The 207,999-nt window shown below is 37.3% G+C and overlaps 11 protein-coding genes and 1 long non-coding RNA gene across 20 annotated transcripts; 8 read left to right on the top strand and 4 right to left on the bottom strand.

Annotated features, from left to right (window-relative positions):
* The first annotated feature begins 22,581 nt into the window (after window positions 1–22,581).
* Window positions 22,582–24,289, top strand: LOC137033130 (transcription factor Adf-1-like). Its single transcript, XM_067405269.1, has 3 exons — window positions 22,582–23,029; window positions 23,340–23,521; window positions 23,706–24,289. Exons 1-3 carry the CDS (start codon window positions 22,879–22,881, stop codon window positions 24,180–24,182), a joined length of 810 nt encoding a protein of 269 aa, XP_067261370.1. The 5' UTR covers window positions 22,582–22,878; the 3' UTR covers window positions 24,183–24,289.
* Window positions 24,290–76,705: 52,416 nt separating this feature from the next.
* junba (JunB proto-oncogene, AP-1 transcription factor subunit a) lies at window positions 76,706–78,287 on the top strand. Of its 2 annotated transcripts, XM_067402997.1 has the most exons (2): window positions 76,706–76,813; window positions 77,035–78,287. In XM_067402997.1, exon 2 carries the CDS (start codon window positions 77,073–77,075, stop codon window positions 77,940–77,942), a length of 870 nt encoding a protein of 289 aa, XP_067259098.1. In that variant the 5' UTR covers window positions 76,706–76,813; window positions 77,035–77,072; the 3' UTR covers window positions 77,943–78,287. The 2 variants fall into 2 exon arrangements, with proteins under 2 accessions (XP_067259098.1, XP_067259097.1); XM_067402996.1 differs by having other exon boundaries at window positions 76,711–78,287.
* Window positions 78,288–80,916: 2,629 nt separating this feature from the next.
* Window positions 80,917–90,003, bottom strand: prdx2 (peroxiredoxin 2). Its single transcript, XM_067402670.1, has 6 exons — window positions 89,866–90,003; window positions 85,967–86,087; window positions 85,614–85,767; window positions 84,336–84,458; window positions 81,787–81,917; window positions 80,917–81,327 (listed from the first exon to the last, which is right to left on the bottom strand). The coding sequence occupies exons 2-6, from the start codon at window positions 86,067–86,069 to the stop codon at window positions 81,245–81,247; spliced, it is 594 nt and encodes a 197-aa protein (XP_067258771.1). The 5' UTR covers window positions 86,070–86,087; window positions 89,866–90,003; the 3' UTR covers window positions 80,917–81,244.
* Window positions 90,004–91,573: 1,570 nt separating this feature from the next.
* rnaseh2a (ribonuclease H2, subunit A) lies at window positions 91,574–96,288 on the top strand. Of its 2 annotated transcripts, XM_067404344.1 has the most exons (9): window positions 91,574–91,590; window positions 92,138–92,266; window positions 92,349–92,420; window positions 92,519–92,645; window positions 92,722–92,809; window positions 92,901–93,038; window positions 93,170–93,257; window positions 95,707–95,830; window positions 95,979–96,288. In XM_067404344.1, exons 2-9 carry the CDS (start codon window positions 92,140–92,142, stop codon window positions 96,136–96,138), a joined length of 924 nt encoding a protein of 307 aa, XP_067260445.1. In that variant the 5' UTR covers window positions 91,574–91,590; window positions 92,138–92,139; the 3' UTR covers window positions 96,139–96,288. The 2 variants fall into 2 exon arrangements, with proteins under 2 accessions (XP_067260445.1, XP_067260446.1); XM_067404345.1 differs by lacking the exons at window positions 95,707–95,830; window positions 95,979–96,288 and adding an exon at window positions 94,257–94,646.
* Window positions 96,289–96,578: 290 nt separating this feature from the next.
* On the top strand, window positions 96,579–101,276 carry snrpb2 (small nuclear ribonucleoprotein polypeptide B2). The gene is made up of 7 exons (XM_067404332.1): window positions 96,579–96,650; window positions 96,871–96,948; window positions 97,079–97,251; window positions 99,993–100,124; window positions 100,230–100,271; window positions 100,376–100,464; window positions 100,855–101,276. The coding sequence occupies exons 2-7, from the start codon at window positions 96,885–96,887 to the stop codon at window positions 101,012–101,014; spliced, it is 660 nt and encodes a 219-aa protein (XP_067260433.1). The 5' UTR covers window positions 96,579–96,650; window positions 96,871–96,884; the 3' UTR covers window positions 101,015–101,276.
* A 10,109-nt stretch (window positions 101,277–111,385) lies between these two features.
* On the top strand, window positions 111,386–122,617 carry prokr1a (prokineticin receptor 1a). 2 transcript variants are annotated; one of them, XM_067404670.1, is made up of 3 exons: window positions 111,386–111,482; window positions 114,434–114,970; window positions 120,507–122,617. In XM_067404670.1, the coding sequence occupies exons 2-3, from the start codon at window positions 114,507–114,509 to the stop codon at window positions 121,210–121,212; spliced, it is 1,170 nt and encodes a 389-aa protein (XP_067260771.1). In that variant the 5' UTR covers window positions 111,386–111,482; window positions 114,434–114,506; the 3' UTR covers window positions 121,213–122,617. The 2 variants fall into 2 exon arrangements, with proteins under 2 accessions (XP_067260771.1, XP_067260772.1); XM_067404671.1 differs by lacking the exon at window positions 111,386–111,482 and adding an exon at window positions 113,961–113,998.
* Window positions 115,343–155,481, bottom strand: aplf (aprataxin and PNKP like factor). 5 transcript variants are annotated; one of them, XR_010896739.1, is made up of 15 exons: window positions 155,303–155,481; window positions 155,048–155,164; window positions 151,570–151,641; window positions 149,862–150,022; window positions 146,859–147,033; window positions 145,847–145,952; window positions 143,112–143,296; window positions 142,055–142,329; window positions 141,265–141,387; window positions 139,112–139,158; window positions 134,720–134,917; window positions 124,363–124,434; window positions 117,066–117,137; window positions 115,917–115,998; window positions 115,343–115,368 (listed from the first exon to the last, which is right to left on the bottom strand). XR_010896739.1 is itself a non-coding variant. In XM_067404666.1 (11 exons), exons 2-11 carry the CDS (start codon window positions 155,138–155,140, stop codon window positions 134,730–134,732), a joined length of 1,425 nt encoding a protein of 474 aa, XP_067260767.1. In that variant the 5' UTR covers window positions 155,141–155,164; window positions 155,303–155,481; the 3' UTR covers window positions 134,521–134,729. The 5 variants fall into 5 exon arrangements, 4 of the variants coding, with proteins under 4 accessions (XP_067260767.1, XP_067260768.1, XP_067260769.1 ...); XM_067404666.1 differs by lacking the exons at window positions 115,343–115,368; window positions 115,917–115,998; window positions 117,066–117,137; window positions 124,363–124,434 and having other exon boundaries at window positions 134,521–134,917; XM_067404667.1 differs by lacking the exons at window positions 115,343–115,368; window positions 115,917–115,998; window positions 117,066–117,137; window positions 124,363–124,434 and having other exon boundaries at window positions 134,521–134,917; window positions 143,112–143,293.
* Window positions 155,482–155,672: 191 nt separating this feature from the next.
* LOC137032743 (F-box only protein 48) lies at window positions 155,673–157,093 on the top strand. Its single transcript, XM_067404672.1, is given in 3 exon segments — window positions 155,673–156,072; window positions 156,075–156,319; window positions 156,391–157,093. Coding segments are annotated over 3 exon segments (456 nt in total). The 5' UTR covers window positions 155,673–156,023; the 3' UTR covers window positions 156,553–157,093.
* A 3,004-nt stretch (window positions 157,094–160,097) lies between these two features.
* cnrip1a (cannabinoid receptor interacting protein 1a) lies at window positions 160,098–163,117 on the top strand. Its single transcript, XM_067405079.1, has 3 exons — window positions 160,098–160,276; window positions 160,643–160,787; window positions 162,953–163,117. The coding sequence occupies exons 1-3, from the start codon at window positions 160,098–160,100 to the stop codon at window positions 163,115–163,117; spliced, it is 489 nt and encodes a 162-aa protein (XP_067261180.1).
* A 2,170-nt stretch (window positions 163,118–165,287) lies between these two features.
* Window positions 165,288–190,076, top strand: ppp3r1b (protein phosphatase 3 (formerly 2B), regulatory s1ubunit B, alpha isoform, b). Its single transcript, XM_067403150.1, has 6 exons — window positions 165,288–165,494; window positions 175,636–175,675; window positions 184,334–184,510; window positions 185,803–185,862; window positions 186,906–187,090; window positions 188,445–190,076. The coding sequence occupies exons 1-6, from the start codon at window positions 165,492–165,494 to the stop codon at window positions 188,490–188,492; spliced, it is 513 nt and encodes a 170-aa protein (XP_067259251.1). The 5' UTR covers window positions 165,288–165,491; the 3' UTR covers window positions 188,493–190,076.
* On the bottom strand, window positions 187,087–194,753 carry LOC137031843 (uncharacterized). The gene is made up of 3 exons (XR_010896617.1): window positions 194,393–194,753; window positions 194,205–194,292; window positions 187,087–187,209 (listed from the first exon to the last, which is right to left on the bottom strand). It is a non-coding gene; the product is annotated as an uncharacterized lncRNA (long non-coding RNA).
* Window positions 194,754–199,204: 4,451 nt separating this feature from the next.
* On the bottom strand, window positions 199,205–207,470 carry etaa1a (ETAA1 activator of ATR kinase a). Of its 2 annotated transcripts, none has more exons than XM_067404614.1 (6): window positions 207,198–207,470; window positions 205,854–205,988; window positions 205,704–205,777; window positions 205,509–205,618; window positions 200,500–202,097; window positions 199,205–200,006 (listed from the first exon to the last, which is right to left on the bottom strand). In XM_067404614.1, exons 1-6 carry the CDS (start codon window positions 207,328–207,330, stop codon window positions 199,870–199,872), a joined length of 2,187 nt encoding a protein of 728 aa, XP_067260715.1. In that variant the 5' UTR covers window positions 207,331–207,470; the 3' UTR covers window positions 199,205–199,869. The 2 variants fall into 2 exon arrangements, with proteins under 2 accessions (XP_067260715.1, XP_067260716.1); XM_067404615.1 differs by having other exon boundaries at window positions 199,205–199,991.
* Between the last annotated feature and the right edge of the window lie 529 nt (window positions 207,471–207,999).

Genomic DNA, 207,999 nt, shown 5'->3' with positions numbered 1-207,999 from the left:
CCAGATTTGAACATGAACTTCCATTTATTTGCAGATTTGATTTTGATAAGCCACATAATGTTTATTACAAACAATGTCAAAGCATTTCATCAAAATTTAATGCGCGCTCATCCAAACATAATTCAGCAGGTGCTCGATCAAAAACCATTTGGACAAAAATAAAAAAGTGAAGAAAAAACACGGCACTCTCTTTCTGCTATAGCCTTAAAATTTGAATAGGCCTATATTGCAACATTTCGAGTCTTTCGACCAGACTTCGCAATATTGAACTTTTTGGTAGCAGAAATATAGAAGTGTGCCCTTTTTTTTTTTTTGGCTTATAATAAATAAAGACAAACATAGCTTATTTAAAAAAAACACACATTAAAAAAGTTATTGGTTGTCTTTGGACTTCAAATAGCCTAAAGCAAATAATTAAATAAATAGGCTTGATTGTTGTGAATATACGACCAGAAGATGAAACACGTGCGGGATGTTTGCAGAAGACTGAAAGGTGTTGATGAATTACGTTGATAAATTAATAGGCTATAAATAACACAATACACTATACACACTATATACACCAATACAGAACAATACTGGCAATACTTAGTTGGATCAGTGCCTTCTGAAATTCACTTATTTACTCGATGTATATAAAATAAGAGTTCAGAAGGCCATCAACGGTCTTGAGCACATTTCTGTTTATTTTTTGACATCAAGACTGGTGAGACAAAATACATCATAACAAATATACGTTGTCGGCTTTTTTATACAGCATCAGAATAACAGCGCACGCAAACGTATTCAGTATCCAGCAGGTGGAGCCAGTGACTATGTATCTCGCCGATTATGTTTGCCTTATGATTTGGAACAAAGTTCATTGCTCAGCTTGGTTTGTCCTTGTAGAGAGACGGATCCTACCGAGTGCCGCAGTCATTCTCTGTTGAGCCAGGAAGGATTGAGGATGGCTGGAATCTCCAGAAGCTTCATTCTCTGATATCTGATGGAACGCTGCGGCCTGAGAATGACAAGGTCAAATAATTGATGATAGCAGGACTACATACAGATTACACACACACACTAATGAGAGAGACACACTGACCATACTCTGCCATGCATTTGTTATATAATTTTCATCTTTGTGATGTCTGCTGAGATCTGACTTTGGTCTCTGAGAACTGTAAAAAGAGAGGTGAGCTCTTTTATTCTTGTCTGAATCTATTATAATAAACATGTTTTATCTATCCACGCAAACTCACTCGAATTCCCTTAAACTCAGAGTGGATGCCATACTCATTTTCTATCGCAGTTACAGAGGACGCCTCAAGGTGGAGCCAGTAACCTAAAACAGAAAAGAAAAAAAAAAATGCAGTCAGACCGAGAGCAAAACGAACTGAGGTCATGGTCTTTGATTCAAAACAAGTCCGTCAACGGTTCATCTGTAAGGGGGAAAGGCATTGTTTCCATTTTCCTCTGTTATTTTATTAGAGATCTACATTCTGTTTAGCCATATAACCTATTCTAACAAAACTTGCAACCAGCATTAATCTTTTTCCCTGTCTGCAACATATCAGCTCAGATATAGTTTCTTGTAAAGGGCTTGGGACTGTGCACATTCTTGTGTTGCCTCATGTACGTTAAATATAAAATAAATATCACACACAGACAGTTATAGTGTATGGGTTATAATGTGTAGCTTATATCAATATAGATTTTTCTCTTCACTCACCACACTGTTCTCTTCTCCTGTGTTCTCTGTTCTGAGCACATTATCCCGTATCCGCTGAGTAAAAACCTTTTATTTTACGTGTCTGTGAACCAGCAGGGCAACTGGTGCTGGTATTGTGCAAAACACAGAGGAGGATTTAGAGAACAGAAGAGAAGAGATGCTGACCAGAGCACATGCACACACCACAACACAAACACATGCATGTATTCATGAAAATGCATACACTCTTAAAGGTAGGGTAGGCAATTTCAGAGAGGCTAGCAATAGCATGCTAGCTTTGAAAGCATAGGATCCAACCCTCCCTTTAGAGCGCTCTCCAAAGCCACGCCTCCTCCAAAACACAGCAGAGTCTGCAAAGCGTCACGAGAGACGTTTTTCAACTGCTTACACACAAAATCCTTACCTTTCTGAAACCTGACACTCAAACAGCAGAACCACACACCAAATCTGCAAAACCATACACTAATTCTCGGCCTTCGACATTCATAACACAATTTTCTGTGTAACACGCAAAAATCTAACAGGAAGTATCTTGATTTCCTTTTTCAAACACAACCATTGTTTCTGTCCTACTACACATGGTTGATGTATTTCTTTCTTTCATACTGTGTAATACTGTATTCACAACCTGAAATGCTTATAGTAAAAAAATAAATAGTTTGGTTTCAATCTTGCTTTCTTGATTGCCGAGAATTTTTCAACAATCAATCTTGTACAGAAATGTACATTGGAGCTCATGAAAGAAGAGCTTTAGGTTTTGAATAACTGTGGGTATATGATATATCCAAAAATAGAATTTTATGGCAAATGTGTTTGCATCGTAAGACAAATGTTTGCTTTTGAGATGTGTTTGTGATATTTTGAATGCAGTGCTTCATTTTGCAAGAGATGTGAGGCGTTTTGCATTTTATGTGTGCAATTCATGGATTTGTGTGCAAAGTTTTGAAAATGTGTGTAAGCAGTTGCATTGTCGGCTTGTAAAATTACCTCGTGTCTCAAAGCACATAACATTACAATAATACTAAACGTAAACAACTTAGAGAGCTCTGGTTGTACCACCTGACTGCTAAAGATTCATTTTGGCATTGATAGTGTTGACATGGACCAAGGACGTGAACATCTCCGGGTAGAATGTCACGGGTTGCCATCATGTAATTACGGTTACGACATGGCATGAACACAGCGTATGCTTGTTGTTTTGGTTCAGTAGGAGCTGTAAAAGGCGTCTGCTGTTTGTTTGTGGCACTCGGTGACTGTCTGTCTACAACTCTGCATAGCCTTATGGAACGTGCCGATGACGTGTGATGTCTGCGTGAAGGCAGTGTGGTAACTTTGTCTTAAAAAGTGGATGGGACAGGAATGTGTGTGTGTGGGGGGGGGTGTATTGTAATTGTATCATTACAATAATAAATGCACAAAATTTACTGATATAGACCTCATGTTTAATATGATAGTTTTGTCCTTACATCTACTATAATACAATATGTTGTTAGTCTCGAGAGTATTTACATTATCCAATAAATACTTTGATCCGCATTTAATTTTAAATTGTCTTAATGGGCTAGTGGTAGAACTTTTGTCCAGCGTGCCAGAGGTTCTGGGTTCTAATCCGCCCTCGTGTCATTTATTTAATTTTTTTCTGATTAAAACCAAAGATGTTCATCAGTGATTGTATATCAAGAGCAAGGACACGTTTATGAGCATTTTGTTTTGTGATTTCACCGGAACGAGTAGTTAATTGCTAGATTGAAGCGCTAGAGAACATTGTTGCGCCACTGATAAAAGCGGCAACAAGCACTCAACATGATTTCAAAAACAACACATTCCAGCTCCAGATGGCCTATTATTTATCACAAATGAACGAATTGCTAATCAACTAGATATGTTTCTTTTGTATTAGTATACATCCGTGCCGCGAGATGTTTCAAAAAGTGGTAGGGACAATATCGACCCTGGCAAAAAGTGTCACCCGTCCCACTTGCAAATTACGCCTATGCGCGGAAGTATGGAAATACATATGTTGACAGGTAGTAGGAGATCTTATCCCACTGCATTTGGACTGAATGCAATGATTGGACAAACATTTTTTGGTCCCAAGGCTTCCACAGAAGACATATGTAGGCTTACATGTTGTATTATATTATTATTTAGACCACTTCTATTATTGATTGCTATCAGGATGTGAAGAGAGTTTCAAACAGTATAACAAAAAGTGATTATTAAAAAAATAGCGTACCCTACCTTTAAAGATACATGTTCTTTAACGAGTCCGTTTGCCCATATAATCTTAAAGGTATTAGGTTTAGCTAGTTTGGCTTGCTGTCCACTGATGAGGGGCTCATGATTACATAGGGCAAGGTACCTGAGATGAAGGTGGAGTTTGGGGAGGTGGAGGGATGCTGGAACAGCTGAGACTGAAGAGAGGTAAGCAGCTGCTTATGTACTCTGGCTGTTGATTGGAAGATTAGGTGGGCTCGCTCCTCCCTAAATTTTGTTTAGGAACTTCACTTATTGGAATATGGTTCCTTGAAGAACCTTTAGCATCCATGGAACCTTTCCATTGGACAAAAGGTTCTTCAAATGTTCTTCACTGAGAAACAATGGTTCTGTTTCTTTAGGGAACCAAAATGGTTCTTCTATATGGCAACATTGCACAAAATTCATAAACAAATGGTAGGCCTAGGTTAGTAAGAGCATGTTGGTCACAAAAAATATAAAAGAATTACTGCATATATATATTGCATAAAAGCCTAGTTATAGCTAAAAATACATTTCAGAGTGAATTTGCACAACAGGAAAAAAGGGTTCTGAGGTCAAATGTTCTTTATTAGAAGCGGTGAGCATGTGTACGTACAGCATGTTGTTGGCCTGTGTGTGTTTGCGGCTAGTTTGGCAATTCTAAAGAACCTCACCGGAGAGATGAGAACCAAAACTGGTTGTTCTCAGGAATGTGTTTTTCATGTCAATACAGTATGCATGTTAGGCGTGTGCAACTCTGCCCTGCTCATCTGAAGGCTGCAGTGCCTAATTTTTTCAACTGACCACAAACCACTGAGCGTACGCCATGTTCGAGTATTTGTGTATGCGTGTCTGATGAGGGGGAAATGAGGCGAGGTTGACAGACCCATTTCTTGGAACTCTTTGAATCTGGGACATTTGAGACTTCATTCAGTCCTTTCTGTGATGATGATCATTCAAATATTTGCATAAAAACATAATAATAATAATAGGCATACTCAAATCTCCAGCCCTGTTTGTCAACAAACACAAAACTCCATGTCTCTATCTGTGTTACGATCAAGATTTTACATTATAGTAGCCTGTTTGTGCATCTAGAACATACGCAATTGGCAGTTACCATACAAGAACACCTTATTATAACCAGAACTGAATAAACATACTACTGAATGAGTCAAAGTGAGTGTCTTCAAATGAGTAAAAACATTTGGAGATGAGTAGATTAAGTACTTGACTTCTCAACCAACATTTGTGGTCTGAAAATATTCTTATTGTGAATTAGATTAAATTTCACTGAAAGCTGTAACAAGAAATATCTGTTCACGATATATTAAGCCGTTAAAAAAAAAAAAAAAAAAACATTGAGGCGAATATAAGGACGGCCACTTACTAAGAGTCACCACAAGGGTGCGCTGGTAACCCGAGAAGATGCGTTTCACTCAAACGTTGATATCTTTTCATCCCTCTACACCTTTTAAAGTTTGAATTGAGAAAATAAATAAGTTTGTCTTAGAGACCAGGCAAAAATAATATTTTGAACGTCGTGAAAGGTCTTCTCATACAGCGAAGCCCTCCATTTCCCTCACACGGGTCGAATGTTTATAATTGAATCATTCTTAATTGAACTGAATCATTGAATCGTTGAAGTTCTCTGTTCTTTACTAGCATACCTTTAATTAATAACATCGGGATTGGGTATGTCTATGAAAACAGCACATGATGTTATCTTGTTTCCTTTACTTGTTAAAAACAAAAATAGAAATAAATGGCCTACTGAGCCGTAGACGAAAACGAATGGAAAAAAGATTAAATTACTACATTCGCTCACCACAGAGATGCATTGGTTCAGTCACACCAAACAGCGACATATCTGATGGGTTACACAGCGTATGTGAGCAATGTGAGAATTACACATAAGCCAGTGTGTGGTTTTGGTGTTTGAGAAAACATTAGTTTCATTAGTGAGGAAGGACCCTCAGTGAAGGTCTCTCAACCCCCCTTTGTTTCTACGGAAATGTGAGGTTTTTTCCACTGTTGTCTTTAGGCTTTAGATGTGCGGTGCTGCTAGCCATTATAAAGCAGCAACTCACATAATCCTACATAAACACTACATCATTGTTTCCACACAGTGATTTAAGAGTGGTTTTCGTGCAAGTAAACATCATACCCGTATCTCTTTTTCACACAGAAACACTGCCACTTCTTCATTTCTATTATTGTAGCCTACTGTTTACATGCACAATGTGCGTGCCTGGGTTTGAATTAATGGGTGTGATTAAGTGTGGATATATGGGTGTCTCTTCTTGTTTTTGGATGTGTTTCGGGTTGGATGTGCGTGTGTCTGTATGTGGATGTGGCCATGGGTGTGTCTTTGTATGTGGACTTGAGCATTACACTTTCTCTCCACTGTCTGTTTAACTGTTGCCCAGCCCCGCCAGAGCCAGACTAGACAGCTTGCAAGGTGTCTAGTCGAAACTACACCTGTTTGTCTGCAAATAACCTTGAACAACGCTGACTCTTTGTGTACCTGTCAGTCAGCAATTACTTAAAAAAACCCTGCAGCTTCAATTTCAGCCAAATGTTTGCTTTCACACACACACACACACACACACACACACACACACACACACACACACACACACTCATTTTTTATCCTGCCTCAGTCTCTCTCTCTTATCAATTCGCTCTTAAATACAGTCTCATTTTTGCTGTCTGTGTGCTGGACTGCTCTTATCAGTGCTCTGAGTAAACAGACTGTAACTGTCTATCGGATGGACTCAGACACAACAAGCCATTAGATGTCTGACTCTTTACACGCAGCAGTGGGAATTTCTGTGGTGGCATGTATCCTGGTTCTCTACGGTGTTGTGCTGCTCACTTTGATGTTGTGATTCAACAAAGAAAATCTATGTTGCATTGTGAGGTCTGGCATGACCACATCAATAAAAACCTATTTTGATTTGCATCATAACATCATACCAGTGGCTCAGTGGGTAGCACTGTCATCTCACAGCAAGGAGGTCCCTGGTTCAAGTGCTTTCTGTGTGGAGTTGGCATGTTCTTACTGTGTCTGTGTCTGCTGTGTCCCCCACAATCAGAAAACATGCAGTATATGTGAAATGGAGATGCCAAAAAATTGTCCATAGGTGTGAATGCATGTGTGTGTGTGTGTGAGTCCCAAGCCATGTAAAGGGGAAAGACCTGGCGACTTAACCTGGAAACATCATTGCCAAGAAAATGGCCTATGAAATCACCAATCGTTGGATATATGACTGAAATGGTTAATGAATGAATAATGGTGTGAGATTAATCATAGAGTGTAATAGTATAGGGTTTCTTAACCCATTTCTTAACTTATTATTATTATTAATGTTGAAAGTTCATGAAAGCTCAAAAGAATGGCACTTAGTTGAAATAGAAAAATAGAATCTTTTGTAACATTAATAATGTCTTTAGTGTCACTTTTGGTCACATTCTTAATGAATAAAAGTATTAATTTCTATATACAGTCAAACCAAAAATTAATCAGATGTTATTGATATTTTTGATACATTTTTACTAGTGGGTGCAGGACACTATAGTTCATTTATGTAAGTGAGGATAGCAAAATAAAGTAAACTGTGACATATTATACCCAAATATTCTTCTAAAATTGATAGAAATTTGTAACCAAAAAATTATTCAGACACTTTGACCTGACCATGTTTTGCTTAAGCGTTATCTGACATAATTAAGATTAATTTTGTCTGAGACAGTTTAACTCTGAGATCTTGTCATATTTTATTACCATTTTTTTAAACTATAGTGAATAAACTGTATTAATGAATGAAATGTTCAAGGTGTCAAATTTTGGTTTGACTGTATGTCATTCACATTCACAATGCTTAATGAGTAGTTCTTCTTTTTACAGATTGTTTTACAGATACATTTACAGTACAGATACTTTTTTTGTTGTTGTTGTTGTCGTTGTTGCTTAAAGGATTAGTTCACTTTAAAATGAAAATTACCCCAAGCTTTACTCACCCTCAAGCCATCCTAGGTGTATATGACTTTCTTCTTTCTGATAAACACAATCAGAGATATATTAATAAATATCCTGATGCATCCAAGCTTTATAATGGCAGTGAACGGGATCAACGAGTACGAAGCTGAAGAAAGTGCATTCATCCATCATAAACGTACTCCACACGGCTCCAGGGGGTTAATAAAGGCCTTCTGAAGCGAAGCAAAGCCTTTGTTTAAAAAAACATCCATATTTAACAAGTAATAAAGAAAAATATCTAGCTCAGGCCAGACTGCTTTCCGTGTTCAACTTACGAAGAAAGTGGAAAACTCTCGTAGTTCAAAAAGCTTACGCTACGTCCTACGCCTTCCCTATTCAACTTACGGAAAAGTGATCTGGCTGGTTGTGACAACTGAGGGCTGACTGGTTTAGTTCGTGGTGTAGAATTTTATATAGTAATGTTTTGAAATCCATGTGGATATGGAGTAAACTGAGTGAAAAACAACACAGTCATCTCTGTATGCATTCACACTGTTGCTGGCCTTGAAAGTGGACTCGGATCACTTTTAATTGTGATTGTATCTCAGTCCACTTTTCTTTTTTTTTTTTTTTTGCACAACCCACTTGAAAATTATTGTAACACTGATGATGATAATTATGCATTATGATTTAAAGAGAGCTCATTATATTTAATTGTCTGAGGTCTTGTACCCTCATGTAATCGTAGTATTTGTTGTAGTGCTTTATTTGTGTAATTTCTAGGTGTTTTGAAGAAGAGGCATTGACGTGGGCGTATGTGCGTGTTTTCGTAACGAAGGGCATCTATATTTAAGCGCTCCTACAAATTCCGCTTTTCTGTCTCTGTTACAGTTCCACAGATGTGTTTCCTTCCTGAAAATAAAAGTGGTACTTCTCCTCTCTGTCTCTTTTATAGACAATACAGGGAGGAGGCAGAATTGTGTAAAATTATCAGTAAGGGCCACTGTGGTTTTGAGGTGGAGTGTCATTCACTCCCTCAGCATGCCTGACCTTTGACCTTTCCATCATATTCCTGTTTCCCAGACAACAACTGTGGAAAACCGACTGAGAATTCCAGAATCTCAAGCTGTTTGGGTCGTGAATTTTGAAAAAGGTGATTGAGCAACACTATAACATTAATGGAAAAAACAGTTTGAACTGCTGTTTCAATCAATGCTGTTTTCTAAACTAGAATTTTTTAGACACCAACACAACAGCCAAAAAAGAAAACCTTATAATAAATCAAGGAATGAAGAATGAAAGTAAATAGTCTCAGTTTTGATTTATTGTACTTAATCATCTGACAAGTCTCAGTGCTAGCAGGTATTTAGGGAAAAAAGTCTAGCATTAGAATGGCTCTGTTGTGTGTTATATATTATTGTTTATTACTCTTACTCACACTTCATTTTACAGAGGTTGAGTCCGGTAGCTATGTAATTCCTAATGACGCTCAAAAGGTTTCATTGTCGAACAAATTACTTTCGGTTCATCACTGTTTACTGACAGCTTACTGTCAACACTCAAAACAGAAAACAAAGAGAGTGTAGGCGTGCGCTCGCATCGATGTGCACAGTCATATAAACATATGACATACAGTACCAGTCAAAATTTGGACACCCTTGACTGATTTGTTTTTTTCAGTCTTATAATTGTTATATATATATATATATATATATATATATATATATATATATATATATATATATATATATTGGATGTATTAAATTGATCAAAAAAGCTACAAAAGATTTCTATGTCAAATACATTCTGTTCTTTTGAACTTTATATTCATCAAAGCAGCACTCATATTAATCAGCACAATCAAGTTTTCAACATTGATAATAATAAGAAACATTTCTTGAGCATCAAATCATCATATTAGAATGATTTCTGAAGGATCATGTGACACTGAAGACTGGAGTAATGGTGCTGAAAATTCAGCTTTGACATGACAGGAATAAATAAATAAAAAAATGCTAAATTTATCTAATATCTATTTTGTTTGCGAAGAAGATTTTTCATTTGGCCTCTGAATAACTCTGAAATATACCATTTGTTGTCCACAGCTTTTACTAAAATGTGAAAAATAATAAAAAAATAAAAAAGGAGGTGTGTCCAAATGTTTGCCTGGTAGTGCATAAATATAAAACAAGCAGCCTGGAAGTGTGCCAGCATGCCCACGTATTACCGTATATGACACATGACCGTAAGATTAGATCTATGTGTGTGTGTGTGTGAGAGAGAGAGAGAGAAAAGCAGACAGCAGAAAACAACCCTTTCCTAGACATGAGGTCATAAATGCTCTGAAACTAGATTGGCGAGAGCAATAAATTGGAAAAGAACCCCTCCCCCCACATTGATTCATATGTGTATGTGCTGCAAGTTGTTCGTATCTCCACCCGCGGAACACTTTCACCCTCTGGGCAGCCGTAGCACACACTCCCGTAAAGCGCGTTAACCACTCATCGTCATGCCAGTGTCGACAGCGTTGAGTGTGTGTGTGTGTGTGTACAGCCAGCTTGCTAAAACATCATTCCTGTTTTACTAGTTCATATATTTGAGGATGTCAAAACAGATTCATTAGAGATCACATTAATTAGAGAATTGTTAAAGAAGAGTGTTAAAGAAACAATAAAATGGCTTTTTCCTTTATATATTGATGTACTTCCTATTGAAGCTGGCAGTTTGGGAGGGGACCTATCGAAGGACCCTTTTCTAAACAGCCAACTGAGTGCTGCGGTGATGACCCGGAAGTTCACATCACCCTGGTTCCTCAAAAACCCGATAGGATTTTTCCATTGGCTTTTGGATTATTGCAGAAAAATAAGCTCTGTGGCCAATAAAAGTTTATGACGTTTTGTTCATCATCATAATCTTCACAAATAAACACAACTTCCATGAATTTTCAACTGTGAAAGCGGACTAGTGAGTGGATGAGTTTACCCGAAGACTATAGAATAACACAAGACATGTCACTCGTATTGTTTTGAATGGACTGCACATGTGCATTAGTTTGATCCAGCCTGAAAAATACCGTTTTTTGTCATGATCCGATTGTTTAGAAACAAAATTTATGAGATAGTTGTCAGATTTCATTGGTGATTTCAAATATGAAATTTAATCGAAATCTTGGCAAACAGCTTTGGAGAATTTGATGTTTCCCCATTGAAAGAGATAGGAGCTGCACTTGCATGCCACCGAGTGAAATGACTTGTCTTAAAGAGACTTTGGTTTACATGTTCAGCATGATGACATTTAATGTCCCTGACAACGTCTATAGTCCCATTTAGCCACTTGTTATCAACCTCATTTTTAAAGACAAGTAAACGCTTTAAAAAAAAATAAAAAAACACAAGGGGTTTTACTGATATATTTTATGTCGTAGACAAAAATGTGAAAATATCCTGAGCAGGGGATACATCAAGGCTCAGTGTTGGGCCCGTTGCTTTTTAGTTTGTTTATAAATGATTTGCCCGTGTTGTTGCCCAGATGTTGAATGTCGAAACTTTATACTGATGATTGTCACGATTACACCGTGTAAAGAAGATGAGGGATGCAGGATACGAATAACATTAAAGTTTACTTGGAGAGTAACATGTAGCAACCAGCATGACCACATTCAATAACGGACACAGGATGAACAGAACGGGGAGTACAAATACACAGAGTGATGAGGGAGCTAAACAGGCACAGGTGGAGGAAGTAAACTAATCAGGGACTAACGAGAACAGGTACAAACGATACACAACATAATGGTGACATTACGCCCCCCTCGGATAGGCGCATCCTTAAGCCGTGATGACGACAGAGAAGAGGGTGTGGAGATGAGGCGGAGGCTTAGGTGGAGGTTGTGGAGCTGGTGACGCACAGGAGCCTGGAGGAGTTGATCACAGGCACCATGGTTGTGTCGATGGTGGGAGGAGCCAGGGTGGAGTCCTGACTGCAGGGGCGGACGGAACCCTGGGACCGATTAGCGGAGACGGAATCATGGTTAGTGGAGGCACCGGCGGAACATCGCGGCTGACGGACCTGGGCGACATCGCAGGCCTGGAAACCTGGCGCTGAGCTGCTGGTTCGCGGGAACTAGGCGACGATGGGGACTCGGATGACCGGAGCAACGATGGGGTGAGCGGGCACAACGGGGAGGTCGGAGGAAGGGAGGAGCCAGATGACGCTGTAGGGGTGCAGGGTTCAGGTGCAGCTGGAACCCCGGAAATCCATAGCGGAAGCTGGGCATCGACCACCGAAGGTTGATCTGGAGTGGCGAGTGGGCCCAGTGGAGCATCCGGACAGACGGGCCGCAGATGTGATGAGGGAGCGTTGAGCCGAGGCGATGGTGAAGGGCTGACGGGTCGAGATGGAGATGTGGGCCTGGAGACCCGAAGTGGAGGCGGGCACTCTTCCTCAAGCTGAGCTGGTGGAGGTGAAGCCCAAGGCGAGGAAGATAAGCCACACGGAGTGAGCAGCTGGAACAGAGCCGAGGAGCTTGTCGATAAAAGTGGTACCAACGGATCCAGGGGGCTGGCTGTGACCAGTGTTGGAGACGGGGTCCGGAAGTCAGGCAGGGATACAAGCTGAAGAAGGTTGGGACCGGAGCATCCAAATAGCCAAATAGAGGTGGATTTGAGGGTGGAGACTTGGGTGGGAATTGGATCCACGGACCACAGATAGCTGAGGTTCAGGTTCAGGCTTAGATGTTCTCTGGATCCGGTTTTGGAATGATCTTGGTGGACGCCTCGGGCTCGCTGGCTGTGAGGGAGAGGCCATTCCGGAGAATCCAGGCCAGGTACCCCAGATACGGCCTGCTTTCTGGGAGGAGGAGAAGCCACAGCGCTGGTGAGTCCATGATACTTATATCTCATATTAGAGAGGTTGGTTATTCTGTCAGAGTTACACCGTGTAAAGAAGATGAGGGATACAGGATACGAATAACATTAAAGTTTACTTGAAGAGCAACCAGGGTGACTACATTCAATAACCGACACAGGATGTACAGAAAGGGGAGTACAAATACACAGAGTGATGAGGGAGCTAAACAGACACAGGTGGAGGAAGTAAACTAATCAGGGACTAATGAGAACAGTTGCAAACAATACAGGACAAAATGGTGACAATGATACAGTAGTTTACACATTTCCTAAGTCCTCTGCCAAAGATGATTTTTTTCTAATAGAAAACAAAAATAAAAAAATTAGGGTTCATAACAAAGAATGAGTTCACATGGGTGTTGCTTTATTATCTTAACTGTTATAAACTTATTACATCTCAAATCAGGCAGCTCATCTTTTTATTCATGCAATGATTTTGGTTTTCTTTTTGTATTACAGTAAAAAAAAATGACTCTTTAAATAACTTTAGATAAATCAGGCTTGTATAATCAGACTCTAAAAATAATGGCTAAAAGGTCAAATCGATGGCATCATGGTCATATAAAAAACAAACAAACAAAAAAACGGAATATGCTTATATAAAATTAAGAGGAAGAGGGTGATAATAGCAGAACCGCCAGGAGTACAGCAGGTAAATAGGATTGACTATACCGCAGAACCACACAGTGGCAAAGAGCTTTTTCTGTAAAGGGCTCCCGACTCTGGAACAAGTTTCCAATTGAAATTAACGAGTTCGTTTGCCCATATAATCTTTAGGATATTAGGTTAGCTAATTTGGCTTGCTGTCCACTGAGGAGGGGCTCGATGAAGCATCTTCAACTCGAGCTCTGATACACCCCCCAGTGAATAAATATAGAATGTGATTACATAGGGCAAGGTACCTGAAATGAAGGTGGAGTTTGGGGAGGTGGAGGGATGCTGAAACAGCTGAGACTGAAGAGAGGTAAGCAGCTGCTTATATACTCTGGCTGTTGATTGGAAGATTAGATGGGCTCGCTTCTCCCTAAATTACGTTTAGGAACTTCACTTAAAGCAGTACCTTTTACAATGATGGTGAAGCACTAGTTTAAAACAAAACAGAGCATGCATATTTAAATTTAATAAACTATTGTTTTAATCATCTATTTATGCAACCAGGGTTGAAAGTATCCTTAAAATAGGTATTTAGTGTTGTTTAGATGTATATGTATGCATGGTATACTACATTAGCCAAAAGTTTTAAATTAAAGTAAGCAGGGTTGGTAGTTTTCTTAGCCTTTTAGCATATGATATAGCCTACTCTCTATATGTGCAATGCATATTTTTCAGGATTTGGTCAGAATCATGTTTTTTTGTACCGTCCCTATTCAATTAAAGTATAAAATAAAAAATCTTGTGTTCACCTGTCACACCCTCACCACATGGACTTTCAGTTTGTTTGTTTTCATAAGTCACATGTGCTCCTTTGTTCTGTTTTCCCGCCATAATTAGTCACCATGGACACTGCACTTATCAGCACAGCTGTTTGTCATTTAAGTTAATTGTCTGTGTATATAAGTTCAGTTCTGTTAGTATGTCTTTGTCTGGTTTTGTTTCTATATTGGTTGTGTTTGTATAAGCGTGCGTCTTTGTTGGACTATACTCGTGTGGATGATTAAATATTACCTGTTTATACCCATCTTCATCTTTGTGTGTTTGACACAACCAGCTCGTTACAGCACCACAGACCTTATTTCAGTCGTTTAACCAAAAATCCAATAAAAAAACCCAGTGACTTCAGGACAATGGAATTGGAAGTGCTAAAATGCTCGTTTCTGTGTTTTAGCCTACAAAAACACATCATCCCTGCAGCACTCTTTTATGTCACGGCCATTAACCATGATTTTCCAGTTTTTGTGCAGTGTTCACAGTCAAACTTATTGTAGCTCAAACAGTAAAGCACAGCGCTAGCAACACCAAGGTCATGGGTTTGCATGAGCTGGTAAAAAATGTATACCTTGAAAACAATGCAAGTGACTCTTGATGAAAGTGTAAACATTAAATGTAGAAAGCATTTTATTTGACATAATGAATATCCGTGCCTGAGTGCAGGTGTCACGTGTGTGGCTGTAATGATGCGCACATCGCAGGAGATTCCGAGAAATGAACGGCCTTTAATAATAAATCCAGGGAGAAACTCACACAACCACATTAAACCATAGACAATACAAAATAAGGAAACTAAGGGTTTAAATATGCAGGGAGAGTCAATTAACCAGAACAGAAACAGGTGTGGGAAACAAGGAACACAGACAAAACTGGAGCAGGGAAAACGAAAACAAAACATTTGTGGTTAAAATATGATTTTGCTAACTTTTTAATGGGTACACTAGTATATATAGATGACCTCAAAGATAACATGGACTAAAGGATACAAAACCCACATTTTGATTTCATGGGGTTGGTGTCGTGATTGACAGGATTCAATAAATATGACATGCGGAGCATGATTTGTTGCAAATGAGCCAGCATTTACCGCTCTTCTCTGACAGTGCCGTGAGGGATCCGGGCAGCTTGATGGATCACACGTAGCTAGATCTTATGGATAATGCTGGATCATTTCTACAGAAATATAATGTGTTAAGTTTTATAACTTCAGCCAGCTAAAACTGGATTGCGCGTGTTTGTAACCAGCAGTGCAGCTGAGACTGAGGTAATGGGATTCCGTTGTGACTTGTGTAAGCAAGTCTGTAAATCACAGAATCAGTTTTGAGTGTTTACTTTTATTATTATTTTTATCTATTTTTCATTCACATGCTGCTGTCTGGGCCAAGCTACAGAAAATCCTGTGACAGAGAAGGTCTAAACAGAGACAGATCTGCGGCCATAAAGTTTACAACAACATTATTTATTGTATTTTTAATTTTTATTTAAGTATTTAAAAGTAAATGTTATGATGCATTTTGGGTATTTTTGATTTTACTATATTTTCTTAAAGGGTTTTAACATTATAAAATTAACAACAATTGTTTGTTATATTTTTAAATCTTTAATCATTTTTAAATTATAATATAATATTAGTGTATGTTATGACGAATGTTGTTTTTTATTTTAATATACTTTCATATTTTCTAGACAATATCTGTTTATAATTTTTACAATTTAAAATATAATATTAGTATTGCATTAATGTTATGCTGAATTTTGTGCATTTTATATATATATTATATATATATATATATTATTTTCTAGCAAATATCTGTTCATAGTGCTATACAACAAAAGTTTTTACTATCATCTCAGCTACACTACAAAAAAAAAAATCACTAATTAATGAGTTTAATTAATGACTTTTTTTTTTTTTACTTGTGTCCCAGTAAAAACATCTGAAAATCTTTAAAACAATAGACATTTATTTAAGCAGCAACACTACCATGAGATGTTAAGACTTGTTTTCATAGATTGTATCTGGAATTCAACACTGAAAGGAAAAAAAAAAAAAAACAAAGCAAAAAAGGTAGTGGTGATTTTCAATAAGCCTAAGACATCAAATACACAAGTCTTAACATCTAATGCATTGTTGCTTGTCAAGTAGTCTTATTTTAAGGATTTTGAGATATTTTAACTGGAAAACAAGACAAAAATACTTTATAATTTTTTTCCCTCACCGAGTGAGCCAGAACATACGGCAATGATATGACAGTTTTCAAAGCACTGCAGTGTGAAAATCTTAGCACACGGCACTCTTTTCACCTCAGAACACCACCGAAGAAGAATCACGATACAAAGAAATACCGCAAGATATTTCCTAGTCATCCAGCTTAGAGGCTTCCAGAGGGGGGCATGGGCCATTCTGAGCCCCAGAGGCCCCTCACTGCAGCTGGGGACCCGCAGGTCAGCGTCCCCGTCCCATGTGTCCAGAGAGGTGTGGTGATGTGAACTGACAGCGGCCACCCAGCATCCTCCTCGCACACACATGCTCACGGGCGTCCCCGGAGCACTGTCACATGACCTCGCCTACAAAACACCCGAGGAGGACACGACACCCCACCTTGGCATCTGACAGAACAGTCCTTATTAACATAAAAAGCAATTGTAGAATTTGCTTTTTTAAAAATGATCAGTCTATGGAGGATTCATAAGAATTATATATATATAATATTCCATTGGCTAATCAATCAAATAATATGAATGCACAAATTTTTCTCAGACGAGTTGAGCTCTAAGCGGAGACTCTCAAAATATCTCCCCCTCCCTCTTGTATCTCTTGTCTTCTCTGATGATTTGTTTTTTGGCGCGAGAGCGGGGCAACCTGTCACTCATATGAGATCCACCAATAGCAAACCACAACCATCCAATCAATTTCCAATGGACAAAATCAAGTCCCGCCCTACATTTTTCTTGTTCGAGAAGCAGTTTCACTTGGATATACGTCACTATTGGGAAGAAAAGACTTCGGTTTCATTCTGACTTTAAATTACAGAGAACTGGTTAATGCTGCTGCGCAAGTGTTTCCAATGCAACGACTGAGGAAATGATGGCAAATTTGACATTGTTCTCTCTTCTGACCAACGTATTCAATCGCTTAATTTTTTTTTTTTCTCTGATGGAAAGTCATAGAAACACCATTTTAGATTTTTAATTTTGCTATTGGGGCAAATGGGAGCACAAAAATTATATTTCCTGTAGTTTCCGTTCAGCACTAGAATCTTATGACTTCGTCAGTGATGTTCTTTAGTGGGCAAATTCCAGGAAAGACGTCTATTTGGTAGTATCTCTGTTTTAAAAAGTAAATGTTTGGAATTCCATGAAAAGAAGTTATTTTCATAACATACTTCTGGTTTTTCTAACTGAACCAGTTAAACTGCGGTGGCAACAATTAAAAAGATCACACCTACACAGGTACGAAGGTTGAACCGGTCAGACATGCCCAAACACCCACTTTTTCCTGCTTAAAACATAACTTGTACGTACAAACGATTTTAAATGGCACAATATCCTGTGAAGATTCACTAATTACAAAAGCGGAAAGAGAGAGCATATTCGTGTTGTGTTTTTATGCTTTGGAGTATTGTGTTATCAACATACCCGTATTGTTTCGAATATAAGACTTTTTCAAGATGTACCTTTTGGAAAAGAGCTTTTTGAAAACAAGAAAAATTATTTATTCATATAATTTTCATAATGCATATTTTTACTTTTTGTATTGAAAGTATGGTAAATACTGGTTAAATGTACCAACAACCACATTTAAAAATAAACACACAATGGCATACCATTCAAATAACCTGTAGTTCTCATTTCCTGTAGATTTCACAATGACTGGTTTCTCACTTTTTTTTGTGTACAGTGACAGATGTTGGCATGTCAAAAAACACAGGTGTTTGATCCGCATTACCTGTCTGATCCAGGGATGACTGTTTTTTTCCTTGGGCCGATCACATATTACTGAAAGACAGCAGTTTCTCCCTGAAGTTGGAGGGCAAGTGCTTGGCAAGACTTGTTCTATGGCGTAATGCTAATCCATTAAGCCGCATCTTTCTTACGCCGCATCAAAGAGGCCTCTTCGAAAAACTGACAGGCAAATATGTCAGAACGTAGCCCGAATAAGAAACGAGGGGCTTTGCTGGTGGGCATGTTCAGCTCTATGGCGATATCCAGTGCCTTCAGCTGGATGACGGCTCTGGTTATGGGCAGCCCCTCATTTCTTTTTTCAGCTACGTACTGTGACTCACTTACCTGTCATTTTCTTCAAATCGGCCGTTTTTCAGACTGCTGTAAGCTTTTCTTTGAATATTAGCATTTTTGGGCTCACCATCTTCTAACATTACATTCTGACACCGTATTTTTGGGCTGTTTGAGAGTTGTTTGATGACTCGGATGTGTTTATCACCATGAGCTTAAAGTTCATAAAGCATCATAGCCTCTCTTCAGTTGCTGGTTCACTTGCCCAACTTTTGATCAGTTGTGGCTTGTTAGATCTAGCATTCTGTAAGATTACATTTATTTTATGAATGAATTCTAACAATTATCAAGAAAGAGAAAGAGAGAGAGAGAGAAAGAGGAAGATGTGTGTGCATCTTTCTTTACTAACAATGAAGCTGCGAGTTTAATTACTTCAAAAACACTACTAAGCGTAAACAACTGTGCTATTTTGAGACACCATGAAATATGAACTAAAATGTGCTTTTAATATACTATCTCTGTATTTAAAAATATATTTAGTTACCACTTGTAGTACACTATGGGTTCAAATGAACTATAAGTAGTATCTAAATACATTTTTTAAATATGTTCAAAAGCACATTTTAGTTCATATTTCATGGTGTCTCAAAATAGCACACTTAAGATTATCTTAAGAAGTACTAAAGAAGAATTTGTAGTATAGTAAGTACAAAATTAGTGCGTGAAAATAGAGCACTTTAAAGGGTCATGAAACCCCCCTGTTTTACCCTGGTCGTTCACACCTATGACTTGAAAAAAAAAAACTCTGTGGAAATGGGCGTGTAAAGCTCTGGAAAAGTGGGAGTGTAGAGGGGGGGAGAAGAAGGGAGAGAACAACCAACACTGTAAAAAATTACCGTGATTTTAACAGTAAAGGACTAAAAATGCTGCGGTGAAAAACTGTTAATTGGTTTACAGAAAATTTCCGTACTATACACGGTGAATAACTGCAATAGATCTAACGGTACATTTAATGTAATTTTATGGTAAAATACCGTTAAATTCACAGTTTTTGAAAGTGAAAAATAACAATTCATTGTAAAATTTACAGTGAAAAACCGTAAATTGACATTCCCACAATTCCCTGCGTGACACTTCACATTTGATATATTTTCATTGAAATAACTCTGTTTCTTCTTAGTTTTTCTCAATTTTTTTTCTAATCAGTTATGTACATTAGGGTTTTATGTTACATCTAATGTTGTTAAATTAATGTTTATTGCATTTTTAAAATGTCATGCATGTTACCATGATGGTGTTAAATGTGTGTGTGAATGACACTGTGTGCTCCTTCTATTTGTTAGGGTTGTCCTTCTCTGCTTGTGGAAAATCTGCTTGTGATGAACTTTGATTCATCATGTGACTCTTATCACCACTGTGTTTGGTGATTGTCAGTGTATTATAAAGTTACAAAACAGATATTAGTACTTCATTAGGTTGGTAAATTAACATTATATCAGTTAATGAAATATGTTATTTAACCGTAAATTTTACTGGGATTTTTTTTTTTTTTTTTACAGTGTACTGAAATCCAATGTTAAATATACATATTTAAAATGTAAAATTCACATGTAACTCCGTAAGTATGTTTACGGTTTGGTGTCATTTTTACAGTATTGTTCTGGTAACCACAGCTGCCGGTATTTTTCCGTAGAAACAACGGGATTTTTTTTTTTTTACAGTGAATGAAACAGAGACAACACACTCATTATACACAATAATGAATATTAATATTCAGAAAAATGCGAAAGAATATTTAATAGGGCTAATACTTTGATTACGTTTACGAGCACTGCAGTGCAGTCAAAATCAGTCTTTTGTCTATTAGAATAATCGTGTCGTCGCGTTCAGATAGACTACACCACTGTATCAGTGTCCAGTTTGCACATATAATTCATTTGAAGAAGACTTGATGAAATATATTGTGCATAACTACACCGTGCTGGTTAATGTTTGGTGCAGGAGAATGTGTGAAATAAAAACTTTAAACACGGATACAAACACGTGCTGTGCTGAAGGAAACAGTCTACGATTTGAACGCAGCTAGCACTTTTGGGACATTTGAATTATCCGCTTTAATGCGATCTCACGCGAACATATTTTCCATTTGTGCTGGTAGATTACAGCAAAACAATCCACATGCACACAAACCTCTGCTCTGGTCGCGTCGCAGGAAACGAAGACCAACGATATGTCTCTGAATGACAACAGACCGAGGCGAGAGAAGTGATACTTCCTCATGCATAATACCAAAATTATCATCTTATGCATACTACAGCGCAGTGATTGGATTAAAGGTGCTTTATGTCATCAATATATGTCGAGAAACAGTCTACGTCACCATGTTCGACCATGCCCATATATACCTACTTGGCCAAAACACACGATGACGTCAGATTTTGTGACGTTGCTCCGACGTCAGAAATCGCTCTGAAAAATGCAAAAATAACTATTTTTCACTTATGAATAACATTAATGAGTACCTTTAGTGTTTTCAATGATGTGAAAAAAAAGTTTTCAAAAAAGTGGTTTGGGGTTTCATGACACTTTAAGTACATTATAGAAACGTACTTTTTGAGTCATCTCTCACGGAAGCAGTGTCTCTACTAATAGTGAAACTGTAAGTTTATCTACCTCAAGAACAGCGCTGTTATTACCTCCCTGCTGATAAATGTCATGTAGCTTTTAAGTTGCTAAACTATTTTACTGATTGATTCATCAGAGCAACAGTGACAACACGTTTCTGTGCGAGTGTGTGTCTGTAGTGTATGTGTGTGCGTTTGAGTGAGAGAGAGCGCGGGAGAAAGAGAGTTTATCCTTTCTGGAAATAATAAAACGTATTTTGTGACAAAAACCATGACAATAATTTGTGTTTTTATCCTATTGTTTACTATATTTATTTGCTTGGTCGGTGTCATTGTGGGTTTTGTTCTTTTGCTTTTGTAGGCTGTAAGGACTTATTGACATAACTGAAATTATTTGGCGAAGTGATATGGAACTGTAATGCGGTCAAGACCTGCTAGAACTACTTTAGCCGTGCGTTTCCCTGAAAATAATTGGATGCCTCTGTTCGAGCATTGAACAACCCCGTAGTATAAGTAAGGAATAATTGATGACGGGCTGTTGAATTATTAATAAAATAATGCACACCTGAGGTGGTAATGTGTCCACGACACAAAGCAAATATACAGATATGTCTCTATGTGTAGAGTGTTTGTGTGCCTCCCTCGCTCGGGTTAAAGTGACACAAGTACTGATTCAGCAGTTGTTTGTGAGTTTGTGCGAGCCGTCCAACCTCATCACTGTAACTGTGTGTCATTAACAGTACACGTCTACTGTCTCTTTGCTCTCACACACTTCTCTGTTCACCTACACAAATTAAAAAACACATTTCCATTTCTCTATTGTACAATGACATTTGAACTTATTTTATTATGAAACCACAAAAACTGCAGTACAAGCAAGAAACTTTTTTGTTTTACTTTTTTCAAAAACTAAAAGCTCTTTCCATGACTTTTTGACACCACTGTATATACTTTCAGTTTTTAAATTATTAGTATTTATTATTACAACACAAGCAGACTTCTCATTTGAGAGGTTACTCCGAATCTGTGCAAAAATCGAATAACGTTTAATTTTGTAAATGAAACACAATATTAAAAAAAAAAAAAAAAAAAAAAAACTCTTTTGGACCGTGACTGTTTCTGAACTTGTTGTCGCCTGTCTTTACCAGAGAGTTCAACTCAAGTCACTCTGACTTAAACCATGTCACACATGAGTCACACTTTCAATGAGTTTAAAAAATAATTCAATTTATTTGTGATTTGTCTTTAAGTTCATTCTTTCTCTTCTTTTTTAAGACTCGTACATTAGAGATGAATAGAAACGGGGTAAACGAGGGCGAAAGGATCAATGCATACAGAAGTCAAGACTTGAACCTGCAGCGTTTGAATGAGCGCCAGGACTCAATGTGTCAGGAACACGTTCGCTGATAGTCTACTTGCACTTATTTGCAGTGTTTGTGAATAATAGTCTAAAGGCCGGAACACACCAAGCCGACGGTCGGCCGTCGGGCAGTTTTTCTTCGTCGGCCGACTAAGTTTCCTCGGTGTGTTCTGCACCGTCGGCTGAAGTTGGTCCTCGTCGGCTTTGTTTCGGCCGATTCGAAATGTTGAATCGGCGTTGGACCTCGTCGGGCCGTCGGGCCATATGATCATTCTGATTGGCTGTTCAGCTAGCGAACCAGTGCATGAGAAAAGAAAAACGGAAGTGACGAAGCAAGTAAACGACGAAGTCAAGAGGGAACACACATTGTTTACCTTAGGTACGTGAAAGACATGGCTATCTGGAACGAGGCAAGTGAAGACGAATTGATCAACATGATCCAGGAAAGGCCGGGTTTGTATGACATTACGGAAAAATGTTATGTCAACCGTGTGCTGAAAGCTGAACTGTGGCGTGAGATCGAAAATAAACTCGTCATATCAGGTAAGATTTCCTTTTTGGCAATTGAGAAAGCTTGTTTGTAATTGTTCAATAGTCCATAGTAAAACTAATATAACCATTTTAGTGTTTTGTGTGTACCAAACTAAGTTTGTTTATGGAAACAGACAGTAATTAATATGTGCTGTGCTAGCATCTCATATTTCATAATAATATTAAAGTTAATCAAATTGTTAATAATATAATTAACAATACAGCAAAAAGTAACATTTGTTGGCATAACAAATACTCATTAAAGTGACAAAATAAGCAGCCATAACACTTAATGCTTACAAAATTTTACTTTGTCCCTCAGAAAAAGAGCTCAAGAAGCGGTGGGATTCATTGCGAACCCAATACATGCGTTATAAGAAACAAGGACCCTCAGGAAGTTCTGGAGCTCAGAAGACTGGCAGGCAGCAATGGATCCTGAACCGCCTGCAGTTTCTAGAGCCTCACACAAAAAGGAAGGAGAGCACTTCAAATCTAATGATCATGGTAAATAAACAAATATATTTATATTTATTTATTTATTTATTGTTTAATTTCAGAATAAAATAAACATTTTGCTTTTTGTAAGATGGCAATTGATTCTTTAAAAAGAGTCTATTCACAAGTAACTCCGCATATTAAGTCAAGCCATTACATTAACTTGTCACATTTGTATCTTATGTTTTTTAAGGAACCTGCGGCTGATAGTGATTCCTGTTCACCCTCAGATGGTACCAACAGTGACACCTGGACTGGCACCCATGAAGACCCCAGCTTCAGTGATGCTGACCTACGGTCAAGTACACCCTTGGCTGAATCCACCATCTGTGGAACTGAGTCCACAGCCATGAGAAAGGACCATTTGCAAAGCTCCAACATAAAACCAAAGCCTCCAGGGAAGCGCAGGAAGATGCAAGACGAATCCTCCAGCGAGGAATCCACAAACTTGATGCGCACCATCGGCAAAACTCTGGAAAAGTTGGCATCACAGGAAAACACCAATGATGCCATCTCAGCTTACTGCAAAAATCTTGAACACAGAATGCGGAATTTGCCACCACATCTACTGCCACATTTCCAGCATGAGGTTGATAATTGCATTTTCAAATATTCAGTGGGCCACAACCATGCACTGGATGCATCTTCCAATCAGTATACACACTTGTAATTTTTTATGTAGCAAAATTGTAAACAGATATTGTAGCATTTAGTAAATATGTCACGCTTAGTTGTACGTTATATTAGAGTACTTATGCAAAGTTTATATTTCTGTACATTTTATTTATTTTAAATACCAACTGTTGATATTTTTCTGTAAATTACCTTAATGCTATTTTTGCACATTTGAAAATAAAACACTGACTTTGTGTAAAAGGTACTTCACTGTTCTTTATGTAAAAAAAAAATCACAAAACACAATGATGTAAAAATATAAACTTTATTTTGCAGAATTCACACCATTGTTATAAAACATAAACCAAGGTCAAGGGGGAAAGAAACAAGTTTGCTACATGCTTATATTTTGCCCCACTGAAAGGGCACTGCACCGGTGTCCGAATTAAAGTACTGGCACAGTTTATCCCTGAGCTGTTTGGCGTGTGTTGTACTGTTGGTTGTGCGTGGCAGAGAGGCCTGCTGTAGGCCAGGGTCTTCTCTCCATCTTCCAGGGACAGTGTCATGATCTTGTTCTTCCTGGTCGATTCCTGCCATGTACACTTCACAGCACTCTTTGCGCAGAAAGTTGTGCAGAGCACAGCAAGACAAAACAATGTCCTCCACTTTGGCAGTGCTTTGAATATTAATGGTGGTTAGTAGGACGAAAACGATTTGCCAGGATGCCAAATGCATTTTCAACCACCCTTCGAGCTCGCGAAAGTCTGTAATTGAATATGCGTTGCTCTACAGACAGCTTGCGGTTCGGGTATGGCTTCATGAGGTATTCCTTTAAAGGGGAATGCCTCATCAGCCCTAATGCAGTAAGGGGCCAGCTGGTCTGATTCAGGAAGTGGTGCAGGTGCAGGAATGTTGGATGTTCTTTTCTCCAAGGCATCCTGCAATGAGCATCCCCCAAACACTCCACCATCTGAAATGCGCCCGTTGCAGCCCACATCAACATACAGAAATCTGTAGTTGCTGTCTACCAGTGCCATAAGCACTATTGAGAATGTATGCTTGTAGTTGAAGAATTTAGATCCAGATCCTGGAGGGGGACGAATGTTAATGTGCTTTCCATCCAGAGCACCCAGGCAATTTGGGAAATGCCACTGATTCTGGAATCCAACGGCTACTTGCTGCCACTCTTCCACTGTGTCTGGGCACTAAAAAACAATATAATTAAAAGAAATTAGTTTAACTCGTCAGACCATTAATAACTCAGTGATTTTGACATTCTTGAATTAACCCTGCAAAGCCCACTTCTGCAGAATTACAACATCACTTTCAAAAATTTAAAAAAAAAATGCCTGCAAATGTTTTTTTCTCTCAAGATCACATTTACATAGTTAATGGGTTCTATTGTTCGTCCTCACAATGCTATTGGGTTGAAGAAGTGTTTATAGGTCAGCATTAGGCTCTTTATGTTTTGGATTTTGGGGGGAGATGCCTGTTGCATTGTTCAGGGACAGGTATGAATGGTCTTGAATATGAACCTGTAAGTGCTCTGGGGGGATGAATGTGTTCTTTTAGTATGATAAGTAGAGAGCATAATAGGCCAGCCAGACTGTATTGTTTGAATGTAGTAGTGGAATTTTATTTGCATTGAAATTATAATTTGATGGATAATACTTAGATCTCTGCCCTCGACACATGGTCTACCATCCTGTCTATTCTTTCAGTTTATCTACTACAATATAAGACCCTAAAATTACCCTTATTAAAATGTAAAAAAACTGAAAAATCTTTAATTTCTACATCAGAGGCCTCCTAAAACAATATCTGAGAGATCAAAAAAATTGCTCATTTTTGGGCTAAAACAAAAAACATTAAACAGATACATGTATACCTTTAGAGTATTTCTCTTTTAAGACTTGGTAGATTGCTGCACAGGTTTCAGGAACAAATTGCTGAATTGTGGACATTCCCACCCGGAATTGGTAAGAAAGGCTCTTGAAGCTTTCTCCTGCAAAGATTACAAACACATAACTCCACTATTAATTTTCCACACCTTTTACAGAGTCAAATCTAACACTTTTAATGCATTTGTACTACACTACATTAAAGCAAATATTTTTTTTATCAGTTATTAAAGACATTGTGCTACAAACAACCATAATAATGTTTTATACATTGTGTCTTTTTAAAGTAGGCTACAACTGGATACAAAATAATAAAATTCTTTTCACTTTTATAATGCTTCATAATACACCAAAATAAACACAACTGAAAAGGTGTTTTAATGAAATGTTCAAACAACGAATAACCTTACCTGTTGCCAAGAACCGTAGTGTAATCATCAGACGTTCCCCCACGGAGATACAATCCCGGTAGTTCGTGTTTGTTCTCTGTATGATTGGACTAATAAGTTCTTTTAACATGTGAAATTGAGTGGGAAAAAGCCGAGCGAAATTTTTAAAACCACAAGTTTCCTGTAACTCGAGCTCTCGACACAGGTTCCGGGAAAGCACCTTGGGCCTGTCTCTGGAGTATCCATGGTTTCACCCATTTAGTGCGCTTTCTCCGTATTTTTCTCATCCGCTTCTTCTTTTCCTCTTCCACAAGCAAAAGACCAAGGGCTGACAAAGCCAGTGCCATTTGCAACGTGTCGGACATTTTTGAAATAACACGAATCCGTATGTGATGAGCGAGAACTGGTTTTTCATGCACCTTTGTTTATGTTTTGTATCCCTGTAGCTCTTCCGGTCTCCCTAGCAACGAACCATAGCAACGAACACAAACTACTGCCACCTGCTGGCATGGAAAGGCATTTCATCTCACGCAGGCGCAGAACGGACGTGCTATTTGGCCGTCGGCTGTCGAACGTCGGCTTGGTGTGTCAGGGCAACTTTGGACCCAGACGCTGCCGACGCCAGCCGACGCCAGCCGACCCCGCAGTCTGCTTTCGTCGCCACTAGTTCGTCGCCGTCGGCTTGGTGTGTTCCGGCCTTAAAACCAACCCGATCTCACGGCAATTCGTACGTATTTTACGAGGTGGCTAAATCGTATGAATTCATACGAATGACCTACCCCAAACCCCGCCCCTAAACCTAACCGTCACTGGGGTTTAGACAAATCGTACGAATTCGCACGAGTGAGGTCGTATGAATTTATACGAAATAGCCACCTCGTAGAATAAGTACGAATTGGTCGTGAGATAGCGTTGTCTAAAACTTACAAATGCCATTTTATTTTGCCATATTTTGTTTGTAATTATTAAATATTTGTTTGCAATTACTCTCCATTACTTAGCAATCCACAGGTGTGGTTTGAACCAAAAATGAACAAAGTATGTCATTTATTTTGCTCCTGCCCATTAGAGATTAAGCATTAAGCATTTAATCGCTGAACCATTAAGTGCGACAAACATCGGCTTACTGTGATTGTTTCTGCAAACCCTCCTAATGAGCATCTATTGTAAACGGCACGTACAGTGCTCGCTCGTCTCAACCCAACCCCATAAAGCTTTTGACTTTGTCTTGACTTTGTGTCTTTGTGTACACCGACATCAGATCATTTGTGACTTGACTTGAGCTGAGTGTGACATGTGACTTGGCCAATCATGGCTCGGTAGCACCTCGTGTCAAACTGAGCTGTTCTTGGTGGAGATGCGACCAACGCACGTCTGAGGATGTGACAGCGGAATCACATGGATGCCATCGTGGCGACTTTGCTACACTAATGAAAACAATCCCAACCAAATAAAACTTGCAATGGCATTAAAATTACATTGACAAGAAGATTCTGAAGGAAGGAAATATCAGTGTTTGCAACATGACAAATGAATAATATAAATGTTTTAGTTGCTGGTTTGGGCTTGGGTCCAGTGTAAATAAAATGCTGAATTAGAAAGAAATGACCAATTAGAACATGCAAATATTACAATGATATACATATTCAGTCTGAAAAATAACAATTCAATTCGGTTTTGAATGACACATTCTAATAAGATCAATAGATTTTTCCAAAAAAACAAAACAAAACAGTGTCTTGGTCAATTAAATTCTAATACTCTAATCTCGCACATTCTAATAAAGTCAATATAAAATAATAAAATAAAATAAAATGAAAAATAAAATAAAATCTTGAACAATGTACCTGACCTTAAAGTAAAACAAAATAAATTAAAATAGCATCTTGGCCAATGTATCTTGGCCTGACCATAAAATAAAATAAAATAAAATAAAATCTTGACCAAGGTATCTTGACCTGACCCTAAAATAAAATAAAATAATAAAATTAAAATAAAATAAATAAATAATAAAATTATAGTATCTTGGCCAATGTATCTTGGCCTGACCCTAAAATAAAATAAAATAAAATCTTGACCAAGGTATCTTGACCTGACCCTAAAATAAAATAAAATAATATAATTAAAATAAATAAATAATAAAATAATAGTATCTTGGGCAGTGTATCTTGGCCTGACCCTGGTCTGAAGTAAATTGGATTTTGAATTGCACATTCTAATAATGTCAATGATTTTTTTTAAATAAAATAAAATAAAATAAAATAAAATAAAATAAAATAAAATAAAATAGGCCAGCATCTTTTGACCCTGGTCTGAATAGATTTTGAAAGGCAAACATTTTTAATTAAATATTTTGCAGACACTTAAGAACCTTCTTAAGCAATCCATAGCAACAAACATTGCATTCAATGTTATTGTATTCCCTGAGAACCAAACCAATGACCATGCTGTTGCTTCCACCATTTGAGCTGTTTCAATTTACATTCTATCACACTGAACATTCTAATAAAGCAAGTCAGTGGAAGATTTTCAAATGTTTATCTTAAAATTACATAAAAGTATAAAGTTTACAAAACCAAAAAATAATTAGCACACTTAATAGTGAAATCCACAACATAAAGTTTGAACTGACTTATTTAAGCAGTTCTGGCTAAATCTACTGCTGAAGAAAAAATATCTAAAGAATGCTTAAGCATATCAATACAGTGCTGCAGATGAACATCAGATATACAGAGTGACTGAAATAAAAATAAGACAGATGGACAATTAATCCCAAATCAGCATCATGATCTGAGGATGCAGCTTCAGGTCTGTAAGTTTGAAGACTGAATACCAATCAAACACTGTGCTGAGTCTCCATAGATGTCGGGAAGTGTGTGTGTGTGTGTGTGTGTGTCTGTGTGAGAGATTAAAGGCTGAAGGCTCATTGTCTTGTCAGTAATAGGGTGTGTCATTTTATAATTCCTGAGTCAGTAGAATGGTGACCTCGTTATAACTCCACCACACACACACACACACACACACACATGCAGACATACACATGCACAATGGCTGGCACTCTCTGGATTTAAAACTTCTTTCCTAGCCATATAAAAACACACTGCATGTGCATCAGAAAAAATCAGTGGTTCAATCAAATTTAATCAACTTATATGCAAAGGGTGCTGTAAATAATAAAATAAAATATATAAATGCTCTGCTATAAAATAAAATAAAAAAATAATATAAAATAAAATAAAATATTGGTTATATCTGACCCTGTATAAATTGTGTGCTTATGTGTTATTATGGATATGCAGGTGTTTTTCTTGGCTGTAAAGCTCAGACATACAGTACAGTGCTGTCCAGTAGTGCAAAACAGAAACCACCCACTATCACACACACACTCGAAGCGTCCGAGTGGAGCGACGGCGGACGGCCACGCCAGCATTCCACAGTCTGAGTGTCCTTCAGGAGCGTGCAGGACACACCGAGCCAGAGAAAGAGATTCATAAAATACATCGATAAATCATCACACATACATACTGATCATCACATTCAGGGATAAAACCATAATCCCACATGTAAACACCTCTAAAGAAGGTGCTGACGGTCACCTATCCAGTAAGTGTTTCTATTACACTGACTTTTGTTTAGCTAAATAAAATTTAGGTTCTTTGTTGAAAAAGTAATTGCCACTTAATTACCAGTGAATTGGAGTTGTTAAAAACACCACATAACTCAAATTAACAAATTTTGGTTTCATCAACTTTCTAAAAGGTGCCGTTTTATATCAGTCCAGTATTAGAAAACATCCTAAAATATCTGAGAAAACTTTCAAAAATGTAATTAAAAGGTAACTTAAAGCACTTAAAGTTGATTAGGTCATTATTCAAAATTAAAATACTCATATTCCAGAAGATTATCCTACACTTAACTTAAAGGGCATTTAAAGGATAAGTTTGCAGAGTCAAATACCGCATTGCTTTATTAGGAAATACTTCTTAGCAAACTTATCGTGATAATGGTGTCGACTTGTATTGTTCCCTTGTGCAAGAATTCAAAGAGTAAACATTTAGCAGGAGTGAGTTACTTATTTCCAGTGAAGGATCCAGTGCGTTGTAGGCGACGGCTAAAGGCTGAAAACACTCTGTGTTTGTAGCATAGACTGTAAAAAAATATGAATGACGATACACCTTCCACTGTAGAAAAGTGAAGTGTCCCAACATATGGCGCTGACATCTTGTGCTGATTCGGGACCCAAGTCTGCGCAGTAGTGAGCATGAAGTGGATCCGCGCGCTCCACTTCCGCATGCTCCGCATCAAGGCCCCGCCCACACTCCCGCAGAATCGTTCAGTACAGTTTACTGCAGAACAACTCATTATGTCGGTGTGAAATAAACAGTTATGGAAATGTAGAAATTAAAGTTTAAGAAATTAAAATGCATTGGTGCTTCAGTGACTACTTCACTCAGAGAAGCTGTCAATCACAGCTGTCAATCATGATGTCACACCCCCGTTTTTATAGCATCAAATACCTAACTAAAACCAAACTTATTTTAAAAACGAACACTTGACTTTCATCAGCGTGATAAAAACTGCATAAAATGAAACCATCTTTGGAAAAAAATATTTGAAGTGTAATTTGTCTCATGTCACATTAAATTACATGGAGAGTTCGGGGTTTATGGGACCAACCACCTGGGGGTGATCGAATTTCACTTTTCAGGACTTGTGTGGCACACTTGGTTTGTAGTCAACATTTCAAACTGAAGTTTGTCATTCTGTCAGTTGCAAATCGCCGTTGCGTACAGGTAAGAAAGCTGTTGCCATAGTTTTCCATTTTTACCATAATGCTGTTTAAGGAATAGTCAGAGTACGATTATATTTTCATTGATAAACCTCCCCGTACCTTACAATAATTGTTCTGATAATAACCCTCTGTCGATCCCACTGTCCATGGGTGGGGATACAAAAATGCGGAAGTATAATCTGTAGTTAAAGGTGCCCTAGAATTGAAAATTGAATTTACCTCGGCATAGTTAAATAATTAGAGTTCTGTACATGAAAATGACATACAGTGAGTCTTAAACACCATTATTTCCTCCTTATGTAAATTTGATTTGTGCAAAAGACCTCCGAAGAACAGGCGGATCTCAACATAACACCGACTGTTACGTAACAGTCGGGATCATTAATATGTACGCCCCCAATATTTGCATATGCCTGCCCATGTTCAAGGCATTAAATAAGCCAGTATTAACGTCTGGATCAGCACTGCCGAACCAACAGACATTATGCAGGTAAGCAAGCAAGGACAATAGCGAAAAATGGCAGATAATAACTGCAATAATAGCAATAATAACTGACATGATCCATGATATCATGATATTTTTAGTGATATTTGTAAATTGTCTTTCTAAATGTTTCATTAGCATGTTGCTAATGTACTGTTAAATGTGGTTAAAGTTACCATCGTTTCTTACTGTATTCACGGAGAACAGACCCATGTCATTATCAAACACTTGCAGTCTGTATAAACACATCTTCTTTCTTTATAAATCTCTCCAACAGTGTGTAATGTTAGCTTTAGCTCCGTTAGCCACGGAGCACTATCAAACTCATTCAGAATCAAATGTAAACATCCAAATAAACACCATACTTACATGATCTGATATGCTGCATGACGAACACTTTGTAAAGATCCATTTTGAGGGTTATATTAGTTGTGGGAACTTTGTTTATGCAATGTATTATAGAGTTTCCAGCTTGGGGGCGAGGAGCGCGAGCATTTAAAGGGGACACGCACAGAATCGCATTTATAATTATGCCCCAAAATAGGCAGTTAAAAAATTGAATAATAAAAAATCTATGGGGTATTTTGATCTGAAACTTCACAGACATATTCAGGGGACACCTTATTACCTATATTACATCTTGTGAAAAAGGGTTCTAGGGCACCTTTAAAGTCAAATAAATGTGAATTTCTCGGTTCAGGTAACACAGAGAATGAGTAAACTTTGTTCATTCACTACTACCGACATTTTAACAATACAAAGCGGGTTGAAAATCCGCGAAGTTACACTTCAGAATCAACATTTTAGCATTGAGTTGTATGAGAAAAAAGAGTTGGTATTAACCTGTCTGAGTTTCTATTATCCTCCCATTCTCTGCTCTATTGTTTCATCTGGTGGTGTCCTTGGAGAATTTATCCGGTAATTTCCGCCCTGAGGGCACCTTGAGGTGGAATGGAAACGTGTCTATTTTTGCACACTCCGTAATGTCTCACCCATGTTGGTTCATGTCCTGAAGTTGTTCCCTCATCTCCCCAGGCTGTGCGTGTGGGTGCTACTCTCAAGCGATCCCACCCACACCTCACTGTTTATCTGACCAAAATAGCCCTTCTAGACTGGAAAAACCCCATGCAAGACACAACATAAACAGTTCCTTAGGAGGAGGGAAGAAACCTCTGTACTGAAAATGCCTCTGTCTGGCCCAACAGGAGGTGAGATTTGAGAAATCCAAACATTAGGAAAGGCAATGAGGGGTCACAGACACATTCAAGAGATGATCCAGAGGTCAGAGGAGCCATTCAGATACTTTCTGACTGGAAATATAAATTTGTGGTGTTTTCTAAGGCGAGCTTCAGTACTGCTATTGCTCATACTTTGGATTAAAGATTTAAACAATCCCCAAAGCCTCAATATTAACATCTTGTGTGCAACTCGGGTCATGAATGATACCTGAAATCATGATATTACAAAACAAACAACGTACAGTTTTACAGACGATAAAAAAAGTGAAAAAGAAGGGTCATTTCTGCATCTGCTCGGAGTTTGGGTCGCTTATAACATGCATAAAAGCTTGATGATTTAATGTTTGAAAATTAAAAAATGAAGACAGCTATAAATATTAGTAATGTTATTTTACACTACTGTAAAATTATTATTATTTTCTTAAATATTAGATTTTTTTAATTATTTTACAGTGTTTTAATTGTAATATTTCTTATTTTGTTTAATGATTTTTTTAGTAGTAATAATAATAATAATAATAATAAAATGTATTATTATTTTCATCAGTACAATTATTAATGAGCATACAGTACCATCTATAAGCTGCAGGAATCATAAGAGAATGATGAAGCATAAGAGGAGATTATTTCTATAATTAATAATCCTCATCATAATCACCACACTGCCCCAGAAATGATCTCATTAATGGGGTAAAAAGTTGCCATATACCTAATCCCTTCTTTTCTCAAAAACACATCATGCATAAACAAACACCCATTTCATCCGATTCAATGTGACTAGAAAAGTGTGATCATTGTGTTCTTATCAGTGATTTCTGGTTTCACCGTGATGTGATTTCTGTCACTGTCTCTATGCTTTGCTATTCTTACTTCCAAACACTTTAGATATACAAAGATGGTGTACTCATATTAGTGTTACTATGAATGGGAGAAAGTGCAACAGACAATATAAGTCCTGCCTTCTAAATAAAAGAGCCAATCGCCAATTGGTAAAGTCATTACATCACTGCAACTGCCGCTTTGGTGTGCAGTGCTGCCAATTTAGCGATTTTGTCGCTAGATTTAGTGACTTCTCCACCGCTTTTGAGACTATTTTCAAAAGCCTATCAAATTCTTGGACGAACCTTATCTAGATTCCATGACTCGCCCACTGATCACAGAGCATAGCCTCAAACTCATTCAATTAAAGGAGCCGCAGCCTGAATCGGCGCATAGTTAATGATGCCCCAAATAGGCAGTTAAAAAAATTAATAAAAAAAAGATCTATGGGGTATTTTGAGCTGAAACTTCACAGACACATTCAGGGGACACCTTAGACTTATATTACGTGTGCACACCACTTATGTGTGCACACCAAAAACGAAACTAATATTCACATTGTGTTACTCGCTCAAGATTACTTGCCGGGATTACTTGTTTTTCGTGTCACTCGCATGAATAAAAACATCACGCGATGAGGAGTGTCTTCACTGGAAATGCCAGGTTGTGCTAACTTTGGCTAATGCCGATGCTAACCAGTAATGTAAAACTCAGGTAGAATCAAGAAACAGTGTCTGTATTAATGAGAAGTTGCGTCATAAATTTCGGGGTGCCCACAGATAGCTACAATAATGCTCTCCTCCATTTTCTGCTACAACCGGATGTGTCAATAAGCTCTTCGTTGATTGGCTTGCGTGACAACGCTCCATGCGGAACTTGCGCGGAAGACGCATTTGAGGTGAATATCATGCGTTTGCGGCAATTGCGTCACCCAATTTGCATCTACTTTGTATGTAATCTACTCGAGCAAATAATTAAATTAGCTTTTAGTGTGCTCACACCATTACAAGTTTCCGTCAGTGTTCTGAAACACGTGCTTAGGACTACACATATGCATTGGCTGGTCCGGTGTCATGAGAAATCGAGCCCCCCCAGGAATCGGGTCTCCTTTTGGACCCAGGCGGTAATGCCTGATCAAAAGTTGTTATCATGATGTCTTGACTAATTATAACCTATTTCATTATTGTATGATGTTTATTACATTAAGTGCACAAACAACATGCTATAAAATGAATGCCTATGTATTGCATAATAAAACAAGCTGGAAACAGATATTGGAAGCAAAAAACATACGTAATATAATATAAGCTGAGCTAGCTGGCTTATTGGGCTAATGCTTTGCTAGTACATTAACTAAAAACAGTAAGAATGAGAAATGCTTGACAACCTATAGCTTCAGTTATATACTAGAATATGAACCATGTAATTTAAAAGAAATTATAATGCATTTTAAACAACATAAATCATAACATGATTTTTGTAGGAAATATAACCAGGCGCTAAAAATACTACCCATTAAAAGTCCGTTGAACCAATGGAATCATTCTGGGTTCCTAAAGAAGACCTGATTCCTGGGGGGACTCAATTTCTCACCACACCGGCCTTAAAAATGCAGGTTTTTGTCATGAATAGGGTGTTTAGAATCCAAATTTATGACAAAGTTGTTGTCAGATTTCATTGATGATTTCAAATATGAAATTTAATCATAAGCTTAGTGAACAGCTTTAAAGAATTAGATTTTTCCCATTCAAAGGGTTAGGAGGTTCTTGCATGACTGAAGTAAATGCCCGAGAGGCATTTAAAAGATGGCCGCTGAATGAAATGACTTCATATCAGTTTTGCCTTTATAAGTTAGTCACAAACACAATATATGCTAGATTTGACTTTTACATATGAAGTTTCATACTGGTTCAAATCCCCAACCAAAAGTATGAGCAATAATAATTATGATGTTTGCCTCAGCAAACACCACTAATAACTTATTTATTGAATGTCACCTACTTAAAATGTGAGTCACAAGGTAAGGAAGCAGCTGCCATTAAAAGTAATGTACGGCAATGAATAATATAAACAAAATCAAATGGAAATTCAACTTGCAAACATTAATCTAGTCTAGAATGTGCTCTCATTTTTCCATCTTGACGAAATATTACTTTACACGTAAATCCCAAAAGACACCGAGGAACAAAGGGACACTGTGTGCGCACCCAGTCCAACTCTCTACAGGCCAGCAGTGATAATTAGACGTCTACACACATTCAGACAAACATCTAAACTGGCTAACCCAGCTCTGCTCTTCATATAGCCAAAAAAAAAAGGCAAATAAAAACACGCCCGTTTCCCGTCAAAACTATTGAGACACCGGTGAAGGGGGTTGCGAAAAAGATTGAGTCACACAACATCGCAGACTTCAAGTCAAATGAACCAAGCTTTCATGGATCCAATCAGGGAGAATGCCATTTCATTTAAGCAAATGGAAATGAAGTGTAGTCCATTCTTTGGGTTGTGCTGTCTTAAATTACTCATAACATGTTGCTTTAGCTAAATGATTAACACCCAGGTAGCTACAGTACAAAACAGTATATGACTCTCACAGCCTTGTTTTCATTTGTGACGCATTACAGAAATATCATAGGGTCTGCACAAATATGTATTTTCATTTTTTTCTTACAAAGATAAACCAGAAAAAAAGATGCTACTGAATTTCTGTTTTACATGCATCAAGTGGTCGTCTTTGGCATCTCGCTGTTATTCTAGTTGTGTCCATCTACAATAGGCTACATGCTGTTTCTCTACATGCAAACTAATGAACTAAACTAGAAGAGTTCATTTGCAAAAACCGATAAACGCCATTTAAAAAAAAAAAAAATGAACTAAGTGCTGTGCATTATTCTCCATATATATAGCGCGTTCTGTACCATGAATCCATTTTTGTCAGAAAAGCCGGTATTGTCCACTGTCAGGCATCGCAAGTTCACGTTTTACAGCAGAAGCCGACAAGCGCCCTTGTTGTTTGTGTACAGAAACCGATAAGTCCGTTTTAGCCAATCAGCGCACAGTATTCAGGTCAGGTGACAAGGCTTCTAGTCACTTCGGTCACTTCAAAAAGACGCGCTAACTGAGGGAAGTTTCGTCAAAGCTGACTAAAGTGATCGAGGATTTATAATTTCGACTCCTGTAAGTCCCTGAACACCATACACGACTTACATGCTGAAACCTTGGTTGTTATTTTGCGTGTGTGTGTGTGTGTGTGTGTGTGAGAGAGTGTATTTGTGTGCCTGTGTGTGTGTGTGTGTGTGTGTGTGTGTGTGTGTGTGTGTGTGTGTGTGTGTGTGTGCACGTGAGTTTGAGTGTGTTTTAAATGCAATAACAAAGCAATTACTTGGGTTTTGTTTAACTCTGAAACATGAAATGTGGAGTTATCTGCTTTTGCTAAAAAAACAAACTTTTAATATATATAAAAAACATACTTTCAATAAACTTTAATTTTTTTGAGTTATTATTACTTAATCAAAATAACCCAACTGCAATTTGATTGATATTACTAGGAATGCACAATTTAAAAAAAAAAAAAAAAAAAAAAAACATGATTTGTGAGAATTAATAATAATGGAGTTAACTGTTTTTGCAAATGAACTCTTCACTAGAAAAAAGTTGCATTCATTGTCTGTTACCCTTTTTACAATGTTTCAGTTATTAACTTAATAAAATATGAAAAATAATGATGGCATTAGGATCTTTTTTGCATTTAAATTTATTTAAAACAATAAAATATTGCCTAAAATAATTTAAATCATATAAAAAGAAATGCTGTTTTGATGCTTAAGAAGCATTTCTTATTATAATCATCAATGTTGAAAACAGTTGTGCTGCTTAATATTTTTGCGGAAACCGTGATACATTTTTTTCAGGAATCTTTGATGAATAGAAAGTTAAAAAAACAGCATTTATTTGAGAGAGAATTCTTTTGGCAACATTAAAGATGTCACTTTTCATCAATTTAATGTGTCCTTGCCAAATAAAAGTATTATTAAAAGTGTTTCTTTCAACATAAAAGGTGGTGTTTATGCAGTTTTCCCATACCAACCTCCCTTCATTTTTCTGTAACTCAGCGTAAAGCTAAAAGCAGTTCAATTTTGAAGAACGTGTCTCGAGACCCCTGCGCTCTGTTTCATTCTGCTGCGCTACATCTAGTCATATCTGAACGGTCCCTGAATGAAATAAACATCCTGTTTCATATGCTTCAGGCTGAGAGAGGTGACAGTTAAATTTAAAGTAAACAGAAAATGGTGGAAATATTGTTTTAGACTGCATCCTCAGTTTGGGGAAAATAAAATCTACTACAATTTTCCACCACAGGCTTCTCAGAGACTAAAATTGCAAGCCCCGACAAGACAATAGTATCCAACTGGTTAGAAATAATTACTAGGGTTAACAAAACGATGGAAGAAATTACCATTTTAAAGGTTGTAAACATCACCCAGCAGGCTGTCAGATTGCTACGTACCCTTCATTAAGGAGGTGGTGGTGACACGCAGACTGACGTAGTGAAGAGTCGGAGGTTTTTTGTGGCGTCTGTCATTCTCTATAAGGCGAGTTGCCAGCGCTTGTCAGATGCTGTAGGCATGTTGTTGGTCACAAACATAGCACGACTGTGCTCAAAACAATTGCTCACTGTCACTGTCGGTTTGTCTTCCAGTCTCAAAGATAAATTATGTAGGGATGAGTCTTACGTCGACTTCACCATGTCTATGGAAGAACGCAGAGGTCGGTCTCAAACCCCTGTTTGTTAACTCAAATTCAACCATAATTGTTTGACATCTCCATTTTCCCAATCAAAATATAGACACTCAAACACAGCAGTGATAAACTTCATGTTCTGTTGGAATTCTGAAAGAACCCAAAACACTTTTGATATCTCAAAAAAAACACACAAAATTCATGATCTCCTGAGAATCACTACTTATGCATCAGGGTCCTCCACTAAAAATTAAAGGGTTCCTATTATGCCCCTTACACAAGATGTAATGTAAGTCTTTGGTGTCCCCACAATGTGTCTGTGAAGTTACAGCTCAAAATACCCCACAGATCATTTATTATAGCTTGTCAAATTTGCCTCATTTGGGTTTGAGCAAAAACACACCGATTTTCTGTGTGTGTCCCTTTAAATGCAAATGAGCTGCTGCTCCAGAAGAGGGCGGAGCTTTAACAGCTCATGCTTCAGTTACTCAACAACAACAAAGCTGGAGAATCTCAGGCAGCCAAAATGAGGATTGTCAGTTACGGTGTTCAGCCTTACATTGTTCAAACCGGAGTTGACGCTGATGGAGAGACTCAGAAAGAAGTTACAACTTTTAGAATGAAACTGGACTTTTCTGAATGGTTAGTGGATACATTTATGTAGTTGCTGTGGAGTTGATTCAACTCATCGACTAGCATTTGCCATAATGTTAATCTTTTGTGCAAATCCAGCGTTGAATTGACCCTCATTTGTGAAGCAGTCCGGCGTAAAATGACGGTATGGTAACAACACTCTACAACAACTCTTCCTATTCTCTAAAGCAGCCCAACATGGCCTCACCACCTTTTGTCCTCGGGGGCGGGGTTTATGTAAATTTTAGGTTTAGTGATGTCACAACCCGGGAAGAAGCTCATTGTAGTCCCTACCAGACGTTTGTTGTAGTCCTTAAAAAGCGATTTCTGTAAAAGAAAATACATCCCTTTGCATTGAACTTTGAGTGTCGAAACTTTGCAGATGTTGTTTATGCTCAAACAGCAACATTACACACTAACTAAAAGTTAAAAAAGTGAAATTATAATCAACCACCCCTTTAAAACCTTACTTAATGGCCACTGTGTGCGCGTGTCCGTTAAGTCCACAAGACCGTAGGGTGTCCCATTCCTCATTTTAGCCTTTGCGGCCGCTATGAGCCCTCGCAATTCTGCTGAGCCCGCAAGTCTGCGTACTATGCACATGACTTCTTCCCAGCAGTCACAGCGGCATTACGCCATGAAGAAAAGAAGCCCTCAGAAAAGCACAATGTGCTCTGATTGGTCGGTTGGTCCAGTGTGTTGTGATTGGTCAATCACTTTGAGCATGTTTGGGAAATGTCCCCCCCCTTTACCATAACTGCGAGTTTCAACACACCACTAACGCAACTCACCCAGCCCTCTTTTCTTTTTTTTTTTTTTGGATATGCCTTGGGCGGGAATTTTTAAATGAGGGATATGATGTGTTTAAAACTCAAGACTACAATGGAGGCGTTTCAGGGAGGTCAGAAACAGTGAGAATAACTCCCGCTGGAGCGACTTTGTAACTTTGCAGAGCTTGTTCATGTCCAAACAGCAACATTATTCATTACAGAAAGATGAACATGTAAAAAAGCTTAATAGGTCCTCTTTAAAATAACGTAAAGGGAAATGAGAGTTTATTTTGATTATTGTTCGTATTTTTAAACAGACATCACAGGTGTCCTAAGAATCTCAAATATAAAGACAGTAAAGTCAGTCCCAAAACATGAGCTTTCGGATGCACTGAACACAAAAAAAGCTTTCAAAATATACACATACTTTAAATCCCCCTTGACCTTTTCAAGAAGACATCAGTTGTTCCGTTCTCTTTCCCAAAACCTCTCGATCATGCTAAACAGTGTCTTCTTGAGTAAACACACATGTTGTTTGCTGCTTTTACTCTCAGCACTGTTTTTTTGGCAGGCATCCCAAATGGTTTGATTGGAAACTATTTACACCTCGGGATGCAATCAGACTTATTTTTTTTCCACACATTTTCCAACGCCAACACATTCCTGAGTCACTCGCACATATGGCTGTATTTTCCAAAATCTGACACGATGTTCTCAGACTCTGCAAACTGATGAAAAGAGTCATAGCCAAAATCTTCTACAGCTGGTGACGAGTCACTAAACTGACTGCATATGATTGTATTTTGGATTGAACACATATTTGAGTGTCTCTTCATAAAGAGCAGAATGTATTAGTTAGACATGTTTACATAAAACACATCCATCACACCGCTCTTCTTCCAGATCAGTGAGACCAAAAAGTGGAGATACCAAGAAAGAGATACTGATTTAATTTATCTATATTAGTATATGTAAAATGTATATAATAAAAAAAAAAAGGATCATAATGGATAAGAGTGTTGAAAGTAGCACCAAATGTTGATTAAACATATTTTTACAAATGAAAGAAAATATATTTTTTTCTTTAAAATATTCTGAGTAATATATATTATTTTTTAAATATTATTTTTAGGACATTGACATTTTAATACAACAAAATATTATATGATATACTAATTTATATATGTATATATATATATATATATATATATATATATATATATATATAGGATATTTTCTTTAAAATATACTGAGTAATATATATAATGTTTTAAATATTATTTTTAGCATTACTTGTAATGATAAATGAATGTAATGATATGAAACAAAAACATTTAAGAAAATACATGTTTGTCATTTTACACTCTAAAAAATTCTGGAAAACAACCCAAGTTGGGTTGAAAATGGACAAACCCAGAAATTGGGTTGTTTTAACCCAGCTGTTGGGTTAAATGTTTGCACAACCTGCTGGGTAGTTTTATTTAACTCAAGTATTGTTTAAAAATTACTGTATTGCTCGCTTAAAATGAACCCAAACAAACATTTATTAATAAGTTTAATGAATAATAATTAAACAATAAACATATATTGCTTATTAATAAATGTTCGACTTTTGATTATTATTGTTTCCTCTATTAATTATGAGTCTCATTTTTAATTTCCAACCTATTTTGGGTTCATTTTCAGCCAGCCATAAAGTAATTTTTAAACAATAGTTGAGTTAAATAAAACTACCCAGAATGTTGGGCCATTCGCTGGGTTAAAACAACACAATTGCTGGGTTTATCCATTTTCAACCCAACTTGGGTTGTTTTTATCCCAGCATTTTTTTAGTGTATATTGTAATATTTTTATATACAAGTAATGATAAATTCTAAATGTTAAATGTAATATAAAAATATTATGATATTTTGTTATAAGTAATGCTTAATGATTTTGCTTTTTTTATTTGACATGACATACATATATACATATTGACATTTTAATACAACAAAATATTATATGATATACTAATATATATATATATATATATATATATATATATATATATATATATATATATATATATATATGTGTGTGTGTGTATATATATATATATATATATATATATATATATATATATATATATATATATATATATATATATATATACATAAATATATACATAAATATATATATATATATATATATATATATATATATATATATATATATATATATATATATATACATAAATATATACATAAATATATATATACATTTTCATGTTAAATAATAGCATATCAAACATAATATGTCTCCCAACAAAAAACATTTTGCTTTCGCTTTAAATAAAACTAATGAGATACCAAAGTGTACCGCATTCCTGGAACATACCACATACTCTGTCAGTTTCTCATAGAGTCACACACAAAAACAAACACACACATACACATACGTGTACACAGGCCTTTAGCCCTCACATATACCCAGGGCAGTGCGAGTACAAATGCAGAGACTAAGCAGTCCGGCCCTGGGGAAGGCCAGTGACTCAGTGCGACTCACATGCATTTGCAGACTGAAACATGAGAGTGTTTCTTTTATATGCTCAAATATTCAGACAGCCTTTGAACTGATGAAAGATGTACAGACAGAGTAAACAAAAACACATATTAAAAAAATAATACTTGTGACTCCGCTGGGAACCCCCAAGGCTGCCCAGCTTCACAGGCCGAATCCTGAGACACTATCGCCTATCGCCGTCCTGAGAACACCAGTCAAAGTTTTAAAGATGATTTCATTGCTACAAAGGGAAACTTTTAGGGGGGGAATCCAGCTCATCCCCCCGCCCACGTCCTCACCTGGGGGGGATGAAGGGAATTTGGGGAGGTTTGTGGTCTGGGACTTCCAGGCCTGAACATTTATACAGACCAAAGCACTGCAGCTCTCCCCCCCACACTTTACTGGTAGATAAGCTTGGGTAACCATGCAGAAAGTTGCTCTTTTTACACCGTTCTAAGATCAGATTAACCAGTTCATGTTACTTTTATCTTGCTATAACCGAAACAACACTTTACTCCAGTCACTTCTGTAATGAGCTCCATGATTCCCGATCGGGATGAAGTCATGAGTGCATGTGTCTGATTTCACTTTTACTGTTGTTAAAAGGCTCATAAAGGTCTGTTTCCAGTGGCAATAATGCAAAACAAACAATCCCAAGGGAAACATTTACAACATGCAGCCTCTCGCTCACATCTTGAGGTTGTAATTTGCCATTATTTTTTCTTCCTTGGGGTAACGTTGTAAGGTTATGAACAATGGAAAACTGAAGACTACATTGGAGCGGATGTACAGCAGGAAAACACAAAAAGCAGAATACGTATCAATTTTAAAGCCCATAAAAGTGAGGAGCTGATGATTAAGTTATATGTATTGACTTTTGACTAATGGCAAAAAAGTCTGGTCCACTGCAACCTGTTCCAGCGAAGAACCATTCATTTAGACTTTTACTGTGACAAACCACAGTTAGTTTTGTTTTTACATGTTAATTAGGGGCTAAAATAAAAGACTGAATACTGAATTGTCAGAAGACAATTAGATTTTGATTGTAACATTCTAATAAAGTCAAAATTAAATTAAATTAAAACATTAAAGACAATTCAAGTATTTGCCAAATGTGTAAAATAAATACAATACAATACAATACAATATATGCTTTGGATAAAAATGTCTGCCAAATGTATAAAATGAAATAAAATAAAATAAAATAAAATAAAATAAAATAAAACATTGAAGACAATTCACTGCCAAATGTATAAAAAAAAATTAAATTAAATTAAAATAATAAAAAAAGACAATTCATTGCTTCATCAGTTCAATTTATCAAAAGTGTCTGCCAAATGTATAAATTAAATTAAATTAAATTAAATTAAATTAAATTAAATTAAATTAAATACATGCTTTGGATAAAAGCATCTGCCAAATGTATAAAAAAATTAAATTAAATTAAATTAATAAAAAAACACTGAAGACAATTCATTGCTTCATCAATTCAATTCATCAAAAGTGTCTGCCAAATGTATAAAATAAAATAAAATAAACAGATGAAATGAAATGAAATGAAATTAATACATTGAATGCAATACATGCTTTGGATAAAAGCATCTAAAATAAAATAATTTTCTGATTAATTATTCTGAAAAGTACGTTTACTAGCTTCATAGCAATGGTGATATCTTTGTATTTTTTCGGCAACACTTCTTCTCCAGACAGAGTGGTGCATCCTCCGAATGAGAGGATGAGGCTGAGGAAAAAAAAAATAAATGCACTAAAAAAGAATGAATTGATTTACCCCATAAATCAAACGGAGCTCGTGAAGGAAGGGAGCTGGTGCACGGCATCACGTTGCCAAGGATCTACAGCTGGTGTTCTGGAGCCAGTGCGTCACAGAGCCTATTCCCAGACACACGAGTGCATGATTGCATACGCACTCCCTTCCACACACTTCTGATCTGGCAGGAGTTAGTAGAGGGATTGTCTGTACACCTCAAAGTGACAGCAGAAAATCTTGTGCCTATTCATAATATTTCAGATGTCCTCCTTAATTTAGTTTTTTCTTCCTTTTATTACGTCACAATCCCTAATATCATCTTCACATGCCTTCTGCCGGTAACCACAGCAACATGGAGACACAGGCTGTGTTCGGATTAGAAAACTAGCATATTATTCATTGAATACTGCACAGAATACTGCACTGATATTTTTAAAGCTGTTTTCTAAATGGATGTTACTCATCTTATTGTCAACAATCCATCAGTGCATATGTTTAGTTTTTAAAAATGTTTTGACCTAGTAATGTTTAATCCTCATTTGTCCAGTCAAGTCCCTCAAAGCATCTGCTAAATGAATAAATGTAATCAAAATGTCATAACTGAGTAGACTTCTCTCTGGTGATGTAAGCAGGACTTCTTCAATCATTCAGTGCTCAAAAATATGCGTTTGCACGTATGCAATGCATAAATATGCGTAGTGCTCATTTTGCACAAAAGATTAACATGACGGCTCATGCTAGTCGATGAGTTGAATCAACTCCACAGCAACTACATAAATTTATCCACTAACCTTTCAGAAATGTCAGTTTCATTCTAAAAGTTGTTTAAAAGTCCATCAGTGTCGACTCCGGTTTGAACAATGTAAGGCTGAACACCGTTACTGACAATCCTCATTTTGGCTGCGTGAGATACTCCTGTTTTGTTGTTGTTGAGCAAGAGCTGTTAAAGCTCCGCCCTCTTCTGGAAAGCAGCTGTGAGCAGCAGCTCATTTACATTTAAAGGGACACACACACAAAATCGGCGTGTTTTTGCTCACATCCAAATAGTGGCAAATTTGACAAGCTATAATAAATGATCTGTGGGGTATTCTGAGCTGAAACTTCACAGACAAATTCTGGGGACACCAGAGACTTGTATTACTTTAAAGGGGGCATAATATGTCCCCTTTAAGTCATGTAGTTAGAAGATCTTAGAAGTCAGGAGTTTATCACACTGAGCATCTACCATGGGGTAAGCACCTGGCAGGCGGAAATTTCTGTTCTCACCCTTGCGGTGATGTACAGGTCATAAACATGCGTGAGTTTGTTATACTGATGTGCAAACAAACCCTTTATGTGTGCTCTCGATGCACTGATCACACATTGTGTTTATGCACAGACACATTTCAGTACATTCACTTTATTTCCACACACTTTCAGGATAATGTTTGGATTTGCCATGTCTGTGTTGCTGCGTTTATTCATTCTGAATATATCCGTGTATAGGTGCAGTCAGGTCAAGGCAGTTGGTTTAGGGTTTTTCAGTTTTCATCTACATGTGGTCCTATTCGGTATCGCATCTTGACTTGTCAAAAATGTAAACAAGCTCTTTGCTTTTGCACTGCACACTGTGAATTATGAAACTTTTTTTTTTTCATGGGTGCTTTGATGTACATAAATGTATGAATTATATGGACTCCTTATATCATTTGGTTATTTGGTGTACTTCTGGAGTCTCCAAGTGTCACCTAAATTGACCTTGAAAAAAGCTTGCAGAAAATACAGTTTTGTGAGAATCACCCTTTAATCTTATGGTTTACTACGCTGGATATAGCAAATGATGATAAAATGTTCACACATAAGTTTAAAATATTCTGTCTGACCCCCCAGCGTGAGTTTTTTAAGGCGACCGTTATTTAGAACGTATCGCTTTATGGTTTCCATGGTGACGCGTCATTGCTTGTTACATCACACACCGCAGCACTGTATTAAAGACTGTAGAGTGCCCCAGGGATGACGCGTTTTTGTAGGCCAACCCGGAAGTTAGCGGCGCACGGGTTCCCTCGACTGAAAGCCTATGCATTTTTCCCATAGACTTTTGGAAAATCGCAGAAAATAAGCTCTGTGTTTAACAAAGAGTTATGACACTTACACGTTTTGACACAACTTTTATACATTTTGAAGCCTAAATAAAGTCGTCAGATATAAAAGGCTAACAGTAGGCTATCAAAGGACTACAGCACACCATGGTCGCGGATCAACGTCGTCACCACCAAGCGTCCTCAAACTGTATTTGAAAAACTACGTTATTTAAAAACATGCTCGCTGATTATGATCTGCGCTGTGTATGAATACTTATCCACTTTGATGATCATAAAGAAATGACTTGTCTTAAAGGGACTTTGACTGTATGAATGATAATCTGCTTTCATTTCATTTTTCCCTTTTTATTCAAAATATTCACAAATTTGTTAACTATAGCATGAAATATCTAATATTCCGATTGTCAAATATGTGCAAGTGGATGTGTTTTGCAGTTTAAACACCTTTATAACGATCGCGTTAGATGAGCTATATACACGATATATGGGCGTCGCCATGTTAGTTTGCGCTGCACAGAGAATCGGATCTGTTGGATTTACAACCCGTGAATTTATCCACTTCTCCCGAAATACATGAAAGTAAGTGAGTCGGTGAACTGGGGAAGAATAGAGTAAGCTTTAAAGTTACTTTCTTAATGTGTATATGATAAGAATTAAAAGTGTCGTCTAGTTATAATGGAAAGAGTTGTTATTTCCGCTTCTATAGACATCATTGTGTATTTTACAAACTCTAAATATATTGTTTTGTAAGTACTCATGTGTATTTAAATGTCTGAAACCTAAAATAAACATTATTTGGTTGAAAACACTGCATATATATATAATATATGAGAAGCGCTGCGCGCGTCCGTCTCTGGTTTAGCGCCAGCCAAATCGCAAACACACATTTGAATTTGGCAGTTGATCACGTGATGCACTGAACGTTCTAATCACACCGGTGTGATCGTACGCATCAAAGGGTTAAACAAGATAAATAGTTTATGCTCAATTTCATGATAAGTGTGCGATTAATCGTGATTTAAAATTTTTTTTATCTATTGACCAAATCCTGACCTATGTTTTTTTTTTTTTTTTTTTCAGTAATTAATTTAATTATTAATCCATTTAATAATTATAAATATTTTTTGCAATCTTAAAATCTCAACTCTTGGCAGTCCGATCAGATAATTCAAGAAAATATCAGTTGATATTATTTCCTGTTCATCATCACATTGGAAATGGAAGTTCAATCAATTCAAGTTCATTGCATTCTTTGATACAGTATATTTTGGCAAATGCAGAATATTCCATGCAGAAATACACACAGCAAATACTGTGCACAGTATACATAATATACACACTACAGAAATAATAGCTAGTGCATGCTATTCCGCACATATCCATGCTTTCAAAGCACAGTTTGGTCAGTTAGGTATTCCTTCCCTTTTCTCGGACACAAATTTCAAGAGCCTCTTTTGAGCGCTGATTCGGGAAGTGTTTCTGAGGAATGCAAAAGACATTCTCTCTCTCTCTTCTGGCCTTTGCCACAAAGAAAAAGGAAGTGAAACATGGTAGCCTGTACACAAAGGAAACAGTTAGAACCATTTCTGCACAGTCCACAGAGCATTTCTCTTCCACAAATGACACAAAAACCAATATCAGTCTTGAAATGCAATATGCTGAGACTGGAATCCAGGCAGAGATGAGTGAGTTTCATCAAAAGATCTAAGTTAATGGAGAATTGTTGTTGCATCTGTTGCAAAACTATAAGAAGAACAATGCACATAAAGAGCATTCTTCACATTAAATGAGCAGAGCACCTCAAAGTGGGACAACAAGTGGCAGAAAGCATATATCTAGGAAACCAAAAGCAGGAGCAAATTCCCAGAAGCCATTAATGGAAATATAATGGAGTGCACAGCAATCATCATGATAAAAGAAAACAATTGGATCCACTTCTTTACAGGATGTTTTATTGTTCCCAATTATATGAGGCTAAGAAGAATTCCAAGTAAAGCCTGTTGTTTTCATTACCAACTACTTTGTTTCTTCCTTTTCCTCCTCCTACAAATGCAAACCGTAAAAAGTAAATTTCTGTGTACAGTGCAAAACCACCTCTGGATTCCCTACAAGTGCAAACAATGTCAATCTGCGAAAAATGTGCCGGCAGAAGCTCTGGAGAAGGAAGCTCTGATTCATGGATTGCTTCACTCATCTTTCGTCTTCTATTGACGTCAATAACCATAATAAAAAAACTCTCACCTGTTGAAACATTGAGCCAAATGTGCAAAGTTGACACATCTGCTGTGCGACTATTGGGAACTTGGAATCTGTGGTTTTTTCAGAGAATATACTGAAGAAAACATATTGAGATCATTGTTTCCATGAATGCTAATGTGGCGGAAAGAAATCATATGCATTCATATACCTGTACACCTTTGAAGAGGTTTAAAAGTGAGACAGACATGCGTCAACATCCTTACAAATAATGCATAAGAAAAACACTGACAGATTTTTCTCAAATGTCAACGTCACTCTGCGCGTCACTTTCGTTATCTGATTAATGATGCATTTTCTTTTGATCTATTGTCAGTACAAGAATCTACACAGATAACCACATAACTAAATCAGTGCACTGTGAATTAAACATTAAATGAGTAAAAATATTATAATTATTTTGAATCACACATATGATTTAAGAAAACAAATCAAATTAAGTAAAAAGAATATTAAATAAAAATTATTTAGTATTTATTAATATAATAATATAGAAACTAGGCTGATCATCATTGCCAAGCAACACCAAAATAACATAACACAACACTACACATATAATATAACATATAACATAACACACAACATTATAACATACAATATAATGTAACATAAAACAAAACAACATATAGCTTAACACTGTCACAGACACGCCAGGCTCCACCTCACCACAGTACCCACGCACCCAATCACCAGCATACTAATCACCGCCACCTGCATCTCATTCACTCTGCAATCACCAGCACTTCAAAACCACCACACTCACACACACTCACTGTCCGGTCTCGTTTGCAATACCTTGTGTTTATGCTTACCTTAAGGACTCCCCTTCATCATACTTACCTGCTCCAGCGATCTCCTTCATCTCCTTCGTCTCCTGGTCCCTTCGTGTGCTTACCCTTCTGTGTGTGTGAGTGTCTCCAACGTCTCTCTCCATCTCATCTCAGCTCCTGGATTAACAACCATACAAGGACAGTATTACTCTCTATTCATCTCTCAAGAACCCGATTACAGCCATTTCCACTCTGTGTTCTCATATTGTTCTAATAAACTCACCTGGATTGCTTTTATCTCTGCCTCCGTGTCTATATCATAACAGAAGACCGGACCATAACAACTAACGGCATGAGTACTAACGATCCATTCCAGGAACTCGTGGACGTGCTGCGTCGAGCACTCACACCACAGCCCTCAACATCGTCATCCCACAACACGGCTGTCTCCGCACCCACCAGCACCACTCCTTCACCTGCACTCACCGCCAGTCCCATGGCCAAACCGGCGCCCTACTCTGGATCGGCGGAGGAATGCAGCGGATTCCTTCTCCAATGTGAGCTGGTCCTGGAGATGCAGCCGCACCTCTACACCACAGACACGGCTAAAATAGCGTTCATTATTTCACAACTGCAAGGGAAGGCTCTGCAATGGGCAGATTCGTTATGGACCCAGAAAGGCCCAGTCGTCCAATCCTATTCGGCGTTCGTCTCCCACTTCCGGGAAGTATTCGGGAAACCTCTGACTGATTCCTCGACTGGTGAGAAACTTTATAATCTAAAGCAAAGAAACCTATCTGTTAACGAATATGCCTTGCAGTTTCGAACGCTAGCCGCCACCAGCGGATGGAACGAGCAAGCCCTCATCACCACGTTCCGTCAGGGGCTGGAACCCTCCGTGCGGCTGCATCTCGCTGCATACGAGGACTCCATGGGATTAGAACGCTTCATCCAACTCGCCATCCGCGTGGGGTCCCGTATGCAGTCGTGCATTCAAGAACACCAGGGCCAGTCATCCACCACCAACCTCCTCCGTCGGTCCGAACCCGTCAGCTCCCCAGAACCAGCCAACGAGCCCATGCAAATAGATCACTCTCGTCTCACCCCAAACGAAAGACAAAGAAGGCTGGCCCTGAATCTCTGTCTCTATTGCGGAACAATGGGGCATAATCTCTCCACATGCCCAATCCGTCCTCCTCGACCCGTGGTGAGTGCAATATTTCCCTCCATTCAGAAAATGAAACCACTCACTACAACTGTAACCCTTACTGCTGCTAACATCTCTGTTCCAGTGGTGGCGCTCCTTGATTCAGGGTCAGCTGGAAACTTCATCTCAGGCACCCTCTGTAGACAACTCAACCTTAAGATCTCTCCTTCACCGACGAGCTATCAAATCCACTCCATCACGGGCAAACCCCTAAGCCGCAAACACATCCGTCACTGCGTGGGTCCACTGCAACTCAGCATCGGTATCCTGCACACTGAACACATCCATTTGCTGGTTCTGGAGGAATCCACCGCTGACGTGGTTCTAGGGCGCCCGTGGCTGGAACAACACAACCCCAACATCTCCTGGCGCACGGGCGAAGTCCTGAAGTGGGGCGATCACTGCTTCCCAGACTGCTTCCCAGCGCTTCCTGTTCCAAAACCTCCACTCTCCAAGTCTCTTCTCGTGAATGCCACGTCCATCGAGAGCCCTGTTGAGAAGCGCTCCGTGGATGTTCCCCCTGACTACGCCCCCTTCAGCGACGTTTTCTGCCCGCAACGCGCCTCCAAGCTTCCTCCACACCGGCCATGGGACTGCGCCATCGATCTGCTGCCGGGTGAACCAGTGTCCAGGGGACGCATATACCCCCTGTCCATACCGGAGGAGAAGGCCATGGAGGAATACATCAAGGAGGCACTCGAACAAGGTTACATCCGCCCGTCTACTTCCCCTGCTGCTTCAAGCTTCTTCTTCGTGGCAAAGAAAGACGGAGGCTTGAGGCCCTGCATCGATTACCGTGCACTCAACAAGATCACCATAAAGTTCCGCTATCCACTTCCCCTCGTCCCAGCGGCCCTGGAACATCTCCGCGGTGCCACTGTGTTCACCAAGTTGGACCTCCGCAGCGCGTATAACCTCATCCGGATACGTGAGGGGGACGAGTGGAAGACCGCCTTCGTCACGCCCACAGGACACTACGAATACCTCGTGATGCCGTATGGCCTGGTCAACGCCCCCTCCGTATTCCAGGATTTCATCCACGAGGTGCTCCGGGAGTTTCTCCATAAGTCCGTTCTGGTTTATATAGATGACATCCTCATCTACTCCCGGAGCTTGGCCGAACATCGCCACCACGTTGCGGAGGTCCTCCAGCGCTTACGGCAGTTCCATCTCTTCCTCAAGGCTGAAAAATGCTCATTCCACCAACCCTCCGTCCAGTTCCTGGGGTACGTGATTGATCACAGTGGCATCCGGATGGACGAGGGGAAGGTCTCCGCCATACAGTCCTGGCCCACTCCTACCACCATCAAAGAACTCCAAAGATTCCTAGGCTTCTCCAATTTCTATCGCCGGTTCATCAAAAACTACAGCACTATCGTCAGTCCACTCACCAACCTCCTCCGTCACCAGCCCAAGTCTCTGTCCTGGTCTCCACTAGCCACTAACGCCTTTGAGACCCTGAAGAAAGCCTTCACCACCGCTCCCCTCCTCGTCCACCCTAACCCGGACCTCCCGTTCATAGTAGAGGTGGACGCATCTACCACCGGAGTGGGAGCGGTCCTTTCACAGCAGCAGGGGACACCAAGTAGACTCCATCCATGCGCCTTCTTCTCCCACAAGCTCAACCCGGCGGAGGTCAACTACGACATCGGTGACCGCGAACTCCTGGCCGTCAAGCTTGCCCTTGAGGAGTGGAGGCATTGGTTGGAGGGAGCTACTCACCCATTTCAAGTTCTCACTGATCACAAGAACCTCGAATATCTGAAGGCCGCAAAGAGACTCAACCCTCGCCAAGCTCGCTGGGCTATGTTCTTCTCTAGATTCAACTTCTCCATCTCCTACCGTCCTGGTTCTAAGAATACGAAGGCTGATGCCTTATCTCGCCTCTATGCTCCTGAGGAAAAGCCCGAAAAACCTGATACTATTCTGCCGGAGTCCATCTTCGTGAGCCCTATCCAGTGGTCCGAAGAAACCATTCCCTCCGCCAATGCCTCCACACGCACTCCGCCGGGTTGCCCACCGGGCTTGCAGTACATCACATGGGCACGTCGCACTCCACTCCTGCACAACGTTCACTCTTCACTTGGCACTGGTCACCCGGGGGTCAAGGAGACCCTCTCGTTGCTCAAACAACGCTTCTGGTGGCCCAACATGGCCAACGACGTCAGGAGGTACGTGCAGGGCTGCAGGGAGTGCGCCATCTCCAAGAGCCCACGCCATCTTCCCACCGGCAAGCTCTTTCCTCTGCCCGTTCCTGAGAGACCCTGGTCCCACCTGGGAGTGGACTTCGTCACCGACCTCCCCGAGTCTGACGGTCACACGTGCATCCTGGTGGTAGTAGACCGCTTCTCAAAGTCCTGCCGATTAATACCCCTGGAGGGTCTACCTACTGCCATGGCCACCGCAGAACTAATGTTTAATCATGTCTTTCGCTATTATGGATTGCCTGAAGACATCGTCTCCGACAGAGGACCCCAGTTTATCTCCCACGTCTGGAAAGCCTTCTTCTCCCTCCTGGGTGTGACCGTCAGCCTATCGTCTGGATACCATCCTCAGTCGAACGGGCAGACGGAACGGAAGATCCAGGAGATCGGCCGCTTCCTGCGTACCTTCTGTCACGGCCACCAGAACTCCTGGAACCAGTACCTGGGTTGGGCCGAGTACGCACAGAACTCCCTCCGCCAAGCCTCAACTGGACTAACACCCTTCCAGTGCGTACTCGGCTACCAACCCCCGATGTTCCCCTGGGACGGGGAACCCTCCGACGTTCCGGCAGTCGACTACTGGTTCCGGGAGAGCGAGAGGGTGTGGGACTCAGCTCACCACCAGCTGCAGAGAGCCCTGCGCAGACGCAAGATGGCAGCCGACCTTCGTCGCTCCGAGGCCCCTGACTACCAGCCGGGGCAGAAGGTCTGGCTGTCCACCCGGGACATCAGGATGCGTCTGCCCTGCAAGAAGCTGAGTCCCCGCTTCATTGGCCCATTCACCATCCTTCGGCAGATCAACCCCGTCACCTATCGTCTCCAACTCCCGGCACAGTATAGCAGAATTCACCCTACATTTCACGTGTCACTACTCAAACCTTACCACCCTTCTGTTGTTCCCTCCACAGAGCCTGACGTGGCAGCCGCCGAGCCCCCCCTTCCACTTCTCCTAGAAGACGGCACAGCCTACGTGGTCCACGAGATCCTGGATTCCCGGCGCCGTGGTGGTAAACTCGAATACCTCGTGGACTGGGAGGACTATGGTCCCGAGGAACGCTCATGGATTCCCAGGAACGATATCCTTGATCCTCTTCTGTTACAGAACTTCCATACCAACCATCCAGACAGACCTGCCCCACGACCCAGGGGAAGACCACCACGACGTCGGGGTCCGCGGCCCTCAGGAGCGGGCCGTGGGAGGGGGGGTACTGTCACAGACACGCCAGGCTCCACCTCACCACAGTACCCACGCACCCAATCACCAGCATACTAATCACCGCCACCTGCATCTCATTCACTCTGCAATCACCAGCACTTCAAAACCACCACACTCACACACACTCACTGTCCGGTCTCGTTTGCAATACCTTGTGTTTATGCTTACCTTAAGGACTCCCCTTCATCATACTTACCTGCTCCAGCGATCTCCTTCATCTCCTTCGTCTCCTGGTCCCTTCGTGTGCTTACCCTTCTGTGTGTGTGAGTGTCTCCAACGTCTCTCTCCATCTCATCTCAGCTCCTGGATTAACAACCATACAAGGACAGTATTACTCTCTATTCATCTCTCAAGAACCCGATTACAGCCATTTCCACTCTGTGTTCTCATATTGTTCTAATAAACTCACCTGGATTGCTTTTATCTCTGCCTCCGTGTCTATATCATAACAAACACAACATATAACATTACATATAACAGCACATAACATATAACATAACATATAACATAACATACTATGATATAACATATAACAAAACATACATATATAACATAAAATATAACATAACACATGTAACATAACATTACAACATGAAATATAATGTAACATAATATAACAAAACATAACACATATAACATAACATTACAACATGAAATATAATGTAACAAAACATAACATAACATATAACAACATATAACAAAACATAACATATATAACATAACATATAACAAAACATAACCTATATAACATAACATATAACAAAACATAACCTATATAACATAACATATAACATAACATATAACAAAACATAACATATAACATAACACATATAACATAACATATATAACATAACATATAACAAAACATAACCTATATAATAACATATAACATAACAACATAACAAAACATAACATATAACATAACATATATAACATAACATAACATATATAACATAACATATAACAAAACATAACATATATAACATAACATATAACATAACATACCATAACATATATAACATAACATATAACAAAACATAACATATATAACAAAACATAACATATAATATAACATATAACATAACATATATAACATAACATATATAACATAACAGATAACAAAACATAACATATATAACATAACATATAACATAACATACCATAACATATATAACATAACATATAACAAAACATAACCTATATAACATATAACATAACAACATAACAAAACATAACATATAACATAACATACCATAACATATATAACATAACATATCACAAAACATAACCTATATAACAAAACAAAACATATAATATAACATATAACATAACATATATAACATAACATATATAACATAACAGATAACAAAACATAACATATATAACATAACATATAACATAACATACCATAACAAATATAACATAACATATAACAAAACATAACCTATATAACATATAACATAACAACATAACAAAACATAACATATAACATAACATATAACATAACATATATAACATAACTTATAACAAAACATAACATATATAACATAACATATAACATAACATATAACAAAACATAACATATATAGCATAACATATAACATAACATATAACATATATAACATAACATATAACATAACAACATAACAAAACATAACATATAATATAACATATAACATAACATATATAACATAACATATAACATAACATACCATAACATATTTAACATAACATATAACAAAACATAACCTATATAACATATAACATAACAACATAACAAAACATCATATATAACATAACATAACAAAACATAACATATAACATAACATATAACATAACATAACATAAATAACATAACATATAACATAACATAACATATAACATAACATATAACAAAACATAACATATAATATAACATATAACAAACCAAAAAATATATAACACATATAACATAACATATAACAAACCATAAAATATATAACATAACATATAACAAAACATAACATAACATATATAACATAACATATAACATAACATAACATATATAACATAACATATAACATAACATACCATAACATATATAACATAACATATAACAAAACATAACCTATATAACATATAACATAACAACATAACAAAACATAACATATAACATAACATATGTAACATAACTTATAACAAAACATAACATATAACATAACATATAACATAACATATGTAACATAACTTATAACAAAACATAACATATAATATAACATATATAACATAACTTATAACAAAACATAACATATATAACATAACATATAACATAACATATAACAAAACATAACATATATAGCATAACATATAACATAACATATAACATATATAACATAACATATAACATAACAACATAACAAAACATAACATATAATATAACATATAACATAACATATATAACATAACATATAACATAACAACTTAACAAAACATAACATATAATATAACATATAACATAACATATTTAACATAACATATAACAAAACATAACCTATATAACATATAACATAACAACATAACAAAACATCATATATAACATAACATAACAAAACATAACATATAACATAACATATAACAAAAACATAACATAACAAAAAAACATAACATATAACATAACATAACATATAACATAACATATAACAAAACATAACATATAATATAACATATAACAAACCATAAAATATATAACACATATAACATAACATATAACAAACCATAAAATATATAACATAACATATAACAAAAACATAACATAACAAAAAAACATAACATATAACATAAAACATCACATAACATATAATGAAACATAACATAACAAAAAACATAACATATAACATAACACATAACATAACATATAACACAACATATATAACATAACATGTAACATATAACATAACATATATAACATAACATAACATATATAACATAACATGTAACATAACATAACATATAACATAACATAACATATATAACAACATTTAACATAACATATAACAAAACATAACATATATAACATAACATATAACATAACATAACATATATAACATAACATGTAACATAACATAACATATATAACATAACATATAACATAACATAACATATATAACATAACATATAACATAACATATATAACATAACATATAACATAACACATACTGTATAGGGGCCGTTTACACAACACCATTTTCAACTAAAAACTGAAAACTATAATTTTGACAACATTGTCGTCTGTACGTGAAAAATGCAAAGGAAAAACGTTTTCAGTTTTTTAGTACATTGTTGTCGTGTAAACGTACCATAATACTAATAGAATTTCATTCATAGCGCTTCCAGTTCAGTGAAGTTTGGCACTTGCATGTTGGGCATCGCTACGCAGTTCACAGCATTAAGCAGAGGTTACAAACGCTGTGCACAAATGGACAATCGCTTCACTGGCGAGGGCCACAGACCTTGCTCATCTGTTGTTGCCACGGCAACGATGACCACCGTACAGAGGCGGGATGATTATAATTGGCCAATTACGCAGGTGCTCGTTACAGCTTGTTAAGGCTAGCCCCTCTGATGCAGATTAACGAGACAGATGTTTGGCCAGTTTAATTAGCACTGGAATGGAGGGCGAATTCCATTTGAAAGTGAGCATGGCTGTATCCACTCACCACGAATGACAGTGAGGACTCTGATGGGTTGCATTAATGTCTCATATGTGTGCATCTCATACGTGAAACTATATGCCACTGCCACCACACTTTGAATAGGTATGTTACTTTGACAATGTAGCAGCAAAATGTTTTTAGCTGTGTAGCAAATATTTACATGAAATCAAAATGGAACACACTTTCACATTTCTGGTCTTATGAACATTTCATCAGTGCATGTTTCTCTAAATCAAAACAATAACATTCCCTCCAAATGTGACAGTCTGCATACTTTTCTTTATGGCTTTTTTCACAAAACCCTCTTACTTTTAAACCCCCCGCCCTCCAGTCTGAGAACTTTTCACAATTCAGCCATTTGCCAATATGCCAATATTTTTTGTTTACAGTGTCTGTGTTACAGTGTAATTATACATTTAAGTACTGAGTAATAATAATTAAATACATGTACTTACTATAGGGTTAGGATTAGGGTTTGGTTTAGGTTAGTTACATGTAATTATGCATAATTTATAGTTATTACCACAGTAATGTAACGTGTAATAAGGACATAAAGTGTTACCAAATATTTTATATCAAATATTTTTCTCTTCTTGCATTTATTTATTTATTGTGGAAGTAAAATGGGTTGTTTTCATTAATTTAAATAAAGCTGGAATAAAAAAAATATATAAATACAAGATGAAAACAAACTTTAAAAATCAGAATTAGAACTGAAATAAATAAGTTGATGTACTACAATTACTAGAACTAAAATAAATATAAAAAAGCTAAATAGAAATAATTTAAAAACTAATAAAAATGACAAAAGTACATACCAAAATTATTAGAACTTAAAAAGAAAATTAAATTGAAAACTGTAAACATAAAAATTAAAATTTTAATAGTATATAAATCCTACTAAAATAAAACTGGCAAAAAAAAGTGTGCAGGAAACCTGTTTGAAAACAATAACTATACTTTTGCAATTACATTTGGTGATGGTAATGATGATTTCGCCTCCAAACTTGTTGTTTTGTGGACTTATTGACTAGAAAACTCACTCTGGATCTGAGAAACTAAAGAAATCACACTCTCAGAAACACACACACAAAACTGACATTTTCTCACCTTTAGCCTAAACCTGGCAACTACCAACACCACAACAACAACAATTCCAGTATATACAAGAACACATTGGTGTGTCTTTCTTATTCTTACTGTAAAAGCAGGCCTGTTTCCTTATAAGGTGAATGAACTGACTGTACAGAATGAAGAGGGAGAGCGATACAAAAAGAGCTGTTTAACCGTTTGAGCGCCGGACAGTTTTGAGTGTCCTGTGGTCTGATTGACTAAAACCTCACAGCGCTCTCTTTCTCAGTCTGAGAATTGCAACTTCTCTCACGAGACCACCACACACCACATGCTCTGATGAGCCACACCTGCTTTCTGCAGCTCCTCATACAAATATGCATGAGAGATTTAGTAATCGCTGTGGTGTGAATAGGGACATTCAAGCATAACCAGTACTTTTGGCTTATCTATAAATCTCACAGGGTTAGAATACACAATTAACCACAAAGGAAACGTTCTATAAAATAAAGCTATCTTTAATGTCTCGGATGTTTCTTTTGCGTGCCTTGAGATTCTTACTTTGATTCTCAAATATATCTCCTGAGTAAAATATTAATAATAATAATAATTTCTCATGTGTCTCCTCAGGAGTTTCAAACAAGATCTCAAACAAGTGTTTAGATTTGACGAGATACCAAAGTCTGCAACCAAAAGTCAGAGATCTATATTTCTCATGACTTTCTATGAAACTTTCTATGAAAATCTTACTTAAATTTTGAGTTTCTTACCTTAAATATTTCTCATTCAACTTTTTTGAGTTCTGAAAAAGGGTTTACAGTAGAGATGCTAAATTTCTCCACCGATACCGATAGCCGATTATTCAGAGTGATATCTGCCGATACCGATACACTGTAAAAAAAAATCCCTGTAAAATTTACAGTAAAAAAACGGCAGCTGTGGTTGCCAGAACTTTACTGTAAAAAATACAGTAGCAATGTAAAAAAAATCAGTTAAATTTACAGTAAAATAACGTATTTCATTAACTGATATAATGTTAATTTACCAACCTGATGAAGTACTAATATCTGTTTTGTACCTTTATAATACACTGACAGTCACCAAACACAGTGGTGATAAGAGTCACATGATGAATCAAAGTTCATCACAAGCAGATTTTCCACAAGCAGAGAAGAACAACACTAACATATAGAAGGTGCACACAGTGTCATTCACACACACATTTAACACCATCATGGTAACATGCATGAAATTATAAAAATGCAATAAACATTAATTTAACAACATTAGATGTAACATAAAACCCTAATGTACACAACTGATTAGAAAAAAAATAGAAAAACTAAGAAGAAACCATAAAATTTCATTAAATGTACCGTTAGATCTATTACAGTTATTCACCGTATATAGTACGAAAACTTTCTGTAAACCAATTGACGGTTTTTCACCGCAACATTTTTACAGTCTTTTACTGTTAAAATCATGGTCATTTTTTACAGTGTAGTTTGGGGGGTTTGCCTTTTATACCTTCTTTAAATATTAATGATAATAAAATTATTAATTGAAATCATTATATTTTGAAAGAAATGCAAATAAAAACTTTATTCTCTCTATTTCATCAGCTTGTTTCAGAGTAACTGGTATTAGTTATAAACAAACACATTACTCAAATTAATATGAACACACATTAACTAAATTCTGAAGATTAAACTGATATTTCTTAACTTTCTGAATGTTATTAATTCATATTATTATTAATAATATTGAACATCAAACTGGTTTCTTAGCATTTTCTTTACACAAAGCTAGTGGGACTAACAGCTAAAGTGACTAACAGCTGTTTTTAAACATTTGGCCGCTTTTATCGGCTGATATAGATTATTGGCCGATATATCGGTTCATCTCTTTACAGTGAAGTAAATAACTCATTTGATTTGATAATGTTTATGTTAATTGCTATGAAAATGTATGAGTTAGCTAACTCAGTACTTCAAGTTAGGAGCAATTAACATGCATGAGTACTACAACTCAAAAAAATATGATGTAACTGATTACCTCCATTTTTTGAGTTAGCCCAACTTATTCAGGTTTACAGTGTGAAAGTCAATAGGGTCCAAAACCTGATCTTGAATGGCGATTTTGCATGAATTTGTACAATCGTACAAAAACGTACGAAAAAATTAAGCATGAATATCCACCCCAACCCATCCCTAAACATACCTGTCACTGGGATGTAAGAAAACATACTAATGAGTTGTTACAAAACTCAGCCACCAATTCGCCAAAATGTAAAGTTGTTACTAACTGCCATGAGATTGCGTTGTTGTTTTGGACCACAATGACTTTCATTGTATAGGCAAAAAAAATTATATAAACTTATCCTTTTAAATGGAACATACATTGTAGGGTCAACAATCCCTTCAAATGACACATAGATCCTCCAAATTGTTCCTCTGGGAGAAAACAGCATACAACATATGTGTTCATTTGAGATTTGACAACGGTCAGCACCAATTCACCTGCAGTGCGTTTTCGTAAACTGTGCCACGTTTGATGTTCACTTGAGTCGCGGATGTTCTTAGCATGCATGTCATGAGTAAGATCTAGTACCGAGAGAGGTACTGAGAAATTAATTTTAATAAGTAGTAGAAAAGTGCACAGTCTTGATGCTCACAGCCTGATGTTTATCAAGGCTTCTGACAGCTTCAGAAGACAGCGCGGAAGTGCTGCAACCAGGCCAGTTCACACACAGAACAGCGCTTTCAGTTTCTCGACAAAACCCACACACGCACTCATAGACACGCATTAACATAACCACAGGTGACACTGCGTTTTTGTTGTTCACACTCACAAACAGACGGAGAGTACAAGTATGTGTGTGTGTGAATATCTGGAAATTCACAGTGTGAGTAAAACAGACCGATCTGATTACATGGTAGTCTGTCTGTACGTGCAAGAGTGAATCTCACAAAACCAGGCAAGAAAGTGTTAAGGTCATATTTAACCACAAATAAAAGCCCCAAATGAAAGAAATTAGACATTGTATACTTTGCATGAAGAAAATTAATCTTATTTTTAATCTTTTTTTTTTTGCAGTTTTCATTTGAATTGATCACATCCCCTGCCCCCAGTTCTCATTACCGTAATGCAAAAAATCGTATTCTCATTCATGTAAGATGAAAAAAAAAAAAAAAACAGGAATATGTCATTTAATTTGTAAAGTATTTATAGATCACTGTAGTATTTGTTGCTGATTGCATTACAATAATAAAAATCTAATGAAAATTACCCCCCCAAAAAAACTGTAAAATGTCACCCAGATACATTTTGGTCATGAGAATTTGAATGGAAAATGTTTACCTATAATGAAAACAAAAATAAATGTAATGGAACAAAAAAAAAATTGGCTTTATTTTCTTTAAGCATTTTTTAAACAGAACCTGGGCCTGTTCTTAAGCGGTTTTCGCAAGAATCACCCACATGTAGGACAGGTTATGGGAAGATGCTTTGCTGGAACACAAACTGGGCGATCAGACCACACCAAGATGACTAGAACATCTGCAAGCGTACCGCTGGGTCACACCATTATAACCACAGAACTCTCTCAGGGAAACGCATACGAATAAGCGACGGCTGCTTTATTAGCAGACGCACGGTGTGGTAATTCTGACACTCGCTGATGAGTAAAACATGACCTCAGTACTGACTACTGATCCCCTAAAGGCGATTTACATCACATTGGCTTCTCAGTGAAATCATTCTCTAGAAAAGGTGAATATTTACTGTATTTCATTTATGCATGTTTTGTTGTGTCATTGTAAAGTAACATGATGAGTTAAAATATATATAAATAAAGCTTATATGTAGGAGAGTATTTTTGCTTTAGAATCAACATAGACATAATACCATGAATTTTGTTGGAGGTTTATTGGCGAATGGGGTTGAAAATCAAAAATCTCTTTGGTCAATTTTGTGAGCCTTGGTCTGAAGATCATCTGTGCCAATTTATAAGAAAATAGAACATAGTTTCTAGTAGGAGTAGAGAAAATAAACTTTGGTTTGGTGAATCAAATTGGGTATGGTTTAACTGCAACGCAACCAAAGGAATATGGAGCCATAATTTAAGGCCAAGGCATTTTTGTGATAATTTTGACCCCTTAGGTGGTGGTGGTGTCATCTGTGCCAATTTTGATGAAGATTGGACAAAATTTAAAGGACGATTAGAGGTTTTGTTAAGACTCCAAATTGCAGGAATTGAAACACTGTTGGCATGACCCAAGAATCAAATGAAGAAGTAAAAATAATAATACCTGAGCCACTATTTCACCAAATTGTGGGTTGCAAAGTACACTATTTCACTATATGCATTATTTTTGAAACCGTAGGTCACTGTGTTATTAGGTCACGTAGATCATGTTTACTCTCCAACATCTAATTTATGAATGCTCGTTCTATTATTTCCGTTGCGCAGTGTATAAATATAGCCCATATATGTGTGTGCGTATATCCTTTTTCACATGCATCAAGTAAGTGCAATGCATGAAGGCTGGCCAACCACACTTCCTCCAGACTTCACTCTCTCTATACATCAAACTCTCGCACATACACACTCACGCTTCTTTGAAACCCATCTGCAGGGAAGTGAGTTAACTAGTTTCTGGAAATGGCTTTCACTGTTTTATAATATTGACTGATGAGTCTGCAGGACCAGAAATCCATACAACCCAATCAAGCAGGGCATCACACTCACAGTAACACTTACAGAACATGAAGAAGATAGTGATAACATGAGATGTGACCGAGGGCGGCTTGTTTTTGATGTGTTTTCTGATTTGAAAATCGCTGTCTTCTGTGGATGTATAAAATATTTTGTCATTACCGTGCTGAAACATCATGCTTAAACCAGCCTGGTTAGCTTGTTTAAGCTGGTCTCCCAAACTGAAAAGCAGAAAATGACCCCAAAATCCTCTAAGAGGCCGTTTACACTACACAAAAATTTGTTTTGGCCATTTATTGACACGACAATGGCGTTTTGGGGGCCTGAAAATGCTAATTTTTGAAAATGGGTTTCAAAGTGCAAGTTTTTGAAAACGATACCATACAAAAATGTGAATTTGTGAAAACGGTAATGTCACTATGCACGTGACATCACCGTCGGCTGTTGTGACTACGGTTACGCCCGATGAGTGGCAAAAAGACTGAGAGGCAGCATTGGTTTTCAGTGTGAATGCCACAAAAAACACACAAAACACATCCAAAATGGGAAAAAGCTTTGCGATTGACTGTACAAATAGATTTGAGGTATATTTAGATCTGTGATATATTTTTACAGACTGCCGAAATCTACAGAAAAGAGAAGCAAATGGATCGCTGCAATTCACAGAAGAAACTGGACTCCAGGAAGACAAACGTGGATTTACATTTATCATTTTGTGCCAAAATATTGGATTTTGGGGTAAAATCATACCCTATATATTGTATTGTTATATATTATGTTGACAACTCATCAATTAAATATTTACTATCTTATATTCTGCATAATAGAGTGCCCCAGGGATGACGCGTTTTTGTAGGCCAACCCGGAAGTTTGCTGCGCACGGGTTCCCTCGGTTGAAAGCCTATGCATTTTTCCCATAGTCTTTTGGAAAATCGCAGAAAATAAGCTCTGTGTTTAACAAAGGGTTATGACACTTACACGTTTTGTCTATCAAGATAATCTTTACAAGTTAACACACCATTTATACATTTTGAAGCCTAAATAAAGTCGTCAGATATAAAAGGCTAACAGTAGGCTATAAACGGACTACAGCACACCATGGTCGCGGATCAACGTTGTCACCACCAAGCGTCCTCAAACTGTATTTAAAAAACTACGTTATTTAAAAACATGCTCGCTGATTATGATCTGCGCTGTGTATGAATACTTATCCACTTTTTCATGAGAAATGCTGTCCAAATGTCCCATTTTTAATGATGACATCTAAAGTCCCAGCCAAAGGAAGTAGTCCCTTTTAGCAATTTGTTAGCAACCGCCGATTTGAAGACACAGTAAAAGTTAAAAAAATCACAAGTGGGTTATAACTGGTGTGTTTTATGTCATAGATCAAAACATGAAAGTATTTAGAGGCTTTGTTAACCACAGACCTTATTTCAGGCGACTTAGCAAAAACCCATTCAAAAAACCCATAGACTTTACGGCGTTGGAACCGGAAGTCCTAAAATGCTAACTCGCTTCCGGGTTTTGCCTACAAAAACGCGTCATCCCTGGGGCACTCTATTGGGTGTTTTTAAATAAACACTGACAAAAACTGTACAAGTTTTAAGGCTGGATGATATATAACATTGATATAAGACATCACTCCAATTTAGACCTCCTTAAATTGTATTTATATAAAGAGTGCACAGGCAAATTTGCTGTATGTATTTCCCTGGCGTCGAAATCAGGCACAAATAAATGTCGGTAAATATGATTCCTGGATGAATGTCAATATCCATGAATTAGGTTACGTTATAAGGAACACTTTCGAGCCCAACCTTTAGTGTAATCGTTTGTTTTACTCGTGTTTTTGCAGTTTCCCCTATTAAATCCAGTCATGAAGCATGCTCTTTTACCACTCAGTCCAGTTGAGGGAGTGCAGGAAAGTGACATCAATACATAACCTCTATAGGCACATAGTCTTTTAAAGTGACATCGCCAACTACTGGCCTGGCATCATAATACAGCGTTTTTAATCATTTCCGCGGATCCTTGTGAATGGGGATTGTTTTGACAACATTGTCACCGGTATGCGAAAAACGCAAAGGAAAAACTTTTCCATCACTGTTGTGTAAACGTACCATCATTCAATAGTTTAGCGTCTACATGCGAGGACTTGCTAAAACATTGCATGTTGTTGGCTTCCTTTACACATGTTGAAATGAAACAAAAATATTAAACCTTTGCGGTTTCTCATCCTTATACTGCACAGACAGAACATTAAACATTTATTAAAGGTGTGTTCTTGTGTTTGTAGTCAGGGCTGTGCTGAAACACACACACATGTACATACACACTTCTGCTAATTTCAAAAAGAGGAAGCACTCCAGAGCTAAGGGAAAAAAGCCAGACTAATGGCTAATTGGGGTGGTCGAAGAGCACATTTCTGTTTTTCTTTTCCTTTTTTCCCTCTTTTGTTCCCTTTCTCTTTGGGTGGGTGAATTATCGAAAAACTGGTTGCAACACTGTATGATGCAACAGGGCACATTGTGGCCTTCGAAGACAAATATGCTTCTGTCAGTGCTAACAACATGCATGTGGATGGACAGAAAATAAATACAAAAGTGTGCGTGCATTCATATGCATGTCCGTCCTACAATTTTCAGTTACAAACAGCATTTAGGTGAAACTTCACCGAGAGCTCTCCACCACAGAGGGAAATCACCAACACCTCAGAGAGCTAAATATATTTCTATGCAGCGTCAGTTGCAAACAATGGCTGCCGCTCAGAAAATCCTCTTTACTCAAACACTAAGGTGTTCAGATAACGGATAACATGGAAATGATTCAGAAGGAATGCTGCCTGAAAATAACAAAAGCCTTTTCAGTGTCTGACGTCATTTAATTGCACCTACAAAACCTTCATCTGCAACTGAAACACAAGTCATGCCATTACGAAGGGGAAGACCTTACAAGATTTTGCGAAAATTTGGTGTGAGCCAAGCCTGGGGGTGTCTTATAGAAGGAGAAATTTAAGGGAACCCAAACAGTGACTGTGCTTTCAATAGTATGAATAGGTCACATGTGCGTGATGTGATTTGTTTGGGTGTGTGTGGGACGTTACTCACAAAAAACACTCACTGATACACTCTGATCTCACATCATCAGAAAATTACATCACTTTTTATGACCTGTTGGTGACCCGTAGTCATCCCAGTTCCTAAATAAGAGCTCTAAAAAAATGGGACTAATCACGTTAGTAAATACAGGCAGAATTTATTTAAAGGAGTTTTTTATCAGATTGGGTGGAGCTGAGATTTGTTTTGGCTCGTCTCCATATAATTCTCAGAATCAAAGCGAATAAATAGTGCAGCAGTCTGGAATTCACTCCTAACAAATCAAGTTCTGGCATGGCACAGCAATTCCGATCATTTACCACAGACACATTTTTCCTTATGGTTCAAATTAGTTAAGATGCTTAACAATAAGAACAATAAAACTGAAAGAATAAGTGATTATCTTCAATAAATTACTTAAAAACCACAAGAAAGAACCAACATCTATGGCAGAAATGACTTTGGTTTGCAAATATTAAACCTGCATCCAGTGGGTTTGGGTGTGGCTACCATTGTAAGTGTTCGCCCTGAATGCTTCTTGGGCCTTGTTTACACCTGGTATTAAGATGTGTTTGGTCATTTGGATCACAATTGGACGACTCTAAATACAGGTGTAAATGGAGTCTTTGAGCAAATGTTTTGAGCCTGTCCACTTTCGACCACTTCCAGAGGTAGTCGAAATCGCATTCGACCGGATTGCTTTCGTAGTGGAAACGCTCATGTGGTTGAATGTGATCGAACAGCCACTAAAGACCGCCTACTCTTCGCTTACTGACTAAGTAAACATTACATTAGCGCACTAGCCAGACAGGACTTAAACTTTGCTGGCTGAAGACCCAAGTTTGATTTGAAAAATGTACCAAGCACAATGTTCTCTCACCATTCCTGATTTCTAACATGCACTCACAACGTTCAGCCTGCGTTGCAACTGTCAGAGCAGAAACGAAAGCTGCTGTTTTCCAGATGCTTTTCCATGCTTTTGTAAATTGTGTGAGCTTATTTCGTCCATTAGATCGAAAGATCTGAAAAAGCCCATGCATTTTCCCACTCACAGACCCTCAGGACAGAAGTGGTTGAAAGTGGACAAAAGAGACGGGAAATTTAAGTCGTATTCACTCAAAATCTGTCCCTCTTTTGAAGTAAGGTGCGTTTATTTACGCAAGAAACTGCATTCGAACCTTAACATGATTAACCTGAACTTTCTTTAAACGTAATATATGCACCGATCATAACATTATGACCACCTTCCTAATATTGTGTTGGTCCCCCATTTGCTGCCAAAACAGCCCTGACCCGTCGAGGCATGGAGTCCACTAGACCCCTGAAGGTGTGCTGTGGTATCTGCACCAAGATGTTAGCAGCAGATCCTTTAAGTCCTGTAAGTTGTGAGGACTTGTTTGTTCAGCACATCCCACAGATGCTCCATTGGACTGAGATCTGGGGAATTTGGAGGCCAAGTCAACACTTCAGTCTCGTTGTTGTGCTCCTCAAATCATTCCTGAACCATTTTTGCTTTGTGGCAGAACATATTATCCTGCTGAAAGAGGCCACAGCCACCGGGGAATAGCGTTTCCATGAAAGGGTGTACATGGTCTGCAACAATGCATAGGTGGTACGTGTCAAAATAACATCCACATGGAGGGCAGGATCCAAAAACCTCTTTTGATAGACACTGACCACTGCAGACCGGGAACACCCCACAAGAGCTGCAGTTTTGGAGATGCTCTGACCCAGCATTCTAGCCATCTCAATTTTGTCCTTGTCAAACTCACTCAAATCCTTATGCTTGCCCATTTTTCCTGCTTCTAACATCAACTTTGAGGACAAAATGTTCACTTGCTGCCTAATATATCCGAACCACTAACAGGCGCTGTGATGAAGAGATAATCAGTGTTATTCACTTTACCTGTCAGTGCTCATAATGTTATACTATTTTTGAAACAGTAATTTTTAAACATATTTAAAATGCCAAAAACTCATATTTTTTTGTCTAAAAGCCCCTTCCAGTAACACCACTGTTGTAAAAAGTGGGTAGAAGAACATCACACCCTATTTTACTAGCATCTGGCATGTCGTCAAGGGGCTTCACTTGTGCTCTCTAAATATTTCCCCTCCTCATTGTCGTCCATATGCCCCCTGTCTGCCTGCCCGTGCCCTCGAGTGCCAGGGCAGCCTTTTCCTGCCAATCTCGTTCATCCCGTTGACATCCGCGTGATTTGTGCTAAAGGTCTCCGACTGCTACGAGGCTCCTCTGCGCATCACCTGCAGCTATGCGACTGTTCCCGCGCAGTCACAGAGTGGTGATTAGCAGAGGATTCATTAGCGCGATTAGCCGAGAACACAACAGACCCCTGACCCACGGCACAGTGGGATAATGAGGGCCGAGTGGGGAAATTAGGGGGGATGCTTGAGTTTTAAATGCTAATAGCCATCTGTTAGCACTAACATAAGACTTCAGCTAACTCAAACTTTCTTTATGATGTTGTTCATCCATTTGCACAACCTTAATGTGCTTGTGAAGGACTTGTACATTGTTCCCCTTGCCCGTGGGGACAGAAAGAGTCACTCTTACCTGACTCATGACTCCTACAGCCAGGCCTCTCACGGATCAGTGCTGATGCTAACGCTAACCTTGCCCAAGAAGAGGGAGAGATGGTATCCGCTGGCCTAAGTGCTCGACAGAAGCACAGCCGTTTTCCAGGGACAGTCTTGGTTTTTGGTGTCCTTTCAAGGTAGTCAATGTTAAATTTAAGTAATCTGTTTGTATGTACTATATAACAGGGCTAAAGAGGGTGTGGGATTGTTTTGCACACAATATTAAACGTTCACAAAAGTTCCACTGTCAAAACACAGTAATTCCCACAGACATCTGAACTATACATGGGTGTAAGTACACTCCGATATGAGTAAATAAAAATATATACAAAACAATTACACTTTTGTGCTCAAAATGAGCCTAAAAGGCAACATAATAAGCTTAAATATGACGAATTTCCAAAAGTCTAAACATAAAATAACATTTGAGAATGTGTAATGATTGTATACAGTATATTCACAGTTTGTAAAAATGAAAATATTATATAATATATTATTATTATATATTACATATAATAATAATATTTAATTATAATATAGTTAGAAAATGTAAAAAAAATATAAATTTTATCAAATGTTTCTGATGTCAAGATTAACGTTTACTGACCCAAGAATCATTTTCTCTGATAATATTTCGGCAATCAATTAATGTGTGTTTAATAGCCAGATTCACAAATTATAATCTCAAAAAGGCCTGAAATTGTTTGTGATTCAACAGTCTGTAGCTATATATGAATATTAGACTATAGTGCATGAGTTATATGGACTACTTTTATTGATTTTAGGCCCTTTTTTGGAGCTTGACGACCATATGAACTGTTATGAAAAGCTCAGAAGGGACCTTTTGTGTTCCACGATACGACCCACAAAGTTCAAATATTAGAGATTTAGCAGAAATCAACATGCATTTCCTATTGCACTTCAAAGGAACTGTGCAAAGCAGTAGTTTTAGAAACAGAAAGTTGAAGCATCTGGTACAGACTTCTAGAATGAATGTTTGGAAATCTTGAAGTCAGAGGGAGACTGGGGATGGTTGTAACACGGGTCAAGTTATTTCAACTTGTTCAAGTTAGGAACAAGTTACAAATCACCTGATTTGCTTCACGCATACTCAGGCTCTGTTTACACTTGTGCGTTTTCGTTTACACTTGTGCGCTGGCGTTTACACTACGAACCTCGAAAATGGAGACTTTCGAAAACGCTGCAGAGTCCGTTTTAGTTTAAAAACATTGGGTTGCATTTCAGTAAACTAAACTAAACTGCGATCTTTGCTGGCTTTGTTATAATTTTTAGCAGCCATTATGCAGTGAAACTCTGCATTTTTTAATACTGCAGCTGTCCATATGCGCAAGAGGCAACTGTTTACACATGGACACGCATGCCCAGTGTGCATGAGCAGTCATGTGACATGCATTTTCGGTCGTGTAGTGTAGACGGAGATCATTTTCATTTTAAAACGCTGTTTTAAAATGAAAACTCACTTGTGTAAACGGAGCCTCAGTTATGTGAGGAAGAAGACACCTGCGGCAGACAGCAGATTTTTGAGGGGAAAAAATAATTTTGAGGTAAGAACGTTTTTTTTTTTTACTTCATTTATTTTTGTGATGGCCAATAAATTCATCAAAGTTTATTGTTTGTCTGTGTAGATTTTTTTCGGCTGTTATCTGTAAGGTAAGCTAGTTCATGGCTACAAGACTCTGGGTTAGTTGTAACATCAATGAAATGTTACAACCAACCCCAGGCTAATTTTTATTTATGTTTATATGTTTTTGAATTCCAGTATGCCATATGTCTTGGAAAAGAAAGACAAACCGAGGGGTGTCTCTCAGCATTTTGAAGAGAGCATCAGATAAAAACTGAGCAAGTCTATAAGATCTGTGGCAAAACTGTATGGCATTTGCCATCCCAGATAGCAACTTAGTGTGGCCCAGATCTGGCCCACATCTGATACATGTGGATTACATGCGGACCAGATGTGGGCCGGATCTGGGCCGACACTATGTTGCTGTCAGGGATTTAACATTGTAACACATGTAACACACACATGCATGTTATTCAGTTTTATTATGATGATGCAAATGTAACACACACATACCAATTATGTGGAAAAGTCAGTGTTACATAAAAATATCCCAGGGTATGTTACAACTAACCCGGACTATGTGGTGAATTGTAACATTTCACTCCTCGTGTTTCAAACGAAACCATGCATTTTCTGTTTGCGCTGCAAAGATAACAGCTATGCCATTTAATAGCAGACACGTGTAACTAGTTTGAATCGCATTTTGAACGCTCTGGCTTAAAAGAACTCCAAAATACAGACAGAAATGCCAAAAAAGTAACAACCAAACTCCCCCTGCAATTCTCCCTTTTACCAAGGGAACATTCCATCGGCTCTGGCAGTGAAATGAGCAGTGATGTGCTAATAGTTGGGGAACGTATTTAAGTGTTCCCTCTCTCGGCTAAGCCACAGGCTCCATGTTCACCAGCTTGACTGACATGACCACAGGCACACCACTGTTTACCCCATGCCGTACCTTCTTCACTGCCTTAAACTACAATCTGTCAACCCAGATTATCTTTTCATTCAGAAACAAATGACACTTAACATGGAAATCGCTTACATGAGCCGTGAATGTGTTTGTGCGTTTGATGAAAGACAAGGAGCTGCTGTGCTTTTGAACCTCCAGTAAGCCTGACTGAGAATTATCAGTGTTCCTTTAAATGTTTTTAAAGGGGAAGTACTGTACTACAGCCAGTTTATAACTTCTCATGTGTGTCTGCCTTCAAAGAAAACAGAACTATTCTGTGTAATTCACTTTGATCTGGACTTGGTGTGAAGAAACTGACAGACGTCTGATGTCATGTGAGTGGGATCAATTGATACCGAAAGCTGTTTGATGGGAAAAAGGGGAATGCAAATAAACATATGTGGACAGATGCTAAATAAATGGTGTGGCAAAAAGATCAAATAAAGGTTTTAACCTTTTTGTGACCTTTAGTAATGGTTGCTGAATTAAGTGATGCAGTGGCCCACATATAAACATGTATGAAAACGAAATCCAAAAAAGAAAAACAATAGCAATGCAAATATTTTAAAATCACTAAAAGACTACTATATGCAGCAAATTCTTAAAAAGAATGATATCTAGAAAGGAATTGAACTTTGTGGTGGTGGAATGAAGAGAGAGGAAGCCAACTTCCTGTGTAGCCATTTTGATTTCAAGATATCAAAGAAGTGAGACGGAAGCCACTGCTCTCTCTGCAGATACCACATGGTTACGGTTGGCTGTATTATCTTCTTCTTGTCTCTTTTTTTCTCAAGCCTCACACTTTCACTATGACTCGCTCATTCATGAACAAACATACTGGGTCTAATTTTGAAATGAAAAAAAAAAAAAGACTTACTCATTATTATGGTAGACAATGGAATCAAAATATGAGTAGTTGTATAGCTGTATCATTTATTGTGATGCAAACAATATGTCAGCTACTGAAACTGTACAGGAACTTGCGGCGTTTTTAAACTATATATGCATCCATAAATGTAAGAAATGCATTTTTATGAATATGTGCGTTCCTTAGAGGTGCCCTAGAACCCTTTTTTAAAAGATGTAATATAAGTCTAAGGTGTCCCCTGAATGTGTCTATGAAGTTTCAGCTCAAAATACCCCATAGATTTTTTAGTATTCATTTTTTTAACTGCCTATTTTGGGGCATCATTATAAATGCGCTGTTTCAGCGCGTGTCCCCTTTAAATGCTCGCGCTCCCCGCCCCCAAGCTCGCAACTCTATAATACATTGTATAAACAAAGTTCACACAGCTATATAACCCTCAAAATGGATCTTTACAAAGTGTTCGTCATGCAACATATCAGATCATGTAAGTATGAAAGCATTACACTGTTGGAGAGATTTATAAAGAATGAAGTTGTGATGAATTATACAGACTGCAAGTGTTTAAAATATATATTAATGATCCCGACTGTTGCGTCACAGTCTGTGTTATGTTGAGATTCGCCTGTACTTCAGAGGTCTTTTGCACAAATCAAATTTACATAAGAAGGAAGAAACAATGGCGTTTGAGACTCACTGTATGTCATTTACATTTCTAATTATTTAACTATGCTAAGGTAAATTCAATTTTTTTATTCTAGGGCACCTTTAAAAACTGAACCTGTGACCTCGGCGTTATAGCATCATGCTCTGAGACTTCTGAAGAATGTGTGCCGCCCTTACGTTTAAGAATGACCTCCACCCTGATCTCAGCTGATGACACAACTAAAAGTCCACACAGATCATTGTCAGTGAATCATTGTCACTCCGAAGAATTATTCGAGGGACAAGAAAATTAGTGCAGAAGTAGTGCATATATATATATATATATATATATATAGAATGATTGCTGAAGGATCATGTGACTGAAGACTAGTAATGATGTAATGATGTAAAATGCTGTAATGATGCTGAAAATTCAGCTTTTATCACAGGAATAAATTACATTTTAAAATATATTCAAATAGAAAACAGTTATTTTAATTTGTAATAATATTTTACAATATTACTGTTTTTACTTTGTTTTAAATGATACAGCCAAGCTCTCATATTTTGATTCCATTGACTACCATAATAATGTTTAAATAAATCATTTGATTGATTTATTAATTCATTGATTAATTCATCGATTGATAGATAGATAACTCCAAACCATAATTTTGTCCTAAACTTTTGTCCTAGCTATCTCCTTGAGTACTAAGCTTAATTTTGGAGAAATTTGCAACTCTGTTTTTATTTTTTAGAAAATGTAACAAATTTTAAGAATTTTCTCATTTTATTTAATATTTACTGCAAAAATCAGGGTTTTAAACTGTATTTAGGCATACCTCAAAGTTTGGTAACAGGATTGCAAAAATTGCAAACACAAATGTTAAAAATGAACCTAAATAAACCAAAATTCATATCCTTTTAATTTGACCTTGTGATACTCGCAACCAAAAAGGTTAAAGGGTTAGTTCACCCAAAAATTACAATTCTGTCATTAATTACTCACCCTCACGTCATTCCAAACTCGTAAGACCTTCAGTCATCTTCAGAACACAAATTAAGATATTTTTGATGAAATTGTTTTTTTCATCCCCCATAGAAAGCAAAGTAATTACTGTCATTCAAGGCAGGGTAGTAAAGACATTGTTAAAGTATTAGTTCACTTTCAAATGAAAATTACCCCAATCTTTACTCACCCTCAAGCAATCATAGGTGTATATGACTTTCTTCTTTCTGATGAACACAATCTGAGTTATATTAATAAATATCCTGATGCATCCGAGCTTTATAATGGCTGTAAACCTTACCAAATGAGTATGAGCTGAAAATATTTAGCTTCCGCCAGACCGCCTTCTGTATTCAACTTACGAAGAAAGTGTAAGTTCAAAACGCTTACGCTATATCCTACACCTTTCCTATTCAACTTATAAAAAAAGCTTAACTGACAAGACGCCAGTGTACACTTTCTTTGTAAGATGAATACGGAAAGCGCTCTGGTGGAAGCTAGATATTTTACTTCATAACTTGTTTAAATATGGATATTTTTCTTGCACAAACACATCGCTTCACTTCAGAAGGCCCCCCCAGAGCCGTGTGGAGTACGTTTATGATGCACGTTCTTGAGTTCACTGCCATTATAAAGCTCGGATGTGTCAGGATATTGATTAATATATCTCAGATTGTGCTCATCAGAAAGAAGAAAGTCATATACAACTAGGATGGCTTGAGGATGAATAAAGCTTGGAGTAATATTCATAAAGTGAACTAATGACTCCAGTGGTTCAACCTTAATGTTATAAAGTGATGAGAATATTTTTTGTGCGCAAAAACAAAACAAAAATAACGACTTCATTCAACAATTTCTTCTCACCCCTGTCTTTCTCCTACGCTGTTTACGTTCAGACTTTTGTAACAATGTCTACCTTTCTGGACCTTGAATGCGGTACTTACGTTGCTTTATGGGGGGGTTAAAAAAACCTCTCAGATTTCATCAAAAATATCTTAATTTGTGTTCTGAAGATGAACGAAGATCTTACGGGTGTGGAACGACATGAGGGTGAGTAATTAATGATAGAAATGTCATTTTTGGGTGAACTAACCCTTTAAGCACCCTTTTTCACTGACCATTTGTTGAAAGAAAAAAAAGCCTATTTACTAACATCGTTTAATATTTAACTCGCTGCAGCAGGAGAGGAAGTTCAGAGTGTGTCATCTTGGCAGGAGTGTGATATATACCTGAAGATATAGGTGAAATGTTCTGCGCTGCTGCCGAATGGCGAAACATGGGTTTGCACCTGGCATTAAGCCCAGTCAGTGATTCAGTCTTATTAACATATTGAGGAGACAGTAGTGGCTTTCTTTTTGGGCAAAACAGGTGTTCGCATGTGGTCGTGTGAACGTCTTCCCACACCGCAGGTGTGAAGTGGCATTGTCACCTAACCTAGTATATTCCCTAAATGCATAGAGACCATGAATTGTATTGAAATACAGTTTGCATTGTCACATTACAGTCTGTGTTTCAATCTCACACTCTTGCGACAGCATGTTGTGTATGCGCTGCCTCTTCTCATACTCCCCCTCCTCCACCTCTCCATGTGCGGAGGCGTTGCCTCTGGAATCAGGCCGACATGGGAGAGGTTTCCCGGCCGTTCACTAAGGAGGAACTGCTGTGTGGTCTTGCCCATATATGGGACTGATATCAGTTGCCAAATCGTGAGTCAGTTGATTCCTGATCAATAAAAGGCAGCTTATACTTTAATGTAAGAATCTTAAAACATGTTAGAGTCTATCTGTGGGGTCAGACTCTTAAAACCCGATGAGAAAGGCCTATTATTACTCATGTTTTGTGTGTTTTATGACTCAGCGAGTAAAATTACTCAAATACAAATGGTCAATAATACATCTGAATTATATATGATCTGAATTACTCAGGCAGCCTTATTATATATTACTCATATAGCTTTTCCAATAAGTTTAATGGGCCCCTCTTGACTTTCACACAAGGGCCGGGGATGATGTGGTCGCCCTGACACATTCATCTGGGGTAAAATCTTACAATTCTCTATTTAGTTTAGATGTACCACCTAAATTAAAGCAATATATTTAGAGCTTGACATTTAAAATCATTTCCACTTGTTGTATGTAAAAGAACCGACATTTTAAGAAAACAATATTGTGTTGAAAAACCAATAGAAACTGTTTATTTAATGCTTAGAGCTGTTTATTATTTTTTTTCTCAAGTCTACAACAGTGTTTCTGTTTTGTTGGCCATGGGAATTTTTTCTTAAAAGTGCCTATGCAACCATTGCGGCCAGTTTTTGCGTCTTGTTTGTGGAAACAAAAATAGGAGCGCAGTCTCCCTTCAGTTTTGCACTCTCGCCTCCAGCGTTGTTTTCAATCTCAGCGGTTCCTGGCAACTACGTCATCGCCCATCTGACAGCTCGAGGAGCGGAACGAACTCTCATCCAATCAGCGGCGGCCGTTATTTCACTAGCCACGCCCTCAAACGTCCAGTATAAAAAGCTTCGAGGCGCACTTCTCATGAGATCTAGTGCGCGCAGAGCCAGAAGACGCAGCGTGCGGCTGTTTGTAAATAACCGTCCGGGAACAGCGAAAAAGCACTTTTTGGACATCAGCTGTCAAGGGAAAACACCTGTCGACTTGGTACAGTAAAGTTGTTCAAACTATTTTGGAAGTTTCTTTTCTCTTTGACATCATTTTTTGCCTCATGTAGCTAATATTACGGACAGAAACAAGATTTTGCGGACATTAAAACTGTACAGTCAACTCAAAAACGTCCAACGTATTTTCTGTTCTCATGTCAACAAAAATGGAGCAACCGTTTTATCATGACGACTCGTTTCTTTCTGCTTATGGTCACCCAGACGCTGCCCTGCACGACTACAAGCTCCTAAAGCAGAACATGAGCGTGGGCTTCACCGAACCTTACCGGAACCTCAAGTCCCTCCGCTCCGAAAGCGACTTCTACGCGGCGGCGACCGCAGACGTGGGCTCGCTGAAACTCGCCTCTCCGGAGCTGGAGAGACTCATCATCCAGAACGGTAACGGTGTCATCACATCACCCACCCCGGGGCAGTATCTGTACACCCGGAGCATCACAGAGGAGCAGGAGGGCTTCGCAGACGGCTTCGTGAAGGCGCTGGACGAGCTCCACAAAATGAACCAAATGCCCCCGCCGAACGTGTCCATCGGCGCCGGCGGACTGTCGTCCTGCTCGGCGGCTTCGTCCGTCTTCGGCGCCTCCCTGCAGCCGGAGACCCCCGTGTACACCACTCTAAACAGCTGCAATCCCAACACTAACCTCACGCCTGCAAACAACTACCCGACAGCCACCATCAGCTACCTGCCTCACCACCACCACCAGCAGTACCATCACCACCACCAAGCCACGACGCACCCTCATCACTTTCAGCACTCGCTCCATCCGCAGCGGCTCGTCTCGCTCAAAGAGGAGCCACAGACCGTCCCCGACCTGCAGAGCAGCGACGGCTCTCCTCCCATGTCCCCGATCGACATGGAGGACCAGGAGCGCATCAAGGCGGAGCGCAAGAGGCTCAGGAACCGGCTGGCGGCCACCAAGTGCCGGCGACGGAAGCTGGAGCGCATCTCCAGGCTGGAGGACAAAGTGAAAATCCTAAAGTCGGATAACGCCGGACTGTCCAGCACCGCCTCCCTGCTGAGGGAGCAAGTGGCCCAGCTCAAGCAGAAGGTCATGACCCATGTGAGCAGCGGCTGCCAGCTGATGTTAACGCCGAAGATCAAGTCGTTTTAAAACGAACTGCGATCACACGGACAATGACAAATGGGGAAACACTGGAAGAGCAGACCATGTTTGTGTGTTTTGATGCAAATGCAGTTGCAGCACTGAGTACGAGCGTTGTATATTTCTTATGTGTTTTCTTGTAGAAAACTATAGTGTTATTATAATAATTGTTTTCGAAAGCATCTTGGTACTTCCAACTGGACAATGAAAGCACTTGAACCTGAGTAACTTTGGTTTTGTTGTTAAGTGCTGCCCTATGAAAACATTCCAGTAAGTTATTGATATTGTGAGTCGGGTTGATCCAGACCTTTACATGTGTTTCTGTTTTTTTATATATATTTAAGTAAAAGCGTTGAAAATATCTCTACTGTTTGGGTTGTTCATTTCAAGCACAGAAAGAAAACGAATGGTTCATTCTGAAGTCTGCGGCTTTGAAATTTACGTGCCCACGTTGGCTTCTTTTTCCTGCTGACGTAAAGCCCATATATGGGCTGTTTTGGTGCATGTACGTCACTAAGGGTAGACTTGCGGGAACCCCCGCCCACGCTACCGGTCAGGAAGTCCGCGCGCTTTCATGTCTGACGTTCGAATGAATGAAGCGCGTGTGAATGAGAGAAAATTTAGCAACTCGGGATTTTCCCCGCGCGCAGAAACCTTCCCAAAACAGTTTCAGCGAAAACTAAAGATAAAAATATGAGCACGGGCTTTTTCCAGGTACTTTGCAAAAAATGGAGCCGTCGCAAGCACAAAAATAGAAAAACAGATCGCAGTATAAATAAGAAGAGCTAAACGAGAAGTGACACTTTTCCAGTGAATACCGGAAAATATACCGGTAGATTTATCTAACTGTCCAGTACTAAAACCACATACCCACGCACCTCAAACAGACATATGCTCTGTTTTGTAACATCCTTTATTCTTTCATCAGCGGTAGATTTTCTTCATTTTAGTCAGGCCCAAAATACAACACTTATTACTAATTACACCAATCAAATTCAGCATTTCATAATGTAAACCGTAAATTCTACTTTTGCATACATTGTAAAAAAAATCAAAAGTTGAGAGAAATTGTTTAAGGCAACAAACTTGAGCAAATTTTTGAGTTTTCTCAACTTTTGTTGTATAAACTGAATACAAAAAGATGCCGATTTGTTGCCTTAAACTTTTAAGTTTTCTCAACTTTTGATTTAGATAGTCACAGTGACTATATTAAACAGAGATTAAATCGACAAAAACGGCATTTTAACCCAAATAACATATTGGTTCAAATCTATAAATAAAAGCCAGTATTTTGTTTTATTGAAAAGACTTGCATCAGAAGTCGCTATTATATAGTCTGAAAACATCACATTATTTTGAAAACAAGGTATTTATAGAAATATTAGCATTACATTCTCCTGCTAATAAATGACCTTTGTCATGACCTTGAGCAAAAGTCATAGTAATGGCTTTTTAAAGTCATACTGTAGCTTAGCAATGATATTTATTAGCACATTATTTGTGATTTACTTTCATAACCACCTCTTCAGTATAGCTGTGAAAAAGACCAATTTAATGAAATGATCCATGATCACATTAATATTAATCTTGTTTATACTCATTTGATTACATAAAATAACAACCCCACTTTATATTAAGTGGCCTTAACTACTATGTATTTACATTTAAATTAATCATTTGATACAATGCACTTACTGTGTATGTTTTTACATTGTACTTATATTATAAAAACACCTGCATGTAATTACAAGTGTAATTATTTTCTGTAATTACATTTATAATTACACTGTTGACCCATCCCTTAAACCTACCCATACCACCAAACCGGTCCCTAACCTTACCCGTATCCACCTCAATAGCTGCAATGTGTTTTGCAATTCAATATGAACCCAATAAGTACATTGTACTTATTTTTTGATGTAAGTACATAGTAGTTAAGGCCACTTAATATAAAGTGGGACCAAAATAACACCATGTGTTGAACACTGTTCTAATTTAAATAAAATAAAAGCAGAAAAAAATAACATTTCATGCTGATGACTCAGCAAGACCAATAAAATCACTTCTTATGGTTATAGTTCCAGATTATCAAATGTCAACAAGTGTTTAAATTCGGTGTGAAGTACGCCCTCCACACTTTTATTTCCTGTAGCCTTCGCTGGAATATTGTTGCTTTGGGTGTGTTTTATCATCAGAAGATTGCCACTATCAGATGACGTTTACATTACCAGCAGCACTTGACCACACAATCTACAAATCATGTCTGTTTGAGCAAACACAGTCTTTTAGATACCACTAACCACTAAATATGATCATCCTCATGCGAGGGATCCCAATTCTAACATTTAAAGCTATATATTTTCATGTATAAAGACCCAGTTTACACTATAAAAATGCATAGGCCATTATAAACGTATAAAACATTATTTAGAAAATACTCAGTTTCTATTATGCTACATTAAGTTATCATCTAAACTTTTCCAAGGACCCTTCTAACACTCCATGTCAGCCCCAGACGCCAGCTTGAAAACCCCCAATTTAGATTTCCACCTGAATACACATTAAAAGCCACCTTGAAATAAATCATGTAGCAAAATTATTCCCACTTTACTACAGCAGATAGATGGCAACAAGTTGCTCCTTAGTAGACTAGTTCTCCCAAATGCAATGAAATACTGCCATCTACTGGTCTGATTTGTCCCAACTTAAGACATGTTCCAATTCAAGTTTTACTCATCCAGTTGGTTCTTCTTTTATTTGATTACACTAGAACGCTTATAAAGCAAGTAAACTGGGCCAGTGTTTGGAAGATTTACAACCTGAGATTGTTCATACTTATCTGAGCCATTAGCAGTTTCCATCTTCCTTATGGAGTTGGGAATAATTTTCTGGGTGGGTGAACTATTATTATCATCATCTTGTAATGAACCTGGAACTTACCAACAGCTTATATTGGTAAAACAAGACAACTGCAATGTTACGCAATAACAGCCCATTTATTTGACAGAGATACTGATAAACACCAGAACGTTAAACAACTTGAGGAAATTCAAAATGAAATGTGTACCAAATATGTAATACAGATTAACTAGAGCTGCAAACAAACTACAGGCATTTCAGTGCATGTGAGATACTGACTGGAACAGCTTCTTCAGACAGTGGAAATGAAAAGAAATCTGTCTAAGCGCATTTAAACACTAAAGAGTTTGTTACTTCGGCTAAGACAACTTTTCAAGAAATCTCAGGCTAAATTTAAGTGCACTAACACCCCACTGAATGGGAGTAAGGTCGGGTGAAATACAACAGGACTGTTACTGCTTGGAGAAGAACTCCTTGCTCTTCTGCACATCTGGGACAATGGTGTCGCTTCCTGGTTTCCATCCAGCAGGACAAACTATGGAGAACAGACAGACGTGTTGTTATACACATGATAACAGTATCTGTTACATGCTGTCGATTTATATGTGTGGGTTATATCCTGAATTGAACCTTAACAACTGTAATGTGACTTAGTAACCGAACACCTCTGCATATAGACTCTCTTATTACATATCCTGTGATCAGATTTCACTGCTACATCCCTCACTTCAGTCAATGTGTTACTGCATGATGATAAAGCAAAAAAACTTGCCACACTCTTGCTCTCAAATACACTTGACGTTTCGAGTAAAATGTGTGTAGATATCAATCGCACCAAAGATGTGTTATTCGAGTAAACGGTTCTTTGTTGGCATCAGGACGCATGTGTGTTTACACTACAAGTCCAATATGGTCACATGACTACATGCTGCTCAGTCAAGAGACATTCAATGTGTAAACAGGACACTGAGAAAGAGCATCCGTCTTCACCCACCTTCTCCATATTTGTCAGTGTGCTGGAAGGCCTGCACCAGTCTCAGAGTCTCGTCCACCGAGCGTCCCACCGGCAGGTCATTGATGGTGATCTGCCTCAAGATGCCTTTATCGTCAATCACAAACAGACCTCTGTGGAGCAGGACGAGAGGAGAAAACAAACATGTTTACAATAAAATCTGTATGACGGCTGTTAAACTAGATTTCAACATTATAGGAATGTTTCAGTGCAATTCAAGTTAAGCACTAAGCATTTGTTACATAGCTTTGATGATTAGTACAGAATTTCAATAGATCCCTTGTTTCATAATTACAGAACCCCATACATGACATGCAGAGTGCACACAAAAAATGTAATTATATATATATATATATATACAGATATATATATATATATATATATATATATATATATATATATATATATATATATATATATATATATATATATATATATATATATATATATACAGATATATATACAGTACAGTCCAAAAGTTTGGAACCACTAAGATTTTTAATGTTTTTAAAAGAAGTTTCGTCTGCTCACCAAGGCTACATTTATTTAATTAAAAATACAGTAAAAAACAGTAATATTGTGAAATATTATTACAATTTAAAATAACTATGTACTATTTAAATATATCTGACAAAGTAATTTATTCCTGTGATGCAAAGCTGAATTTTCAGCATCGTTACTCCAGTCTTCAGTGTCACATGATCCTTCAGAAATCATTCTAATATGCTGATCTGCTGCTCAATAAACATTTATGATTATTTTCAATGTTGAAAACAGTTGTGTACTTTTTTTTTTTCAGGATTCCTTGATGAATAGAAAGTTCAAAAGAACAGCATTTATCTGAAATACAAAGCTTCTGTAGCATTATACACTACCGTTCAAAAGTTTGGGGTCAGTACGAATTTTTATTTTTATTTTTTTGAAAAGAAATTAAAGAAATGAATACTTTTATTCAGCAAGGATGCATTAAATCAATCAAAAGTGGCAGTAAAGACATTTATAATGTTACAAAAGATTAGATTTCAGATAAACACTGTTCTTTTGAACTTTCTATTCATCAAATAATCCTAAAAAAAATATTGTACACAAATATTTTGTACAATTGTACACATTAAATGTTTCTTGAGCAGCAGATCAGCCTATTAGAATGATTTCTGAAGGATCATGTGACACTGAAGACTGGAGTAATGATGCTGAAAATTCAGCTTTGCATCACAGGAATAAATTACTTTGTGAAATATATTCAAATAGAAAACAGTTATTTTAAATTGTAATAATATTTCACAATATTACTGTTTTTACTGTATTTTTAATTAAATAAATGTAGCCTTGGTGAGCAGACGAAACTTCTTTTAAAAACATCTTAGTGGTTCCAAACTTTTGGACTGTACTGTATATATAGCCATGGATTAAGAATTTGTTCCCTTGTTTTAGTAAACCGTGGCCATGAGGAACTAATTTGTTCCCTCATTTTGATTTAACTACACTCAAAAAGGAATGAATTAGTAAAACAAACTGACATATTAGTAAGTCATGGGAACAAATTGTTAATTTGACCACAATATACATATTTTATGTGTGAGGTATTCCCACCTTACTTCAAAAAGGGTATTTTTTGTTGCCATCTTTACAGAAAAAGTGTTTGGGCTCAGTATGATTTTCTTTTAAAAGGAATTAACACTTTTATTCATCAAGGATGAATTAACTTGATCAAAAGTAAAAACATTTATAATGTTATAAAGATTCCTTATTTCAAATAAATGCTGTTCTTTTGAATTTCTATTCATAAAAAAAAACAAAAAAAAAAAACTAATTTTTTTCCACAAAAATATTACGCTGCCGTTTTCAACATTGATAATCAGAAATGTTTGAGCATCAAATCATCATATTAAAATGATTTCTGAAGGATCATGTGACACTGAAGACTGGAGTAATGATGCTGAAAATTCAGCTTTGCATCACAGGAATAAATTACTTTTTACAATATATTCACATAGAAATAGAGTTGTTTTTTTTTTTAAATGTAATTATCACAGTATTACTGCTTTTACTACATTTTTGATCAAATAAATGCAGCCTTGGTGAGCAGAAGAGACTTCTTTCAAAAACATAAAAGAAAAAATCTTACTGATCTCAAAATTCTGAACAGTAGTGTATACTACTGTATACTGCAATATAATAATATATTTACAGAATCAAACGTTTGTTAGTTTTTTAATTGAGTGATGGGTAAAAATAATTGGTGGTAATCAACACTGTCATATGCTGCTAGTTGAACTTAACTTTGAACCCAGAATTTGTTTTTAAAATCAACAGCTGTACGCATTATATAAAATTCCAAGTTGCAATAAAAGCGGTTTAGCAGTCATGTTTTTTTGGGGGGGGAGGTGTGGTATCTGTACCATGCCCACACTGCAGTACACGTGCATGTTATCAAGCACACTTGATCGCTATCTCCTGCGGTAATCAGTGAGAGGAAAGGAGGTGTAGTTCAACTGAATGTGTGCAAACATCAGCACAACTTCACAGACCTGTAGGCGATGCCCTCATCCTCTTTCAGAACGCCGTAATCCTGGGAGATGGACTGAGTCAGGTCAGCCACCAGCGGGATGTTCATGGAGCCGAGTCCACCCTGCTTCCTGGGTGTGTTGATCCTATCAGGAACAAGTCAAGGGTCACGTCACAACAGGAATGAGATTTGATTTCTAACGCGTTTAATCCACTGGATTACAGATCAATAGACATTAAAACATGGTTCTTTTATAATTAAACTATTAGTTTACTTTTATATATATCAGTGGCGTAAAGTGTTTGAGTAAATGTAAGCATACCTAAGCATGTTTTTGGCTACTTTGTAGTTTTACTGGGTATCAAAAAAAAGTAACAACCTTTACTCTTTACTTGACTACAATACATTTGTGATGAGCAATGCAATTACACATTACATTTTGCATGGCACCTAACTTTTTCTGCAGTAGTCTATTTCTGCTATAAAGAAGCAATATCGCCATCTAAGGACACTGAAGGTACTACAGTACATCTTGTGCATTTTGCCTTTACTCACACTAACTTGTCAAAAAGGCTACTAGATGAATGCGAGTGCATTAGCAGGTAGATGTGAGTCGCAGGTGTTTGATTTATTAGTCATTCAATATTTAATGACTCGGATTGGGGGCACAAAAAACTTGCCGTCCCTACATGATGTAGTTTTGTTCAAGTCTGTCCACAATTTTTTCAGCAATAAGCTTTATTTATTTGATAAAAGTCTGTTTTTTACAGCCTTAAAATAAATCAATAAAATTATGTTTTTAAAAAAGTCTGGGGTTTCCAAACCTAAAAAAAGAAGATTTTTTTTAATCTATTTAATTTGCCGTAAAGAACAATGCTCTCGATAAAAAGGTCAAGACGACTTCAAATGGCAGTTTCTAGAACTAATAAAGCACTACACCCTTCCTTTATCTGCGCCTCTCTAACACACTAAAGTAGCTCTTATCAATGACAGGCTGGATAGAAGAACATTAGATAACCACTAACTGGGTGAAGCCATAGAAATCCCGCAAAGAAGCACGTTCCCCAGCATGAGAAAACTCAATGGTGAAATCTAATGTACAGTGCAGGGCAAATGCTGCTATTGATCTATAATAAGTTACTTATTATAATGTTCGTTTCAAATATACTCAAAACAAAATCACAGCTAACTAAATCAAAACGTTTGATATTTTTACATCATTTTATGCATTTATGCATGTATGTATTTGCTCTGAAGTGACATTAAGCCCCTCAGATGTGGAAGACGTAGGAATCCTCACCACGCCAGATGGCTGAAGTGAGAGTCGGTGGAGGCAGCGATGACCTCACAGCCGATTTTACGGAACTCGGCAGCCCGTTCGCTGAACGCGATGATCTCAGTAGGACATACGAAGGTGAAATCAAGTGGATAGAAGAACAACACAACATATTTCCCTAGAGAAGGAATGAGAATGAAGTGACAAACAGGTTAGACCTGACAGCGAACAGAGTAAAAACAGTTCAATTAGAAACAGACAGGCAGTTTGATGGCTCCTATCATGATCAAATAGAAAGCATAAGCAGTTAAAAAAGACATTTAAGAAATTCTTATTCTAATCTACAAAGCAGCAAGTGTGAAGCGTTTGATGCTCACCTCTGTAGTCAGAGAGCTGAACATCTTTAAACTGTCCATCTACCACAGCTGTGGCCTTGAACTGAGGAGCAGGCTGACCGATCTTAGCGTTTCCAGCAGACATGATGAAGACTGGTTGTCACTGGTGATAAAAAAAAAAAATAAAAATCCAGAAGAACTTTACGGCATTGCTGCTTTAGTCTTTGTAACAAAACATTAATAATTTTAGTGATCAAAGTAAAAAATAAAATTTTTGCAACATTTAATAAAAATGGACAGTTTGAGCATTAAAGTCAAAAGTTGCAATAATCTTTCTTCCCTGTTCTACAGCTGTACGATTCTGGATAAATTGAAAATCATGATTTGTTTGTTTCGAACAGATTGCGATTCAGTGTTTTTTTTTTTATGAATCTCATGGATGAATGATTCAATGACATACATTTTTTAACAGTCACTTGTCGCCACCTGGTGGCCATGTTACATTCAAAAGGTGATTTACGCTGCATCCCCATTTACATACTATCCGTCCTAAATAGTGTTCAATAATAGAATTAGTGTGTCCCAAATTGTAGTATGTTGAGATGAGTATTCCAAAGATACCCAAATGGTCTACTTTTTCCGGTTAGAATCCGAAGTTCAGATCCGTGCACACTCCTAACGGCTAATATTGCCCACAATCCATTGCACTGTGGACGAGGATTCAATTACAACTACAAACACGAATAAAAAGTGTTAAACTACAAACAAGACAGATGTGCGAGATCGACGGTTAAGCAGAAAGGTTAAAATAAAGCAGTTTGAGTGATTTATAATCAGTATCTAACCTGATAAAAAAAATTGTTAAATGTTATCCACATTAGGGCTGCACGATATATCGCATTTTATATCGCTTTTATAACGATGCGTTTGGACATTAACTTTTAAATGCATCATTATGCAAGGATGAGGAGAGTTCGCCACATGAAAGACCAATGAATGGCAGATCAACGCGCGGACGTTACATTTCTTTCTGAAATGGTAGGAAATTAAATGTAATTTTATGTGGAGGATTTTAACTGTGACAAGATGATTGACAGGGCAGTTTAAACAGTTACAGGTTGCGCAACAGAATGTCCGTTAAAGACGAAATTACGTTGAAGTAGTATGTCCCAAAGTTTGTATACGCTTCTGCTAAACACTCAGAAGTATGTACCATTTCTTCACAAAAACAGTACATACTTTTAGGGCGTAGTATAAGTAGCTATTTGCCAAGCTTTCGATTGAATTTCATATCCAATGAAATCTGACAACAAGTGTCTAATAAATTGTTTCTAATCACTCAAATCATGACCAAAAAAAAATTAAAAATTTCAGGCTGGATCAAGCTAATGCGCAGTCCTAAATGCGCCTCATTTCGGAGGCGCGCGTCTGACTGTTTCTACAGGAACCGGAGCTTCTAACTGCCGCTGCAGTGACGCGATGACTTTACCAGTCGGTGATTGGCTCTTATTTAGAAGGCGGGACTTATTCCGCCATATTGCGCGTTGCACTTTCTCCCATTTAAAACAATACAAGTGACACGTCTTGTGTTATTCTATAGTCTTTGTCGCTACCGACATCAGTGTCTATATTCAAGCTATAAACTTTTATCCCAGTACTTCTGTGATAATATGAATATTTTTTACACAGAAATAAATGATACTGGGTGATTGAAAAGACTCTCTTTAGCTTGGCGGCAACACTAACACAGATTTGAATGTTCTGGTTTGATTTGGTCAAAGGTTTAATAGACACAGGCGAATCATTGTCATTTACAAATGAGATCACGTGGGTGTTTGAATCGAGATTGCGATCTTTTAACGATTCATCTGCAGCTCTACCCTATTGTGACGTAGATCCGAGTGGAACGGCGTCACGAACAAGAAAAATGGTAGGCAGGACTTTATTTTGTCCATCGGGAACTGTATAGATGATTGTGGTTTGCTATTGGTGGATCTCATGTGAGTGACAGGTTGTCCCGCCCTCATACCATTAAAGGGTTAGTTCACGCAAAAATGAAAATAATGTAATTTATTACTCACTCATGTCGTTCTACACCCGCAAGACCTTTGTTCATCTTCAGAACACAAATTAAGATATTTCTGATTAAATCCAATGGCTCAGTGAGGCATGGCATTCACACACTCAAGGTCCATAAAGGTACTAAAAACATTTAAATCAGTTTGTGTGAGTTCAGTGGTTCAATCTTAATATTATAAAGCAACGAGAATACTTTTTGTGTGCCAAAAAAAACAATACACTGCTTCACGAAGCTTCTGAGCTTTATGCATCTTTTGTTTCGAATCAGTGATTCGGATCTCCAATCAAACGGCTAAACTGCTGAAATCATGTGCTCTGGTGCTCCGATTCACTGATTGGATTCGTAAAGCTCTGAAGCAGGGTTTTGAAATCGGCCCATCACTATATTGTTGAAAAGTCACTTAGTTTTTTTGGCACGCAAAAAGATATTCTTGTCGCTTTATAATTTTAAGGTTGAACCACTGAACACAAATGAAACTGTTTCAAATATGTTTTTAGTACCTTTATGGATCTTGAGAGATTGAATGGCTTTGCTCTCAATAGAGGCATCACTGTGCCCTTGGATTTTATCAACAATCTCTTAATTTGTGTTCCGAAGATGAATGAAGGTCTTACGGGTGTGGAACGGCATGAGGGTGAGTAATAAATGACATTATTTTCATTTTTGGGTGAACTAACCCCTTTAAACACATCATCAGAGAGGAGATGATGTTTATGAGGTTATGAGGGCATATGAATTAAAACAATTATGTGGAACATGCGCACAAATAAATAATTTAACAACATAATAAATACTACAATATTCCATAGCAAAACAAGAAGTGTCCATTTTGTTTTCATGGTGACTTTAAGATATCAAAATTCTGCATGCTTTTTAGAAGTTATAAAAATTAATTATAGTAGTGTTATAAGTTCTAAAACTATGTGGAAACGTTACACGTTAAGCTTATAATCTAACACAAGTAATCAAGATAAGTAAATTCGGTTTTGAACAGCCAAATATCAATGCATAATGCATGCAAAAGCCTTGCAGTAGATCACACACTGGTCACATGACAGTCAGTTGTTCTGAACAATGGGCTTCTAAGAAACTGATTCAAGAAGTGGTTCAGTCTAAACGCGGTCTTTCGTCATCTCAGTTCAACTACAGATCAAACGCATGAGCAATTAAGTCATTTCCACTCTTAAAATATGAACTTTACGCGCGTTTTATAAAGTGAACTTGGCTCAGAGGTCGACTACACGCCTTCAGTAGGGCCCTGCATGCTCTGATAGCGCCTGACAGCTCGGTATCTCTGCAAAAAGCTGATAATATGAACCACTGGCAAATACATGAATGAGTCAACGACCCCCTTAGACTTTGCCCCGAAAACTGCCAAGAGAAAGAATGAAATGAAGGGCCGAGACAGGTGCGCTAATAAAAGTCTTTGTTATAATTCGTAAGAGGCATGTTCACATATAATAGTGAGTGACTGGAAACGTGAGACGAGATGAAATGCTTATGATGCATGCATGATAAAGTCGCTATTAAAACAAGTAATATATTCAGAGAGTTATTTAGCTGCTTAGCCACGCGAGCTAAGCCAAATCAGGTGGGTGTTATTACATAAAAGTAGCATTCCGCGATTCATAACAGCTGCAGTTACTAATATTTACAGTAGAGCCTCCCGTTAAAGGTCGAATGCATGAAGATATTTCAAACTGTTGTTAAAATATGAACATACAAAGTGCAAGAGAAAAACAGCACCGGCGTTTTCCACGCGCTCCTTTGTTCTGTAATAATCAGGAAAACTATTTATTTAGCATTTGTGCATGTGCATAAACGTTAGGATTGTATGCGAAACAGCGATATTAAAACTCACCTGTTCTGGACGTGGAAGTGAAACCTCACTTTCCTTTGATGCACGAGCACAGGAAGTTACAACCGCGCGACCTGCTGCAAAACTAGCAAGGGAGCGCGAGCGTCACATAAAGAGGGAAGGTCCATGTGCTTCACAAACCTCCTCCCCCCTTCTCTATTTCAAGTTTTTCACAAATTCAAGCCACATTTTGCGTTTTGTTTTATGATAGATTACAGATTCGGACATTTCAGAAAACAATACATTAGATGTACATGGTTGCCATGTTTGTTTTTGTTCTTGTCCTACTCACATATCAGAAAATAAAAAGCACATTCATTATTTTAGCCAAGTTTTACATCCACAGCATGAGAACAAATAGCACAAAAAGCAAATGCATAATGTGTTTTGGCATATTGACATTAAGACTTCAAGTTATACCAAAGTCCCTTTAAGACAAGTCATTTCACTCGGCGGCCATCTTGGAAACGCCTCTTGCGCATTCTTTTTTTTAATTATTATTATTAAATTTTCAAAACTACAGAATTCATTAGCAACACATTTCCACATTTTGCAAGTACACAATGAAAGAACAATAATTAAAATAAAATCCTAAATGCGTGTATCTTGTGCCTCATTTCGGGGGCACACGTCTGACTGTTTCTACAGGAACCGGAGCTTCTAACTGCTGCTGCAGTGACACGATGACTTTACCAATTGGCGATTGGTTTTTATTTAGAAGGCGGGACTTATTCCGCCATATTGCGCGTTGCACTTTCTCCCATTTAAAACAATACGAGTGACGCATCTTGTGTTATTCTATGGTCTTTGGTTATACTTATGTAGGCCCCCGTCCACACACGGAGACGCGTTTCTGTGAATATGCATAAATTTTGTCCACACGGATCTGGCGTTTTCGGAAGGACCACTATTTTTTGAAACCGGGTCCCAGAGTGGATAAATCTGAAGCCCTTTGCGTTTTCGTGTGTACAGCCTATCCGTATATTTTGTGAAACTATGATGTCATCACCCCACGTGTCGACCCTAGTCAGACGCCGCTAACAGCACAAAACAGCGACAACAACAATAATAGCAGACTCGAGATGCTTGTGTCCCTGCTGCAGAAGCCTAAAGCTTTATTAAAATAATTGTAATAAATTTAATAGCTTCATTTCGAAGCTTTACTAAAGTTTGTATACTGCGCGCAAGGTTTATGCGCATGCTCCAAGTCTTATTCTTTGTTTTTTGTGTATCTCTATTGCAGAATTACAGCGCCACATACTGTTCTGGCATGTATACTACACCGTTTTGAGTTGGTTTTAGTGGTTTCCTGTGGACGGAGATATAAGATAGAATAAAAAAAGATAGGATAGGTAAGCTCTGGCTTCGTGTGGACGTAGCCTTAATCATGGAAAATTGAACGCAATTAACCACCATCTGCTCCACTCCCTGTTTATGTTTTTGTGTTATACAAATCGCTGGAAAAATAGACAAACGTTCTCTAAACTCCATTTCCCACAAACCACTGCGATAAAGATATGTGGAGACACACATTTAAACACGTTCGCTGCATTCTTTTAGAAATTATATGTATTTTTGAATATGTTTCCGTGTGTGTTGTATTTTTTTAATGAAGTAGTAAATACTTTTTGTCCATCCAATATTGTCGGTCAAAGGTCACGCTGTCCTGTCAGACCGACTCGCGCCAATTCTGTATTTCCGGGTGAGGCGCGCCGCACACAAACACAGGTTCGTGCAAGTTTGTTTGTGCACCTTCTTTCACACACTTTAATGTTTAAGTACAGTGTTATTATGCTTTTGAAAAAAAACAGTTATTTCATAAGAGTTAATAAACGACATGTTTTCTAAAAATAATTGTTGTTAGTATTTAGACTGTAAATTATTTGTGTAATCTCGCAATATTGCTCGATTTCTGTATTTAGATGAGCGAGGAACGGGTTCTGGGTCACTTCTGTGTCTTATATGGGAAATATAATATTTGTGTTGTAATTTAAGGAAGTGTTTGTATATGCTTAGAAATAACTTATTTACATAATGGCAATAAAATAAAGGATGGAAGTATAAAGCTTTAGTTGGTTGATAGCTTGCCTTGAAGCTTATTTTAATATTTTTTTTCAAACTTTTTATTTTATTTATTATTAGTTGTATTATTTATATTATCATTGATATTTGTTAATTGAAATCAAAGTTTAAAATTCATACCTATTATTCAACACTTAATTGTGAAATATTCTGTTAAACTTAAGTTTTAATATTTTATCCACTAAATGATCAGACATGGATCTGAGTGATTTTGAGGCGGATAACTCTGTGAGCTGCCGTTTGTCCTCGTCCATCCCAGACGTGTGTCGGACAGAGGACTGCTGCCTGGGCATCGATGAGGCGGGCAGGGGACCCGTCCTGGGTGAGTGTTGTCGTCTTTGGAGAAGGTCGTTTTTTTTTTTTTTATTGAAATTGGAGTTTATATTTGATATACTGTATTTCAGGACCCATGGTGTATGGGATATGCTTCTGCCCCGTATCCAGAAAAGAAGACCTGAAGAAATTGAAAGTGGCCGGTTGGTTCGAGTTATTCATTCGTTTACATGTTTGACATTATAGAGCAAGTCTTGACAGAAGTTTGGATTTCTGCAGTATTTTTGTTGTGTATATTTAGACTCAAAGACGCTGACAGAGGCAGAAAGAGAGAACCTGTTTCTGAAGCTGGACGAGGCCAAAGGTTTTGTAGGCTGGGCCCTTCAGGTCCTCTCGCCCAACACCATCTCCACCAGCATGCTGCAGAGGTACACATGACGTCACACTAAACCTGGTAATTACAGTCGGAGGAGTCATTTTAACCTCTTGTCCTTTTGTTTCCAGAGCAAAATACAATCTGAATGCTCTGTCACATGACGCTGCTATTGGTCTGGTGCAGTATGCGCTGGACTGTGGGGTGCAGCTCAAAGAGGTACTATTGTCTTGGAACAAAGCAACAGCTGTATGATAGACAGCAGAAATGGAGGTGAACCCATTCCCACGTGTCTTTCGTACCCTCTCAGGTGTTTGTGGACACCGTGGGTCCTGCAGAGAAGTATCAGGACAAGCTCTCCCAGCGCTTCCCCGGGGTGGAGGTCACCGTTCGTCCCAAAGCTGATTCGCTCTTCCCCATCGTCAGTGCCGCCAGCATCTGTGCCAAGGTAAATCAGCTTTCAGAGGTGGATGGTTATTAGAGGACAAAGTTTTGCTAATAATGGAAGAAAGATTTATACACGTGATTGGATTTTTTGCTCTGGTTTTAAACTTTTACTCTCATTTTTACTTATTGTAGGTGGCCAGAGACCATGCTGTCAAATCTTGGAAGTTTGCAGAAGAATTGGGTGAAGTGGACACAGATTATGGCTCTGGGTATCCTAACGGTCAGTAGATATCATCTGAATCTTTATAATTCCAAAAAATAAATAAATAAATAAAGGATTAGTTCACTTCAGAATTAAAATTTCCTGATAATTTGAAATTAACTTTTTTTACTTGGTAGCACTGGTGCACCCAACTTCAAAAAGTTAGGAGCAACAGCAAAAATTTAGGAGCACCACAACTTTATATATATATATATATATATATATATATATATATATATATATATATATATATATATATATATATATATATATATAAGCTTGATATTAAGTCTTGTCATTTACTTGCCCAGAAAAAAGGATTTTTGTGTATAATATAATTTATTCTGAAGCAATATTCTAATATTTCTATCAGCTTTGACATTTAAATCTGCATATTTGTGATATTTACCCTGAGGGCATTTTATTTTTTACCTTTTATAAAGGGCTTTTTGTCTTTATTAAATATATTTATTAAATTCCTAAGTTTGATCAATAAATTCTAGAATAATAAGACACTACGGGGCTGTTACCAATTAAATAATTTACACTGAAAAATTAAAACTGCTTTAAATGATGTTATAAGTTTGTTTAAAAAATTAATCTTACAAATAAAAAATGTTGGAAAGAGTGATACTTTCAAACATGAAACTAATCCTCAAGTAGATGGCGGCAGGTGACCGTCTTATTGAGTGTCTCCTCGACAGGCTGCGCAAGCTTGTTACAGTCAAGACATAGGGATATATAGTAGTCAACATTTGAAGTGGATCCTTTCATCAAAGTTGTCCTAAAACCTTCTTCTTAAGACGACTTAGTTCTTAGGACAACTTTGATGAACTTTTTTGATCCACTTCAAATGCTGACTACTGTACATTATATATTATTATTTCGATTGCTACTTACACTAAATGTAACAAAATCAGAGTTATTCTCGTGTTTTGGTGACTCCCTAGTTTTTTTTAACCATTTAAGTCAATGTCGAGCCCTGCTGTAACTGTTCTTTTCATCTTCTCTCTTCAGCTCTTTACATTTTGCATGACTGGCTCCTGGTCACGTGACAACGGAGCGCAGTGAAAGGGAGATTGACAGCTATATTAACCAGCCTAAAGTCTGCTTTAAACTCGAACGGTGGACCGGTAACTGTATCAGCTCACAGCAGGCACATTGTAATTAGCGAACGTTTTGTAGAGAAATGAAAACCGGTCGCACCTCAACGGTTATTTGCACTCACACAAATGCTCCCAAATATATTTTGAGGTTGCACGCATTACATTTAGGGAGCATATGTCACTAAAATGGCCTTGCAAGATGTTTGTCTTTGTTTCTTTAGTCGAAAAGAAAGTAAGTTTTTTGATGAAAACATTCCAGGGTTTTTCTCCATATAGTGGACTTCAATGGGGATCAATGTGTTGAAGGTCCAAATTAGTTTCAGTGCAGCTTCAAAGCGTTCTACACGATCCCAGACAAGGAATAAGGGTCTTATCTAGCGAAACAATCTGTCATTTTCAAAACAAAAATAAAAATGTATATACTTTTTTACCACAAATGCTCATCTTGCACTAGCTCTCTGATCCGCAACGTATCACGTAATCATGTTGGAAAGGTCACGCGTGATGTAGGCGGAAGTACCGCATTAGGGTGAAAAACTTCAAAATCGTCCAACGTTGTTGTTTTTCCTTTTTTGTAAAGGTCGTTTGACTTAGGCTTTGCACGTTCGCTTTGTAGACGCTGGATCAGTACTCCCGCCTACATCACGCGTGACCTTTCCAATGTGATTACGTAATGAGGGGCACAGTGCAAGATGAACATTTGTGGTTAAAAGTATATAATTTATTTATTTTTTTAGAAAATGACAGATTGTTTTGCTAGATAAGACCTTTATTCCTCATCTGGGATCATGTAGAGTCCTTTGAATCTGCACTGGAACTGCAACTTGGACCTTCAACCCGTTTATTCCCCAGTGAAGTCCACTATATGGAGAAAAATCCTGGAATGTTTTCATCAAAAACCTTCATATCTTTTCAACTGAAGAAAGAAAGACATGTTGGTGAGTAAATTATCTGGAAATTTTAATTCTGAAGTGAACTAATCCTTAAATTGAGCCTAATTAATCAGCTGATATTCCGATGGTAGAAAGAATTATTTCAGCTTCTCTGCTACCATTGGTAAGATTTTTTTGTGTTTTTGAAAGAAGTCTCTTATGTTCACCAAGTCTGCATTTGATTAAAAAATAGAGTAAAAAAAAGTTATATTGTGAAATATTTTTACAATTTATAATTGTTTATTTCATTTTGAATACGTTTTTAGAATCTAATTTATTCCTGTGATCAAAGCTGAATTTTCAGCATCATTACTCAGTCTTCAGTGTCACATGATCCTTCAGAAATCATTCTAATATGCTGATCTGCTGCTCAAGAAACATTTATTATTATCATGTTGAAAACAGTTACATTTTTTCATGTTTGTTTAGATCCTAAAACGAAGAGCTGGTTGCTGAAGTATCTGGACCCAGTGTTTGGTTATCCTCAGTTTGTGAGGTTCAGCTGGAGCACAGCGCAGACGCTCATGGACAGTAAAGCTGTAGCTGTTCACTGGTGAGTCTGACAGCAGAGGGCGCTGCCTTTCATATTCACAATGCACTCTGAAATATAATGTTACACACAAAAATATTTCTCTTCAGATCTCTCGTGCATTTACTTGTGCAGTTTTACTTGGAATCCAATATTAAATGTTTGTTTGTAGGGATGATGATGAGGAAGATGGAGAAAAAGCAGCTGCTCGTCAGAATAACGCCTCCATGCTGTCGTATTTCAGCCGCAGCAAGCCGCCCGAGCTCACACACACACGAGACACACACCGCTTCTTCACTGAGCGCAAACTACAGAGCATCAACACACTCTGAACACACATACAGCGAGAGCGGCAGTCGACGTGTCACAAAATACAACATAATCCTGCAAATAATGACCTGTGCAACTGTGCGTGAACCACCATGTATTATAACGTCATGTGTTTTTATGGTGTTTATTGTTCATTTTCTGGGTGTAAAATAAAGGTGAAATATTTTCATGTGGGTTATCTTTTTGGATGAGTCTCAACGTTTTCCATAGGTGATATGAAAGTCCACAGTCTTTGAATGAACATGAAGTATTAGTGATTATTAATTATTACTGAAAACTGCCTAGCAACTTTTGTCTTAAAGTATTTGTACATTTTAGGGTTGAAAAACGTTTTTTAAAATTGGAGTCTAAGCTATCAAACTTTGGTGACAGAATTAAAGTTATTAGTAAAACTATAGACTGGTTTTGGCGCAGATGTTGTATCACTCCGCGACAGCAGGTGGCGCAACTGTTTCACAACAACAAAGGAAAAGAAACAGCGTAGCGGCAGTTTCCGGCTGAATTAAGCTGTGTGGTAAGTTCGAAGCGATTCATTCCGTTTCATTGTTATATTAGTGTTTAATAAATTATATTACGTCTATAATCGGGCAAATAGTCACTTAGTGTTATTAATACTAGTTTGGATTAGTTGGAATACTGAATAGAAGACAATAAGCGCGTTTTGTTACTGTGTAGTAGTTGCTCACATTCACTGCTGGTTGAATTCAGTCTCTTTCTGTGTGTCTTTATTGCAGAGAAATTATTAATCATGGACATTCGACCGAATCACACCATCTACATCAACAATGTTAACGATAAGATCAAGAAAGAAGGTAAAACAGACGATTGTGGCTTTGAGAGGACCAGTTTTACATGTTTGCTGTGATCATTAAACTATGTTTGAGCACAGAATCTGCAGTTTTGTGAAACTTGTTTGTTTTCTCTCCCGGATCTTTTCTGCAGAGCTGAAGAGGTCGCTGTACGCCTTGTTCTCCCAGTTCGGCCAGATTATGGACATCGTTGCTCTGAAGACCATGAGGATGAGGGGTCAGGCGTTTGTGATCTTCAGAGAGCTTTCTGCAGCCACCAATGCCCTCAGACAGCTTCAGGGATTCCCCTTCTACAACAAGCCCATGGTCAGTGACACAAAGCAGTCATTTGACTCTTACGTAGCTGATACGATTAACTTTTATGTGTTATAATTAGATCATCTTAACCCAAGGAAAGTGTTGTCAAAAGTACAGACTTCGACGCCAAGTCGATACTGAAATTTTAAAAATGTGACGCTTTGAGCGAATTCGTAAACACCTCTGATTGGACACTGTGTTCAAACGCTCATAAGATATGTCTGTGATTGGCTGCAATGATCAACGCTTCAAAAACATGTTGGCAATACTAAATAGACCCCAAGGACACTGTTCACCAAACGCTTACACAGATACACATGAGAGCAGGCAGTCTGCTGATAGACGCCTGCTTTCAAAACTCTTTCAGACTAACACTCCATGCGTTGTAGTGATGCAAAGTCCAATTCATTTCCGCGAACCGGTTCTTTTCGGCTCATTGATCCGGTTCAAAAAGCCGATTCATAGGTTCCTGGCGTCATCATGCTATGATGCCTCTATGCATTTCTTTTCTAACAACTCATGTTATATCAATGAGAGAAATAAAGTCATTTGTGTCAACGCATATTGAAACATTCAGATAAAATGTTATTTGTGTGAACACATATTGCTGATTATTGCCTTTCATTCACTTAAATTAATGGAGTTTGTGGTCACAGTTTTATTCACGGATCCTTTGTCTTATTACTGACCAATATTGAGTAGCTGACATCTTGGATAAGATTCTCTACAACACACATTTGATGGATGTTCTACATGTCTAAAGTATCGAAAGAATAAACTCATTGATTTCACTTAACAACTTAAAGGGTTAGTTCATCCAAAAATGAAAATTCTGTCATTAATTACTCTCCCTCATGTCGTTCCACACCTGTAAGAATCGGCTTCGTTAATCTTCAGAACACAAATTAAGATATTTTTGTTGAAATCCGATGGCTCTGTGAGGCCTCCATAGGGAGCAATGACACTTCCTCTCTCAATATTCATTAATGTACTAAAAACATCAGTTCATGTGAGTACAGTGGTTCAATATTAATATTGTAAAGCGACGAGAATATTTTTTGTGCGCCAAAACAAATAACAACTTTTTAACAATATCTCGTGATGGGCCGATTTCAAAACACTGCTTCTGAGCTTTACAAATCGAATCAGTGATTCGGATCTCCCATCAAATGGCTAAACTGCTGAAATCATGTGACTTTGGCGCTGATTCTTAAAGCTCCGAAGCAGTGCTTTGAAATCGGCCCATCACTATATTTTGTTGAAAAGTCGTTATTTTGTTGTTGTTTTTTGGCACACCAAAAATATTCTCGTCGCTTTAAATATTAATATTGAACCACTGTACTCGCATGAACTGATTTAAATATGTTTTTAGTACATTAATGGATCTTAAGAGAGGAAATGTTGGCTATGAAGGCCTCATGGAGTCATCGGATTTCAACTAAAATATCTTAATTTGTGTTCTGAAGATTAACGAAGCCGATTCTTACAGGTGTGGAACGACATGAGGGAGAGTAATTAATGACAGAATTTTCATTTTTGGGTGAACTAACCCTTTAAGCCTCGATCTGTACGAGTTGGTGGTGTGTCAGTGAGAAACGTGGTGGAATAACGCAATAGTTATAATTATTTAGCAGTGACATTGTCAGGCTATTTTATTTACAACAAAATAAGCTAATTGCACAAAATGTAGTAGCATTGTAATATAACAATATATTATAGTAAAGTTTACAGAAGCTTCGTAAATTGATTACAAACGTTAAAAAGCAAAACACTTGACGCACATTCTTTGTTCTTCATGTTCTGCAAGTAGAGTTTAAAAACCTTGCTGTAGTTGAGTGTAGATCATTCAAAAGAAAGTACACAGCCATCTTGCTCCGAAGAAAGTGACTTGAACGCACCAACAGATTAAGCCAGGATTAGGGCTAGGTTCAATTAGGACATTTAAGTAGCTTTTATAAATGTTCCTTAGGGGGAAAAAACATTACCGGTGCACATCTTGAGACAAAACAATGGAAAGTCTACAAAGTGCAAGTTACTTTCAGTTAAAACATGCTTCACGTCGTGGCCGCATTACCACCTCGAGTGTGCATTACTTTCTAATAATTTAATGGCCTGTCATCAGTTATTCCTTACATAATGATGTGCTTGGATAAATCATTTATAACAAATGCTGCAATAATTCATAAAAAAAAGAAAAAAGGAATTGATTTATTTGGATTTCATGATGACTTTAAAATCAAGCTTGAATCAAATTAAATCCTTAAATCCTTAGCTCTAAACTTTGCTTATTTTATTCCTTATCGGTGCAACCCACCATTAAACTCTAAAAAAATATCTAGTACGCATTAATCATGAATCGCCCGCCCAAGAGGAAAAATGTGCTGCTGCCCGATCTCGATCTCCAAAAATCACATTGTATTGGATACAAAACTAACTAGACTAAATCAAATGAAAAAGTCATAACTGAAACTCTTTTAAAGACAGAATGTTAAAGACAGATTTTGAGCAGACCTACTTTAACTATCAGAGTTCGGATTCGATGGTCTTCGATCAAGTAATTGATTTGACAGCACTACTTTTTTTAAAAAACAACAACAACAACAACAAAAACAGTGCAAATATGACAATTTTCTTTTGTGGTTTAACTGCTGCTCTAATGTGAGGATGTTTATCAGATGTTGTCATTCATATTATGCATCAGTTCACATTATAAAGTATTCTCATTTGCGATCCATTGCTTGTACTTGTAGCGAATCCAGTATGCAAAAACAGACTCCGACCTGATCGCAAAGATGAGAGGCACGTATGGAGATAAAGAAAAGAAGAAAGAGAAGAAAAAGAAAGCCCTGGAACAGGCGGCCAATGTCAACAAGAAACCAGCGGTGAGTTGAAATGCGTCATGTGATCAGCCTATTTTGGCTGTGAAAAGTGTATTTAAAGAAAACCAGATCAACTGAGGAAATTTTGCTTCTGCGTTTTCTCTGCAGGGAACTGTAAACACACAACCTCCTCCACCTGCCACAGTCCAGGTATGTCACACAATTTACATACTTAACTTTTAGTGTTTCTAAAAATAAGTTTTATGAAGCCGAAAATCTAAGGCACTCCAGTAAATGCTTTTATATTGTTTTAGGTCCCTGACAACCCACCAAATTATATTCTGTTCCTGAATAATCTCCCAGAAGAAACCAACGAGATGATGCTCTCCATGTTATTCAACCAGTAAGTTTTATATCTAGTAAACATTGAACTAAACATTGCCATTTAAAGATTTGTTTAATCTACTTTTACTATGTGTTGTTTTATTGGTCCATGTATAGAATTTTAATATTGAGAATATATGAGAATTTTAATGTTAAATATTCTTCTATGTGTTCTCGTAGTGTGGAAAACATTTCACTTTTGTTAAACACTTTAAATCTACACAATGTTTCCCTTTGATAAAAAAAAATACTACTAATAATCGCTCATTTTAGCCGTCTTAATACATGATGTCATACATTTGACAATATTTATGCATTTGCAATGTCAAAAAGCTAAAAATAGCTCTTTAAGCAAGAGTTTCTCCTGATTGTTCACTCATCAGCTCCCTGTCATGTTCCATCATTTCAGGTTTCCTGGGTTTAAAGAAGTGCGTCTGGTCCCTGGAAAGCATGACATTTCGTTTGTGGAGTTTGAGAGCGAGACTCAAGCCGGCGTTGCGAAAGATGCGCTACAGGGGTTCAGAATCACAGCCACGTGTGCAATGAAGATCACTTATGCCAAAAAGTGACCCGGCTCTCACACATTTCCTGAGAAATGCAGATTGTACTGGACTGTAACTGAGGCTTTATCAGTGGATCCTCTGATTTGCCTTTCTTTTATTTCAGTGTAATCTTTTTTTTAAAAAACGCCTTTGTTCAGTGACTGTTTAAATATTTTGTTGTTGTTGTTATTCGGTCACTGAGGGACGTAATAATTTTCCAAGACAGATTTTTATTTTGTACTGTGGACTAATAAAATTAGCCTCTAAAATAAATGTCACCTTGCCCTCACATATTATTGATGATGCTTTTGTTTTCATCTTGATCTTAAAGGAGCAGTTCACCCAAAATTTAAAAAGGCATTATTTACTCATCCTCATGTTGTTCCAAACCATTTTTAGGTGTACTGTTCCTTTAAATCATGAATTGAGATCAGGCCTGAACTCTCTGTACCTGACGGAAGGACTTAAATAGTTGGCAGATGTATGCGTCGGCACGCGCGGCTGTAAATTTTGTTCTGGGTGCGAATTTGGGCACAAGCTGACATCAACAGCAGCATGTTATTGCACTGATGTATAATACATCATTGACCCTGTTGTTACATGGCATGGCATGCATGCACTGTTCTGCATTTTCATCAAGTCTGTGTACTGAATGTGCTTTGTGGTTTAGAGATAAATGTGTTTTATTCTAGGCAAACTTGGGGAAATTCTCACAAAGCAGCAGAATGTTCAGACCAGATTAAATGAGTCATGTTTATATTTTAGCAGACGTCATTTAAACAGCTGGGGATCTGACCACAGAGGTCACTGACATTTTCAGACATGCTGCTTTTAAAATGTTATGATGAGAGGTTTGCATAATAACTGACAGAAACAATCAAATTAGTCTTGGCACATAATGGGCCATCCACAAAGCTTAATTCCATAAAGACATGATACAAAAACTCCATTAAAAGCTTTTTGTTAGGTGGGTTGAATGGAAAGTGGGAAAAAAAGTATTTTTGAGGGATATTTTTTTTTTAAACTGGTACATTTAATTGGGAAGCTTGAACAGTAAGGATGAGCTGAACTTTTGCTCTCCTGCTACAGTCATGGTTTCAAAACTGGCTGCTGCACAAGTGTCTATGAAAGGAAAGACAAATATGAAACGGACTAAATCAATATCTCTTGAACCGAATCATTACTCTCTAAAGTATAGCAATTATTTTCTGAAAGGCCAAGCAGGGAAATCAGATCTTAATTAAGTTCTTGCACTAAAAGAATGAGTATGAAATGAAGCCACTGGTGCTGCTTGCGTGGCGGCCAAAAATGACAGGTTTTTTTTAATTATTATTTCAATGAAATGAATCTGCTATATTTTCGTTTGATAGTGTTTTTATTTAATATTTTGTAATTTTAGGGGATTTGATGGATTATAATCCATTTATTCACTTTTTGAGCAAAGACCTGAAAATGAAATTTCCCATTTAAAATGACAAATCGTGAATGCTTTGGGGCACAGACTCAAGTTTGGTCTCTTTTTAAAGAAGACTTGGCTGATTATTGCTGAAGTGAAAATAAGGTTTTTTATATTTATATATTTTATATTTTTATATTATGAAAAATGCACAAAAACATCTATTTTCAATATTTTTTTTGTATTAATCATATTTTTCAAACAATGTTTTACTCTAAGACTGTGAGAAAATCAAAGACATAAATTTTGTTCCAAATTTGAGCTTGATATCTCAAAAAATAAGCTTTGGTTAGTATTTTGTTTGTGCGCAGTACCAAAACTTTCCACTAGATGAATGTCTCTGCATCAGAACATCGTAAAGACATGGGGGTTGGTTTATATTGTCAAACAACCTTTGGAGTATCATCATTGGTAGCTGCCAAGCCACTCCCTAGCAACCAAACAGAGTACCCTAGCAACCGTTTTGCAAAATCTATATCTCTGCATCAGAACATCGTACAGACATGGTGGTTGGCTCTTTTGACTCATGCTAGCAATCTGGACTTCCAACATGCTAGCAGTGAATAGCTACATGTTAAAAGTGGGCTAAGAACATGCTAATAACTCTATAAAAACTCCATAGTAACCATCTGTGACAACTACCTATCTATCTAAACAAACTTTCAAACTGAAAATTTTCAAAATGAAAACTTTTAAAACTACTTCAAAACCATCTGGACCAGCTTTTTCAAGCCAACTTAAAGTTTGTCTCGACAAACTTTTTTCATCTAGTTACAGCTGTAATTACATGGAGGTATTTTTTAAAACATAAGTACAATATAAAAACATATATACACAATATCAAAAATATTGTATCAAAATGTACAATAAGTGCACTGTATCAAATTATTAATTTAAAATGGTAGTTAAGGCCACCAAACATAAAGTGGGACCAAAAATTAAAAAAAAAACAAAAAAAAACACGTAACATTCTTCGGTCAAAAATAACTGAAGAGCACCAGAGGGTAAAATAGTGAAATTAAGAAACGTACATTAATCTTGAATCTTTTAACATTCTGAATACTGATATAGCCTAGCAATCATCCAGTACACTCTAGCAAACAACCACAAACAAAGTGAAGAGACATGTGGACAAGTATGCTGACCCATACTCGGAATTTGTGCTCTGCATTTAACCCATCATCCAAGTGCACACAAACAGCAGTGAACACACACCATCGCTGCGGCACCCTGGGAGCAGTTGGGGGTACGGTGCCTTGCTCAAGGGTCTCACCTCAGTCGTGGTATTGAGGGTGGAGAGAGTGCTGGACATTCACTCCCCTCACCGACAATCCCTGCCGGACCTGAGACTCGAACCCATGACCTTTGGGTTACAAGTCCAACTATCTATCCATTAGGTCACGACTGCCCCTAGCAACCAACCAAAGCACTCTAAAGTTCTAGCAACCAAACAGAACAACCTAGAAACCACATAGCAATGATAGCAACCACCCAGAACACTTTTGAGACTGCCTAGCAACCACCCAGAACTACAAATGTTCTATCAACCAACCAGAACAATCTAGAAACGACATAGCAATGCTATATCAGCCACCCAGAACACCTTAGCAACCAAAAAACATCCTTGTAAAAGATTCTAATGGCCTAGCAACAACCAGAACAATCTAGAAATCACACAGCAATGCTATAGCAACCACCCAGAACATCTTAGCAAACTAAAAACATCCTTGTAAAAGACTCTAATGGCCTAGCAACCAACCAGAACACTTTTGAGACTGCCTAGAAACCACCAAGAACTACAAATGTTCTATCAACCAACCAGAACAATCTAGAAATCACATAGCAATGCTATAGCAACCACCCAGAACATCTTAGCAAACTAAAAACATAATTGTAAAAGGCTCTAATGGCAACCAACCAGAACACTTTTGAGACACCTTAGCAACCAAAAAACATCCTTGTAAAAGACTCCAATGGCCTAGCAACAACCAGAACACTTTTGAGACTGCCTAGCAACCACCCAGAACTACACATGTTCTAGCAACCAACCAGAACAACCTAGCAACCACATAGCAATGCTATAGCAGCCACCCAGAACAAGTTAGCAACCAAAAAACATCATTGTAAAAGAATCTAATGGCCTAGCAACCAACCAGAACACTTTTGAGACTGCCTAGCAACCACCCAGAACTACAAATGTTCTAGCAACCAACCAGAACAACCTAGCAACCACATAGAAATGCAATAGCAGCCACCCAGAACACCTTAGCAACCAAAAAACATCCTTGTAAAAGATTCTAATGGCCTAGCAACCAACCAGAACACTTTTGAGACTGCCTAGCAACCACCCAGAACTACAAATGTTCTAGCAACCAACCAGAACAATCTAGAAACCATATAGCAATGCTATAGCAACCACCCAGAACACCTTAGCAACCAAAAAACATCATTGTCAAAGACTCTAATGGCCAACTAGAACACCAAGCAACCAAGGTTCTAGCAACCAACTAGAACACTTTTGAGACTGCCTAGCAACCACCCAGAACTACAAATGTTCTAGCAACCAACCAGAACAATCTAGAAACCATATAGCAATGCTATAGCAACCACCCAGAACACCTTAGCAACCAAAAAACATCATTGTCAAAGATTCTAATGGCCTAGCAACCAACCAGAACACTTTTGAGACTGCCTAGCAACCACCCAGAACTACAAATGTTCTATCAACCAACCAGAACAATCTAGAAATCACATAGCAATGCTATATCAGCCACCCAGAACACCTTAGCAACCCAAAAACATCATTGTAAAAGACTCTAATGGCCTAGCAACCAACCAGAACACTTTTGAGACTACCTAGCAACAACCCGGAACTACAAATGTTCCAGCAACCAACCAGAACAATCTAGAAGCCACACAGCAATGCTATAGCAGCCACCCAGAACACCTTAGCAACCAAAAAACATCCTTGTAAAAGACTTAAATGGCCTAGAAACCAACCAGAACACATTTGAGACTGCCTAGCAACCACCCAGAACTACAAATGTTCTAACAACCAACCAGAGTTACCTAGCAACTATATATTAATGCAACAGCAATGACCCAGAACAACTTAGCAACCTTAAAACACCATAACAGGGTCTAATGGCCTAGCAACCACACAGAACACCCTTGAAACTGCCCTAGCAACCAACCAGAACACCTTAGCAGCCTAAGCTGTCTAATATACATCTTAAAGGTTTGAAATGATTTAACATTTCATCAGACAAGGCTTTGTCAAGCCAAAAAAACCCTGCCATTTCTGCATTAGTTGTATTTGTAGTCAGTAAAATGAGCAAGTCCTTTTATAACGACAGTGATGTGAGAAGATATCAGCTACCGTCATTCTCATTTACTCTCAGACTACTGATCTCTCGTCGTCATGACAGCCTAATCATCCCAGTTCACACCGCTTTGCTCTGGGTCAAACATCAGGTAGCCACACACAATCTGTAAAGTAACTGAAGCGTGCTGGACATTCAGACAGCATTTTTGGAAAGGACTTGGGAGGCGTCTGCTGCTGCCGTCAAACGAGTTCACTGGGTCTCTGATGCGGTGTAATGGATGCACACAGCTGTCCACCATTAAAGCCTCACTGCTTCTTCACTTCCTGTTATAATGAGCTTCACTTATTATCACATTAAAATTCTCTTCTGCTGTGTTGCCCATTTGCACCGTCTCAGTAAGATCTCTGTTTGATATTCAGCTGCTTGTAGCTTCAGTGCCGCTTTTATGACTCACTTTTCCCAGGACGCTGTGTATATGTGAGTGATTTAGAGAAAGAGAGGGATATTTTTGTCCACGCAGCAATCTACCATCCCCTCTTATCGGTGTCGGAGCTGTAAATTTAGAGGATGTTCAGGCATGATTCTGTCGGGGAGTGAAGGATTGTGTGTGTGCAGGACGGCATGATGCTGTTTGATAGATTCTGTGCTCTACATGTGAGTAAATCTTTAACTCGACACCTGCTTCACTTTCTTCTGCAGGTTGTCCAGATGCTTGTCCTGCAGAAGCTCATCTCGTCAATGTGTCTAAGTCATATTTCAACCCTAAATTAAAAGGGAAAAAGAAGAATTTATATTTTTATCGTATTGTTTTTGCATAGTGATAAATTACTTTATACTAGTTTCTGGAAGCTTGTTTACCTCCATCACATATTCATTTGAATGTTTAAATAACATGTTTTCTTTGTAACATTATGTTCTCACAATTCTTTTTTTTTTTTTGCAGTTGTGACTTTTTATCTCACAATTCTTTTCTTATTGCAATTCTGACTTTTTATCACGCAATTCTGACTTTATAACTCGCAATTATGAGAAAAAATTCAGAATTCTGAGATAAAAAGAATTGTGAGATAAAAAGTCAGAATTGCGAGAAAAAAAGAATTGTGAGATAAAAAGTCAGAATTGCAAGAAAAAAAGAATTGTGAGATAAAAAGTAGGAATTGTGAGAAAGTCAGAATTGTGAGGAAAAAAGAACTGTGAGATAAAAAGTCGCAACTGCAAGAAAAAAAAGAATTGTGAGATAAAAAGTAAGAATTGCAAGGAAAAAGTCAGAATTGTGAGATAAAAAGTCAGAATTGTGAGAAAAAAAGAATTGTGAGATAAAAAGTAGGAATTGTGAGAAAGTCAGAATTGTGAGGAAAAAAGGTCAGAATTGTGAGAAAAAAGGTCAGAATTGTGAGAAAAAAAGAATTGTGAGATAAAAAGTAAGAATTGCAAGGAAAAAGTCAGAATTGTGAGATAAAAAGTCAGAATTGTGAGAAAAAAAGAATTGTGAGATAAAAAGTAGGAATTGTGAGAAAGTCAGAATTGTGAGGAAAAAAGGTCAGAATTGTGAGAAAAAAGGTCAGAATTGTGAGAAAAAAAGAATTGTGAGATAAAAAGTCAGAATTGTGAGATAAAAAGTTGCAACTGCAAAAAAAAGAATTGTGAGATGAAAAGTAGGAATTGTGAGAAAGTCAGAATTGTGAGGAAAAAAGTCAGAATTGTGAGGAAAATGTCAGAATTGTGAGATAAAAAGAATTGTGAGGAAAAAAAATAGCAACTGCAAGAAAAAAAGAATTGTGAGATAAAAAGTCAGAATTGCGAGAAAAAAAGAATTGTGAGATAAAAAGTCAGAATTGCAAGGAAAAAGTCAGAATTGTGAGATAAAAAAGTGAGATAAAAAGTCAGAAATGTGAGATAAAAAAGTGAGATAAAAAGTCAGAATTGTGAGGAAAAAGTCAGAATTGTGAGAAAGTCAGAAATGTGAGATAAAAAGTCAGAATTGTGAGAAAGTCAGAAATGTGAGATAAAAAGTCAGAATTGTGAGATAAAAAAATTGTGAGATAAAAAGTTGCAACTGCAAAAAAAAAGAATTGTGAGATAAAAAGTAGGAATTGTGAGAAAGTCAGAATTGTGAGGAAAAAAAATTGTGAGATAAAAAGTTGCAACTGCAAGGAAAGTCAGAATTGTGAGATAAAAAGAATTGTGAGATAAAAAGTTGCAACTGCAAAAAAAAAAAAGAATTGTGAGATAAAAAGTAGGAATTGTGAGGAAAAAAACGTTTTGATTTTTTTATTCAGTGGCGGAAACAAGCTTCCATAGTAACATGCGTAGTAACTGTTATGAAAATAATGTGATAAAATTTAACCAAAAGTAGTCCTTGTTGAAAATTTTCTTTTTTCTTTTTCTTGTCAAGAAAATACATTTTCTTGTGTCTTTATTTTGATTATTGGGAGAAAACTTAGCTGGACATGTTTTTGATGGGTTTCGAGCTGTAGATTTATTTGCCCAATGAAATTACCTGATGAAATTTCTTCTCGTTGGGTATCGGGGTCGATTGCTGACCCAAACACCATGTCAGTAATTTATGTCTAAGGTTGAACTAGATAGTTTCTCTCAAGGTTTTCTCAGTCATACAGTGGGTACGGAAAGTATTCAGACCCCTTAAATTTTTCACTCTTTGTTATATTGCAGCCATTTGCTAAAATCAAAGTTCATTTTTTTCCTCATTAATGTACACACAGCACCCCATTTTGACAGAAAAACACAGAATTGTTGACATTTTTGCAGATTTATTAAAAAGATTTAGTAGAAGCACCCTTTTGATCTAATACAGCCATGAGTCTTTTTGGGAAAGATGCAACAAGTTTTTCACACCTGGATTTGGGGATCCTCTGCCATTCCTCCTTGCAGATCCTCTCCAGTTCTGTCAGGTTGGATGGTAAACGTTGGTGGACAGCCATTTTTAGGTCTCTCCAGAGATGCTCAATTGGGTTTAAGTCAGGGCTCTGGCTGGGCCATTCAAGAACAGTCACGGAGTTGTTGTGAAGCCACTCCTTCGTTATTTTAGCTGTGCTTAGGGTCATTGTCTTGTTGGAAGGTAAACCTTCGGCCCAGTCCGAGGTCCTGAGCACTCTGGAGAAGGTTTTCGTCCAGGATATCCCTGTACTTGGCCATATTCATCTTTCCCTCGATTGCAACCAGTCGTCCTGTCCCAGCAGCTGAAAAACACCCCCACAGCATGATGCTGCCACCACCATGCTGCACTGTTGGGACTGTATTGGACAGGTGATGAGCAGTGCCTGGTTTTCTCCACACATACCTTTTAGAATTAAGGCCAAAAAGTTCTATCTTGGTCTCATCAGACCAGAGAATCTTATTTCTCACCATCTTGGAGTCCTTCGGGTGTTTTTTAGCAAACTCCATGCAGGCTTTCATGTGTCTTGCAGTGGTGGAGGACTGCAGTGATGGTTGACTTTCTACAACTTGCTCCCATCTCCCGACTGCATCTCTGGAGCTCAGCCACAGTGATCTTTGGGTTCTTCTTTACTTCTCTCACCAAGGCTCTTCTCCACCGATAGCTCAGTTTGGCCAGACGGCCAGCTCTAGGAAGAGTTCTGTTCATCCCAAACGTCTTCCATTTAAGGATTATGGAGGCCACTGTGCTCTTAGGAACCTTAAGTGCAGCAGAATTTTTTTGTAACCTTGGCCAGATCTGTGCCTTGCCACAATTCTATCTCTGAGCTCTTCAGGCAGTTCCTTTGACCTCATGATTCTCATTTGCTCTGACATGCACTGTGAGCTGTAAGGTCTTATATAGACAGGTGTGTGGCTTTCCTAATCATGTCCAATCAGTATAATCAAACACAGCTGGACTCAAATGAAGGTGTAGAACCATCTCAAGGATGATCAGAAGAAATGGACAGCACCTGAGTTAAATATATGAGTGTCACAGCAAAGGGTCTGAATACTTAGGACCATGTGATATTTCAGTTTTTCTTTTTTAATAAATCTGCAAAAATGTCAACAATTCTGTGTTTTTCTGTCAATATGGGGTGCTGTGTGTACATTAATGAGGAAAAAAATGAACTTAAATGATTTTAGCAAATGGCTGCAATATAACAAAGAGTGAAAAATTTAAGGGGGTCTTTCCGTACCCACTGTAAGTCCCTGCTGACACCTGAAACAGAACAATATCAAAGGATGACACAAGTACAGAAATATTAATTATGACCAAACTGAATTTCATGTTCATAATCACACTTTCCACTGAACTGAATGAGACCAAGTCACCTTTTATATAGTTCTTTACAGAATGTTTCAAACGACAAACACCCTAGCAACCATATAGCAATGTCATAACAACCACCTTGAACACCTTAGCAACCAAAAAACAGCCAACCAACCAGAAAAAAAGCAAAACTGCCTAGCAGCTTCACAGTAAACCTAATGAGCAGGAAAATAATGATCAATGTTGCAAACTTCATCAAATATGAGACAAATTAAAATTCTGCTGTAAAGCAGCTGTTCAAAGACAACAGTGTCATTAATCAGCTCAAGTGAGTTCAGTGATTGGATTCAGACTACAGAAATCTGGAATGGAAAAGTGCTTGAACTACAAAATGCTGTTACAAATGCACATGTATTGCTCCTGCAGGGCCTTTAAGTGAAAACCACATATGAAAAAGACATTTAGGCTACCTGAACTATAAATGATAAATGTTTTTCAAATGTTGAATCTCAATAGAAAATAAATTATGAATTTATTTTGGGGGACAAAAAGTCAACAGCAGGACTCTATGTCCCAGAGTTAAAAGTAGTTTTTTGCTGTTCACATGTATCTCTGGATTAATAATGCAAACAGGCACTCCAGGCCATGAATAGACTTTAATCAGATCAGAGTCATGACAGGTATGATTTAAGCGAGGAAGTGAGGGATATACTTACTTACCATGTTTTTAATAGCATCCGCTGTAAAATGCTCTATCACTTATAATTTTCCACAGCTCGTGGTCTGGTTTTTGTCTACTGAAATTTCTTGTAATATTTTGCAGTGTTTTGTCAGCAGAACAATCCAAAAATACGCTAAATAACAGTACGACCCACTGAAGAGATGTATGTTTATCTATCACAGCCTCGCTTTCATTCCCGTTAAAAATCAAAGATGGCGCTCCTGTGAAGAAGGTCTATTCTCGGTTATTTGCTTCACCTAAAAACACCCCCTTACCTGTGATAAAATCACATAAAACTCGAGTGGATTTTAAAACGCAGTGCTTTAACTGCGGTAACATCAATTTGATAGACCTTGTTACATTAAAAATGAATAATAATCGGAATAAACAGTTAGCCGTTTACGGTTGCCAAGCAACGTAGCGACTTGGCGCGTTTATTTTGGCATTTTATGCTTTTATGAAGTCCGTCCTGTCAGTATTTGTCGACATTATCCATTTTATAATAATGTGTAATTTTTACGAGTTCTGAGTGCTGGGGAATTTATTATGATACGTTTTTATAAGTTTAATGAATTCGCGAAGGAAAACGCGTTCATGAGACCCGGGTTGCAGACACACTGTCCTGCCGCTAGAGGGCAGAAGCAGGAGGCTCTGAGCGCGGCTTCATTCATCAGCTGAGAGAACAGCGGCGCACAGAAACTAGAGGAGACTCATCTGAAGATGCACAGATGTCCAAACTCGGAGATCAAGACGAGTAAAGCAAAAGGATTAACACTGTGAAGGTAGGACATATGACTTTTTATTTCTGAACTTAAAGTTAAATCGTTGTGTTTCCCCCCTGCATATTTAAGCCTTTTTTTCTGTAAAACAACAAAAATCTTGTTTTGGCTCTATAATGGAGTATAGACTAGCCTACAACAAAGCCTATATTTTAGAAGTTTGTAACCAATTAATTCTGAGGCTGTTGTTGACCAGTCAACAGCTCTCAAAAAAATAGTTTGTGCGGAATACATTTTATACATCACAGACTGTAGCCTACAGTGCGTGTATTGTTTATACAATGTGAAAGATTTATTGTAAATACTTTATTATAAGTATGTGTTTGCTGATTTTAGTCAACAATGCAAACATTTGTGATTTTACTTTGTCTGCAGTGCTTGTTTTGCCCATGACTGATCAATTAAAATCTAATCTAATCTAATTATAGTGCCATTCCTAAATAGGGAGTCACATTTTAGTTGTTCCACAAATGCATTTTAAGCATACATGCAACAAAAATATAAATATATAGCTCTTCTAGAGGCTTAATGCAAGTCTGTTTATCCTTTTTAGGCCAGTCATGTATTTATAAATTAAAAATAGTTTGATCACATGTCATTTAATAGCACACAAAGGCTATTAACTTTATGTCACTCTTAACTGGGACTCAAACAATATGCAACTCCGTACTACGGACCCCAATAGTACGCAAAAAAGTGTAGTAAATTACGTTCTGTTTTAAAGAAGAACCAGTTCAGCTAAGTCTTAATTAAACATACACAGAAATCTGAGCATTATCATAAATCCATCCCTAATGTGGCCATCTGTGAGCTTACCAAAATTAAAAATCAGTAACTCCCAGATAACCAAGCACATTTTTGTGTCTCATCCACACATTTCATGGAGAATGAATGGGTTGTGAATGTGTTTTCTTCCATTAAAAGCACACTTCACCCCAAAGTGAACATTTTGTCGTCATTTATTCACCCTCATGTCATTCTGACGCCATATAATTTTCTTTCTTCCATGAAACACCAAAATGAGATGATAGGCAGAATGTTTGAGCTCTTGCTCTTAATAATAAAGGGTCTTTATTGGCATCGATGGTTCTATGAAGAACTGTTAACATCAATGGAATCGTTCCGCTCCACAAAAGGCTCTTAAAAGGGTTCTTTAGATTAATAATATGAAAAAAAATATTTACTAAGAAAAAAAATATTTTCAGAACTGATTACTGAAAGTTTAGGGAAACAAAAATGATTGTTATATTCAGTCTAAAAGGATTAGTTCAAATGAAAATTACCCCATGATTCACTCACCCTCAAGCCATCCTAGGCCTATATATTTCTTCTTTCTGATGAACACATTTGGAGTTATATTAATAAATATCCTGATGCATCAGAGCTTTATAATGGCAGTAAGCGTTACCAAACGACTAAAAGCTGAAGAGAGTGTCTCCATCCACATCCATCCATAATAAACGTTCTCCATATGACTCTAAACTTTTTCTGATAATTTACTCACCCCCATGTCATCCGAAATGTTCATGTCTTTCGTTTCAGCAGTCGAAAAGAAATGAAGGTTTTTGATGAAAACATTCCAGGATTATTCTCCTTATAGTGGACTTCAATGGAGCCCAAGCGGTTGAAGGTCAAAATTACAGTTTCAGTGCAGTTTCAAAGGGCTTTAAACGATACCAGACGAGGAATAAGGGTCTTATCTAGCGAAATGATCGGTCATTTAAAAAAAAAAAATACAACTGTATATGCTTTATAAACACAAATGATCGCCTTGAACGTACTTCCACTTTCCGTATTCTTCAAAAAGCTTACGCTGTATGTCCTACGCCTTCCCTATTCTACGAAACTGGTGCCGCATTCGTTCTGTAAGTAGAATTGAAGGGTACGTTTACACATTGAAGTCCACTACAAGGAGAATAATCCTGGAATGTTTTCATCAAAAACCTTAATTTCTTTTCGACTGCAGAAAGAAAGACATGAACATTTTGAATGACATTGGAGTGCGCAAAATTATCAGGAAAAGTATTTAAAAGTGGACTAATCCTTTAATAAAAGCCTTCTGAATGAAGCGATGTGTTTGTGTAAAAAAATATCCATATTTAACACATTATGAAGTAAAATATTTAGCTTCCGCCAGACCGCCTTCCGTATTCAACTCTCGCAGTTCAAAATATGTCCTACACCTTCCCTATTCAACTTCCGGAAAAAGCAGTTAACCTTTTTTCTGTAAGTAGAATACAAAAGGCGGTCTGGCGGAAGCTAGATATTTTACTTCATAACGTGTTAAATACGGATATTTTTTTACACAAACGCATTGATTCACTTCAGAAGGCCTTTATTAACCGCCCGGGGCAGTGTGTGCTGATGTTTATGATGGATGGATGTGGACGGATGTGTCATACTCGTTGGTCCCGTTCACTGCCATTATAAAGCTCGGATGCGTCAGGATATTTATTAATATTTCTCCAATTATGTTCATCAGAAAGAAGAAAGTCAAATACACCTAGGATGGCTTGAGGGTGAGTAAAGCTTGGGCTAATTTTCATTTGAAAGTGAACTAATCCTTTAAAAATAAGTAAATTATTCTAAAAGGGTTTTTTTTTCAGTGATACCATTGAAGAACCAATTTGGGGGGAAAAAAGGTTCTTTTTAAGAACTTCACTGAAAGATTCTTTGACCTTTATTTTTAAGAGTGCATATAAGAATCATTTTCGGTTCCCCAAAGAAACTTTCAGTAACCAGTTCTGAAAAGAGTGGAAAAACATTTTAATAACTGGAAGATTATAAAGAACATTTTGTCCATTGTTGGAAAAGTTCCATGGAGCTAAAGGTTCTTCATGGAACCGCAGATGCCAATAAAAAAGTTTTTTTTTAAGAGTGTGGCATTGCTGCAAAACTGCCAAACTATGATGAATCAATGTCCTTTAAAAGTATGTTATTTTTTAATTTTGCAGCTGAGAACAGATTCTGTATTGGAGAAAGAGTATGGAAGACCCTGGTGCTCTGACAGACCAGTAATAAGAGAAGATGGGAGAAGACAACAGAAGCACCTCCACCGGCACATGGACTCTCATCCACCCGTCGGGGAGCCCTCATGACCTCATGCCGAATTACGACATCCCCCTGGACTATGAGGTCCCTGTGGACGAGATCCCGGACACGACTCAGGGACGAGCATTCTTCGTGGCCACAATCGTTATCGCGGTGGTCTTGGTCTGCATCATGCTGGTCTGCGGCGTTGGGAATTGCATCTTTATTGCCTCGTTGGCACGTTACAAAAAACTCAGGAACCTTACTAATTTACTCATCGCCAACTTGGCAGTGTCAGACTTCCTGGTGGCGATTGTGTGCTGCCCATTTCTGGTGGATTATTATGTGGTCAAACAGCTGTCATGGGATCATGGGATTGTGCTTTGTGCCTCCATTAACTACCTTAGGACCATGTCTCTCTACGTGTCCACCAATGCCCTGCTAGCCATTGCGGTGGACAGGTGAGTTTGTCTCTCTGAGCTTGTGCTGCATGATGTTAAATGCATGAGTTTGTTTAACCCCAGACTTGAAGAGTTGGGTCTACTCTGTTTATTAAATAATAATGGAAAATTGGTATTAGGGAATGGTGAGACAAAGTCCGAAATTGCATACTCTCTTGAGTAGGTACTTAAGTAAACTGCTGAAAAAAGTACTTTCTATATAGTATGGCTTCACTGCCATTCATAAATCCTCCCCCGTGGCCTCATGTCAAAAGCATTAGGACAACCGGGGACCTTTCAACTACTCTTTTATGTGAATACAGACATACTTAATTTGTCACATACTGTTTTTCACTTACTCTATAGTAGGAAAGTATGCGATTTCAGGTGTAGCCAAAATCTCCCATGATTCTCTGTGGCTGCATAAGAAAGTCAAAATTCAGGATTCAGTGCAGATCATTAGCTTGTTAAATTTAAAAAGATTGCTGCTTTATAAGAAATTGTCACTTTCTATGAATAGTGTATAAAATAGTGCCTGAAATTAGTCATTTTTTAATGTTTGAAAGAAATTAATACTTTTATTCAGCAAAGACTCGTTCAATTAATCAAAAGTGACAGTAAAAACATTTATAATGTTCCAAGAAATGCTGTTCTTTTTAAACTTTCTATTCATCAAATAATCCTAAAAAAAAACTAAATGTATCATGTTTTCCACAAAGATGAATCAACACAACTGTTTTCAACATTGATAATAATCATAAATGTTTCCTGAGCATCAAATCATCATGTTAAAATGATTTCTGAAGGATCATGTGACTGAAGACTGGAGTAATAATGCTGAAAATTCAGCTTTGATCACAGGAATAAATTACAATTACAATATATTAAAATTATTTAATGTGCATTTCCAAAATAGCTAAAAAAAAAAAAAATGTTAGTAAAATAAGTTGGGGTCTGTTCTTTGTACCTCACTTCCTATATCTGAGACAGATGCCAGATCTTCTGCTGGTGATAATTGATCTCTGGTCAATTTGGTTCTTCAAACAAATCTGTGGATTGGATTTAAAATTATCAATGGAAGGGACAGAACGAAAATCACTTCATATTTATGACTCCAATCTTAAAAGCAGGAATTTTTGCAGAAGGAGTTGAAGGCAGGATTAAAGACTTCAGCAGTTCAGATTTATGAGAGACTCAAGTAGGATACACAGTTTGGATGAGGTGCAGAAGTCATTCATACATTGGGAGCACATGCTTTCTGAGGAGTGAGGAATTGCACTGCGCTTACATCATATTTGGCCATTTACAGAGGCTAAGCTAGCTAATTAGCATGTCAATATTTGAATGGCTAGGGAGAACATGATGTATATTTAGCCTCCAGCAGCAGCTCAAATCGAGGCCTTAGATGTCAACTAACAGGTTTGCTAGCATGTCATGAAATCAGCATCTGGCACACAGTATATCCAACAGTCTCATCGCTTTCAAAGATCTTAATGAAACCCATTAGTCAGTCCCTCCTGCAGTTTGGTTAGTTTTGAGCTATCAATTCTTAAGCAAATAACAGGACAGATATTCTCTTTAAAATGACTGAATGAGCTGCCTACTAAAGCAGCTGGACACCGTGATTTTGCCAAGTAAGATATGTTCCTGGATCAACATATTTTGTTGATCCTGGAACAACATTCCTGTTCCAGAATCCATAACCCCTTCCATAACCCTACTCGTAAACCTAATCCTACCCATAACTTATCCCTAAAATCAGAGGGGAAAGATAGGTAAATAACATTGATGCAAAAGTAAACTAAACTTGACATAAACATTAAACTTGTCCCTCAAATCTGATTGATTGATTGGGATGTTGTTCCAGGATCAACAAAGATGTGATCCAGGAACATCTTGTACTTGGTGAAATCACATTCCCCTAAGGCAGCTACCTTCTAAGACAACATCCTAACTTAAATTAAGCCTTGAAGGTTAAATGTATTGCTATAGAGATTGACAAAATGACACTTTAATAAGCATCAGCATGCTAGGCTAATGGGGCCTTTTACACAACAATGGCATTTCGGTGGCCTGAAAACGCAAACTTTTGAAAACGGGTTTTTGGAAACAATACCGTTATCGTCTAAAAACGGTGACATCGTCAAAGCCGTTTTCGCGGATCCGTGTGAACTGGTATTGTTGCCGCCTGTATGCAAAAAAATGTGAAGGACATTTTTTTCAGTTTTAGTACATTTTTGTCTAACGTACCCTTAAATAGTACATTTTTAATTAGACTATTTTATTCATAGTTTCAGTATTGAATGAATATTATTTGTAATTGTGGATGGATTATTTTTACTGAGCTCATTGCAATGCATTGTGGGACTGTCTTCTCCATATAATTTAGCATTTGGCCAAAAGAAGTTACCTGGGACAGAATATAATGCCTTCAAATGCTCCCTACTTAGGCAGCTCAATAGGTTGCCGCTGTCGTATCTTACAAAGCCATTTGTGAAATCATCCAACCTGCTGCTCCAAGCAGTTTCCCATGAACTCTGACTTCTTAACTGGGACCTTGCCAAGTAGCACAGATGATACATATCAATAGTAAATTTAATAAAGTAAACAAGTCTTTAGTCCTCCCATGCATCACAGTAACCGCATGTATTTGCGGCAAAAGTACATTCTGTTCACTCCTGCCGATCTAGCAGAGACCTCGCTCCCTATTGCAGTATTGCAAAGGTTTCCTTTGGGGAGAACAGAATTCTTTGGAACATCTTAATTTCAAGATACACACAGATGAATTAACAAATTATATTTTTATTTTAAATTATTTCAGAGAGTGCGACGGATCTCACCACATGAGACAAAACAAGAAGAGCCTTAGGCAAAGATGTGCTGTTAATCAAAACGGACAGAGTATAAATGGGTAGAAATAGTGCTGTACCTTTGATTTAGAGAGCAAGAGATGGAGGAGCCTGTTATTCACCATGAATGTCAAAAGGTCATGGAATATCTCATTATGGACGGGGAGCAGTGATCAGATCAGACAGAGAGATCAGAGAGTCGGTGTGTTAATAAACCTCTGTGTGCCAGACTGATAATCCTGATTCATTTTCTGTTTTTGGGAAATTTGAGCCTTGAACAGAGATGTTTAAAAAATACCAATACAGATCTATCACAAACACCAGATCCATTCTAAATGCTCACAGTTTGCTGATCCAGATTCAAATCCAGATCCAGTCCAAATGCTAGGGCAAAACTCAGAATTTAAGAACTGGCTAGTTTAATTGGGATTAAAGGATGTGGAATTTCCTGCATTTTAATTAAGAGAAATTTAATCAGGTAATGCCATTTTAGAAAATGTAATATTAATATTTTTGGATATTTAATAATGTAAAATATATAAGAGCATATATTAAAGTGTGTGTGTCATAGTTTCTATAAGCTAAATTTCAGCTGATGTCAGACAAACCTTCCCTTTCTTTTAAAAAAAAAATGACTAGTTTGAGTCATAATTTATTTGAATTTCAGTTATTTTTCAGTTATTAGATTTCATTTTAATATGCTTCCTTGAATGTGCAAAAACAAATATTTATGTATCATATACACATACATAAGCAGGATAATTTAGGCAACTTTACATCTCCAATATGTCAATTTTTAAAATATTATCCTTAATAAAATATGATCCTTACATTTTTGCTTTTTGTCTCTGGAACATTGTCCTTTACTTCTTGGCAACTGTTACTGATTTGCCTTTTAAAAGATGTATTTTTTGTCTTATTTTGCAATAAAATGATTAGAAATAAATAAATAAAACTTACTACTTGAGAAGCCACACTGCCGAAGATATTAACACCTCTTTAATTTTGTCTTACTGCAAAGGTAATTGTTTGCTTCTTTTAAATATAAACAACAAAAATAAGTAACACAAAATACATTTCTATTTAAGACACAATCTTGAAAAATAAAAAGCAAACAATGTTGCTTTTCAAGTAGATTTAATTGCTTTTAAGCATTTTTGGATTTTTTTTTACTGAAAAATAAGTCAAAAAATTATTCAGAGATAAATTGCCACGGGTCATAAAACTATGGAAGCTTGTTTCTGTCACTGAAAAATAAAAAAGTAATTATGACTTTTTATTTAGAATTTCGTGATATAAACTTGCAATTGTGAGTTATAAAGTCTGACCTTTTCCTCAGAATTACAGTACAGTCCAAAAGTTTGGAACCACTAAGATTTTTAATGTTTTTAAAAGAAGTTTCGTCTGCTCACCAAGGCTACATTTATTTAATTAAAAATACAGTAAAAACAGTAATATTGTGAAATATTATTACAATTTAAAATAACTGTTTTCTATTTGAATATATTTCACAAAGTAATTTATTCCTGTGATGCAAAGCTGAATTTTCAGCATCATTACTCCAGTCTTCAGTGTCACATGATCCTTCAGAAATCATTCTAATATGCTGATCTGCTGCTCAAGAAACATTTAATGTGTACAATTGTACAAAATATTTGTGTACAATATTTTTTTTAGGATTATTTGATGAATAGAAAGTTCAAAAGAACAGTGTTTATCTAAAATCTAATCTTTTGTAACATTATAAATGTCTTTACTTTTGATTGATTTAATGCATATTTGCTGAATAAAAGTATTCATTTCTTTAATTTCTTTTCAAAAAAATAAAAATAAAAATTCTCACTGACCCCAAACTTTTGAACGGTAGTGTATAATGCTACAGAAGCTTTGTATTTCAGATAAATGCTGTTCTTTTGAACTTTCTATTCATCAAGGAATCCTGAAAAAAAAAGAGTACACAACTGTTTTCATCATTGAAAATAATCATAAATGTTTATTTGAGCAGCAAATCAGCATATTAGAATGATTTCTGAAGGATCATGTGACACTGAAGACTGGAGTAATTCAGCTTTGCATCACAGGAATAAATTACTTTGTCAAATATATTTAAATAGTACACAGTTATTTTAAACTGTAATAATATTTCACAATATTACAGTTTTTTATTGTATTTTTAGTTAAATAAATGTAGCCTTGGTGAGCAGACGAAACTTCTTTTAAAAACATTAAAAATCTTAGTGGTTCCAAACTTTTGGACTGTACTGTATGTGTTTATATCTCGCAATATAATACGCAATTGTGAGTTATAAAGTCTGTCTTTTTTTCCTCAGAATTGGACTTTATAACATGCAATTGAGTTTATATCTCACAATTCTGAGAAAATAAGTATTGCAAGTTATAAACTCAAATTTGCAAGAAAAAAAGTCTATAACTTGCAATTCTGACTTTATTTCTCATAATTGTGAGTTTATGTCACGCAATTCTGACATTATAAGAAAGAAGAGAAGTCAGGATTGCGAGATGTAAACTCGCAATTGTAAGAAAAATGTCAGCATTGTGAGATAAAAAGTCACGATTACTGTACCTTTCTTATTTTTTATTTTGTGGCGGAAACAAGCTTCCATACAAAAAAGTTTTTTCTATGTTACAAATAATTATGTGATTCTCCATTAAGGCAGTTATCTCAAAGTTTTTTTTGTATTCAACAGGTACATGGCTATCGTTCATCCTCTGAAGCCCCGTATGAAGTTTCAAACAGCGTACTGGCTCATTTTTGGGGTTTGGATTATCCCAGTTCTCATCGCGGTACCGTCGGCCTACTTCGCCACAGAACACGAGTACCCGCACAGCGCGCGCCGCCACGACAAAAAGATCTTCTGCGCCCAGATCTGGTCTGCGGACCAGCAGCTCATGTATCGCTCCTACTTCCTCTTCATCTTCATCGTGGAGTTCTTGGGGCCCGTGGTCAGCATGTCAGTCTGCTACGCGCAGATCTCAAGAGAGCTTTGGTTCAAGAACGTCCCGGGATTTCCGACGGACCAGCTGCGTAAACGACTACGGGGTCGGCGCAGAACGGTCGTGGCACTGATTGCGGTTCTGGTGGCGTACGTGTTGTGCTGGGCGCCCTATTACAGTTTCACGCTTCTGCGCGATTTCTACCCGGCGCTGATTACGCGCGGCCGTAACTCGCTGGTTGTTTTTTACATCATCGAGTGCATCGCTATGAGCAACGGGGTCATTAACACTCTGTGTTTCGTGAGCGTTAGGAACAGTGGCGTAAAGTGCTACAGAGCCGTCAAACTTGCTAACTGGCGCTCGATAAGGAGGGCGATTGTTGGCAAGATGGCGGAAGACGACATTAGGACTTCATCCTTGAGAGTGACCGAGGATGTGGAATGTACACAAATAAAGTGAAGGGATGAGATGGAAAAATACATTAAAGGTTTAGAAGGATCCGCACAGCATGAACGTATGAATTACAGGCCCAAATAAATTAAGAAGAGCCAAAAGAATTACCAATGGAAATGGTTCAGATCACGTAACTTGTGTGGTTCAGCCAACTGTTGACACTGATGAGAGACTGATCTCATTTATGAGCAAAGAAAATGCTCCCAGATTAATATATTTATTGCTTCAAAAGACCCACTTCATGCCAACAAGCATTTTCAGTGATCGGACCAAACGTTCTGTGATCAGTGTACTGTAGGTTATAGAGCAGAAATTATGTTGCTGGCTTTAAACCTTGAGTTAACAGATTTGAACAAAAGTGCCAAATTACATTTTTAAAAACACATTTTTGCTAACCCTAAACTCCAGAAACGTACCTACATACATTTCACTGCAGATTCCAGCTGAAATTATCACTAGTGCCAATAAAACAACAACTTTTATAAATTTTCACAAAAAAAATTACAATTTCAGGGGAAGATTTTCCTTACACAATATACATTTTGACCTAAAAACATTTGTGAACAAAAAAAACTAACTTTTCCCATAATGCATGCTTTGTAAACTAATACATTTTGACATTTACTTCACATAACCAGCTTTATATATACATCTTTTCTGATGAAGTAAACTTGCTCGGTAGCTCACCTGATACAGCATTGCACTTGCGTTATTGAGTCACAATAAAAAAGGTCAAAAACTAAACTAAAATGGCACAGTTGCTTCAGCAAATGCGTTTTTATGTCATGTCTGCTTTTGTAAACTACACAGACCCACACATGACACGCAGGGGGAGGAAAGTAAATTGTGCGCACAATTTACTAATTCGTTCCCTCAATTTACTAAATCGTGAGCAAAATTTACTAATTCGTTCCCTCGATTTACTTAATCGTGCGCAAAATTTACTAATTCGTTCCCTCGATTTACTAAATCGTGCGCAAAATTTACTAATTCATTCCCTCGATTTACTAAATCGTGCGCAAAATTTACTAATTCGTTCCCTCGATTTACTTAATCGTGCGCAAAATTTACTAATTCGTTCCCTCGATTTACTAAATCGTGCACAAAATTTACTAATTCGTTCCCTCGATTTACTAAATCGTGCGCAAAATTTACTAATTCATTCCCTCGATTTACTAAATCGTGCGCAAAATTTACTAATTCATTCCCTCGATTTACTAAATCGTGCGCAAAATTTACTAATTCGTTCCCTCGATTTACTTAATCGTGCGCAAAATTTACTAATTCGTTCCCTCGATTTACTAAATCGTGCGCAAAATTTACTAATTCATTCCCTCGATTTACTAAATCGTGCGCAAAATTTACTAATTCATTCCCTCGATTTACTAAATCGTGCGCAAAATTTACTAATTCGTTCCCTCGATTTACTAAATCGTGCGCAAAATTTACTAATTCATTCCCTCGATTTACTAAATCGTGCGCAAAATTTACTAATTCATTCCCTCGATTTACTAAATCGTGCGCAAAATTTACTAATTCGTTCCCTCGATTTACTTAATCGTGCGCAAAATTTACTAATTCATTCTCTCGATTTACTAAATCGTGCGCAAAATTTACTAATTCGTTCCCTCGATTTACTAAATCGTGCGCAAAATTTACTAATTCGTTCCCTCGATTTACTAAGTCATGTGCACAATTTTCTATTTCGTTCCCTCAATTTGCTAAATTGTGCACACAATTTAGTAAATCGATGGAATGAATTAGTATATTTTGGGCTCGTTTTAGCCTACTATTTTTTTTTTACTGCATGTCATGTGCGGGGCTCCATAGTTAACACTATCGTATTATCGTATTATATTTAGTGTAGGTGGAATGTTATTTAATAACCTTTTAGTGCCACTTGACGGATATTTCAACTGCAGAAATAAAATCTGTTTCAGACTAATGCTTTTAGCGTCACTCACTGGAAATTTCACTTTGAACATGTCGCGTGGAAAAAGCAATGTAATATTTTGCAGACATTTTGCATCAGGCATGTTTTTCCAGTGAAACTGGGTTGCCGATTAACTAGTAACTTGGCTCTTCCATGAATAAGAGTAAAGTGTAAATAAAGCATTTGTGATACAGTTTGCAGTTGTTCCTTGACCTCAAAAACAGGGTTTGTATTAACCATTTTATGTTAAGTGTTTAATAGGTTTAATGATGTTTTCAAAAAGCGTCTGTTAGTTCTGTTTAGGTACAAAAATTATCAAATGCACTGCATTTTCACATTTTGTTTGTGCATACAGTCATCTATTTTGTTTTATTGCATTTTTCTAATATGTAGTATTTTTAAAGTGACTCCAAACAGAAACGTTTTGTAACTATAATGGAAAACAACAGTCACATCTGGAGTCTCGAACAACATTCTGGATGCAACAGCTACAAAGTTAAAGCTACAATAATATCTGCCTACTGGGTTTTCTTTAGATCAGAGAAACGTGAAAAGACTTTGAAGGGTAATTCAGAGGTTAATTTACAAATTACAATTGTTCTTAATCTGGGAACTTAAAAATAAATAAACAGTAAAGTAAATGAAAAAGGAACTTGAAAGAAACTCAATTTCCTTGTGTTCAATCCAAAACACACATGTGCACACTTGGGTACAACATGCACTTTTGTGTCAGATCGATAAAAAGACTTTCCGTACATGACATTCCGAGTCGGTTTAACACACTGAGCAAATAGAAAAACACAAGCAGGCCGCTTGAGAAGTAAATGGTGTGCGAACTGCCGTGTAACGGGTCGAGCCTTCATTTAAGGAACAATGGGTCTCCTCGCACACCATTAATTAGGAATTGTCACTGTGTACCTGAATCTGAAAAACACATTTGTTCTGTCCCCAGTCAACTGCCCACGTAGGCAGCATTTTAATATGATACATTGCCTCTTGAGGACCATTTTAAAGCAGAATAGCATGCTCCTTTGAAGAGAAGGCAATCCAATAATGCATTGCACAAGCTCTTTGAAAAACTAAATTCAAGATGGTGAGGAAATATGTTGATACAAAAAATTATTTACTGACTAACGTGCCAATATTGCGCTGACATATAGTAATTGTAATATGTGTCAGGTGTGCAAATAACAACATGAAAATGATCAAACCGGACTTCATACCTTTATAATAAAATGGCAATCGTGAGATGAATCTTATCCATTGCACTTGGGTAAAATGTCCATGAGTGTCCACTGAAAAACAAACAACAGCACTTTTTGTCCACAAAAGCATTAATATTGATATATTATCCATTGTTTGCATCACATTTCTCCTGTATGATCTGTTCTACAACATTGTTCTTCAAGAAATTTTGCAACCTGAGCAGCTTGTGTTGTAAAGCTGTATATGATCGTATAAATCTCACAAACAAATGAGCCAGACACGGCAGAGATACCAAATTCAGCCGCTGGAATTAGCTTAGGTAACATGACAGCTCACAGACAGCAGTGGCAATCCACCTGTCACTCATGAGGCCACGCCCTTAATAATGCAGAACTTTAAGGCTTAATATAATTTAAAAGTATGAGTTATAAAAAAAAAATTCACCTCAGAGTTGTCATGAAGGGCAAAATTAGCTGTATAGACCAAAACCACAATTTGATCCAGGCTATAAACATGTTTTTTCTGCTGTAAAGTTGGGCATTTTAACATGGGACTCAATGAGATTCTGCTCTCTTTTGGAGCCTGTCCGTAGCGGCCAGTTGATGAATTGCAGTTTAAGTCACTTCACTATTGGCTTCAAGAGTAACTGGGGGAGGTTGCCGCTTGTCACTCACAATAAGAATCAATGATGTCATCACATTGCGGAGCTGGTTGTGAAACCGCTGAGATTTAAGTTCCTTAATAAATGGGATAACCTTTCAGAGGTGAGAATGTGGTGTTGTTGTTTTTTTATATATGTATTAACTCAATATTACTTGTTTTTACAGTACTTTTACTATGTAAATTTTATTGTTGTGTCAGCTGACAAATAAATCGTCTTGTATTGTTTAATTTAGCAAAATCATATGCTAAAGTCTGTTTCAGATAGATATTCACAATATTCAACAGTTGCAAGCTTCAACTTGCTCTCCAATGTTCACGGATCGCTCCAATATGGCGGACGGCTTACTCATAGCGGCCCATTGAAACGGCCGTTAAAGGTACAGTATGTAAAATTTTCTGTCCGCTAGAGGTCGCTAGAAGCCTATTCAAAACAAAGGCGTAGCTTGATGATGCCAAGTTTGAGTGTGGAATCTTGGGACATGTGGTCTCCATCTCAATAGCCAGTGGAAAAGAATAGAGATTGGGGTCGGGAAGAAATCATGTTCATGGATGCGATTATTAACGTTACTGTAGTATGAAGCAGAGCAGGGCCAAGTGTTGTGGGAGCAGAACGAGGCCGCTGGAGCGATTGATCAACACACGCCTTACGAGCAACGGGACTTTTATTATGACACAGTCGCCGGCGCCGCTTCCGCTTTTCCGGTCATGAGTATGAGGTAACACAGCTCTGTTTATCATATTAGATACATTTGAGTGTGTTGAAAATGATGTAATAATGTTACTCTGTGTGTTCGCTCGGCGGCTGCTGTGAGACACTGTTGCACACTGCAGTAAGATAGATCCATTTTAGATTATCACATTAAATGCTGGATGGCTTGTGTTGATAAATGGCATGTAAGTAATTTTAAAATGTATTGTATGATGGAGAAAATTCTGTATTACTGCTACTAAAAATAAAGCTGCATCTGATTATGCTATGTTAGCTACTTCACAAAATAGTGTTTTTCTCTGAGGCACGGTAAAGCACGGTACTCGCAAAAAAATCAAGAAAATTAGATTTAATCAATAAGACTAAACGTGTTGAGATATATAACAATAATTCTTTTTCTGTCTATAAATATATCAAAACAGTTGTTCTCTTGTCTATTAAAACATGCAATATATTAAAGCATCTTTGGTGTTTCCATAGTTTCTACAAAATAAAACCGGAAACCGAGGGTAACGGTATGACGCAATTGACAGACGACTCCTCACACGTCCCAGAGCCTCGGTTAAAATTGCAATTTTCTCACGATTTATAAATAGTTGGAAACATTTGGGATATTGTAAGTACACAAGTGAACAAAATATATAACACTGGCCTAGTGGTTTTTGGATATTTTACTGCAAAAATATGACATATTGCACCTTTAATGAGGCATCTAACTAGGCCTATATCTAATGTTGTAATTATGAGTTCTACAAGGAGGTCGTAATCTCGAAGTTACTGTAATTTCAAACTGGCATGAAAGCATAGGCTCTATCCTACCAAATTTACCAAAATTAGTTGAGTTCATGATTAGCATTATTTGCTTATTGTGAGGTTCAATCTAATTTAGGATTTAACTTGAAATTGATGTAAACAGCTCACAGTTTTGGAAAATTTTGGGCCTCATTCATGATAAAGAGAACACATTTTCAGAGTAAGGGGCTGTTTACATGACAACCAAAAACCGAAAACTTTTTATGCGTTTTGGCCGTTTATTTACACCACAACGGCGTTTTGGGGGCCTGAAACTTTTGAAAGCGTATTTCATAGTGCACGATACCATTATCGTATCAGTGTAAACTATTTGTTCTGCTTGTGCGGGGTCGGTGTCGCAGAACTGTGAAATCTCACAGCATATAGAGAACATCACACAACTGATTATGGTGCACAACAAAAACTATGCATTACAACATTTACTTTAAATCGAGTCGAGCGCTGACAAGAGTGCTTTATCACTTTACTGAGCTTATGAGAAAAACATACGCGTTTTCCAACGGTTTGGCGACTCCTGCTCTTGAGGCTGGAATACATGGCTCTCGGCACAAAAAGATATACCTCCCAAATCTCCTAAAATGTTAAATGCTAGAAACAGATCGAACCACAATGTCTCTATTTACCTCCCTTCTCATGGAGACTGATGCTGATTTATAAACCGGCAGCTTCAGGGCAGCTGGAACCGTTCAAAACCAGTAAAACCCACTGATTTACCTACAAACATATGATACCATTCAAAAGCTTGGGGTCAATGAGATATGATGCGACAAAATAATCAAAAGTGACAGAAAAGATATTTATAATATTACAAAAGATTTCTATTCCAGATAAATGCTGTTCTTTTTAACTTTCTATTTAGCCTATAAAAGAATCCTGAAAAAAAAATATGTATCACAGTTTCCACAGAAATGTGAAGCAGCACAACTGTTTTCAACATTGATAATAATAGCCTAAAAGTTTCTTGAGCATCAAATCATCATATTAGAATGATTTCTGTATGATCATGTGACACTGAAGACTGGAGTAATGATGCTGAAAATCCAGCTATATATATATATATATATATATATATATATATATATATATATATATATATATATATATATATATATATTAAAATATATTCACATGGAAAAGAGATATAAATTGTAATACTGTTACAGATTTTACAGTATCTTTGATCAAATAAACGCAGTCTTGGTGAGCAGAAGAGACTTCTTCCAAAAACTAAACAATGGCAGTCAAAAAGTTTAGTTGTGTGTGTGTGTATATATAGTCTAGTTCAAAAAATTTGGTGTTGGTAAGAATTTAGAGTTGTTTTATGGGTGCTTAATAATGTTTTTGTGCTGCACGCAAAATATAAACCCTTACGGTTTGAATGGGGTTTCAGGATGTTCCAGGATCAAGTTATTTATTTGTGACTCAAACTGTGAACATTTACACACATCACCCAGCGCTGTCCATCCAAGATAAACCTTATTCAACCAGAAAAGCCCTGGTCAGCCAAGTTTTTTTTTTTTTTTTTTAGTTAGCTGTTTAAAATCACAATTAAATCTTCCTCAAAATCAGCAGTTCTCACATTGCTTTGCTTCACCAATTATACACTGGACCCAATGTGCAACCAAACACAGTAGCAAAAATAGTTATTTATACAAAAGTAAACAAACAAACAAAAAATCCTTGAAATAAACATTAAATATGTATTAAAATTTACACAAACTGCATAGGACCATGAATATGAAAATATGACAGGCATTTTTCTTTCCTTTTAAAAGTTAAAAATCCAAATTAAATTTGCAAACCTAAGTCAACCAACCCAAAATGAATCAAAATATTTGTGTAAAAAACATTTTATATACCTGCATATTAGATAATAGTTTTTTTGTTTCATTTTTTGGACTATTCATCCTTGAATATGCATTGAAGATGAATATGATTACAACTCAAAAGACTTTTCTACCTTGCCGCACAACGTGGAACAGCATGTGAAAACAAAAGGTTCTGTACTGTGTTTATCTTTGGTCTTAAGAGTAGACACATGGCCGATTATTGCCTCTTTTCTCTTCTGTCCTGGACAAATAGTGTGTCTGGAGGGATTAAGGTTAAGCCAAAAAAATCATGAGATATCACATTCATGTCATTGAAAGTTAAAAGAACTGACATCAAAAAAAAAAAAAAAAAAAAAAAAAGGCTTTGTAACTGTGACTGCACACTGACAGATGGGAGGTCAGGATACTCAGGAATGAGCCAGTGTTGGTAGCATGTTGTTATTTCACGTCTCTTAGAGATCAGCTTTAAATCCTGTATAGTGACTGGGTGGAACGCAGGACTGGTTAATTTAAATCTCTGCACTGTGATTCTCTGATTCAGTATGCTCCGGCCACCAACAACATGAATTACAACTGCATGAGGACTGTGAGACAGAAACCAAAACAATGGCGTGTAAAAAAAAGAAAAAAGAAAAATGCATTGAATTTTCACTCTTGGCAAAAACAAATGAAGAAAAATATTACAAAAAAATAAATATTGGAAAATAGTATCTGTATTTCGAAAGTTAATACAAGTATGTTTTAGAACAACCTCCTAGCTGAATAAATGGTTTACAATATAAGGTATATAAAATGCACAAAATTATGCAAGTTTCAGAGCTTAAAACATCCTCCTCATTATAAACAAAGCATTTATTTAATCAAGCTCCGAAATTGGCTTGTTAAGATATTACGGGATGTGTGACATCACACGGCCAAATATATTGGCATATTCCTGACTTTAGAGCAAGACATCAACAAATAGTTACACATTATTGCACCACAGGCCCCGCCCACTTGCGTTTAGTCGCATAGCTGACACTTGCCTACATTGGATGTGAGCAATGCATTGTGTCGCGTCAAAAGCAAATAAAACCCATTATAAATCACTGACGCTGTCTACACTGAATACTATATACAGATGCGCATTCAGTTTCTGACATACTCCAACGAGCTTGAGTGTGCCTACAACAGGTGGAGTTTAAAGTTTACACAGCTTGTTTGCCTCTCTGAAAGATTTCAGAAGGATCCCAGCATCAGAAACAAGTGTATGGTTTATTTTAAAGCCATTCCAGATCACGTCTGAGGATTATATGTTTGTTCAGAGCATATTATTTTGGAAACGAGGCACATTGTAATGGAGAGTTCGCAAAGAAACTTTTGTTGAAAGATGAAGCAGCCAACTCTACTGGATCTGACAGCAGCTACATCAAAAATGAGTAAATTATTACATAATGCTTTGTTTGTAAATGACGGTTTTATATGGAAATGCTTTCAAAACACTAAAGGCCTTTGCACACTGAGTCCGAAATTTGCATGCGAAATTTTCGCACGTAAAAAAATAAATTGGACCTCACGTTATGTCAATCACGTTTGCACACTGCCTCCGAAACTTTCGTCCGTCATAAAAAATTCAGATCAGGTTCGATTTTCTGCATTTTTTGCATCCATGGCATGCATTTTGAGAGATGTTTTGACAATTCAGAGCCACCGTATGCGAACGCAAAAATCTACAATGCCATCTGACAAGTTGATCCATGTCGTCTACAGCACAAAGCAGTAGCACTGTATAACAAACAAAGTGTGGAATACAAGGAGATAGAATATAAAGACAGATTGTGCCAGCAGCAAAGCATCACACTGAGCCACTGACATCCTGAAGTAGACTTGGAAACACTCGGGATAATCACGCAGCTCTTTGATGAGGTGAACTCTCCTTTCTCTATACAATCTCAGGATTGGGTAATATTTTAATATTTTCTCTTTTTAAGAAAAGAGAGGACAACTAAATCGTGCTTGAAGACTTCATTTTGTATTGTTTTGCGAATTTTTTCGCAACGGATTCATTAATATGTATCGGACTCAGTGTGCAAGGTCTCTGTGCGTGACAAATGTTTAGGATCCCGAATACGAAAAAAAACTTTAACATTATGAATGAACCACAAGGAACATTAAAATAACATAAAAATCCATGGCATGATTTAAGTTATTACACACAGCTTGAAATGTATTAATATGCAGATACATTTTTTCATATCTAATGCATTAAAGGCACAATATGTAACTTTTCACCACTAGAGGTCTCCTATTCAAAACAAAGGCGTAGCTTAATGACCCTGAAATTGAGTATGGATTCTTGGGAGATGTTGTCTTCACTTCTCAGCCGGAGGAAAAGAATCGGATGGGACTCGAGCAGAAATCATGTTCATGGATGCGATTATTAACATTACCGTAGTATGAAGCAGAGCAGAGCCAAGTGTTGTGGGAGCTGAACAGCTGCAAACAGTTGTTCACTTGTCTAATAAAGCGTCTTTGGTGTTTCCATGGCTTCTACAAAATAAAATCGGAAATCGACGGTAACGCAAGTATGATGTAATTTATAGGCGCTACACGGACATGTCCTGGTTAAAATTGCTTATTTCTCTAGATTTAAACATTCTTGGAAACACCTGGGATACTATAATACACAAGTCAACTAAATATATAACAGTTCTAGTGGTTTTCGGAAATTTTAATCCAAAAACCTTACATATTGTGCCTTCAACTGTGACTAATTAAATCATATTGTAAAAGTGTAAAAAAATGGTAATAACAAATTAAATTTACACTGAAAATTTGTTACATAAATGGCTCCGTTCCGAGCTGACTGAGCTCCCTTGCTGTCTTCTGAGGGAGCATCCTAAATAAAACAGAATTTTAGTGATTGTGAATGCTCACACATATGCATGATTTTAAAAGAGCTTAGTGTTAGCATTTTCATAAGATAATGACATGCTACTCATAAAGCATATAATAAGCAGCACACAATTAATCAGCTTCAATACTTAATGAAAGTTAATGTTTGCCATCTTGGATGAATTTAAGCATCCATTGCATTATGGGATTAGCTTCTCAATTTTACATGGCAATTGTGCTGCCTACCTTTTGGAACATATTTTGAACATAATATTTGCAGCAGTGTTGGAACGGAGCAAATGTTTCCAGAAGAAATAAAGGTCTGGCTCATTTCATCAGCAAGCACAACTAAAAGCAACTGTCACAATATATCCTCCCTCCCACAGTGTTTATTAACCTTAGACAAACACAAGAAAGAAACATTCTCTCATTCACCGAATGAATGCAACTGGAATCATAGCTGTGGAGACAGTGGGCAGGGCATCTGGCACTGATTGTTATGAAGATCACCCTGAGGAAGGGTCTCGATTCAACCCAGACAAAACTTCTTTAGATCCTCCTTTGATGGACTAACAGCCTGATGTTTAAACTTTCACAGAGCTGACAAAGCAATGCAGGGCATCAAGATAAAGCTACGGTTGACTACTTTATTTAGACTTTTATTTTTGACTTTGAAGTGCCTATATTAAGTTCCCAATTTTGTTTCGGCGGTCTCCAACAAAAGGTTTACATGCATCCAAGGTCAAAAACCCATTATAAAAGTATTCTATATGACATGTGCTAAGTATTATAAAGTCATATGACAGCTTTGTGTGCGCAACAGCCAATTCACATCCATTCTGTTCTCGCTGTTTTTGAACATTTTCAGAAAAGCAGGTCTTAATTATGTAATAAGCCCTGATCCAAGCACTAGGTTTGTGATGCACTCCAGGTTTTGACCTCACAGCTGGAGACTCTTCATTTCTCTTCAAATTATCAAGTAATTTCACATCTGCCAGTCATTCGCTGCCAGTAGAGCTCTCCAAATCAATCACTCACGAGGGTCACAAACACAAGCTTGATTCTGAGTGTTCTTGCTTTATCTGACAAAAAAGCTTTCAATCAACAGCCAATGAACTTTATAAAACAGACAAAAGTCCAAGATATTCCACAACAAAAAACAAACACACACACACATCTTAATGCTATGTATAAAGCATGGCTAAGCATTCGTAATCTGCCTTAGATCAACAGTTCCTCTTCCGAAGGCTCATTTTTATTTGTGAACAGTTTCGGACTCAAATCACAATGACTTGGAAAGAGCCCTCTCTCAAATTCATGGATTTCCTGTTTAAGATTTGTTTGTTCTCTTCTCCATTTAGTTATTTGTACTTGCTCAGTCACAGGAAACAACTTGATCTCTTAAACAACGGTTTTCAAAAATTACAGCCCACAGGGTTTTGACTAGAATTAGAAATGAAATACAAATGTAATTCATGGTGATGTCTTTGCTTTCAGAGGCTGGGTTCAAAAAACACGCGAGCTGCCTATCAAACACGTCCTTCTGATGCTGTTCTAAAATGTAGGCTGCCTTCTAAGATACTTCCTTTTGGCCAAATTTTAAAGCTGCATCAGACAAGGCAACCTCATAATGCTTATTAAATACCAAAAAGTAATCAATAGCAGTCTCACCCTGTTACGGTGACCAGAAGGGTCGGTTCTGTCGTGGCCACGACATATAAACTCGTGGGAATGAGATAATATGTTGTGGCCACTAGATCATTTTGTCGCGCTAAAATGGCCACATGATGTAAAGTCGTGGCCTCGAGATCATATGGTGAGGGAATGATATATTTTTCTCATGGCCACGAGTTAAATGTGTAAACAACCTGCGCAACCACAGCAACCTGGAATTATTAGAAATGGATAAGATTATGATAATATTTATTTTTAATTAAGAATTAAGCGTGAAATTAAGAAATTATTATATTAACATACTGAATTATATGGTATTGTGCACAATATATATATATATATATATATACATATACAGTACAGTCCAAAAGTTTGGAACCATAAGATTTTTAATGTTTTTAAAAGAAGTTTCGTCTGCTCACCAAGGCTACATTTATTTAATTAAAAATACAGTAAAAACAGTTATATTGTGAAATATTATTACAATTTAAAATAACTGTTTTCTATTTGAATATATTTCACAAAGTAATTTATTCCTGTGATGCAAAGCTGAATTTTCAGCATCGTTACTCCAGTCTTCAGTGTCACATGATCCTTCAGAAATCATTCTAATATGCTGATTTGCTGCTCAATAAACATTTATGATTATTTTCAATGTTGAAAACAGTCGTGTACTTTTTTTTTCAGGATTCCTTGATGAATAGAAAGTTCAAAAGAACAGCATTTATCTGAAATACAAAGCTTCTGTAGCATTATACACTACCGTTCAAAAGTTTGGGGTCAGTGAGAATTTTTATTTTTATTTTTTTGAAAAGAAATTAATACTTTGATTTAATGCATCCTTGCTGAATAAATCAAAAGTGGCAGTAAAGACATTTATAATGTTACAAAAGATTAGATTTCAGATAAACACTGTTCTTTTGAACTTTCTATTCATCAAATAATCCTGAAAAAAAATATTGTACACAAATATTTTGTACAATTGTACACATTAAATGTTTCTTGAGCAGCAGATCAGCATATTAGAATGATTTCTGAAGGATCATGTGACACTGAAGACTGGAGTAATGATGCTGAAAATTCAGCTTTGCATCACAGGAATAAATTACTTTGTGAAATATATTCAAATAGAAAACAGTTATTTTAAATTGTAATACATGAATACATAATCACAATATTACTGTTTTTACTGTATTTTTAATTAAATAAATGTAGCCTTGGTGAGCAGACGAAACTTCTTTTAAAAACATTAAAAATCTTAGTGGTTCCAAACTTTTGGACTGTACTATATATATATATATATATATATATATATATATATATATATATATATATATATATATATATATATATATATATAAACACAGTTCACTCAAGACCCGGAAGTAGAAATAAACCAGTCAGGGAAAATAAAAGCCAACATTACTATAATTAACTGAATTCATGAAATCAACAAAACAAGAGACTTACAAAGTAGCAGCCTTTATACAAACACTGACAGACACAAAAAGACAGGCTGGGATAAGAGCAAGTGTATTAAACAAAACACAAAAAAAAAAAAAAAAAACATAAGATAGCAAAAAAAATTAAATTAAGGGAGAGAGCGAAAAAAAAAAAAAAAAAAAAAAAAAAACAATTCTGGGTGAACAATTCCTTAAAATGTGAAGGCAAAATGTAATGAAGGTAATCTAAAACTAAATCTATAAAACTGAATAAAATGCCTCCATGGACAGGGATTCTGTCAAACCTATTGTCAGAAGTTTCATAGTCTTTGTGAGATTAGTGTGAAGAAGCAGTTTTCATGTAATCTACCCCAAACGAGTCACTTCTTCCTCCTGAGGAATGCTTTTGCCTCTTTCTGCAGCCGTTTAACGTCCTCTCCTTTTCCACTGTCATCCGATTCAGGCACATAGTCCGAGTCTTCATCCACCTCTTCCTCCTCACTCTCGTCATTAATAAAACTGTTTTCGTAGTGATCTTCATCCTCTTCATCAGCAGCAGCAGTCTTGGCTGGGGAAACAGAACACCAGGACATGTGGCTTGAATGAAACATTTTGGAGCCGTTTACATCTGTATTTCTCACTGACCCACTGTGATCACCCAAGACAGTGTAAACAGGGCTTAAGAAAAAGCATCTTGCACAGCTGCATGTTTACAAGCTTCAACTTTTAAGATCTTCTGAGAACGATAATGTTCTGAAAACAACTGCGAGCGTCTGTGGTTGCGGGCCTTTTTTTTTTTTTTTTTTTGCGAGGCATTCAAAACGCACCACACCATTTTCTGGAGAAAAATAAGCAAAACTGTCTGACTTCATGAAGCATTTAATGCCCATCATTTCTTATCAGTGACTGCTAATTAACATCACAAAATCTTGGTATATGCTTCTCCTAATATTTATGTTGTTGTCCATATGTGCACTCTGTTCCTCCTCAGGGTTTACACGGCATGTTCTCAATTGACCCTTCGCCGGGAGTTTGATTGACAAGCGATCTAACCAATCATAACGCCGAATCCGCCATTTTGTCAAACAAAGCAGTCAGGAGTTATTAGATTTACCTCGGTGGACTTGAACTTGAAAAATGGTGTGTACTGACGTCTTTCCGTGCTTGAAACAACATTCCTTCTCATGTTCATTCATGTTTATTTGATGCTATAAATTAACTAGTAGGAAGAGATGATCGAGCCGCTTGAGCTGAGGCGCTACTGCGATCTGTCACGACACTTTAAAGAGCCACAAAATGAATTTCTTTAAAAAAAACACACAAATTTGAAAGCTGGAACGGTTTAATATCATAAATAACCTGCTTTGTCTTGTCTGTCGACGTGTTGTCAGTGTCCTCTTTGCTCCGCGATGTATTTCTCACTCTGCGTGTCGTGACAGAGCTATGGCTTGTCGGACAAAGCAACAGTAACTAAGGGGGGTGGGTCTTTGTGAAGGGTCAATTCGTTTAAAAGCAGATTAATTATATCATAATGTTATATTAAATTAGGAGCCTCAGGTTACTCACCAAACATTACGCTCATTCAGTCCCATGGTAAATGATTCAGATTTTGGCTTCAGTGGGTGTAAAATATGCATGAGTTAGAACAACAAACATATTGTTTATTGTTCATCTCAGAATGTCAAAGCGACATCTCAGAGAAGATAAACTTTTGGTCACCCTATTTATAGACGGCTGTATGCAAACAGAGATGAGATAGCTAAACCTAAGTGATGACCGATGTGACCACCAAACCATTTTTAAATAAATGACAGATTAAAAAAAACAAGAGCCTCAAAACGAGGCAAACGACCATACCGTGTTTTGTCCGTCATTAGAATGGCTGCATCTGAGGCAGCAAGTGCATCGTATTACGCTTTCATCAACTAAAAGGTTATTAAGTTTACTGTAGCTATGTGGACGCTCATTTTATTTATTTAAAGGTGCCGAAGAACATGTTTTTAAAAGATGTAATATAAGTCTAAGGTGTCCCCTGAATGTGTCTGTGAAATTTCAGCTCAAAATACCCCATAGTATTTTTTTTTTTATTAATTTTAACTGCCTATTTTGGGGCATCATTAAATATGAGCCGATTCAGGGTGTGCGCCCCCTTTAATTCTCGTGCTCCACGCCCCAAGAGCTCGCGCTTGCCTTAAACAGCATAAACAAAGTTCAAACAGCTAATATAACCCTCAAAATGGATCTTTACAAAGTGTTCGTCATGCAGCATGTCTAATTGCGTAAGTACAGTATTTATTTGAATGTTTACATTTGATTCTGAATGAGTTTGAGTCTGTGCTCCATGGCTAACGGCTAATGCTACACTGTTGGAGAGATTTATAAAGAATGAAGTTGTGTTTATGAATTATACAGACTGCAAGTGTTTAAAAATGAAAATAGCGACGGCTCTTGTCTCCGTGAATAAAGTAAGAAACGATGGTAACTTTAACCACATTTAACAGTACATTAGCAACATGCTAACGAAACATTTAGAAAGACAATTTACAAATATTACTAAAAATATCATGGATCATGTCAGTTATTATTATTGCTCCATCTGCCATTTTTTGCTGTTGTCCTTTCTTGCTTACCTAGTCTGATGATTCAGCTGTGCACAGATCCAGACGTTAATACTGGCTTGTCTAATGCCTTGAACATGGGCTGGCATATGCAAATATTGGGGGCGTACATATTAATGATCCCGACTGTTACGTAACAGTCTGTGTTATGTTGAGATTCGCCTGTTCTTCAGAGGTCTTTTAAACAAATTAGATTTATATAAGGAGGAGGAAACAATGGGGTTTGAGACTCACTGTATGTCTTTTCCATGTACTGAACTCTTGTTATTCAACTATCCCGAGGTAAATTCAATTTTTGATTCTAGGGCACCTTTAATTTTTGTCTTTTGACCAAAATCTCATGACAAAGTGATACGCACAGGCTATTTGAGACAGTATTGTCTATGACTCAACAACAAATGTTTGAGAATCCAACAGAGTTACGAAGTTTAGTCTCAAGCAGACATCTTGGCATCTTTAGAAGCAGAGACTGTTATTTGTTTGAAGTAAGAAGAAACCTCATTGCTTGACTGGCTACTCCCTGCTGTCTCGGACAATGACATCTTTGTCCTGTGTCAGCCACCGTAGCTTCTCTATGTGCTTAGAAAGGGAGGGGTGAGCGGTGGACTGAGCCATTGGTTGCAATTCGCAACCTCACCACTAAATGCTGCTAAAATTTACACACCAATGAATTATGGGGGGAAAAAAAAAATCTATGGAGATATGAGTTTCCACCAAACAGTGACAATATACTGATTTGCTGCTCAAAAAAGATTTTTCTTTCAGCATTTATTACGTAGCTCCTGAGGTGTCCACCTCACAATTTATTCCTGATGAAACATTAAAAATGCAGGAAAAATCCAGATGATCATCACGGTTCACGCTTTTCACATCAACGCCGCGGCCTGCAGTGGAATTTCATGCTTGTATCAATCCAAATTAGACAGGACAGATAAAAGGAGAGGAGAATGGGAAGAAAGACTGATGGCATTTTTTTTTAGGACTTAGCATCTGCAGTTTGGAAAGCGCAACTAATATTTTCCCTTTCCTTCTTGGATAAAAACTCTTTATTTATTTTACATTTAAAAAAACAATAATGTGGTGATTTAGCATGAGCAGGCATAAAATAACATATTACCCAAAAAACTATTTTGGTACGAATAATTGAGTTCTGTGGAGTGATTTACTAAATCCATTGTTCTATAATTTAATTTATTTCCAACCAGGACCCCAACAGGAAGTAAATATTGCATTATTCAGTCTGAGGTTAAGGAGGACAGATAGAGACCTCTTACTCTCAATTAGTGGTGTCTTCTAAAGTAAGCATCACTTTAATTATTGTCATACTTAAGAACTGAAGGGTCTGATTCCAGAATACACTGCCGCATCAATATGCATCCTTTTGAGAAAATGTAATAAGTGATTTATAATCAAGGTATTAACCATCAATATTTATCCTTCTACATATTTCATGATTTTAATTACCTCTTCATGCTTTGGAGTTTTTACATAGTTATAGAATTATACAATAAAGCATTTACTTCTCTTTACGTCTTCAATCGCTAGAGAATAATGATGAATACTGTCTGAACCTCTCACTGAGAGAAAGAACATGTTATCAGTATGTTTTAGGGAAGTATCCTGTTTATAACAAGAGCCCGGCCAACTTCTATGTCTCGGTGAATGTGTGCTGGTATTTTTGTTACAGATCCTGTATTGGAGAGGACAAACTGGTCCCTAGAAATGCATATTTGTGACCTAGGTCACTTCATGGCTAAAGCCAGGGTCCTGGAGTCATCCGTATAATAGATGGAGTGACTTGTTTTCCCCGACAAAGATTATATGTGGACATTTTCTAAGTCTATTATATGTATCTATTTCTTAACCAATCAGAATCATTTAACCTGAAGTAATGATGTAGTTTAGTGACCTGTGTGAGAGTATAATGGAAATGTTAATGTAGGCAGAGCGGCCTACAAACTTCTCGTGAGTGTTGAAGCTGACCTCTGCTGATGAAACTGCAATCTATTCTCTTCAGTAAAATTTTTTACATTCATCATATCTGGCCCTTGGGTCTTTTACTGTAAAATCCCCTACAGAATAACCCCTTCAAATATGTAACTGTGGCAGACAGGTCACATTCATTCACATTTAAAAATACTCACGTGGCGATTTAGTGTGTTTGTAGTCCTTCTTGTGAAGCAGATTCTTCCTGAAATATTGAGGCAAGCACACAGAACAAACTTTAAACAAATGCTTAATGCTTTATTAATCTAACAGATTTCTTTTACATTTGAGGAAAGATACTGCAGGCAAATCCACTGTTTTTTCATGCACTAATCAATTTGACATTTTGGGCTATTTTGCTGCCAACAGCAAAGCTTCTTTCAGACTTGTGGAAAAAAAGAAAGTGGATTTCAATCACATGATTACATGCCTTCAAAAGGAGTCTTCTTTAAAGATTTTTCTTTTGCACTGAGCCACAAATCCAAATCTCCCACAATTTTTTATTTTTTTTTAAATAGAAATCACGATTCTAACTTAACAAAATAACAAGCAATTTACTAGAGGTTGCAGTAAATTGCTGCAGTCTATTTAAAAATATATTTAATTAATTTTAATTATTTGTTTTAGAAATGGGTTTGAATGATTCAATGACTCACTCATAAAGACTTGTTTCATTACTGGATGAATCAGTGTTTTTGAACAAAGCTCTTGAGTGAATGATTCAGCGACTAAAGGGCAAAAGACTTATTTTTCAAGCATCAAAACAATACATGTAATACAGCTTTGAATTTTTGTTGTTATTGTTGTTTTTCAATACATCAGAATGGGTCCTGTTTAATTTGTTTGTTTTCTGAGCAAAAATTAAATATCATACATTTTTACCATGATTTACAGAAGACACTCACTAAAATGTCATTCAGTGTAACAATCTTGTCAGGTATATTTACAACAAAAAATCTATTTATGCCATATTAAAGACTAATTACTTTTACCCCATATGCTATTTACTTGTAATTTTAAATGTTTAAAGATTGCAAATATCCTCGGTTTTGCCCATTTGTCAGCAAGAATTTTTTACTTTAGAATAAAATGTTGTATGCTCACTTATACTTTTATACATTTAAATACATACAGGTCAGAATAAGTATGTTGTTTCAATTTTTACATAAATATAAGTGTTGCACTGAATGACAATGGAACATTATTTCACCCACATTTTGACATTTTATTCTCCCAAAACGTACTTGAAACCTTAAAATTAGACATTTTACTTGCATTTAATGTGCTTTCTATGTATATAAAATCACTTTTGTAATTGATGCAGACTAAATGTCTTTGACCCAAATATATATTTTTAACACTCACTTGTCACCACCTACTGGTGAAATTATGAACTGGTACAATCTTAATTTGAAGCATCAAGTAACTTTCAAAAGGTGATTTACTGTAGACATCAGTGTTTATATCTGAACTATAAACTTTTATCCCATTACTTCCGTGAAAATCACAGAAATAATAATACTGTGTGGTTGAAAATACTGTTTGTGAAGCTTTTTCATACTTATACATGACAACTGCTCCCTCTGGTTTAGCGCCAACACAGATTTGAATGTTCCCCTGTGATCGTACTTGTCAGTTTAATAGGCATACCTAGCTTGTTGTCATTTATGATTGTGTGGGTGTTCAAATCGAAATCGAATTTTTTTTAATGATTAATCACGCAGCTCTAACTCCTATGTTTTTTTTACAGAGGGGGTTTTCATATAAAATTTTCCTGATTTATCTTACATTTTATTCCTAAAAACATTTTCTTTTTTATGGAGTGATAAAAAAAGAGATCCAAAACTCTAATATGTCAACAAAATGATTTTAAGCCTGGCTTTATCCAGTGTTTGGAATTCTGTTCTGAAAATGTATGCAAATTAGTGCATATTTAATTAATTAGATAATGCTTCACTTGCATATTTGCATATAACATTTCAGAAAACGTGCGATACATAATTGTCTTAATGTATTGTGATTAATAAACAGCTCACCCTATTCACCTGTAGTGCCTGGCACTGATCACAGCATCCTCCATTCTCTTGTTTTTAGTGTTTGTAGACGGCAATGTCGGCCGCTTCAGAGTTCCTATTCCTGGTGCGAATGTAACCGGCAACATGACCCGGGTGAGAAATTAGTTCTCGAGGAACTATTCTAATGGCTAGTTCCTATAACGGAGTTCCTAGAGCTATTTGGTGTGAAAAGCCCTAATGAAGTATGGTGGTGTGTCATTTTTTATGCTGGTGTTTTTAAGCTCATTTGCAGTCACCTGTAGCAGTGGGTTCCGTACGGACATTCCGGCCTGTCATCATCATCGGCATCCTCTGCCTCCTTGTCCTCATAGTCGCTGTCTCCAGGGTGACTGCACTCCTGAAAGTGGAGCGGATTTTTCCTGAAGAGAGGAAAAACACAATTACTCAGTGAACTGCAATGCATGCTTGAACGCAATAAGGCAAATGGATTCAATGACAAGCACTCATGCAACTTAATTACACTGACAGCTAATCTAGTTGGAAATGAAATGTTTCCGTTCTTGATTTCACATTGTCGTTATCATTCTGTGAACCTTCATAACAGGAATATTTCAATTAAACAGTCAACAGACAGAAACTCTGAAAGAGTAATTGATAAATCACAACTGCTGTCAGTTAGAGATGATGCTTGCAGTACCTTTATGATTGTTTCTAAAGAATGGAAACAGAACAGAAAACAAACTGCATACAACTTGATGTTACGCTTCACCCCTGTGTTCGAGGACAGCAGCCTCCGGCTAAAGTACAGACTTTGTGTTTTTATCTCTCAGCTTTTTGGTATTAAAAATAAGCGCCAGAGATCTAGACATTAGGGAAAACATGTGCGTATGTCTTTGAAAGTCGAGCAGATTTACGCATATTAAACATCTCAGGGGAGCTTTTGCTTGTGAATGTTTCAGTCTTAATCCTCTTCTAGCGCTTTATCTTGAGATTGTATTAACTACATGAAACTAATTAGCATGCGCAGCATTGATCTTCACGGAAAATTTTGAGTTATATATTTATGGCATTAGGTTATTGAAGTACCTGTAGCAGGAGCTGCCGTAAGCACACGGCATCCGGCGCTGTTTTTTCACCTTACTGGTGCTTGTTTTGCTCTCGGCCTCCATGATCTTTGACCTCTGCGAGGGTCCCTGGCTGACCTGAGAATCACTGGGATGTTCTGCTTGTGTCTTTGAGTCTTCAGCTTGAGCTCCTCGTCTGACCTCAGCTCCTCTTGTCTCCTCATCATCACGCTCCATCAAACCGCTGCTGTTCTCTCCGTCTGGGACTCCACTACTCTTGAGAGCTGCTGCATCATCCTGCCAGGACATCCATGCACACAATAAACACTTCCATTTCAATGCAACAAAATTCAGGTATTAGCTATATGTGACAATTCATGTATACATCTCTACCAGGTTTTACTTCTGAGCCCTGCACATGACATACGGACAATAAAAATATATGAAGACTTTATTATTATATTATATTATATTATATTATATTATATTATATTATATTATATTATATTATATTATATTATATTATATTATATTATATTATATTATATTATTCTTTCCCTCATTTTAAGTATATATATATATATATATATATATATATATATATATATATATATATATATATATATACACACACACTTAAAATGAGGGAACAAATTAATTCATGTCCACAATATACATGTTTTACAAATAAAAAAACACAACAACAACAAATGTTAAAATAACAAACCAATAATTAAAAAAGATTTTAAAATTAATATTATAATTAATACTATTATTGTATCCAAAAATGTAATGTTTGGAATGTGCTTACTTTTTACAGTTTATAATATTTTATATTAAATTTATGATATATATGTTTACATTGCCAATTTTATACAATTACAGTAACAGCTAATAAAAAGAAATTACATAAATAAGCAGTGAAATGTGATATTAATTTAATAAACAGTGTGCTTTGATTAAGTAATCACAAATTAAAAACTTGCAGTATTCAGGCCACTTCAAATGATTAAGAAATACAATTATCTTCTTAATACTAATATATTAATAATACATTAATATATTATAATGTATCCCACCAGAGATACCAGAGGCACCGACTCATCTTCAGAGTCACTCTTCAGTCTCTTTGTTTTCCTTTTGGGCACCTCTTCCTCCAGCTCCTCTTCCTCAGATGACAGCTGAGCGGCTCGAGCTCGTTTGGGTCCAGCCGCCCGCTTTGGTGTAGCTACTCGTTTGGGTTTTGTAGGAGTCCCCCTCACTGCTGAGCAACAAAAAAATGTGAAGGAAAAAAAAAGAGATTTATTAACATGTTTATATAGGTAAAAATGTTAATGTTTTTGGTCACACCGTAATTCAAGGTTAAAAAAGAATAAGAAGTAATGCAGGAAAAATCTATTTTTTCTCAAATCATGGTCTCCTGATGCACTGATTACACACTGCATGACCTCCATGATCTGTAGGACCACAATAAAGCGAAAAAGGCCCCCCGAGGGCTCCAGATGTGAGCTGTGGCACTGAGAAGGACAGAGATAAGGGTGACATGGATGTTTTGCAGACAGAGAGAACAGTACAGCTAATGCATGCCTCATGTGTTAGTCTTTCCAAATTTCTCTCATCCATCACGGTAAATGTGCGCAAAGGAAAGAAAGTGCCTGATGCGAATACGTGTGTGTGTGTGTGTGTGTGTGTACAGAGCATGAAGGCAGTTGCTCAACTCATGCTTCAGTCCAAAAATTACAGCTGCAGGTGCAAACAAGAGCTAATAATGGCCAGAAAGTCTTTCCACATGCGCAACTTGTGCACTAAAGCATCCGTAAAAAATAATAATAATATTTTTATTCAACAAGGATGCATTAAATTGATCAAAAGTGACAAGACATTTGTAATGTTACAAAAATGATCTTTTGACCATTCTATTCATTAAAGAAAACCTATATTTCACTTATACAGCACAACCATTTTCAACATTGCTAACAATAGATGTTTCTTGAGCATCAAATCATCATATTAGAATGATTTCTGAAGGATCATGTGACACTGAAGACTGGAGTAACGATGCTGAAAATTCAGCTTTGCATCACAGGAATAAATTACTTTGTCAAATATATTTAAATAGTACACAGTTATTTTAAATTGTAATAATATTTCACAATATTACTGTTTTTTTACTGTATTTTTAATTAAATAAATGTAGCCTTGGTGAGCAGACGAAACTTCTTTTAAAAACATTAAAAATCTTATTGGTTCCAAACTTTTGGACTGTACTGTATATATGGGTAAGGATGTAACATCACACCCTGAATGGTTAAAAAATGTGTTTAAAGTACTGTAGTGGCCATCATGCATTAAAGGCTTAAAGACTGATGCTAGCTAGAGAAACAAATCTGCACCTACATGAGCTGAATAAGAAAGTTTTCTCAAGAACAAACCTGCAGTGCCACGAGACCCAGATGGAGTGCTGAATATGACAGGTTTGGTGCTAATGAGGTGTTTATGAAGTCTGTACTTGCTCTTTTTCAAGCACATTAGCAATACATCTGCATTTCTGGAGAGCGGCAGAATGCATATGAGAAGCCCTGAGAATGAGGGAGACATCTGGGACAAATCTGGACATAGTCTGTCTGGGTTGGAGTCACAGCACTGTAACTGATTTGACAAGCGGAAAGCGTCTAAAGGGGCGGTCACACTGCACTTTTTGTTCCATTGACTTCCATTCAAACGCATGCAAATGTGTCAGACCGGAAACGCACATGCTCCGTTCCAAAATTCAAGTTTGGTGAACACTTATCTGTGAATTCATGAAGACGTGCAGCCAGTAGAAGAACGATTAATCACGGCAAGACCTCTTGGCTGCATTAAAAGAATGATTTTTGCAGTAAAGTCGAGTAGGTTGTATTTTTTTACATTTTGAATGTATTACTATATGTGGAATTCATATTTATAAAAAAGACGCTATAGACCGTGACGTCATATCATGATGAAATTTCGTGCGTTCAAAGTCTAGTGTGACCACGGCTTAACTCTCTCTGCCTTCTCCACTTTATCCCTCAAAAACTGCCTGACTACTATCTCTGTGACGACTGGACACTTGACAGATGTGGTTTTTTTTTTGGTCTGGGTGTGAATTGAGTGCATTAGTGCCCGCCTCCTTTTTCAGCGCCATTGGTTCCAGAAGTATTTTTTCCAGTAATTTCCCCCATTGGGATTTCAAAAAAGTTAAAGCGTTATAAGCCATTAGCCAAACCAACCAGCTACGATGTGAATCGTAACACTACAAACTCTGATTTGAAGCAAAATCTATTTTGAAAAGGTACAAGACTGTGTACTTAACACCTTTGGTTGGGGAAAGAACTACAATCCCATGAAGCATAACTGATTTAAAAATGATGGGGAAATATACTACTTCTCATATGTTGATAGTATATATAAAAACAATATATTTTAAGTTTATTGCAAAATATGCAAATATTTTAGTATTTTGAGAGTATAGCGAGATCGGCTCGATTACGTCATGCACGGTGCTTGATGGGAGTGGGCGGAGCTAAAGAGCTATTTTGGCATGTGTTGCTTTTTTTCTACTCTGATTGGTGTAATTTTCTGTACAGCATCATGGGTAAAGTAATTTTTCATCAGGAATTCCAAAGTTAGACATAATGAATTTAAAAATAAACTGAAATAATGTGAACTGATGGCTTCAGCAGATGCAAAAACTATGGAATTTTTACTTTCGGAACCAGACTGTTGCACTCTATACACAGAACACTGGTTCTGTTGCCATGGGGACAGTGTTCCATTGCCATAGTGACAGTACCTTTGGCAGTTGATGGGCTTGTGGTAGCTGAAGTCATCATCCAGGCTGGCAAGATACGCTTCTTCTGTGGCAGATCAGACTCATTGTGTTGGCTCTTTGTGGGCACCTTGAAAGCACAAAATAGATTAAAATTATAAGACTGTAGTCAAGTAGGGTATAGAAGAGCATACAAAATATAAAAGAGTAGGATAAAGTAGAAAAGAGGGTAAATATATAGGAGCTCAAAAGAGTAGGGTTAGTATAGCATGCAAGAATGTATCCCCTGGTTTCACAGACAAGGCTTAAGTCTAGTCTCAGACTAAAACGCATGTTTGAGCTGTTTTAACTGAAAGCAACTTGCACTGACAAATCTTAAAATATTCCATCGTTTTGTCTCAAGATGCACACCAATAATGTTTTTTTTCTAAGGCACGTATATTAAAAGCTACTTAAATGCCCTAATTAAACTAAGGCCTAATCCTGACTTAGTCTAAGCCCTGTCTGTGAAACCGGGCCAATATGTATAGGAGAGACTGGTATTAAACACTTATATCATTTCTGAGGGGAAACTGAGGAACAACACTGCAGACAGAAAAGCACATGATATGACAGAAAAGTACAAATAATATTAAAAGCAGCCATAATAGCAGGGTGAGTCCTGCTGCTCCTGAAATAAAACATTTCCCTTTCGTAAAAGGATACAGTACAATTATGCATGCATTAATAAAACACATGTTTAAATCACTGAAACCCACATCTATGCTCTTTATAAAGCTATGGTAGATAGAGTCAGTAAGATTTGAATACTTTTATTGAGCAAGGATGCTTTTAATTGATCAAAAGTGACAGTAAAGACATTTATGTGACAAAATATAATTATTTTAAATAAATGGTGTTCTTTTGAATTTTCTATTCATCAAAGACGTGATATGTGAACATCCCCTAAGGAGACTTCATCCAAAAGCATTAAAAATGCATGCCCACCTCAAATCTTTGAATGGTAGCTTATATGTATACAAACACACACACACACCTGGGTTAGAGAGCAAAGAGTGTGTGCTGAAGCACCCGCTCCTTTATCTCCTGGGAGTGTGGAGCTGGGGCTCGTGGGCACGCAGCTGTTGGCTTCAAGTGTGGCGGCGTCTTCAGAGAGCCCTGCTGGTCCAGTCAAACACTTCTCCACCTCCTCCTCAAATGCCTGACTGTTTCTGTCAAGAAACAAAATCTTCTATAAGTTAAAGAGACCATATTATACCCTTTTTTCAAATAGTTGGTTTTGTTTTTGGGTCTACTCGAATAGGTTTTCATGCTTGGATGTTCAAAAAAATGTGCAATGTGCTCCGATTGGTCAGCTAGACCAGTGTGTTGTTATTGGTCAAGAGCTTTGAGCATGTTTGGGAAATGTCCCGCCCCCTTACCATAACAGTGAGCTTCAACCAAGTGGCAACCTCCCCCAGTTTCTCTTGAAGCCAATACAGAAGTGACTTAAGCTGCGATTCATCGACTGGCCGCTAAGACAGGCTCCAAAAGAAAGCAGAATCTCATTGAGCCCCATGTTAAAATGCCCAACTTTACAGTAAATTTTTCAGCAACTTTTTCTGCTGTAAAGTTGGCCATTTTAACATGGGGCTAATAATGAAACTAATTTTGACCTTCAACTGTTTGGTGCCCGTTGAAGTCCACTATATGGAGAAAAGTCCTGGAATGTTTTCATTAAAAACTTTAATTTCTTTTCGACTGAAGAAGAGAAGACATGGATATCTTGGATGACATGGGGGTGAGTAAATTATCAGGAAAAGTTTATTTAAAAGTGGACTAATCCTTTAAACTATATTGAGCCTTAAAGTTCTGCATAAATAAGGGCGTGGCCACTGTCTGTCACCTCAGCTAATTCCAGCCGCTGAACTTGCCGTGTTTATGCTTTTTTTCGGGATTATTTCAGACAATTATCAAATAATACGGCTTGCTGTGCGGTTATATAGCCGAGACAGATGTGCGTCTGTGTACATGTGCACACATGCAGAGGATAAACAGAACACACGTTGTTGGATCGTCTTGGCATTGGTAAAAGTTTTGTTCGTCAGATTTACTACAATGACAATGGTTGGAGACACTGCAAACTCTGACAGCACTGCTTGGATATTATAACTAAAACTGCTGCACTATTTTGAAAAATTATAATTATAATTTCTTGAAGAACGATGATTGAGAGCAGATCATTCAGAAGAAATGTGATGCAAACAATGGACAATATATCAATATTTCATGGATTTAATGCTTTTGTTGACAAAAAGTGCTGTTGTTTGTTTTTCAGAGGACACTCATGGACATTTTACCCAAGTGCAATGGATAGGATTCATCTCGCGATTGCCATTTCATTACAAAGGTATGAAGTCCTGTTTTGATATTGCGTGTTGTCATTTGCACACCTGACACAAATTACAATATAATTGCTGCTGGAGCATCTATATCATAAAAAAGACACCGTAGACTGACAGTAAACCTTTTGAACTTTCAAATTATATAACCTGTTATCTTTATTAATATTTTATATAGTGTCTAAGATAGATAGCTCCTTGGCCTGAGCTAACTTGATCATGTCAAGCTAGGTGGGCGTGGTTTCAGCAACTCAGTTCCAACCACGTCCCGCCTCTTTGCCCATTTTCAGTTATCCAGGAGTGATGCGTGGTGACGCCCTTGCCAAGATGGCGATGGCCCACTTCAGAAACCTCAATGCTCTTCAGAAACCTACAGGTGACGTCACAGACACTACGTTCATTTTTTTTTTTTAGTCTATAGTTTCATCACACTATTAACTCAACCAGACCTCGCTCTTTTATTTGCATATGCCTTGGGCGGGAATTATTTAAATGAGGAATATTGTGATGTGTACGTTTTCGGAGGAAAACTACAATCGAGGTATTTCAGGGAGTTCAGAAACAGTGCATACTGATATAGAGGTGATCTTAAGTGTCATGAAAGGTGCCTATAAACAAAATGTATTATTATTATTATTACTATAGAGAGTAACTTTCTTTGGAGACACTTTGTGCTTTGTAACTTTGCAGGCCTTTTTTCATGTTCAAATAGCAACACACTAAAGAAAGTTGATCATGTAAAAAAGCGTATGTCCTCTTTAGCCTCACACTTTGGTAAAATCCCTTGGATAATATTCAACAATGCATGACACAATTGTGACAATATTTGTGCACTTTTGAGGAGACAATCAAGGCTTAAAATCTTTCCAGTCTTTCGTCATTAACAAAAACAACAATCCCTCGTCAGCGTGAGCACGCCTTAAGAAAAGACAGCCACCTAATTGTCTAATTTCACAGATGAAAGGCATGATTTTTAAATGCATGCAAATCAGCACATTCAGAATCGATTCGCCACAGCAGCACTTATCATTTGTTTTCTCATCTGATCATCTGGGTGTTATCAGAGCGTCTGTTTGAAGGTGTCCATTCAGGACCAGTGTGCTCATTATAGAGAAAGACAATAAAAGTGTCCTTTGATCTAAACTCAGTGGGTCACAGATCGGTTTTAAGGGTAAAGGCCAAAATGATCACATTCAACCAGACACTGATTATCATGACCAGAGGAAATATGGAAAGATGAGATAAATGACTGGCTTTAATGAAGGGCTCTATTTTAAGATGACAAATAATGATAACACTACATGCATGAATGTATTTGAATATTCATGAGGGTGTGAATATTCATGAGGATCCTTAATTGAATCTAAACCAATTTAACTTCCATAAGGTGACAAACTGTACAATATTCAGAAGTAAAACAACGTAGCACTTCATTTTATCCATCAGGAATCAATAAAAAAGTGAGTGTTTCAAACAGAATGAAGCCAGACTTGACTGTATTAAGGTAAATTGCATCAACAATATATTAACCCTTTCTTTTACAGAGTGAAATAAATGGAGAGCTTGTTGCAAACATGTACACTGTAAAATCATATCAGATTCAGCTCTGTTGTTGTTGAATAATAAAATGAATGGCTTTTAGTGACAGACTGAATCACCTGAGGGTTTGATCCTCTTCTTTGACGCGCACTCTGTAAACGTATTTTCCGGGCATGAGAGAGAAAATGTCTCCCTCCTTTAAGCAGTGCCACTGGTCCTTCTCCAGCGGCTGAGGGCTGGCCACAATGTTCGTCTGAATAAAACATGGGTTCAGGTGTGTCTAGAGGTCGGAAACAAGAGGAACGCTGGTCAGTCGCATGCACATAATTATTTTTGCACAGGTCTTTATCATACTGTTCAGAATTATTTTGCCATCTTGTGTTGTTAAGAGATGTCAGGTTTGTCTCCCACATGAATACAATGACTGATTCATCTCTGACGTTTCACTCATTCATTTCATAAATACTGTAATAATATTATTTATATACTATTATATTATTTATAAATGTTTTGAATTAGCTTTATTTTTATATTTTAATTTTGAGTTAAATTTTTAGTAATTTTTTCATGCATTTAAGATTTTATGTGTCTGTTTTTTTATATTTCTATTTAGCTTTATTTTTTTTAAGTCCCCTGTGGTGAAAATCAAGTTTTTAATGTTGTTTATATCTTTATGTGGTGTTTTTAATATGCTTTTAGATAAATCACGAGCAAATTCATAAGTCAACTCCATTGCTTCGTATTTCCTATTTAAAACGGCATTGGAAAAAAGAAAGTCTCAAACCCGCGGTTTGAAATCGCTAGTGTTTCTGACGTCACAAACTACTTTGTAACCAATCATGTCAAGTGGATCCCTGAGCTGGTGTGAGTGAGTGGAGGCGGGGCTAATTTGCATATTCATGCCTATATTAAATGAGACAAGGGTGTGGAGTTGCATTCAAACTATTTTAAGGCATGAAGAAATTTTTCAAGGAAAAAAAACTTAAATTTGTAATTTTGGTGATCAAAGATGAGTTTTAAGGGATAATATTATTGACTTAGTTTTAGTATTTTAGTAAATAAGTTTTTTTTTTAAGTTTAAACTTTTTATCTAATATCTATACTATATTATTTCAGCTGTATTTCAATTAATGAAAACAATTTTGGTGACACTTTACAATAAGGTTTCATTTGTTAGCATTAGTTAACATGAACTAACAATGAACAATACTTCTACTGCATTTACTAATTTTAATGTTGATCTCAGCATTTACTAATACATTTTTAAGATCAAAAATTGTGTCAGTTCACATTAGTTAATGCACTGTGAACTTACATTAACATTAACATTAACTAACATTAATAAAGGATAAATGCAGTAAAAGTACATTGCTCATGTTAACAAATGAGACCCTACAGCGTTACTAAATAGTTTTAGTTGTAACAATAACCGAATTGAGCTTGTGCGGCTAGAAACATTTGTATGCTTGCCTAGAGTGTGTTTAATGATTTAATGCAATTAGCTATTAATAATCTGAATATTCATGAGATAAATGCTGTTTTGAAAACAAGGGCTTGTTAAATACTCAGAGTCAAAAGATCAATAGAGGCGAAAATTACCCAAATGCAATCATTGTTGCTATGACAGCATGACTAAGAGGCTAAAGCGACACGTGTAATTAAGAGAGACAGCTGCTGGAGAGAGAAAGATGCGAGGAGATCTCAATCAAGAACTTTTGATGTCTTAACATCAAAGTCGAGTGCTGCTTTTGTATGGCAGAAGAGTCTGAAATGACAAAACCGCCATCAAGACTCTCTGCCCACATCAGACAACCAACAAAAACCTACAGGCTTCAGACGCAGTTGACCGTTTTGGTTCTCCAGGATGCCGTGGTTCCTGGACACCCTCTTATCGTTCACCTGGTGAGAAAAAAGACAAAGTGAAACATTTACATTTAGTCATTTATCATGCTTTTATGTCTTACAAATGAGGAGAATAATAGAAACAATCAAACCAACAATAGGTGCTGTGACAAGTCCCAGTTAGTCTAGCTGGGGGCGGGGGTTAAAATAAAAAATAAATAGATATACAGAACAGAATAGTAAGTGTTTATATAAATGCGTCAAGTGTTGATGAAAAACAGAAGGCAAGCTTCTGGAGGGCACATAGGTCTGAACTAGTGAGTTTTGGTATAGTGGTGCAGAGCCAGTAGTCATTCTGTAGGCAAACATTAGTGCCTTGAATTTGATTCGAGTGGCAACTAACAGCCAAAGTAAATTGATGAAGAGAGGTGTGACGTGCGCTCTCTTTGGCTCATTAAAGAGCACTCTTGCTGCTGCTTTCTGGATCAGATGAAGAGGTTTGACAGTACATGCATGAAGGCCTGCCAAGAGAGTATTACAATAGTCCAGTCTGGATAGAAAAGAGCTTGGGTGAGGAGTTGTGATGGGAACTGCTCTGATAGAAAGGGCTTGATCTTCCTAATGTTGTACAAGGGAAATCTGCAGGACCGTGCAGTTCTAGAAATGTGGTCTGTTAAGTTTCACTGACCATCGATCACAACTCCAAGGTTCCTGGCTGTCCTGGATAGAGTTATGTTTGATGAAGCTGAATGAAGAAGTGTTGGAATGGCTGAGACCACAAGCAGTTCTGTCTTTGCAAGACAGAGAAATATAATAATGTACTGTATCTTAAGGATTAGTTCACTTTAAAATGAAAATTACCCCAAGATTTACTCACTCTCAAGCCATCCTAGTTGTATATATAGGATTTTTTTCTTTCTGATGAACACAATCTGAGTTATACTTACGAAAAAAGCATAGCTGACAAGTTGAATAGGGAAAGTGTAGGATGTAGTGTAAGTGTTTTGAACTGTGAGAGGCATTACACGTTTTTTCGTAAGTTGAATACAGAAGGCGGTCTGGCAGAAGCTAGATATTTGACTTTATAATGTGCACAAATATGGATATTTTTCTCACACAAATGCATCACTTCACTTCAGAATGACTATATTAACCCCCTGGAGCCGTGTGGAGTATGTTTATGATGGATGGAGGCACTTTCTTCAGCTCATACTCGTTCAGCTCATTCACTGCCATTATGAAGCTTGGATCCATCAGGATATTTATTAATATATCTCTGATTGTATTCATAAAAAAAAAAAAAAAAAAAAAATCATACACACCTAGGATGGCTTGAGGGTGTATAAATCATGGGGTAATTTTCATTTTAAAGCGAACTAATCCTTTAACTTGTATGAAGGCATCTGGTGAACGGTACACTACTGTTTAAAAGTTTGGGGTCAATAAGATTTTTTTAAAGAAATGAATACTTTTATTCAACAAGTGACAGTAAAAATATTTATAATGTTACAAAAAGTTCTATTTCAAAAGAAATAGTTCTAAAAAAAAAATGTTTCCACCAAAATATGAAGCAGCACAACTGTTTACAATAATAAAAAACAATGATAATAATATTAAAATCAACATATTAGAATGATTTCTGAAGGATCATGTGACACTCAAGACAGAAGTAATGATTCAGCTTTGATTACAGGAATAAATTACATCATAAAATGTATTCAAATAAGAATATTTTTTTCCTTTTACAAACATTTTAAAAATCTCCAAACTTTTGAATGGTAGTGTAGGTATTGTAATATGTAGAGAAATCAATGCACTTCTAATTATAAATGTCCAACGACAACAAATGTGTCATATCATAACTATCATAAACAGATTGTTTTCTGTGTCTCAGTATCATTCATCATATATGTAACATATGCAACTAAAACGCCATGACACACTTCACTGAGATCTGGGTGATTTAAAGATCATGATATGAAATGGCTCATATAAGCGTTCCGTCTTGTCTTGACATACTTTCTAATGAAACAGGAGGCGTTCATTTGAAAAGAGATTTTATAAAACGTGTTCATATGCTAAAGGTTTTAGGTGTACACTAGCTTATAGACAGCTAACACGCATACAATAAAAGGCAGAAATCTCCCATTTTGATTTACTAGGTCTTGAAAAAAATAATCTATGCTTTAAAACTGTTGTTAAGACATCTGAGGTTTGTTAATAGCCTACAATGAAGAATGCAGTTCATGGACCACTCCATGAGAGATTTAAAGGATTAGTCCACTTTCAAATAAAATTTTCCTGTTAATTTGCTCACTCCCATGTAACCAAAGATGTTTATGTCTTTCTTTCTTCAGTCGGAAAGAAATTAAGGTTTTTGATGAAAACATTCCTGGATTATTCTCCATATAGTGGACTTCAATGGAGCCCAAACAGTTGAAGGTCAAAATTACAGTTTCAGTGCAGCTTCAAAGTGCTTTAAACGATACCAGACAAGGAATAAGGGTCTTATCTAGAGAAACGATCGGTCATTTTCAAAAAAGAATGAAATGCATATGCTTTATAAACACAAATGATCACCTTCCAAGTGGTTCCGCCAAAACCTTTTTAATTTTTCTTTAAAAAGCTTATGCTGGATGTCCTACGCCTTCCCTATTCTACTTACATAAAAAACGGAACTGGCACTGCGTTCGTTACGTAAGTTGAATAGGGAAAGCGTAGGACATACGATGTAAGCTTTTTGAAGAATACGGAAAGTGGAAGCACGTGCAAGGCAAACATTTGTGTTTATAAAGCATATACAGTTGTATTTTTTTAGAAAATGACCAATCGTTTCACTAGATAAGACCCTTATTCCTCGTCTGGTATCATTTAAAGCCCTTTGAAGCTGCACTGAAACTGTAATTTTCACCTTCAACAGTGGAGTCCATTGACGTCCACTATAAGGAAAATAATCCTGATATGTTTTCATTAAAAACCTTCATTTCTTTTCGACTGACGAAAGAAGGACATGAATGGATGACATGGGGGTGAGTAAATTATCAGGAAAATTTTCTGATATAAGAGTTTGGAGTGCCATCTTCAGGGCTTTGATTGTCATTACTGCAAAATAAATGACCCCATGCATGAAACTGAAAGTAACATTTGTTTTGAGAGTACTACACTAAAAACAACAAAGAAAACAAGCCAAAATATTTTAACAGTCGACACCAACTCACTGCATTTAATGCAAAAACATGCAGCCTTCACATAAAGACTTTTACTTGAGTCATTCCTCCATGCCTACTGAGCTTTAAACAGCATTTATGTAAAAGCACACACCAGACTACAGGCACTAAAGTGTATTAATCATAACTTGCACAATGGCAAAAACCTTTATGCAAGCTTAATATAGCATGTTGTCTAATATATTATTAAGAAATATTTGAGGAAACATACTGCACAGCAGCAATGGCTCATTTACCCCTAGAAAGGGTCCTCTCCCCAGGACAGTTTCTCCATAGGGCAGCTCTATAGGACTGCCACCGTCCACCTGCTCCAGCTCAAAGCCTGGCATCTGTGCATACGAAGAGACACAGACCTGTTTGGACGTAAAATATAAGTCTGTGATTAAATATCTTTACTAAACTACAGAGAAAAGTGCACACAACTGCTGTAAAGCAGCACGCGCTGTTATCTCTCTCAGTACAAACTCTCCCAGTATTAGTGAATTACTTACTATTTAATTAGGTTGCGAAGACGAATTCGTTAGTGTTGTATGCAACCCAACTTTTTCGCTGCTTCATGTACAAGAAAGTGCAAAAGTAACTCGGTGTGTTGACTAACTGTTAAGGGTAACGTTAGTAAGAAATGAGTAATAATGTTTACTGAATAAGCACTTCCGGTGAACTCCACCATTAGCTTACGCACTATAAACACGCACGTCAGACCTATCCAAACCTTTTGTCGACAAATGTGCGCAAATTTCGCAATTAAAATGTAACCTAAAAATCATATTTTGCAGTACAATAACAAAGAATCAAATTAACTCCACATTGCCGCTGAAGAAACGCGCATGCGCGGTGAGAACTGGGCGAGGTTTGCCTCGTGACGTTTGTGTCGTAAACAAACAGAGACGTTTAAATCCTCAGCTGTCAGCGAGACGCCACTGTCGGTATGAATCTTTACTAATAACATATATATTTTTTTAAATATCATCTTAAATGTCACCTTTTCGCACTGCATACAGTTATATAACGTTAGATGTGATCGTTTCGTTGTTCTAGCCATTGTTTCTGTTAGCTTGATTCGCGTTGTTGCCGCTGTCCACTACGAACAGATACTGCGACACGCACAATAACGTTCGTATTGCTTAAATAATAAGGTTTGATTTGTAAATCAAAGGTTATGTCAAATAAATAACTGGGTTTGGGGAAACTGAAACTGTTGAGAGATGCAGAATGTCTGCAAAAGGAGCAAAAGCGCCATCTTCAGGCCAGAAGGAGACTCGCCCATGATCCCTGGTGGACAGGATCCACTTCAGCAGAACTTTGCAGAGACCCTGCCAACAGAGATGAGTGTGAGGATCTTCAACGAGCTGGACATCAGGAGTTTGTGCCGGGCCTCGCTCACCTGCAGACAGTGGAATGACATAATCGAGGGCAGCGATCACCTGTGGAGGAGCCACTGTCTTACGGTGCTGGCTGTTTGCCGGAGGGAGGTGAATGGGGACAGGCTTGATGGATGTTCGTGGAAGGTTTGTGTCGTCTGCTTCATTTTGTACCTATCTTTGCTGTTTGTTTATGTTTCTTCTTTCTTTTGTCCCAGGTTACTCTTGTGCGTAACTACAGGAAAGGCTGTGTAAAGAGGAGGTGGCTGAAGGGCCGGTACAGTAACATCCGCTCCGCCGATGATATCCCGCCCAACAGCATGTGTCCACTGGACGTGGAGACCTGGGGAGAGATACTAGAGGCGGAACTGGAGAGATAAAGCTAAGAGACTTTTGGGATCATGCCAACAGGCTGTCGACAACGGAGCATTTTGACTGAAACACTTACTTGCTGGATCATTTTATGGGATGTTTTTTAATCAGTGTTGCCAAACACATAGACTGAGGTGATTAGAAAGCATGATAATGTGGCTTTTCTAATGGAAAACTATTACTGAAATTTGCTTGAGACTGTATGGGAATCTGATGGAATTGTTTTATAGCTTGAACAGTTTCTTCACTCTTTTTATTGATCAACAAAATTGTGCACCTTTTGATTTTTTTTAAGTTTTCATTTCATAATCAGTGTTGCAAAAAAGCACAAAGACTGTGGCGGTCAGAATACATGATAATGTGGCTTTTGTAATGGAAAATTTTAGTTGCATTACTGAAATTAGCTTGAGACTGTATGGAAAATTAATGTTTTGGGAGCTTCTTTATTGATTTTTTATTTTTCAGAGTCACCACCAAAAGTGTTTTGCCTTAAATCATGAAACTATAATTTTATAAAAGCTAATATATTATTATTAAAAATCATGTGTCCCTGTGCTATACTTCTTTTCTCGTCCTTGGCCTTCTGCTGCTGTCTGTTTGCACACACTGATCAGGCATAACATTATGACCACCTTCCTAATATTGTGTTGGTCCCCCATTTGCTGCCAAAACAGCCCTGACCCGTCGAGGCATGGACTCCTCCAGACCCCTGAAGGTGTGCTGTGGTATCTGCACCAAGATGTTAGCAGCAGATCCTTTAAGTCCTGTAAGTTGCGAAGTGGAGCCTCCATGGATCTGACTTGTTTGTTCAGCACATCCCAAAGTTGCTCGATTGGATTGAGATCTGGGGAATTTGGAGGCCAATCAACACCTCAGTCTCGTTGTTGTGCTCCTCAAACCATTCCTGAACCGTTTTTGCTTTGTGGCAGAACGCTTTGTCCTGCTGAAAGAGGCCAGAGCCACCAGGAAATACCATTTCAGTGAAAGGCTGTACATGGTCTGCAACAATGCTTAGGTAGGTGGTACGTGTCAAAGTAACATCCACATGGATGGCAGGATCCAAGTTTTCCCAGCAGAACATTGCCCAAAGCATCACACTGCCTCTGCCGGCTTGCCTTCTTCCCATAATGCATCCTGGTGCCATGTGTTCCCCAGGTAAGTGACGCACAGGGCCATCCACGTGATGTAAAAGAAAATGTGATTCATCAGACCAGGCCACCTTCTTCCATTGCTCCGTGGTCCAGTTCTGATGCTCTCTGTTGGCTCTTTCGGCGGTGGACAGGGTCAGCATGGGCACCCTGACTGGTCTGCAGCTATTCAGCTCCATACGCAACAAACTGATGCACTGTGTATTCTGACACCTTTCTATCAGAACCAGCATGAACTTCTTGAGCAATTTGAGCTACAGTAGCTCGTCTGTTGGATCGAACCACACAGGCCAGCCTTCGCTCCCCACGTGCATCAATGAGCCTCGGCCGCCCATGACCCTGTCGCCGGTTCACCACTGTTCCTTACTTGGACCACTTTTGATAGATACTGACCGCTGCAGACCGGGAACACCCCACAAGAGCTGCAGTTTTGGAGATGCTCTGACCCAGTCGTCTAGCCATCACACTTTGGTCCTTGTCAAACTCACTCAAATCCTTACACTTGCCCATTTTTCCTGCTTCTAACATCAACTTTGAGGACTAAATGTTCACTTGCGGCCTCATATCACACACACTAACAGCTGCCATGATGAAGAGATGATCAGTGTTATTCACCTGTCAGTGCTCATAATGTTATGCCTGATCGGTTTATGTCTTTATAACCACATACTCATTTCAAATAATATAGAAATATTGTCATGCTATGAAATGGGAAGCTGTTTTATTTTCAAATGGAGATTTTGAAAGTAAATGAGTATGTTTAAAATAGTCTTATCAGACCAATTATGTCTTTAAGTGCTAATTTAAAGCAATCTCAAGCTAAATTAACTTGTTAATTTATGAAAGAGGAATCTGTGATATACAACTAATTATGAATGTTAAATGAGAATTGAACTTGAACTCATCTGATTACTTAAAGGGATAGTTCACCCAAAAATGAAAATTTGATGTTTATCTGCTCACCCCCAGTGCATCCAAGATGTAGGTGACTTTTTTTCTTCAGTCGAATGCAAATTATGATTTTTAACTGCAACCGCTGCCGTCTGTCAGTCAAATAATAGCAGTAGATGGGAACTTGAACAATAAGAGTCGAATACACTTCCATAGACAAATCCAAATTAAACCCTGCGGCTCGTGGCGACACATTAATGTCCTAAGACACGAAACGATCAGTTTGTGCGAGAAACCTAACATTATTTATATAATTTTTACCTCTAATAAACCACTATGTCCAACTTCGTTCAGCTTCCTGTTAGTGAGGTCAAAAAACGCGTTGTGATGACGGAAGTGATGTCTCGCCCATATACTTCAATGAGCGCGAGACATCACTTCCGTTGTCAGAGCGCGATCAGACCTCACTAGCCGGAAGCTGAACGAAGTTGGACATAGTGGTGTATTAGAAGTAAAAAAATTATATAAATACTGTTTGGTTTCTTGCACAAACCGATCGTTTCGTGTCTTAGGACATCAATGTGCCGTCACGAGCCGCAGGGTTTAATTTGGATTTGTCTATGGAAGTTTTTTCGACTTTTATTGTTCAAGTTCCCAATCACAGCTATTATTTGACTGACAGACGGCAGCGGTTGCAGTTAAAAATCATAATTTGCGTTCGACTGAAGAAAAAAAGTCACCTACATCTTGGATGCCCTGGGGGTAAGCAGATAAACATCAAATTTTCATTTTTGGGTGAACTATCCCTTTAAATTATGTCACTTTCCTCTTCATTATATAATTTAAAATGACAGAAATGTCATTAAAAATGAAACTAAAATAATTTAATTAAAAGGTTTATAGCAGTGTTTTTATTGCAAAATACAAAAAAATGCATACATATGCACATAAAATGCATATATTCCTCCAAAAACACCTTTTTTTTTAAAGTTTAAGTTAATTTTGTTAATTATATTCAGTATATGTTAATGTTTCAAGCTCACCAAACACATAATAGCAGATTTTTTTGTGTTTTTAGTGCATTTCATATTTAATGGTACAGCATTAATGTAGCAACACATGAATCTTCAGTTTCAGCACTTTGGACAGGGACTGTTTTAATCGCGGGAATAAGGGAGATGGACACTAACACAATGGGTTCAGGATCTAAATCTAATGCTTGATAAGCTATTTACGATATCTATGACTCCTAGAATACAAATATAGAAAATATCAAAACAATTGATAGGGTAGCGATGCCTATTTACCTGCGTTTGTTCACCCAGCGCGAGCATGAATAATAGGCACTGGTCTGGTGTATTATATACATATTTATAGATGTATGCTGCTGCATGAATGGGTGTGATGGCTTGTGTAGACGTCACAGCATCTCTCAACAGCTTCCTGGGAGCATCCGCCATCCCTTTAATGACGGGGAGCCCTGGAAATACACCGACCTCCGTTATCTCGCAACTATGGCCGACGTCCCAGCGCTGATAAACATCGCGATTTCATTGAAAATCCAACCTAATGACGGACCGGTGTTTTATAAAGTGGACGGGACGAGGTTCGGTCAGAGCAGGACAATCAAAATGCTAACAGGATCGAAATACAAAATCGAGGTGATCGTGAAACCGGGTAGCGCGGAGGCCACGTAAGTCGGTTTAATGTGAATACGCGACTGAATTAATCGTGTATAGCCTATATGCATTTGATATGTTGTTGCATATAAATAGCTCTTAGGATTCGATGTTTTGTCGTAATATTGTAACGATGTCGAAATATGCACCTGCGCCCCTGTAAGAAAAGAAATAGCCTAAAATATATGATATTATAAATAGACTGTGCATTAAAAGCGATTCTTTATTTGAGTAATACGATATTTATGGCTGTAAAACTGAACCATGGGGATGTGTTACGAGCCTTTAATGATTTATTAACAGAAGGAATTTCAGATGTGAGTAAAAAAAGAAGCTAAACAGGCAGATATAGCCTGACTCTTGTTTAAATGGGTTTTCAGCACAATGGGGATCGGCGGAAAGAAATTCCCGTTGGAGCAGCAGTCCAAAGATGATGAGCAGATCGTCTATAATGGCACCTATGATACTGAGGGTGTGCCACACACCAAGAGCGGGGACAGACAACCTGTGCAGGTCTCCATAGAGGTAACAAAAAGAGCTGAGATCATGTGGAATTGGTGGATGCTAAATTGCATACAGAGGATTAGGGATTTGAAGCTAAACTAAGCCTAAGTATTAGACTTCACACATAACTCGTACTGCACTGTTTTGGCTTGCTTGCATGATGCATCAAATCACTGAAGGCGTTTTGCATGCTGAAGAAAGATGGCATGTTACTTTACACATGCTGGTGCATGTAATGCAGGTGGTAAAACCGGCAAAAAATCTTGCATTGAAGGAGCTGCTCAAGCTGTATGGAGGTGGGCTGTTTGACCTTGGCCTGTGAAAAAGTGTCTATAACACAATAGCAACCGCATATAAACACCCTGGAAACCACATAGCAATGCCATAGAAACCACAGAGAACACCATAGCTGCTGCACAGCAGACATCCACAATCCTGACATTTGCATTTGCACACTTGGCAGAAGGTTTTATCCAAAGTGACTTTAATTGCATTCAAGCTGAAACTTTAGATTGCATATGGGAATCGAACCCATGCATACTCTAAAAATGCTGGGTAAAAAAACAACCCAAGTTGGGTTGAAAATGGACAAACCCAGCGATTGGTTTGCCCAACCTGCTGGGTAGTTTTATTTAACTCAACCATGGTTTAAAAATAAACCCAAAATAGGTTGGAAATGAACATTTATTAATATGTTTAATAAATGAACATTTATTCGTAAGTTTAATGAATAATAATTAAACAATAGGCTAAACATGTATTAAATTGCTTATTATTAAATGTTCAAATTTTGCCTCTAGTAATTATGTGTCAAATAGCTGGGTTAAAACAAATCACTTGCTGGAATTGTCCATTTTCAAACCAACTTGTTTTTAACCCAGCATTTTTTAGAGTGTGGGTTCGATTCTATGCATGAAATCTAAGTTTCAGCTTGAATGCAATGTAAGTCATTTTGGGTTAAAACAACCCAATCACTACGTCTGTCCATCTTCAACCCAAATTGGGTTGTTTTTAACCCAGCAATTTTTAGAGTGCACAATCTTTATGTTCATCATGCGCTACTGTTTGAGCTACAATGATTTTTTATAGGCAATCACCTCTTACTTGTTCTTCAGAAAATATAAACATTTAGCTTAGAATTGGTAGATATGTTAAATACTAGTTTCTAAAATTCTACAATCTAAAAAATGCTGAGTTAAAAACAACCCAAGTTCGGTTGAAAATGGACAAACCCAGCAATTGGGTTGTTTTAACCCAGCGGTAGGGTTAAATGTTTGCCCAACCTGCTGGGTAGTTTTATTTAACTCAACTAGTGTTTAAAAATGACTGTATTGCTTAATTAAAATAAACCCAAAGTATGTTGGACATGAACATTTATTAATGTTCAATGAATAATTATCAAACAATAAACATTTATTAAATTGCTTATTAATACATTTATATTCATAAACTATTAAACTATTAAATTTATATTAATAAAATATTAAAGCTTATTAATAAACATTCACCTTTTGTCTATTATTGTTGCCTCTAATTGCATCTGGTTTTTAATTTCCCAACTATTTTGGGTTCATTTTAAGCTAGCCATACAGCAATTTTTAAACAATAGTTGGTTTAAATAAAACTACCCAGCAGGTTGGGCAAACATTTAGCCCAACAGCTGGGTTAAAACAACCCAATCGCTGGGTTTGTCCATTTTCAACCCAACTTGGGTTGTTTTTAACCCAGCATTTTTTAGAGTGTAGGTCCTTTCATTTTGATATCAGAATGTTAAGATTTAATAAATCACCTTTTATTGTTTTCTACACTTTCTGCACACTACATTTGATGCTTAAGGATGCAAAACTTTAAAAAAACATTAATTGTATTATATTTAATCTAGGCGCCAATAGCCTCGTGGGCAGGGCGCCGACATATTTGCACAATCCTGGCTCGTGGATCTTTCCCGATCCCACCACCCCCCCTCCTATCTCCAAGTTATCTTCCTGTCAACTTATTGTCCATTCACAATAAAGGCAAAAATAGCACAAATAAATCATAATGGGAAAAAACATATCTAGTTAACAAGTAAGAGCATTTTGGTCATTTTGGATTGTATATGCAAGCATTCAAACGTCCACACAAAGTGTATGAAGAGAACTGAACTATAACAGCACACTAACCTTCCATCTTCCTGTTGTTGGCAGTTCAAAGATGCCGGCATGTTTGAGACAGTGTGGCAAGTGAAATACTACAACTACTACAAGAGAGAACACTGCCAGTTCGGCAACAGCTTCAACTGCATCGAGTATGAGGCCAAGCCCAACGAGACCCGCAGCCTCATGTGGATAAACAAAGAGGTCTTCCTGTAAAACACCAGCGGAGCGGCACGGAAGCACAACATGTCCTGTAACCATCATGGGGCCGCTGTGTGTGGGACAGATGACTCCAAGCTCCTCAGTGAACTAAGATGTGAAAATGAAAGGCTGATCCATCAGGGTATCTGTTCACCAGTCAAGCAAAGCACCTATTTGTTCTACCACTGGTCATGCATGATTCCCACTTTCAGTTGTCTTTCAGTCTGAACAGAATTTCCTCATTTATGTCTCTGAGCTGGTGAAACTCTGAAAAAGATGAAGCTTTATGAAAGGAATGGGAAAGGATTTTCAGCTCTCTCTTGGTCATTTGCACATCACATATCTGCTCTATTATGGTTACAAATACACTGAGAACATCTTTCCACGAGACTCGGATGAGAAGGCCTGTATTTAACCCAGTCGTTTGCTGTAAAAGAGACGGGCAGTGCTCCACAATGCTTGCTCAAAAAGGTGCTGTATGAACTTACACAGGCTATGATACTCTATATTAGTGTGTATAATGTAATATTATCAAAGTAAAGACCAGTCAGTTAATATCGTGGTCTTTTGAGACCAGCGTAAAACAATTATTTATTTGTGACAGGCGTGCCTGTTTCTGTATGGTATGAATGGATGTTTAATTAGTTCCCATTCTGTGTTATGCTGTTGTTTACTGCTTAATCTGTTATTTATGTTGCCTATTTCTTCACAGAAGCATTAGTTCACTGGTGAGAGTTAGAAGTGAATCAGAAATGAAGTTAGTGCTTTATTTATTTTGACTTAATTCTATTCCTATTTTCACTCATATTTGTTTGCTTGTGGGGTGCTTATGTGTTTCGCTGAATGTCAGTCTTGATTTTGATCAGTCTTCTGTGATTTTGAGCCAAACTTTTGACTTTTTTGTAAGAATATAAACAATCCTGTTGCTTGAAGTTCTGTGCTGTTTTAATAAATACATTACAGTTTAAGACAAAAAGACCAAGAATGAGGATAACCTCACAAATATGCAATAAATTGAAAATAACATGCTGGTTGTTTTTATCTATGTATATTGATATACTTTAGTAACCTTAGAGCTGAAAGACATTATAGATTATTTTATAATTCCCATCATATTAAGTTATTTTCGTCAACAAGCAGCTGCTGCAGATTAAATACAGTATATGGAGTGTTATTTAAAAAAATATACATGTTTATAGACACACCTGGGACACTTTAAGATGCAAATACCTGCATAATGGCCACCAAATGTTTGTTAAAGGGTTAGTTCACCCAAAAATTTGTCATTTATTACTCACCCTCATGTCGTTCCACACCTGTAAGACCTTTGTTGATCTTCGGAACACAAATTAAGATATTTTTGATGAAATCAGGTGGCTCATTGAGGCCTGCATAGCCAGCAATAACACTCCCTTTTTCAATGCCCAACAACATATTTAAAACAGTTCATGTGATTATACAGTGGTTCAACCTTAATATTATAAAGCGACGAGAATATTTTTTGTGCGCAAAAATAACAAAATACTGACTTTATTCAACAATATCTAGTGATGGGCAATTTCAAAACACTGCTTCATGAAGCTTTACGAATCGTTTGTCTCGAATCAGTGGTTCGGAGCACCAAAATCACATGATTTCGGTAAACAAAGGCTTTGTTACATCATAAGTGTTTTGAAACTTCAATAGTTTGATACGCGATCTGAACCACTGATATAATTTTCATTTTTTGGTGAACTAACCCTTTTAAATCTTTTTAAATACAAAAGCAGGCCTCAAAATAAATGTCCTTCATGACATATATGAAATGTGCCACAACAAAAACAAATAATAATTTAAAAGTACGTAAAATGTAAACGTAATTTTACAAAAGAAGAGAAAATGCATTTATGTGTTACATTTAGACCTAACACCATAAAAAAAAAACTATTTTATAGTACTTTTAATTTTATAATCACGCAATACTGAAATCCATTTCAAATTATATTTAAAAATGAGCTTTGTTAATTAATAACAGCATAAAGTAAATATCCATCTTCAGGTTTCTCTTTCTGAGCTGCAAAATCATTTAATCAACGTTAATGATGCAAATGACGCTCAGTGAGAGAAAATAAGGCGGAAGTACCCGGATGTGCTGCTCTAATGCACCTCCCCCCTCCACACCGTTCAGTGTCGCTCCCTCCCTCTTTCTCTCTCCACCACCAACTCAACCCACTGCCTCTTCCCCCTCCGCTGCGGACCTACCGAAGCCACTGCAGTGAATCCGTCGACTGAAACACCGAGAACAAAATCCGAGCGACGCGCCACTGCGACTTCCTCGCTCCGAAAAATAACCGTCACCGACAGCGACAGCTCAGTTCCTGCACACGGCGAAGACAAGCCCGGCGACAGAATGGTAAGGATCCCTAACAGCTCTCGCTAAACCGCTGCAAATATACCCGAGATAGCAGATACTTCCTATACTGTTGCGCTTCGGGTCCATCGCGCGTTTAACGCGCTTTTCTGGTGCCGTGACGGACTGGAAATGCGCTCGCGGTGTCGTGATCAAAGCCGTTGTTGATAAAACCGAGCCATGGCTGTCAGTGTGGCCCACGTTCAGGCTCCGTGCGCTGTGAACGGAGAAACAAAACACGTCGCTGTCTTATAGATTCAGTGTAAATGCTGTATTTAACCCGATCACTGATCAAATGTAATGGCGCGGCAGGGAAAGAGAAACACTGTATGGCTGCTAGTAGCTGCTGCTCAATCGATACGGCTGTCAAACTGATCGAGAGCTGGTTTGCGTGTAAAATAGATCCGTTGACAACTTGAATCGACTGGTTGATTCTCCAGAAAAGATCGACTTTGCTGGGCAATTAATTATTAGAAGGGGATTCCTATATTTGGGAAACTTTTCTACCTCTGGCATGATTTTAAATACATGCTTTTGTCATTTTTAAAGTATAAATTGTGCTTATTTTTGAGGGTGTTGAAGGAATATTTCACCCAAAAATGAAAACTCGCCCTCACACCTGTATGAATTTCTTTCATCTGCTGAAAACAAAAGAGGATATTTTTACTATGGAAGTCAATGGTGGCTGTTTTGTTCATTTTCTTTTTCTTTTTTTGGCTGAACTTTCTCTTTAAATTCGCTAGAATTGGACTGTTTGGGCTTGTCTGCACACCCAGACTTTTCAACTTACTCTGTATAATAGTTTTATAAAAAGTCCTAAAATTAGGGAAGTTCTGCGTTGCACTTTTTCATAAGAGCGTAAAACATTTTCACGTCTGATAGTAACGTGTGCATTTCTATTGTTGTTATTATAATAATAATAATAATAATAATAATAACAAAACAATCACTGCTGTCATTACTGCAACACCATGCATTTTAGATTACAACCGTGTTTCTTCAAAAACTTAAAGGTGCAATATGTAAGACTTTTGCAGTAAAATATCCACTTGGCCATTGTTATATGTTTTGTTCACTTTAGTACTTACAATATCCCAAATGTTTGCAACTATTTGTAATTCGTGAGAAAATTGCAATTTTAACCAAGGCTCCGGGACGTGTGAGGAGTCGCCTGTTAATTGCGTCATACCCGCGTTACCCTCGGTTTCCGGTTTTATTTTGTAGAAACCATGGAAACACCAAAGACGCTTTAATATATTACATGTTTTAATAGACAAGAGAACAACTGTTTTGATATATTTATAGACAGAAAACGAATTATTGTTATATAGCTCAACACATTTATTAAATCTAATTTTCTTGATTTTTTGTGAGTACCATTCTTTACCATGCCTCAGAGTAAAACGCTATTTTGTCAAGTAGCTAACATAGCATAATCAGATGCAGCTTTATTTTTAGTAACAGTAATACAACATTTTCTCCATCATACAATACGTTTTAAAATTAATTGCATGCCATTTATCAACACAAGCCATCCAGCATTTAATATAATAATCTAAAATCGATCTATCTTCTGCTGCTCGTGAGGCGTGTGTTTTGCATCGCTCCAGTGGCCTCGTCCAGCTCCACAACACTCGGTCCTGCTCTGCTTCATACTACAGTGACGTTAATAATCGCATCCATGAACATGATTTCTTCTCGAGTCCTATCCCGATTGTTTCCACCTGCTGTGATTTGAAGACGACATGTCCCAAGATTCCGCGCTCAAACTTGGTGTCATTAAGCTACGCCTTTGTTTTGAATAGGCCTCTAGCGGACAGAAAATATTGCACCTTTAATATTTGGTTATTATAGAAATTGTGAAGTGACAGGAATGTTTTTAGATTTTTACATCATGGTCCGAGAGTGGATTTGGACAAACGGATGGCGTTTATTAGAAACATTGTTGATGAATCACGTTGACGTGGCCCCATTGTAATATTTAGTGTTGTGTATGCTATTATGATGGTTAATGAGTTGATTGAGATACGACTTCCTCTCATGTCAAATTTTTGTTGATACAGTTCAGTCCATATCTAGCAAAATATGGTAAGCTGAAGAAAAGAGCAACCTACAGGGTTCCCTCTGTTATGCAAAACATTGACATATCCTTCTGATCCTTAAAGTCATATTAGTATTAGCCATATTACCAAATGATAGATGAAATTGTGCCAAAATAGGGTTTTGATTGGATCTACTGCCATTGAGGTAAACAAAAGATATGGGAAGTTGATATTTATTATTCTACGCTAACTATAAATGATCTATAAATGATCTTAAACCCATTTTTGAGTCTTGTTATCTAGTAAACATTTATTTCTGGTCAAATAGTGGAAATTTATTTGTCAGAAGGTATGGGAACCCTGAACATGTTGTTTGTGTACCAATTTGTGTGCAATAGGCAATGAATTTAGCCTCAATTCACACCGAATTGCTGTCATGAGCAGGGTGGCCAATACAATGCATATGTATGTATAGTTAATGAAGAGAGACAATGTAAAAGTTTGAAAATGTCCCTAGCTGGAATGAGCACTTGCCACTTGTTTTAATCAGATGCTGCTGTCGGCCAATGAGAGAATCTCAGTCTGCGTATCTGTGTATCAATGCAAATGACCCTAAAAGAAGACACTCAATGCACAAAAGTATGCATACTTGGGATGCATAGCGTAGCATTACATGTTCCAAGGAATTGCTTCATAGACCCAGAATTGGCCTAGTCCCAGACACTACCAACACCAAATTCATTTAATTTTTATCCTGTGTCTAAGTACTCTAGGCCCAAACATCTCTTCTGTATTACCTTAAGATCCGGCCCAGACAAAATTGGATCTTTTTCACATTTCAGTGTTTATTTGGGTGGAAAATGAGTTGAATAGATTTTGGCATGATAAAATGTGTTACCTGTATAAAAATCTATCTAAGAGTAAATCACATTGGCTAACTTCATGCTAAAGTTTTTATATTTTGAAATAATGGCCAATTAACAGTAGCTTGTAGTATGTTAGCTAAATTTGGATTGTAGTTGTTGTTGCTGTCTCTTTAGGATGAATCCCAATCGGTGATCACGTAGCATTGATTCATCATTTTAAAGTCGTAATGAAACGACAGATCTTTACTTCCGTATTGTGACGTACATCTGAGTGTAGCGGATCATTGAAAACAAATGTAAGGTGGGACTTGGTTCTATGCAGTGATTGTTGATTGGATGTTTAGATGCAGGCCCTGTCCCAAATGGCACACTTCATGTGCACTTGCGGTCTCTTGGACTTACATTGGCCGCCACGTGCCCGTTAAGTCCACAAGACCGTAGGGTGTCCCAATTGTCATTTTAGGTTTCGGGAGGGTGCTTGCCAGCACCCCTTTTGCGGCTAAAATTCGCCGACTTTTGCCGAGAACGTAAACCCGCGAGCTCTGAAGCAGACTTCTACCCGACAATCAAAGTGCCATTACTTCACGAAAGTGTGTAGGATTGGAGGAATATCGCAAGGGCTTAGGGTTCCATTTGGGACAGGGCCGCAGATGAACATGTGCTTGTTTTAAGGTTTAAAGGATTAGTTCAATTCATGTTTTTGAGGAAAACATTCCAGGATTTTTCCTTTTATATAGTGGACTTCAACAGCTACCAACGGGTTGAAGGTCCAAACTGCAGTTTCAGTGCAGCTTCAAAATATTCAAATACATTGCGGATCAGCGGGCTAGTGCAAGATGAGCATTTGTGGTTAAAAAGTATATATATTTTTATTTTATTTTTTAGAAAATGACTGATTGTTTCACTAGATAAGACCCTTATTCCTCTTCTGGGATCGTGTAGAGCCCTTTGAAGCTGTACTGAAACTGCAATTTGGACCTTCAACACGTTGAACCCCACTGAAGTCCACTATATGGAGAAAAATCCTGGAATGGATTTTTCCAAAAGACTTGTGGGGTGAGTAAATTATTAGGAAATTTTAAATTCTGAAGTGAACTAATCCTTTAAGTGCACTAAATAATTGAAGAAGTCCTGCTTACGTCACCAGAGAGAAGTCTTGTGTTTTCACCAGAAGATCCAGTTGACATTTTGATTAAACATTACGAGGTCAAAACATTTGTAAAAAAAGAAACATGCACAGATGTCTTATTGTTCACAATAAGATGTATAACATGCATTTAGAAAATAGGTGGCTGACTTTAAAATTACAGGCATGATTTGCATATTTATATAATTACTTTTCATCTGCCCTTTCCCTTTAAAAATTCCCAATAAATGCTTCGAGCAGTTATTAAAGTATTTCTTCTAAAATAAAGCACAAATCACAAGGGTTTCCCTTTTGGTCATGAAAGTAAAGATATCTGTACAGATGCCGGTTGGCTCGGATGATCTTGATGTGTTCCCAATAGATGCGTCTACTGAAGGAACTTCCTAAACTGGACATTTGAAATGATTGGGAATGCAGTGATGTCATTAAGGTTAGAATGTAGCCCAACTGAAGTTTTGTTACATTTTATCCGAGAATTCATTCCCTGTATGAAAGTTTCCACCAGCGTTTGCTTTGCTTTGAGGTGTCTTTCCTTGCCTGGTGACTTGCTCACGTTTGAGACCATATAACCAGATGAAGTAATCCTAAACCCTCAATCCACTTTAAGTTAATTTGCTGTCGCTCTACCACTAAAGTCAAAATAGCACAGGGCGCTCAACCTTAGCTAACCTACTAGCTGTGGCAAAACACTGTCTGTCTGTAGTACACGTGAGCATACTGACTAATTTTAGAGTGAGAGACGTACTGAAACAGCTCTATTTGAATACAGTAAACTAGAGAAGTCACTGTGTTTGACCGCATGGTGACTGATGTGACCTGTCCCACACGGCTTTAATCTACTTTCACACCATATGTGCAAACACACACACACACACAACACCCAAAATACACCTCATCTACTACATGTTTTATCAGCACCATAATGTGCTTGAATTTTATATAAGAACCAAAATGGTAACACTTCTCCTTTTTACTGTTTTCATTCATTTTCTCTTATCTTATTCCCATGAAATGGCTGTATCACATAGCCGCACAGGAACTTGACTTTGTAAGCTTTGAAACTGTGTGATACACATTTAATGGGGAGCTCTAGATATTCTGGAAGTTGCTGTAGAACCTTCTAGGCACAGTGATGCCCCAGTTTATCTGTCCTGCTCTCTATATTGGGTTGTGGTAGCTTTGGTTTCTTCCTGCAAGTCATAACAGGCCTTAAGCACACAGCTCCTGAAGGCACCAGCCCACTCGATGACTTGAAACAACTTGATTTTTGTCTGGGATGTCACACCTACTGACTGATTTTTTGCTGAAATCCTGCCCTCTGGCTGTATCATCCATAGTTCATTTTAAAATGAATCTGTATCATTTATCCCAATGTCATTTTATTTTTCTTCCCTGAAACCCAAAATGAGATGTTAAGCAGAATGTCCAAAAGAAGTCTCTTCTGTTCACCAAGGCTGCATTTATTTGATCTAAAATACAGCAAAACTTTAACATTCTGAAACATAATTGCAATTTAAAAATTTAAACTTTTAATTTATTCTTGATTTGGTGCTCAAGAAACATTTCTTATTATTATCAAAGTACAGCTTAATAATTTTGTGGAAATCGTGATACGTTTTTTTTTTTTTTTAAGGATTCTTTGAATAGGAAGTTCAAAAGAACAACATTATATCTGTCTATTATATATAGCTATTATTTATTCTAGCTTTGCATGTAGGGATAAAAGCACTGCTGTCACCTTTTATCCTTTCTTCCTCTCTTTCTCTACTAACGTCTCTCTATCCTGCTCTATCATGGCATGTTTTCTTCTCTCTCTGTCTCCTGCTATATCTGCGTGTCCCGGTGTACTGAAACTGGATGGTGATGGGGTGGCCTGATTTCTTGCCTGGCTTATTGCAATGTGTAATTCCACTGTAATATATAACAAGGAATAAGGAATGCATGGGTGGTATGACTGTATAATGTGTCAGTCGGTAGAGATTGTGCAATACCATTTATTATTGTGGTTGATACGTTTGCATGGTTACAAGTGGCCTTTTATTGCAGAGTAATGAAAAAGGTGAAATAAAGTGAAATTTTTAATACCCAAATAAATAGGAATCAGATCATTAAAATTTAAAATTTCGATTCGGCTTATCGATTCCTGTGCGTGCATTTTCATGTGGTTTTAAACTATTCAAGCACAAGAAGATGCGAAAGAGAACTCGATTCAGCACAAAAAGCCACCTTTCATATAGTGCACAAATATTGAATTGAGTTCTCTTTTCACGTCTTTGGCTTGAACGGACAAAAATTATATAATTAAAGCTGCAAGCAGCATTGAAAGGGCCCTCGCAACCGGGCTAACCGCCACCTGTTGGCCTCAGGAAAACAGTGAAAAGTGGGCGACTTGCATGTAAGCGAGTAAATAAAGGAGAACTATAGCAAAATCATGTAAAAGTGCCACACTTCCTGCTGCCAACAGGTGGCGCTATAGCTAACTGAATATTGTCATATAGATGTCTTTAGGCCAGGACTTTTATCACTCATGTGAAGTTTGGGGCAGATCAGACATAGTATGCCTGAGTTACAACAGCTTCCTTTTTCATGGCGAAACATCAGACTTTGTCAGTCCGCCACAGACACGCCCTTCAACGAAAACTCAAGATCTTTGATATTTAACATCTCAAAGGCCTTAAGATTAGACTGGCCATATATGATGTGCTTCTGGTTTAATCTCTATGAGGAGTTAATCACAGTGTAAAACATGTAATTTCCTGTTGCCCCCAGGTGGCGCTATGACTGTAACTGAATATTGTCATATAGATGTGTTCAGGTCAGGACTCTAATAAAACATGTGAAGTTTGGGGTAGATCGGACATTGTATGCCTGAGTTACAACAACTTCCTGTTTCATGGCGAAACATCAAATTTTGTCAGGGCACCACAGACACGCCCTTCAGTGAAAACTCTAGATCTTCGCAATTTAACGTCTCAAAGGCCTTTAGATTAGACTGACCAAATATGATGTTGATCTGATTAAAGCTCTAGGAGGAGTTTGTTAAAGTCCAACATCTGGAAATGGCAAAAACTGCCAAAATTTTGCAAAGAAAATTCAAAATATCTCACTTCCTGTTGGGTTTACAAACTTTGCACCAGGGGCTTTTTTGTAGGTATTGGGCTGTTACATCTGTCTACCGAATTTCATAACTGTACGTGAAACGTAGCACGAAGGGCGCTTAATTGAAATTTTGTAGGTGGCGCTATCAAGCCATTTTGACACACCTAATTCTGAAACCCATATCAAATGTAAATTTTCACCACATCCGACGCGTGTGCAAAGTTTCATGAGTTTTTGAGAACGTTTAGGCCCTCAAAAATGCGATTCATTTTGGAGAAGAAGAATAATTGGCTGAGCAATTCCAATAGGGTCCTCACACCATCGGTGCTCGGGCCCTAAAAATATCCTCGTAAACACAGTCGTTATGTCTTAAGTGTACATAAACAGTTGAAAGAAAACACATGGGTAACAGTATATTCGATCAGTGCATCAGCTCTTAAAGTGACAGCAGCCTAATAAACCTGCTACCGTTTGTGTCATTACTGTTAATCAAAGAACAAAAAAAAAGAAAGAAAATCACACACTGATCTTGACTGAATAACTAACATTTGATTTCAATTTCTGAACATTGTTCAGTTTTATTTGTGCTGTTGCTAATTAGCTTATTGGTTCTTATTGTATTACTGACTGTATACTTGTCTTTAATAATGTTTGAAATATATAGTAGTCTAGTTTATTAGTTTTTCTTTAGGCTGCTGATTTTAGTTTTTTCAACATTCATAATAAGAAATGTTTCTTGAGCATCAAATCATCATATTAGAATGATTTCTGAAGGATCATGTGACACTGAAGACGGGAGTAATGATGCTGAAAATTCAGCTTTGACATCACAGGAAATTAGATATTGGTGTTGATATGAGTAAAGTCAACCAAGTCATCCAAAATGATGTTGCAATTTCCCTTTCAGTATGCTTCTGAATATGTAGTGTCTATAGCCAGTATCCATGTACACATTGCAGCTAAATTCGGTTGTCACTTCACCTTTTAGTGCTTTAACGCTGTTCTGTACACACACAGTTCAAAAATTTAAAGGAGTGAAAACTGCATTCTACAACCAAATTAACTCCCGAAAACTTCAGGTGACGACCGCATTCACAGAAATTCTATGCAGTGTGTACAGAACCGAAATTATGTATTTAAACGCATAACAGAGTTGTGTCTCTGTTCTGTATGCGTGGTGCAAAAAAATCACAGGGAATCGGGTACATATTGACTCATCAGAGTTGCCAGATTGTGCTAGAAAAAAAACGGCAAATAAGTACAAGCCCATAATAAACTTAAATCCAAACGCTTTATCTTGGAAATAAGCTATATACCAAAATATCATGACCTTCACCTGGCTACTTTATTAACTCCATAAACTGGATCGCTTTATGATACAAGCCCCAAGTTTAATAAGCGTCACTTACAATTAGACTTGGGTATCGAGTATCGATTGGAACCGGGACTAGCTTTGCGATTTTCCCGGAATCGTTCAAAAGTTTAAATTTCGATTCCTAGTTTCGATTCACAGTCCGCCGACTGGAAGAAGAAACCGCTGAACACCAACGAAGAAGCGTCCACCGGAAGTGTTGGCATAACCGAGCGAGTCGAACATGGGTAGCTTGCGTCGGCGGTCCAAAGTGTTGCTTCACTTTTCTAAACAGAACGAAATCTCGGCAAAATGCAACATTTGCGGCAAGATTGTTTTGTGCCGTCCTCCGCTGCCTTTATACTGTACCTGCTGCTAATCTGGACTGGGTTTTCCAAGTTGTTTCTTATTGTTTATTTGCTATTCTGCACCAGGTAAGCCCATCAGTGGGAGCACGGTAACATGTTCAAGTACCTGCAGCTTCATACACTCATGTGTAAATGTGTTTTCATGAGGTTTTCAAAAAGAAAACTCTCTTGAGGAAAGTGTACCACTGTGAAAATATATTCATAATTTATAATGTTTATATTCAAGTTCATAGATTTGATATTTATATTGTAGTTGAAAGCAGCCCTGTGAGAAATTCATAGTAAAGTTCATAAAAATTCATAGAATTAAAATTGATGGAGAAGGTCAGACTATTTCCTTCAGAAAGACTGTTGGTTAGCTAGCTCATTTAAAATATCCTAAACTTTTTTTTGACCCTGCCTCTTAAAAGAATTGGAATCGAGAATCGTTAGGAATCGGAATCGAAACAAGGAATCGAATTTGGAATTGGAATCGTTCAAATTCAAACGATACCCAACCCTACTTATAATAAGTGGATATGGCAACACTTCAGGAGCGTGCTCTGTGAATCAGCCTTTCAAACATAAACAAAACACGATGGTGGTTTAGTTAAAGTGGCCAAACATAAAGAGTTTTTGGTTGCTGTAATATTACTTTGGTCAAAAATACCGAATACTAAACGCTCAAGAAGATTGCAGAATGCTGCTACGGTTACTAAGGTGTCAATCATCGCAATTTCAAGAGTGAGTTCTGTTCCGTACACTCACATAACAATTATTTAGGGGATTTACTCCCGTATTTAAATGTGGTTGTCACTCCTGAAACTCTTTACAGTGTGTACACGGCCTATGTGGTTTCACTGTTTACATCTACAATATTTCACACAGCAAAACCCAGTTTCATTTGCCGTCTGTTCTCTGAGACCTCCATAGCACTGTTAACTCACTCTGCAAATCTGATTAGCTAACTAAGACATGTTAAGTGCCATAGTCGTGACTCTGAGGACCCTTTCACCTTGTGACTCTGGTGACAGCTATGTGTCATGTCGTGAGAACATAGGAACATTTACTACATCAACACACACAAAAAGTTTTCATTAGAGTAAATGGTAGCCTAAAAGACATATATTATGCTTGGTTGAGGTATTTGATGAGATCAAACCATTATGTAGTTATAAGTGATTTTTTTATTTTACTCAATCAGTATCAACAAAATTCAAAAATTCACTCCCCTTGGTTAGCATTTTAAGTGTATTGTCATGCTGATTCAGACTCTTGTTCTCTCTCTACAGGGAAATGAGGCGAGTTATCCCTTGGAGATGTGCTCACACTGTAAGTAGATTGGGTACTATATTCTAGTACTTTTCCATACTTTTTATTCTTGTAAATAGGGTAATCCAGTCATAGTTTATGCAGGTCGAGCACTAGATCTAAAACGATGCCTTAAACACCACCTGTCCATGTCTGGACTCTTTTTAACACTCAAACATTTGTGTTCAACATCAACATATAGAACATGGTGATCATGTAATTATTGATCTAAGGATTAGGTAGGAGATGACGGGGTTTGGAAAGTGTCCAGAGCTCCTCTGATTCATATTGATGGCTTAAAATCCCTTTAAGGCAAGTCAGTCCACATGGCGGCCATCTTGACAGTGCCCCTGGGCAGTGGTTGAATGAGGTTTGCCGTTTGGTTTCCTTCATACAAGAAAAAATATTGCATTATACTAATTAATAGTGATACTTGTTAATAATAATGATATGATGACAATTTTCTGTTTAGTCAAACAGTAGCCTACATGTGTACCGATTTGAAGTGTTCTGCAGAAAGACTGGTATCATCATTATATCATTTAAAATATTTTGTATTGACTTACCAATTTAAGTGGTGGTACACTGTAAAAAATGATTTTATGGTGAAGTAAATACTACAGAACTCAATTGTACTCAATTTAAGCTTGTAAAAAGTGAAGTGTAAATATCAACATTATGAAAATAAGTAAAATTACTCAACTTTTCTGATACTGGTGTTCCCATCATGCACTGGGCCTTGAATAATTGAGGTTGATTTTTGCTGTTTTCCAGCTATTTACACTGTTTTATCATTGCTTTTGTGGTTCTGTTTAGTAACTTGCCATTTTGTGATATTTGGAGTTCATTTTCTTCTTAAAATGCCGCATTTGCACTCAAAACGATCCATCGAATGTTACTGTCATTGTGTACCAAGTACTGAGGTCTCTGTGTTCAGGTGCTGTGTTTCTCTAATATTTAGATATGGTGTCTACACAATATATAATGTATTATTTGCTTAGATGTTTCTAAGTAAAGCATACACTTTAAAAGCATGGTTTAATTCAGTGTTATATTGAGTAAAATGTATTGCAAAAGAAACTTCAAAGTAGAAATTACTCAACCAATTTAAAATGACTTCTTTTTAGGGCTGCATAACGATTAAAATAAAAGTCTGTGTTTACGTAATATATGTGTTTGTTCTGTGTATAATAATTATGTATATATAAATACACACACATGTATATATTGAAGAGAAAATGTTATATTTGAATATAATATAAAATATATATATTTATTTATACATGCATATATTTCTTAATTGTATACATGTGTGTATTTATATATACATAATTATTATACACAGGACAAACGCATATATTACGTAAACACACACTTTTATTTTGCAAATGATTAATCACGATTAATCGTTGTTAGGGCTGCACGATATATCGCATGTGATTGTCACATGCATTTCGTCAGTAAAGCCGGTTCCCTGTTTACCGCTAAATCGTCATCCCCTGCTTTCAAATGGAGCGGCTTTTAATAGAGCCGTAGATCACTGATAAGCCACGCAATATCGCGTTCATTATCGAAGGCGATTCATCTGCTATATGAACGCGATATTGCGTGGCTTGTCAGTAGGCTTGTTGCGATAGTCGGTGTTACCGGTGATACACGGTGTTTAACCCACCTACCGGTCATAACACTTGACCACCGGCACCGTCCCCATCGTGTTGAAGTTTTAGCCTATACCAATAAAGCCCTTAATTCAGTTAGTGACTATGTGCCTTCGTAATTTAGCGTAAGCGGAAAGAGCGCCACAGTAAAGCAGCAGCCGGTGTCCGATTTCATTTATCATTTGAGGAGAGTGAGGCGAGCTAACTGGCAAAGGATGGCAGAAGATCTGGTTTCAAAGCGAAATGCAAAAGCACCTATTTGGAAATATTTTGGATTTGTTTTTTGCTGAAAAAGGCAGGCACTTTATTTAACGAATAGTGAATTTTTTTATATAATTTCTTGTTTGATACTTGCACGATATGTGCAGTGGTTCGTTTTGTTAATAAATGCACTTTAAAGGTGTTTCATAAGTGCTTTTGTTTAGTTTTTGCATGGTGTGTTAAGTTATTATTCATTTTGCAATAAAGATGTGTGTAATACAAGCGAGTGTCTTATTGTTTTTATTAAGAATAAAATAAATTAACCCATGATTAATTCAAACAAATGCTACTGAATTGCCGCTAATTAAAGTGAAAGTAAATTGAGACGTGTGCACGTCTGCACGACCGCATTTTCGGCCACCCGAAATCCCCGACACGCAACCCCAGTGACACCGGGATTACCGTTTTTTTTTACACGTCGATTAACCTTTGGAAAAAATCCGTCACCGCAACATCCCTACTTGTCAGTGATCTAAGGCTCTGTCTATTAAATGCCGCTCCATTTGAAAGCAGGTGATGGCGATTTAGCGGTAAACGGGGAACCAGCTTTACTGACGAAATGCGCGTGACAATCGCATGCGATATATCGTGCAGCCCTAATCGTTGTGCAGTCCTTCTTATTTTCTTTAATTTTACTTATCTTAGTTAAGTAGAGTTACTTAATTTTTCTTTCGCAAGTTTTTGCATGCATATTTTTTTAAGTAAATTTCAAATATGGAATTAAGTAAATTGTACTTATTGTTTTTTACGGTGTAGGCCATTTTCGAACTTACTATATAGTAATAGTATAGCATACCGATTAGTATACCGATTTAAAGAGGCAGCATCTCTTGCAACAGATTCTTACTGAGGGCTAAATCATATCCTAGAACCACTCCTGCTGAACATCATATCAGATTTCATGCGACTTATACATCACTCTAAATCAAAATTCATCACAATTCTGCGCTTATGGCAGTCACTTCAAAGATTTTACGTACACAAAGTTAGCAAGACAGTTGCGAAAGGTAGTCAGTGAAGGACAGTGATGTGTCAGAACTCATAAGTATTACAGTGATAGCTCTATATACAAGCAAAGCATCAAATGTTTTTATTTTTTTTTGCATCCTCATCTTTGTTTTTAATATTGCCTGTGCATAAATTCACTGGGTTCTGCTGCAATCACACAATAAACACGTCACTTAGTTTAATGTCTTCTGTGTTTACTTCCGTATAACAGCGTGCTGCGTGACGTCTTTTTATCGACCATGACATGTTCACACTGGAATGCGATATTGGCCGCATTTAAAACAACAATGTGAACAGCTATACAAAAAAATCAGAACTGAGCATTAAGGCTCACAGTGTGGACTTAGATTTAGTCACCTACATGTTGCTCGTTGTGGGCGATCTGAATAACTGCAGTCAGTGTAGTCTAGTTTGGTCCTTTAAACACCTGTGCCTGCTGCTTTGGGTTCAGCTGGAAGATCAAGACATGAGGGAAGGGCTTTCCCTGGATCAGTGGGGCTCTCCAGGTTTGGAGGAGGGCCAGTGCTAATGCAAGCACCAGACTAGACAGGGTGGCGTAAGGGTGCCGCTGTGGAAATGTGGGCTATAAATGCCTCCAGCTGGTAAAGGTTAGTGTGGGGCTGTAGGAAGCACGAGTCTGTTTATTTTTAGAGTTGGTGGGGGTGAGTAAAGATCATGAGGTGATGGTCCATTTTTAATAGGTTTCTTTTTTTGTGTGGTTTATAATTATTGACAAACCCATTCAGGGGAACTTTTGGACCTTTTGATAGCCCCTTTTTTACTGTGAAAGTGCTGGCCGGTGCTACAAATTCTACAAACCTCTTTCAGAACCAACTGCTTCCACTTATTTAAAGGGACAGTTCACACAAAAATGAATATTCTGCCATCATTTACTCAACCTCATGCTGTTCCAAACTGAAAAAAGATGTATTAAAAAATGTCTTGGTGCTTTGTCCAAACAATGAAAGTCAAAGGGGTTCAAGGTTCATAATATCTTCTTTTGTGTTCCACAGAAGAAATAAAGTCATTCAGGTTTGGAAAGACACAAGGGTAATTTAAAAGAGAGAATTGTCCCTTTAAGAAATGAATTCTAATGTAATGGTTACTTCATAACTTGCACAAAGACAGTAGAGATTGATGTTGTTGTTTTTTTGTTTTTTTTTTAAAGGATATTTTGTAAATAAAACAAAGTACGTTTTACAAGAAAATACTATTTCAGTCTTTCTACTTTAAAAAATTGTTTAATTCAATGTGTCATTTGTCATTTCTTTGTAATTATTTGGGAAATTTACTAGCAATTTTTAAATGATAAAATCATATCAGAGTAAATCCTACACCAAATTTTTTTTCAGTGTATTTGAACTCAATCTTTCAAATTGAGCCATATAAAATCAGTTATGTATAACTACATTACCCAGAATTCCCTGGGCACAAGCACCGGGATCCATGGGTTAAGTTGCTATGGCAACTTCACAGCGACCACAGAGGGAAGACCGTGGGATTTAGATGGGTCTTACTTATCATACGTATAGCACACAGCAGAGAATAAGCTACAAGTATGTCCTGTGAACAAAACTTTCAAACAAATCCAGTGATTTAATTCTTCCTCATAAGCATTTGTTCAACACAGTAATGATGAAAGCAGTGGGGTCAAAGGTTAAGGTGAGGGGCGATACATTGCAGAAGTCTCAGGAGATTATGCTTACAGTAATTAATTGTGCAGAACTGTAACTGTGATAACGAGTGTGCTGCTGTGAAACTGAGCCACCTGTTGGTCAGATGGGTGCTTGGCAACCACAAGGACATCATAAGGCCTCTCCAATTAGCAGCTGTGGTAACACAACACTTATATGACGTCATCCCAAATCATTTTTGTAGATGAGATGCATCTGGCAAACACAGGCGGTTTATTTGACATACAAGAGAAAAGATGGTTCTGGTCACTATACCTTCATTACAACTACACTTTTGTTGGATCATGAAAAGGTATTATAGTGAAGAGGGATGTGCACATGATATGTTTTCAAAATTTGCTAAGGAAGCACTTAAATTAAAGTAATATTATTCCATGTTAAATAAAAATTATTATCAATTGACATCCTTTGTGGCATAATTTTGATTACCACAAAAATATAATTTCGACACACCCATAATTTTCTTTAAAAAAGCAAAAATCAAGGTTAAAATCAATGTTTTGGAGGATTTAAAAGTAGAATGTGAAGCTTACAATTTTGTAAAAACACTTGGATCGATTATTCTGTTTTCTTAATTTTTACAGTATTTTTAGGGTTTATTGTGTTACATTGACGTGGTGACGAAGTTGTGTTATTGGAGTTTACACATGTAAATGTGGCTAGTATTCAATTTTTTCACACTAAAATATTGTTAACACGTATTGTCAAATCTTGTGGCTATACTATTGAAACGGTGAGTATTTTAACGTCTACCAACTGACCCAATTCACTTCCATTGAAAGTGTCACGTTTTTGCTTTTCTTTTTTTTGCTTTTAAAGAAAAAGTGATTTGTTTGTTTGTTTGTTTGTTTGTTTTTGTTTTGTTTTTTGTGGTAATTTGTCACAAATGCTGTATACTGAACCCAGAATATTCCTAGTTTTGGATCCACCTGATCCCAAAAAGACATATTTCTGAGACACATTCTTTATTTAATTTATTTTTATTTCATTTCATTTATTTAATTTTCGTTTATTGCATTTAAAAACATCTAGTTGTAGCGCAATCTATGTCGTTAGACATTTTAAAAGTGGAACGCTAATTAAAGCAAAGATCTGCAGTACAGATGATATAGCAGAAGTTGACACATTTCTCTGAACCATCATGCACAAATGAGCGTGTGCACCACTGCTCTCCCTCCGCTGTCCTTGTTGCTAGGGGGCTTTTCTGAGAGGCCCTTATCAGCCATTATAGTGGGTGCGTGTGAGAGACCATAGAGGATCAGCCTGACTGCTATAAATATTTCCCCATCTCGACATTGTTTGAATGCTGTGGCTCAGTGATGCAACAGCCCTTGCTGATGCCAAAGAACTCATAGTGAATAGTGTGAATACTTTTACTCTTATTTTTATTAGAGGTGCATCAATACTAAATTTCTCTGCCGATACCAGAATGACATCTGCTGATAACTTTATCAGCTGATTATTGGCTGATACTTCTGTGCATCTGTAATTTTTATTCTTCTAATGCTTTGAAAGCACCTTTAGGTAATGCAAATCTGATCCAAAATGGCCCCATTCAGCACTTTCAATGTGTGGACTATAACACTTGCATCCTTTGTCGGTGCACGACAGATGCATGATGGTGCAATACAGTCACCTGGTTTATTGACACACATTGGCTCTAGCTGTATCAGGGTTAGTCCATGGCATATTAATAGATATGAAGAATAACGGTTATATCATCTGCTGTAGGGTAATCTGGGAAGTGTCCACAAACTCAAAATAGCACAGGAGAAATCAGCATACGTCTCTTTACCTCTCTTGTACCTCAGAGAATAATTGGATGTGCAACAGCAGTAACTCAGAGCTCTTTCTTTTCATCCGCTTTGGTAGTCACAGGGTCTCAGGCTGCTTTTCATTTACATGGCTTTTATGTAATTTAAATAATATGTGCTTAAATGCTGAATATTATTTTCCTGCTGAGACAGAGATATTTCAATATGCAATACATAATTTATCTGGTGTGTCAGGGATATTTACATGATTTAAGTTTTAAAAAATTACATTGATATTAATTGTATTCAAAATGGCCGGAAACTTCAAATGAAGGATTAATCTTTTTATTTATTGTTTTCATGTAAAGAAATGTAAAACAAAGATTTTTTGGTATATTTGCATGTATTTATTTGAACATATTAACACAATTGCACTCATTTACACATTATTTCACATATTTCTATTTTGTACTTTTCTAACTATTTAAAATTTTTGTAACTTTTGTTTGTTGTTATTTTGTGTTGTATATAAAAATTCCAGTGAGAAATTCAAATGAATCTTTCATTTTATCCATGTTTTTCTGTGTAACTATATAAATATAAATTAAAATGTCTGAATGTCCATGCTTAAATGGTAAACTTGACCACACTATTTATTAATAATTGTGTCATTTCCTTTAAAAAGTCTATGTTAAGGCTGGAATACACTACATGACTTTTCTTCAGATATTTGCCACAATTTGCAGTCTGGATCAGTTGACAAAAGTTGCTGAAAGTCTACACCAGTCTGAAGATTTTGGCCAGTCAGAGTTGGCAGATTTTACAGAAAATTGCATAGTGTACGATGGGCACAGACACAGACTTTTTTATTTTTTTAGCTTCAGACAATGATTCCATAGATTTGGAGGATATCAAAACATGTTTAATATTTTCAGCCTATTTTAGAACATATAGTGTCCACCAAAGTGTGTTAGCCAGCTATATGTGCAATGATAAGGAATATCCTCAGAACTGCTATTAGTATCTGATTTCGCAAATAGTTTGTTTCTGAATATGAAAAATGTCAACACAATGTAACATACTTACTCTGGTACTAAGTTTTGGATGAAGAGATGTGCTTGTTGTCGTTTGTTATCATTGAGTAATGTGGCGATTGGTCGTGTGGTATTTGTCCCGCCCCTCCTCCACTGTGATTGGACGGCTGGGTAAAAAGTGACAGTGATGAGCGCTGCGTTTTACCCTCGGCGACCTGTAAAAAAAAAAAAAAAAACGCAGATAGAAGATAGAAATAGATGCCTCGTCACGCTGCTGCCGTTTTAAAACGCGGTGCTCTGATTGAAAACGATTGGAAAAAATATGCAGGCCTCAAGGGGGAAAAAAACGCTTTGGTGGACACATGGCCATATCAAAGTGTATGACGTGTCGCTACTGAGACCAAAGCTGTTTCAAAGTGTCCATACTGACCTTGTGTACCCACCCAAGACCACATCCACATGCGCTCAGCTCGTTTTTTTCTTTTGCAACTAATTTCCTGCAAATCCATGTTTTATTCATCTGTCATGCGTCTCCTAGCAGTGAAGCACGTGTTTCTGTGTGAGTTTGTCGGACCGATTTTAAAGTCTGGTAGTGTGTGATCCTCAGCCGTTGTGTTTTTCTCTGTATGAAGTCATGTAGTGTATTCCAGCCTTTAGTTGTTTGTTACATTTGTATTGGGGCCTCAGAATATCATCCCTGACACTGGGGGACTGAAGAGTTCGAAACATTGAGAATCGCATTGTGATTTCAGTGTGTAATTCGATTAACCGCAAAGCACTTACAGCAAACAGTCTGACAGCTGATTACTGGAGGTGTGTACCACGTGGCTGTGTGAATGAGATTAGGCCATTTAGCAGTCCGCGGCACGCAGCACAACACTGAGCCGTAGCTGAACGGCGGTTCTCTGAGAGATGACCATGACTGCCAGGCAGAAGAAACAGGGTACGGTTCCTTCTGGCTTTCTGATGGGAGCCAAAGATGGATGGAAGTGTGTGTGTGTGTGTGAGAGAGAGAGAGAGAGAGAGAGCCTTGGATATGGAGTTTTGCCTCCCTGTTTGTGTGTGTGTGTATGTGTGTGTGTTTTAAGACTTATGCAATCTGTTTGAGATTGAGGTTTAAGATCTATTATTGATGGCTGTAGTGGAGGGAGAGCTAAGAGAATGAGAAAAGGATGTATAATTTAGTTTGTGTTTTGTGTTGCGTTTCTGTTGGAACTATTGAGATACTTGTTCACACTCTTTTCTCCATCTCTCTCTCTCGCCATTTCAGTTGACGCTGATGAGATTAAAAGACTAGGAAAGCGGTTTAAGAAACTCGACCTGGATAACTCGGGCTCTCTCAGCGTGGAGGAGTTTATGTCTCTACCCGAGTTGCAGCAGAACCCACTGGTGCAGCGAGTCATCGATATATTTGACACAGATGGCAATGGAGAAGTGGACTTTAAAGGTTGGTAAACATGCAGTTATACATTGTTTTGAATGGGTCTTTTTTTTAAGTGTCATCATGATAGTTATGTCATTGCAAAGTCACAAAAAGTTGATTGGTCTTGTGGTCCTTGCCTATATTTAAAGGTGCCCTAGAATCAAAAATTGAATTTATCTTGGCATAGTTGAATAACAAGAGTTCAGTACATGGAAATGACATACAGTGAGTCTCAAACTCCATTGTTTCCTCCTCCTTATATAAATCTCATTTGTTTAAAAGACCTCTGAAGAACAGGCGAATCTCAACATAACACTGACTTTTACGTAACAGTCAGGATCATTAATATGTACACCCCCAATATTTGCATATGCCAGCAGTCAGGATCTGTGCACAGCTGAATCATCAGACTAGGTAAGCAAGCAAGAACAATAGCGAAAAATGGCAGATGGAACAATAATAACTGACATGACCCATGATATCATGATATTTTTAGTGATATTTGTAAATTGTCTTTCTAAATGTTTCGTTAGCATGTTGCTAATGTACTGTTAAATGTGGTTAAAGTTACCATCGTTTCTTACTGTATTCACTGAGACAAGAGCCGTCGCTATTTTCATTATTAAACACTTGCAGTCTGTATAATTCATAAACACAACTTCATTCTTTATAAATCTCTCCAACAGTGTAGCATTAGCCCATTAGCCACGGCGCACCATCAAACTCGTTCAGAATCAAATGTAAATATCCAAATAAATACTGTACTCACATGATCCGACGCATGCATGCAGTATGCATGACAAACATCTTGTAAAGATCCATTTGAGAGTTATATTAGCTGTGTGAACTTTGTAAATGCACTATATTATAGTCGAGAGCTCGGGGGCAGGGAGCACGTGATTTAAAGGGGCCGCAGCCTGAATTGGTGCATATTTAATGATGCCCCAAAATAGTCAGTTAAAAAAATTAATTAAAAAAAAATCTGGGGTATTTTGAGCTGAAACTTCACAGACACATTCAGGGGACACCTTAGACTTATATTACATCTTGTAAAAACTGGTTCTAGTGCCCCTTTAACCATTCATATCTGCCTTTATGCAGAACCAAAGCCTAAATTGTTTCTTTGTGGCCTAGGAAACGTAATATTATATGTGCGTTTTCTGACCAGTTGAAATTGTTGCATTGAGATGTCCAGTGCACTTTCTTGGAAGCATATACTTGAAGAGTTCAGATGCATCAGTATAACTTGGTCTGGTAAAGGGTGGAGTGGGAAAAAAGTTACCTCACCCTTCCATTTCTGTCTTTTTCTCTTGCAGAGTTCATTGAAGGTGTCTCTCAGTTCAGCGTCAAGGGCGACAAGGAGCAGAAGCTCCGCTGTGAGTCTCTTTCAGTTTTGAATCTCACCAGCACTTTTCCTAGTTAACACCATGAAGCCTACTGTATCATATTTGACATGTAAAATTTCTCTCTAAATTATCAAACATGATCAAAACATTGCTGAAAAACACAAACTAGTTCATGCCTTATGTTGTCTGATTGATATTTTATACTTTTTCAGCAAGTAAAAAGCTTTTTAGTGTCATTTAATAAACGTCCTCCTTCAGGTTGTGGTATATGTCTCATTTTGCTCTGAAATAAACGTAACTAAACAAATCACTTTTATATTGTTATTAATATTTCATGATGAACACTGAAGCAACTTAGGTTTACTTGATTATCCATACATCATTTTTTTGAAAATTCATGTGAAAATGTGAGTATCGATACATCAAGCTTTTGACAAACGTTTATTTGTTCATCTTTCAATCATCATTGTATTGCAATGCATTATATGTTTTGCCCCCACAATAAAAACTACAGATCATAAAACTAAGCATTTAGATATTATCTTACTAAGACATATTATTGGAAGAAATAGTGACAACTTATATTTATATACAGCTGCTATGCTTTTTATAAAGATCATACTGATTTACATTACAAGATATCAGAATTTCATCTTGGTGCAACGGCACCAAATTTAATATTTTTGCTCAGTTTGTGCCTCTGAATATAAGTAAATAATTTTTTCCCTTTTGAGTTAAGCTCCATTTACTTGTATATTATGCTATATGAGCCATAAAAGCATGACGCAGTCCTCCATGTGGGTGTATGACCCACTAATATTTGATGTAATGGGTGGAAGAATATTTACATTGTCATTTACAAAATGGGTGCAGGTATAGCTATTATTTCATATGTCAGGTTAAACTAGACAGTTTAAGAGATTGGTACACCTAAAGAAAATATGATTTAAACCAAAATAAACAACAACAAAAAAGCCATAAATCTAGCCTGTACTGCTTTGCTTTTTCACCTTTTCTTTTTATTAGCCCTCTTGGAATCACTCTTGTTTTTGATTCTTCATTTATTTTTGCAGTTGCTTTCAGGATTTATGACATGGATAAGGACGGCTACATATCCAACGGCGAGCTTTTCCAGGTGCTGAAGATGATGGTAGGGAATAACCTGAAGGACACCCAGCTACAGCAGATCGTCGACAAAACCATCATCAACGCAGACAAGGACGGAGACGGGAGGATATCCTTCGAGGAGTTCTGCGCTGTGAGTCTGACATGCGTCATTTCATTTTGGGTTTGGTTTCTAATGTAGGGATTCAGTGACACAGCAAACACTTTCATCTGCAAATGCCATTTTCAGCTTTCACTGCAAGAGAAAATAGGCTGAAAATAAAACAGAAGGGTCATTTTAACTTTAGCTATTTTATTATTTTATTTTATACAGGGTTCCCGCATTCATGGGATACTTGGCAGTTTCTGTCTCTCTTAAATGAGTACTCATGATTGACTCATTTTATTAATTCGTTGGTCAAAGGTCAAAAGTTGTGAGAATCCTAATTATAACAATTAAAGGATTAGTTCACTTTAAAATGAAAATTAGCCCAAGCTTTCCTCACTCTCAAGCCATCCTAGATTTATATGACTTTCTTCTTTCTGATGAACACAATCAGAGTTATATTAATAAATATCCTGACGCATCCAAGCTTATAATGGCAGTGAACGGGACCAACAAGTATGAAGCTCAAGAAAGTGCTTCCATCCATCATAAACATACTCCAAACGGCTCTGGGGGTTAATAAAGGCCTTCTTTGTGTAAGAAAAATATCCATATTTAAGTTATGAAGTAAAATATCTAGCTTCTACCTGACCGCCTTCTGTATTTAACTTGCGAAGAAAGTGTAACACCTCTCGCAGTTCAAAAGGCTTATGCTACTTCCTACGCCTTCCTTATTCAACTTTCTTCATAAGTTAAATACGGAAGGCGGTCTGTTAGAAGCTAGATATTTTACTTCATAACTTAAATATGGATATTTTTCTTACACAAAGAAGGCCTTTATTAACCCCCCAGAGCCGCGTGGAGTACGTTTATGATGGATGGAAGCACTGTCTTGAGCTTCATACTCGTTGGTCCCGTTCACTGCCATTATAAAGCTTGGATGCTTCAGGATTTTTATATATATATATATATCTCAGATTGTGTTCATCAGAAAGAAGAAAGTCACACTTTCACCTAGCATGGTTCGAGGTTGAGTAAATCTGGGGGTAATTTTATTTTAAAGTGAACTAATGCTCTAACAACTATTATTAATATCTTTTAAAATAGGCTGAAAATAAAACAAAAGGGTCATTTTAATTTTAGTATTGGATATTATTGGTTTCAAATTTAATTTCATTAATGGAAAACTTGTCTCTATTATGATTTTTTTTTTGTCCAGTACTCGTGAATGACTGAATTTATTTATTGGTCAGAAGTTGTGGGAACCCTAAATATAATAATTACCATTTAATATGAATGTAATTATTATAGATATTTTTCCTGTATTTTTTTTAGTTCTCACTCTTTGGTTATGAAATGCACTGCCATTTTTCCCCATCACCCTTTCCCTTCTCTTCCACAGGTGGTTGGTGGCTTAGACATTCACAAAAAGATGGTGGTGGATGTGTGAAGAGACGAAACGGGCCCTTCACTGAACACCCTCTTTTTCACTTCTCCATTTCTGAGAATCAGCTCCAGATGTTCCGCTAACACTCTCTCTCTCTCTCTCTGTCGCTCTTTTTCTGTCTTTTTTTTCAATGGAAGTATTTCTCTGAATGATGTCTCTGTACTCCCTGAGCCTTGTGACGCCTGCCATCCTAAGTGTTATAGAGCATGAGATTCTTCTGTCCACATTCTCGGGTATTTGAGGACAGTCAGAGAGACAATGTCTCCGTCGATTACCGAGTGATTCAGTGTGGTGGAGAAGGAAGAGAGGAGGGTGTGTGTGTGTGTGTGTATGTATGCATGTGTGTACGTTCTTTATTTTTCTTTTTGAAGGGGGGATTTTTTTTGTATTTATTTTGGTCCTGTCTTTTTTAAAGATGATCTAGGTCTACAGGGAATATGTGTATGTGAGCGATATATGACTTGACACTTGATTTCAGTGCAACACGCTTCAAGCATGAAGTGCCAATCGAAACATACGTGGGATTTAACAATAGCTGAATATTGAAATTGCTATCTGATGTTCTTCATGTCATGTGGAGATAAAAAAAGTTTATTAACAAGCTTATTGTTTTTTGTTTCCACCTCTTTTGGTTTGATATCTGCTTCAGATCTCACACAAAAATGCAAGTCCGATTCGAATTTTCTACAGAGAATGTGTGCGTGTATGTAAACGTGTGCTGTGTTAATATTGTCAGGGAGTTCATCTACCGTCTTGCTTTCTGATATACAGTAGACTAGGATAAAAAGTAAATATATTTGAAGTTGTGCACATATATACGTATGGTTTACTTTTAAAGAAAGGTGTTTTATCACAGGGGTGGGGTGGGGAGGGACGATCAGATCACACCACATATTACTGTAGGATGGAGAACAGTGCCATCAGTAAACTTTCTCAACTTTTTTTTTTTTTTTTTTGTGTGTATTCTGGATTTATTACCATTTTAACACAGCAAACGAGTCATTTTGATTTACCTCTCGACATTTTAGTTACATATGAGGATACAGTGCATATTGTGGCAAACTGACTCCACAATAACACCTGATTTGAATATTTGTTTGTGGAAATTTAAGGTACATTTTTCCAACTTGACTGCAGGCAGCATTGTAAAGATCTTAGTAGCTCATATTTGTATATTAGGGATTGAAGGACTGAATGTGTGTTTTGTGGGTTCGGGTTTTTTAAGCTTTAATCGAGTTGGTTGGCAGCATGTTATCATCATCGAAGTAGGCAAAACCAGACCAGACTGACCATCAGTTTCTCTCTTTTCCTTCGTCATTTCAAAGCCTGGTCGATGGGATTCGATTTGTTCAAAAAGGAGAGACCAAACTAAACGCTGTCAACGCGGATGAATAAACTCGAAGCGTTCAGCCACTCCGCTAGTTTGCTTTTAAATGTGAATCTCCCGCGCAAACCGGCGTTTCGCGGCATCTGCTGCACGGTGATGACGCTTGTATGTCTTTCCCGACGACCGTTGAGGTCTCGTGATGTGCTTGCATGATACGGGAGGGTTTCTCTATTTTATTTTCTTTCTATTGTGCATGTAGATCTGATTTTTTTTTTTTTTTTTTTTTTTTTTTTTGGGAGGGGGGGGATTCTCTTGTTTACATATGAATCGTACTATTGAGATATTATAATCTGAATGACAGTTACATATAAATATATGGACGTTGCCAAACTTTTGGTAAATGTTTAAACATGGAAATGATTTTAAAGCGAGTTTCTTCACTACATTTATCCATAAATATTACTATTCTAAAAAAAATAAAAATGTGTGAGTTATTCTGGATTGGTGTCCGTCACCCCCAGCGAAGCTTCTTTTTGTTCTTCCCTCTTTTAAAAAAAGAGGGAGTTAGATTTTATTTCTTTTCCTTTTCCGTTAATGGTTTGGTTGAATTTTTTGTACAGAATTTGTGTTTATTGATGCTTCTTGCTTTCGGTTCTGTTTTTTATTTCTTTAGCTGGGGGTCAGACAGCCATCTATATAACTTTCGGTGTGGTGGGTTTTTGGACAAAGGAAACATACAAAGTGATTCGCTTTTAGGTTTAACGTTTTGTTTGTTTCTTCATTTCTCTGCATGCTGCGTCATATGCTGTGGGAACCATTGAAATGTCATTCATGAAAATGAGAAATAAAATATTTGAGACTTGTACATCTGTGTTCTGGATGTGTCAATTGCTCCATAATGTCGAAAAGCAGTACATTTTCATAAATTTCATAATATATTGGATGTAATATACTTTTGTAAAGACTGATGTCACAGTTGGGTTGCTCTTAATCCAGTTATTTTTAACCTGAGCCATAGTTCACCCAAAAATGAAAATTCTGTCATTTTCCCAAACAGTTGTTGGTCCCCATTAACTTGCATGGTATTTTTTTTTTTCATACTATGGTGCCCCACAACTATTTGGTTACAAACATTCATCAAAATATCTTCCTTTGTGTTCAGTAGAACAAAGAAATTCTTACAGGTTTGGAACAACTTGAGGGTGAGTAAATGACAGAATTTTCATTTTTAGGTGAACTAGTTCCTTAATGACATCATCTTCCAGGAAGAGACATTCTGTTTGGTGGGAAAACAAAACATCAATTATTAGCAGTTGATTTGATGAATTCTGTGATGTTTTTGGGTGTCAGTTGGTTTATCTCACTCTTAAATATCCTGTTTGATAACATTTAAAATGCCAAAAGATGGTTAAAATATTAAAGTAGTTAACTTCAAATTGACACCCTCAGTCCCTCACTAAGTAATAGCTCTGTTTCAGTCCAAAACATTTTTATGCCATTGTGTAAATAAGTTATTAATAGTGAAGTAAGTTTGATAGTGTTGCAAATGTTTGATGTAATATGCCCTTTTGTTCGAGATTAAGTGTCCTTAAAGGGACAGTTCACCCAAAAATGAAAATTCATCTTGAAATTCATCAATGAAAAATCACTTACCCTCAAGTTGTTCCAAACCTGTATGAATTTGTGAACAGAAAAAGAAGACATTTTGAAGAATATGGGAAACCAAACAGTTGATGGTCCTCCATTAGGGCTGGGTAAAAAAATTAATTTCTCGATTTTAATCAATTGTTATTTTTACAAACCGATATCGATTCTTATATCCCAAGAATTGATTACTCTAGTGTTGATGAATGAACTGAACGTAGCGCGCCTCCCATCCACTAAATCGCAACAATCTCTGTGCTTTGTTACTTCTGATATGAAGCAAAGTCTCAGATTTCAAATGACGTCCATCTTATTATGAGATTCAAAAAATAAATACTGTTTTGATGCTGTTTAATGTGGCGTGACAGATCGCTTTAGCGCCTCAGATAAAGAGAAGCGGCAGCGCTTTAATACCAGCGCGAAATAAACGACTAAACATCTGAAGGTACGTTAAAATATACAGTACATCTTACCTAAATCCGTATCATGTCTCCTGTAATCGTTCAATCAGTGTTTCAACCTCGGAAAGACGTCAATAAAACAGCTTGTAAACAATGTCATGTAACGTCACATTTACCTCAGAAAACATTAATATTCAGTGAACATAAACTCACTAGAAGTTCTAGTCAGCTAGAAAAAAATGAACTTTAGAAAGCAACATTCTGATAAATATATGAACCGTTACATATTCATTATAATTTTTAATGTTCTTCAATATTTAATGCATGTTTGAATAAATCAGTTATGACAGCCACGATTTAAATGTTTATATTAAAAAAAACGAATTGGAGTAGAAATATGATTATGTAATTCTAAACTTATTTATAATAAAAACATCATTGTGTGTAATTTAAGTGTTTGTATATAAGTTAATTTTAACCTTCAATATTATAGTAATGTAACTGACTCCCATGTGTAGTTCACAGCATTAGTTGAGAGATTTTTATTAGATTGTACTGTATCTGATATACTACATCCAAAATAATCAAATCGGAATCTAATCGAATCACAAGCATGTGAATAGAAATTGAATCAAATTGTGTCAGTACCCAGCCCTAGTCCAAGTCAATGGGGACCATCAACAACTGTTAGAAAGATTCTTCAAAATGTCTTCTTCTGTGTTCAGCAGAAGAATGAAATTCATACAGGTTTGGAACAACTTGAGGGTGAATGAAGACAGAATTTTAATTTTTAGGTGCTGACCCTTTAAATTTCATCACAAGCATATTATTTTACCAGTTACAGATCGAGCTACTTAAATGGAATGACCTTAAAAGGCTTAGTTCACCCAAAAATTATTTTAAATGAATTATGTTAAATTATTACTCACCCTCATGTTGTTCCACACCCTTAGAACCTACATTCGTCTTCGGAACACAAATTAAGATATTTTTGTTGAAATCTGATAGCTCAGTGAGGCCTGCTAACCAGCAATGACATTTCCTCTCTCAAGATCCATAAAGGTAATAAAAACATATTTAAATCAGTTCATGTGAGTACAGTGGTTCAATATAGAAGAAAAAAAAACGAAAAACGACTTATTTAGTGATGGCCGATTTCAAAACACTGCTTCACGAAGCTTCGGAGAGTTATGAATCTTTTGCCAAAGTCACGTGATTTCAGCAGTTTGGCGGTTTGACACGCGATCTGAATCATGATTCGACACAAAAGATTCACAACGCTCCGAAGCTTCCTGAAGCAGTGTTTTGAAATTGGCCATCACTATATAAGTCGTTATTTTGTTTTTTTGGCGCACCAAAAATATTCTCGTCGCTTTATAATATTAAGGTAGAACCACTGTGCTCACATGAACTGATTTAAATATGTTTTTAGTACATTAATGGATCTTGAGAGAGGAAATGTTGGCTATGGAGGCCTCATTTCAACTTAAATATCTTAATTTGTGTTCCGACGATGAATCAAGGTCTTACGGGTGTGGAACGGCATGAGGGTGAGTAATAAATGTCATTATTTTCATTTTTGGGTGAACTAGCCCTTTAAAAGTCTTGAAGCTGTAATAGGAGTTGTTTGCCGCTAGGTTGCAGTAATACACAACAAACGAACGAACTCTAAAAGGTTGCTGAGTCAAAGATGCAGTCAAAGCGGGAAACCCAGTTTGTGGTTATAAAAATAACACTTAAAACCATTAGAGAGCGTTTTGTATAGGTTCTCATTATTACAAAAACTCCCTGTAAGCTTCTGGGAAAGTTATATTTTGGTTTTTAAAAAAAGAAGCAGCAGCAGCTACAATTCCGTTAAGAGACGCTAGAGGGCGGAGATCACACTTATGAAGAAATATGGCAAATCGAAAAGGTACCAAAATGTCTTTTGGAGAGAAAAAAACGTTATCTCAGTAGTCTGTTGTTTTACAACAGACTACTGAGATAAAGACATCAAGTTAAAGCAGCATAAGCTGGTTTGTTAGCTTGTTTAAACTTCTTGGTTTTCTGTTGGTCGATAAGCAAAACCCCCATGTAAAATATTACTTCAGTTATACTGTATTTGTTTTGTAGGGGGGTCTTTAAAAGTAGTTCCAGAACAGCAGATAAAGATTTCAGGGAGTACATCAAGATGTTTGAGTCACTTTACATCAGAGATTTACTTACATAAATCATAAATGGACATGCTGATATTCAGTAAAGAAGACATTTTGTAGTCTATTTATTGATAAATCCTCAAAAAAAACGAAATATGATATGTAAAACCCTTAACGACACTTTAATTAAACCATAGGGTAAACTTACAACAGACATTTTCCAACACGTCATTTCTTTCCTCACAGAAACCGAGTCCCGTACAGGATCTTTATGCAGGAGAGATTCAAGACCAGCCCTATCAGTCAGCATCAGGTGAAGCACAACAGACAAATTAGAGCATCTATCAATTACAGCACACACACACACTGCTATTTCCCACACGCATGCATACACACCAGAGGACACTGATCCACTTCCAGAATCTGTGCCCCAGTAGGACAATAGTCTTGGCCTCACAGGTTGGCATTTCTCAGGCCCGGCGTCTGGGACAGCGAGCGATATTTCTGTATCGGTGTCCGTACTGATTGGGAAGGAGAATAATTGATGAAAGTGAGAGAATCGGAGTAAAGCAGAGAGCAGAGCGGGTTCAGCTGGAGTTCAGGTGTATTCTCGGGTGACTTTATTCCTGCACACAGGCTGCTGATAAGCATGTTTATCGAGCAGACAAAAGGACAGTGAGGATACTGTTGCTTCAGTTTAAACCTGTTCTCCATCGCTCTCCATGTCTGGCCCTCCGTCGCCAGCACTGGCTCTAAATGGAGCAACAAAATGTAATACGGGGATAAATGGTGCAGTCTCTTACACAGAATTTACAAATATTCCTGTGTTTTCACACAAATTTGACCAGTCAATTTCCAAGTTGTTTTTAAAGACGTTCATGATGCATACAGATTGATTCACTATGAACCGTTCTGAGTCAAGCTGATCTTGCTTTGTAATGAACCGACTCATCCTTATTCACTAACCTGACATTTCAAGCATATTCTGCCCTACAGAAAAGCAATATTTATGAGAGTGTGACTAGAAAAATGCATAATCATTATAAAAAGGTCCATAACTTTTACATGACTAGAAAACAATTTATAATTCCTTAATAAACATAACTGACTTGAATTTATTGACTTAATTTCTATTCGCACTTTGTTTATTGCCTGTGCTGGAAAGATGTGTGGCGTATGACCACCTTCTTAATATTGTGTTGGTCCTTCTTTTGCAGCTCTGACCCATCAAGGCATGGACTCCTCTAGACCCCTGAAGGTGTGTTGTAGTATCTTCACCAAGATGTTAGCAGCAGATCCTTTAAAGGTGCCATCGAACGTTTTTTTACAAGATGTAATATAAGTCTAAGGTGTCCCCTGAATGTGTCTGTGAAGTTTCAGCTCAAAATACCCCATAGATTTTTTATTATTCATTTTTTTAACTGCCTATTTTGGGGCATAATTAGAAATACGCCGATTCAGGCTGCAGCCCCTTTAAATCGTGCGCTCCCCACCCCCTCCCGAGCTCTCGACTCTATCACTGCATAAACAAAGTTCACACAGCTAATATAACCCTCAAAATGGATCTTTACAAAGTGTTCGTCATGCACGCTGCATGCATACATCGGATTATGTGACTATTGTATTTATTTGGATGTAATATCGGTTACAAAATAACGACATGGCTCTGGTCTCCGTGAATACAGTAAGAAACGATGGTAACTTTAACCACATTTAACAGTACATTAGCAACATGCTAATGAAACATTTTGAAAGACAGTTTACAGATATCACTAAAAATATCATGTTATCATGGATCATGTCAGTTATTATTGCTCCATCTGCCATTTTTCGCTATTGTCCTTGCTTGCTTACCTAGTCTGTTGATTCAGCTGTGCACAGATCCTGATGTTAATACTGGCTGCCCTTGTCTAATGCCTTGAACATGAGCTGGCATATGCAAATATTGGGGGCGTACATATTAATGATCCCGACTGTTACGTAACAGTCAGTGTTATGTTGAGATTCGCCTGTTCTTCGGAGGTCTTTTAAACAAATGAGATTTATATAAGAAGGAGGAAACAATGGAGTTTGAGACTCACTGTATGTCATTTCCATGTACTGAACTCTTGTTATTTAACTATGCCGAGGTAAATTAAATTTTTAATTCTAGGGCACCTTTAAGTCCTGTAAGTTGTGAGGTGGAGCCTCTATGGATCGGACTTGTTTGTTCAGCACATCCCACAGATGCTCGATTGGATTGAGATCTGGGGAATTTGGAGGCCAATCAACACCTCAGTCTCGTTGTTGTGCTCCTCAAACCATTCCTGAACCATTTTTGCTTTGAGGCAGGGACCATTATCCTGCTGAAAGAGGCCACAGCCACCAGGGAATACTGTTTCCATGAAAGGCTGTACATGGTCTGCAACAATGCTTAGGTAGGTGGTACGTGTCAAAGTAACATCCACATGGATGGCAGGATCCAAGTTTTCCCAGCGGACCATTGCACAAAGCATCACACTGCCTCTGCCGGCTTGCCTTCTTCCCATAGTGCATCCTGGTGCCATGTGTTCCCCAGGTAAGTGACGCACAGGGCCATCCACGTGATGTAAAAGAAAATGTGATTCATCAGACCAGGCCACCTTCTTCCATTGCTCCGTGGTCCAGTTCTGATGCTCTCTGTTGGCTCTTTCGGCGGTGGACAGGGTCAGCATGGGCACCCTGACTGGTCTGCAGCTATTCAGCTCCATACGCAACAAACTGATGCACTGTGTATTCTGACACCTTTCTATCAGAACCAGCATGAACTTCTTGAGCAGTTTGAGCTACAGTAGCTCGTCTGTTGGATCGAACCACACAGGCCAGCCTTCGCTCCCCACGTGCATCAATGAGCCTTGGCCGCCCATGACCCTGTCGCCGGTTCACCACTGTTCCTTACTCGGACCACTTTTGATAGATACTGACCACTGCAGACCGGGAACACCCCACAAGAGCTGCAGTTTTGGAGACGCTCTGATATAGTCTTCTAGCCATCACAATTTGGTCCTTGTCAAACTCACTCAAATCCTTACACTTGCCCATTTTTCCTGCTTCTAACATCAACTTTGAGGACAAAATGTTCACTTGCTGCCCAATATATTCCACACACTAAAAGGTGCCATGATGAAGAGATAATCAGTATTATTCACTTCACCTTTCAGTGCTCATAATATATATATATATATACACACTAGAACTTAATTCATTCTTTCATATTTGAAGAAATTCCTGTCCTGTTTTGTAATTAACCTATATGTTAAATAAATAATATATGAATAAAGATGATTAATTTCTGTAATGTTAAACATAAAACAAGTTATACTGGTATTATATTAATTTAATATATTTAAATATTAATATATATAAAAATATATATTAATTTAATATATTTAAATATTAATATATATAAAAATATAAAGCTCTTAATATGTAGAGGATAGACTTATTATAAATAAAAGAAAATACTGTCATCAGAGTTCTCAGACTTTCTGAGAAATGACTATTTCCAGTCATTTGGGAAAGATAACACTCACAAATCACAATTCTCCAGTCAGACATTTAAAAAAAAAAAAAGATGTAAATCATTGTTACTTTTTGTCAGTCTTGGAAATCATAATTGTACAATTTCCAGGTTTTCCATGATGATGTGATTCTAAAGCTCACTTTACACCAGACACGATCAAAAATCCTACCGAACTGGTGTAAATGGAGACATTTTTCAGCTTTAACAGCAGTCACATCAACCTAATGTGTGTACTTGTTAGGGAACTAGTGGTTAATGAAGCATAGATGTAGACCTTTGACTTCAGCTATGTAATCCTCAGGTCAGCCCCATATCAAAACACACACTAATCTCTGCATGTACGACATGAAGCTCACCAGAACGCTCCATTCATGCTGTCCTCATCAGAGTTCAGTCAACACACGGTCCAGGTAAGTGCCTGGACGCTCGGCTGGTCAGGTGAAACCGCATCCCCGGCCCGCGGGGGCTTTTCATAGTTCTGTGCGCTAGCTACAGTTACACACCGGCAGGCTGATAACAAGACTCGACTTTCAGGAGCACTCATGTGTGTGGCAGGTGTCCGAGGACAGCGGCGTCATACAGGTGTCAGAGAGCTAATGGTGAGAAACAGCCCAACCGAGAGGCCTTACACACTCTTACATCTGTTTCCCTGCAAGTTTGTACTTGAGTACATGGTATTGGTCAGATAGGCAATCTGAAAATGCAAAAAACAGGATAAGGATGTTTAAAAATCATTTAAAAGGTTTTTAGTTCACCCCAAAATGAAAATTCTGTCATTAATCACTCACCCTAATGTCGTTCCACACCCATAAGACCTTTGTTCATCTTCAGAACACAAATGAAGATATTTTTGATGAAATTTTCAGTACTAAAGTCATTATTTTTGTTGTTTTTTTGCACACAAAAAATATTCTTGTCGCTTCCTAACATTAGGGTTGAACCACTGTAGTCACATGGACTATTTTAACGATGTCTTTAGTACCTTTCTGGGCCTTGAAAGTGGTAATAACGTTGCAGTCTATCATATCTTATGGGTTTGGAAGGACATGAAGGTGAGGAATTAATGACAGAATAAAGCAATAAGCCCCAAGAAGCTGTGGTTTACAGTGAATTTAGAACAGCTCAGGGGCATTGTTAAGCATGACGTGGAGCGGAGCTGCCTAAAACCCACTTAGCTGTTATAAATTCAGTGTAAACCATGGCTTCACAGGGCTAAAGCGGTTATTCCATATATACAAATATTAAAGCAAATATACGTATATACAGATGGAACTTTTATGAAGTAAAATCACTAAAAGCCTTCCTTCTGCTGGAAAAAGTCTAATTTACACAGCTACTGACCAATCAGAATCAAGGACTGGAACTAATTGTTTTATAATTTTCATTTTTGGGTGAACTAACTCTTTAAAATCTCATTTGTTTAATGAATAATTAGAAGAACCAACTCAAGCAAATTATTTCTATTAATCGCATCCATTACTTTTCTATGACTTGACCAGTATCAAATTATCAAAAATGAATGTTTCATGACTGTGGGAATCTGAAATAAATGCATTATGAATAATTGTCAGTGCGGCCATATCAATCTGCTGCTCTTGATGTGACTCGTATAACTATGCATGTAGATGAATACAGTATTTTTAAAAATGATTTAATATTGGCTTGATTACAATGACAGCTTCAACTCAATAAATACTGTAATAAATCACTTACTTGAAGTCACTTTATTATTCTGGGCTTCTTATTTTAACACTCAAATTGACAACAACAATAAAATCAACCAACCAACATTTTTAAAATTTCTTCTTCATTATAAACTGAACAAGAGTGCTTTAAGCATTGTGAAAATAAAATTGTTAAAATAAAGACTGAAGGAAAATATTTATTATACAATTTACTTAAAATGTGCATAAAAGTGACTGAAGTGAAAAAGGCAGCTACTCCTGATTTTCTAGCAATAACCAATGGGGATCTATTGAGAACATCATATGAGTTTATCAAAAAAAAACAAAAGTGTTGATCTAGGAGCTGTTCTGATGCCCAAAACACATTGATGGCTAAACACTGACCTTAGATCAGCGTTTAATTTTCTGAGCAGTCAAATGTTCTACACATAAGAATGGCCCTTAAAGCAACGAAAGCCATTGTTCCTACAGAGTTTTGATAACAGCTTGTCCACAAACAAGCGGCATGATGCAGGAAAATTAGATCCATGAAACTGCAAAGATTTGTTGTGTAAAACAGGAACAGTTGTGATGCAGACAGTAACTCTTTATATAGACATAGAACCCTACAGGCCTGTTTTGTTGTACATCTCCAAAGTAACGTGGAATCAAACAGGAGCTCTGAGGTTCTGATTGGTCAGCATCTTGAGTCTCCGCCTCTCCATAGCCTGCTGCTTCTTCCTCTCGATCTCAGCATCACTGCACTTCACGGCTCCAGACTTACACACATCTACAGAAACACACACTGAATAAGAGTTTGAAATTAGACAATATATTTCAGAAACATTGATTTAAGTCAGATAGTTAGTAAATATAACACCAACAAGGTTTTTTGGTTAAATTAATATTAAATAAGTAAATATTATTTCCGTACATTCACAAAAGGCTCTGCCCTCTTCTGAAAAGGAGGTGGGGAGCAGCAGCAGCTCAGCATTTAAAGAGACACACACGAAAATAGCGTGTTTTTGCTGCCACCAAAATGGTTTTATAAAACATCCTATAATAAATAATCCATGGGGTATTTTGAACTGAAATTTTACAGACACAATCTGGGGATACTTGAGACTTATATTACATCTTTTCCTTTTGCTCATTTTGTGAAAAGATATTCTTGATTGTCTACCTAGAATTTTTTTTAAACAGTATTTTACTACTTAGACATTTTTAATAATTAAAAATAGAGATAACATACCCCTAAATACTACTTGCTATCACAATAAAACAAATATTTACTGTACCTTTGGCAAGGACCGGCGCAGACTTGAACGAGTCCGTGTATGGCTTTTTGAACTGGTGACTGTCTGATATTCTCACATCTGATTGGAGGACAGCCAGCACGCCCCTCTCGTGACCCTGCTGTGTGGGGGCAGCAGCAGCACAGGTCCCATGTCCCACTACAGAGGAGCTGCTCACCTGTTTAAATTTATACGGTCCATTACTTGAGGGGCCAGATGGTCTCATTGCGTCACATGACACATTAGAGCCGAGTCCTGTAGGCCCAGAACTCGCAGCATGAGCTTTCTGCCTGTACAGAGACACTGATGTGTTTGCACTGGACATGGAAACATTAGCAGCCGGCCTTTTGGGTGGATAAGGATGAGCAAATGCCGTTTGCTGACTGGCCATTTCATACAGTTTGTTTTGTGGTGCTTTTGTGGTGTTGTGTTGGCCGTTTGAGCCTGGGGTTTCAGCGTTCCCAGATAACTCCTCGAGATTATCACACGCCTCACAAAACAGATCATCGTCCTCGACTCCGTCATCCCAGATGTCATCAGATGCAAAAAAGGAGTCCAGGTCTTCATCTAAAACATCACCGAAGCCATCTTGGCCTGTAACGGCATCCTCTTCTCTTTGTTTAACACCTCCAGAGTTTGGATTTTGGTGCGTGCTAGGTGGCTTCGAATGAAGAGAAGTGCTGAGGCCGGTGGACGGCAGCATCTCTTTGGTGTTTGAATGGAAATGGCGTGTTGAAGAAACAATGTTGAGTTCAGATGACTTTTGAATAACCTGATCCTGTCGTACTTGCGTTTTGTGCTGATATTGCTGGTTCTGACTGGCATTAAAGCAATTTGGAGCAACTGGCAAAGCTTTACTCATGGGAAAAACCTTATTTGTGCAATTATTTTCCATGTGATTTCCAATTCTAGGCAACACTCCACAAGGCTTTGCCTCTATCTGAGAGTCCAGCTGAAAAGTTTGTTTGCTTTTCATCTTTTGCCCTTGAAATGTGCCAAATTTAACATCATTTTTAGCTTCTTGTGGTTTGTTTGCCATTTCACTTAAGGCAGTTTGATTCTTGTGAGTTTGTATTTGTGTTGAACTGTGCTGCGGCGCAGCAAACAGATCTGGGTTTTGCGTCATCTCCAACAGCAAAGAGTCATCAAGTAAACCGTCGCTGTTCCAATCGTCATCAAAATCATCAGCATTCTTAACTTGTTTACTGTCACCGTTTGCTTTCGTACCAAACAAAGAACCTCTTTGTGAATCACAGGCTTTCAGAACATTTCTCTCAGAGACATCCTGAGTATGAAAACTCGACGCCTGACTGAGACGCCCGCTGAGCTGCTGAGTCGGCCCATCGAAAAGGAAATCAAGGTCATCGTCCATCTCCTGATTAAGCCCTCTTTCATCAACAGGGTTCTCATTGGGTTCTAGAGCAGCACTCTTTACGGCAGAACCGTTGTGAGCTGTTGTGAATCGATCGCCACGTGGCGACTCTTGCTTCACGGCATGTACTGAACCTGGTGCATCCGAGCTCTGTTCTTGAGCTTCATCTTGCCTCATGTTGAAGTCAAAGCGCTTCGCCAGCCGCATTAGATCTTCTACAGTGCTCTGTCTGCGACATACAAAACAGCAGAATTTAGATGAATATGGACGATGACTAAATGCATAAATATGATACACCCTCACTTTTCTGTGCTATTTACTGTAAATGGGTAGTTGATGTATATAATGTAGTAACATCATTGCAATTTGCTGCATTATAGTATTTGACAATCAGAAGCGGTTTGTGCCGGTCACAAATAGTTAGATCTTTCGGATTGCCCATTAAGTTCCAAATAAAAAGAGAAAATTATATAATATAATAAAATGTTTAATTTGTAAACTAATCAAATCACCATATAATTCAAAAGATATGCATTACCACATAGTTATTTAATATATAAACAATTTTTCCATTGGATTTACAGCAAGATTAACTAGATTATACAGTTTCTGTGATATATCACATATTTTATATATCATTTTATATCTTAGTGTCATATCATATAGCGATGTGTGTTTATGCTGACATAATAAAAAAAAAAAAAAAAAAAAGAGTTTGTCTTTTAAAATCTTCTATTACGTGTCATTATATTTATTGAGTTGGCTCATGCGTTTTATGTTTCATGAAATGTGACGTGATTCCCAGTAAGGGAGCATAGTGAGCATCGATGCTCTCGTTTTTGCAGTGCACTGTGGGATTTTTCAGGAACATTCCTGGCTGACTCCGTGATCAGTGATTGAGACGCACCATTAAGTCGGGTGCACCTGTATGATTTATATTAGTCTTTTACGACTGTTGCTTGTCAGGCTTTACGAACATGATCCCTGTCATGTCACACTGTGGGATCTCAGCTGTCATTAATGTCATACTGTACGACAGTAAATATGCATTAAAAATAGACACATGCGAGAAGACTCATCAGGAGTTTTATATCATCAATCCTTGACACGTTCAGTGATGTGAGCTGCATTACACAAGGGATGGAAATTGTGGCTAGCAAACAAAAACAATTAGTGCGTTTACATGCACGTTCTTAACCCGATTATGATTAATATCCCGGCAATGCACGCAATCAAACTTGTTAACCCGTTTTCCTTTATCGGAGTAAAGGTCATAAACGACTTAAGCATAAACCAATCATCACAGGTAGATTTTTGCCCCTTACAACGATTTCGCCCAGCATGTAAATGCATTAACCTGTTTTCTGTTGGCTTATTGAAGTGCTGCAGATTACTGAAGATTTAAAGGGATAGTTCACCCAAAAATGAAAATTTGATGTTTATCTGCTTACCCCCAGTGCATCCAAGATGTAGATGACTTTATTTCTTCAGTCGAACGCAAATTATGATTTTTTTAACTGCAACCGCTGCCGTCTGTCAGTCAAATAATAGCAGTAGATGGGAACTTCAACTATAACAGTAAATAAAACTTGCTTAGACAAATCAAAATTAAACCTGCGGCTCGTGACGACACATTAATGACCTAAGAGACGAAACGATCGGTTTGTGCGAGAAACCGAACATTATTTATATAATTTTTACCTCTAATACACCACTATGTCCAACTCCGTTCAGCTTCCTGCTAGTGAGTTCAAAAAACACATTCTGGTGACGGAAGTGATGTCTCGCCCATATACTTCAATGAGCGCGAGACATCACTTCCGTTGTCAGAGCGCGATCAGACCTCACTAGCCGGAAGCTGAACGGAGTTGGACATAGTGGTGTATTAGAGGTAAAAAATTATATAAATACTGTTCGGTTTCTCGCACAAACCGATCGTTTCGTGTCTTAGGACATCAATGTGCCGTCACGAGCCGCAGGGTTTTATTTGGATTTGTCTATGGAAGTTTTTTCGACTCTTACTGTTCAAGTTCCCAATCACTGCTATTATTTGACTGACAGACGGCAGCGGTTGCAGTTAAAAACCATCATTTGTGTTCAACTGAAGAAATAAAGTCACCTACATCTTGGATGCCCTGGGGGTAAGCAGATAAACATCAAATTTTCATTTTTGGGTGAACTATCCCTTTAAAGTCCACATGGAATCAAAATTTAAGTTTTCTATGAATATGTTAAACTTAAGGTTTTGAATAAGCTGGTGTGTTCCAAAACAATTACAAAATTCGCATTTAGGAGATATAAGCATTCAAAACTTAAAGTCTCTCACTTCCACTAAAATGGATCACGGATTTTCATGACATCACATCGCACTTCAGTTTCTCGTCAAATCTTCTGTCCAATCAAATGCTCTCTAGAATCTGAAGACCCCCCTCTAACAGACGCTGAAGCCTCGGCTGAAATCATTCATTTGTTCACACATTTACTAGTTTCTACATGGTGATTGGCACATAGTGCACTATAGAGAATAGGATAGGGAACGATTCAGACAGTGTAAATATGCTTTCCTTTGACGCGAATGAAGTCCGTTTTCGCGTTAGTGTCACGTGAACCGCCGCAACGCGAGCAGTCTGCTCCGCTCCAGAGACACGAGAGCACAGAGTGGATCATATGCGCGAGTCGGCTCAGACCACAAAAGGTATCGGACCCATTTGAATTCTGCACAGAATGCTGTATATAAGCGATATAAAGGACATTATGAGGAGAAACGGTTAGAGATTAGAAGGAAACTGAGGTTTTACAGAGTCTAACGGCTCTGGCCGAGCTGTAACATAAATTAAACGCTATTGGCTGTTTAAAAAAAGGGGCGGGGCTGTTCGAAATATCGCAGTCATCCTGTTTCAGTTGAAATTACGTCAACACATTGAATAATGCTGCGTTTCAACACTCTTCAGTGGGCCTTTAAGTGCATCCAGACAAAGCGAGCATGGAAATATAATAGCAAACTCAGACTCTTTCTTGACCCAAAAAATGATAAAAGTGCCCTCATCTTATGCAGCAGAAGTAACTAGTACAGTGAAAATGCTGCATCTGTAACTGCATTAGAGGATAATATGCAAGCCATAAGTTTCCTGCTGACATGTTGCAATACTTTTCTTCAGGTATTTATGCTTTATTTAAAATCACAACCAACATAACAAATGAAATACTCTGCGTCAGATACATAAATTATTACATTTTGAGTCACTACCGGGAAATAACCTCATTTATTAATAAAGTCTTGTAAACGCGGTTTACTTAAGTTGTCAGGTTATTGGTTTGTATGTAAACAGGACAATGGGTTAGTTCAATAAGCAGATTTTTGTGAGTTATCGGTGTACTGGTGTGAATGTAAACATGCTCTAGCGCTCATTTGGATTACGGCTTCTTTTGAAAAGGAAAAAACAAAGACGATGTGTATGGAGCAAGTGGTGGTTTGTTGTTATCTCACTAATTGTGTCATCAGGTTCTGCTCTCCTATTGGTTTTTGATTTGACACTTGTCATAGCAGAAGTCACACTGCAGGACTGTACGTCAAATTTTATGACACTGCCAGAATCTAATGGTGCGAACGTGCCTAAAGATTCCCACTCCTACAGCTTACTTTGTCTGCACGGGCTTGACTTTGGCTTGCCGTACTTCTGGTGTGCAGGGAATGGCACTATCTCCAATCCACTGCAGTAAAGACGAGTCCGCTTCTTCTAGTCTTCCATTCTATAAACAAAGAAATGATAATACACTAGAGACATGTTGAACTGAAAACACAAGCACTGTGGCAGTTCATGCTCCTCGAGCAAACCTTTGGAGCGATCCGATTGGCAATGTCCGATATATCCACCGTTCTGACATTTGCGGTTCTCCTTTGTCCACGACCTGAAATAAACACACTTCTGTCATGCTTTGATCCTGCATGTTTAAAGAGATGCACAATTCTAATAGACATTATTACCATGTCGAATGGGTGATGGAGATGTCGTATCCCATATAATGTCCTGATGAGAATCAGGATCGTTGCTGGGGGAATCATCAGCTATCAGTCTTCTGAACTGGCCTCTTGCTGGACGTGTCGGCGTCTTGAACTCTGCTATAAAATACAAAAACACATGCATTAAAAGGTGCAGTATGTAAGAATTCTGTCCGCTAGAAGCCTATTCAAAACAAAGGCGTAGCTTGATGACGCCAAGTTTGAGCGCAGAATCTTGGGACATGTGGTCTCCATCTCAACAGACGGTGGAAAATAATCGGGATAGGACTCAGGAAGAAATCATGTTCATGGATGCGATTATTAATGTCACTATAGTATGAAGCAGAGCAGCACCGAGTGTTGTGGGAGCAGAACGAGGCCGCTGGAGCAATTGCGCAACACACACCTCACGAGCAGCGGGACTTTTATTATGCCACAGTCGCTTCCGCTTTTCCGGTCATGAGTATGAGGTAACACAGCTCTGTTTATCATATTAGATACATTTGAGTGTGTTGAAAATTATGTAATAATGTTACTCTGTGTGTTCGCTCGGCGGCTGCTGTGAGACACTGTTGCACACTGCAGTTAGATAGATCGATTTTAGAATATCACATTAAATGCTGGATGGCTTGATAAATGCCATGCAATTAATTTCAAAAAGGTATTGTATGATGGTCTTTGGTGTTTCCATGGTTTCTACAAAATAAAACCGGAAACCGAGGGTAACGCGGGAATGACGCAATTGACAGGCGACTCCTCACACGTCCCGGAGCCTTGGTTAAAATTGCAATTTTCTCACGATTTACAAATAGTTGGAAACATTTGGGATATTGTAAGTACTCAAGTGAACAAAATATATAACACTAGCCTAGTGGTTTTTGAATATTTTACTGCAAAAATATGACATATTGCACCTTTAATAAAGAAACATGGCTGCATCTGATGGGTTTGCAGTGCATTTTAATCACCCAATGCAAAAAATAAAAACTTTATAGTGCTTTTATATGTGGGAGTTTTCTTATATTTTTCATGCCCACATCATAGGCCTATTTGATAAAAATGTCCAAAGACATAATGTAACTTAAATCATCAAGTTGAGAGCTCCACTTGACCAGAGCACTTTGGTCTACTATTTTATTAAAAAGTGTATTAAATTACAACACAAATTCAAAATTTTAAGTTAGAAAATTAAACAGGTAACGTTATGACTCAACGGTAAAGAATATAGCCTAACATTCATAGAAAAAGCTTTGCGCATTTCAGGAATCAGTTACATATGATATAAAGCCACGAAGCACATTGGTGTCTGTTTTTCGGGAGGTTTGGCACCTGTGTTTCGGATCTGCCCGGGGTTTAGTGTCGCTGCTCTCGGGCTCCGTCTCAGTCTGTTTACTTTCGACTTCATCTGCGTCAGTTTGGCGATTTCAGTTTGCTCACGCTCCTGACTGCCTCTGCCCTCCATGTTGGTGGATTATCCCGAATGTCCACAGCGCAATATATCACCGAACTGGTGTTATATTATTTCTGATTTTCATTCCCATCATGAGCCTGGTGTGATGTGAATAAAAAAAAATTGTTCAAACATTCCGCCAAAGACGCAGTTCCTCCCAGGATTCATTGCGGAAATGTGCTCGAGAACATCCGATGTGCGTAACTGCTGCGCAACAGCGACGCATACTATCTTTATTAACAACAAATAACAACAACATAGCTGTGCAATGACAGAATTAAATAGCTGAAAAAATCTACTAAAGACTAATTGTTTATTAAATGTTGCTTATAAGTCTGGTTGTTTCACGTGATATGTAACTTAGTTGAAAACATTTCGTTTTCTTAACAAAACAATGACAAATAAAATGAGTAACCTATTCAAGTAATGAGCCAAGACATGCAGTTTCCCAGTGATTTTCATGAGAAAGGGGTTTTCATCAACATCAGTAATAACTAATAAATAATAGGAAGAATGAATAAATCTTCCTGCAAATAATATGGTTCAAGGAATATAGTACACATTTTGTTTGTCGATTTTCAGTCGAAATCCAGTCATTTAAATAGGAATTCATGGGGTCTTCTCCATGCAGAATTCACATGGTAACTGAGTCATTCCATGAAACCGGTACGATTTGAGTTC

This window comes from Chanodichthys erythropterus, chromosome 12 (assembly GCF_024489055.1).
Source record: "Chanodichthys erythropterus isolate Z2021 chromosome 12, ASM2448905v1, whole genome shotgun sequence".
Lineage (NCBI taxonomy): Eukaryota > Metazoa > Chordata > Actinopteri > Cypriniformes > Xenocyprididae > Chanodichthys > Chanodichthys erythropterus.
This window is presented reverse-complemented; position numbering and strand designations above follow the sequence as displayed.

Excerpts from the sequence above, each read along its gene's own strand:
- LOC137033130 (XM_067405269.1), top strand. The coding sequence starts at position 22,879 with ATGGCTATCTGGAACGAGGCAAGTGAAGACGAATTGATCAACATGATC. Across the intron at positions 23,030-23,339 it reads AAATAAACTCGTCATATCAG|AAAAAGAGCTCAAGAAGCGG; the intron begins GTAAGATTTCCT and ends TTTGTCCCTCAG. Across the intron at positions 23,522-23,705 it reads CTTCAAATCTAATGATCATG|GAACCTGCGGCTGATAGTGA; the intron begins GTAAATAAACAA and ends ATGTTTTTTAAG.
- junba (XM_067402996.1), top strand. The coding sequence starts at position 76,968 with ATGTCAACAAAAATGGAGCAACCGTTTTATCATGACGACTCGTTTCTT.
- prdx2 (XM_067402670.1), bottom strand. The coding sequence starts at position 86,069 with ATGTCTGCTGGAAACGCTAAGATCGGTCAGCCTGCTCCTCAGTTCAAG. Across the intron at positions 84,459-85,613 it reads CACTTCAGCCATCTGGCGTG|GATCAACACACCCAGGAAGC; the intron begins GTGAGGATTCCT and ends TGTTCCTGATAG. Across the intron at positions 81,918-84,335 it reads GATGAGGGCATCGCCTACAG|AGGTCTGTTTGTGATTGACG; the intron begins GTCTGTGAAGTT and ends CCTGCTCCACAG.
- rnaseh2a (XM_067404344.1), top strand. The coding sequence starts at position 92,140 with ATGGATCTGAGTGATTTTGAGGCGGATAACTCTGTGAGCTGCCGTTTG. Across the intron at positions 92,646-92,721 it reads TCCACCAGCATGCTGCAGAG|AGCAAAATACAATCTGAATG; the intron begins GTACACATGACG and ends TTTTGTTTCCAG. Across the intron at positions 93,258-95,706 it reads TGGCTCTGGGTATCCTAACG|ATCCTAAAACGAAGAGCTGG; the intron begins GTCAGTAGATAT and ends ATGTTTGTTTAG.
- snrpb2 (XM_067404332.1), top strand. The coding sequence starts at position 96,885 with ATGGACATTCGACCGAATCACACCATCTACATCAACAATGTTAACGAT. Across the intron at positions 97,252-99,992 it reads CCTTCTACAACAAGCCCATG|CGAATCCAGTATGCAAAAAC; the intron begins GTCAGTGACACA and ends TTGTACTTGTAG. Across the intron at positions 100,465-100,854 it reads CTCTCCATGTTATTCAACCA|GTTTCCTGGGTTTAAAGAAG; the intron begins GTAAGTTTTATA and ends CCATCATTTCAG.
- prokr1a (XM_067404670.1), top strand. The coding sequence starts at position 114,507 with ATGGGAGAAGACAACAGAAGCACCTCCACCGGCACATGGACTCTCATC. Across the intron at positions 114,971-120,506 it reads CTAGCCATTGCGGTGGACAG|GTACATGGCTATCGTTCATC; the intron begins GTGAGTTTGTCT and ends TGTATTCAACAG.
- aplf (XM_067404666.1), bottom strand. The coding sequence starts at position 155,140 with ATGCCAGGCTTTGAGCTGGAGCAGGTGGACGGTGGCAGTCCTATAGAG. Across the intron at positions 151,642-155,047 it reads GGAGAGGACCCTTTCTAGGG|GTGAACGATAAGAGGGTGTC; the intron begins GTAAATGAGCCA and ends TTTTCTCACCAG. Across the intron at positions 145,953-146,858 it reads CTCTTTGCTCTCTAACCCAG|GTGCCCACAAAGAGCCAACA; the intron begins GTGTGTGTGTGT and ends TGTGCTTTCAAG.
- cnrip1a (XM_067405079.1), top strand. The coding sequence starts at position 160,098 with ATGGCCGACGTCCCAGCGCTGATAAACATCGCGATTTCATTGAAAATC. Across the intron at positions 160,277-160,642 it reads CCGGGTAGCGCGGAGGCCAC|CACAATGGGGATCGGCGGAA; the intron begins GTAAGTCGGTTT and ends ATGGGTTTTCAG. Across the intron at positions 160,788-162,952 it reads CTGTGCAGGTCTCCATAGAG|TTCAAAGATGCCGGCATGTT; the intron begins GTAACAAAAAGA and ends TGTTGTTGGCAG.
- ppp3r1b (XM_067403150.1), top strand. Across the intron at positions 175,676-184,333 it reads CTTGGAGATGTGCTCACACT|TTGACGCTGATGAGATTAAA; the intron begins GTAAGTAGATTG and ends TCGCCATTTCAG. Across the intron at positions 187,091-188,444 it reads CCTTCGAGGAGTTCTGCGCT|GTGGTTGGTGGCTTAGACAT; the intron begins GTGAGTCTGACA and ends TCTCTTCCACAG.
- etaa1a (XM_067404614.1), bottom strand. The coding sequence starts at position 207,330 with ATGGAGGGCAGAGGCAGTCAGGAGCGTGAGCAAACTGAAATCGCCAAA. Across the intron at positions 205,619-205,703 it reads CCAATCGGATCGCTCCAAAG|AATGGAAGACTAGAAGAAGC; the intron begins GTTTGCTCGAGG and ends CTTTGTTTATAG. Across the intron at positions 202,098-205,508 it reads GTCAAGCCCGTGCAGACAAA|ACAGAGCACTGTAGAAGATC; the intron begins GTAAGCTGTAGG and ends TGTATGTCGCAG.